The following is a 288,358-nucleotide window of genomic DNA, read 5'->3' on the forward strand; positions in this document are numbered from 1 at the left end:
CTGCAGAATGTCTGGGAGATGTTTCCCATGACTTCAGAACACCTTTTTACATTCACATCTGACAGTTGCCACCCTACATGACACATCCCACCTTTCTTCAGGTGCAGGCACTGCATGGAATTGCACGGCACACTGATCTGCTAATGACGGTGCAAAAAGAAACACCCCACTGACAAGTCTGTAGCTGGGGCTGACAGGTAAGGAGGCACTTACAGGCAGGATATGTTCCTTTACATTTCTGAGCACAGAAGCAGGAGGGAGATTTTTCCCTTTAGGAGTGAAGGTAGTTGCACTGCTCAGAGCATCAGGTCAAGGGACAGTATATCCCCCATGGCTGACCTGCAGCTCCTATCTGCAGCACAGGGAGTCAGAATGGGTGAGCTTCAAGTTCTTCGTGTTTCTCTGGAGTCCAGGTACAGAGCTGGTGAGCGAAGCAGGCAAAACACATTGTCTTGTTCTTTATGAAAACTGCCTAGCACACCCAGCACAGCAGATGGTTTTCCCAGATCCCAAGTACCTTCTGAACTGTAAAAGCCATCCAGGCTCACCTGAAGGTTATCTTTGGCTTGTTGAATGGGTACATTTTGATCAGTCAGTTTTTTAGTGTTTAAGTAGACTTGAATAAAGCAACTCAGTAAAAACCTCTGTTTGTGAAAACATGAAAACATGTGAAAACATGTTTTGCAGTGGTTAAAACTTAAAGCTTAATCACTAGGCTAAACTCTTAAAACCTAGAGAGTAAGCCAACTTTCCCTACATATCATGTATATTGGACAAACCATAGAGACTTATTTTGCATATTCTATGGTGGGAAGGAGGGATGACTACATTTCAATAGCACTGTTGTAATTTGTTAACAAAGTATGCAACATCATTCACACAGGCACTTCTCAGGTTAGGAAAATACATCTGGCAGACTTTTATTTATTTTTATCAGTCAACTCTGGTTAAACCATGTAGACTTGGACACCCTGTGAGATGTTTCTTTGGTTTAATACAAAGGCTCTGCTCCACTAGAGAAAATAAACTCATCTACTACCATTTTTTGGTTTTATCATATTAGTGTTTTGGCAAAGAATTTATTCAGTTTCCCCTACTTAGTTATTTATGTACTACTAACTAGCTTTGCTACATTCCCTAGAGAAAGCTTCATTAAAACTCCTAATGTGACACCACATATTTTTAGACGACTAGAAAATAGTTGCAATTTTAATTTAAATTGAAATGACTGTGTAATGGCTGGACAAATCACTCTCCAGTCCCTAGAGCTCCTAATTGTAATTCTCCATTGTTTCTATGCATAAATTTTCTTTTTAAATGCTCATTCTGAAATACTAATTTTTTGAATGTACTATATTCATTTAACAGGGTTTTTATGGTTAACAACTTCATGATTAAACTTAAATGTTAAATATAAAAGGTGGAAATTATATGCCTAATCAAGTGTTGGGAAAATAAACTGTTTGTATCTTGAGATGACAATAATTTAAGGATGTTCTCTTTGAGAAGGAAAAGGGGAAAATATCCTACTGGGAGTAATGGGTAGATTTCATTGTGTTTCTGCAGCAGAGAAGCAATAATCATAATCAGCAGTTGTTCTTTAGCCCTTCCTACTGCCTTGAGTCACAAGGTAGTGACAAGAAAACAAGAAATCAACCCTTTACTTCTCAAAGAGAAGTCAAATATTTTGTATGTTGCATTAACATAAATTAAATTCTGATTTGTTTTGGGCTGGACAGAACCAGGGGCAGTTCTTACCTCCTGGGAGCTGACAGCTGTCCCAGTCCAACACCCTCATGGAAAGCTGTCATGAAGTCTTACCTCATCTTCCAAAGTTCATCTAAGACATACAGCTGTGAAACCCTTAGCATTAGCTCTTTGGGTGTTTGCTATCATCATTGGTCACAAACCTGGAGATGCAGACTGTGGCCTTTCTCTACTCTCAATACTACTCTTTTACAACAGCAAATTTTCCTTCCACATAGCCTGCATCAAAGTTTTGTGGCCCTTCTTATCTGTATCACCATCTTTGTCCGCCTCCCTGCCTGTTCCACCAATTCCTCCTTTCTTCCAGAACTCTTGTACCTTCTCAGTTCATGACAGCTCTTTGGTCCTTTATTTCCCACTCAAAGCCTTCCTGTGAAGGATGCTCTTGGCCTGCCTTCCCCAAGCACTCATTACATCTCAAAATCTTTCCAGGTCTTTGGCAGTTTCTCACAGATTTCTGTTTTCTCAGTCTCCCCGTCCTGTCCACTCCACTCATCCAGGCTTGAGCCTTCCAAAGTGATTACCACTTTTCTTGAAGACAGTAAAAAAAAGTGAGTTAATGACAATCCTTTCTAGGGCAAAATTTTCCCTTTTATCTGCTGGTAAAAAGAGAAAAATCTGTCTTGGACAAACTGTTGGCTTCAACAGCAAGATGTTGAACCTTCAGAATACATCACAATCGCAAGGAAGAACTATGAGTCATAACAAACTCTTTAAAGAAAACTAAATACCCCAAGATATCATACAGGAGACAATTTCTGTATCACACTGCTGGTGCCAAGTAATATTAAGAGAATTAAATAAGCATTTGGGTTGGAAGGGACCTTTAATGGCCATCTAGTCCAACCCCTCTGCAATAAGCAAGGACATCTTCAAAAGCTTTATTTTGTGATATCTGCCACCATGCTTATAAAACCACGTGTCTATCCCACATCAGGAGGGAGCTTACTCATACATGTGGGAAAGGAGATATTAATTTCAGGGGATTTGGACAAAATTACCCTTAATATCCCTTCTACCCTTCTAAATATACCACTTTAAAAACCTCAAATTGTTCAGTGATTCTATGATTTTATGAATGCCAGTGGAACTGGCAAGCTGAGGTATAGTAGCAGGTTTGGGACCTCCAGGGCTGGAACCTCTCAACTTCTATTAGGCCTTCCCCTGGAGTGCAGGAGCTGGATGTCCCTGCAAAGGTCTGGCCACTGGATTCCCTATGTTTGAACTCCCCGTCAGAGAACGTCCCCATCAGCATCACACAGTACGCTCGTGGGGCTCAGGATACACCAGGGAAGTTTTAAGGGGTTTTATGAGGAGCAGTATAGGAAGCAGGCACAGCAACTGACATGATTAGGTTAAGTTGGCTGTAAGAAAAAAAAAGCAATAAACTTTTTCCCAAGAAGATAAATTATTCAGATTTACCTTATAAAATGGTGGTAGCAATTGCGAAAATCAAATTTTCATTTGCAAGTTAAAATTCCCTATCAGACCCAGTTGTCTTGAAAACCCACAGCTATCTGGGAAAGGAGGAAGCAGAGGAAAATATTCATCCTTGCTCCAGTGTTTATTTTCAGGGTTTCAGCTTCACAAGATAGCTGGGAAAATGTAACTGAGTTGCTGGATGTGTTGACCTCGAGTGCTGGCAGAGGGAAATTTAGGCAGGATAAAACAGAATTCCCAAATGGGAAAGTAAAGCAGCTTCCTTCTGTTGGTAGCAGCATCTTCATTTGGAAACATGGAGATTTGCACTCAAATCTTCTAAACTCTCTCTATATCACTGTGCAGCAAAAATTTACAGCCTCCTCATGCAAATGTTCAGGGTAATACAGGTTTTCTTTCCATTAAAATCTCAGCAGCTAGGAACTCATCCATTTTTAATTAATTGCATAGTAATAGATTTTCGATTTTGTTTAACTGGTGGGATAGCAGAGAATTTTAGCATCGGGATCTCAGCTACTTAGATAAAATCCTGTTCAGTACACACCTACAGAAAGAAAACTGTAAAGCAAAAACCCATAGAACAACTGTGATGTATGAATTCTGAAAGAACAACTATAAATCTGTATGTTTCTAGCTCAACCTGTTTATATTATAAGCCTTTAGACACAGACTGTGACCAAATCTGGGACTAAGTAGACCTGTAGTTCTCTGGAAAGTTCAGACAAAGAGGGAGTCTTGCCAAGTCTTCTGACTCAACAGGAGAGACCTTGACTCAATGATACTGTAATCCATTGCAACAGATGAATTAGTATTGTTATAAGTTGTTATTTAGATTTTTTTAGATAGTTTTATGTAGATATCAGCAATACTTTGATACTCTATTAGCAATAAATTTAATCATAATCATCCCACTTTGTGTCCCACTTCTCATGCATGGCTGAGAGCCTCTCTCAGCCACAGCACCACTACACAGACATACTCCGTTCTACAGGAATAGTCCTGTCACAGGTGATTCTGGTTCTGTGTGGATAGAAAGAAAAGGACACTGGACTCAGAAAGGATTTGACAGAGTGCTGGGGATCCCAACCTACCCCAGCACAGGATGAACAATCTCAGATGCAGAGCCCCAAAGGGCAGCAGTGAGGCACAGATCCAAAGTAGGATGCTAGATCCAGGGGCAGTAGTGGGGACATTCCTCCTATGCCCTCCTGTGAGCTCATGGTACAGAAGGGATATTGGAGGCCTTCTCCTCCCTCAGGGACTGGTAAGTGTTTTGGGAAAAACAGAAGAAGGCAGTGTGCTACAGCTGAGAGCAAGCTCCTGTTTTTCTGTTCATGCATGACCCTCTTCTCTCCCCCTTGGCAGGCACCAGCTTGCAAAGAAAAAGTGCTGGGGAGAGCCTTGGTGAGCAAGGCACCTGAGGCTAGAGAGAAGCTGCAGAGAGAACTGACCCTGAAGCAAGCAAAGCACTGCAAAGGGGCCAGCAGCCCCTCTGGTGGTGACAATGCTTTGAGCCAAGCTGATCACAAAGCCACATATCCAAATTGCAAGGGCTTTAATGGATGTGTGTAAGTCTGGAGAAGAGAACTGCAAATGCACTTAAGGTGCAGAGTGGGTGATTTCTGTACTACAAACCCTGGAATTATTGTTTCCTAATACTGTGAGTCCATAGCCACCCAGCCACGCTGATGGCATGGGCTGCAACCAGCTGAGCTTCCATAAGGCTTTGGGAACAGGGCTCAGGCTCATGGATGTCCCATCCCTGGAAGTAGTCAAGACCAGGTTGCATGGAGCAAGCTTATCTAATAGAAGTTGTCTCTGCCTACGACAGGAACACTGGAACAAAATTATCTTTAATGTTCCTTTCAACACAAACCATTTTGTGATTCTCTGATTAACCTTAGTTTACCCCTGTTCTTGATGAGTCAGGCAATGGTAAGCATTACCTGTATGCTCATTGCTGGGCCTCCAGTGGGATGGGAAGTGACCAAGCAACATGTCAAGTTGTGGCAAAAGGCTGTGTAGGTCACTACACTCTCTGGTGTGAAGCACTCACTCCTTGGCAGGGTTTTTCCCTGTGACCTCTTAGGGATCAAGCCTGTCCTGCCCAGGTAATGAGCTGTTCATACACCTGATTTGGGTACTTGGTTTGCTGATCTCCTTTCCCCATGAAAAGTCAATCAAGAGTCACCACAAATCATTCTCCTTGACTTGTTTTCAGGGCCAGGGCAGATGTTTTATTCAACCTGAAGCAAAACGCACATCTGCACTTCCAGAGATCTCCCTTAGAAAGGAGCTTGTACAGTAGCAGGAGGAGTATCAATGTAACTACAGGAGGTGATTTAAAAAAAAAAAAGTAATAAAACAATAACATTTAAAGGAAGCCTGCTCTGCAGCAGAGAGCCTTGAGATCTGTGTCAACTCTGGAGATAACTTTGATGAGGGTGTAGTGTGCAGCAGTTCCCCATCTTGGAGGTGCTGCTGTGAGAGAGACCAACATATCACAACCTGCTGGGGATGGTGTCTCGGTCACTTGGCCTTTTTTTCAAATTGTTTACGCTTCCTTTTTGATCTCTTTTCCTGTGATTTTTTTTTTGCAACTTCTTTATATACTGAAAGATTGATGTGGTACTTCTGCCTGTCTTTCATATTTCTGAGTTGGAAATCTTGCTAAAAATGAGATGCTGACACTCACGAACTGTAAATCATTATTTAGTGGGAGAATATTTAATTAAAACCTTAGTAAATTAAGAGCTATCTTACTATACTCCTCAATGAACATTCCATCCTGGGATGATCCTATAACAATCACACAGACTGAACAGACTTGTATGGCTTTTCTTACTGTTTTCCTTTTCTTGAGAGAAATTATTCTATTCTTCATGTTTGGTTTCACTTAGCAAAGGACATAGAGAAACAGATAATTTCTTCTTAAAAAGACAAACCCAAGAACTTTTACAAGACACACATGCACACACACTCACCTCTTCCATCAAGATGTAACAAGAATGGCCACTGAGATTTTGGTGTATCAAACAGATTTGATGACACTTGTTTTCGAGGACTGTGTAAGGTAAATTCATTAAATAATTAAATAGGGCTCAGGTGGTCATGGGCAGGTCACAATGGTTTCTAGGTTGCTGCTGGCATGGCAAGGTTTATTAAAATGATAAAGTTACAAGAGGAAATGATCCTGCTTACTATGTACAGACCACAAAGGGAAAAAAAAAGGTTAATCAAAAAGTCATAATCATACAAATGAGCACAAGCTCATCCTTAAAAGCAATTACTTTTTATTTGTCCTATCAAATGTAAACAAAAAAAATCCCTTGCAAATACATCCTCTTTGGTGATTTTTAATGTATTAAAACATTTTATGTTAATTTAATCATAGATAGGATCTTTAAGGACATGCCTTGTAAATAATTAGTAGAACTCCATTTAACAGCAGTGGGCCAAACCTGCCCCACGGATTACATGCCCTATGTTCTATTTTTCTGCAACCAGAGCTCTGAGTATCACTTCTGATGCAACTCCTCCGATCTCAGCATTGAGCCCTCTGCTGAAGGTACTCAGCCAGGCTGTTATCGCTTTTGGAGTTATGAGAGATTTGCATTTTCTTAAGGTTTTTAACACTTAACAAGGAAAACCAAGCATCTTTGCGTCCTCTGTCTGCTCCTGACCAGTTGGCTTACACTGCCTCCAAGATGTAAGAGATGTTGTTGCAGCTGTTTTTGTCCATGCAAATGGTTAGCAATGGTGTTTTGTTTCTAGGAGGTGTATGCAGTGCAGAGACTATTTGAGCTCCAATCTACTGTAGGGAGATAAGATAAGGTCTGTTTCGGATGGCCCACCTCTCTGGACATGTCAGTTGTTGGGAAAGACAAAGATCTGGAACCCTTCTGGGTGTCTTAGGATGGAAAAATGCTCCTTCCCCTTACAGTTATCATTTGGCACCAATGAAGGACAGGGCACATACATACAGACTATATATTACAATGAGCCCAGCAAGGGGCTGCACTGAGCTGTTGACTGTACACTGTCCAGACACATTCAGTGTGTGTCACACCTAAGGTCAGACCATCTCTGTTTAGATGACTACTACAAATGCAACTCCAGTTATTATAGCCTTCTCTTGGGAGTATTTTTTCTCTGACTAGATGCCAGCAAGCCAGAAAAGAACCTCATAAAGTTCAAGAAAGTGAAAAGCCAAGTGCTGCCTATGGGGAGGATGAGCCCGAAACCTAGCTGGAAAGCAGATGGTACAAATAACGTTAGGCATCCTGGTGAACACAAAGTTGAGCATGAATCAGAAAAGAAGGCAATGGCATCCTGGGCAATTGTGTCTCCAGAAGGCTGAGGGAGGTGAGCGTTCCTTTATACTCAGAGCTGGTGAGACACATCTGGAGTATTGTGTCCAGTGCTGGGTCTTCCACAACCACAAAGGCGATTGAAGGGATTGAAACATCTTTCCTATGAGGACAGCCTGAGAGAGTTAGGACTGTTCAGCTTGGAGAAGAGCAGGCCCAGGAGAATCTTATCCACATGTATAAGTAAGTGATGGAAGGAATGATGATGAGGAAGCCAGGCTGTCTTCAGCGGTGCCCAGTGACAGGAGCAGAGACCATGGGCACTTGTGTAAGCACAGGAGATTCCTTCTGAATATCAGCAAACCCTTCTTCTCTGTGAAGGTGACTGACCATCATCCCAGTGGAGTTTCCATCTTTGGAGATGTCTAAAACCCAAATGGGCACAGTCCTGGTGGCCTGGCTTGAGCAGGAAGTTGGAGTGGATGATCTCCAGAGTCCCTTTCAACCCCCAGCATTCTGAGATTCTGTCCTAAGTTTTTCTGGGAAGATCAGTTTATAGAAACTTTTGCTTTTTTTCTACCATAGAAGTAAGCATGTGGGATTTCTAAAGCAATGGAAAAACCCTGATGCAGATGTAGGTAGTTGAGTCTGCTGACAGATAGTGTATGTAGGCAATATTTGGTAGCTCTATGAAATCAGTGGTTTTTCCCTCTTAAAACAAAGTATTACTAACTATCATGAAAAACATGAATATCTGGGACAGAACCCATGCTGCTCCATGTCTGTTGCTCCTAGGCACATAGATGTTTATGTCAGAAAAATGGGACTGCCAACCTGTGTTGTGTATTGTTATTCTGGCCCTTATTTGGGAGACTGTTCTAACATTGTCAGGGAGGTCTAGGAGTAAAACTGTTTCTATCCTCTGGCTGAGCTTATCAAAGCGAGAATGCCCATTTCTTCTCAGTGCTGTGAATGCGTTCATTTTTCTGTCCTCATTCTGCTGGTAAATGGAGACTTGTTTTCTGTTTCAGGTAGCTATATGGGCACTGAACTGTGGATGTGTCTGAAGCCATGGGTTTTTCTTCCTAGAAGTATTCTGTAGGTTCCCAGAAACTAAATTATTATTCTGCTCTGATACAGATAACTATGCATCAGGAGATGAGCACTTCACTTACTACCATTACCACATGCAGCTGCTGAAATCTTTCAAAAGCAGACCAAAAAACCCTTACAAAAGAGGCTTCAGCTCAGAATGGCACCCTACAATGGTAGAGGACATATCAAACCTGCATTCATGTGTGGCTGTAGATATATATAAAAAATTCTGCATTTGTTACCCAGTCAGCAGTCCCCGTAAAATTAAAACATAATAGATTTCAGATCAATTAAGCTAGATTTGGAAGACTGCAATCTTCTAAGCTTGTGGTACATGCAGAAAGGAGGCACTGGTCAATCACAGTCAAAAGGTTAAGCATTGTGTCTGAGTCCCTGGCAATACCAATGTGAAATTTTTTTAGATAGAGATTAAATTAATTTGGCTCTAATGGAATAGAAAGAGAAAAAAAAAGGCTCACACCTAACAAGCCTGAAGTGCACAGTGTTACGGGTAGAGATGTCCTTGGCTTTTAAAACTGTTCTAGAAGAGGGATATAATTATCTGGTAAAAGCTATTGGTTATCATTTTCTATTAGTTCTATAGGACACTTTCATTATGGAAGGTCACTTTTCTCCAGTTACTGTATCGCATTTTGTACAACAACGTACTCATAGGATGTGACATTTGCTATTCTGCAAAATAAATTACAATTTTTGTCCTGTGGAAGCAACTAAAAATAGACAAGAGAACAGACAGTTACCTTGCAGCATATGCCATGTCTAGGTGCATGCAAAGACCCCAACATTACAGGGTGAAGTCTGAGCACTCATGTGCACAGCTAGTACCATCTGACCTGCTGATACATGTTTTATCTCGTGAGGAGGCCATGGCTCCATGATTATTAAATACCAGTTTCCAAGCACTGTAGCAGCTTTGTCGTGTTTTACAGCAGTGGTATCACAAGGCAAAATCACTTGAGTTTATTTTGATGAAACTTGGCATTTGGTTGGCTGATTGCTTACATGAAGAAGTAATTTCTTAGAATAGCCGTGATGACTCAGCAGTGGCATGCATATGCTGTGGGCACCTTGAAGGCAAATGTGTGGTGTGACTTGGCTCCATCTCATGCCTGACTTCCATGAGTTGCCCGGATTCACTGCTGAGTTCCACACCACAGTCTCACTTTGCGGAACTGAGGACTTGTCAGGAGTTTTCAACTTTCTAATCCTTATCTCCAGGAAAAACACTAAAAATATTTATCAGTAATAAGCAGGTAGTTGAAAGACTTTCCCTAGCACTTATTCATGTGTCCTTGCCTAGAAAGAGTAAAAGTAAATAAGTAAAAGAAGAAACATCATCTTACTTGCAAGCCTAAATTGAATAATTGCTAGGAAGCGCTCGCAGATATGTCATTATTTTTGAAGAGGCAGTTTCTCATCTTCGGTCTTCTTTCTTCATCATGGCTGTGTCTCTCACCCCTGCCATGTTTGAGCCTGGATATCTTTGCAGCTGTGGGGCCCATGCTGCTGGGCCCATGCCTTTTGTGAGCCTTTACACAACATCACCGTGCTTCACACACTAAATACTAATTGTTGACATACTACAGATAAATTAAAACTTGCATCAATAGTTAAAAGTAGAGTATTAAACCTGTTCTTTACTCAGGAGTGATTGATGGCTTCTATTACACGCCATTAGATATTTTTTTCTTGTTAAATGAAGAGCAGCCAACTTTGTCAAGTATTTTTAGTTCCCTCTGGTCTTATTGGCTCCATCTATTTTCAGGGATGTTCTGTAAATGGCCACATATGGCTTTGTGTCTGTAGGAGTGATGACTGTACAGCTGGCTTTCATTGCCCACCAATTTACCAGAGCCCCCTTTATTGTGAGCCTGACAGCACCAGGGAGCTTTGTAGAACTAACAAAATATATCTATTTTCTAATTGTCTATTTATCCCCTTCCATGGATTGGTGGGCCTCTCATCTGAAAGCAAAGGAGGGACAGCCTTGAACAATGATCCTTGTCAGGGCAGTTGCTCACTTTAAATTAGGGTCTCATTGCTAAATAACTAATTTAGTCCTGCTATCAGACTGAAAAAGTGTGTATTCAGTGCAAAGTGCCAACTGGGGAATTGATTATGTCTCCTTTTACTGTGCATGATAAAAGTGCCAGGCCAGCAGTCAGTAGGTGAGTTCCCCAGAGGCCAACAGCTTCCCAGCATGGAGGGTCCATGCCAGACAACCAGGCAGGGACTCCATGAGGTGACCAGGCTCTGAGAGTCTTGGCATGAGCCTCAGGTGCTTGGGATCCCCACTTCATATGTTAGGATGCGAGAGGGTCACTGCTACTGTCTCTGACCTGAAGTTGGACCAGGAGGGAGATGGAGAGCAGACGTGGCTGTGACCAGAGCAGAGAGAGGTTGTGGGGGCTGGCAGCCCCAGTGTTGGTCCCAGATTTTGTCCCCTTGAAGCAATTTGCCCAATGTCCCTGTCCACTGCAAGACCTTTTCCCATCAATATCCCAGGAGAACAACTGCAGCAATCCACGCTAACTGCAATCTCTCCAGTGTGCCCAGGCTGCATTCGCCCATCAGATCCATTCCTATTGCAATAGCATGGACCAGGACTTGCCACCACAGATGAATAAAGCACACAATGGAAGCACCAAGGAACCTTTTTCCCAGCACAGTCTGGACTTGCCCCGGCACATTCTAGAGGATGAGGTGCCCCTCCAAGAGCTGCTTGCTTGGACATTGAGAGAAAGGGTGTGGAACAGCAAAGGGTTTAAGATCTGTTCCTGATCAATTTTGTATCAAGGGATGGAACACTTGTGGTTATTCCCATTCAGGGACAAACCTCAGAACTATTCGTCTTGAACTGTGACTTGAGTCTCCTCCCCTCCAAATATGACAATACAACTACAACCAGCTCTACAACCATGCAGTAATTTGAGTTTGTAATCGCTTTAAGTTGTCTTAGAAAGACAATTATAGCAAAATCAAAATGCTGCAACTGCTCAGCTGAATATTACTTTCTAAATATTGTGATCGATTTGCACATGCCATCATTTTAATGGCCACTGCTGCTCACCAGCTGAAGCTGTTGTGCTTACACTTAGGGAGACACATTCTCACTAAGATATCATCATGGCCAAAGTACTGTGGGCTTTGAGGATCATGCTGTTTTCTACAGCCCAGAGGATGGAAATGCATACTCATTTTTTAATGTGTTTTACATTGAACATAAAGTAAATAGGGAAAACAGGCAGTACCTAAATTGTGGCCACTGTCTTCGTGTCTCAGTTAAGATTTTGAATTAAAACATTATCTCTTCCACAATTGTTTTCTGCTTATGCCAAAGTGAAAATATGGCACATGGGAAATAATGGAAGAATCTGATTTTTCCCCCTTGAAATTTACCTTAGAGAGCTATGCATAGAAATTACACAACAGATGTGAATATGGGTTAATTTTAAAGATGAAATAACATTATTGGTGTGAGCATGTCCTCTTGGTGGTCATAATTGTCACAGCAACAAAGGAGCTAAAGTGTAAAAGAAGCACAGGATCCTGAATTTTAAATTTAGGCAGAGCTATGAAGAGTGTGCAGAGGCCTTGTGCCTGAGCTGCAAGACCTGATCTTTTCACTCTGAACTGGTGAAAATTTGGAATAACACAATGACAGTCAGTACTTGGATTTTTGCATTTCTTCTCTAAGTATCTGAAGTATTTGAAGAGGAAGATTGTTAGTGGTAAGCAGAAAAAATGCCCTATATTTATTGTTCTCTCTTCCCCCTGTCTTTCTCCTGGCAGCAGCAGTCAAAGCAGGGCGGCTATGCTGGGGTCACTCCTGGCGTCCTGGTGTCTGAGGCGGAGCCTCAAAACACCCTGCTCTGAGCTGTGAGCGAGCCAGAGCCTGGGTGGGCAGCTTTTTAAAAATGCTACACGAAAGCCAACTCCCCTCCCCAAGATTCCCACCTGCCGGATCTTAAAGATACGTCAACAATTTTTGGGCATCAGATGATTTTTGGGGTACCTTATCATTATGAATCACTCCAAGACGGCACTACAAACTGCAAGGTCTGTGCGTGAGAGCACACACAGGGACAGCTTCCAGACATGAACCCAACTCTCCAGACGGGATTGCTTGTTAGGGGAAACTTTTATTGGGGTTGCTCTGTTGGGAAAGAAATAAATGGGCTTTTGCAAAGGGAAGAGCAGATCTCTGTAGCTGCCAAGACTGTTTGTTGATAATATCAAATTAGTTATATAATTTAATCTGGCTAATCAGACCCACATTTCATTCCTTCTGAGTTTTTTCAAGTGCATCACAAATGTTCTGGGCATTTGAATAGCCCAAATACTTCTGATGCCTTCTTGATACCAGGGTGCTGGAAGTTTCTCTCACATCTAACACGGATTCAGAATTCGCCCCTGCTGGCTGCAGGGACTAAACTTGAAGTCTCACTGTAATATTTTGCATCAACTAAGTCTGAGACTCTGCATTTATTAACTTTTTTCTCTTAAACAGCAAAGAATATTGGAGTTTATTGTCCTTTCGTTGTGGTGGCTGAGGCAAAAGCCACAGCAGCTTTACAGCCTGGAAGTTTTAATTTTGTTTTTCTGCATTCAGCTCTTCTTAGGCTGCCTCCTCTCAGCTCTCCAAAGTTGAATCCAAGAAAAGAATTTAAACTGAGACTTTTTTATACATCCTCTATAGATACTACAGATGCCACAATTGCTGTCTTCTCATTTATTCAGGCAGTGAGATGATTGTGGGTATATGTAGAAGTATTGCAGCAGAATCCCGTCCTGAAAGCAGAGAACTCTGCCACGGCTACATTCCAAAGTTGTGGAGTGGGCAGTTTCCCCAAGAGGTGCCCGTCACTGAGTTCCTGCTCCTGGAGAGTCAGCCGGCAGCACCCGCAGGTGAGAAGCAGAAGCAGCAGCAAAGGGCTGATGACCTAGAGCCCAGGGACAACAGCTGCCCAATTGCTTAATCCCTTCAACAATGGCAACACAGGTGTTTTCAGCAATAGAGGGACGATACAGTGATTCACTGTCTCCTTTCCTCAGGCTCATCCGTAAAGTGTCAGATAAGCACCTTCCTTTACGCTTGCTGGGGGGATGCTTCTCTTCCCAAAGCAAGGATTGTTTTTTCACTTGAATATGTAATAGTCACCTCCACCTGGGTGACAGGCACCTCCCATGACTCTCCGGGACAACATGACAACAGCAGAGCTGCAATTTTAATAGACTCCAAGTAGTTTTCACAGAGCAAAGCCTTAAAAACTCCCCAAGGAGAGATCATCAAGCAGAATGGTCCCACGAGCTGAGTTTATTAGCAGTCAGGACAGAGAGGTTGATGAGCCCGTGCGGCTGAGCAGACAAGCTGTCAGACAAGACTCCTAATCCAATCAGTTACCTGTCGGAGGGGACTGGGCTGTGGTTTCTGGCTGCAGCACCTCTGGGGAGCATTGTGCTTGGCCCCTCACACTGGCTGCCACCCCAGCTAGGGGCGAGGGATCCTGGGCATTCCCATGCTGTGGAGCAGAACGCATTTAAAACCACACTTGGAACCTTCCTCTCGTGTGAAAGACGCCGCTGGGGGTGTACAGGTTAGAGTATTCTCAGGCTCCCTCGTAAGCCCTTGTAGAAGCACAATTAAACATTTTGGTGATTTTTCTTGCCTTTTCACCTTGAAACAGCCTGGCGAGGGGCACACAAATATATTTAAAATAGCACGAGTGTTGTGTGGCTAGCATGACTGCAGTACAGCTGCTCTGGATGGCAGGGACTGAGGGCTGTGGGAGGTTTTACTGGTGTGGAAGACTGCAGCACAGCAGGTACATATGAGCAGTGAGGTGAAAAAGCTTCTCCAGGCGCCTGGACACCCAGTACCAGGCTGTCTTGGGGTAGAGAAGCTCCCCGTGCCTCTTCAGTGTCAACCACGGTGGCTTGCTGTGCACTTCGAAACCACGGTGTGCAGGGTGGGAAGAGCAGGGCAGCAAACGGAGACCCATTCTGAGCAGCAGAGAAGACAGAGTGTGGACTTTGAATGAAAAGAGGTGACCCCTTGCCAGTCCAAGAGCTGTAGAGTGAATAGCATCATTAAACTGAACAAAATTAAGAAAAGAATTACACAAGACTATAACATTTCTCTAGAAAATATTACATAGCATTGTTTTCATTAGAATAAAACCTATTTTTTCCTTAAAATAAACACAAAACCAACATCACATTACATAGTTTCTGTCCAATTACAAATTGAATGTCTGATTTTGTTAATTTTCTGAAAAGATCAGAAGTCCTATATATGCCAAAAGTGGATGTTCAGTGCTTTCTGAATTATCATTTTCAGCACTTTGGTTCCTAGACCTTTAAAGGAAAACACAGGTGATTATGTTATTTTTATTTTTATTATCTTATTTTATGCCTGTATGTGTTTATGGTTCTAGCAAATTTAAACAAGATTAATGACTCTCTCTTCTGCTGCAGAACCTGCAGAATATGCAGTAGTATTTTTTCTTCTAGTGGTTAGAACCACGTTTTAATCAAAGTAACAATTTTTAACGTGACTGCACTAATATTTGCATTTACACCAAAAATATTTTTCTGTTTGAACTCCTCTAGAAAGCAACATCACCAGGCTTTTTCAGAGGTCTGTGATGCAATGCAGTGGGCATATGACAAGAACATAGTTTGCCTGGCATTTCTTTCTGATGGCTGTAAAGAAGCTTGTCACAGTCTCTGCAAAAATAGAAGGTAACTTATTGAGGTTTGTTCTTGTTCTGATCCCCTGTATTATATTCAAGGGTATCCTGTACTAGAACTGGGTGGCTGTTCACGTACACGTTGAAGTAATGAAGTTGACTGATATGGCAATATAAATCTGGGAAAAGAGTAACACGTATCAGATTAACACTACTTCTGACTAAATGAAATGGCAGCAGTAAAATCACCAGCACTACAAGAGGCAAAATCCAATGTATAGGCTTTATAAGAAGTTCTACTGAACTCTAGTGAAAATTTAACTCTGAAAAGTGCTACAGGTATCTAAAAACTCTGTAATTTACTGTAGAAGCCTGGAGTACTCTTCTTGTAATTCCAAGATTCAGAGATAATGGACCTGCAACATGTGAGTCAAAAGGTGCCACCTCTGCCTCTGCTCCTGCAGATACTCCCTGCTTTTCTGTCTGTTTGTGCCTACCCCTAACAGAGAAAACTTGGGTAAGCAAATATGCAGTCTTTGACAGACTCTCCAAGATTTTGCTCCTGTCACATTTGTGTACATTACATTTCATGAATTTTGTTGGAATTTTAGAGTGGCACAGGTGGTGTGTGGGGGACTGTACAGGATGTTGTCATGCTTTAATCCTCCCCAGCCACCATATAAGTACCCCACAGCTGCTTGCTCACACCCCTCATCACATTCCCAGTGGGGAGGATGGGGAGAAAGAAACAGTAAACTTTGTGAGTTAAGAACTTCGTGAGTTAAGAAATTTAGTAATCAAAACAAAATAAAACACTAATAATACTACTTATAATAATTATAATAATAGTAACAGAAAGGAGAGCAAACGAGAGAGGACTAAAGCCCAAGAGAAACAAGTGATGCCCAATGTAATTGTTGACCTCACCCTATCTGATGCCTAGCCTGTCCCCAAAGCAGTAATCATTGACTCCTGGACAACTTCCCCCTGTCTATAGACACAAGGTAGGAAGCTCTATAGTGTAGAATGTCCCTTTGGCCAGTTTGTCCTGTTTGTCTGCTGTCCTGGCCATGCTCTCTCATAGCTCCTTGTGCACCCTCTCACTCGCAGAGCATGGGACGTGCTTGATTTAAGGTAAGCACTACTGAGCACCTACCAAATATCAGTGTATCATTAAGAACATTGTTCTCATACTGAATCCAAAACACAGCACTGTGCCAACTACTGGGAAGAAATGTTACTCTATCCCAGCCAACAGAGATGCAGCTTGCATTTGTACGGAAATTTGTCTGGTTTGTCTTTGATTTCCTGAAAGAGATGCTGCTGCACCCAGTGTGGCAGTGATACAGTGCTCTCCAGGTCACCTGGCCAGCTGCTGCAGGCAGGACTCACAGACACTGCTGCCATGGGGTTCGGGGGTGCTGAATTGCCCCAAACAGCATGGGCAGCATGGATGTGCAGTGCTCCACACCACCTCTTGCTGGAGAAGGATGCAAGCAGTTGCAGCCTCTGTTCCTAGCCTCCAGAAGGGATTTTGTAGCCCAACATCAGTTTTCTGATTATGTTGGCTTGCATGGTGCTGCGCTGTCCCTAGGATGACCTTTCAACCAGCTACAGTGCCCTCTCACAGCCCCTCTGAGGGCCAGAGGAGGATGAGAGGGTGCACTTCCAGCTCCACAGCCCATCATGCTCATGGGGACAGAGGGACCACACTTCATGGTGGCCTGATGCAAAATGCAGAGCAGTAACAGGAAGACCTGGCTTTACTGTTTTGGGTGTTTATAGTTAAAGCCTCAGAGTCATACACACTAGTTAGTACTTTTCGTTTGCAAATGGTGTTTCTCTGCTGAAATTAAGGAGCCTAAGTCTGAAGACAATTAAGCCAACACAGCTTTGCTGTACATAGGTGGCAATACCTGTAGATTTATGGACAATTTGTGGGACACAGGTGTGCTTTTTGCCATCTGCATTAATTGGTCATCAGCTTGTCTCAGATACCCTCTCATCAGTTTCTTCATTTTTATTTCTGCATTGTCCAAATCTTTCCCAGACTAGGGGGATGGGAGGTGGGGCAGAAGCTAATCACAGCTGCCCAAGAAACACTTCACCTATGACTCAAGATTTGCTTTTGTCGGTTTCTGTCATTTTGCAGATTAGGAACATTAGCTCCTTAATCCATCAGAAATGCTCAGCAAGACGCACCTTGTTCTCTCCTCTGTTTTGAGCCAGGCAGTGCCTTTGCTTATGACAGGTAAAATTAGACCAAATTCTGCTGTATTTTATATCAGATGTGAGACTCCATTAATTTATTATGGGAGAAACAGATATCTCCATGCTGCTGATCTCCATGGTTGAAGACCTAGTGCTGTGTGGGTGGACTCTGGTGGGCCTTAATTAACAGCATCTGCTTGTGTGCTACCTAAGTCTTGCATTTCATGTAGAAGGACGCTCAGTTGTACTCCAACAGCTGATTTTTTATTTGTTATATTGTGTGGTACATACAAAGCACAAGTAATTTCTTAACTCTCTAGCCGAATTTGAGGATTGTGTTACAAAACTTCAGTTTTTTAATGTGGTATTCAGGTATTAAGGTGTAGTAGACAGATAGAGAAATTATAAAAGAAAGGCCTCATAAAATCAGGCCTGCTCTGCTAAATTAATAGCTGGCCTGTCGCTTCTAAGTGCAGCTAAATACTTTGCAAGTTACCATGTGAAAACAATCTCCATATAAAAGGTTCGTTAACACAAACACCTATTCCTGAGTGAAAAATTAGTGCACCTGAGCAAAACAATAAGGTTTGTCCCATGAGAACCTACAAAAGAAAAATGTAAACACTTGAGCCTTAGCACATGCACACAAAATCACCTTGGGACCAATAAATGAAGTAGTATGAAAACTAGTAGCCAATTGGAGTCAAACACAAGGTCTGTAAAAACTGTATCAAAATGCATTATATTAATAAAGAATTGGCTTTTCCTGCATTACTAAAATGGAGTCTTGCATCATTTATTACAACAAAAAGGGAGAAATTAAAACACCATGCATTTTTTCCATTAATTGCAAAGACATAAAGTAAGAAATCAAGATATGTTTACCTTATGTCGTTGTTATAGATAGGTCATGATGATTGGCTCTCCCAAGTACAGGATGATTATTCTGAGAAGTTTTATTGATATATAGTTATGTTACTGTGACTCATTGTTTGGACATTCTCTGTTTTCCCTATAGTCCCCTTTCCCCCTCTTGTATTGTCAACACTAGACAGTTTTCGTTGGAGGGGATATGTAAAGGGAGGGCATGTGCTAAGGAAGGCCTGTTACTAGGAGGTGTGGCATGACAACACTTGACCTCCAATCAAGTTGTAAGAAAGGAATCTCCACCAATAGACAGCAAAGAAGAGTTGACTGACAGACTTTGAGGCGCCAGGGATATAAAAGGCAGAGCATCCATTTTGTGAGTGAGCTGCCTGTCACAAAGACTCCCAGCACTTTGATTTTTCTTTATTCGGTCTCTTGTTGTATTTTGTAAAAGTTTGTACTAAACTCTGAAATTTAAAAAAGTAAGCATCTTTCTCACATCCTGAAGTGATTACACTTCAGTGGGAGAAAAAAGGTAATTTTAAAAAGGTAATTTTTAAAAAAGTTATTTAGTCATAGTGTGATATTGCTATAGAGCAGCATACCATCATATTGCAGGTGTTACATTGAGAGGGACCAATATGATTTTTATTTATGCCTCAACATATGTTATACATGAGGTGAAGGATTCTGATAGAGGCTGTACATGTGCTGGCAACCTTGTCTCCAGGGAGACTTCACCTGCCAGCCCATCAGGGGAGAGAAAGCGTCCATGATCAGGCTGTGAGTTAGTCCCCACTGGCCGGCAGAGCAGAATCCCAGATACCTGGGAAAAAGTGCCCAAGAAATTGGGCTATGAGAGGAGCTTTAGCAGATAAAAGCAGTTAACTGCAACTCAACTGGGGCCATTTTTCTTTGGGTTTCTTGGAGGGATCAGTGGCTTGCTTGGAGGGTCAACTTGGATCTCCTCCCCCCACCTTTTCCTCCTTACAGTTGTGCTTCTCTGGCCTCATCCATTCTGCCCTGTTTCAATGTTTCTGCAAGGCAGCTCATCGCTGCAACAACCTGGTGCTCTGTTGCTTTCCTGATGGAGCAAGGACTGTCTACCCCAGCCATGACTGCCACTAACGCTACATTTCTCGTGTTGCAGCCACTGCTGCCCACAGCCACTGCATCCTGAACCTGAGAAACTGCAGCTGCTTCAGCAGTGCATGCATAGCCACAGAAGCCTGTTCTTTTGCTGGTGGTAGAGACACACAACCTGCTACTGCTTGAAAATTGTGCCCAGCTACTAAAAAAATCCTCGTGCACCCACCGTGGCTTGCAGCACACACACTCCGTCTGCTGAGCTGATGCTGACAGAGCACCTGGGATTCTTGTGGTAACGCTGTTCCTATCTTCTGCTTCTCTCTCTATCTGTCTTTTCTCTCTCTGCTCTCTTTTCTATCCCCTTCAGTAAGAACACCAACTGTTTTTTCTATCAATCAACAATTCTCAGAGATAATACTACTGCATTTGCAATTCATTATCACCTGAGAAATCTATTAAAAAGAAGCCTCTCTGTCTCCCTGTTTTTACAGCTGGACAGGAGGTACATGAAAACTTCAGACTTTTACATAACTGAGAGAGGTTTTTTTGTATGTAATTCAAAAGGTATAAGCTGTTAGAAAAACAGGCACTGAGAAAAGGAGAATATTCCCATTTTTTCCTTTCCGTTTCTTTATAGAGCAACTGAAGTATGTAGATCTGTGGGATTTAGGGTCCCTGGGATATTTTCAGGCAGGCAAAGAAGTCCACTCAGTGGGAATAGGTTCTTGGGCTTCAAATGGAATGCAGAATTCCCCCAAAGTATGTAAACAGTGCAGAAAGTGGGGAGTGAGGGGAGATATGTTGCTGCCAATTGCATTGCTGTTGGAGAGCGGGGTGGGGCGCTGCATGTGGCAACTCCACACATTTTCAAGTCCACTCAATTTCAACTTCTGAATTCACCTGTTGTCACCATAGAGGTTGGTGGTGATCAGGATTGGGATGGAGCCTACATACAAGCAAAAGACATGCATGGATGGGATGTCCTCAGATACCTATGAAAGCAGGACAGGGTTGTTTTCTGCAGAGTTAGCATCTGGTCTGACACAATATATGTCTCCACTACTGTGAGACATACACACAATGCAGGTTAGCAGATAACACTGGTGTTACCTGCCAAAGAGAAGACCAAGCCTTTGGTACACTTCTCAAGATTTCTGAGTGAGCAGTCTCTCAGTGCCCACAGGAGTATTTAGTCTGAGTCAAGTTCTTAAGGCATTTTGCTACCTCTGCAAGGTGTTCTGCCCCTCCACTGACTGAGCCTACAGGCATCAACTAAACACTTCAGCTGAGGCAGGTAGGAAATCCCAAAATGAAATGGCTTTCCCGAAGACCCTTGACAGGGCTCATTACAGATATTAGCGTTTTAACATCTTTGCAAATCTAATCCAAACAGTTCAGCTGCTGGAAATAAATATTGTGATATTTTAAAACTTCATCCTTTTCTTGTTTTGAAAGACAGATGTCTGCTAAGGAAGGGAGGAGCCTCCCTTGGAATGGAAAATACGACCTCCTTCCCTTTGAATTATTTACCTTTGAAATTAAGGGACTTTCAGGCAAAGATACGAGAAAAGGAATAACGGCTCCTTACTAGTATATATAACAAAGGAAAGAAACAGCAACAGTGGCAGCGACAACAAACAAAACCAGAAACTTAGCAGCCTTCTTGACTGCAGGCACTTCTCTTTCGGTGCAGTTCCGGGCACAGCCGGCAGGGGCACTGCTGGCTGCCAGCCAGGCAGGGCAGGTGCGATGATTCCCCGTGGCTGCAGGGGGCGCTGTGGCGCGAGTTTCTGCTGTCTGTCTCCATGCTGTAACAGCAGGTGCAGCTGGCACAAAGGGGTGGAGAAGGAGCTTCATTTACAAACTAACAGGGGGAGCCTGTGCCCCCTCTGAATAGCAAAATGAGCTGTAGCAGGAGCCTCACAGTAACAAGCTGGGAAGCCAGGGATGAGCAAAGTCCTGGAGTGGTACATGAGGTCTATCAGACACTCTGCAGCTGTATCTGGAACTCTCCTGGCAGGCAGGGGTTGCGTGGCTACAGTGCAGTGAAAAACCCAGAGCACTGGCAGAGGCACAGGGGGGGCTGGGCAGCAACATCCCAGCTCCAGAACATTGCAGAGAGACTCCCTGTGAGGGGAAAGGAACTAGGGATTCCGGGGGGTTCCCCTGAGGTACCTGTGCAGATGGTGAAAGGGTTCTTTGGTGAGGTAGAGTGTTAATAAGGTCCAGTGCAATGGCCGCTCTTATGAGCAGAGCTCCACTCATGGTAGAAGGCAGCAGAAAAAAGAATCCTGCAGTGGGATCTTCCCACAGAGACCGCAGCCTTCTTCCCCTCCGAAACCAAGAGAGAGAAAGAGAGAGAGCCAGCAGCTGCCTCAGCCCCTTTTTTCCCCAGTCCATTTCTCTCGGTATCCCTGCCCCTCCAAGAGAAACTCTCAGATAAGAGAATTGCAGCCAGATGCCCTCCTCCCCTGAGCTTAGCAACTTCTTTTGTCTCTCTTAAGTACTTGATCTTTATTGTTCTGAAGAAACAAAATGGGAGAAAATTCCTAGGAGAAAGATAAGCAAAAGGAAAAACCCTTACCTTCAAAAATCTCACATGCTGTTCTAGAAAACTGGAGTGGGAACCTTAAAAAAGGTGTGGCTTCAGTGCTGCATAAAGAGACAAATGTATAAGGAAGCCCAGGGAGGGACAGAATAATGAGGTTGAACTACAAATCCGCTTTGTAGGAATGTTTTTTCAAGATTTTATTCTTAAACAGGAGGTAGAACATGGTGATTCTAGCATGCCAAAAACAGACAGATCTTGAGAGTTCTGGCAGTCTTGAGAGGCTGGCTTGAATACATGTAATTTTATGGGAAGAAACTGACTGGCTTCATATGCAAAGTGATCAGCAAACTGAATCGCTAACTCAGCTGTCTGAAATCAGAGCTTCAGAGACTAAAACAGACACTTACTATGGATAAAATAGCCCCTTTCTATGTTCCAATGTGACATGGAAATGTATTTTGCCTTAGAGACATGAAAAGCATTCAGCTAGGTCACATTTTTTTGCCTGCCAGCAGACATGGCTGTAAGCATAAGAACAGTAAGGAACACTGCCCAAAAACCTTCCCTACTTTAAGTCAAGGGGCAGGCACTGGTGCCCAGAAACATCAGGAACAAATAACATTGTCTCGGACCTCTAAAGCATCCAAAACTGAAAGCAATCAAAGAGGTAACCAGATATATTTATTGAGTCCAAAGCATCACTACATATGAGACAGCCACTCTGAAGCAGAAGATCCTCTTCCATGACAACAGATGAGAGCAGTGACAGTTCTCAGGGAACGCATAGGAGATGGCAGATGTGTAACAAGTGACAACCACCTTGGAAGGGACTTGACAAGAGTAGAGCATTCTGTACCTCAACAAAATCTAGTTTTCTCTAAAAAACACCAGTTGTGCTCTTTTGTTACTGGTTGAAATGTTAGTGCAAGAAGGAAAACCATGAATTGCCCACCAGCATCAGACAGCTCCTAATTTTTCAGCTGTTCATAGCAAATGACAGAGGGACAGGAAGGCTGACTCCAAACCTGTCCTGGACAGGGTCTTTTATGTGCAAAATTCTGGGATTGCACTAGCTACTGTAGTTTGGTGCAGAGATTGAATGTAAGGATGGTTCAGCAACTGAGTTTCATCTCAGAGTCCTTCCATAAGTCTCACACAGAGGTATTTTGGAGGCTGGATTTAGCCTTGGATATAGAAGAGCATAGAAAATCAGGAATAACAGTAGAATCCCTTTTCAGCTTTAAATTGGAGATGATACCTCATAACTATCACTTTTAGAAAGAAAAGGATAAATACATATCACAAAATCAATATGCTTCAAGCTCAAACAGGGATCTGGAAAAATAATCCCAATCACTAATCTGAATCCAGTTGTACCTTGATGTACTTCATTACAGCATTTTTCAGGAAGAGTGAGAGAGACCAATCTGATTTTTATTTATGCCTCAATATATGTTATATTCTTATACAGGCTATACATTTACTTGCGACCATGTCTCCAGGGAGACTTGTCCTAGCAGCCATGATCAGATGGAATTCCCTGGCATCCCCACATTAGCCACTTGTCAGTGGGGCTAATGCCCACACAGAATACTGGGGAAATCAAGCTGTGGGAAGAACTGTAGGACATTAAAGCAGCTAACTGCACACAACAGGAGCCGTTTTGCTCGGGGTTGCTAGGAGAGAGCAAGGGCTCACTTGTAGAATCCTCTCGGTCCCCCTTCCCCCTTTGCTTTTTCCTTCCTGTGATGCTGCTTCCTTGCTTTACCGTTCCCACAAACCAGCTCATCATCGCGACCACCTCTTGTTCCACTGCCTCCCCGAACGTGCAGGCGCTGCTGCAGCCCGCCGCCCCCGTTGTGTTGCCCTGGCACAGCTGCCTGTGGCCACCTCCATCCCACACCCATCCCATACCCAGCCCACACCCATTCCACACCCATCCCACCTCCATCCCACACCCATTCCACACCCATCCCACACCCAGCCCACACCCAGCCCACACCCATTCCACACCCATCCCGCACCCATCCCACACCCAGCCCATACCCATCCCATACCCAGCCCAGCCAAGCCCACACCCATTCCACACCCAGCCCACACCCAGCCCAGCCAAGCCAAGCCCACAGCTGCCCCCCGCAGCCGTCTGCAGCACGAGCCCACTTGCAGCCAGCCACCGCTGCCACCGCTGCAGTTCCTGTGCTGCCCGCCTGCACCAACGTGCTTGAAGCACTAGCCCATAGCCACCAGCCTGCTGCCGCCGCCTGCACTAGGTCTTGCCCGCAGCCACCAGCCCTCGATCCAGGGAGCCTGCAGGTGCTCCAAGATTGCGCCCATGGCCACAAGATAAGTTCCTTCCCCGCTGATGGAAGCAACACGCAGCCTGCTGCTGTTTGGAAAGCGCGCCCAACCCACCATAGGAGCTACGCAAACACTGCAGTTTGAAGCACGCACGCTCCACCAGCTGCTAAGCCGATGCTGACAAAGAGGTGGGGTTTCTGTGGTAACGCTGTCCCTGTCCTCTGATTCTTTCTCTAGCTCTCTTTTCCCCTCTTCTCTCCTTTTCCTATCTGCCTTTAGTAGAAACACATCCTTTTTTTATCAATAAACGGTTCTCAGATATAATATTGCTGCACTTGCACTTTATTTTTGTCTGAGAAATCTATGAAAAAGAATCTTTCCCAACTCCCCCTTTTATAGTGGAACAGGAGAAAGAGACAAAACCAATGCCATAGTCATTACAACAGTAAAACATCAGCAACAACTTGTGGTTTCTATTTAACACCTGTGCAAAAGACTTCTTCTGAATCACTCTAATGATTTCACTCCGGATTTCTGTGTGCAGACATAATAGAGATTTTACAGTAATTGGTGGGGAGAAAGAAGATTCTGTGCTGAGGAGTAGAGGGAGGTGCACTGGATGATTGCTCTTGATCTCTTCCATTTGTCCTACCCTACCCTACTCAGTTTAGTGGAATCAGTGTTTTAAATTCCATTAGAAATTAGTAACTGAGAAAAGCTCCTAGTGTAGCATGTTACGATGCACAGGGTCCTAAACCAAATATTACTGGTCCTCACTCACATTTTCGCCTCATTTCCCTTCATATTTTTAAGGGGAATTTACCTGAATAACTGCTGTGCTGTATGATTGATAGGCTGAAAGCCCTTGGGAAGTTAGCTCTTCTACCACACCCAAGTTCACTTTATTTTTGTGTTGTACCATTGTCTGTCTCCCCATGCAACTGACCACCCTAGCTGCAGGCAGTGGAGCTGAGCACCCAGAGGGTCCCCTGGATGTTAGTGGTTCCTGAATTCGGGAGGCAGGGAGGGGAGGATTTCACATACAACCTCCAGTGCTGGCATCTCCATGCAGAAGTATCCCACTATGCCCATATGCTGATCCACCAGAGAGATCCTGATCTAGGTATCTTGTGTGGAGCTGCAGACCCAGTTGAGGGTCAAGAGACTCTGAAGGTGTGTGTTCTGATCCATGATAGGAGTTACTGACAGCAGGTGAGAGGAAAATGTGCAAGTAGATATTCACACCGAAGAGAATTCTTTTGGATATAAAAATTTCATTGCCATCAAGATTGACAGTTTGGCATTAACAGGTGGAGATAGAAAACCCCTAACAAGTCAAAGTGGCAAGACAGCCCTATGCCAAGTCAGAGGCCCGGGCATGGGCCCCTTGGTGTTCCCCTGTGGTGTCAAGCCTATGTGGGACATCCCTGGGTCTGTGGTGATCAAGGGAGGACTCCTGCATGGTAAACCTCCTTCTTGATTGTAAGGGGCAGAGGCAGTTAGCAGCCTCAGATACCCCTGGGTACCCCCACAGGGCAGCTATGAGGATATATGCTGTGGGCACAGTGAGCTTCTACATTTCCTTCATCCGTTTTAGCTACAGCAAGGCTTCCTCCTAAGATGGCGCTAATTTTACAGCAGCTGAAGATGTGTCCTGAGGCTCTCACCTTAGTCATGTATCCTTTTAACTTCTAATTTCTTGGATTTGTCACATACCCTGTAGATTAAAACATAGTATTTTATCTCTGAATCATTAACTTCTGTTGCTTTCTTATGCCTGCTTGAATCTTTGTCTGCTCTAGACAGCTCTGAATATAAATAGTTCAATAACACATGTCCTCCTTATTTAAAGACTATCATTTATATGACTGGAAGTATGAATGTGCAGTATGTTAACAGTGATGCCATAAGGGGGCTAAAATAATTAATCACTTTGCTGCAGTTAATGGATTCAAGGGCACAGGAACACGTACATAAACTCCTGCCACAAGTTTCAAGAATGAGCTTAGGAAATGGGGAAAATCGAAGGATTAAGTAGACATTTGGCATGAAGGTTTTGGTCAGATGGTGTGCAAATACCTGCATCTGGCTGAACACTAAGGATTCCAAATACTTGTGTCTCCAAGACCTGTAAGGAGCAGCAAACAGCAGCTGGTGCAGAGGGATGCCCAGCAGGGCCCAGACTCATCCAAAGGGGAGCAGAATGACAGCAACAAAACTAATGGAATTCCTCCAGAAAGAGAGCATGCAGAATCTATCTCTGCTACTACTTGCTAAACGTCCAAACTACAGGAAAGGCACTGCTAACTCATGTAGTAGTAGAAATCTTGTCTCTGTGTCATTTTTTATATGCTGTGCTGCCTGCTCTTCAGAAATTAAGGGACTGTCCAGTTCCACTCACTGCCATGCACAGGGACACTTCCTGCTAGACCAGGTTGCTCCACCTTGTCCAACTTGGTCTTGAAGACTTCTAGGGATGAGGTAGCCACATCTCTGCACAGCCTGTGCCAGTCTATCACCACCCTCACTGCAAAGAATTTCTTCCTAATATACCATCTAGTCCTGCCCTCTGCCGATATGGAGCTATTTCCCCTTGTCCTGTCCCTTCATGTCCTTTTCCAAAGTCTCTCTCCAGCTCATCAACCACATCAACCACAGGGGCAACCTGTGAGCTGACTTGCATGCCATAGGTATAAATGGTGCAACTGGTCTCAGTGGCTCATAAGGAGAGAGAGAGTGTGTGTGTGTGTGTGTGTGTGTGTGTGTGTGTGTGTGTGTGTGTGTATGTGCTGTGAAAGTCTTTTACATTTGCTTCTGGGTTGTCCTCCTTGTCATTAATCAAAGTCTTGAGCTCACTGTTCTGTGCCTCGATGACGTGTTGATCCCATAGAATGCTGACTGAAATGCTCTGACAGATGCTGAGATTGGGTGGCCACAGACTTCAGCCAGCAATGGATCTGTTCACTGTGTGTGGCCATGAATATCAATGCTTAAGTCTGCTGTAATGTTAAACATCATAGCATCTGCAGTCAACGATATTTCCTATCCCCATCCTTTCCCAGCCAGCACCTGGAACAGCTACTGGTGGTATCAACACCATGAGAGTGGAGACTCACATTCCCCAAACGGTGGCATTCCAGCTTAGGAGAAGAAGCTGCACGGATTTGAAGTGAAATCTGTAACAAAAGCTGAGCTGAGTCTCCAAATCAAAACTAAAACTCCCCTTAACAAGAGCACACACTTGCCCAAGAGGTGCTTGCTTCCCTTAAAATGCTAGTGGGGAAGGAGAAGGGGGTTGGGGACTATATTTTTGGCATGTTCACATTGATGTGTAGAGTCCTTAAGGGTTATTTTGTTATGGAAAGTGGAGTTCCTCAGGTTTTGCCCCATTACTTCAAAGCTAACCCCAGGTTTAAAGCAAAGCCGTAAAGACCCATCCAGATGAGTCACTTACCCTGAGATTAGGAATTATGACAGTGATAAGTAGCAGCTAATTCTGCAGATTTAAATGTTTCTCACAGAATACATTGTTGTTATTCCTACCTAAGTTTCTTTATCATCATCTTGAGGATGAACTCTTTTTTGGCATGACTGTGTGAAGTCAGATCTCTTGAGTGTCACATCTCCCTTCGCTTGCCAGATTTTGTCCAGCTTGTGCAAGACACTGCTTGCAAGTGTTTTGAGCTTCAGGAAAACCTTGTACAATGCCTAGGACAAGGAGATAACCAAAACAGGAATTCGCATGGAATATAGCTCTATGACCCTGGAAGAAATTTTTTTCATAAAGCAAAGGAATAGGTGCAAGAAGGGTAGGGGAGAATGCCATACCCAGACATAAAGGAGCAGATGGCCAGAAACGTTTCTCCTAACCCATTACGTGAATTGTCAGTGTTTCATTGTCCTATGCAGGACCAACTTTTCCTCTTTTTCTTTTTTTCTGAAGAATCTTTTCTGTCTCTTTTCCCGTCTCCTCAGCACTGATACTATGAGAGTGCTATCACAGATTACAGGCAGGTCAGGGAGGGCAAATTACTTGCCAAAATCATCTCTCTGAAGGGTCTTACAGGTGTTATGTGATAAGTTATGTGATAAGTCAAAGTTAGTGTTGCATAACATTCTTCCAGTACTTGTTGTAGTTATTGTTGCAGTACATGGAGTGATTCACTTTCTGCAAAGCTGCTGCTGGTTTCTGCTGAAACTTTCCAAATGCATGTGGTGGTTTATTATTCACTAATTCCTGCTTCTTGTTCCTTCCTTTGTAACCAAGATATGCTCACTTTTCCTTGACAATATTTCTCTGAATTAAATTCCTCTGAATAAACTTCCAGCTCAATGCAGGTTCCATAAGAGTGACTTAGACTCAGTGAATCTGTGGCTCTTTAAACCTTGGCTAATAGAAAAGTCACTCTGAAAGCCCTAAAAAGGGTGAGTCATTTGATTTATATGGACCCAAAAGACCTAAAATTCCATAGCCTGTGGGACCCTTGTCTGGAGATCTTGATGGAAAATACATGCTTGGGACTAGGCCAGGAATAAAGGGTAGGATGTGGTGCTGGGCCAGTTCCCAGTAACCAAAAAGCCAAGACTAAGTATAATGTGTTAGACAATACCCCTGTGCATTTGAGAGGACTGGGCTGTGGGCCTGTGAGCCGGTTTGTCTGGGGTGAAGGTCGAGCCAATGTGTGGTGACAGCTCCTGTAGTCTAGTTCTGCAAGATCAGAAACAGGCATGAAGGTTTTCTGCTAGCACCAATGGGACTCAGTGGTCCAACCAGTGAGAAGGAGGCAGACCTTGGTATATTTTCATTACCAGTAGTAAAAAACAATTGTCATATCCTGCTTCTTCCTTCTAAAGAAGTTGTAGTTGGAGAGGTTTTTGACTTCTTGCCTCAAAGGACATCCTTCTGGTGGCATTGCTAAGTTGATGAGACTGCTCTGTTCTCCCAGTGTAGTGCCTCATTCCATATGTTGTATCAGTTATGGAATACCAAATTATAGAAACAGATAACAGGCTAACCAGGCAATTACCTCAGTTGATCATTTTTTAAAGGAAGAACTGTGAGGAAGAATTTCTGATACTTTGTGATACTCATTCCTCTAGTTTGAGTATCAACAATGGTGAGGGTACATGCACGTTCAATCAGGCACATTGAGAGGAGTGCCTGATTTGTCTTAGTTACTGTGACATCATAAGCCTTCACTTCTTCCCTGTTTCTCCATTTTCTCACTTCTCAACTACTCCAGCAATGTTCTCCCTCCTTTGCACATATGCAAAAGGCACCAGCCATGGTGTGCAACCAGGAGTGCTGCTGAGTGTCCATGTTTGTCATTCACATGTTCCTGCACTACTGATACAGTTCCTGCAGCCCCAGGGAATAGATGGAAAGGCAGAGCATCAACAAGCAAGGATTCAGATTAAAGGACAAATGTAGTTGGCCAAAGTGAACAATTATATGAAAAAAAGGAAAATAATGGCTACATATCCTTCACTGCAGCTAATTTTTATGAGTTCTGGACAACTGTTCAGGCATAGAATTAAAAACCTTAATTATATTATCACCTTCTTTCAGCTCTGATTGCTCACAAATGCATCTATTTACAGTAACTCCTGCTGATGGGAAGAAATTGATGGCATTCCGGGTGAGGTGGGATAGGAGAGCTGGGGGAAAAAAATGAGAGACAACATGTTGATAGCTGCATAAGTGAGTAACAACTGCATTCCAGGACTTTATAAATTAAAAATATTTCTAGTGAGACAAACACAGGTTTGATGAATTTTGGGTTTTCTTCTCCTTCCTTCCCAGTTCTCATACTCTCGCCACCACCAGCATTGCCTCTCTAATTTGAAGTCATGCCTCCTGTCAGATCATTGTTCCTCTTTGATCACTTCTGTTGCAATGCAAAATCTGTCACATTCGGTCTCTGGAGAGGATGGTTACTGCTGGAACCCGTGGCTATGGGTCCCTGCCAGGACAGAAGTGATTCTCTTGATCACAAACACAAGTGTTGGATGCTCAGGAGCTGCAAACCATGCAGCTGGGCAGCCATATAGCATTGGTGTCTCCTAATAGGAAGCAAAGCCTTTTGGTACTTGCCCAAAATCTTCCTATTTGGCTGAAGAAGTTTGCCTGTTTTGGTTTTTTTTTTCCACCCCCTTGATTCTGAAGATGTTTTTCAAGACCTTTCAAACTGACAGTCTGTGAGCAGAGGTGTTCCTGATGAACAAAATTAAGGGGCCTCATTAAGGGTTTGCTCCCCACTGACATGCACACCAGGGCTGAGCTCAGCAGAGCTGGATCTGGACCTGCCAACAGCATGTTTTTCACACAAGTTGCCATGGCTACGCAGGATGAGTTAATGTGACGGAACCGGCACACAGAGCAGAGGGCTTGCTGTGGATGCGGCCAGTGCACATGGCCATGTTGGAGGCGGCGCACGTTCACACCAGTTTATTACCCTCATGTAGCGGCAAGACTTCCTGCTGTGGCTTTGAAAGCTTAGGCTTCCAACTCTATCTCAGCTCGACGGCTGGGCTGTGCCACCACTAGCTCAGCCCCTCAGCTACCTGCCAGTCCCTGTGCTGGCTAGAGAGTCTGTGCTTGCACCCTGAACTTGTCTCCACCACAGACACTGGAATTAAGGTTTTGAGGCAGAGAAGGTGTCCTGGGGTACAATGCAAAAATGTTTATTCTATCACCATCTGTTGAAATGTGGGAGGGGTGGTGATCCTTATCTCTGTGGGAGATATCCTCTGCAATTGGGACATCTGATAAGATCAGGGGGATGATCATCGTTATCTTTTCACAACCCATCCTTCCTCCACAAGATATATTCCATTAATGGGCCATTAAGTCCTATTGTGTGACTGATAAGATTACATCATCCCATTGGGAGATGCCCCAGCCAGGGGCAGGAGCCAAGCCTTTCCTACCTAGATAAAAAACTGGGGTTTGGGATGTGAAGGCAGACCTTTCCACTGGATCCCAGAGGAAAGTCGGACCATTTCCACATCATCGTTGGATCTTCGGAGGAAAACTGCACCTTCTACAGGAGCACTGCTTCAACTGAACCACATCTGTCATCCAGGAGGACTGCAGCCACCATTTATACGGACTGCTACCAACACCCTGACTGACAGGGTGTCAGGTTGTATTTCTGACTGTGTCGGTGGTTGTTTCTTTTATATTATTGCATGTATTTTATTTTTTTCTCTTTTCTCCTATTAAATTGTATTACTGACTTGGAGTCTCACACTGGTTTTACTTTCAAACCAACACAGAAGGGATGTTTTCTGGGGTCAGCTGCCCAGAGCTGGAGGCCTAAACAAACAGCATCAAACCCAAAGTTTGGTGGTTGACCCTGGCTGTCCAGGCTGCAAGATTGCTTTCAGCTAGTTTTACCAGCACCATCCTAACAGCCATCATACTCTTATCATCTGCTTTCTCTGATTTTCTGTGATTAATATTTTTTACAATCATAATGTGAAAAACTGCTCTGTTCTATTTAAATACTCGCTGCAGCATCTTCTGTCATTTCCTGCAATTGCAATATATCGACGTCTGGATTTTACAGCTGGTTTATGCTGATTTACCCTGTGAAGCTTCCTCACTGTTGCAAACATTTATGTGTCTAGACTGGACTGCCACTGTGGTTGCTGATAGCTGAGCCATGTGAAATCTAGTGAGTCATTACTGCTTGATCTTTGCTGACATAAAGTCACAAGAGCACTCCTGGTCCACGGTTATTGATGGGGTTTTACATTATTCAGACAGACCCATGGACTTGTGGTGACAAACTTCCCATTGGTGCTGATGTGTTTCTCTGCCAATGTAGATTCTGGCAGCTTGAAGAAACATGTAGAGCAAACTGGCATGAGGATTCCTATTTTGCTGTTGTTTATTCATTTATTTATTTTTCAAAAAAGTGAAACTCAGGCTACAACTTGAATAGGAGAAAAAAACACCTGATGGGATGCATCTGTAAGAGCTACACAAGTGAGTTGGAGTCATTGCAGAACCTCTCTTGATTAATTCTGAAAGGTGATGACAGGAAGAGGTTCCTCGGGACTAGCAGAAAGCAGAAGTCACTCCTTTATCAAGAAGGGGAAGAAGGAAGATCCTGGGAGCTACAGACCCACCAGCCTGACACTGATCTGTTGGAAGGTGATGCAGCATATATTCCAGGAAGCCATTTCCAAATGCATGGAAAAGAAAGTGGTGACTGTGAGTAGTCACCATAGATTTACTAAGGGAAAGGCATGGCTGTCCAGCCTGATAGCTTCTACAATGAAAAAGCTCAGTGGAGAAGGAGAGAAAAAAGGCTGTTTCCTTGACTTTGAACAAGGCTTTTGACATTACTTCCCATAAAATACTCCTAGAGAAACTGAGGGAGCAGATAAATTAATTTAGAGCTGATGAAACAATGGGTCTAGAGTGATGTTATGAGTGACAAGAAGTCCTGCTGGTGGCAGTGACTAATGGTGCACCTCAAGGACCCATAACATGGTCAATATTCTTTAACATTTTTGCTAATTGCCTGGATGATGCGGCAGAGTGCATCCTCAAAAAGTTCTCAGGCAATACAGAGGTGTGAGCAGGTAAATGTGCTGCCTGATAGAAGGGGAAGGCTGGAAAACTGAACTGGGTCATGGAGTTCAACAATGTGAGAAGTGTGAGGCCCACCTTCTGGGGAGGAATAATCCCAATCACCTGGACAAGCTGCAGAATAACGGGCTGGGAAGTAGCTTTGTAGATCAGGAACTGAGAATCCTGGTGGATAGAAGGTGAACATGAGTCAGTAGTGTGGACTGCATCTGGACTGCATCTGGACTGCAGGGTACAACACTGTGCTTCTCTGTACAAAAGATACAGACTTACTGGAAGAGGTCACTAAAATGCTGGAGGCACAGGAGTATATAGTCATATAGGGAGAAGCTGAGAGCAGTGGAGCTGTCCAGCCAGGGGAAAGGGAGATTCAGGGGAGATCTTATCAGTGTGTATAAATATCTCATGTGGAGGAGCATAGCAGTGAGCTAATTAGAGTATATTGGCAGAAGATTTTAAAAAAATCCAAGAACCCTGAGGCTGTGCCAGGGGAGGTTCAGGACAGAAGTCAGGAAGAATTCCTTCACAGAAACAGTGGTTGAACATCAGAATGGACTGCCTAGGGAAGTGGTGAAGTCACTATCCTTGGACATGTTCAAGAAATGACTGGACATGGCACTCAGTCCTCTGGTCTGGTTGACAAGGCGCTGATCAATCATAGGTTGGACTCAATGATCTTTCCCAACCTAACTGACTCAGTAATTCTGTGAAAATAATATTTCGTTAAACATTAGAGAAAAAATGTTATTGGTGTGAGGGTGGTCAAGCACTGGAACAGGTTTGTTCAGGAGAAGTAATGGTGCCTCTGCCCTCTGAGATACTCAAAACTGGACTTGATATGATCTGGAGAAACCTGCTGTAGGTGAGCCTGTGATGAGACACGGAACTGGACAAGCTTACCTTCAGAGCTCTCTGTTAACCTTAGCCATGCTGTGATCCTGAAATCTTTCTGAGACAACAACAGAAGATCTGATCCCTGGAGTCTACATCCTGCTGACCACAGTGTCAAAAGATGGAAGCTGGAGAAAAAATCCTTGTGGGCACAGTCCTGCACCAAAAAGAGGCAGAAACAGTGTTCCTTTTTCTAGAGGAAGTCCTCTTCCCTGTGCAGCTAGAGCAGAAGAAATGTTTGTAAAAACACTCAGAATTACCATGGAGGGTCAGTACTGCTCAACCATAGACCTCAGCTTACTAATTGCAGAGTCTTGTTGGGCACAGAAATGTGTAGTAGATCGTTTCTTTTTTATTATCTGTGTGATTTAGAAATAGCTGAAGATCAAATATGGACCAAGGACATTATTTTTGCCACTATGAGTCTCAATTTCTCTTCTTCAGGGGAGGCCAATTGCATATTAAGAAGACGTTTTTCACAGAAAGAATAATAAAGTATTGGAATGCTTTGCCTGGGGAGGTGGTAGAGTCACCATCCCTGGATGTATTTTAAAAGACTGGATGTGGCACTTCGTGCCGTGGTCTAGTTGAAGTGTTAGGGTGTGGGTTGGACTTGATGATCTTGGAGGTCTCTTCCAACCTAGGTATTCTGTGATTCTGTAATCCTTGATTTATTTGTCTTTACTTACTTTCCTCACTCTTGCTTTAATTTTTTCTCTAGTTTAGGGTCAGATGTTGCCATTCCCACATAGAGTGAGCAGGTTGTTCTTACAAGAGCAGGTCCAGTCTGTTCTAGAAAGTCCATTTAGTTTAAATGTTACAACAATTAACCTGAAATGAGAAAGTTTAAGAGTTTTTATGTTTCTCTGTAAGGAGGCTTTAAAAGCCTATGTTGGCCTTTACCCCTGGAATTTTCATGGCTTTTAAGAAAAATGCTCATGTCAGTGAGTGAATGCCAGAGACAATGTACATTGGGAAGAGGCTTCACCTCAGCTACTTAAACCCATGATATCCAAGCAAAGCCAGCTGTTCCCAAAGTGGAGTCAGGCTCCATGGTGGGGGGCAGGAGGCTGTGCACAAGGGCTTTTCTCTCTACTCGACCTCTGACACCAGCATCCACAGCCTGGAACAGCACAGGAGCCATCAACTTCTGTTCAGGGGAGCTGGTAGTGCAGCAAACTGAAGGAGGGCATTCTGCTCCTCTGGCTTTGTGAGACTCTACCTGGAACTCTGCATACAGTTGTGGTGCATCCAGCATAAGAAGGACATGGAACTGTTGGACAAGTCCAGAGGAGGCCATGAAGTTGACAAGATGATTGGAGCATGTCCCCTATGAAGACAGGCTGAGAAACATGGAGCTGTTCAGCCTAGAGAAGAGACATTTGTGTGGAGACCCCATAGCAACCCCCCAAGGATACTTCTGGAATCTATGGGGAAGCTGAAGAGGGATTCTCCATCAAGAGCTGCAGTGACTGGACAAGGAGAAATGGAGGAAAATTGAAAGAGGTTAATCCAATTTATGTTAACTATTAAGAAGCAATTTTCTACTTGGAGGGTGGTGAAACACAGGAACAGGTTGCCTAGGGAGGTTGTGAATGCCCCAAGCCTGGCAGTATTCTAGGCCAGGTTGCATAAGGCCTTGAGCAACCCAATGCAGTGGCATGTGATCCTGCCTATAGTGGGAGGGTCAGACTAGATGATCTTTAAGGTCTATTCAAATACCTTTACATTCCACGATTCTAGGACTCTACACGGGCTGCCTGAGGGCCCTTCTCAATCAATGCCTGCTTCTGGATGATAATGGACAACCTAAGCTTTGGCCTTGAATGTGGTGGTGGGGATTCCCAGGAAGAAGCTCATTCTCTTTCATGCTCATCAGGTACTGATGGGAGAGCTGGATGCCCATTGGTGCTGCCTGACCTCAGGGCGGCAGCCAGGCCAGGGATGGAAGAGGATGATGGTGTTCACACAGAGAAGGGAATATTAAAGAAATCACTAGAGCAAATGTGTAGCCATGTCTTGCTCATGATGAGAAAAGTATGTCTGATTATGATCCAGTTTTCACTAACTGTACCAACTAATGGAGTGAGAGACATAAAAGATTTCTGAAGTCGACCTGAAGTATAATTCAACCTATCCTGAGAGAGGATTTAATAAGAAAGATGAATTTCTATCTTTCCTTTCCTTTACAATACCAACCTTTGGCTTCTAAAAATTTACTTCAACAGTGATTGTTTGGTGGTGCCTTGATGAACTCACTAACTCTCTGAGGGCTACAGATATGTCAGATCTTGCAGCAGCTGGTAGAGACAGATACATATTTCTAGGTCCTTTGAAAAAGCTCTGGAATGAAACACTGTAGGCAAGGGAAAGCATTTTGTGGAGCTTTTTGTGATGAAAAATGAACTGTTCAATTCTAATCTCAATAAGGTAGTGCCATCGATACTTTTAAAAAAACCCTTAATTTTTGATCAAAAGTTCTAGCTTTCTGTACTGCTCTCATTATTAGCTGCAGACACAATGATGGGATGTTGACCTGTAAGAAAATCTCCTGGATGCAAGATAAAAGAATATGCATATTTTTGAGATGAAAGCATTGGTTCTGCATCTACAGATATTCCATCCATCATATTAGAGAGTGTCACTTGTGAAAGACATGCATGGTCAGACTTGCAAGTCTGTCCCATCCTTTTTTACTAGTTCTTCTCACTCCAGCTTTTCTCCAGATGTCTTCTTGCTTTTTTAATTTCTTAGATTTCCTTTGGTGATCTGACATGTTTCTTCTTCAAATCTCAAGTCAATGCTGATTTGCAGCTCCATGCCCCACACAATCAGGTGTTTTCTGTTGTCAGCAAAAAGCTGCAGCCACTCAGCATCCAAGGCTAGTCCTCATGGACTGTGGAGACTTGGGATGAGACCTTGAGCACTCAGAAGATCTGTTGAAATGCAATGAAGGTCACATGGATGTTTTTCTGTAACTGCTCAAAGAGCCAGGTTCTACAAATGTTTTAAAACAAAAGGTGTTTGGAAAGTGGTTTTGAAAAGTTTACACAGTAAGGTTTTAATCTAATTGAGAAATTCTGAAATAAATTCTATGGCCAGTAAAACCTAACTTTAAATATTCAAAAGCAAGAGATATTTACAAAGTACAAGTAACTCATTAATGTACTTGTCATAGGCTTTGTCAGCACAACCTGAGCACCAGAAAGATATATGTGTTCCCTAATAAGGCCCTTCCTGGTGGCAAATAGGTACAGTTATGATTTGTGTGCATTCCCTAATCCCTTCAGCTCTATTAGTGGGCTGGAAAGACTGTGTCCAGTCAAAATCCATCACATCCCTTCTCATAGAGGCCAGTGCTGCAGCCAAGCCTGGCTGACCATCAGGGACCAGACTGAGCATCCAGCTGTCTGGTGCAGAGATGCTAACTCTTGACATGACACCACATCTGCCTTTACCCGAGCCACAGCAAGGTATTCTTGGGACAGAAAAAACAAAGGAATGTTAAACACAGAATGGTGCTTCTTCAAAGAATGTAAATTTTATTACTGAAATGAAAAATAATACTTTTTCCTCTGGTTGTGTCAGCTAACTAACATTTTCAGAGATATAATAGGAAACAACCTTTTGCTTCCTGCTGAAATAAATAATTTTGAAATCTTGAAAGAAGAAGTGTATGAAACATGGAATTAATTTACTAAAAATAGATGGACAGGTTTTTGGGTTTTTTTTACAAAAGCATTACTTCTTAGAAGAAATACCAAATAAAACAGCCTGTGAAAATCTAACCTAGCAAAGCTATGGTGTTACTATGTTGAATTATGGGACACCTCTCTGTCACAGTTTCAAAGACAGACACACGACTGAAAACACCAAAGTTCATGCAACAACAGCCAACTTTTAGTAAGTACTGTTCTCTTTATATAGTTTTAAAAGTCAGTGCAGTTAGTCCTGATTGGCTGAATTAGTTGCCATCCAGCTAACTGACCAATAGCTGCCCATGTACCCAGAGGCCTAGACTGGTCATGTTATATAATTAAGGTAGTTATATAATTTGTTCCATTTCAGTTATAAAATTATAATTAGGATTATTTGTAAATGTGAAGCATCCAGGCCAGCCGTTAGTCACCACACCTCTCTGACAATATCTCTGCACATTTTATCAGTACTTCTTTAGATTTCACTTTTCCTGCCTTGTAACTAATGATGGCTGAACCATTTAAGCATCTTGCCTGAGCCAGGAGCAGTTTTGGTCATTGTCATACCTTGGTTATCTGTAGAAGACAGCTGACAGGCAAGCTTCCTGGAGAAGCATGGTTGCACTAAACCCCATGGCTTAAGTAGTCAGGTTCATACAAACTTGGAATTGTTGAGATTTGACAAGAGTTCTAGGGTCTTTGAGCCCAACCATACAACCAGCACCATCATGTTACCACTAAATTATGTTCCAGCCTATTGCTTTTTCTTGGTATCACTGGTAATCCTGGCTGTCATTTCTCCTACCTCCAAAAATGCTACTGTCACCAGTCTGCTCTAAGTGGCAGGGTTATTTTTTTCCCTCAGTTTCTCATCTTCAGAGTTTCTAAAGATATTAACACCATGCAAGGCTGACAAGATGAATTCCGACAAAAGATAATTGCATGAGTCCTTTGTCACTGAGCCCTTTCAGTGCCTCCACACTGTCAGTTTCCATTTTGTTCAAACACATGTGTCAAAGGTGCCCACCACACAGGAGACCAGGAGGTGCTTGGCCAAAGCTGTTTTGAAGACTGGAACAAGCGTGTTCCCAGGGATATTTTTTTGTTTGTTTGTTTGTTTGTTTGTTTGTTTGTTTTTTAACAAAATGGAGATGGATGGATGGATGGATGGATGGATGGATGGATGGATGGATGGATGGATGGATGGATGCATGGATGCATGGATGCATGGATGGATGCATGGAAATGCAGGTTCCAAGGTATATGTCAAGCAAGCTAATGGCTCATGTGAAGGACTACAGTGGACATGCCATGATCAGAGCAGCCCTGGGTGGTCCCACAGCGATGGCAGGATCCATCATAAGCATGAGTTCTGCAGAGGTAAACTGACTGCTCTGGCATCACTGGCACAGCTCTCTCTGGTCCGCACCATGCAGCCTGACATGGGACTGGGCTGTATCTCAGCCAGACCCAACACACACAGCAGCACCACTATTCCTGCAGAGAAAATAATCCACACAAAGCCCAGCACTACTTCAAAGAAAAGTGGCTCATATGTTTCCAACCAGAAATATGGGGAATTAGGGACAATTTTTTGCCTCTGCAGGCATCTCTTTTGGAAGAGCCTGTCCAGGGTAGGAGAACAGTGCCCAAGGCTCTGCATGGCTCTCAAGACATGTGAAGTCTCCCAAAAGAGAAGTTTCCCAGTTTTTCCCAAGTACAATTTTTAACAAAATCCCTTATCTGTAGCCTTCTTGTGGATGTGAGTGGTCAAAGATTCCATACAAATATACTTTACAGTTGTTTTATTAATTTGTTTATAGATTCTCTGTATTATTTATAATCCCCAGTGGTACTTAAGAGCATGGGGTGACCTTGGCAGTGCTGGGGTAACAGCTGGAGTTGGTGATCTTAGAAGCCTTTTCCAACCTAAAGGATTCTATTATTATGTGGTACTGATTCTCAGTGCTACCAACTGATGGTTCTTCATCCAGGAGCACAGACCTAGATTAATTTCTAGCTTTAATGAGAACCTGTCATTGTGCCAAAATTTTGTTTGCTTGCTCTGGATATTAGCCAGGTGAAGTGCGTCATGAACTTTTTCAGCACATTGTGTTTTAAAACATCCATCTCACCCAAAGAGGGGGATTTTAGCACATGTGTACATTTTGAGAAAATCAGAAATTTCTGCTAGAGAAACTTCCAAAAGATATTTTAAATTTTGGAATCTTTATTTTGAAACAACTCAGAGGAGCAGTTTCAGGTTTGGTTTGCTTTTTGGCGGGGAGTAGGGGCAGGGAGTTGGCAGGGAGAGGAGTGGTCATCTTAGTTCCATTTTCATGCTTGCCATATTTTCATGCCAAAGAAATGCAAAATAAACATACTTGAAAAGGCTTCAGGTCCTCCATGAAATGCCAGGGCTGTGGAATGCCACCTTTCTGGATCAAATCGCTCAGAATAGTAACTCTAGAAATACTTTTTTCACTCTGAATCCGGATGACAAATTTTGAAACCCTGGTGTTTCTCTTAAGCTAGAAATTCTAGATTTTACCTGGCTAGCAGATTTATACACTTCACCTGCTGGGGACCCTGTTCATATCAACAATGCTGATCAGGCCAGAGGCAAGCTGGTAAGGGGGTGCTTGAGTACATATTCCTTCCACTTCAAAGCAAACTGTTACTTTGATTTTCCATGTTTTCTTGTGTTGTCTCAAGATTTTCTCTCTAAAGAGCTGACCTCCTTCAACATTTTGCTGCTGCTGTGACCCCAATACAAGATATCAAGCTTATTCCCAGTCCTTGCTGCAACTCTGTCCCCAAAGTAAGAGAAGCTGTGGCATTGGAGCACCAATGGTGAGGACAAAAGAACAGTAATTTGACCAAATCAGAGGTACAAACCCAGTAGCTTTGAGTCTGACTGTACTGTGTGGTGCGTATAGCCAGTTTAAAGGCTGTGGCATGCACCAAGGTGGTGATGCTGACAGACAAAGCTTAACTCAGTGCTCCTGATAAGGGCTGCAGGCAAGGACCAGCAAATATGCCTCTCACAGGGACCAAAGGCAGCAGGGTCTCACTCTTGCAGCCCCTGCAGAGAGCCCTCCTCTCTGTAGAGCATCTTACACCTGCAGCCAGTACCTGTGTTTGCAACACCCACTGTCCTGATCAGGACATTGTCCTGATGCATTGGTATGGGGAGAGCCAAGCCTCAGCAGAACGCAGAGCTGACAGCATCATGGGGCTGAGTGGGGCAGAAGCTTGTGTACAACTGAGAAAAAAGTAGAAAGAGAGAACTTAAAAAAGGTGGCTTTCAGTGATCTGAACTCCCTGCTGTCCATGACTCCAGGAAGCCCAGGACAGTGTCTCCAGTAACTCTGATCTGCTAGGAAACACACTGAGTGAAAAGTAAAATCAGTCTGACCTCAACCTGCACACTTGTGCTGTGTGCCCTTTTTTCTTCCCAGGTTAGCACTGCTGTCCTGGTTCCAACTAGTGCTGGGGAAGGCATAGGGATGAGAAAACTGCTGTTGGTCTGGAAGTCCACCTCCTATCCGGCTGACACAGCTCCACTGGGAAAAGAAACAACTTCCCAGTCCACCCACCACTAGCACCAGGGCTGGCCAGTGACAAACTTATTGCTTCCCAAAATAGTGCCTGGTAAGGGAAGTGGTGACATCCATGGCAAGCAGTCTGGCTTAGTTAGTTCATGGATACCCTGGGACTGACAAGTAATTGCTGGTTTCTTGCTACAGTAAAATTTGGGAAAACAGGTAGAAGAAACATGGCTCCTTGCTATCCTCTGCTGTCATATTCAGTCAATTCATTAATTTTACTCTCTCCCTAGTCTGCCTCCAGTTAGCCGTTAATTTCATGTGCTAAAAATGCAATTTAGTAACTGCACAAGACCAAGAGGGAGAATATAATTCACTCTCCTGCCTCTTATGGGACCTGTACATAAAGCAAATGAACCCATACTTACTGTTATATAGAAGCTGGTTTTTGCAAGGGGCAAAAAAACAGTATAAGCAGACAACTGGCAAAGTCAACTGTCAAAAATTATGAGCCCAAATGGACTCAGTCAAAGACACTCTACCTCCAGCTGAAAGGGCTAGGTATTTGTCAACCAGATGTAATATAATCTGACGAAATGCTGTGGTGTCACAACATAATGCATGCAACAATGTGGCCTTTCTATAAAGCCCTTTTCCTTCATCACAGCATCCCTTCTACATCCTCAGATTTATGTAGCGTTTGGCCATGGGCAAGTGAAATGAACAGTTAAGAGCTGACAGAAACACAGCTGATGATACCTCCAGGTTTAACCCAAAAAGAAGGAAAATCTATGTATGTCCATTCAACCTGAAACTCTAAGAAATCATTAGTAAGCCAAGTTCAATGATGATAACAAAAGAAATTTAGGGGTGAAATGGAATTATTGGCATTTGCTTAAATTTGCCAGTTTTGATAGCACAGGAGACAGATTTGTGCTGAGGTGCTTGCAAGAGAAAATATAGTTCAGGGTATGTACACAGCAGTGAGCTGGCAACTGCTGAACTGACAGGCCTTGACCAATCCTCTCCCTGCAGTGACTGGGCTCAATTCAGCTGGTCTTGGGTGCCTCCTGGAGAGGAGTGAAATCTCTGTCCATCATCTAGTTCATGTGCATGGGAAGGAGTAGCCACCTCCAAAGATGTCTTGAGTCTAGGATGTCTGAGGGCTTCCAAGTCCCTTCTTGTCAGCAAACCTGCAGTGGGACCAATGTGATGCCTCCAAAATATGTTATCTGTCTCCTCAGACAAAATGCCATTCTATCTGTTGGACCAAATTTTCACCATCCTTCTTCTGGTCAGGGGGAGTGCTCTTGTGCTTCTGGCTGCATGAATGCTTTCTTCACCCAAATGCTGGTTTGGGTGGCCCCTGTTACCCTTCTGCTGAAAAGTAAAAGCAGAGTAAGTGATGTTCAAATTCAACCCAAGTTTAATGCACACAAAGCTGTCTCCTTCCCAGTTCCAGCATTATATGACCTTCCTTATGGATTGTCATTCCCAGTAAATCATGAAATTTCCCAAATTCTTATGAAATGTCAGTTTTCAGTTTTATTTTAAACTATATTTTCCAGAAGGTAAAGGAATGTCTGCAAATGCAGTCCTCCCCTATGAAACCCTAAGCACAGACAAAGAAAATCTGCCTGGTTTTAGCCTTTCTGGTTTAGTTTTGGTTTAAAAATTTTGGATAGATTTTATTTGGTTTATATCGAATAATGAAAAAAAGTATTATTTCTGTCTTGGTTTGAAAGACAGATGTCTGCCAAGAAAGACAGGAGCCTCTTTTTAAAATGGAGAATGTAAACCCCATCTCTCCAAATTATTGTAATTTTGAAATTAAGGGGCTCTCAGGCAAAGATATGGGAATAGGAATAACAGTTCTTTACTAGGAAAATTAAAGTAGAAATACAATATTACAGAGAATAAACCCAAAAACACTGACAGAGTCAGAATCCAACCTGAACCCCATCAGTCAGGGTGTTGGTAGCAGTCCCATTATATGGTGGCTGCATCCTCCTGCAGTGACAGATGTGTTTCTGGTGGAGCAGTTGTCCTGTAGAAAGGTGTGGTTTTCCTCCAAAGATCCAGTGATGATGTGGACAGGTCCGGTTCTTCCTCTGGAATCCAGTGGAAAAAGGCTGTCTTGGTGTTCCAGATCTCTGTTTTTATCCAGGTAGGAAAGGCTTGGCTCCTCCCCCTGAGTGGAGCATCTCTCAATGGGATGATGTAATTTTATCAGCCATGCACTGGGACTTAATGGTCCATTAACAGATAATATCTTCCTAGAGGAAGGAAGAGTTGTGGAAAAGATAAGGATGACTGCCTCACCTGCTTTTAACAGATGGTCATAGAATACATACTTTTCTCAAAGTGAGATTAATCTAAGCCTAACTGACAAAGCAGTATGCAGTTCTTCCTGCAAAAACAAACTAATTTTTGTCATTAGCATTTCAATTTTTGAAAAATACTATCATTACTATCTTTTACTTGATCCTTCATGGTACCACTTTAATTTGTTGGGGCTAAAGCCAGTTAATTTTATAGCTGTGGTTTTTGACTAACCCAGAAAATATGTTCCAGTGTTGGAAAACCCCTTTGCTGACCATTACCATCTGTAACCAACCTGTACCTCTCTTCATCCGTTGATTTTGTTTCAAGCATTGTGTCCTAGTTTAAAAGACAGGTGTCTGCCAAGGAAGGTTCCAAGGGAACTTCCCTTGGAATGGAGAATAGGACGCTCTTTCTAACAAATTATTGTAACTTTGACATTATGGGGCTGTCAGGCAAAGATATGGGAAAAGGAATAACAGTTCATTACTAGAATATTTTTAAAAATGTCTGTAAAACAAGGCAAACACCAACATCAGCACCAACAAACAAGCAGACCCACAGCCCCAGTCCCAGCCTGCTCCTGGCTGCACGTTCCCCTCGCTGCAGTTCCGGGCACAGCCAGCAGGGGCGCTGCTGGCTGCCGGCCGGGCGGGGGTGCGGGGATTCCTCCAGGCCTGCAGGGGGCGCTGTGGCGCGGGGGCGGCTGCATCTCTCCACACGGGAATGGCGGGCGGGCCAGTGGGAGAAAGAGAAAAGGGGCTTCCTTTACAGCCTCAGAGGCCAGCTGGACTCAGTGCCCCTCTGGGGTTGAAATGGACTGTAGCAGGAACCTTGGAGCCGCAAGCTGGAAAGTCAGAGGGAAGCAGACTCTGGAGTGGCAAACAAAATGTAGCAGAAATTCTGCAGCCATAGCAGGAGCCATGGTGTGTCCCAGCAGAAAAACTCAAAACAGAAGCAGAAAAAAACTGCAGGGCTGGGCAGCAGCCCAGGAGATGGAAACAGCCAGGAAATGCTCCCTCAGAGGGGGGTGAGGGGGTCGGGATCCCAAATTTTCCCCTGAGGCACCCAAGTAGATGGAGAGGGTCATTTCCAGTAAGATTAGGTGTTGAAAAAAGGTCCCATTTCAATGTCTGCTCTTAGGAGCCAAGCCTCACTCAAATTAGGAGAAGCAGTAAACGGTTGGACTCAGCAACAGCAGCAAATTCTCCATGTGGTACCAGCAGCTGCTTCCCTCCAGCCCAGCCCCTCACCTGCCACCCCAGCCAAAATCTTGCAATATCTCTGCACTTCCCAAGAGAATTCCCTTCAGCTAGAAGAGTGCAGCCAGCTGCACCCCTCTCCGCTCCTCCTTGGCTACGTCTTTTATCTCTCTTAAGTATCATCATTATCATCTCTTAGGTAACAAATAATAGAAAATTTCCTAAGATAAAGAAGAAGAAAAAAATCCTAACCTCCAACACATTGCCATCCTACATTTTTTTCCTGTTTCTCCAGGGGTGGTGCCACAGGTAGGAGGGTACTGCTGCAGAGTGGTGACAGCAGATATAAACTGTGACCCAGCTCTGCAGGAATGCAAATGAGGCAAAAGCTCCCCTTCATCTCCCCCTGTGGACATACACCAGTCCTTTCTTGGGATTTCTGAGACTTCCTTTGGTCTTGAGGATTATGAATATCAGAGGGCCTCTTACCTCATAAGGACCCTCATATGGTAAGAATTGCAGGGAAGGTTTTTCAATCTATTGCTTTATTTATTTTCCTTTTCTTCAAGGGCTATCAACCATCCAGTTGAAGTGCCTGTATAGGAAGGGTGTTCTGTATGGGAAGGGTCTATTCGCTGCCCCCAAGGTCAGGCAAGACACTAGAAATGGTGGTTTGTTCTGCCATGCAGATATCCGACAAGCTGTTCACACTTGGAGAACACTTGTGTACCCTGGTTGAGGGACGTAGCTCCTGTAGGAGCATGCAGGTGGATGGGAGCCAGGGCGAGCAGGGTGCTGCTGGATGAACAAGGACTTGTCCATCCAGGAGGCTGAAGGCTGGGACTCTGCAGTGAGTACGTTTCCTGGGGTAATCCTGGAGAGCATTGGACCACTGCAGCCCATAGGGTGGGTTAACCAGTGGAGGTGTGTATGTACTACTCATGTACACATATAGCTCCAGACACACTATCTTATCACTTAATGTCTCTGCTGCTCCTCATTACTATTTACAACAGCAAAGAAAGCCTTTTAAACATAGCTCCTGCTGTCTTATTTCTACAATAGCCCTTTAAAAAATCTGAGACATGTAATAGGCAATGTATCTATGACTAATTTTTTACAAAATATGATGGGTTTGTTTCCTCTAAATCAGCAGAGTAACCACTTGCTGGTTTTTTCCCTGTGATTTTAAACTCTTCGTCTTGCTTCATGCAGTGAAGCCGCTTGAGCAGACTTGGGAAACTTAGAAGGCATCAAAATAGTTCAATTATTTAATTTCCACACTTAGAGCTCTGTTTAGATCTCCTAATCTGCAAGCCCTGTGCAGGAAGGAGCACTCATGGGTGCACCCACGGGATTTTCTCCCGCTCTTCATCAATGACCACCACTCATCTCCTGTGGCAGCTCCTTCATCTATGCACTCCCATTCTCTAATAAGATATAAATATATACGTGGTGCTTCCTGCCTTTCTTGGCAAGAAATGAAGGGGACCATCTCAGTCACATTTGTTTTCTCACAAAGGCTGGATTTATAAAGATGAAGTGGCTAACCTGGAGAACAGCCCCTGGCAGAGTTCTATGCCATGGGACAATCACTCTGAGGACCAAGTATGCATACACAGAGCTTCTTCAGTTCACCTGTTGGCATTGCTCAACCGACTTTATTCAATTGGTTGTCAAGGGGTCTTGACATAGAACACAAAGGTGTTCATTCACTTTGCACATGGCTTCCTCAACAGAAGCTGTAGAGTTGGGTTTTTCACTGGAAAGTAGTAAGTCATGGCTCCAAAGTCCCAGATACACAAGGAACAAGTCGCACCTAAATGCTATTTTTCCGTGAAACTTTGGGTAGAAGTTTAAACTGGGAGTTTTTAGCAGAACAGGGACTGTAAACTAAACTAGCACCTGTGTTCAGACTGGAAGAGATGCTGGTCTTGGGGTAACAGGGCGCCCCACAAGAGTGTGTGCTGGGGTCCAGAATCTGAACTGCAGACTTACTGGCTACATCATACATTCTCCTCTAATCCTGCAGCAGAGTTAGCAATCATGCTTTGGAAATCTACAAAGGCTCCACAAACAGTCCTAAATGTGTCTATCCTGAATGTCAAGTGTTGCCATAAACATGGTATTGTATGTAACCAAATTTGTTTTCATGAATCCTGTTACAGTTGGAGAAAGCTGAGCCCTCTGTTTCTTGATAGTCTGTGCTTCTTGGCAGACAACTTCTCCTACACTAATAAATAAGAAGTTCATAATTCACTTTAATAAAACAATTATTCTTTTTAATTAAGATAAGCGTCACATACATTTGCTAGCAGTTCTTCTAGGTCTATCTGGAAACACCTTGCCATGAGAGACTTCTATCAGAACTGACTTTGCAACTAATAATGTGGTCTTCATCACTTAACTCAAAAGTCCCTATTGGCTTTAGCACAGTGAAGCATTAAGGAAATGAAATATTAAAAAAAAAATCATACCCTGAAGTTTGATTTGTTGAAAGCATTTCCTAAACTGACAAGATACATGCCGTGTCTATGAAACCCACTGGGAACTTTCAAAACTTGAGCAGCAGTTTCTAATCACTGACTATCATTAGCATTTTAGTGAATAGATTTTTGATAAGAAAAATCTTTGCCCTGTGAAAAAAAGAGAACCAAATAACCTGACATTTTTAGCGCAAACAGAACTTCTCTTTAATTATTCCTTTAGCTATCCTCCAGGCACTGGGTGCCACACTGTGTGATTCTGTTGTGCTCCAGCAGAGAGTCCAATGTTCTGGAAGCAAACACTGACATTATGCCAAAGCTTTACATTGTCACTTACATATTATTACCATGGGATATGTCTTCTGCCATACACAGAGGTGAGGCAGAGTGTGGGTTCCTGTGTGGATAGCGTGTTTCTGGTTTCTGGTGGACCTCATGGCAGTTAAGCTGTGCCAATGGTGTTTCACAGCTACCTGTAGTGCAGGGTGCTGCATCGTGAGACCAGAGCAAAGTGGATGAGACCCCTAATTTGGGACAATACTGAAAGGGACACACTGGGCCAACTATTGCAGAGGAAGCTTTGGGTATTGCAAGCTTAAGGACACAGAGACTCTGCAGAGGGATCTGGACAGGCCAGTTCTTCAACGGGCTGAGGTCAGCAAGAAATGCTGGGTCGTGCCCTTGACAACCTCAGGCATCTTCAGGCTGAGCAGGAGCGGCTGGAAGTCTGGAAAAGGACTTGGGGTACTGATTGACAGCCCAGGTGTGCTCAGGTGGCCAAGAAGGCAAATAGCTCCTGGCCTGTATAAGGAATAGCGTGGCCAGCAGGCTCAGGGCAGTCACTGTCCCTCTGCTCTGGACACTTGTAAGGCCTCATCTTGAGTGCTGCACCCAGTTCTGGGCCCCTCAATTTAGGAAAGAGATTGAGGTCCTGGGGCATGTCCAGAAAAGGGGATGGGGCTGGGGAAGGGTCTTGAGCACAAGGAGTGTGTGAGGGAGCTGGAGAGGCTCAGCCTAAGTAAAAGGAGGCTCAGGGGGAACCTTCTCCCTCCCTGACAGGAGGATGGAGCCCGGTGGGGGTCATGCTCTGCTCCTGGGGAACAAGAACAGGACAAGAGGAAATGGCTTCAAGGTATGACAGAGAAGTTTTAGGTTGGATACTAGGAAAAATATCTTCACTGAAAGAGAGGGAAAGGAAAGGGAAGGGAGATTAGAAAAAGTTCTTCACCATAGGGATGGTGAGACACAGATAAGTTGTTGATGCCCCATACCTGGAAATGTTCCAGACGAGGTTAGACAAGGGTTGGAATGAGATGATCTTTAAGGTCCATTCCAACCCAGGCCATTTTATGATTCTATGAATCTATGGCTAGACGATGCCCCAAACGTGCATCTTCAGGGCTAGAGAGACATGGCAGAAGTGAACAAAAGCCTCAGTGATATGGAGATTGTCTCCAGACAGGGAGAATCACTGAATGAAGCAGAGCCAGGACCAGCTTTACTACGATATTAATCTCTGCACAGTTGAATAGTTACTTTGTCCCTGCCAAAAGTCCTGCAGCCTCCATGGATCAGGAATCAGGACCAGGAGTAAGCATGGATTAGAGGACAGCCCAAATGGGCTGCCAGCCACTCTTCACCGTGCCAGCCTGTGCTTCCTTCAGGGATCTCACCATGAACTGCAACTTTTTTCCAACTTCTCACTAGGCAAACATCACTTTCCTGGGCTATGAGAGTGTTCCTGCACTAATTTTAGTGCTTCGGCCAAACACTGTGTCAAGTACCCTGTCAATAAAAATAATTAATCTGTTATTTTTAGAAATTATTCTAAGTGTGTGGCCAGAAAGAGAGATGGGGCAAGTCCTTTGTGAGGTGAAGCAGCAATGCTGAATAACAGCCTTTGGTTTCACCAGCCTGGCGTTTTAGAAAGAACTGAGGCTGGAGGAAGGGGCTACTTCACCAAAAGCAGTGCCAAATTTTCCTTGAGATGTGGCTGGCCATATCTGTCTGCAGAGCAGGAAGAAAACTGTGGCTTTGGAGAAGGCTCTGGGAATATTGTCAGAAGCACTCACTGTCTGTCATCCACTGTGCTGGAGTCTACGAGGGAAAACTGGCTGAGGATTCACCCAGGTCAGCAGCTCTGCCTGTCCTGGCAACCGACATCGTCACTGCCTTCTTCTGCTGGTGATAGGCAAGCACCACATCAGGCAGGGGTCAACATGGAGCTGGCAAATGTGGGTGGGAGCAGGGCTGGTGGGGTAAAACTAGGACACATGGGACAGGACGTCCTGCATGCAGCAGGTGAAATGTTCATCCAAAGCCACCCAACACATCTCTGGTTTCCTGAGGGAGAACATGACCTCCAAGGGCTGTTTTATCCATGGGCCTTGCCCCTGCCCACACACAGCAGGGGAGACCTCTCCTCAGGGCTTGGCTTGCCTAAAGGGGAGGGGGCACGGTGGAGCAGGTAGGATCATTCTGTGGGGTCTGAGAAGCCCTTGTGGTGGTGTTGGGGGTTTCTGGAACCAAGAGGAAAAGCAGAGGGCTGGAGCTAGGGGTGAAGTGCCACGGCTGGATTTTTTTGACAAAGATGAAGTAGAAGGGCACATGAAGAGCTCACGGTGCCTTCTCTCCTCTGTCCCCACCTCTATGTGCCCAAGTTGCCCGTGGCTCCTCAGCCGCCTCCCACCTGACAGGGAGGAGGCATGGGTCTGACAGCGTTCAGTGGAGAAAAGGGATAGGGAAGAGACAGAGGCGGCTGCGATCCCCGCTCGAAGTTGATAATTAATAAATGAAATGCCCTGGGACTCCACTAAAGCTTCCTCAGATGACTTATCTGTCGTGGGCTCGGCAAAGCATTAAATGGCCATTTTCTGACAGAATGACTTCACTGCGCCAGAGCTTCCTTGACTTTGTGAGGAATATTTCTCCCCTCCTCCCACTCCTTGGGATTTTTTTTAAATCTTCTCTCTTTCTTCCTCCCTCCCTCCCTCTCCTTTTCTCTCTCCCTGGTTGACGGCTCTAGTTCATTTCTGCCTATTTAATTGGGCCCCGGATGAATTTACTCGACAGGGCCATTCATCATGTGGCAGCGGCTGGCGGACGAGCCCAGGGGGAGCGGGGCTGACAGCTCCGGCAGCCTTGGATGCTGCCTGACTCTGGAAGTTCACATATTTGGGCATTAGTGCAGCTATTAGTTTAACAAGCTTCGTTTATCCCTGTCACTACCACTTCAGCTTCCCATGTAATAATTTGAAATGTAGATTACTGCTAGACAAATGGGACAGAGCAAGAGTACACAGGAGGGAAAAAAGTGACATGGATTGCTTGTTACAAGCTTGCTTTTTTTTCCCCCTTTCCTCTTTTAATCCCTTCCAATGTGAATGCTTTGATTAACTTAATATTCACATTATTTCTACTGTAAGCAGTTTGTCACCTGTGTACTTCCCTTTCTAGAAAATAGTTGTTAGGGATTTATTGACCCAAAGAAGAGGTTTAAAGCAATTATACGGGTGTCCAAGGGCCAAGGTCTGTGCATACACAGCCTCCTCTGTAGGAGTGGCTGGAGGTCAGTCTCTGCCAGCCAGATACACCTATGGACTCCAAATCTGAACCTTCTCAGGACAGGTCTGTTCCGCATGGTGGAATTCATCTAAAGTGTTACAGCAGAGCAACATCGCACATTTATTCAGCCTTCCAGCTTCTGTTTCCAAGGCTTCTGACTACCATATTGTTTTTGCACTGTAGGAGTCAAAATAGAACAACCTTCTCCAATGTTTAGAGAAAAGTGTGTTTTGCCACTTCTAACCCAGGAGTAAAGGTGATGCTGCAGGACCTCCACCCCCAGACCTTCATAGGCTTTATTGCATTCCTGTTGAAGTTCAATGTATAGTACCTGATTTGGCAAGGCCAGAAAGAGACACAACATCACCTGCCCTGTCTCCCAGAATGAGAGAACTTTATACCCTCAGCCCTTCTCAGCAAGTCCAAGGGCAGCAGCAAATTTATCTTTTGAAGCTAAACCTAGAGGAGTCAACTGTGAAAAACTCATTGTATTGCAAAGGATCCAGTGTTCAGTTATCTCCCCAACTTAAATATATTCAAGATAACCTGTGTTTGCCCAACAAAATTCTTGTTTCCCATTGTGTCTCTCATCAGTGCAGGAGCTCTTCTTTGCCAGATTGCAGCCTTGTACTCAAAGGTCAAGCTTTTCAGACTGGATAGGTCAAGTTGTTTTCACACTGACCATTGGACCATCCAAAGGGGCTGCTCTTCATTCAGTTTCTCAAGTCAAGTAAGGTTTCCAGGCTGTGAGCTACTCTGGAAGACTTACAAAAAGCCATATCCATGTTGCCTACGTATTTTCTGACTCTGAAAAACTTTACTTTGCTGTGGTACTCAGGACAGTGTTCCCATGTACTGCCAAGGCCATCCCTAACCCATGTCTCCAAGCATCAAATCTACATGGTTTTTAAATGACTCCAGGGATGGTGACTGAACAACTTCCCTCCTTCCTACAAGTCTGAGAACATTTCATGCATTTACCTGCCTGACCTTGCATTTCACCATGTGAAAGATGTGTTTGTCAAGTAAAACCATCATACTCTGCAGATTTGAGTGATCTACAAATCAGACACTACCACTAACCTGTGGCATCTGCAGATGGTCTACTATGGCATTGGGAATTCCTTCCTGCTCCCTGATAGAGTGAAGTGGGATTCACAAATTCTGCTCTGAGGGAATTCTGGGATTCTATTCATCACTCCAGTCTGCACTGGAGCACAACAAATCATTAAAAACCAGTAAATTCTTCAAATAATTTTGTATATTTGAATTCATTTGAAGACACTGACAAATGTAATAAGAAAACAGTCAAACCTTCCTAAATGGAAGTTGCCTACATTCCCTGGAGTTAGAGGTGGGTGTGCTGTTTGTCTCTGGAATTACAATTATGGTGGTGAACTTCTTGCAAGGAACATGCTGGCAGCTCTGGTTTTGGATGTAATCACTGGCATCACCACGGTTTGCTCATCTCCCACTCTTTCCTTATTTGCACAGTAAGATCTCCAAGGTGCTGCTTGTGATATGTTGTTATCCCTTTCCAAGTCACTGCAAAGTGACACAATTCATTTATCCCTCTCTTCTCTGCAACCCTGAGACTCTCCTGGGGGCTTCAGCAGCTGGTGTCTTCCCTTAATGAAAAGAGCTCACAGGTCCGTGTCAAGCCCAGAGGCAGCTGATTTTCTTTCGTCATCAAGCTGGAGTGTAGCACACAGCCAACCAGCCACTGCCCTGTTCCTCCACCTTTATGTCCAGGACAAAGAGGAAGGTCCTGGCTTGACCCTGGGACAGATCTCAGTTTTTCACCTCTGGATTTACTTTGCAAAACCCCTTCAGGATTTCTCCTCTGTCTTGTTCCACCCCCGCATGTCTTTGGGAATGCAGCAGGAGACCACATCTTCCTCTAATGCAGTGTATACTGCAAGAGACACAGGGTCAGTGGGAGGAGGAACTATTCCAGAGGGGAAAGCCAGGAGAGAAATGGTGGAGGGGGGAAGCAGGAGACCAGACAACTGGAGTGATTGATGGGTGCTTCTCTCTCTCCCTGAGCTTGGAAATTCAGAGTTCTGCAAAAGAACTGGGGCACAGAGTCCCCAGCCTTATGTAGGCTTCTGCCCTGCTAGGATGGGTCAGCCCCAGGCTGCCCTCAGAGCTCTGGCCTTCAGAGAGCAGAAGAAAATATGTTGGTTTAAGGTCCTCCAGTTCGCTTGTCCCTCTATCTAGAAAGCTTCTTCCCCAGCAGTGCAGCTAGTATTTCTCTGCTCCCTGGATAGGTCCCTGGCTACCCCAGGCACCTTCATCCATTTGTTACTGAATGCATCAAAAAGACTAACTCCCCTGAAGCCACATCACCCAATGCTGGAATGCTGAAGCTATAAATGAACATATCTAAGGTCATGTGGTTTCTAGCCTGTGTCACTACTAGAAAACTATCCTCCCAGGCTGTGGTGAAAAAGCCCTGGTGAGGAGCTAGGACTCACCAATCTCCAATTTCCTGCAGCACTATTTCAATCACAACACAGACTTGACAAAATGGGTCATAGCCAATTTTTTTGGACACCACCTCCACTGGAATGCCTGTGACTTTGGAATGAGGTGAGTTGGGCCTTCCAAGATTCCAGTGACACTATTCACAGAGTTGCCTCTTCTTTTGCAGAAGGTTCAACAGAGGATTACTCTCTGGTACCATCTATTAGGAATCACCAATTTCCTGGACTCTGATGAAGTCCAGGCATGCCTTCTAACAGCAAATGCACCCTAATGAAATGTCGGCTTTGTACATGTGTATCCAGCTGATACCTCAGGATGGGAGTTATTTCCCCACCACCTACCTGCCAAAGCTGAAGCTCTCAAAGCTCCTAACTCCAGTATTTTTCTGCTCCATTTCCAGGAGACGCTGGCTCTTCAGGAGAGGTGCAATCACAGACCAAGTGGAGAACAGATGACACTGATCAGCAGCATCATGAATTGTTGCTGGTTTTGCAGGTACTTCCCTGGTCCAGTTTGGCTCTTCTTTACAGGAGAACTAGGAATTGTTGTCTGTAATGTAATTAATTACAATCTATCATTTAATTATTAATCAGCTATTAAGTAACCATGAGTAGTTTTGGAAGGCTTTATATGCTCACTAATTTTGCAAGACAGCTTTTCTAAATGAAAATATTTTCTACACCCTAATGAAATGCCTCTTTGAACAAAAGCAGGAACATGACACGTACCTTGAAAAGCCAGGGAGTAAGCCCCAAGGTAACATGTTGGTTTCTTTGGATGACTTCTTTCTTCTGAATTACAACACATCAATTCTTTATGAACTGTGAACAACTGTGGGGAAGTTTTTTAGCCTGTGAAGTACCAATGCTTTCTCAAACTTGCATCCCCTTGATCCTCTGCAGCTTCTACAACTACATGAAAGTAGTTGTAGGGAGGTAGAGGTTGAACTTTGGTTCCAAGTACCAAGTGACAGTTCAGGAGGGAATGGCCTTAAATTGTGCCAAGGGAAGTTGAGTTAGGATTTTAGGAAAAAATATCTTCATTAAAAGGGTTGTGCAGCCCTGGCAGAGACTTCACAGGGCAGTGGTAGAGTCACCATCCCTGGAAGGATTTAAAAGATATATAGATGTGGCCCTTGTAGACACGGTTTAGTGATGGGTTTGGCAATGCTGACTTAATTGGTCTTGAACCTAAGAAGCTTTTCCAACCTAAATGATTTTATAATTCCATGATTTTTCGCTTCTTTCCAAGCCACCATGTAGCAGGATTGTGGGGAGCGAGCTGAGCAGTGCTCTTGGGTACCTATGAAAGAGTGATTTTGCCTCATCTGCCATAGTAATGACACCCACTTACCTTGGACATATGACCCTTCCTCCTCTGCTGTGAAATATGGGGTTTTCCCCCAGGTTTGTTTTTCCCACAGGATTTGCCTTTGCTCACCCTTTGCAAAACAACACTCTACAGCATCCTGCATGGTCACACTGGAAGAATTTAGGAATCCTATTTTAAGGTTTTCCGAGGTCTGCAGAGGCTGAAATGTTACTGCTGTCAAATCCAATCCAAAAAAGCCATGATCAGTCCTGGGGGCACCCCAGCAAGACTGTTTCATTTACTAGGTGTTTAGCAATGGATAATCATTCTGAGTAAGCAGGAAAATGTTAGTCATATATGCATCTGAAAAGGAGATTTTCCTCACCAGCAGTCTTTCAAGCATTCTTCTTCCCAAAGAGTTGTAGACAAACAAGAGTGTTTTCCCATCTCAGGAAACAAATTTCCAGCAGGCAATAATTTTGACCCTAAGTAAATAGGATTGGTGCAGGACAAATAAAATCTGGCGTCTATTGTTCCCTTTTACATGAAAAGTGAATTGCTCCTTGCAGAAATTATACTATGTGAATAGATCCCACCAAATAGTTGTGAACAGCTATTTGGACTACTCGTGATTTTCTATTTGTTTATTAGATTTGAGACCCAAAAACCAACACATAATCCACAGCCCTTCAAACAGTGGTGGAACACGGGTGTGCTGAAACCTCATTTTACCTCAGGAAACTTCCATCCCCATCTGCCAAACATTTCTCTTTCCTTTATGACTCAAGGCTAAAAAAAACCCCCAAACCAACTTCACTCAACATTCAGGCAGTAATTACAAGATTGTATTTTACAAATGGAACATAAATAAAATTACATAGCTAATTAAGATGTATCATGAACTGAAGCTCATTTCTATGATACTAATTGCATATTTCACCTCCCTGTTAAATGGATTTGATGGTCTGAAAATAAGCCATTCATTTTATGCAGTGGGGGAGGTTTCCATGAGCAGCAACTGGGATTTTAGGTTTCCCTGGTTAAACCAAAGATTAACTGGGTGAATCGATGACCCTTTTTACCAGTCCTTTGAAGAGTGTGAATTTGAATGTGTCAGATACTTTCCCTGCTCCAGCCTCCCTTCTTTGGCAAGACATGCATGTTCAAAAGAGTAAAATTCATTGGAACAACGCAAGTTTTTCAAAAATACTTATTTACTCCTACTTTCCTGCACAGACTAGACAGGTTAAAAATTGGCTTGAGCACTGCTACCTTTACATAGCTACAGTCATCCACAGCATTTTTGTTTTAACTCAACAATTAATTTAGCTTACCTAAGTAAGCTGTTAGCACCATGTGACACAAGAGGGTGTATTAATTAATGTTAACATAGGACCTGGAAAGCGTGATCTGAAATCTTCACTCTGTAGAGGGTGTTCCTTATGGACTTGGCTAAGTCGTACGATCTTCCCCTTCTTGCCTCGCAGTAGGGATGCAGTTCTATACATGTACATAAACGTATTTACTTCCTCTAGTACAAACATCAGTCTGGAATTTCTGAGGACGGCCTTTCTAGCAAAATTCTGAAAATCACCCCATAAGGGACAGAAATCCAGGATCTGAGAAATAATGGGACAGATGAATATTTTGAGATTGAATGCTTTGAATCCTGCATTGAGGGAGAACAGAGAGGCATTGCTGTGACATTGCAGGCAGAAGGTGCTTTAGCAGGAGGATGCTCTGTGACTTGATGCCTTTCTCCTCAGACGTGCAGGAGAGTTGGACCTGCACTGGCAGGTGACCCTCATTCCTCCAGTTCTCATTGGAAAGTGTTTCTCAGCTGTTAGCAGCACGGGAGGAAGGGCACAGGATCTGTGTAATCTGAAGTACACCCCCAGGAAAACTGCTACTTTTCTCCCAAAGGGCTGCTCACGTTTGAACATGAGGTCCAATTTCCTGTCAGTGATAGATAAAATGTCCGTGATGTGGCTTTACATCAGGCAACAAAAACAGTGCAGATGCGAATTTTGCACATCAGATGATTTGAGACAATTTTGGCTGTGGAGAGGATCATACATTTGGAGAATGAAGCACTGTTTCAGTGAAATATGGGATACATCTCACAGCTGGCAGGTGGTGAAGAATGGTGGTATTAAGTACTGGATCCAGCAGCCCAAGTGAGATCCAGTCAGAAGCAGCTTGAGCATGTGCTCCAAGGAGGTGTGTGCACAAGCACATGTATGTTCACACATGTGAAGACAGCCAGCCACACAGATCAACACAGACTCATAAAGTGCACACATGAACACAGAGAACAGTTCTCCTCTTGCTGAGTAGGACAGAGCACATCCGTGGGAATATATATACATCCCTTCAAGAATATATATCCCTCCAGCAGCAGAGCACAGATTTTGTCTGCTTGGTAGTTGTACCTGTTTCCCTGAGCCTTCCCTGGGACAAACTTGTAAGGATCTTGTATGTTCCTTCCAATGAGCTCCTAATTTGGGTTCCAACTGCTTCTCTTCCCCTGAGCTTCCCTGAGCTTGTAGAAGTGGGTCTTGAATGGGCACCATGGGCTAGCCCACTGTTCCTTCTGTTCTCCTGGTACTTCCATGTATGTCAAGAGCAAAGCCAGATTACAGGGTTTGCACGCTTTTTCAGGGATCGATTTAGTCTGTGTCTGATGCTCTCAGCTGCATCTTCAGATTTTCATAATCCTGGGCTTCTCTTCTGGATTCAGAGAGTGCATATGGGTTGTGATTGAAGTTATAGTTTGTCTTAATGAAACTTTACTCCATGAATTATTCCAAATGCTCATTTTTACGGAAATCTGACCTCTCAGAGGAGACCTGCAGAAGACAGGAGATCTGGGGTGTCTTGTTTTGGCATCTGACACTTCAGAATACCTTAATTACAAGTTAGAGATGGGTAGAAGAAACTGCAGTAATCTCTGCCATATTTACTGATTTTGTTCAACACTGTTTCTAAAGTGCACAAATACCATCAGGATGAGGGAGCAAACCAGCCCCAGGAACACCACATGTCCCTGGGAACATCACCCTGGCTCTGGGAATTCCCATCAGCTGGCATCCCCCTCTCTTCACTCTGGCCTCTGTGTCCTGCATGTTGGGTCACCCACAGAGAGTGATGACATCCCCATGAAACAATGCCCTGGCTCCAAAAAGCAGAAGCTTTTCTTATTTGTTTGCCCCTTATTCCTCTCCACTTAGTGCCTGTTCTGGGTGTGATTCTTGACCTGCTCCCAGTAATCGCACAAAGCAGTGGAAACAGCAAATCATAATCAACAATGTTTCTTACTATTACAAAAGAGACGTTATAAACTTGAAACACATAGATAATTTTATCTTTACTAATAGTCTAATGCATACGAGAAAGGTATTTGACATTTTATACACCTCCAACTCTTCTTCATGCACTGCTGAGCAGGCTGCACCAGAGTTCATCCATTTAAATCCACTTTAGAAGTCAGTAGATATACAGCAAAAGGATTTCATGATACAGTGGTACTTCCTAGATGTGCTTAAAAAATTTAGCCATCTCTCCCCTCAAAGTTTCCTGGTAGGAGAAGTAAATTACTCCTAATAATGAAATTAAAATCAGACCTGATATTTAAAGTGAGATAGACTGTCCCACTCCACTTACTTGAGCAATTTATGGCTTGTGTTGAATATTACCAATACTTACTAGAAACGGCTTTGTTTTGCTGTCTAGCAGAGGTGACCCTGCCCAAAGCTCCTCCAGAGTTTTCTCTTAGCTATTCCTTGTCAGGTGCTGTCTTGCAATAAGCCACTGATTTTTGCATTTCATTTCCTAGACGAAGTGTATTGCAAATAGACAGTGTGCTTAGTATTGCACACTGGACCCATGATAGGCTTTAAGGACCAATCAGCACTATAAGGAGTTGTTGCAGCAGTCAGACCCTGCCCATGTCACACCTTGCTCTCGTTCCTCCTTGACAGCAACCCAGTCCAGCTCCTGGCACCACAATAGGGTCATTACTCCTCTCCCCTCCATCACCAGCCTCTCTCCCAGCTTCACATCATTCCCAGCCTTCTTCTCTTTGGGGCCCTTCTTTGCCTCACCTAGCAAGAAAAAACTGCAGTAAACAGGGGCAGCCCACCTGCCCCTCAAACGAGGGCAGCCATGAACCATTGCAAGGCTACAGGAAGCAGCCAGTGGGCTGCAAAGCAGCTCCACTGCTTGTTTTACAGAAAGTTTAGCACTTCTATGCATTTATTCCTGAAAAGATGTCCCTTTTCTATGCCTCAGCAGTTGGTCACCAGTGTAGTAGTGGTCCTGACACCCAAACTCTGTGTTGCAGAGAGGGTGGAGCACACCACATACGTGGCCCTGTGTATGAGCTTGCACAAGCAGGGTCACTGGGTGGGCTGAGTGGTCTGTGGGCCATAAAGTGGAGGATAAGCCAGGAATTAATGTTTCAAGTCAGCTGGACTTGTGATGTGCTCCCTCTTCCTGCCCCACATCTCAGGACCAATGACACCTTCTGAGGGGTGTCAATGCCACTCTCACAGTCCTTGCTGCAGTACTTATCATGGGATCAAGAGTATGTAGAACATTTTCTCACATTTTCCCTAGCTCCTGGTTTTCTGATCCTTAGCAGAGTAGTTATAGTGCCTTGAGCCACTAATACCCTGTAAGAGCCCTATTTCTAAAACAGCAACTGGGCACCAGGAACACTGGAGAAACCCTTCCTCCATTCGGGATTCTCAGCATATTTTGGGGTCCTTGTTTACTCAGATAGCAGTCTTATAATTTCCTAATCAGAAAAGTTTTAAAAAACTACTTTTTGTTTCCTGAAAGTTGTTATCCTATTCAGTGAAGAATCATCTCATGTCATACACCATTACTCTTGATTAACAACAAAACTGATGAACTGGCCTTTCCAGAGCCCATAAGCAGAATCAGTCAAGCATAAAATATAAGAGAAGGGAAAACAATTAAAAGTTATTTTAGTTGTTACATCGGAGTTGAACATTATATTTACATTTTTTCTCGGAACAATAGGAAAACTATTGCTGCACACACATTTCTCTTCCAGTGATGGTATGTGGATATACAGAGTCAGAGTTTCATATTGGTCACTTTAGTTTTGGATTAGTAAGCAATATGCCTGTGATAGTTTTGAGCCGTCCTTTTATGATTGTGAAAGAAATAAACACAGTAGAGAATTATTATGTTAGCTGGGACTATAACGTTTATGTGAGAGGTTTATCCAGATCTTTGGTCCTCTAATGTGCATGGTGATACTTCCTGAGAAGGAACAAGCAGAGAGCACCATGGGCTGAGAGCAGTTTGCAGGTTGTAAAGGAAAGAGGACAGCCTCTTAAATGTGGTGCAAATACAAGTTTCCATGTGTCAGGGGCAAGTTTGTTGTCCTGGCAGAGTTATCTTTGAGACACATAGCAAAAAGCTCTCCATTTAGATTCAGACTACAAGAGAGGCAGAATGTAGTGGTGCATAGCACTGAGAAGGAAAGAGCATGGCACAGGCTTGCCATGAATATGAAAATAATATGAACAAGATACCACTGTCTGTGACATAGCAAGGAGGAAAATACAATTGGGGCAGCTTGCATGCAATTCATGAAATGCCTGGCATGAAACATAAAAAAGTAATAATAACTTCTAAAAACATACAAATCACAACAAGTAAAAAAATTAGAAAGCATCTTGGTATTATGCTGTGGCTGTGTCCTAAAATGCTTCATTTTACAGAATATGTTCTTAGATATAATAGATTCTAAAGAATCAGCCAGGGTCTTGTCATTTAAATTTTTATTTATTATATGAAAATACAATGCAATATATTGAACAATATATTGAACAATATATTGAAACAATATATTGAAAAATCATCCACACGTTGGCCCCTACTCACAACTAAATAGGTGCTGAGGGAGAAATCCAGCAAAACCAACTAGCAGAGATTATGTGTGAGGGAGAGACAATGTCCAAGCTGAGTCTGAGTACTGAGATCTGAGTTCTGCAAGGACTTCCAGGAGCTGGATTTGAGGAAACTTGGAGTGCGTTCCAACTAAGAATGTTTCTAGGATCTTCTATGATTCTCCAACACTTCCGGCTAACCCCAAAGGCAGGCTGTATCAACAAACCTACAACGAATTCCTGCAGGACTGGCATACAGACATCCAGAGATGTGAGCCTGGTGTGCCAGACTCCTCCCTTTCTTACCATATAGACACTCTGAATTACGTTTCCTCTGCTAATGAAACATTTTAGTTATCATATGCTTACATCATCTGTATATAAATGAAAAAGACCTTAATATGTTTGTTAAGGAAAAAGTTACAGTCTTAAGAAGAAGAAGAGTTTATTTAATTTTATTTAATTTAAAGGCCACTTAGCAGACTGAGCCTTAATGATCTACAGTAAATGTATTTTTTCAAAAGATTACTCCATTATTGGGTGTTCTTAGACAAGAGTCCACATTTCATATATAGGATTTAGATAAATTGCTGCTCTGTGTAACACAGTGTGATAAGGAGACATTAACTCATGCTAAATTACAAAGAAATTCCTTCAAAGAAATTATTCTATCCCTATGAATATAAAAGACAACCTCTCTGTCTAAGCATTTCCTGGGAAGTCAGACATTCTGTGCATTACACCAAACTGCAGATGTATTCATTATAATAACATTAATCATGATGATTCCATTTGTCAGTTCCACCTTAATTAAGCATGGCTGCCATAATGGACAATTTAAAGTGTTATAAGAGACTGTTTACAAGGGGGTTAATAGAGTTAGGAGTCAGAATTAAGTGGTCTTCTATCAGGTGTGACTTTCCTGGTGCTGTGAGGTAGCAGAGGCTTAATAGGAACATAGGATGGAAGGGATGACTGGAGCATCACCCTCAGTCTGAACTAGGTGTGCTACCTGCTGGCTGGGATGAGGTATCCTCGTCTTGGCTGAAATAATTTTCTTCCCAGTAGCTGATGCAGTGTGGTGTTTTGGATTTAGGATGAGAATAACGTTGATAACATACAGATGTTGTTGATGCTAAGTAGTGCTTATCCTAAATCAGTGACTTTTCTGTTGTCCACAAATAAATTGTTCCATTTCCCAACAGACAGGAGGTGAGAAACCATCTGGGAGAAAGTGTGGCCAGGGCAGCTGTCCCAAATTGCTCCGAGGGATATTCTACATGATAGAATGTCATGTCCAGCATATCAATTAGGGGAGCTAGCCAGGAACTAGTCATTCCTCCCACAGGGCTCTTGCACTTTTTAGCACCACTGTGTCTTTTTGCACATACAGATGAGATTGCATAGCATGCTCCATAAATTTATACCTTTTGGAAGTTCTCTGTGGGATTCATTCCTATTCTTTTGATGCTTTCACAATACACATCCCATTGCTAATTTTTAGCCTTTACTTCTATTGGACGTTGCTGCAGCCAGCCAAATTCTCCCTGTTTTGGAGAGTGTGGGTGGGTCAATTTTTCATGTGTATCGTAACAAACATTGGCTCTGCAGTTTTGGCTACATTTTCAATGCCTATTGCTCCATTTGATGCAAGGGCATGGGATCCTGTTTCAGGTGGGCCCAAAGCCTCCAGTTCAGAGGGCCTTTGAAGGGTGAATGAGTGAGACTTACTACAAATTTGTAGGCAGAAAGACATCCATTCAGCTGAGTGGCAGCTGGAGCATGCTTCTTAGTTCACTGCTCATGTATGATCAATAGCCCCACAGCTTTGGAATCACTGCTGTAAAAAGATGGTTCCTAGATACTTCAAGAAAGTGCATGTATACATGAGGGATTTTCTTTTCTCCCCAGGGGTTTCAAGTTTTTGGGGTCTTTTGAGAATGAAAATAGGTCATGAAGTCTTGAGACAGAAGCCATAAGTCTTCACCAGCTGTCTGTGACATTATTTCCAGATGTTCCTGCTCATATTCATCATGGCCCACTGCAGGAATCCTGGCAAAGGAGCTGTCACTTTGATCTCTTTGTACCAGCTCCTGTGTACCCACATCCCTGCTCCTGTCTTTCCTTGCTGGACTGCATATTGCCCTTGTCTGCAAAATCTGTTACAACACAGAGACACTCCTTGGCTGAACCAAGGGTCTGCATTTTCTATTCATTAAAAGTACAAACGACAATTCCCAGGCATCTTAAACAATGGCTATTTGTATGAAGGTTTGAGCTAAAACCATATTTGCATCCTTGAAGGGCATTCTCACTGAAAGAAGCAGTATGGGGCCTAACACCTGAAGAGACAGAAAGATTCCATGCCTCTCACCGCAATTTTGTCAGGTCTAATCCCACTGTTCTGCTACCAGCAGGCTGCCATGGCATTTCACATCCAGACGTGGAAGGGCTTAATGAGGAATGGGCACTGCTTGCCTGCTGCAGGAGTAGACGACTCATTCCTCTTTTAACCTAGCAAGTCTGAAAGACGGCAGAAGTTCAAAAAGTATAAAAAATAGAGCAAGAAATGGCAATCCCTGCCATTGCAAACACAGTACAGCCACAACATGGCTCCCAGTGTTCTCCTGTAAAGTCCCTTTGCTGCTAAGCCACAAATCTCCACTGAAAGATGACCAGGCACTGGCACAGGCTCTGCAAGGAAAAGTCAGTTTGGTTCATCCACTCTCTGCTGTCCTCAAGAAGTGCTGGGAGATGCGCTAGGACAATCTTAGAACCATAGAAAGTTGGAGCTGGAAGGGACCTTGAAAGCTCATCTGGTTTCATGCCTTGCCATGGGAAGGAACATGTCCCACTAGACCAGATCCAAACTCCAAGCCTGGTCCAACCTGGCCTTGAACACTTCCCAGGATGGCACAACTACAGTTTCTCTGGGCAGCCTGTGCCAGGACCTCACCAAGGAATAATTTCTTCCGAATATCCAATCCAACCCTGTCTTCTGTCAGTGGGAAGCCTTGTCTAGTTTCTCCAGGCCCTTGTCCAAAGTCCCTTGGAGTCCTCTCAAGTCTTGGAAGGGACCCTAAGGTGTCCCTGAAGAGAAAGAGGGAGACCCCTTCTCCAGGCTGAACAACCCCATCTCTCATGCTATCTCTATAGAAGAGGTGCAGCAGGTTTTTGAGCACTCTCATGATGATGGACAGCTGCTGAGTGTGGTCTCCAAGCCCCAGACCCTTCTGGGACCTTGCTGCCTGGGAGGTGAGTCATGCGTTGTGATGCAGTGGGTTCTGAAGGTCTGATGGCTTTCCTCCCTCCCCAGAAAGCATCACTACATGTTACCTACAAGAAGATGAATCTCCCAGGACTCAGAAGGCAATGCAAGGGATTCCTGCTCCATCTGACTATATTGGGTTCCTCGGGGCACCAGTGCCTTGACAGGGGCCAGTGGATGGCTGTGAGGGGACAACTTCGTTTATATTTCCCTTAACAGTGGTTGTCAGAGGCATATGGGGGAGGGATTGCATAAGTGCCAGCTCCAGAAGGCAGCTAGGAGAAGATGGACTAAAGCCTTATCTCTGAGGGGCTTTGCCTGGCAAAAGTTCATGTCTCACATGGGGCAGGCAGTCAGCAGGGTAGACTTTCCAGCCAGATGGCAAAAGATATCTACAAATGGACTGCAGTGGGACACTGGAGTGGGACAATGGTACTCTGCCAGCTTTGGCAGGGGCCAGGGGCATAAGAAATAAATGTGTCACAAGGCCCGGGGCTGTGGAGAGCATGCTTTTTGTTTTGGGGGTTTTTGGCTTGGGGGCTTGTCTAAGCTTGCTTTTTGAATGGAGGTGCTTTTTTTGAGAGTGGTCGTTTGGGAGCTTTATTGAGACTTGCTTTTTAGCTTTTGTCTTTTTGAGTGTAGAGGCCTTTCGGGTCTTGTGCCTTTTGCTTGGCTCCAGCTTGCTCGCTGGCTCGCTGCTCCTTTGCCCTGGCCTCAGCCTGTCTTCGGGCTTTCCTGCCATCACTGGCTCGGTCTCACGTCTGTCCTGCCACCCCGTCTCCCTGAGCGACATCCTGTCCGCTTTCTCTCTGTGTCCCTGCCTGAGCCACCTGTGTCCAGCCCCACCCATCTCCGAGCCAGCCCACCGCAGCAAGCCACCCTGGCCAGGGTTCTGGAGCTCCTGCCCGAGTGCCCTTCACCCTGTGTCCGGTCTCCGGCAGCGTGCACAGCCCCGTCCTCTGCTGGCAACGCTCCCTCTGCTTCTCCCTCTGCTTCTCCCTCTCCCTCTCCCCCCTCGGCAACTCCTTTCCCATTTTCCTCCCTTCTTTTCTGTCTTCTAGCCCTTTGGTTTTGGCAACTCCTTTGTCTTTTTGGTTTTTCGTTACAAATAAACGGTTCTCAGATACATCATTCGCCTCGCTTGGCTTAATTTCATTCCTGACCATCCATTTTTAAAAGAGCTCCTCACAGTTTCCCACACTGAAATAGCCCAATGGCAAGCACCAGCTCACAGCAATGAGGTGGGCAGTGGTACTGGAAGGTTTCAGTCCACATAGGGTGGGGGATGTGAAGGGCTATTCCAAAATCTGTGCATCCCAAAGCGCTGTGAGGTGCACATGGTGCATGGAGAATACATCAGGACACAGGAAAGGAGCAACAGGGGTGGAGCAAAACACACCAAGTCCAGCCTGGCTGGACAAGTGCTGATGGATGATTTGGGGAATTATGGAAAACTGATTTTTGAACCCTTGTTCTTCTAAAATTCACTCCATTATACTGCAGGCTCAAGAGTAAGAATACCCACTCCACTCTGAAATATAACTGCATGGAAGCATCCATGCTCTATGCTACCTGCGCAGAATGCAGACTTTTTCCCAAAGCAGAACCTGCTGGACCTCAAGTAAATATTGGATGTATGCTGCTGGTTGACTTAATTCTGCCTCTCTTTGCCCCTTTTCTATGAGCCAAATGACTGTGATTTTATTTATCTACAATTATTTACTGAATTGTGAAAAGGTCTTGAGTTCTGCCTCTCTGGTTTAATACTGAAATGTATGGTACTGGGACACAGATCTATTGTCCCGAGCTTCCTGGAGGACTTTAGCTGTCAATATCAATGTCAATGTTTATTATAAGCATTGCTGTGGAGAATTTAACATGGCCAGCAGCTCTGTGTTCAGGTAGCCTTTTGTTTAATCCTGCCACAACACAATGGGGGAGAAAAAAGGAAGAGTGGCAGTGAGAAGACTGAAGGGCTGAGACAAAAACAAGTTAAACAAAGGACAGAGAAAACTAAAAACAAAGGCATCCACTCACCACCTCCCACAAATAGACTGATAGTGATAGCCAGTCCCTAAGCAACATCTGCTTTGGAAAAAGTCCCTCCCCAGCTTCTGGTGAGTATGGCACTGTGTTGTACAGATATCCCTTTGGTCAGTTGGTGTCAACGCTCCAGTTGCCCCTCTTCCAGCTTTTTTCCCACTCAAGACTCCTCTCTGACCCTTGACACTATGCTAGCTTGCTCAGTGAGAGTCAGTTTTTGGTGTGTTACCAACCCTGTTTCAGCAACAAATCCACAGCACGGCACCATACTAGCTGCTACGAAGGACATTATCTCCATCTCAGCTAAATGGGGTACATACATCATCAGTCAATCATTAGAAATTCAGAAAGTGTGAGGGTGAAAGTTCTGGACACCTTCACTATCATTCCTTTTTTGTCAGTTACATGTGTTTGTTGGGATTTGAGCAACATGGTCTAGTGGAACATGATTTTGCCCATGGCAGGAGGATGGAACAAGATGGTCTTAAAGGTGTCTTCCAATCTTTTTTCATATGCTGTGAATCTATTAATTAAAATTTGCAATCTCAATTGCTAGAAGGATGTTAAAATTCACACAGCGAGTACAACAGCTGAGGTCAAAGACAAGTTGATGCCAAGCAAAATGGGCATTCCCTTATTATTGTTTCATAAACCCCATGCTTGGGCAAGCTGGGATACTATGGTAGAATTCACCAGTGCATGCAAGACACCTATGATGATGATCCAATAATATTTCTCACAACTCAAGAGGTTTGGCTCTGGCCACACACACCAGACAGCAATCCTGAGGACAGAAGTACTGCCATGAGATGGCAGTTGCAGGGAAATGTGAGCTTGAAAAAGCATCAGAAGGAGCACAAAGCAACCCTCTAATACGCCTGTGAATCCGAATGTAAATACATTTATATGTAACTCATTGAGAATAGATTATTCATCCATTTAGCTACAGCACATTTTTAAGACAGTTATATGTCAGTAGTGGTTAGCAAGATTTTTCTAGCTACTAATCGTATATATATAGATGTCAGTACAGGCATTTCATGACACAGCCACGATGGACTCTAGGGCAGGGGTCAGGAGAGTTCTCACACCCTCCAGGGCCCAGTGCAACCCTGTCTCTGCTGGTGGTCAGAAGTTACATGGGCAGAAATGGAGCCTCTTCCCATCTGTTCTACACTGGCAAGAGATTTTGGCTTGGAACAAAAAGGCTGCTGGGGCAAAAATCCCCATGTTCCATGTCCCTTTCCCTCAGCAGCCACAAGACACCCTCTTCCCACAGAAGAACAGCTGGGCAGCAGTACAGTACAGAAGAGCCCTGCTCCAAAGCAGGGAAGACTTCAGCCAAACCACTGTGGTCTTCAGACTGGAGAGATGCCTTCAGGGTCTTCTGAACAGTACCTGACTCCAGTCCCCAGCAAACTGTTCCATCTTGCATCCAGGGCTGTCTTTGAGAGAGCCTCTGCTTCATGGGGAGAACAATGTGCCCATAGGGACAAGGACACTTGAGGACCTGGGACTCTTCACCAACACTGACCTCAAAATTTTGTGGTGGTGTGGGCTCTGCCACAGCATGGAGCACGTTATTGGGTGCAACCATGCTGCAGTGGGAGAGGGTGTTCAGTGACACCGGGCTGCAACACCTCACCATGTCTGATGGACACTTTTTCATGAGGGCTTCCAATGTCCCACTTCAAATTTTTTTCCCTAGAAAGGCAGGACACAAGGTGAGGACAAGAGTGAAAGCAGGCATTTTGAACTTAAAAAATTACTTTTATTTTAGGAACCAATAAAATTATGGTAAATATTTACAAATAATTATCTCACATAAAGGTTACATAAAACCAAATGTTCACAAGTAACAGTCACTCTCATGAAAAGACACACAGATATTGAACTACGCCAATCTTATTGCATGTTTCTTCAACTAATCTAAAAAAAAAAGTGTTGCAGTCAACCATTTAACTTAGAATAAAATCACAAATTCCAGTACTGACAGGAAAAAGAATTTTTTTAAAAAAGGAAAAAAAAAGAAAAAAAACCCTTCAAACAGCCCCTCCTTTTTGACCCATGCCCTAGCACCCCTGGTCCCCAGCCCACCTCCCTTTTTGTTACCCAAAAAACAAAACCCAAAACAAAATCCCCAAAATAATGTTCGACGTCTTTGGCAAATTGGCACTGCTGTAATTACATTCAAATATTATAACACACAAAAGCAACACACAGCACTAAGGAAAAAACACCAAGATTTCAAGTTTGTCCTTTTCCTACTAGAAAAAAAGAATACAAAACATACACATTTTAAGAAGCATTTTTTCATCTGTTTTGCAACAGATGTTATCCCCTACTTTCAAAGGCAATTCAACAGTTATTTTTAGGATTTTTTTTTTGTAAGTTATTTTTTGTTTGTATGTACTTTTCAAGGTGAGGAGGCTTTTCTTTTTCTCCCTCTCTTTTTCCTCTCTTTTTAAAGAAGTATGGTTCAATGCAGGCATTGCAGACTTTGGTGGATACAATAGGTATTTCTTTGTTGCTAGAAGTCCCTAACACATAGTAGTTTGTCTTTAAGAAAAAAAAGTTTGTTCTTTTTTTTCTTGGAAAGGAATTCCATTTGCAATGAAATGAATTTCTGTAATTTCGGAATGTACAAAGGCCACTACACAAATTGAAAAACCATGACAAGATTTTTTCCCACAGGAGGCTGAGCAAAGGCAAAGGCAGGTGTAAATGCCCACTGGCCGTCTTTCCTGCCTCACTTAGACAAGGCAGAGCCAGAGACCTTGGACACAGGGGTCTGACTGGGTGGTGTCTGGGGCTGATGCAGGACTAGGGTCCACCTCTCCACAACCCCTGCAAGCTTCTGAGATACTCAGTATACTACACGTACAAGTGTGTAGACAGCAATCCCTACATGCATGCCTGCCCACTGGGCAATGCTGCAGTTGTGTCCAGCTCAGTCCTTTCAGTCTGGCTCCCACCCTGCAGCTCCTGCATTCTGTGAGCCTTTCACAGAACTGGTGAGTGAGGCCACTGCTGGAGCTGACACCTGTGCCAGCTGTGATGCCAAGGTGAGCAATTCGGGCACCACTTTGATATGCTTTTCACTCAGCATTTGCGTGTCAAGTCTCATTAGCTCGACCAGAAAAAGAACACTAACTGGTTTTGATCCTTTCAGATCTTTTTGTTTGTCATACTGTGGCAACATACACCTGTGACAAGAGCACGTCTGAGGAACTACAGGGCCTCCTAGCTGGCACCCCTAGCCTTGTGTTGCTCCTAAGCACTCTGTCTCCAGAACAGAGCAGCAGCTGGCTGCAGCTCAGAATATGTGCCCAGTGCCTCTGTCAGTGCAGGCTGCCTGACCCAGCTGTGCCTAAAAACACCCACATGTGACCATCATTTGCATGCTTAGCGAGACTTCAGGGCATGTTAACCAAGAGCTGTTGGTCCTCTAACATTTCATCAACAAATCCAGAAGAAAAACCAGTTTTTTCCAGAGTTATGGGGTGGATCAGCCTAGTGCTGTGCTACCTCTTAGGCTTATGCTTCCCAGTGCATGTAGAAAAGAGCATGGTACTGGGAAGGACACTTGATCAAAGCCATTTTGCAGCCAGTGACAGCTACACAAGTTGACTCTGCTACAGGCCACAGCTCTTGAAGCTATGGGTACCCGTGTCTGGAAATAAGCAAGACCATAACCTGTCTTCCTCTCTCCTCCATACTGAAGCATGTGAAAAATAAATTAAAGAAAAAGAAAACCAGGAATATAACCCTATTAGCTAAGACCAGCATGGCAAAGCACTTATCAACACCCTGTAACTAAGGCCTGGCACAGTGAGGCCATCACACCTCCCTCACCTGCCATGCTACTCTCTCCCGCTGCACTGCCCTCACACAACAGCACCAAGAGGACTCAGTCACAGCGAGTCAAGGAGGGGTGACAGATTGTGAGCTCCATGTACTATGTGCTCCATGTGCTGTTTCCTTCCTCACCATCTCTTTCCCAAGTGCCTCATGCACTGATGTTGTCCTAACATCTTCCAGTCCAAACAGAGAAATTCTCAGACAGCTTGGAATGAACATTTGCTCTCTGGCCCCATGATATCAGAACCCCGTGTGTTTTTCTACTTCCACAGGGATCAAAGAAAACTTTTGATCTGTTGATCCAGTTCTCAGACACATCCAGAGCTCTGCAGTCTATAGAGGTGCCTAACAATAATATCTCCATAGCTGAACCTTCAGACACATATGATGTGTCCACAACATTTTGTGTCTTCTTTATGGTCACAGTCTGACAGCATTTAACTTAAAGTTCCCTCAACAGGTCAGTTCATGCAATCCTGACTCTAACCTCCATTGATTTATTTTTACAGCAGCATTGTCCCTCTCCACCTCTAAGATTTAATTTCTTAGCCAGTGTCAGCAATGTATTTGATAAAATTATTGCTGGAGTGTCAACTACTGGAAAATCCTCCATCTAACCAAGTGTATTACAGAGTTCAGTGCTGAAACTGCCTGAAGGCACTTCATGGGGTTGATTTCCACAAGGGTTTAGTAATGATTCACTGCTCTCTAGGGCATCCCACCTGAATAAAGGATTAGCAGGGCACCCCAAACCCCAGAACTGGGCTGGCTCTCTCCCCTCCTTGTAGCCCTTAAGGGCTTCCCATCTCCACTTCACCCAGTAACCCCTCCCCCATGAAATAATGAGGCCACAGAGCACAGATGGAAGCCGGCAATCCTCTGCCATCCTCAGATGACCACCTTCTACCAACAGTGCCTTTCAAAGATGCTCCCCAAGGAGAAGGATTCCCACAATGAAGACTATGGACAGAAAGCCTTTCTGAGGAAAGCAGTTAGTAAATCTCAGGAGAAATATTACCAGAAACAGAAAGTACTGTCAAGAAGTGCTTTTTCCAGCAGCATGGCATGAATACTCCATGGTCTAACTCATACTGGCTGTTTGTGACAGAAAGATATCCCAGCAGATGTGAGTAAGCCATGGCTGCCACATTTTGGGAGATGAGTCAGGCACTAGTCCCTGCTTTGCATGTGCAAGGGTGGGAGTTTTAGGTTTCCCCTCAGCCAGCTGCCTCTGTATCCACAGAGTCCTTGGGATGACAGGCCAAGGGCTGGCCTGATGAAAGCCTTGAGGCCAGTCAGGCCTAAGCACTTTGTGTCACTTCAGCCAGTGGCATCCACACTCCATCATTTGGAGGAAACACACCTGTCATGTCTTTCCTAAGTCCCCAGCCCAACTACAAGTACTTCTGGCATGAGTATGATAACATCTGCTGAAATATCATGGTTGGTCTTCTCAACGTTATCTGAATTAATACATGTCACACAATCCATACTGCTGAGGAAACAAGTAATGTGGTTACAGGAGAGTAGGCCGAGTGGGTGAAGGACCCACATGCCAATGAGCTGCAGTTCCCTCACTGGACACACAGAATTGTTTTAGCCAAGCCTGATAGTATCCAATAGCTGGTGTAACTCAGCACACCTCTGCTCCAGATACATCACGAGCACGAGTGGTCAAACCTTTGATTCTCATCTCTTCAGCAAAGGCACTGGACAGACACATGCCTTCCTGAACTCACAGAGAAGGTGCATGTGCTCAGAGTGGAGACAATGCACACCCCTTGGCCAGGCTCTTGCACATGGTCCCAGGGACAGAAATTCCCTTTACAGTATTGTCCAAGGAATGCAAGCAATCATGGGGTATGCAGATAGTTATGAACCCAAAGCAGGGCTTCAGAAGGTTCCTTGTGTACATTTTCAATGCTGTTATTTGTCTTTTGTTAAAAACAGGTGTGTATCAGTAATTAATTGCTGAAAGATTAAAAATGGCATTCATCTCACTGATAAGTTTGTCACCAAACCTTATTGTTGGATTAGTATCAAGACTCTGGCTGAAATCCCTGATGGGGTCTGTGACCATCACACTGAAATGTCACTGAGCTGCTGGGACCTGGATGTCTCCATGGCTGCTGAGGACAGGAACACATCTGCCCTGGAAACCTGGAAGTGCTGGCTGCATTTCTATACCGTGAGAAGATGCCACTGGAGTGGGAGAGAGAATTTTTCAGCAGATCAATGGCCACCACGGATACCAGATATGCAGCACAAGTGATGAGGTGGGAAGGGAGAGAATAGTGTTAACTCAGGAGCTGCCAGAGAAAATGTTTGTACAACTGGAACCTGGTGAATACCTGCTTGAATGTTCCTCCACAGGAGTGCATCTCAAATTTGACACCAACAACCTTTCTTCTGCAGGCAAGCACCAACAGGACGCCTCAGCAGAGCCCAGGCAGCTCTGGGTGGATGAGGATGGTTGGGTCGGGAGTAAGGAGGCTACAGCCAGATCTTCTTCTCAACAGGACCAGGGAGCTTCTCCACTGCCCTCAGGAGAGAAGGGATGGAGTCATGCCCATCATTTTTATGCGGCTGAGGTTGTCTGTGCCTTTGTCTGGGGCAGGGGGAGGTTTCAGGGAGAGATCAGCAGTTCTCCTGGCTCCGTGGAGAGGCAGTGATTGGTGTAGCTGCTTAGTGGTCATTTGTAGCTGCTCTGCTCTCTTAATTTAGAGTCCCACAAAGTGCACATTGAAACCTGTGACTATTAGTGCTTCCTATTCAAGTAGGAGGGAAGAAACATGGAATTAGCAGGGCAAAAGTCCCCTCAGGCATGTCTGGACTACAGTGCTGGAATCTGCAATGCCTTCACAGAAATGTACAGACACCCCAAAACAAGTACTTTCCCTTTCAGTTTGGCTTGGAAAGTGCAGCTGCCATCATGCCTGGTACACCCCACTCATTACATGCACTTAACAAAAAGCATAACCACAGTATTTCTCTGCCTTCCTCTCAGGGTTTTCATGACTGGGATTTAGCACACAATCTATAGAGATATACATAATGTGTCAACTGTTATTTAGGAATTCCTTCCTGGATGCTGCTTAACTTGAATTGGTTCCAGTGCTTAGTATGATGACAAATGAACAAAAATTAATATTAAGCAGTAAAGTATCACAAAATTGCCTATGTCTTTCAGTTGCCCATGTGTTTGATACAAGCATATAGCATGATCACACACAACTGTCAAATAGGATGCTCTATATAGAAACAACGTCAGCCCAAAATACAGCCACAATGAGTGTTAACCTGGTTCAAAGTTGCTTAAAGCTTACGGAGTTCTTTGAATCAGTGCACCAGTTTCAAAACACACTTTTGGATGTGTTTTAAGTTCATACTTGTACAACGTTGCTGTTTATGCTTAAGCTACTCTTACAGTAATACAAACAAGCAAATATTTACAGTGGTGTGCTTGCGTAAAACTGAGCAGACTGATTTTTTCTTTGCCACACACCAAAAAAAACCCAGAAAAAAAAAGGAAAAAAATATTTAAAAACAAACAAACAAACAAACAAAACAAAACAAAACAAAACAAAACAAAACCAAAAAAAAAAAAAAAAAAAAAAAAGAAGAAGAAGAAGAAGAAAAGAAAATTGCCTTGAGTCTCACAGCCTGTTTCAGTGTGCAGCAAGAGGGAGCTGCCCCAAGGGGAGCTGCTCACACCTCTTCCTTATCCCCAGATACAGCCATGGCACCCGCAGGCGATTAAAGCAGTAGCCAGCTGGCTGCAAAGAACATGAAGCTACCACACATTTTTGACCATACAGAGCTTCAGGAGTACCACTTCCTCCTGTTTCTCTGTTTGATTCAGGACCCAACCAGATTTAAGAATACAATAATCAGTTCAACAAGCATAAAGAGCAAAATTTCAATTATCATGTTCCTACTAGGTACTTTCTCCTTCCCTTTTGGAGTGGCTGGCATGGTGGCAGCAGGATGTCACGGCTGTCCCAGACGTGCGTGCTGTCAGTGCCGCTGCCCTGAGCTCCGGTGTCAGTGGCGGTCATAGGCAGCAGCGGCGGCTGGGGCGGCTGCTCCACGGGCTGTGGCGCTGTAGTAGTAGGGGGAGCCTGTGGGAGATGAGACCACTGTGAGGAAGACAAAGGTGGAAAAGTGCCAGCTTGCAGTGTTCTGACAATGGGTGTCAGAGAGCTCTCCAGCCAAAGCTTCAATAAAGGCTGGGAAAATAGAATGAAAATTGCATTCATGCATTCTGCATGAGAAGGAGGCTACCATTGCTTTGCATTGCTGCTTGCTGCTTGATACCTTCTTCCATTCCTTCACTCAAAACATCAACTTCATGTACTTCACCAAGAAAGGTTAATTACTTTTCAGAACAGAAAGTCAAGATATTCCAACCCCAACACACTACTGTACTCCAACTTCTTTGATTTTTGAACCCCAAAGCATTCAAAATATTTTAGTGAAAGTACTTGTTGACCAAGAAAAGGCCTGGAAAATATTGGTGAAAATTCTCTGTCCTGCAGGGCTAAGCACTGGTAGATGGGATGACTACCCAAGGATCACCAGGAACCTGGACTATTTGTTTGAATGAGGGAGAGTCTTTGAGTGGTATCCAGAGAGATATCAATCTGTCCAACCAGCACCAGTCTTAAGAAACCTTCCAAGTACACCTGCAATGAAACCAACTCCGATCCATCCTAAGAAGGGAGTTTTCTCTCTTCAATGTGACATCAGTTTGGTCTGCAAGTCACCAGTTTCACATGCATGGGAAGTGAGGCACATCACATGTGGAAGAACCCCCCTGGATGGACTTGTACTCAACCACATGCATCTGAGACCATCAGGGAGGCTTGGCTGAGCAACAATGAGCCAATGTGAGTAATGGTGCTGGAATAGTCAGGGCTGTAGGGTTTGTTTTCATGAATGGCCCTGTCTGAGAGCTGCCTTCCATCCTAAGCTCCCTGCCTTCAACACACAAGAGACAGCAGTCTATCAGACATTGTCAAGGGTCTTCACAGCCCTGCATGTGACTTGCTGCAGAGGCAGTGACTTCTGCTGCTTCAGTGACACAGAGGAGCTGGCCCCACCAGGAAAAGGCGATGCCACCAGAGCTCAGTGCGAACTGTGGACCCCTTAGGAAAGCATCAGTGGCAGTGAAACCAAAGGTGCATTTTTTGGTTGTTCGCTTCTCATCCCAGACTCTAGCAAACACTGCAAGGCCCTGCACATCCTCTAGAGCTGGAAGGAGGATCCAGCTGGGTATGCCTGGTGCTGTTGGTAACACGCTCTCCACTTAGCCAAAAGCCTTCCCCTCTAAGAGGCTGGAGAACCTTCTGCCATCTCCTCTTATTGGACAGCTTCCAGATGGATGCTTTGTTGTTCGCTCCAAAATTACCTGAGTGATCACTTGAGGGTTGCTGGTTCAAAAGCCCAGGCACAGAGCAAGAATCACACAGCCAGACTCTTAAGAGGAAGCTCAGGGAAAGTAGTTGTTAACTATTGGCAAAATGCAGGGCTACCTCACTGCTGTGGGTCCAACAGGATCAATCTGACAGGCAAGTCTAGTTGTTCCTTCTTGGCTGCTTTTGTCCAGAGTGCTATCTCAGGATATCAGCTCAGGCTTCATCACCAGCCTCCAGCTTTTCATTTCTAAGGGAGCACAAACTGATGCATCCAAAAAACAGAGCACAGGCAGCGCTTGCTCTTGCCCAGTATGTACAATGCACTGCTCAGCACAGCCAGTCAGATAAGAAGGCTTTGTCATGATCAGTTTCCTATCAGAGCATGTAGTACTCTGCTTCTGCAGCCCTGAGAGGTCAGGAACAGAGGACTTTGGCTACTGGAATGTGTCTCCGGCACAGTGCTGTGGCAAAACAGGAGCTTGTACGCTCCTTGTACGCAAAACAGGAGCAGTATGTGTGTCTGTGTTGTCCTCAGTTGCAACCTTAGTGATCCACACATCCAAAATCAGACAAACCCATTCCAAAGGGCTGGGTTTACACAAAGTAAAGCAATCTTCAGGAGTGTGGTCCTAGCTGACTGGAAAGATAGTTTTACTGTACGCAAAAATAATCAAGAGAGTCCATGAAATCACCAGCTAGGATAAACACTTGTAAAGATGTCTGTATACAAATTCATGCAGGAGCCAATCCAGATTTATTTACTAAAAGTTAAAAAATTTTAAGCCATAGCCAATGGCGTTAAAGCAGATCCCTTCAGCAGGTCATCATTCCATTTATGTTTGCACAAGTGTTGTCTTGTGTTATCTGCTGAGGGCACCACAACTGCTATCCTGGACAGACAGTCTTCTTCCAGGCGCCTGAGGCTGAGGCTTCTTAACCTGATGTTACCTGGAACAGGCTATTCCTGGAGAATACTGGAAAGCTTCACAAGAACAGTGAAAACCATTTTCATAGGTAGCCTAAAATTAAATGCTGTATACTTCACATCCCAGCCAAACACAGGCCATTGAAAGCACAGAAGCCTTCCTTGGTCAAATTGGCCACTCTTGAATGAGCAAAGGCAAAAGTTAACAGCTTAACAGCTTAACTTCGAAATGTGCATGCCATATCTGGCTGGGGTTTTGGGGATGTTCTTTGGGACTTGCCCCCTTGAGGGTGCCAGCTTTGCTGCCCATGTCCTCTCATGGCCAATCCAGCTGCACAGATGTCCTTGGGGATTATGGCAGGCAGTACCTTAAGGTAAAACAGCTCAAAGGCCAGTGAAGACCCAGGTGGAACTACTGTCCTCACCCATCACAGCACCAGGAGGTCAATGTGAAGCAGGCAGTGGTGGTGGTCAGCAGAGTCCCCACTGGCATCAGCACTAGTGCTAGCCATGACAGCTCAGCTCTGGCAGAGGGGTGAAAAACACATCATGGGAAGGATCCAGCAGCACCAAACAATTTCACCCTGACTCATGGAGCATGGAGACTCATGGAGTGAGTGGGTCTCACCAGAGCCGGATGCAGTGCTTTCTGAGGTTTTGGGGTAAATGGGGTCTTTCAGTGGTCAGAGTCTTTGTTTTCCCACTCTCTCTTCCCCCACTGTTGTTCTGACTCAATGCAGCTACAAAAAGCCCAATATTTCTCCCATGCATTCCAAAGCCCTTACATTTCTCTCAAGTTAGATTTTGCCACTTTGCCTTTCAGCTGTGTAATCAAAGAAGCTTGTATTTAAAGTGAAAAATGAAAGTGCTCACTCTTCCTGTCACCATGCCCCCATCCAGAACAGACTAGTCTCTCCTTCTGTCATTTTTCCTTTCTAATTCATACTATCATCAATTTATTTCTTGACACAGTCATTTCTAGTGCCTACTTGTTCTCTAATCTTTCCACAGAATCCCACAGAGGAATTGAATCTAATCCTAATTGAGAGGCTCCAAGCCCTGCCCTTGCATGATGCCTTGCCAGCACTGGCAAGCATGGCACTGCAATGGTGCAGCCAAATCCTCCCAACCAGAGCACAGGGACCACATCTGCATGTGAGCGGGGACACTGCATCAAACAGAGCTCCCAGTAAGCAGGATTGAGCCAAATGCTACAAACCGCACAAAACTGAATTGTTTTTCTTCATTAGACAGTGTTGCTGTTATCTGCCCTTAGCATGCACATGCTGAGCTGATCCTATGCTGGTGTGCACCAGTATGTGCCAACAGTAAAATCCTGAGCCCTAGACATGCACGTTTTCCTCCCATACACTTAAATATAAATACATGTGCCTCTGTGTGCATCCCTGCACTGCACGGTTTGCAGGTCATTTGCAGGACAATGTGGGGGAAAAAAGAAAGGAAAAGGATCTTCCTTCCCTCAATTCTTTGTCTGGCTTTGAGATGGAGACACCTACTTCAGACACTAAGCCAGACCACACAAGTGGTCAGGGTTTATGCCCCTTTCCCAGCACATTCCTCCAGGAACTTGGGGTCTATCCACACTCCTGCTGTGGTCGAGGTGGGACTGAGTCATCCCCCACAGCAGTCTGTCATGTCTCTGACACCAAGGGAGGTGTGGGTGCCACCAGGCCTGATGCAAGACGTATGAGCATGAAGATGCTGTAAAGCTGCAGCAGATAACTGTCTTCTTCTGCTCCTGCTTCTGTTGACCATTCTGGAGGACCACAGCTTGATTGTCTGCTCTTCCCCAGGAGCCATGGGGCAGAGCGTTTGGGACTGCCTCAGACAGGAGGGAACACAGTTCTCCATCTGCACTGGTTTCATGACAGCTGGGGCAGAAGAGGCTTGTGGCCTGCTGTGGAGAAGTGAGAAGCACCAAAGCAAGGGCAGAGCAGACAGCAGGGTATTGGTGAGTAGCTGGTGCTCTGCTGGGGCCAGACAACCCAATCCCAGTATCTGCATGAATATGGTTCTGCCTTTCCCTGATGATACTACCTCACGCCCCACCCTGCTGCTCCACACATATAGGACAAAGACTGTATGTGGGACTTAAAACCAAAGCTTTCTTACCATTCTCATCTTTCCCTCTTTACTTTCCCCCAAATATAATTTTTCAATCCAAGTATCCTTTCGTCCACTTGCAAATCATGACATTTCTCCATTTAGCTCCTCTTTCACAGGTCTCAGACTTGTGTGATTGCTGTGGTGCAATTCTTCCTTGCCAGCACAGGGAATTAATTGAACGTAGGTGCTGCTAAGTGCTTACAGTATTACACTTTCATCTCAGTGAAAGGAGCAGGACTTTGTAAAACAAACTGTGTCAGGCAATGTACCAGTCCTGATTAATTTTGTCAAGGTTTCTGCTCTGAGGCCGATACTGCCAGAGCTTGTTCTCAGGAGAGAATTACTAAATGCACTCACGTATACTCCTGAGAGGAGTGGAAGCATCCTGGATATAGTTCAAATTAACCTATTCTCCACTGCGTGTGCCCAGGCTCATCACACAGCACCTTCTGGTGTGCAGGGAGACTTGGGGCAGGTTTTAAAGGCCCTGCCACAGACTCCTACTTGCCCTAAACTAAAAGTGGGATTAGCAGGCACTAGGGAGAAGGGATTGCAAGATCAGGCTTCCAGTGACAAACATAGAGCTCTAGATAAGAGAGATCTCTGCAAGGTGCAAGAGACATTCACCCATAGACTGTGGCTGATTGCAGACCCATTCTTGACCAGATCATATCACTGTATTTGGACCTACCTATGGTCAGACAAGGGGATTTCCCCTCCAGGAAATTCCAGTCCCCCCCAGTTCTGTGACTAGACTGAACTGAAATGGTAAGTTCATCTTTAAGACTTGCTGCAGAACAAAAACTTGCTCTTTTTTTTTTTTTTTTGGTAATGCTGAAATAAAGTATATTGAAGAGGTCAAAAGTAAGGAAGCCAAGATTATATATTTTACATTTTCCCATAGAAAAAAAAAATAATAATCAGCATTGACAGTATAGCATGAAACACTTCAACGTCAAGAAAGCTTCAGTTTCTGGAAAAATATGATAGCCTCTGATTCTTTTTACCCTTGCCTCATTTAAACACATGTTCACAGCATGCTGCTGCATAAATACTACTGAAGAAACCCCCTCCAGCCTGAGAATGAGCTTTGCTGTGTGGAGTACACTATCCCTGAAGATGAGTTGGAATTTGTCCCCAAAATGCATGATCCGAACAGGAAATGAGAAAAAGAGGATGAATGCACAAAAAAGGGAATGGCACAGGTAAAAGGCTCTGTCAGCAGGCAATTGTCTCCTGACCAGCCTCTGTTTAAAGTCTTCTGCTGACCCAGACCTAACCATCTCCAGCATCTTCAGGGCATCACCTTGCCCCTTGCCCTGGACAGCCTGCTCAGAGCTGGTACAGGCCCATTACCTCAAATAAAGAGCTCAGCAGGCCATGGGTGCAACCTGCTGCTGACAGAATGGAAGGCCCAGTGCCCATGCCTCTGGGGTTGCTCAGGAATAGCTTTGGGTTAGCTCTAGATAGTATGCACACCCTTCTCATGGATATCCATAGGCAGGAACGCAGTAAACAGCCCAGGAGCCTCTCCAAAAGCTGTCTTTGTGCAGGTGGAGAGCTGGATTGTTATTTATTTTTAGTACCATGCCAATTTCTTTAACACTTTGTAAGGAAAATTTTTAAAGTTACACAAAACCTGGCTTCCCAGGCCTATCCATGATGCAGAGCATTGCTGAAGCAGCCTTCCTGATTCAAAAGGAGTTGCAAAATGAGAAATGAAGAAAGCATGGTGTGTGCTCTTGCCTCTGGCAAAAGCATCTTCCCCATGCTGCTCAACCAAAATTCTGCCAGCACCGCTGGCTGTGGCCATGGAAACAGTGGGTTTGAGCACGAGGACTCCCCTGGCTTTGTGCAGCTATGCCCATCCATATTAGCTGAAGATCTGTCTGTTGATTTATGATGGAAGCGCTAACAAACCCTTAAATGTGGCACAGCAAATAACAGCATTATACCAGCACCATGGCACGAGAGGCAGAGGCTGTCTATTGCTCCCGAAGGATTTGTTTAAGGACAAGAACCATGATGAATACAGCCTGGGTGGTTCAATTACATGGGGACTCAATTACTTAAAACAAAGAAACTGGATGAAAAAAGTACGACAAAAATTCAAAATTATTTCGCTGCTGGAGGTCACATATAACAGCCCTGTCATCCATAAATCTGGAAATCTCTAAGGCATGCTACTCCTGTGTTGAGAGATGACAATTAATTGGTATTTTACTTACCTCATCCATGCAAATTATGCAGGGAAAATTCTAATTACTGCATGCTACATGTATATAAGGTCAAAGTGGGCCTGCTTTTGACGGGGTGTAAAATGGATTATGTTTATCCTTCACATGAAGGCCATGATCCTGCACGACTTACAGGGCTTCTGTCTCCCATTGCTCATAGGGACCATGCTGGCATCAGTGAGGCTGTACCAGTGGTCCCTTGCTGAGGAGAGATGGAGTGGGCATACACACAACATGGAAGCAAACACAACACTAGATCAGAGAGAAATGCAAAGTACATGCATGAGAAAGCAGCAATGGCACAGGAAGTAGTGGAGCTTACAATTGGCTATAAGCAAACTGGCACCACAAGTTTTGTCTGAACAAGGTCCCTTACCCCCCAAAAAATGGTGACCCTGCTTTCCAGCAATACCCTATGTCTCTGGAAGGATTCTTATCAGAAGCAGGAATACAAGACATTTGGGCCAGGTCTTCTTGTTGGCAAAGTGAAGCAAGAGCATTTGTGCACCCCAGTGTAGACCTGCAGTCCCGTTCTAGGTCCAAAGTTGAGTGAGGACAAGCTGGGACACACGTTCTGCCCACCCCAGGGATGGAGAAACACTGCACACCGTGCACTGATCTCTCAAGACAGGGGTGAACACTTACCCAGGAGTCCAGGGTTGGGAAACCTCCAGGAGTCGTTGTACGTTGAATATTGTGGGTGGCTGTATGGGCTCCCGGAAAACTCGCTCCCTGCATTAAAGAGACAAAGACAGAATAAAAGGTAATTTGATTTGAGATGACAGTTACCATGTTGGGGTAAAGGGGCTTTCCAGTGTGTGCTTTGCTCCACTGACCACTACAGAAAAAGCACTGTTGGACACTCTGCCTTGAGGAAGGTGAATATGGATGGGTAAATTATTAAGTAAATGAGTGAAGACTTCTTTTATGTGTCTTTTTTGTGCTGCAGCCCAGGCCACCTGAACTTGCTGCAGGAGCAAGGAAATGAGGAGGGATGGAGAAGCCTCTGGGACACACTGATGGGGCTGGCCTTTGCCTCTCCAGCCCTACAGGACTCAGGGTGAGAAGCACAATACGAGGGCAGGGTTGTCCAGATAGTCTCTGCTGCAGGAGAAGATGAACCACCCAACTTCTAGATATTGGATATCCTTCATGGAGAACGAGGTCATGGTCCCAGATATTTCTCCAACACTGTAACCCAAGGAAAGGGATGTTTGCATAAGTTTCAGATGGATTTGAACCCTCCAGACAAAGGCAAAAAAAAAGGCTTGCAAAATTATGATTATTTGTCTCCTCATCAACTCCCGTTCTTCCCATCTGTTTGTTCTCTTCACATGCCACTTGCTTCATACTTCAGCTAAAAGCTCTTCAGAACAGAGCCTTGCACCATGGGGCTCTGACTTGGCCCCTCCACCATGCAAATACCAACACTGCTGCTGTTTTATTAGGAAATATTCCTTGAATTACAGGTTTCCTCCTGTCTTTCTTCCTCCTTCCCTTCTCCCTCTCCCACATGTAAATACATACAAGCACAGCACAGCAGGAGAAAAGGTATGTTTCCTAAGGCAAGATTTGAGGGCTGACAAGCCACTGTAGATGCTTGCCACAACCTTTGTCTGCTTTGGTCTTTGGCATTAGCATAGCCATGACGCCGTAACTGGGAGCTGCCATAACCCCAGCTAGGCAGTGGACCCCTGACTGTGTCCTGAGCACCTCAGGCTCAGCACCCCTGTCCCATACAGTCCATAGACCCAACACAGAGACCACATCTGGGTCCCCTGGCCAGTGAGTGGCCATGGTTTAGGCCATTTGCTGGCACATTGGCCCCAGGGAAGAGGAGATGATGCTCTGGTCACCAAAACATAGGGTCTGGTCCAGGATAGCTTGATCTCCACATGATTCTGCTTCAGTGAAAACAAGTTTCCTCTCCACCTGCCTCACAAGATGAACAGACCGAGTGTGCTGACAGCAGGACCAGCCCATCGCTAGTCTGCTACAGGATGTCTCTGTCAGCATCTCTTCCTTGTTTTTCTTCTGCAGCCCTTCAGACCCATGAGACTACACTTAGCAGGATCAACCTAGTCTCTCTCCCAACACAACTTCCACAGAGAGAAACTCCAAAGTGTGCACCAGCAAGCCCTTCCATACTCAGCACAGGTTGCCATGCCAACAAAACTCTTCACAAGCTCAGAGTAGGTTTTCCTTATTTTTCTCTAAGGAATGGCATTCATGGTGAGTCAGGACAAATGGAGCTGTTTCAAACCTTTCTTCCAAGGGAAGTAGACAGTACCTACTGTTCTTCTCTTCTCCCAAAGGATTATAGATGACTTCAATGTCTGAAGGTTACCTCTGTCAGAGTGCTCATTCTAAAGGAGTAAGGCACAGCAAAGCTGACAATGCCCAAAGAGATGTTAGGAGCCACTTGACATACTGCAGCCACTGGTAAGAGCATCCCCACTGCCTTCCACCACTCAGGGGTCCATGTGTCTCCTGCAGGACACAGCAGCTTCTCTCTGTTCCTTTCTGCCTCTGCATCACCACAATTGAGGCTGTTGTCTCACCCAGAGGCCTTCCTGATTTTTCCCTGCTTCTATAGCCCCTGGGCTTCCACCTCGTCTCTGGCCCAGCCTTGTGTTTCTGGTGTTGCCCAAGCCTGCTAAGCACACAGGCAGCAGTCTGGGACCTTCACTTGTGAGAGTCATGATGCTCCCCAGTCCTGAAGTTATGGTCAAATTCTCCTGCCAGTGTGTGGCACACAGAAATCCTTTCATCTTGTGGGTGCCTCTTCTACAGGAATGCTATCACACACTACCTTCCCCAGGAGATGCACTTCTTCCTCTCCCCAGGAAAGTGAGATTTTCAAAGGTTTAGTCCTGGCTTAGGTGCACAAAACAGCTGAGCAGTCTGACTGACATGACACGCAAAAGCAAATGGGAGCGAGTCTTGCTGCTACATCCTCCCTGAGAGCTGTGCAGTGCATGGACACAGGGACAGAGTGGACAAGACAGCAGGACAGACCTAGATCCCCTTTGTGGTCTGTTTGCACAGAGCGCACAGAAGAGCTTGTCCTGTTCTTTTTGCACCAGGAGCACCCTAGGCTTGAAATAAAGCTCCCAGTGAGCTCTTGCATGCCTGCAAGAGCTTCATCCCAAGGGGGAGCATTCTCCCCTTGAACTACACAACACCTCATTTTCAGGTGTCCCAGCCTTCTCTCCCTTGATGCCTTCCTCCCTCCTTCTATCTCTCTCTCCCTCCCCTCTCTTACTCTCCTGGAGCTGCACAGACCCACTCCATTCCATGCTGATGCTGCACATGCCATGGAGTGGGCAGCAGCACTTTCCAAACATTTATCACTGCTGCAGCAGGGCTGTGGGTGGGAATGGGCTGACATTTCATTGTTTCATCCTCTCCTGTCTTGCCCTCCTCCCCCACCATCCCCACTGCCCTCCTCCCCACATGCACACACAGACACACATCGTGGACCCTCTCTGGGGGATGCTCCAGTGCCTGTCAGGCTGAGGCTTCCAATTCTCTGTTTTTTATGCCTCAGTGGTCAGGGTGTCAAGCTCCTGCAGTACAGACCAGCCAGAAGCTCGAGGAGTCACTGAGCACCATCAGCTCAGTGACAGTATTGCTTGCTTCTTAACATACTCTGCATATCCATCAGCTTTGCCCGGGAGGGGGGGTGGTTCGGGGGGGGGGGGATGGGGGGGAGGGGGATGGGGAAGAGACAGAAAGAGGAAAGGAAGGAAGGAAGGAAGGAAGGAAGGAAGGAAGGAAGGAAGGAAGGAAGGAAGGAAGGAAGGAAGGAAGGAAGGAAGGAAGGAAGGAAGGAAGGAAGGAAGGAAGGAAGGAAGGAAGGAAGGAAGGAAGGAAGGAAGGAAGGAAGGAAGGAAGGAAGGAAGGAAGGAAGGAAGGAAGGAAGGAAGGAAGGAAGGAAGGAAGGAAGGAAGGAAGGAAGGAAGGAAGGAAGGAAGGAAGGAAGGAAGGAAGGAAGGAAGGAAGGAAGGAAGGAAGGAAGGAAGGAAGGAAGGAAGGAAGGAAGGAAGGAAGGAAGGAAGGAAGGAAGGAAGGAAGGAAGGAAGGAGGAAAATTAGAGGAACGAAGCATGAAAGAAAGGAGGGGGAAAGGAGAAGTGGGGGAGAAAATCTCAAGCCCTGTTATTACCACCACAGGACTTGGGCAGACAAATAGTAGAGCCATAAGTGAAACTAAGCTAGATGAATGAACACTGCATGAGTGCCTCACAAATTTTACCAGATATTCCAAGGTCCATCGACTACACTTCCTGACAGCACTTCTTAGCAGACAGCCCTCGCCCCATTCAAAAACAAACACCACGGATCAGCTATCCAAGGATGCACACACGCACAGCATGTCGCGCACACTGACTGCTGCAGCATGAGGAAAGGGTGGGAATCACGCACATCCCTCCTTCTTGTGAAATAGCAAGCCTCCTCCTCAGTAGTTCTAACCTTGCTGAAACACAAAGACACAAAACAAAGGATTCCTGCCTGAGTTAGCTCACATCTTTGCCACAAACCTGACTCTACACTCCACATACGGCTGTAGCCAAAAGTGAGTCAGACCCTTCCATCACCCCTCCAAGAAGCAGAGGTTAGGAAGGGAAAGAACAAAGACTGATTCCCAATAACACTGCTGCTACAAGCCAGTGGCAAGCCCTGGGAGATGCATTCCACCCTGAGACAGTGGGACAGAGGTAGACAGTGTGATGGTGGTGGATGGACCTTCTGCTGCTGCAAAACAGTACTGCCCACCCCGCAGCATTTTTTCTCTGGGGACTGTCAACTCACGTTTACCAGTCTTCTTGATTTTAAGGTAAGCTTCCTGAAAGTTTTCTTTCTGATTTGCAGAGAAACTGGAAAGCATGAGTGTAAAAATCTCAAGAATGAAGAGATGAATGAAAAAGTATCACCATGTTTTTCACACTGCTGTGGCTTTAGAGAACTGCTGCTGCAGGGAACTGGAGGATGCAGGCACATCCATGTACCAGTACTGGGCACAGGGCAGGAGGGTAATAGAAAACTTCCTGCCCTGCAGAAAGGCAGAAGAATGTCAAAACACGACCAGCTCTGACAGAGGCCATTGTTCAGCCAAGGTGTGGAGATTTCCCAGGATTTAGTGCACTGTCATTGCACTACACCATTCAACATGCAGAGCACCTGGCTGCAGCCCCATCAAGCTCAGCAGTCATGAGTCTTGGGACTGTGTGACAACACCAGTAGAAAACAGATTAGTCAAACATTATTGTCCAGCTGCTGATACTTTTGGACTGAAATGCAGAATTTGAGCAAATAGTCTGCAAAGGAGTTTCATATGCCACGTCTGAGTATAACAGTCAAGTCAAAAAAGACTTCATGAATCAGAAGCTCCAGAGCCACTACAGCTGAACAAGAACAGTGGAGGTTAGGATTTCTCCTTTTTTTTTCTTTCTTTCTCTCAGGGAATTTTCTCCCATTTGTTGCCTCACAGACAATATCTACAATATCTACAATATCTACAATATTTAAGAGACTAAAGATGTGGCTGGAAGGAGGAGGAGGGGGAAGCGTGCAGTTTGCTACCATTTCTTAGTGGGGGGGCTTTTTCTTGGAAGTGCAGATACTGCAAGATTTTGGCTGGAGGGTGATGGCTGGGCTTCACCTTAGCTCACTCACTCACTCTCAGGATCAGAGGGGGGACGGTCGTGGTCTTGCTGCTGCGGGGAGAATTTGCCACCACCATAGAGTTCTCTCCACTACTTCTCCTTACCTTTGGTAAGCCTTTGATTGTAGAAGCAGCCATTGAAGTGCAACCTTTTCAACTCTGGAAACAACCCTCACCAACTGCTCAGGTGACTCAGGGGAACATCTGGGACTACAGTCCCCTCCCCTTCAGAGGGAGTGTCTCCTGGCTACCACTGCTCAGCCTCAGTTTTCTGCCACTGCTTTGGGCTTTTTGCTATACTTTATTCAACACCCTGTGTCTGTGTCTGCCCAGACTCCTGCAGCAGCTGGCACAGCTTAGGAGATTTTGCTACACTTATTTTTGCTACCCTAGATGTGCTCGCCTCTGTTGTTCCAGCCTGAGGCTCCTGCTACAGTCCATTTCAACCCCAGAGGGGCACTGAGTCCAGCTGGCCTCTGAGGCTGTAAAGGAAGCCCCTTTTCTCTTTCTCCCACTGGCCCGCCCGCCATTCCCGTGTGGAGAGACGCAGCCGCGCCCGAGCCACAGCGCCCCCTGCAGGCCTGGAGGAATCCCCGCACCCCCGCCCGGCCGGCAGCCAGCAGCGCCCCTGCTGGCTGTGCCCGGAACTGCGGCGAGGGGAACGCGCAGCCAGGAGCAGGCTGGGACTGGGGCTGTGGGTCTGCTTGTTTGTTGGTGCTGATGTTGGTGTTGGTTTGCCTTGTTTTTTATATATATATATTTTAATGCATTTTGTATAACAGTAAAGAACTGTTATTGCTTTTCCTGACAGCCCTAACATTTCAAAGTTATAATAATTTGGAGAGTAGGAGGTCATATTTTCCATTCCAAGGGAGGTTCCCACCTTCCTTGACAGGCACCTGTCTTTCAAACCAAGACAAAGAGCCGGTTACATGCAGACAGACGTAGGTTTGGACACTTTTTGCTGAGTTTTCTCAGACACCAGGTTTCTGCATAAGCATGTGGAACTCGGAGAAGCCATGAGGAACACGGGAGGGGGTAGATGTTTGTTATCCATGTAACAGTTACTAGTAATACAACATGAAGGTAATGCAACTGAAGGTGATATAACATGCAGGTGATGCAATGCACCTTCCTCTCTGCCACAACCACGTGACAGCTCCCAGCTGTCACCCAACAAGGAAAGTGACCATGACCTGGCAACCATGGCATCCTTCCTGCCAGAATTGTTGCAGCTGCTGGTTTCTCTACTAGTGTCCACTACTGGGCCTTTTTGTTAACCAAGCTTTGCATTTAGGACAATGTGCTATTCAGCCCTTCCATTTGGCAAGAAATTAAAACAAGCAAGGAGAAATGGTATTCAATAAACTCAACTGCTTAAGAGACACGAACAGAAGGTCAGGAGACAAAATGCAGAGTTACGCCAGAGCAGCAACATCTTCACTACTCCTTCTGGGGGATTTTGGATAAGTTTAAAAACAATCTGCTGTATTTGTCCCTAGATTGGTTTCCTGCAGACCCATCTCCCTGTTAGTCCAAACTCCTGGTGCCTCTACCTTTTGACTAGCGATCTTACTGTAACTTTTAAAAATTAACATTCTCAAGACTTTTATTTGTTTTCGATCGTTTTATTTTGAGGAAGTAATCATATGGATCATAAATTTCTTCAACAAATTCCAGTAACAATCATTACCCTGGTAAGCAAAGACATGCTTGACTGCGTGGGAGCAGGCATAAGCACTGCACTGAGCCATGTGTTCACACCCACACATCACTGGCTGACTCTGTGAGGCAGCAGCTATCCAAACACAGACTGGAAATCTGTTACATCAAAGTTCTGCCTGCCACAAGGCCAGCCATGGCCTGAGCTGGACGATATAAATCCAAGCAGAAGCTTCTTGTGACTCTGGGTCAACACCAACCCAGAGACACTTTCATGATCCAGCAGCTCAGGAAGCATCCCACATTAAGTCAGAAGGACAAACAACTGAGGGGACCCTGATGGGCATGAAAGGGTCTGAGCTCTCAGCAAATAACAATAGCATGGTTTTCCCTCAGTAAAATGAATTTTCCTCTCCACACCAAACCATTGCAGCAGCTTAGGGTGAGAGAGAAGAGAGAGAATGAGGTTTGCAATCCTGTCTGGGAAACTGCTGCCTCTGAAGTTCACAGGACTCATTCTGATAGTTCTCCCCATGAACAGGAGAGCTGGGAAAAACTTTTTAGTTGATACTCCACATGATATGAAAAAAATAGTTTCACATCACTAACATATTTTTGACAATTTGTGACAATTCAGACAAAATAGTGAGAGTCATGGATTTCGTTTTTTTTTAATCAGTTGTTTTCCAAACAAATATTTTCCTTTTAAATTCAGAGAAATACTAAATTTGCAAATTTCACTTTGGCTAAAAAGGAGAAAATTTAGCCAAATATCTCAATGGCATCCTAACTGTACCTTTGAAAAGAGGAAAGAACTGTACCTTTGAAGAAAAGTCCACAGTAGTTTTTATTGTTGGTTTTTGTTTTGATTGAATCTTGGACTTTCTTCTAATTTCAACATTCATTAGCAAACAGCAGGATCACAGATATAAATTGCTCTAAGCTAAAAATATCAGCTGCATTTAACCTGGGGAAGTAGCAATCCAGGGCACGCCACAGGCTAACCACCAGGTCATCTACCTCATTTCTACCTCCTCGTCCCCCACCTGCTTTTTGTGCAGAAGTCCCACAGGAGGAAGGAAATGGATCACTCTGCTTTTGGCTCTGTAGACTAGGCACACTTGGCTGCTAACTTCCTGCTTTAGACCAAGTAGTCTACATGCCACAGAAGTGCCAAAAAATAGGGAAAGTTACCAAAGTGTGGCCCTACTGTAACAAAGCAGGTATTTCAGAAACAGCATCACCCCTGGGAAGAAGCTGAGCAGGAAAATACACTGCATCTAGCAAAAGCCTTCCATGATCCACCTAAATTGTCTCAATGAAGACACCAGGGTCATAACAAGCAAACACCCAGGACAAGCCGATAGGATTCATAGAGGAAACTTTGAAGTGCAGGCTTGGAGAATTTTCTCAAGATTGTGTTACCATAAACTATGCCAGGATGAATGACATGTGACAATGGACGCTGCAGCCAGATCCCCCTGGAAGGATCTGGCAGCCCTGGGGGGCCAATCCCCTCTTTCAGATGCCACTCTTGTGCCCATTCCTGCAAGCAACGCATACGTCACCACAAAGAGACATCTTCACTCTGAGCACAGTGACACATGATGGGCGCCCAGTGAGCACACATGGTGCTTGGGCTAGCATGGGTTGTGGTGGGAGGAACCTTTAATAAAAATAAATGTTTTCCAAGGGGGCTGAAAAATGTCATTTTGGAAAACCTCTTCAGTGAGTAGTTTCAAAGTAAGGAAGTTGCTTTTCAACACACCTGAGGTCCTCTGCATCAAAATGGGAAGCTTCTCTCCTCATTGAACCTACACTTACATGGCATTGTATCCAGCAATCTATTTATTTTCACAGGAAAGAAGTGAAAAAAGCATTAATAATGAAGAAGTGGAAATGCTTTCTGTACAATTAATATCCCACCTCCAGCCTTTTTTATTCTGATGATGGAATTGAAAATAATAGATTTCAGTAAAGGAACAGCCCTCACAAATGGTTTTCAAGTAAAGCTTTTCTTACATAGAACAAAACCTTCACTTGTTGATCTAAAATGAAAAGAAAGCCCCTGACAAACAGCGAGTCCTTAGAGCAGTAAGCCTTTTACCCATGTTCTTTCAACACAACATGACAAAACTACATCAAACATTTCATCCACCTTTAGCCAAGACCGAGTGTCTGGAACTGTGACGTCCTGCAATTGTCAGGCCAATCCTGAGACGCTGGCATTCACAGGATCCTAAGCAGTGCCACTAATCTGTATTAATAATTAGACAGCATTCTACCTGTAGGAGGAACTGCCAAAAAATGTTGCCACATTTTCTGTTAATTATGGGGCCAGTGGTATAAGCCAGACTCCGCTTTGGCCACTGAGCACCTGCAATACCCTCCTTCAACAAATCTGAACAAAAAGAGGAATACTTTTGTTGGCTAGAACTATTTTCTCTCCTAAAAGCAGGAGGAACAACCCACTTTTCTTTTCCCCCAAGAAGCTCCAATATATACATTTATATAAATAAATAAATATACAAAACTATACACTTCATGTTCATGTATCTACAGACACTATCACAGCAATCCAGCTGAATGCCATCTGGACAAATGCTGGGGGCAAAACCTAGGGTTTGCTCTTATAGAAGGCGGGGAATTGCATACAGAGCCACTGGCAAGGGGACCAGGCCAGTCCTGGGATGTCAGGGACTGCAGTAAACAAGGTGCACATGCAGAAGTACATCCCACATATAAGGACAGACACACACACTAAAAAAGACCTGCGAATATGGACTCACAGATATGTGCAAGCTCCTTACACACACACAGGCTTATAAGTCCACTGGCAAACCTGCTGGAAGCGGATCATTAGATTACTTATAATCACCTTTGACCCCTCACACACTCACACTCACCAAAAGCACATCCAGTCCATGTCTGTCCCATCTTGCAGTCATTGATTAACCCTTCAGAGAGCAGCTGGGGTGCAGCCATCCCCCAAATTTTCACACACATGATTTCAAACTGAAATTAGCCCCTACTTTGGCTAATTGTTCCTGCATATCAGCCAAGGAGTTTATCACAGTTGCGCTTGGAAGGCACTTGGTCACATTCAGAGAACGTCTCCAAAGTTGCTAGTCCCATCAAGACTGCCAATTAACTTCTAACGAAGGCTGTATATAATTCTATGATCACAGAGTTTGGCCAGTTTTTCTCCCTTATTTTATCTTCACATTAGCCAACACTGGACAAAGATGTAGTATTTTAGCACTTCTGAGTATGCTGTCATATTGTAAGAAAACAGTAACATGCAGATTTTTGTAACACTATTGCGTTTCCAAGAAGCTACAAGGCACAGAAATCCCATCAATGACTAATGAGTTGTGGGTTAAGGTGGACGTACCTTGCTGAGAAGTCACTGTAGTATTCTCGACCCGTGCTGCCTGCCATAAAATTTTAATGCTGCTTCTGACATATTTATGAAATACCTTCCCTAGTCTTTGCAGGATGACAAAAAGATTTACATCTGCAATTACTGCAAGCACATAGGTTTTAGCAGTGCACTTTAAACTTTTGTACACAAAGGTATTTAACTTTAATACAACAAAGGTAGGTGGTGCCACAGAGCAACCAAGCAACCATATTGGAACTGCATTAGGAGAGATCTATTTCTCTATACCAGAGGACAATTGCCCAACTCATCTGAATATAAGATGGCATTGCAATTAATTGCAATGAAGGGTTTGCCCCTTCCCTCTCTCAGCTTCCTCTGTAGAGTCATCTCCCCTGTCCAGCAGCCGCTGGCATGCAGACTCCTGGGATCCCAGGTGGACCCAGCAGCAAGAAGCTGCACTGCCAACAGTGATATCAAGATCAGCAAGCCACATGTGGCCATGTGCACAGCCTCAGTACCAGTGCTGCCAGAAATGGGGCTGGGAACACACTGCTGCTCTGTCCGGCTGCTGCAGCTCTTGAAGCACCTTCCTTCATTTTCACTACAGTATGCCACTTTGATTAAAAGTTCTCACTTAATTTTGCTTCCTTTCTGTTACCCCATTTTATTTCTTTTGCACTGATCACATTACATTGAATTGCACTGCACTGCAATCTATCATACTGTCTAGGCATTTTCACCTGTTTTGATAAAGTCTCAAGGAATCCAGAAAATCCTGGGAATATTTTATTATCAAAGTATTTCATTTCAATTTGTGCCATAGGCATCAGTTCTGGGAACTGGAGTTCACCACAGGGCAGATATTCTATGTTCAAACAGTCCTAACTGCACGCAAATCCTCTCCAGCAGCAATCATAAAGAAGTCAAGCCTACCATCTCAGAAAATAAGTTGAGCAAGTAGCAAAAAGACTGTGTTCACAAACAACAGCCTGCAGGAGAATGGCTGCAAAGTCCCCCAAAACCTCTACAGGAGTCATCCTCCCATGGCAGAGGGGAAGAGGGGAGTGCTCAGGGAGCTGGGGATGCTTGGCTTCAGGATCTAGTCTGCAGCATTCCCTTGGCCACAAAAATGCTGGAAGCAGGAGACTTCCATCTCATTGCAGGATAACTTCTTGACCACTTGAAGCTAGGCACATATTGAACCCCTGTCACCCTGAGCTAGGCACATCACTCAGTGCATACAGAAACCCAGGCTGGGGATGGCATTAGAGAAGCCCCCTCTGAGACAAGAATCTCAGCAAGAGGTGGGCTAGCCAAGTCTAATGCTCAGGAGGAAAGAAAACACATCATCCCAACCCTCACCACATGGAAGCACTGGACAGTTGGGCTGTCGAGATCAGATGCGATGGGAACATAGTCTTTACTCTCCCATCACTGTTACCAGCTGCCATGCTGTGTGATATGGCAGAGAAAGAGCAGCCATGTCACACTCCTGCTCATGGACACAGTGGGCCATGAAGTGCTTTCCACTCTGCTTACTTTGGGGATCTTGACATTTGCTCGTTATCAAACACAATTTGTTTGGAAACTGCCTGATTGATTTGATGGCTGGTCTGGCTGCTCCACAAACCCCACAGAACAGGTCATCTGATGCCTGAGCCACAGCTGGCAGCCCTGACAGATGCTGGGCACTTCTCAGGATTCAAAACTCTGACAACTTGCTGTTCTCAACCACGACACTTTTGTAATCTCCAACTTTTTTTAACTCTGTGTGGTGGCATAACACAAAGAAAACACAAGCATGAAAAACAGAATGCTCAGAAATTATAATCTATATTGTATGCTCTCACGTGGATATTTCTCTCCTCTGAGAAACCACACTACGTGAAAGGTGGTTGAGTACAGCCCAGCAAGTCTGGGTCAGCTCTAGATGTTCTTTCCTTGCTCATAGGCAATGCCTGTGTGAGGCTCAGAACGATGGGCTCTTGAATCATAGAGTAACAGAATGGTTGGAACCTTAAATGGACAGAACCTTAAAGTTCATATAGTCCCAACACCTGACATGGGACTGCACTATACTGTTCCACTATTCCAGGGCACTCCAAGTTCTTCAATCTGCCTTGGACACTTCCAGGGATGGGGCAGCCACAGGTTCTCTGGGCAACCTGTGTAACGTCTTACCACTCTCATAGCTCTGCTACACCAATCCAAACTGCAACTTTCGAAAATCAGAACTAATGTAGGTCTCATAGCTTTCTAATGACAGTTATCTTTTCCTTATCGTGTTTCCACCAAAGGACAGCTGAAGAAACGAGCAAACAGGAGTGGACCCATGAAATGCAGAGGATGCAGCAGTGTGCTTCACCCTTGGCATGCCACATCTGGCTGGACACCAAGCTGCCACTGCTAGCACATTGAGGGTGCATCACCTGGGCAGCCATTGTCACTGCTGTCTTTGAGAGACAGCAGAACAATGATCTATTAGCAAACCCTCCATAAAGCTGCTCCTGCCTTTGCAAAGGAGGACTGCAGTTGCCTCTGCACCCTCTACATACAGAGGGAGTGTCCTTAGTGCCCAGAGCAGACCCTGGGAGTTGCCTGGGTAGGGGCAAACTGATTCTGCAAATGGCAAACTCTTAAAATCAGGCCCATGTGCCAGGTCCTACACATCATATTACTGAGATTTTAACACATTATCTTTAAATTTCTGGCTCTAGATATTTTGGGGCAGTTTATTGTAGCTGCCAGCACAAAGGGTCTCAAAATTACTGTATTGCAGAGGACAGAAAAATGTTCAGTGACATTACCTCCCCTTAAAAGAAAAGAAACAAACCAGCAACAAAAGACTTGTTAAATTCTCATTATTGCTTTTATAAACACCAATCTTGCCTAAAGGTGGGCAGCACATCAGACAGTAACACTGAATAATCATTAACAGAGAACCATTCCCAGCTGCCAGCAGGGTCTCCCTGCAGGTACCTTAGAGAAGGAATGGTCCCATGCTTCCATTCTGAGGATGCAGGACAGAGCCCTGTGCCACCAGCTGCATGGCTCTCTCTCTTCCCTCCCATCTTCAGGGACCATGGGCAGATATGGTGCAGCAGCATGCCATCACTGCCCAGAGAACCATCCTCTGCAGTGATGCTCCAAGACTTTCATAGCCACAGACAACCCAGGAGTCTTGGCTAAGGCTCCAGAAGAAATTACTACAAGCCCTGGTTTCCATCCCTCAATACAAAAAAACCCCAACATCAACCAACACCCTTTGATCCAAAGAGAAGCTTAACTTGAATACTGGTATCTGAACAGAGCACTCCCCTATCCCAAGGGCAGCATCACTCAGCTGCTGGAGCCCCAAACCCTGGCACCATCCCGGGGTGAGGAGGGGACAGTTTTGGCATGGAGGTCTGGCTGGAAGACGCACCCCAACCCACAGCCCCCGGTGTCACCACTGCTGGCTGACAAGATAGATGGATTTGACTGAAGGTAGCCAAACTGTCACTCAGGAGGTGCCCCCTCGGTACTCTTCTCGCTGGATCTACTGGAGGATGGGCCTGCCTGAGCCCCTCCTGTCAGGGATTTCAAAGGGAACAAGCAGCTGAATGAGGATCTGACAGCTCGGCCGAATTAGGGCTATTTGCATGCTAATTTCTACCATGCTTAACTCACTGGCAGACCTAGAGCGAGAGGCAGCCTCTGCACGTTTGGAACAATGCTTGACTGATCTAGCTGCGTTAACGAGCAAATTATGGTAATTTTGTTATTACAAATGCATAGAAATTTCCAAAGAGTGGAGCAATACAATATGTTTTCTCTCCTCCTCCTCACTCCTAAATACAGACCTCTTTGTTTATACACACTTCACCTTGCTTACTTATGTTTAGATATGCACAATGTCTTACCTCAACGGGAGGAGGCAGAAATTATGGACAGAGCAGAGAGGGCCAGCAAAGCAGAGTGGTCTGTCTTTGGCACACGTGGGACCCTGGGGACCACATCCTCAGCTGGAGTAAAGAGCAGAGGGCCAAACTGACCCCAGTGAGGATCACTCTGCGAGGGGAAGGTGGATCAGTACATCTAAAGGCTGTAGGCTTTCCAGCATTTTATCTTCCTGCCCTCTTCAGCACAATTTCTAAGTCAATACAATGAAATAATATCTGACAAGATCATATTGAAAACTATGTAGATTTTATCTATATTCTGTGCAAGCATTCCTGACAGATGAGAACCAAAACGTTTCTCTAGACTTCCAAGATTCTGGCAGATCCTCATTCAAAATGTACACAAGCAGAAGATAAACATATACCATTTACCTAACTGCTTCATTATTAATTAAGGGAATCATTCGTCAGCTGCTTTGCAATTTGCCCCAAGATATTTGTGATGGCACATCACATACTCCATCATAGGTGATAAAACTTTCCTGGGATTTGTCTTCTAAGAGTAGAAAAGGGAAGGAAGACACTTCTGTGGAATAGCCCCAGACTTGGGGAAAAATGAAAAAAATTTGCTTTACCAGAAAAAGCCATGTCAGTACTTCTGCACTTTGGTAGCATGTCTTCTGACTGTGGTATTGAAGGCTTGGAATTTTTTTGTGTGCATCTGTAGGGGCTGAGGTTGTGCTTGGAGTGCACCAGGGGACATTTGGGTTTGAGTTGCACAAGCTGTTGAAAAGACACAGGTGCCTCTAACACAAACACACATCCCCATCCCAGCCATAGCAGCAGCACGAGGCAGTGAAACAGATGGCATACTTGGGAATCTGAGGGGGTAACATGCAAACTTTCTGCTTCACCGAAGAATTGCTAAGGTTTATTCCCCATTTGCTTAAGGTCCATCTAGCATAAAGGGCCAGAAACTTCTTTCACTCTCACTGGCCAGAACAATGCCAGTGTTTAAGTAACCAAGCAGTTCCAGCATTATGCTGTGCAACAGAGAAGGATCTGGTTCACTGATGCCCTCTGACATTCCACATACTGCCATTTGGTTTCTCTGCCCCTGGTTTTAGGTATTTTATCTCTCAGCTGCTTCTCTTTTATTTCCTAAATATTGTCACGAGATTACAACATGCTGTTGCAAAGCTTTGGTAAAGGTAGAGCCTGAACAAAAAACAGTAACTAAAAACAATAACTATTAATAAAGTCTTCAGCGTGCCAGTGGATCCAAATTCCACCAGTCTCTACAGACTGGGTCCTGGTAGTCCCACTTAGCCAAATGTCTGCCTCCTAACCCCTCCACAACATGAGGCTGGCATTCTGAACCCCTGCACCCCTTGCTGAAGGCTGGGTGCCAGTGGACTGAGGGAGGGTGCTATCCCTTGCAGACCCAGAGTGAGGAACAGCCCCAACAGGAAGAAGTCACACAACCTTACTGCTCCTCAGCATCAACATCTGCCAGCTACAATGAAAAAATGCATTTGAAAATCACATGCTTTTTTACAACATCATCTCCTTCCCCTTCACATGTTAGACCAAGCATCTTCTCCTAGATAAAAGATTGCTAATGACAGCATTGCTATTTTTTATGCCTTTCTTTTCAAGGCTCAGTTTTGAATGTCAGTGTTTTCAGGTCCCTTTAGTCGGGTAATTGCACATAGACTTCTTATAAAGGAAATTCATTTGTTCAGGGTCACTGCATGGTTTTTCATTAAAAACAAATTACCGGTGTTCAGAAAGGACATCTGGGTTTCAAGAGTCCCATTAATGACTATATTCTCAGCATCACTATTCTGGAGAGTCTACCCTTTCCTGTCACCCAGCATGCAGAGCCTGCCAGGAGAGGAGGGGATGGGGTGAACAGCAGCCCTGGGGAGGGAAAAAGGGCTGGCAGAGCAGGGGCTTCGACCCTAGAGATGGGAAGAAGGAACTGGGGGAGGGGACAGAAACTGCAGGGAAACAAGGACTGCTGTCCCAGCATTTCTAACACAAGATCTGGAATAGGATTTAAGTGATTTATCATGGCTACTTGCATATGACCTGTATGCAGTATCAGCTGCAGCATCATAAGCATGATGGCAGGGGCACACACACGCTGGTGGACACACCTGTGGTTTGTCCAAACCCCTGTCTCAGCAATGAAATAGCTGCAAGGCCCTCTGCCTCAGCGCTTTCAGGACTCAAACAGCTTCTGGGGTGGGTTGCTTAGAGCAGGCACATATACACTAGCTCTTACACCACTCCACATGTTTCCCCTCTGTCCCCTTGCTGATGACTATCATCTGCCCCACACATGGCAGAACACTGACCTTCAGATACGACTTGGGAGCAGATCCATGGACACAGGTAGTGATCTGTGAGGAGAGACCTGAGCCGGTGCTGGAAACAGGCTGGTGCTTTGTGAAGCTACAAAGCATCAAGAAAAGACCCCAGGCAAGCAGCACTGGTCCCTATCACTAGGCCAGCTCCAGCCAGCAGGGCAGCAGAGCCCATGAAGGAGGAGCAATAGCACTGGAGAGAAGGTCCAGCCTTCCAGAGGTGAGGCATTTATGGCGATTGTATGGTCTCTGTGACCAGCCAACAGCTGCTTCAGAGGCTGCCCTTCTATTCAAACACTCCACCCCAGGAAAGGGCTCTGAGGCCCCCCTGCAAATGTTGCATTTCCCAGTGTGCACCCAGCTTGCTTCTGTTGAGCTCTCAAAGCGAAGTGTGAGGCAGTAAAAGAAGAGGAGAAGGCAGAAGACAGCAGCATCTCCATCCGAAGAAGCAAACAGCCCCAGGACCATGTCTCTGTGATGGAGGAAGCACAGCCAGGTGGTACAAGACTTCACGTTGTGAGTACATAACAGGGTGGAGAAGATGAAGTTTGCTCCTGCCTGATCTTCCCCAGAGATTTTCCCCCAGGAAGGAAAGGCTGCTGGGGAACCACTGCTCCATGTTTCCAAAGCAACAGCACATTAGGGGCACTGTCACAGTGTGAACAAATAGTCACAACAGTACCGAATTATTGGGGACAATTTCTGCATACATCATCTCAGTAACCTGTGGGATCCTGTGCCCTAAGACGATGCTGAGGCCACAAAACTAGTAGGAACCAACAGTGGATTAAAGCTTTAAACAGATAACAAAAATATACAGAGAGCTGCATTAGACAAAATGTACATTTACAAGGAATATAAACTTCCATGCTTCAAGCCACCAGACAATGAAGGTTAAAGATAAGTGTTCATTCTGTGCAAGCTGCTTCAGGCACTGCTATGTCCCCTTCCCCAGGTGAGGTTGGTGGCTGTTCCTAGGATCCTGTGGCTTCCCATGACATACTACATGATAGAGTCAATGTTGATGCTTGCTCCCGGCACGTTCAGGAATATTTACCAATAGTCACCAATCTTATGTTGGGTCTACGTGCCTCCCTCCTGTCATTAATAGTCTCCCAGAGGAAAAGATGAGTCAGGCACAGGACACGGAGCACAGGCAAACAGGATGCCAAGCCAGGGGCTGGAAGAAGGTGCCACTGGAGTGCTGCAGAGTGAGACCATGGTCACAGGATGGAAGAGGAATGTGGAAAGTAATTTTTCTCAGTCCTTGTGTAGACATTAGGATCTTCCCTATGACAGAAAAGATGCCTATAGGGCTCCCTCCAGCCTCAAAGTGGGATTCATGGCTCAGTCATTTAATGGTAACTGTGGTCTACAGCAGAAGTGTCTTCTGCTTGGACTGCTGGCACCACTCCTTTACAGAGACGGGCCTGATCTCACTGTGTTAACAGTTTCCTGACTTCATCCCTACTCACAGTATCATGCAGAAGCATATGAATTTCTGCAGCACATTTCCAGCAGTGCCTCAGTTGAAACATTGAGTCATGGCATGACCAGCCATTTCAGGATGGAAAAGTCATCAGGTGGTCTCAAGACTCCTCTCAGTGCAAGATCAGCAATAAGGCCAGGGCAGAATACTCAGGGCTTCACCCAATGTGGCCTTGACAACCTTCAAGCATGGAGACTGTACAACCCCTCAGTAACCTGTTCCACCACTGGGCCTATCTTTTGGGGGAAAAGTTTGGAGACCTTTGTCATACCCAGTTGCATCTTGCTTGTTTTGACTTCCGTCAATTATTTCTTTGTGTTAAGGGAGCCTAAACCAGTACCATTCTGAGTCCATAAGTTCCAAGTGAGGGGGGATGACTCCTTTCCTTCAACTCCTGCCCAGGATGATGCTGACCATCTCACGACCAGTGCAGATGGCAGACTGATGCTCAGCTCCCAGTCTGCCTCATCCCTGGAGCCCCTCCAGGAACTAAACAGTCTTCAGCCCATTTTGTTGCAAAATACTCCTTTTCCTGGTGCAGGATCTTTTGGTTTTCCCTTGCTAGGTTTCATGCTCCTCCTCAGCCTGTCTACATGCCTCCACATCACTGCCCTGCTCTGGAGCCTACTGATGGAATCATGCAGGTTGGCATCTTCTGACCACCTGGTAAGCTGGGCTCTCTTCTAGTTATGGATCAGGTTGTGAAGCAAGACAGACCTCTAGCCATGCCCTGCAGTCTATGTGTGGTACCAGCATCCACCTAGAGTGAGGCATTAGGCACTACCTCTGAGCTTGACCACCCAGCCAGTTGTTATCCCACCTACCCACCCATCTCTCCCCACTGTGGGATTTCACTTGTGGCCTGAGACATCAGAGCACTGTGGGTGCTGGCACCTTAGCACAGCTCAGACAGCTCCAGACTGCAGCTCCTCTCCAGTCAATTCTACAGGGTGACAGCCCACCAAAATGCGGGAGAAGTTTGCAGGGCCAGCAGCCTGCAGAGGAAACACATTCATGGGAGACTCAAGCAATGCCAGCTGTCAGTCCCTAAAGCTCCAGGCTGAAATCAAACCATGTGTTTGCTTGTTTGGTTCCTTCAGAGAAAAGCATTTGAACAGTTTATTCTCTGCCATGGCAGACAAGCCACATAAAAATGGAAATTCACTGCTGATATGCAAGTCCCTTGTTTTGCAGGAAAGGAAGGAAATGTGAAATTTTAAGCATGTGTTTGAACAAGTCATGGAGATGCAGCAGAGACAGGTTCCTGTGTACCTCCTTGCCTGTGGGACAGATAAGAAAGGACCTGGGGCTCTCAGGAGGCAAAAGGGCTCCTGTTAGGGTGAGCAGTGATGGTGCGGGCTGGAGAAAAGATAAGGACAGAACATGGAGCTGAATCCATACATCTTGCAAATGCAAGGGGTGTGAAGGTCTCCTGTGACCCATAGGCAAGCTACAGACCCCAGCAGGTATGGGACAAACATCCAGCATGGTAAGGGCTGAGTTTATTCACATCAGCAGGGGCAATGGCAGTAACAACAAGCATGCAACAAAACACTGTTTATGTGTTATCATGTATACATTTCTCCCACGTCTCTAACCACTTAACTCACACAATTGCTTAATTATGAGCAGAAATTCGTGGCTAATGATTAAAAATCTTATCAAGGAAGCACATTTCTAGCAAAGGCTCCAAAAACTAGGACAAGGCAGAGGCAGGTCGTGAGACGAATTCCTGAGAGCTGGCGCAACAAACACATGCCTGTGCTCGGGCACAAATGACAATTTGCCATTCTGGAACAAGCAGGAATGTGCCAGTGGTAGCAGACTGGGTCTGTCACCTTCCTTACTGTCAGCTCTTCAGGGACTGTGGTGCTTACCCTAGCAAGGCTCTAAAACTGATCCTGCAAAGGACAGGAGTCAAAGAAGGATTGAAAAAGCATTTTGGATGCTAGTTAGCAAATTCTCACTTAAATGAGACAGAGAACCTACAAGAATTTGCAGCTGACCTTCACACTAGCTGGAGCAGAAGGTTGTTATTAAAGGAACCAGTGAGAGGAACAGTGCAGTTATTCAATATAATGGGTCACACAAGCTTATATGTAGTTAAAAATAAAATCTATTACCTGGGAAGATCGGCTCAGATGACTCTACATCACTGAACCTCACTGCACCTCTTCTGACTGAGCACCATTAAGCCCCACATCCTGCAGCTCTGCCAACCCACCCCAGCAGCTACTCCCAAAGAACTGGTAACTCTCCAGAAAAAACAGGAGTGCTGTGGCCCCACCACTCTTTGTTGCCAGCACCCAGAAGTCACTGTCCTGCTCTGAGCTGTGTGCAGATCTGCAGCCAACAGCACTGAAGGCTGGCATCAGCGATGTGACATACCTGCAGAGCCTGCTCTGCCCACCCCAGGCACCAGCACAACCTCTGCTTCTGCTGCCACACAGGCAAGCAGTAGCCACTTGCTGGCTCATGCCATCTGGCATTTCTGATGGCAAGGTTCCAAAATGGGAAGGAAATTACAGAAGTACAGTGTCCTGGGAACAGCTTGGTGTCTCCATCAATCAGGTTGCACAGAGGAAGTCTGAGGTCAGGACATGTCCAGCCCCCAGGCCCCATGACCTCAATGCTGGGGCAGCACAGGGGCACAGTATTGGAAGACATCAGGTAAGTTAGAGAAAAGCTTGAGTCAGGTGAGCCTGGCACAGCCCAGTATGGAGCAATCTCCAGGTTCCACAGAAGGGAGGTTGGGAGCTCCTTCAGCATTTCAGTGCCAAGACTCTGCTTTGGCACTCTGCAGGTTATGCAGCCTCCTGTGCTGGGGAGCCTGGTCCTACTTCACTCAGGATCACTCCATACCTATCCTTCATCACTTTGGCTTCTACCTCAGCACAGAACATTTACAGCACGCAGTGCTTCTCTCCTGAAATGCTATTTGTTTTCCTTTTATGTTTTCTTTCGCCCCACTCTGAAGACTCACCAGGCACCATCCCTGTCAGCGCTGGAGTGGAGTAGCTGCCCTGTCCGGCAGGAGGGACATGTGGAGGGTATCCTGGGAGGGTTGTACTTGCCAGCTCGCGACCTGAGGAATCAAACCAACAAATCACCATGTGAGCATTGCGACAAGCAAAGATGGTTTTACATCTCCCCAAGCACCCAGAACACAGCCATGCATTTGTCATCACTGTTCTGCGAGGACCAGCATGGGATTTCCAGCCTGGCAGGGAGGGCAGGCACAGTTTTGTTTTCTCTATAAGCTGCCACAAAGCTCCAATGAAGTGCGAGACTGGAAGGTGAAGAGCAGAGCTCTGCAGGGAGAGGAACACACCCGTCTTAACTCCAGCTGCTCACCCCTATTCCCAAATTTCTCCAAAGCTTAGATTTGTAAAGTCAAAAGCAGTGAAATGGGAAATAACACAGATCTTAACGACATTTTGCCAGATAACTCCCTAGAAAACCACATGCACAGGCTGAGATCTAAATTTTTGAGATCTAAATACAATGCAGGGCATTTGTTTTATCTCTTATCAAAGCAGTTAAAAAAAGAAAAAGGAACAAACACAAGGCATTGAGACATGTGAGACATGAAGGTGGTTCAAAATATAGTTTGTCACAGTGCCAGAAGAGTCAGATTTGCAGATACAGCCTGATGCACTTAGCCACAGAAACATAGGTTTTAGTCAAGTACCCACAGGACTTCCATGGAAATAACCCCACAAAAGCAGGCATGGGATGTCTTCCATATCCCTCTGCCCCTGGACCAGGGGGTACAGGGCCCTTCTCTTCCTTCACCCTCTCTTATCACCTTCAAGGATACGTTTCTGCTGGCAGTGTAAACACAGGAGGTCAGCCATCATGGCTCACACAGCGCCACAGAAGTGTTTCCTCAGTCATGCCTGGACCCTGCTCCCATGTGGAGGTCCTGGAATAGTCACCATCCCTTCAGGCTGCCACAGTGGGATTTTGGGTAAATCATTATCAGCTGTGGCCACAAGAGACCCTCCAGAAGGAAAGGATGCTCCTGTGATCTCATCAGGCAGCATCCATCCCTCACCCCAGAGGAAATCCTGGAGCCCGCTCATGGTCTTCTGGGCTCCCATGGCATCCTTGGGCAGAATAGCCAAGGAGAAGTTGCTTTCAAGACACACACAGGTGCCTGCAACTGACCCTGCAACACCATAGCTTGGTCAGCAGCTGGACATAGGCTCTGTCATCCCCTCCCAGTGTGAGCATCACACTCACTACTCAGGCACCACTTCAGTTCACGGACCTGTCCCTTAGACCCAACCCCTGGCTCTGCCAGCACCTCTGCCAGCCTGCCAAGTGGCTCCTCCAAGGCCAAAGGAAAATGAGGGGTCCATCAGATCCAAACCACGGCTCAGAGGCAGTGGCACTGCATGGGAGCTTAGCTCTGAAAAGCTGAGTGTGCATCTCAGTTAAAAGGAAGGGACTCTGGGCTGCATGAAGCACCTGGCCCTTGTGTTCTCCCAACCTCTACAGGACAGGAACGACTCTGGCAACAGTCAACTCCAAGGTCCTGTTGGCCCAAAACATCAGGTTCCTTCCTTAAAAGGCAGCATGTTGGATCAGCAAAAGTTATGTGACGTTGTTGATTTTAGCACCACTGTCAAGAAAAAAATGCACAGATTCTGGTTTTTCACATTGTGTTCTATAGGCCATGGTTTTTAAGACAGTAGAGTTTTTTCAGGTCTCTAAAGCTGGGAGAAATTGAAATGGAACATTTTCCCAAAAGCCAAAATAATTTTTTTTTAAAAAGGGTTTTTTTTGGTAAAGATTTTGAGCCCAAATTTCATTTTTAACTGATCTTAAAATAAAACTTTAAAATTTTCCTTTTTTCAGTATCTTTAAAGAAATGAGACTTCACCTGATGAGACAAGAGACAGGTATACAAGTAATTGCAAATTGTGGCTCACAGTCTCTGGGTCATGGCCACAAAGGCTGCCTTCCCCTACCCTCAGATGAAGGGGTACATGCCAAAACTCTAGCATCATTGCACTGATCTCTTAGCACATGCCCCACTTTCCGCCGCACTCAGTATCCACAAATCAGGATGCAAGCTGTTCCTCTCAGGCCCTTCCTACAGAATATTTATGGTGCATTCACATCCTAAAAGAATTTAAGGTTCAAAACAATTGATTAATTTGCTCTCCAGTGCTAGAGAGAAGCCACATCCCTTACGGAAGGGCATAATGAATTCTAATTATTCAGTGCAGGCAGAAAATGGTTATTTTAGATTAAAATGCTCTCCCCTCATCACTGCCCTGCTTCCTTCTCTCCCACACAAAATTAAATGCTTTATGTCACCTCTATAGTCTGGAGAATACAAAAGTATCTGCAGTCTGCATGAAGCCAGTCTCAGAAGCTACGTTCACTCCCAGCGCTAGCAGGGACTCAGCTAAGGGCTGTCCCTAATGCAGACAAACATTTCACAGGCTGACTACTGCCACCTAGGAGCCCTGCGGAGACCCAGGAGGGAAACCAGGACTCCTCCCTGCCTTCCTTGTATGGTGTCACCACAGAATGGCACAACACTTCACATCCCAAAGGTGCCTTGGGTGTTGGGAAGCTCCCCCTCCCAAACTGCCCCACATTGACTACACCCCACTCCTCACTTTCCATAGCTATCATAAAAACCTTGATATTTACTTCAGTATTTTGAAATATGATAAATTATTCACTTTCTCCAAAGTCACTGCTGCACCCAGAATGACTAGGATCATTGTCAAGGGCACTGAGCAATATAACCACCACAAAAGCAGTATAACAAAGAACCTCTGTTCCTCAGTAAATTAAGAAAACATAACCCATGATCTATTCCACAGGTTTGGGCTGGTTTCCATTAAATCCCATTTCCAAATGAAATGTTCTGTCTTCTGTCAACAAATCTTCCTTGTAGGGTCTCCACAGCCAAGTCTCAGGCAAGGCCTGAGAGGAGGCTGAGGGGCCTGGCCAAAGGTGACCAAGGATCAAAGATCATCACAGCTGCAAGAGCTGCAATCCAACCTCATCCTGTCACTTCCATACAGTCTGCTTTCACCAAAAAAGAAAGACTGGAGCATCCCATTCTCTATGAGATTTCTCCCCAGCGTTGGCAAGTTTCAACTGCAATAAAGCAATTGATTTAAGAGAAAAACACTAAACCACCTAGTACAAAAAGTGGTTAAGAAGCAGCCTCTGCTCCAGGGTGTTCTTGCCTTGTTCACACAGGCAGAGCACTCAAGAGGAAATGAACATCTACATTTTAGCACTGGGCCACACAGACATAGGAACCTAGGTCCTTCAAGATATATTTTTTCCTGAATGTCCTGTGCTACTTGAAGGTTGTTTTAGACACCTAAAGTTAGAGACGGGGCAGAAGCAGCTGTGGGCAGAGCTGCCTCCTTGCTTTGCTGGGCTGATACTGTGTAGGACAGAGCAGCTCACCTGCCAGCTTCAGCCTATAGAGAAGTTCAACTAGAGCAAAGCCTAGCAGGATTTTCCCAGGTAAACAACAATCTCTTTCCAACAACCGCTGCCAACAATTTTAAGCTCCGAGTACCAAAATACTTTCCTGAGAGTTTCCCACAGTGGCCTCCCCATGGAGAGGCTGGTAGCCACAGCAGCATCAGTACCTCCAGTGATATCTGCTGACCTGAAACAGGCACACCTCCATGATAAAAGGAGCACACAGCAGCTCTAGTGCCCATCCAGCCTGCACCCTGCCATCTCCTTTATCCCATCATCTCCTCCAGACTGCTTCACCAGGCTCCTTCAGGTTCCTGGCAAACACCTCCCAGGCAATGCTGATCCATCACTCATCTGATTTCCAGAGGCGAAATGTCTTAGGGGGAGCACCACTGTTGTCGTTGCGGGGAGTGGAGCAAACCCCTCTGCTACAGACACCCTTGTACATGTCAAAGTCTCTGCACACAGAAGACAGTCAACAAATGTTTGTCCCTCCATTCACCAGGAGCTGGCAACACACACAATGAAAGCAAATTATCAGTTTGCAAAGAAAGTGGAAATAAGTAATTTTCTTCCATAAAAGAAATTTTGTCACTAGCTAGAGGACAGCTTAGCAGCAACCCCTGCACAGATGTGGCAAGTAGCACTTGGGCATCAGAAATGTCCCCACTGCAGGACAAAATGGCTGGGGCAGAGAGCAGCCTGCAGCAGCAGAGGCCTCTCCTGCCTCCAAACCACAGTGAAAAAAAAAGGGAGCCGTTTAGAAGCATTCCTCAATTCATTTACCTTCTTAAAAAAATCGAAAAGGCAGCAAAGAGCATTTTCAAGTGTGTCTTTGTACACTACTGTGTGTAAACGTGAATCCAATTAACTTCAAATTTAACTACTAATGAAATTATCTCATTTTGCTATCAGCTCAGCTCTCATCCATGGCAGTAATTAACCACTGGGGGTTGTCACTCCCAGACACATGACACAAGGACTCCCCCAAGCTCAGGTGCTTCAAACCCGTGCAGAATTCATTACCCTGACAGTGTGAAAACCCTTCACTTTCAATACCACAGGGCACCAACGCATTTTTTTCCCTTTATCTAACAGATTGTCAGTAACAGTATGAAAGAAATGAGCCCACTGGACATGTAATTAATTACAGCAAAGGATACATCAGAAAATGTACGGGGTTCAGGTGGTGGAAGGGGGCTCACAGAGCCTCTTTGCCACTGTCTCACAGCCACCAGCAGGGCTGGTGATTTTCCTCTCCGCTCTGCACCATAGTCTGCACCAAGGGAAGCCAGGCCTTTGCCCCCCGCCCCATGCTCACAGCAGGTGTGTGATTGCCACCAGCTCAGGAGCATGGTCAAGAATGAGGCAGTGCTCTGGGTTAATGGGGTAACACCACCTCTTCAGAGTCAGAGTCAATACCAATAGGTCTGCAGTACTGGGAAAGGCAGTCCAGCAGTGCTGGTGAGTCCTCCCGCATTCCCACTCTTCTTGCAGGTATCATTACAAGACATCAGCCACATCACTGTCTGAAATTACACAGGGTACCACCAAGCACCAGAGTGCTCCACCCAGCAGAGAACCAGCATTGCCCTAGGCTCTACCCCAGGCATCCTTGCCCAAACCGGATTCCCCACAGATCTGTCCACCAGCACAAATCAGAGCCCTCCCCCTGAGATCCACACAGAGGCTGCTGCGTCATTTGACTCTTCATGGCTTTCCAGAAAACTATATTTAAATATCCGGGTTTGCACTAGGCAAAGTGGAGATGAAAAAGATACTGCCACACCAGCCCATAGAGCTGTGCAATGAGCTGGGCAGGTGCTTCCAAGCACCATCACATTCAGCCTGGGGTTCTACAGCTCCTTGCCTGGCAGCCTCTATGTGCAAGGAATCCTTATGCTAGTTTCATGCAGGGATGCCACACAGCAGCTGCACAGGGCACCAGCAGAATTGATAAACCACTTCCAAAAGGCCTCCCAGAAGGAAGAACTTGGCTTTAGACTGTGGTCTCAATGACCTTGCATGGTCTCTAGGACTCCACGTTGCCATGGGAGGAGGATGGCACCCCTCTGTGGTCACGTTTCTGGTCCTGTCACACAGCACCTCCGTTGTCAAGTGCCTACAAACATTGGTGGCAGAGAAGGGACCTGTACTGGTGCTGTTCTCCTGCCAGGACCCCAGAGGACTTCTGGCCCTAGGAGCCTGCACATATTGGTCTCTCTTTGGTGGGCTTTGGCAGCCGTCCTGCCATACCAGGCACCTGCTACCCCAGATATGAGGAAGCTGTGGTGCCTTCAGGAAGGGATGCCATTGCTTAACACCAGAACAAAAAAAAGTAATTGGCAGAGATGCTTTCTGGGTGCCACTTCATCTCTAGGAAGCAAGCCCAAATTTCTAGCCTATTTCAGTGAAACTGGTTACCAGCATTGACTTCTATTCTGGAAAATCCAGTTTCCACTTATAAAAGCTCTTTTTCTTCTGCTTAGTGAAGAACTTGATCATGCTAACCTGGTTGTTTCAACTGTTATCCCAAAGAAAATGTTTTGATCAAAGGCACAACGCTGTTATCCAGCAAAGACTTGATGAATTCCACCAATTGGCTCTTGCTCCCTTTGCCAGCTGGGGATGTGTGCATATCACCCAGGGTGTGCCCAGGGCAGCAGCATGGGGCAGTGGAGCACCCAAACAAGAGGAAAACATGTCCCAAAAAAGCTACCTGGTTTTATCATATACAAAATACTGCTCCACAGCAGCAGCTCAGTCATTACTGCCTTGGGCCCAAAGCCACTGAGCACATGCCCCAACATTCAGTCCTCCCAAAAGTCACTCAGACTCTGTATCCCATGGATGCCTGCAGTACAGCATTCCATGCCATTCCACTGGGAAAGGAGATGTCACAGGACTCCAACACACTGAATCGCTGTGGTTAATGAATAACTCCCCTCCTGTGCTCATCTTGCTCTATTTGTGGACATCAAACTAGTGTGGTGTGCTTACTGTGATGAGTTACCTCTCCTGCACCTAATTAGAGGCAGATAAAACAGTGGTAACATACAGATCACCTGTAATGATTTTGCTGACTCGATTATTCTTCTGACAATTAGCTCTGGCTGCCAAAGCCTCACAGGAATGTCAAAGTCTACTTCCTACAAAGCAGGTAATGTCACAGGTATGACCATGAAATCAATAATGAGGCACAGCTCTTGCAGAGGGCATTCAGGTCAGACGGAACAGCCCTTAAATTAAACATTGATAAGCAGAACACAATTATCCATCATGTTTAAGTGCCTGCGTGAAATTAGCAGCCAGGGAATGGGAGCAGTGGGGGAAAGATTAGTGGAGGAGGTATTGAAATGCTCAGTGTCCACTGTGACTGGGGCTGCAAGGGCTCATGACAGTGGCACCGTAATCTGCTATCAGAGCCATAAAATTCAGATTAAGCACACTGCACTGAAACAGGGGCTGCAGATGTGGGTCTGTTTTTCTTCTCATCTGCAAAGCAGCAGCAGATGTTAGAGGACTCCAAAGCTGCCTTTCATAGCAGGTGTCTCTGCTACTCTTTCTATAGACCCAATTACACTTTTTTAAAAGAGAGCCAGGGCAGGTAAAAGAGAAAGGAAGGAAGACTGGTGCTTTCTGTCAGAGCAAAAATGCAGTGGGAAAGTAAAGATGAACACCCCAGTATGTTTCCTCTGTTACTCCTAAGAAAGAGTCCTGGAGCTACAGGATGCTCTGCCCTCAGTCCTGTCTCCTCTGCACAATCTCTTTGTCCTGCTGCATAAAACTCCTTCTTCTGTGCAGCCACAGAGCTCTTGTACCCTACAAACAGCTCAGTATTGCAGCTTGTCACATACTTCTTAGGGTTTCTAGGATGAAAAAGCTTTTTCTGCAGATCTGAGCTGAGCTGCACCATCATCCTTGATCTTCAAAGTCCACCAGGTTCTCTTGTCCCTCCTGTAACATATGTAAGGTTAGAATTCCACGGTTGACCCCTTCATTCAATTCACACAGTCACAATTTATTGGAGAAGACACGCGTGGGAAATAGGGAAAATACTCCAGGCAGACAACATCTTTGCATGAACTCACCCTAATTCTTGTGTGGCCAACAACTAGCCACACACTAAAATGCATCACCATCATTTATCCTTTCCCTAGTCCATGATAAATGACATTTTCAGGCCTTTCAAGGTTCTCTTTGTTGGGCCCAGCTGAGGGTAGCAGGCCCACCAGTGGCTGGGGCAGGGCAAGGCATGGCCTGGATCTCAGGTGCTCACAGCTCCAGGTGTGGAGGGATGTGAGAAGGTGTGCAGATGCATGGCAGAATGATGGAGACGATCCCACCACATTACAATTGCACACCACCACAACTTTATCTCTGACATTTCATCTCTCAAGGGGACACCAAAAGACAGGGAGGACAGATGGAGGCAAGAGCACGGATGATGAGATCTTATGGGAGGGCACGTGGTGGTCTGGATCCCTTAAATCCCTTTTGCGGGGCTCTCCTCCTCCCACACCTGCCTGGAGAGCAGCAGAGCAGCAGCAGGTCACAAGCTGCATGGGGCATCCTGCAGAAGAGGATCCTTTGGGCAAGGCTGGGTCTGCCTGGCACAGCCTGCAAACTCCACACAGGCGCACGCTCCTGCACAAACCCTGCACGTCTAAACCCTGGGACCTCCTTCCTCACTGAAAAGCACAGTCCCTCCCAAAGGCGGGGCCAAACAGACACACAGTGAGGAGGAGGTGCGAGATCACAGGCGACCTGGCATATTTGCCTTTGTGTCAGTGCCAGACAATGCCTTTAATAATGAAGCCTTTACACTAAGAGACAGAAATGTCCTAACAACCTGACTTGTGTAAACCTGGAGTTTATGCAAGCAGAGAGCTGTTCATTTGGGCATTTTAACTCAAAGAAGTTAATGGGTGTGTATTGAAAAAGTTCTGAAGATGCTAGATTTGATTTTCCTCTTTAAAAAGAAGTTAAATCACATTTTCAAGTGTAAAATTACTTTGCTATGTAAAATTTAAGATACCGAGGACAGATACAAAAAGTGTCACAAACACGACAAAGAACTGCATACTGCTCTGGCATGGTTTTACCTTCTTTTGTACTTTCTGTTGTTAAACTTTCTTCAGATATGGAGTTTTTTTAAGGAGGTATTTTGTTTGTCTATTTGTTGTGGGCTTGGTTTTGTTGGGGTTTTTTTAATATGAAATAGACCTTAACAAAGTGAAAATCTTGAATATTTTCACAGTTGGATCTGCAGGGCCCTGCCACAGCCAAAGGATGGACCTTGCATGTTCTCAGCAGAGACCCATAGAAAAGGCTACGGGGCACAAGGACCCAATAGCCCAAGCCTGAATAAACTCACAGTGGCTCCTGGTCCATGGGTCAATCGCCCCACCAGTCTGGAGGAGAAGCACCTTCACAGATAACAACTTTCAAGAACAGCTCATTCTGACAGGATGGGATCTTCTGTTGGTCAATATCTCAAAGATGAGACTCTACTTACATAACACTGAAACTGATGGAGGCATTCAACTGGGTTTCACCAGAAAACTGCCTGAAATTGGCTCCTCTTCCCCTTCTTATTTCCATGGCTCACAGTGCAAGGCGGGAAGAGTCAAAATTGCAGGCAATTAGGATGTGGGAACTGCTATAACAGTGTGAGGGAAGCCAAACGAGCTTCCAGAGGTTCTGGAAAAGAAATGGAGTAGGGAATGTGGACTGGAAGCATGGACACACAGAGACACACGTGGGCTTGTCCTCCTGCTATGGTCATAGCACTGGTGCCAGCTATACTGATCTGCAGTTTTCAACCCTTCAGGAAGAAGTCACTGCACACCAAGTGCTCTCCTGAGCAATTTGCATTAGTTTGGAGATGACATCAAGTGTTGCCCACAAAGGCAAAAAACCCATCTGTCTACTTATCTGAGAGACCGGTTAGGCACCTCCTGTCAAACTCACATGTTTAAGGGGGAGAGAAAAGAAAGCTCACATAAAAATAATGGGCTGACCATCATGGCAGATCTCAGCCGACAAAATGTTATTTTTTTGGTCAAGTGCATCATGCAGTGTAATTCACAAGCAGCAATGAAATAAAACTTTCAAATAGAAATAATAAAACCAACTTTAAAGAGTTAAGAATTAAATAAATGCAGAAGAAACCAAAATCAAAAGCCAAAATATAAAATATCAATTCCAAAACAAATCACCTTCTCCTGCTAAAATGTAGAAAGTGCCAGTTTGGCTATTTTTCTGCTGTTGAGTAACATGCTTGTACATTTCGTATCATCTCATATCTCAGGTCTGAACAGTCTTACACACCTCACAACCACTGCCAAATTAAAGAAGGGGCTTTTTCGTTGCCTTATTTCTAAAATGTACTCTAGCCAGCATGCTACATGCAATGAATGAAAGAAATAGGAGAATTAAACCACGCAATGAAACAGCTTTCTGACGAATAAAGCTATGGAAATTTTAGGCTCCATTTACTCCTCAATCTAATTTTGCCCTCCAATGCACATTATGTCTGAAATGGGATCTCATGTGGTTTGATCAGTGCTCTTAACGCATGCAGAGGCAACATATTCCCTTTATTGTTGTTTTCCTTCTGCAGCACAGCAATACTTCTAATAAGAGCAGCACAGCAGGCTTGGTGAGACTGTCTCCACAGTAATCACTGTGCTACTGGAAAGATGCAGGATGACCAAGAGGATCAGCAGCTTGAAAAGTTTGTGGTCTGGGGGATCCCTGTTCCTGTAAATGCACAGCTAGATGCTAAACACCCCACAAAAATCATGAGGGAGACTGAGGTATCACAAGATATTTAAATAAAACATTTTCCCTTTTCTTCTTTTGCACTCTTTGGATTTTTGCAAATGCCTAGAAGGTGTTTTCTAGCTTCTCTTTGCAATCAAGAAGACTAGAAGGATTATGAGTTTGTCAAGAACGACAACTCCTCTCACTGTAATAGGACTCCAGACAACTCCTTGGAGCTACAAGGGAAAAACCAAACAGTAGGAACTGTAGTATGAAAAGTAGCATTGTTAGCATTTTCCTGTGGAGGCATGGATGCTCCCAAAAACTAATGGATAGCCATAGGGAGAGGTGGCTGGCCTCCAACCTCTGCCTTATCAAGAAATAGAAATCCAAACGTTTTCTAACCCCCACATTTTCAGCCCATTTAACAAATATTTAACAGTTATGAAAAGAGGCATGCCAGCCCTGAGGAGTGGTCCCACACATTTCTGGGGTCCTGAGCCTTGGCTCAGGCTGATAGCTGCTCTGGGAACAGAGACACTGCTCCCAGGGGATAGCTTCCTTCAGCAGGGCTCAGATCTTCAGGATTCATTCCACAGACCTGTCTAAAAGATCTTGCTGTCCATGGACAACTCAGAGGACTCATACCAGGCTGTGCAGTCACCTCCCAGGCACCGAGGAAGTGTGTGAGGAAAAACGGAGATGGCTCCTGAACCACTTTCTGAAGGGCATCTGAGAATGCTGATGACCTGATTCCCCACCCACCTCGAGTGGGGCTGCCACTACCTGCGATGTGCTGTGCTGAGGCATGAACCGCATGAAAAGGCCCTGCTGGTACAGGTGTTGCTCCAGATCATCTGTATGACTATGAAATTATATGAGACAATACGATACAATATATTATGTCATATAGGAGGGGCAGGGCAGCCCACCTCCTCCTCCTCCCAGCCTGGCAGCTGGGGTGACACTGCCCCCAGATCTGAGAATTACACAGGATGGTCTGGAGAGGGTACTAGAATTGAGGCAAGCCTTCAGGCTGCTGAGCCCCAGGTCCCTGCCATGTCCTGGTGGCTGGGATGATCCCCAGCTTCATGATTCCCAGCCATGTGTGGGAAAGCTGGATCAGGTAAGCTGATCCAGCCAAGCAACAAGGTGAGAGGGGAGGACATGGCTTTCCACCTTTGTCCTTGCAAAGGGCAGCAGTGACATCCAGAGGGCTTTTAGGAGCAGCAGGAGCAGAAAGAGAAGCCCAGGTAGCATGTACACTTTCCTCAGTGGGAATCCCTTTGGTCCCAAGGCAGACCTTTGCACCCCTCACCAGCATCCAGGGATGGCAGGGATCTGCCCTGGCAGATCGTGTCACTGCAGGGCCAGTGCCCAGCCAGGCTCAGGGCAGCACTGCTGTGCTAAGGGCTGCCAATGCTCAGCCAGATGCCAGGTGACCCAGGGCTTCACTGTCCTACCTGTCCCATGCAGACAGAGACCTGCCCAGAGCCCTGTCAACACTGATATGGCTGAACATGCCCCAGCAGCCTGCTAGTGCATCCAGAAATGGGAAGACATGAGTATGCTGACAACTGGTTATTCAGCTTGCTACGTGAGCACAGAGGAAAAGAAAATCCACCAGTCTGTTTTGCAGTGACATCAAACACATGCTGAAATTTTTCATCTTACAAAGATCAATATTTATGATCTGCATCTGGAATTAATCTGAGATGGAGGCATTTCCAATCCAAGCATCATTGCTAATGTCAGGAGCAGTTTTCTACTCCTCACAGAAGAAATATTTACACCCTCAATTTTTACATCTTAATTAGGGTTCAACGAAGTCCAAATCAACAATCTATATGCTATTTTTCTGATATTTAAGTAATGCTTTTTTTATCCTGGAATAAGATGAAAAGCTGAAATAAGGCACTTTACTCAGATTCTGTGATGGAAATAGGGAAGCTATGGAAATGTTGACACATTAGGGTTTCAGTACTTTCCACCAAATATTCTCAGTTGTCAAGTTTGAAATGTTTTACTCTCTTTAGTTGAAGGAACCTGAATCATCTCATTTGAAATCACTTTGAGACAAAATTGCATTTTTCATCTGCCACATCAAGCAGCAGGACCAAATTCATATTTCCAAGTCCCACCTCTTTCTGAGCTTTCTAGTGGGTAGATAGCATCTCCTAACATAGTGAGATATGTACCTCAGCTGATGAACCAAGTAGTTTAAAAAATAACCAATGTGTGGATTACTTTATTGAAAGCACCCTCCAGTGAGTGCAGACCAGAGAACAGAAGGGATTGTGGAAAGGGATCCTGCTCCAAGCCCCATGTGGTATTCCCCTTCTGCCACATTCAAGCAGGACTGAAGTAACCCCTGAGTGCCAGCACCAGGATGGGGGGATGCTGCAGTGATGCCCAGGGCCATGGGGCATCTCCACCCATCCCAAGAGCTGGGGGCTGCACAGCCTGCCTGGGTCTGGGTGAGACACCTGGGGCTTGCTTGGTCCTTTGCCATTACCCTTCAAGTGGGAGCTCCCAGCTCACATTTTTCTCTGCCTGCTCCTCAGCTGAAAACAGTGACCGTGGACAAAAGCGGGGCAGGAGAGTGGCCAGAGGGGTCCCTGGCTGACAGTGGCCATCATGATGTCAGAATTTATAAATGTATTAAATGGCATGACACTTGGCCACAATAAATCAGCTTCCCTTCTTTCCAAATCACAGACAATAAAAGGTTTGGCAGTGAAAGTCATTCATCATCATAAAGACTTGAGACATTCCAGCCTTCAATTTCACTCACATTCTCAATACACCAGAGAGGAGTGCTGGGGTTTTAGGGGAGAAAAAAGAGAGGGAGAGAAGAAAGGGGAAAATAATTAAAAGAAAATATGAAGAAAGATTGGACAGGAATAATTACAAAGGTCAGAGAAAGGAGTACATTCAGGACAGCGCTTCTGATGATGGGGGCAGAGGTGTTCTGTTCTCTGCAGGGTGTATGTGATGCTGAGCAAAGCAGCAGGAGAGGCTGGGACAGTGTCCCAGAGGAATAGCCAAATGTCCCACTCACTCCCCTCCTTTCCTAGACCTGTGGTGCCACTACTGATCCCTACTGCTTACAACCTCTTCATGCCCCATAGTGGGGACAGAGGAACGCAGGTGATGACAGCGGCTAGCGCTGGTGGAGCACCGTGCCCACAACCATGACAGTGCATTCTCCTCCATGAGGACTGCAAATTCATTATGTGTCCACCCAGAAAGAGGGATTTCCCCTGCTGCACCAGCAGCCAGCTGCAGCCAGAAGACCTCAGAGCAGCCACTACAGAAAGGGAGAATTTTGCTGAGGGTCTGCAGGCAGTGTCTTGCAGACAAAAGCATAGAAGTAACTCTACAGTCTACAAACCCTTTGTGACACCATGCACAGGAGCAGCGGCTTTCCAGCCCTCCAAGGGGTCAAGCACAGGGGATAGGCACCTCTGTCCATCACATGTTGGTCAGGGCAGGGAGGCAGTATCACACAGCACCACAGAGCTGCTTTATCCCTGTCACAGTAGGGCCCAGTGATAGCCTACTCAGAAGTTAAGAACTTAAGATCATGTCTCATTAAAACCTGAGCTGGTATCAAGAGTTGAAGGTAGTGAAGACCCCACAAGAGATGGATAAAATCTGTCTCTTGAGTAGTGAGGATGCAGCAGTGCACCCCCAAATCTGTTAAGTGAATCCTTATACAACGGACAAGGTGCACCTGGCCATGAGGTGACAATCCCACCTCTGCATGTCCCCAAAAGATCCAATGTGACTTCTGCAGTCCTGTGCATCCTTATAGTGAAAGGCCGCAGCAGCTGCCTGTACCTCTTTTGGTCAAGCATTTGACTGCAGAATGAACACTGGTCACTCTAGGGTGGACAAAGCCATCTGGATGCTCTGGGACAGGACCTGGGGATTCATGGAGCACCTCCTGATACAGCCTCAGCAGCTGCAGGCAAAGACACAAAGCAGAAGTGTGCTCTGCAGCCCTGTACCCTGTGTGTGTGCACCAGGTGTGATGTATGTCCCATGTGTCCCTGCTACTGCCAGTGTTCCCTTGTTCCCGTGATAACATCCCCAGTGCAGCCCCACAAGGAGAGATGGGCAATGCTCTCCAGAGAACTCAGGGGCCAGATGCAGCTCTGTCACCCAGGCTAGGCTGGGCAATGAGCTGGCTCAGCAAGAGCGGTTCATAATTTGCCCTGATTCAGTGTTTTTCCCAGGGAGCTTGGCTCTCTCTGCACCAGCATGGGGGCAAAGCAGGACCTGGAGGCATTTGGGACTGCCTTTACTGGCTAGCACACACAGCTCAGGCAACAGAGGACACAATTCTCCTACAGTGTGAACAGCTACCAGACCCGTTCAAGGCTTCACCAGGGCCTGGGAATAGCTTGTGCCCAAATGCCATGGTTATAACAATATTAACAAGGACAGAAGGAGCAAAAACAAGGCCTCTGTTAGCAACAAACACCTGATTTGTTGACAGTCTTATCCACAGCCCCCAGCATCACCTCACCTCTTATGTACCTTGCAATTAATGCAGCTGTAGCAGCACCTGCTGTCTCCCCACCACACTCTTCCATACACTACTCTTGCAATCTTTGGTCAAGGACCATCCTTCCCTTGGAGGATGCTCACAACTGGGGAGACCACAAGGTCTGGACCCACAACTACCAGAGATGAAGCCAGCTGGGGAGGGAATAATCCTTTAGGGGGACACTGCTGATACACAAGCCTTTTTCAGAACTTAGTGTTCAAAAAAGGTATAATGTCATCACAGACCTGAGCTCAAGCATTTCAGACTGTTGTAATGAATGTACAATGAAAAGAAGGAAAACTCCAGAGGGACCCCAACATTCCTTTCACTCTTTTTGCTGAATTTACTTTAGAGCCACATCTGTGTGAAAATCCCAAGCCAGGTGTCAAGTCTGTGGCAGCACAGGCAGTCCCCATCCCTGCTGATTCTTGTGGGATTTCCACAAGTGATATTCCACACTGCTAGTAGATGTGCCAATTCCATCAAGCAGCTCAAGGCCAGGCAACTTGTATTTTGATTAATTGCCACTGACATTTTTCTTTTTTTCTACTGCATTTTTCTTGTTGCGTATTTTTTATTACATTTTTATGAGAAATTATACAAACTCAAAATTCACACATTTTTGGTCTTAATGTAACATGAAATCATAAAGAAACAATGGTTCATTATGGAAAAACAAAACCAACCAACCAAATACAAAAACAAAAAAGTAAGAACAAAACCAAAACAAAAAAAAAAATCCCCTAGGCTTATAAAATCTCTATTCTTAGCAAACACAGTGTTTTCCAGGGACAGAACTACAGGAAGTGCTCTTTCAAAGAAACAATAACTTTCCTCAAAAAATACACTGCAGCATTATTAAAACATGACTTCAAACACTTTACACTTTGCAGTTTTTCTTTCTTGAATCCTCTTAAGTTCTGCCTAGATTTCTCTCATACTTCTCCTAGATTAAAAAAAATTAAATCATGCTCCGGTTTCTAGGGGATGGTAGAAAGGTGTGAGCACACAGCAGACAGCACTTGGCCTCCTGGCATGCTCTCCATTGATCAGGATGCACAAGGACCCAGAATTGTCTCTTATGATTTCCTTTACTCCCCAAAACTGCTGGTCTGATTACTCACAGTCAATTCACTGCAAATACATCATCTCCCGCCTAGTCAGGTATTTTTGAAGAATTAACTCCTATTAAGAAAATTAAGGCCACATATCATCAGTGTCAGAATAACAGAATGGTTTAGGTCAGATGAGCTTTCTAAGATCACTGAGTACAGCCATTCCCCAGCAGTGCTGAGGCCACCAGTAGCCCATGTCCGCAAGTGCCACATCCACAGGGCTTGTAAATCTTTCCAGGGGTGGTAACTCCACCGCTGTCCTGGGCAGCCTGTGCCAGGGTTGAACAGCCCTTTCACTGAAGATGTTTCCCCAATATCTGGGAAAGGTATAAACCTTCCCTAGCATATCTTGAGACCATGTCCTCTTGTCCTGTTCTTGTTCCCCGGGAGCAGAGCCTGACTCTGACCTGGCTCCATTCTCCTGTCGGGGGGTTGCAGAGAGCCAAAAGTTCCCCCTGAGCCTCCTTTTCTCCGTGCTGAGCCCCTTTCCCAGCTCTCTCACCACACCTAATAACACTTGTGCAACAGACCCTTCCTCAGCTCCACTGGTTATCACGGGACACATTCCAGCACCTCAATATCTTTCAGAGGTCTTCAACCACTATCATCAAAACAATCATCTAGAAGCAGCTTCTGCAGCCTGACTCAGATTGCTACTATATTTTATTTTTGTGGTGTGCAGATGCACAGATGCCAATGCATCCCTCTAGTCAACTGGAAATATCATTTTGGTGGCTTGCACAGAAATTCTCTGATGTTTTGTTATTGATGTGGGCCGAAAAGAAAAGGCAAATAAGGAAGCATTTATCCGAATGCTTTCCTTTCCTTTATTTTCTCTTCCTTTTTCATTTTTTAATTATTTCCAAATTGGGAGTTCTACAACAGCTTTCAGCATTTATCTCGCAGTGAGAAATGCTACCTGTGGTCTGAACTGGCCATTGATGCCCTACAAGCTGCTAGCCAGCCCTGAGCACCTGAACCCCCCAGCTGCCATGGCAGTGGGTGGCACAGCTGCATGTGAGCAGCCCCAGGACACAAACACTAGCATAAGACGGTGCATGAAGCCTGCAGAGCACTTTCCACCCACCAATGTGGAGCTGATTTGACATCCTGTTGTTTTTCAGGGTGTTTCAGACCACAATGAGCACAAGACGAGGCTGCTCAGCATGTTTGCAGAACAAGCCCCAGGCCTGCCACAATCAGGACCACCACGAAGGCACCAGAACTCTCTTGTCTTAATCCTCCTGCTATAGCTGCTTGATTCAAAATTGTATTTATTATCCATACCACAGTGGTATTTGGGGCAGAGGGAAACAGATTTAATTAATTAGACATCGCAAAATCCTTAAGTAAAAGATGCTATGTAAATGCAAATTGTTATTATACATGCTTTGCACCAAAATATGTTTACCATAGTTAAATTCAACATTTAAATCCACAGCCAAACTCCCAACAGAGTCAGGCTGTACATCATCAAAAGAGGCAGTTAATAGCCTGGGTCTTAGTGGGGTACAAGTGCCCTCGTTTGCTTTCTCAAATGTACTTCTTCTTTAATGGCAAGATAAGAATTCATAAAAATTGAAAAACTCAACAGTGTCGCAGTTAGACTCTGTCTTCTCATTAAAAATGACACTTCTGTTTTTCAGATTGGCTGCTTTCCACAGGAGCTTATGTGGTCTTTTTTCAAGTCTTTAACATTGGCTGATCCTATTGTGAGTGATGGATAGATTATTGGAAAATGCATCTGCACTTTCATCTATTAAATGTACAAACTAAGTTGTAACTCTTAGCATAACACCTCACTAGAAACCATCCATCTACCAACACCCATCTGCACTTCAAAACAGTCCCACAAAAGTTAACGTATCATTCTGTGACGGTGTTCTAATTTTAAACACAGATCATCATTTCCAGGTAGGGACAGGTTATATGACCAAAACATAGACAGGGGAAAAGACTTTATTTTTGCTATTGCAACTAGGCAACAAAAAAAAAAAAAAAAAAAAAAAAAAAAAAAAAAAAAAAAAAAAAAACACCAAAGAAGTTTTCCAGAAGAAAAATGTAATATTAAGAAATCTAAATATTTTCTTTACTTTCTTCAAAACCATGCTGATTTGAGGATAGGGATGGGAGGGGAGAAAATAAGGGAGGGAGAAGGAGTTGTGAAAAAGTTACATTACTCTTATTTCAGAGAGTTGGAACAGGAAATACATATATGTTCTGGTTTAGGACAAATTTGGGAGAAAACTGAATGGGGTCCCTCTAGGAAACAGATTTAAGCAGCCCTTTTTCAAAATGGTTTGGGGAAATATTTCCTCAGAGAGAAGTGGGAAAAAAGAGAAAAAAAACCTGAATGTCTTGGGGTGAATAGTAAATCACTTTTCATTGAAAAAATGCAAATATTTTAAAATTTTAATTTAAAATAATTTCAATCCTTGCATTCAGCTAGTGAAAGCACAGCTGTAAAACTGCTGCTGACTATCAGCTGGATAACAACTCTCCCCAGAATCTTCAGGTGACCCTTCTTTCTCTCTCCAGGGCAGACCCATCCCACCTACACAGGTCCAGCTTAAACTAAGCACTCCTCATTCCCTCAATAGCCATTGGAAAGCAACAGGCACATCCTGATGAGAATCCCTAACCTTATATACAGAAATTCTTTGGACAAGTCACCTTCTGCAGGTGTTTTCTCCTTTCCACCTGGAGATCTTGCTACAGGGATGACCCACCATGGACCTCCTGAACAGTGAGACATGAGCAGAGAGAGCCCAGTGCTGTGTCACTCTGAGAGTCAAATATATGCAGGTAACCAAGGGGGCCAAAATCCACAGCAGAAGTGTAAAGAGTAGATTTTTTCCATCACCATGCTGGCATAACAGGGACAGATACACTGCTAAGCTTTCATCCAAGCGGGGCCAAAAAGTGTGTGGGCTGTTCCCAGCCTTACAGATCAACAGGCCTGTGCAACACTTCACACTGTGAATTTCCTCTGTGCTTTTATGAGCTCTGCTTTTATCTCTCTGCCAAGACAGGGAGCTCAAGAATGTCTGAGAGAGGTCCTCCCAAGTGTCCATAAACACCTGTGTTATCTCTACACAGAAATTGTACTTCTCAGAAAAGAGAGAAGATAAAGAGCATAAATTATGTTTTCCCACACTGTTATGCTCCAGGCCTTGGTGTTTTCAGTTGCAAAGTCACTTAACTATCATCTTGCTCACCAAACCTTCTTTTTACAACACTTTCATCCCAGTCACTCTCAAAATACAAGGTCGTAAATGTTTAAAGGTAGCAAATTTGTTTAAGGGACAAATAGGGTTTCCCAATGAAACTAGGTTTATCGTTGTGGTCAGCAAGATCTGGATTTAGACTTGAATTCATGAGAAGAAAACAACCTACAACTGCTGAATCAACTAGATGGGAGATTCTTAGGTTCATTCTTTTTGACTACAGTAATATACAAGGTAAAATAAACATCCTCTTTCTCTGCCAGGAGCTGCCACCAGCAGATTTCACAATGTTTTTCCCGTTATTATTAAGGCACTTTTTTACTTCTTGTAATGAAATACTAACCCTGTATTATGTTTTTGCACCTCTAAAATAATAGTAGTCTTCACTGTAAACATCAGGTGTGCATGAAGGAGAGAAAAGTTCTATTTCATTATGTATTCCTCAAAGGCATCTATTGGAAGCTTTGTTTACCACTAAATGTCACATTATTGTTTCAGTCAGACACAAAAAATACTTAGATGTCTCAGATGACTATCAAAAATGGTCCAAAAAAGGCAGATCAAGTAAGGCTGGAGATAGAGGAAAAGCATTCCTTCCATGGCTCCTGCCAGCACTAGGTTCAGGAAGCAGAATCAAACTTTAGTCTTAAGTACAGCAAAACTAAAAATTAAAGAGAAGGTGGAATTTGGAAAGAGGCTGTGACTTTGTTCTGATCCAGATCCAGAATGCAGCCAAGACCCAGCACAGAAAGAAAGCCTTTCCTTCCTTTGTGGGCCAAAGGGTTCAGTCTGTGACCACATTCCACCTCACCTATCCACACTGGTTAAATATTCTACCTGGATGTGCATACCTCACCACATACTGTTAAGACTGAACTCTTAATTTTTCTTCTGTACCCCTAAGACTCCTACTCTCCAAAGCCATAAAAAGAAATAGGCCAGATTTCAAGGCATTTACAGAACCCAAATGTCCTCTCTTCTGCTTACACTCACTCAGCCATTACCAGAGGAATTAGACCATTACAATCTTCATCGGAGAGATTCAGTCAGAACAAGAATCCTAGGGAAAGAGTTGGAAGGCTGATATCTTTTCCTGGTGACTAGAAAGCAACAGGACACGATGAAACGGCCTCAAGTTGCACCAGGGGAGGCTTAGATTGGACATCAGGGAAAGTTTCTGCACTGAAAGGGCTGTCAGGCACTGAAACAGGCTGTCAACAGCAGTGATGTCCCTGGAGGGATTTAAATTACATATAGGCATTTGGAGACATTGCTAATCATAAACTTAGAAGTGCTGGACTAGTGGCTGGACTTGATGATCTTGGAGATCTTTCCCCGCCTAAATGACTCTCTGACTTAAAAAAGGAAAAAGGTACAAAAATGCAAAACCACTGCCCCCAAAAATGAAACAAAGGAAAGCAAAACATTCATATTTTCCTTCCATGTTTTGTGGTATCTCTGAAATGTTTCCCTAAACTTACATACAAAAAGCAAAAAAAATTGTGAGAAAGCTTCCTTACCCACCTACTCCGTTTTCATGCCCAGTCTCATACAGACAGACCCTCAGAAGGTACCAGTGGTCCCAGTAACATGGACTTCAGGCTGCCCTAGAGTCACCCTGGGCACAAACCCACCAAGAAAACAATGACACACAGCTCCTACCCAGAAGCATGGAAGCACAGAGCCAACCACAGAAACACAGGGCAGCTGAGATTAGAAAGCCATTCTGGAGTTCACCCAGCCCAGATAACTTGGTTATACTAAAATGTAGGTGTCCAAATTCAATACCTAAGCTCTAGCCTAGGAGGGTTTCCCCAGACCCCTCCAGCCAAAGAGTGGTTTCTAGGGTTGCTCAGATGAATCCTCCATCCACAGGCTGAGAAAGATATGTTGCCACTCTTCTGGAAGTGATCTGCATCCTACTGCTACTTGTTCCCTTGTTAAATCTTGTTAAAAAAAAAAAAAAAAAGTGCTTTTGGATTGCATTGAAATAAGTGCTGAAATATATTAGTGTTTAATCCTGGCAGGAGATCAGCCTGGGATTCTAGAGTAGTGGCTTCTTTCTTCCTATTGAGGGCATCAGAATTCATACTGGTGGCAAACAATTTGATTTTGGCACTGTCCTGTCCAACTGCAGTTCCACCATGTCATGCATAGTTTCAGAAGGGACAAATAATACTTTCCATTCGACAAACCTGGCAAAACCTGGCAAAACAGAGGCTCATACAGTTACATCATTATGGCACAAACAAAATAGCATGAAGACTCAGGGAGCAGATGAGACTGAGCAGTCCTAAGGAAAAACTCAGGACTTGTTAAGAGGCCAACTGAGCACTGCATGTCATCACAGGACAGCAGCAAGAAACATCTTGTCTTTTGCCCTGCATTTAGTCTATTTTAGCTACTGTGTTCCCTAACTGCAAAAACTGAATATTATTCCAGGAATATGGATTGCTAAACATATCCCTGGTACCTGCATTAGCCACAGATCTGTGCCACCTATGAATAACTAACTACCTGCCACAATATACTACACCTAAGATGTTCAGTACACCTAAGATCTACAGTAATGAAAAGGTGAGGCTGATCTTCCCAGGGATGGAGGAGTCTGCTCTATGTTCAGTTCAGCTTCACATCTGGGATCACCTATGTCTGGTGGCAGAGTCCAGCAATACAAGCCAGAGCAGGTAACTAAGATGACAGCCATTGAGAATGTTTCTCCTTCTCCATCCCTCCAATTAATAAACTGATTCTGATCCTGCTCTTGTTCTCTTTTTCTCACCTTTTGATGTGCATACAAAATGGGCAGCAAAGTCCATGGATTTTACTCTCCAGAACAATTGTCTACAAGGCTGACCACAAAAAGAAGCAAGGAATGTAACACTCCAAGCTGTGGCTGCAAGTTTGAACGCAGAGGACAAGACAGAGCTTGTCCATACTTGGCAGGGTCTTGGTCTGTCCCTGCACATGAGGAAGAGCAGGTGAGCCCAGGAGGATAGAGATGTCCCAGCATAGAAGAACACTAGGATCTTCTACTCCAGTATCTGCTAGACAAAAAGCCCACTGACAAAACTTTGCTCTGTGACTTCTTTTAATGGGGTGATATGGAGTTCCCATCAGACCCCAGTCCAGTAAACGATGCTTCTCTGCCCCTGGGTGAGGTGAGGCTGGTTGACAGCCACTCCTGGCTCTGTAAGAAAATACTGACTCTGCTGCTGGACACAGCCAGGCTGCTGCAGGTTCATCAATCCACCCCCAGCACAGTATTGGAGAGCCACATAAAGATACCAGTTTAACATGGCTTTGTCCTCTCAAAGTGACACCAACCACGCTGAAATCAGCAATTCAAAGCAGGGAAAATGCATCTGGAGGTAATTAGTAACAATCACAGGCTGCTGGAAACTGCTGACAACAGCAGCAATGTGCCAGGCCTATGTCACTGGCCTGTAAATGGTGAGAGCATTTACAGGCTGTGGCAGCATGCAGTGATAGAAGGCATTTTTTAAACTTACTATTTAATGTGGCATAAAAACAATGCAAAGAAAGCAAGTGGTTCTCTAACCAGAGATTTCACAGGTGATCCACAACACAACAGAGGTGGTGGACAATGCAGTACTGAGACCTGTGACTACATTTCTCCTTAGCAGCCAGTACTAGCATGAATGCCAATGTTTGAGCAATCATTTAATTTTCAAGATCTATCCCATATGTTTGGATCTTCCAGCTGGCTAAGAGAGAGAAATATAACATTTTTTTCTACCAACAACTGCACAGAGGATCTTTGCCATCTCAAATCTCAACATTGCTTTGCCACCCACACCACAACCTGGTAACAAGAGCAATGAAGAACTGTAATCGTAGCTCCATTCTCAGATTTATTTCCATTAAATTCTTGTATAATCTTACAGATTTAAGACTGACAACATGAAATAGACTAAGTTCTCTTCACATATGGCAGTCCAGACTATTCTAGCATTTCTCATAAGAAATGATTAAGCTTGAACAGCAGATACAGCTATAGACAGGATATAAGTATTCCTGGTCAGACTCCTGGTTTTCATATGTCAAGTTATTTATCCACTTTTTTAGCCTCACCAATAGCCCCATTCTATGTCGAAACACCATGCAATTGTGTTCACAGTTCTGCTCCACACACAACCAGAAGAGTTCCCAGTAGAAGAGATGTTTCCCACTAGTGCTGTTCTGGATACCATAACTCATTTGACAGTGTTTTAAGCAGCTCTTGCTCTCATGACACTGAAGGTGTTACAAAATTATTTATAATCTGGAATGTCAACACAGAAGCGAGATCAACCTCAAAGCATTAACAAAGACTTTGGACATTTGCATTTTATCCAATTAACCCTCACTTTTACAGTGGAAAACACACTACCTAGCATGCTAAGATATATTGCCCTCCAAGGCCTTCAGCTTCATTCTCCGAGTTTGTTCACATACACCACAGGACAGCCTGTATGAAACAAGAAGAGTGGAAACACTCAAAGAAAGGTGAAGAAGTTAAAAGCAATGCAACTTCCTGAATTTCAAAAGCAGACCAGAGGTAAGGCTGGCCATTCCTCCTCCAGTGAGGAGCAGTTCACATGGAAAATGCTGTCATGGATCTGTGAGGCTTAGGCTCTCCTGAACTGGGCCAAGGACCAGGAGGTGGTTGTGGCAGGATTTCTCTCCTTACCACTGAAGTAGGGCTGGTACAAAGCTGATTTTCCTCCAGGGATTGTTACCTTACTGATCACCTATATCCCCTGCCCATCCCAGCCACAGAACCCTAAACCAATCACTGGATTTTACCACAGCTTTGGTCAGACCACAGACCACCAAAAATGCTCTGAGGAGGCAGAGTAGGTGGTGTGCTAGAAGGCATTTGTTGGACCTTGCACTCGTAAGCACTGTTGTGCACCATTTCCCAGCTCCTGTTTCAGAGTTACTTACCACAGATGGAAGTCCCATGGCAATATACACCTTATGTTTACAAGGGAAATCAGGTTAATAAATGTGTCTCCTTCTCCACATTTCCTGTCCCACCAAGGAAACAGGCTGGGAAAAGAGTTGTGACTGAAAAGATTACTTACATCTGGGGAGAAAATAGAGCAATCTGTCTAGAACTACACTGAGAAATGCACCACCAAGTGTACTGTAATGGACATGCCTTGCCCTTTACAAAGTATAGCTTGCTACTGAATCCTTCCTGCTCCTGACAACATCCCTCTCAGCTCCTCAGGAAGCCTCAGAGTAGGGAGCATGACTCAGGCATACAATACTGAGATTGTGATGGGGATTTCCAGAGCATGACCAGCACAAAACAATTCCTACAGCTATTAAGAAAGAAAATGGAAGTATAGCAGGCAGACAACTTCCTCCAAAAATCTATCAAAAGGCATAGGTTTTAGCAGACTTTTGATATGCTCATGTAAATCTACATTTTATGAATGCTGTTGATAAAAAAAATCTACAGTACTGTCAAATTAAAGATATAAATACTCAATGTCCTGAAAAATATGTTCTGTTGTAGCTGTCACTCTGACATATTTAAGATTAATGGCAGGTTTTTTCTAGAACCTGCTGTTCTTAAAGCTTGCTCCATGTTTTTGAGGACAACTAATAAATTTAACATTTGGAACTTTTCCTTAAGTGTAGGTAATATCACAGGGAGAACTTCTGTGAAATCCATATTGGACTCTGCAGCATCACCTCTGTAGTAGGTTTTACTATAACAAATGTGATCAATCAGCTCACAACACTCTAAGGAAGTAGCAATGAGAGACATGTGAGAAGTGCTTAAACCAGCGTAAAAAAAGAAGTGCTACTGATGTACCAGCCAGAAGAGCTCTTGGCTAAACCTCATTTGGGCCAGGTGTAAATCCTGGATGAGCAGTCCCTTAGAAGATGACAGAGGCTGCAGTTGGGTCACCCCAAAGCCTTTTCTCCAGCCTGAAAAAGTCCAATTCTCTCAGCCGTTACTCATAGCAGAGGTGTTCCTCTGGCCCTCTGGCCGATTAGGATGCCTCCTCAGGACTGGCTCCAGCAGCTCCACATCCTTCCTGCCTGTGCTGGTCTCAGGGCTGGGGCAGCTCTGCAGGTGGGGTCCCACCTGAGCAGGGCAGAGGGGCAGAATCCCCCTCCCCTGCTGCCCACGCTGGGGCTCAGCCCAGCACAGGGAGGGTTTCTGGGTCCCAGCACACATGGCCAGGGCAGGGCCAGCTCTTCAGGGCCAGCACCCACAGATCCTTCTCCTAGGGCTACTCTCAGTCTGTTTGTCCCCTGCCTGGATCAGTCCTGGGAGTAGCCCCAACCCAGGTGCAGCATCAGCTTCTGGCCTTTTTAAACCTCATGAGATTCCCCATTAACTTCCAGACCTTTTCCATCCCTCTTGGATGGTCCTGTCTTTCAGGGGTGTTACTGCACTCTCAGCCTAGTGTCTCCTGCAAATCTACTGAGGGTGCCTGTGATCCCTCTGTGTCACTGATGAAGACATTAGATAACACTGGTTCCAGAACAGACTCCTGATGGACATAGGTATATCTGTATCAGTCTCTATCTCCTTACATCTTGCAAGCTACACACCTCCAGAAGTCTCTCTTTCTGTTCATCCATCTACCCCTATACACCTTTCTTATCTATGAGTCCAACACTCAAACCACCCTTCAGAACCACACAGATTAAAAGAAGTCTCTCCCCTCCCACTTCAAAGTACGCATGTATTTCTTTAACTCTCCAATCTCTTTTGAATCCTTCTAAACTTTATCAAGAAAAGCAACAGACTGATGCTGTACTGGGTTAAAACTTGGTGACAACATTTGGTTTCAAAACTTCTCTGCTAAATGATATTGTAAGGCTTTAAAGACATAGTAATACTTCACAAAAAAAGTATAATCTTCCATTGTAGCTATAAATTAAAGCATTATTTCCAATCTTTGTCAAAACAGAGAAAATCCAATGAAATTTGCACTGATTAGACACAGCAGCAACACACAGAGCTAATATTCATTTCAAACACAGAGCCTTAAATTTTAAAAGCCCTCCTTTTTTCTTATTTGCACAACTAATTTGGGACACAGTTTAAGAATTTGCTTACCATTTGGCCAACTTCTTTGCAAGCAATGGGGTCAGATCAAAATAAATTGGTGGCCAAAGCATTTATCAGACTCTGTTGCTTAACTCTTGTTCTACACCTGCTGAATAAATGCAGATGATTTGGCATTCCTTGAACAAACAGCCTCTGCTTTTCATTTAAATGCTCAAGTTTACTGCACAGGTACAATTCAGAAATGGTACAAAATGAGCTTCGAAAATTCAGGCTAGTTTGAACTGTCATAAAAACTCCAGTCAGTCAGACATACCAGGTGCATTTATGAAAAATGAGCACCAAAGCCCAAAAGCAGAGGTAAGCATTCTACTTTTCAGTGATGCGTTGGTATTCAGGATTCAGGGGTGGAAGGGCAAATCCTTTCCTGAACAAGAGGGATGGATGCTCCATCTGTCAGCTACAAACAAACACAAACGACTTACAGAAGCCATGCAGCTGTCTTTCAACAACAGCTCCTATGAAATCACATTCAAAAAGAGACTTTTTGAGCAAATGACTTCACATCTGACACAATTCTTCCATATAGGACCTCATCATGCATTACGAAGGTAGCCAATTCAAACTACTTATCAGTGTTTGAAAATCATTTACCTGTGACAATAGGATAGGACTGAGGCCCAGGTACACTCGCTCCCAAATCTGCAGAAGTAGGGCTGGTTATATTGGCCTTCATGTCATCCAATCCACCGGCTAGCGAGGCCATGGCTGAGTATTCAGTTGCCTGCAAAAAGAAACAAAAGACATTTTAGTGGAAATAAATTTACTAATCAAGAGCTTTTTTTGCCTGTGCCGACAGAAAGTAGATGCAATACAGAACTCAAAAATCCTTTGTTCAGCCAGGGTTAAAGGCAATGCCCATTTACCCTGGGCCTTTCAACATTCAAACTGTTCAATAAGTGGGTCTGTGCTTATCACCAGTGTTCTCAGAGAACACCAAAATAGGTTTTCTTTTTAACACCAAAACCAAACTCATTGATATGTAACAAGGCTTTCCTGAAAGAGGAAAAATTGTAGATTACCTGCCAAGTGCAAGCTACTTTCTTGTTAGGGAAAAATGTTTGTGCCTCTTAACCTCCACACTCTCCACATTTCAGAGTTGGCACTTGAGGGGACACGCACTAACAAGTAGGTGAGAACAGGATTTCCTGTTTCCCTTTTCTTGGGAATGTTGCATTTTCTTCATCATCCAACAGGGGAAGAAAAGGTCTGTGTAAATATAAGTGTTTGCCTAATGGATACATTTGTAGCTAACTGTTACTAAATCCACATTATTTAAAAATAAATCACCTGACTGTGATAAGGACACTGTGCCATTTCCAAATAATTTCTTAATCTCATTACCTGAAAGAGGCTATAGTAAGCAAGCACAGATCCTCAGAAATCAGAGTGTTTGTGTCCTATAACCCTGTTTAAGTTTCTGTAGCTACAGCATTCTATAGCCAATGAGGCCAATGCACGGATGTATTTGCACATAGCACAAAGCTTATCTTCATTTGCCCTTTTTCAATGATGTCTTATTGTCAGGATCATTTCCACAAATCCGGTAAGTTTTCTTTCAAAGTTCTCTGTTCCCTGCTTCCTGCCCTTTAAGTTTTAATCCCTTATTTGTGAGATGGCAGTCATGCCCATATCAACTGGAGATTGACTTCAAATAAAGAACTGCAATGGGAACAGGTAAACTGAAGAGCAGCCATTGTGATGCCAATCTCTAAGGAATTCCTAAAGATTAAGTGAATGCAGAAGCCATGCAGAGATGAAGAAATGCAGATGAACCCAGGATCACATGGAGGTTTTGTGGAGTGACCAAAATAAAACTCAGAAAAACATAGAATCCCAGACTGGTTTGGATTGGAAGGTACCTTAGAGACCAACTTATTCTACCCCCTACCGTGGCCAGGGACACCTTCCACTAGACCAGGTTGTTCAAGGCCCCATCCAACTAGACCTTGAACAGTTCCAGGGATATGGCATCAAAATAAGTTAAATTTTGGTTGGTTGGTTGGTTTTGTTTTTTTAAGGAAACAAAAGCTGATCTGAATAAATACATCCTTTTCTTTCCTGCACGTTTCTCCGAGAATCCAGCACATAATCTGTTGCTTGCCACTAACTCAGCACTTTGGCCAGGAGTACATGCTGGTGTCTCTGTAGCTCAAGTCTCATTCAAACAGAAGTCATTCTACATGGATAATCCTGTATTAACAGTTCTGTGTATTAAACGTGTTTTCTGCAGACACCACTTGCACGAGGCAGGAGTACAGCCTGTCACCTTGAAGGATCCTCCATACAAACGTCTTGCAGATGAGCATGCAAAATACATTTACCAGGGACCAGCGGCTGCCCACCCTTGTCCTGCACCCAGCCCATGCATCAGAGGCCTCTGACTTGTCTCCTAGCATCCTACATAACATTTGCACTAAAGTTGTACTGTTCTCAGCTCATGCCTCCTCCAACACCCTCTGTGCCCTCACTTTTGCCTTGCTGTCATGCACCGAGGCCTTTTCATCTACCACCAGTGCCTCAAAGACACCCACATCTCTGACTCATCCCTACTTGTGCACCTGGGAGAGGACAGCCATGGGAACCTCCCTCCTCTGCAGAGGATGCCCACAATGGTCCCAGCCTTCCTCCTTCCTGGAGGTGTAATCAAAGCTCCTTCTTCTCATTCGGCATCACACCACAATGTATTTCTCAGCCTTCCCACACTATTCCATGTTTTCCTGAGTCTCCAACCCCACCTTTCCCCTACGCAGGGAACATGCACATATGGAGGCCCTGCTAGATTTTTTTCTTTCCCCAAAACCGTAATCTGACAAAACATCAGAGAAACAATATCCCTGCAGAGACATCCTATGCAGCTGGTGATGCACAAGCATGGATGGGCTGGCAGCATAGCAGAGGAAAAACTTGTCCTTGTGTGCTGCTGTTCGGTATCTCTAGAAGAGCACACACAAATCCTTTGGGAAAGATGCCTGAATTCCCTCATGTTGCTCTATGAAAGCCATAACCACACCCTATTAAGACTAGAAAATCTCTTTGGATCCTCCCATGGGGTGCTAATCCAGTACTCCCAACAGCCAGAGAGTGAATGTGGCTTCCCAATTACGAAGTGAGAGCTGCACAGCTGTAGTTTGGGAGGAAGCATATACCTGGAATGGGACACCTGCCACGGGCTGAGGAATGGAGGTGCACATCCCAAATTACAAACCCAACTGGAAACCAGACTGAGCTCTCAAGTGCAATTCTCAGGTATGGGAATGCCTAACTCCATAACTTGCTTCCATTCAGGAGTCCAAGGAGCTCATCCTGGGAGAAACAGGACCAGAGTTAGGACTTTGAACTGTGATGACCTGGAAGCATCATGCCAGTGAGCCATGAGTAGCTGTCTGAGCTTGGAACTGACCAGTTCTAGTGTAAAGCAAGAGCTACCAGAGTGTAGCATAACCTGGCAAGGGTCACGACAGAGGTAGCCTGTGCTCTTCCACGGTGCTCTTCCACTGCACCATTGTGAGCTGGAGCAATATGCAGTGGTGCAGTCCCAAACCATGGAACAACATCTACAGACTGGAGGGACTGGAAGCATAACTATGCGCAGCATAGTGCAGATGGAGAGCCCATAGTCAAGCAACACTGTGGTAGGAATGAGCTGAAGATGTGCAAAAGGGAGATTTGGGGTCCTTCCCTGCTTTTGGTCCCAATAACTTCCCGCAGATGGGAGCTGCATGTCTTTTGTAATGGCACAGCAACTTTTCCCTGAGGTAAAGATAGCAGGATTTTAAGGGATTGTCCAGCTATTTTGCTGTGCCCAAATCTCTCCTTGGAACCACCATCAGCTGAACACTAGCAGCCACATGGAGCAGGCACTGACCACTGCTTCCAGCACTGAGGCAGAGAAGTGCAGGCTGAGGGGCAGCCCTTCTGATTGCTGACTCCCCTCTCATCATGCACTCCCAGTGGAGGAGCGACCCCCACACATCACATCCACCTCTGCAGTTACAGTTCACACCAAAAAGCAGTGGGGTCAGGGCCAGCACTGGGCTGGCACAGTGGCAGTGATCAGCACTTGCCTGTGGGCAGAAAAGGAAACATAGTGCTGCCAACAGCAAGGCGCTGCAGGGAGGTGATGGTCAGCTGAGGCATCTTCTGACCCCCAAGGACTGGGGCATCAGAGGTGCAGAGCAGATGAGCCTTCACCCTAAAACCAGACCATGGGTACTGCCACAGCTCTCCTCATCCCCATGGAGGGGCCAGGAGACCCTAGAACCCCCTGAGAAAGCAAAAACCTCTCTGACACTCTGGGCTCACAGTGTTGGGTGTTGAACCACTCATGAGGGGTACAGTGGCATCCCCTCTTCCCATTCCCCCCAGGCAGATCTCTTCCTTTCAGGCACCCCATCCAGAGATTAAAGGAAACCCCAGGGGAAGGCAGCACTCATGGAGCAGTCCTCACCCCATGGCCACTCTCACCACTGAGACCCTCCTGCTGACCCTTCCCAAGAGCTTCTCCAGCTGCTTGGGGGGGGAAGCAGCAGAAGGGATTTCAGACTTGGCTCCTGCACTGGTGAGCTGGCACCGCTGCTGGTGAGAAACAGCCTGGAATGACCATCATGGCCAGGGGTCCCTCCTCGTGCAGCAGGAAGCCTGACCTTCTGCTTGGTAGGTGAAAAAGCAAGAGACGGGTGTTCATTACCCTAGAAATTACCTGAAAAATGACTGCCTGCGGTTGTACCACGCACTGTCTCATCAGCATGGAGCACCACTGCCATAGCATGGAGGAGAGAAAACACAGACATGTGAAACGAGGAATATATAAAAGAGAGACTGAGAAGGACAAACTGAAAGGAGAGGCAAGACCAGCTCTCGTGTGTTCCCCTGCCCTATCTTACTCTGCTCTGGCTTGGCTCCGGCAGACAGGAGCCCAGGGCAGTGGCTGCAGTGGTGAGGAGAGGAGTAATCTCTGTGCATCTATTCGCAGCAGCACAACTCCTCTTGCAGCAGCAGGGTCTGCACAGTTCCTCCCCATTAGACTTCTCCACAAAGTGCAAATGGGAAGATTGCTGCTCTAAGTAAAGTTTCAAATCCACCTCCATTACAAAAGCTTTATTTCTATTAATTCCCTTGGAGTGGTGGATGTGACAGGCAAATGGAAAGAAAAAGGGTGCAGGAGGGTTTAATAACTGTTTTCAAACCTGCTGCACTACAGCAAAGCAGAGAGGCAGGCCACAACCAGCTTCACCCTGCACTTTTTCTGGTGAAGATGCCTGAGCATAATGTACCAAAAAGTCAATCCATAGGTGTACAGAAATTGTCTTTGAGTTTTACCTGGTATTTTATCCTAAAGTGTCAGGAAAAGATGGACACACAGTAGAGCAAGGTCCCTCCCCAAAACAGCCTGGTTCTTGGGTACCAATGGGGGAATCTCAGGGAGCTGTCAGACGCTGGAATGAGCCCCACAGCAGTGCTGCAACCCATGAGGTGTGAGACAAATGTATCCCCTTTCTACCTCATCCCTTTTGTGGGGCACAGACCCCACAATGCTGCTGAAGAGACTGCACCAAGCAAAGACAGACAAGAGCTGTCTGCTGCACAGGGCAAGTGGCCATTAAAATGAGCCAGCTGGGGTCCACTGGGACTTGCACATGTTGCTTTTTGCATCTGCTGTATTTTCCAAATCAGAACACCAGGCAGGCATGAAATAACACCTTCTGTGTTCTCCTGCCACTGGCACAGCTGCCCCCAGGCCCACAATGCTGCTCAGGATGCAGCAGCAGCAGCAACAGCAACAGCAGCTCAACAGGAGCTCAGACCATCACTGCAAAGTGCCACCTTGGGGCCTCAGGGCTTAGTCTGCCTTCTCATTGACCATGTTTCCTTCCTGACAGGGATGGTGCATCAAGAGCCTTCATTGCCAAAAAGAAAACCAAAACATTGAGGTCCCTGAAAGGCACAGTGTTGTCTCCCAGATCACATCCACCACACCCCCTGCTCACCCCTGATGACAGCAGCAAGCCAGACCTCATACCAAATATCTCCAAGTTATCACATCTTAATATTTTAAAATTAATTAACACATTGAGGCAAAGGTGGCACGTGCCAGGCAGGCTGTCCACAGAAACCTGTACCTCAGCCTGACAAAGGGAAAAATTTGTAACATTAGATATGGTTCGAAGAGTTTAATCCAAAGCCAGTCTAATTAATCTCCCAAGGCTTTCAGAAACCCAGCACCACTTGCAGCTGCACAGGCACCACTGCTGCTCTGCCTGGAATTTCATGGGAATGGAAAATCCAGCTTAATGCCCTCCTCAGCCACCCACTATATGAGTGGGAAAGGCTCCCAGAAACCTATACATCAAAGTCTCACCACTGCTGCTTGCCAGCCACCACCCATTTAATAATTTACATGATATTCCTTGCACTGGCCACTGCTGACAATAAAACCAATCCTACTTTGGAGCAGATGTTATTTACACACATAATTGGGGCCAAACCCTAGTTTCTCTTTGTTTTCAGCCACGTTGGGCTCATTGCTGTCTCACAGAACATGGAAGTTTGATTTCAGTGGTACAACCTTTTCCCCTCAGTTTAAACTGAGTGTTTCAGAATCTCCCTTTCACAATACGTATTTGTTTATAAAACGTTAACAGCTGTGCTTCATTTTAGCCCAAATCCAATTAGGATTGTACATATCCCTAGACATTCTTTTGAAAGCAGCAAGAATTAGCTCGTGCACCCTGCCATGAACACATTTACCCTCATACTTCAAAATAACTGACCTGTTTTTGACCCAATCTTCACATTATCTGCATATGGGAAACGATATACTACGTTTTGCATTTCCACAGTGCAATTCATAAGTGGGTGCAGCTCTTCTCAGATTTTCCAAAGGGACACCCAAATCCAATCTAAATGCCTAGAATTTACCTGTTGTTTTTCTTTTATACATATAAATAGCTGCATTTCCATTCACTCTTTGTTTCTCATTTTCATTTTGTTCTAATATCTGCATGTAAATGTCTGAAAATAGCATCTGTAATTGAAGATTATGAAGTATAGCCAGCTCCTGACAGGCTGCTAAGGAAGATGGATTATCCTCATTTTTCTGTAAATTTTGTCAATTTTGGAATTCATAAGCTATCAACACTGATCAAAATGTGACTGCACAGCTGTGTCAAAGCGGACGGCGCAGCATCGGCGCAGCTCCGAGGAGGACAGCTCTCCCCAGCCACTCGGCCAGGGCACACACTGCAGGAATCCTTCCTGGCTGCTTGCACTACCTACATCCCAATCACACTGCCCCCTCCACCCCTGGAAAAAAAAAAATCAAATAAATAAGTAAATTGAAAGTACGCAAATTCTCTTGTGCGCCAATTCACATCACAAAGCACAATTTATTGCATGTTCTCTCTTTTTATTTATCCCTAAGTAGTAAACACGATTTCCATTCAGGGGGTTCGTTATGTTCCACTCCTACCAGACAATCACGGCACACTTGAGGCAATTGTTTAGCCTCTTCCTCTCAATTTTCCCATTACTGGGAGTAAGTACTGTTGGGACTCTTTAATAGCCCGACTGCAGCCCATATCAATAACAGATGAGGTTTAATCGTCCAACACAAAAATTATTTAGGCTCAGTAAGGACATTCAATGTCATTTGCATAATGGCATTTCTATCCTGAGCACCTAACCCATCGTGCATAAACAAGACCCTGGGACTATAAATAATAATAAATCATGACGTCCCTGCTCCTCTTGCTGTAATAGGAGCCTCTCTATGTAGAAATTATTTCAGCAGGAAACGGGCACTATAATTTTAAAGACATGTGGCATTGCACAGGCCAGTAAATCACACCCATGCGCACAGTCATGCACACGCACGTGCCAGTGAGGCTGCCCATAGTGAGCAGCAAAACCCAACGGAGCAGCAGCACAGAACACTGCCTATGCTGGCTGCTGGGTATGTTTTTAATACTGTTTCTTAGTCAGAGGTAGCAGGCTGAAAAAAAGCAACGCCTGAGTAGTGTTTGCAGTGCCTGGGCTCCATGGACCTGTCAGTCTGCCAAATCCCTGCTGGGCAATCCCTCATGCCTGCTGTCCTTGCATCTCTGGGAAGGTCTGATGGGAAGAGAGCAGAGACCTGCAGATGCTCAGATGGGTGTTTTCCAAGCATGGGTCATCGTAGTCACCAGTGTTCAGCAGGGGCAGAAATGGCCAGTGGACTCTCAGAATCATGAACCATTGAGGATGAAAAGCCTTCTAAGATCAGTGAGCCCAACAGTTAACACTGCCAAGGCCACCACTAAACTACGTCCTCAGGAGCCAGTGGAGCATCACCACAAGCAAACAGCGTCAGGCAAAGAGAATGGACCCCACCACCAGTATTACTTGAGCATCTCTTCCACCCCAAAAGCTACTCCAGTTCTTATGCCAGAGAGGTATTTGGGGTTATATTTCCAAAATTTCCTCTTCAGTCACAAGAACCAGAGAAGAACCACTTGAACAAAAACACACACACAGGGGATGTGCAATCAGGAAAATCTCCCACTGTTACCAAGCCTCACAGTTTGACAATGCCTGAAAGTCATTCATCAGATACATAATCTGATGGCAATTTATTGCGTAACATCATTCAATTCGTTACTTAATCCTGTGTTTTAATTATTTAGAGAGATCCTAATGACCAGTGAAATACTCCAAGCCTAACAGAGCATCTGACAAGTGCTCTTCTGCCTGGTTTCACTCCATAGCTCCTATTTCAGGGATGCACTCATCATCTCCAGGACCTCGTTCTCCTTCAGCCCTTTGTACCTGACTTATCTGGACTGACTCAGACCTGAAGTCAGCCCTGAGCCTGAAGGGGATTTTTGCAGGAGAAACCCTTGCCTCTCCAATGCTGCCTTTATTTCATTCCATTTTTAGGGTGAGGGGTGCAGAGGATACAGGATCATGCCCCTACATGTTAATCTACATTCTTAGTGCAGCAGTTCTCTCCTTTCAGGTTTCAAGGTGTTTGGGGGTTTTTTGTTTGTTTGGAAAATTCCTCTGCAAAAAAATTTCAAGCAATCATTCATATGAGCAGAGATTAATTTTGAATCAGTCCCTTTTGTCTGGAAGTGTCTTAACACCACAATTGCTTATTGTAATCATTCAGACACTGGTATAAGTTGTTTTGTTCAACCCCGTACCAAAAAAAAAGGCAACCCAAAACTACGGCATTCTTTTGAAAACCCAGCCTCTGCATTGAGCAAGTTTCTCAGACTCCTTGGCACTGTTACAGATAGGCAACATGACGATTGGCTCTTGCAATTAGGGGATGGATATTGCCTGTATGTTAAAAGAAGTTCCATTGATGTCTAGTGATGTTATTGTAGTTTGTTGTTTAGATGTCCTCTCTTCTCCCCATAGTCCCCTTTCCTCCCCTGTATTGTCACTACTGGACAGACTGGGTTGTCCCAGACATGTGGAGGGAGGGGGTGTGCCCGTTCCCTGGGGCAGGTGGGAATTAGGGGAGGCTGCTGCTAGGGGGCACAGCATGACAACGCCTGACCTCCAATGAAGTGGCAAGAAAGGAGTCTCCACTGATGGACAGCAAAGAAGAGTTGACTGACAGGCTTTGGGTGGGGCCAGGGTTGGCTGATGCAACACCAGGGGTACAAAAGGCAGAGCAGCCATTTTGAGCACATTGAGGCCAGTCATGTGCTTCCAGTGCACTGTTATTTTTTCCTTATTCCATTACTATTATTATTATTATTATTATTATTATTATATTATTATTATTCCTTAGTCCATTTGTTGTATTTTGTTATGGTTTAATAAACCTTTGACATTTTAAAAGTGAGTGTCATTTCTCACAGCGCTGCATGCCAAACAACTCTCCATCTCATCCTATGCACTGGGTGAACCAGTGCTGCTCTTCCACAGTAATTGCACTTTTCACTGCAGCCATGCAAAGGTTTTCCTTAAACACATCATTACAACTAGAAAGAATAAAGCAGCTGAGCAGCAAGGTAGTGGGATGACCAGGGTTGGAAGGAAGTTTCAGAGATCCCTCAAAACAGGACCAACTATGGAGCCAGGCCATGCAGCTCAAGGGTTCATCTAGGTGGGTCTTGAAAATCACCACAGACAGAGACTGCACAACTTCAGACCCTGCAGAGCCTCTCCTGCATCAGTTCCTGCCCCTGTCTGTCATGTCCCCACTGTGTACGCTCATGAAGAGTCTGGCTCCTTTTGAGATGTTTTAGCACATCATGTTCTTCAAGGGAGCATACTTACAACTTTGCCAATTATAAGGTGATGGGCAGATTTAGAGAAAGCCCACAGAATGACTGTAAAACAGCACTGATTTCCAAACTAAGACTAGAAAATGTACTTGAAACTTGTCAAAGCCTGTGGGATCCAGGCATTTACTGAGGACTGAGTAGAGAAGTCTTGCTCCATTCTTCAAAAACTGGTGCAAGCCCCCTCACCTGAAGTATAATCTGAATGGGCCAGGCAGTAGTTAAATCAACAGGCAAGAGTTTTCCTTCCTTGTCTTTTAGGGCCAACATAGACATAAGAAGGTTGGTCAATTGTGACATAACTGGCCAACTAGTGCTGTTACATTACATTGTCTGATATTGGTGAAAGACCTTGTTTATCTCTCTAAACTAAAAAAGAAAGAAAATTATTTATTGTGAAACACACAATAAACAAAGAGATGCAATTCTCAATGCCGGTTCTGAAATTTCAGAGAAATGTGAACACTTCTGTCCGGATAACAAGTGGCAAAAGCTTTTCTTAGGTTTACTACCTCTCTATCACACTTACAAGCCACGGAAGATCTTCTGGAGGAGATCACCTGCTGCCTTTGCAAGATGTTGTGTTCTATGTAGTCATTAAGCTCTGGCTGTAAAGCTGGTGGAAGGTGCTGAGATGAAACTGGGTGTCTGGAGAAACATCGCCTTTCAGAATTAACCAACAGGAATGGTGCTATGGCTGCAATTTCCAAACATTCTCCTGAGGCGTTAGGAGTTAGGATTTTTTCCTTTTGTTTCTTTCATGCTAAGAGAATAACGACTGGTACTTAAGAGACAAAAGAAATGGCCAAGGTGGGGGAAGGTGCAGCTGCCTACTTTTTTACCTGGGGGGGGGATTTCTCTTTGGACGGGCAGAGATACTGAGAGATTTTTGTGGGGGGTGGGGGACTGGGCTCAGCTCCTCTCCCTTTCTTGCTCTGGACATCGGAGGGTAGAGTCTCTGGTTACTGTGAGGAGAATTCACCACTACCATGGGGTTCCATCTCCTGCTGCCTTCTCCTACCATGAGTGAAGCTGCTCATAAGAGCAGCAGTTGCACTGGGACCTTATCAACGCCCGGCCTCACTAAAAAACAACCCTTTCATCCACTCGTGTGCCTCAGGGGAAACCCCAGGACCCCACCCAGGGACCCTCTCCCTGCCGTGTTCAGGAGCCCGGCTGGTACTGCCCAGCCCTGCCGTTTCTCTGCCATTGCTCTGGGTTTCTCACTACACTGCAACCCAGCACCCCCTCCCTGCCGGGACACCCCCGCAGCTCCTGCTACAGCTGTGCAGTTTCTGATACCTTTCATTTGCTACTCTGGAGCCTGCTGGTCCCTGCTGCTCCAGCTGCCACTCCAGGTTCCTGCTGCAGCTCCTTCTCCCATCCAGCCTGCCCGCCATTCCCGTGTGGAGAGACGCAGCCGCGCCCGCGCCACAGCGCCCCCTGCAGGCCTGGAGGAATCCCCGCACCCCCGCCCGGCCGGCAGCCAGCAGCGCCCCTGCTGGCTGTGCCCGGAACTGCGGCGAGGGGAACGCGCAGCCAGGAGCAGGCTGGGACTGGGGCTGTGGGTCTGCTTGTTTGTTGGTGCTGATGTTGGTGTTGGTTTGCCTTGTTATAGGCACATGCTAGTAAAGAACTGCTGTTCCTTTTCTCATACCTTTGCCTGAAAACCCCTTAATTTCAAAGGTGTAAGAATTTGGAGGAAAGGCGGTCATATTGTTTTCATTCTGGTTTCCACCTTCCTTGCAGACACCTGCCTTTCAAATCAAGACACCAGGCTCTCAGGGAAAAAGCACACCACTCTCCTTCTCAGTGGTATCCTCATCCCTGAGGAGCTTCCTGAGCAAGGGAGAGCTGGACTGCCTTGGCCAGCTGCTGACCATGCTACATGTCACCAACATTAATTTTGCACAAGCCTGTGTACAATGTGGGGAGCCTGCCGGGGGGAGAAGACATCCCCCAGTTTAAGCAGAGCAAAGAGAAAAGAGACAAGGACAAAGGAGATGTGGGAGCAAAAGCCACAGCAAGGCTGGACTTTCCTTTAACTTATGAATTCATATTTTTACATGTAATCATATTTGAGAGCAGTCAGGAGGGAAGAAGGGGATGTTTAAAACCAGGAATACAATGCAATTCTCAAAGCAGCTGTCTACGTTGGTATTTTGGGATTCCTCTTCTTTGATGGTCAAAGGGGGGAGGAGGTGGTGACAAGGACTCCCCTGTGTAGGAAAAGGAATCACACTGGGCAACCCTGGAGACAGAGACGGTCCCCAGACAGAGTCATGTTAGTTGGGGAATGCAGCCCAGCAACTCCAGTGCTCAGAGTAGGAGAGAAGCATCATTTGCATCAGCTCCAGCCATCACTGAGGCTTCTCTAACAGCATAACAGGCACTAGGAGAGCTCCAGTCTTTCAAATTGACCCTGAAATTCCTGAAATGTGTGTGCTGTTACTCTTCCCCAGCTTGGCCTCATTGCACTGACTGCCATCACAGCAGGGCATGTGCAGTGAAACCCCAGGTCTCTCCTCTACCACCAGCTTCTCTTCAGCATGGTCCTGCTCCCAAGGTATTGCCAACTGCAGGAAATGCTACCTGCCACCTCCTGGAAAAGTCTGCAGGAGAAATCCTGACCCCGGGCTGCCCATTACTTCTAGACAAAGTGGGAAAGCTGGTCACCACCTGCTTCTACAGGGAGGGACCTCTGGGAGGGGGCATTGGGCATTGAGCTGCAGCGGGGATGCAGGGTATCTCCATCTCTGTGCCAGACTGGAGAGTGCTCAACCCCTGGATTATCCACCTGCCCTTCTCCCCACCTCTCTTGCTTTCTCAAAGACCAGCCATTTCAATTCCAGACCCTCTCAGACATCCTCAGCTGACCCTGAAAGCTGCAGGATTGCTTTTCACAAGGACAATATTGATGCAGGAAGATGTTTGCTGGATACATGGCTCCTGTCATGCTCCTTCCCCAGAAAACTCTTCGCCTCCACAGCCCCACTGTCACACAGAATACACACAGGTGTCATACAACAAAATCTGCTGTGACTGTCACCACCCACCACACCATGACACAACAAGGTGGCACACACACAAAATTCTGTGCGGTCTTCAGAAGCTCATGCACAAAAAAATGCTCACAAGGAAGGGCAAAGACACAGGCATGCAAAGAGGAGGTACTGGACAAAGGAGCTGTGTTTTCTGCTGCTTTTTTAAAAGAAAAGCCTTGCCACTCAAAAAAAAAAAGTTGATTCTACCAGGAAGAAACACTATGGCCAGTTGTTTTCTCCTTTTTCAATCTAAACCAGAGCAGAGCCAAAGGAGAAGGTGGTGCATCCCTCTGCATCCCCAGCAACGCGATGAAGGGACATAGGGCTCAGAGAAGACACTGTCCTGAGGAGGCTTCAGCCTCTACATCAGCACAGGTGTAGCATGAGAGCATCTGAGAAAGACAGTGGAGCTCTATCAGACAATTTTGCAGAATAACTTGATGATGTTGAACTGCATCGTCTGGAGGCTCAAAGTGCATGGTCTTGAGGCTTTGTGCATGGAGCAGCTCCAGAAAAAACACCTCACACAAGGAGATGGGGGTAAGTGCTACTGTTATCTCCCAGAGGTTGCTTCACTGTCCCAGTGAAGCACTACATGGTACAGCTGAGCCCTGGTCCTCTCATCTTTTGTTTACCTGTTCCGTTTTTACTATTATTGAAAGACTGTACTGGACAAGAAAAAATATTGCCAGCCTGAGATATCCTTCTGAGTAATCTTTAAAGGGCACAGCTGGCTGGCAGAGAGGGCTGCAGTGGGTGGGGGTACACCCCCACAGCAGAAACATGCACTACCCAGGTGGGAGCAGCTCATTCCCACCCCACCAGCCCCTTGACATGGCTTACCATGGGGATGAAGAGCAAAGCCCAGCACTCAGGGAATCAACAACTGCAGCAAGGGGCCAGTTGCCCCATCCTGCCGAGCAGCAGGAGCACAGCTGTTTCCTCTGCAGCCCCTGCACAGGGCAGGGGTCATGGGTGCCTGTTCTCCCAGCTGCTGTCCCTCCACCATCCTGCCTGCCTGGACCCCACGCCCTTTCCATTCGGTACGGGTATTGATCTGCTGGCAGCAATGGGCTGGATAATTAGCCAGGAATTAGGGTTTCTATTACAGTCAGGAGGCTGCCCCAGCTGATTTATCACCTGAATAATTTACTGTGATTGAAAGGAAATTAAAATGAACTCCATTTGACAACTGTGCGCTTTTATGGGCTTTAGTGAAGACTCAAAAGCCAAATTAATAGCCTGGTGTTGTTTGATAGTCTACTGAGAGTAAATAGGGGATGGCTTTTTGTCTCCTGATGTGCTCTCCTAGGCTTGATTTTCGAGTTGGGATTTTCTTCCCCTCCCACCAGTAAGGCTGTGGCCTGGCTGCCCGTGCTCCCTGCTCCTCTCTGCACTGCCAGCACCGCCCTCTCGTTCTCTTCTCTGTGGGTACAGAGGCTCACAGGATCAGCAGATTGAGGATGAGCAGGTACTGCCCGTCGGCAGCCCCTGCCCCAAGCTGGCACCAGCATCAGCACCAGCAGCCAGGGCAGCCCAGCAGCCAGGGCAGCCCACCCAGCCACCAGCAGCATGGCCTGAGGGAAGGCGTGGGGGCAACACAGCCACCCACAAAATCATCCTGCATCCCACAACCCCTTATCACCACCTCGGGCCCTGGGGGTGCATCTCACCATGGCTCAGGGTGCTGACTCTGCAGCACCAAGTCTTCCTACCCACTACTGCCTGGACTCCTGCAGAGCTGGCAGAGCAGTGCTAGGTTCTGCTTCCTTTGTCTTTATTTTTTCTCAGTTTTATATTTGTGTACATTTATTGAGCCACATATTATTGTTCCCTTTTCCTTTTTAACTTCTTTTTCATTAATGCAGCCATGGTTAGGAGCTTGCGTTGGAATGCTCAAATCATTCCTGCAAGTGGCAGATTGAGAAAAGATTTGGTTCTTCGAATATCCATGAATAATTTTCATAATTTTCACTGTTTCTGGACATGAAGTATTGGGAAGACAAAAACAAATATTAGCTCTGCATTTCTTAATAAAAATGTCAGAGTATTTTCAGATGCTCAACAGCCTCTGTCTACCCAAAGGTTTCCCAAGAAGAAACGTCTCACACTCTGGGGACCAGAACCAAGCAATAATGTCCTGCAGTTCACAGAACCATTGCATGGTTTGGGCTGGGAGCAATCTTAAAGATCATCTCATTTCAACACCCCTGGCACAGGCAGGGACACGTTTTAGTAGATTCATTCCTTCCTTCTGCTTCTCCAATAACTGCACTTTGGGAGTGAGTCCTCTTAAGACAGAAATGTGTTATACTTCATGGCTTTACTAGAATTGTTCCCAAATTGTTTCCAGATCATAGTAATTTTGGAGAGATTCCTTGGCTATCCAAATTCCATTCGTTACCCAAATTCCATCTGCCTATGCCTATCTCCAGATCCACATTTATTTGCACTCTATGTCATGAATACCTGTTTTACTATGTTTTCCAGGTTACTGGTTTCTGTATGAGCACAGAATATCTACATTTTATTCAGAAATCAATCTGAGAACAGATATTCTGTTTAGTTCTAGCTTAAAGCAGTGGGAAAGCACCAGTACGGGTGTAGGAATTACTTGCTATTAGAAGCAAGCAGTTATCTTCTTAGCTGGTGACCTACATAGTGTTGAATCTGGTCACCTCATGTTATGCCTCATTATGGCCCTGATCTAAAGTTTATTAAAGTCAATAGAAATATTCCTCTTGGCTTCAATGAGTATTCGATTGGACCCATGTGTGAAACTGAAAGTACAACAGAATCCATTTCTGTTGTGGACAGAAATCCAGCATGGCTAATTCTTTTCTTTATTCTGAGGAAATTAACGCACTGTCTCTCCCATTGAGCCAATCCAGCTGCATGTTCTTCACTCTGTATTTTTCACCCCTAGATGCATTAATCCCACTCTCACAGCCTCCACAAGCACATTGGTCCACAAGCCCTGGGCTTGCCCCCTGCCTGCTTCAAGGGAACTTTCCTGCACATGTCCAGCCTCACATTCCTGAAGTCCTCAGGTCTCCTTGACCTTCCTAGGTCTTTGTCTACAAGAACATCTCCTGTCCTTGTCAGTGCTTTGACTGGAGAATTGCTCGAGTCAACAGTTCAGAAAACAGATGGCACAGGCTTGGAGTTCTGGGACAACTTCCCAGAGATGCTGTGGAGAGCTCCTCCATCCTTGTGGCTGGAATCACAGGAAGCCATTGGAGGACAATCACCCTCACAGCCCCACAGAAGGGTTTGCTGAGTACAGCCAGTGCTTCAAGTTCCTCTGGGTCTTAATGGACAATAGGCACTGGAACATTTTGCCACTCAGTGTTGCAACTCTCTGCACAGGATGAGCATCAGTTCTGGATGAATTGTCACTGCAGTTACCATGAATAATGGGGGGCTGCCTGTAGCAGAGGCCAGGCTGAAGCATGTTGGTCTGACACAGGTATAGGTGCACAACACAATTCCAGGGCAGGCAGGCAGGTATGTGTCAGTTTGGTTTGTTCCAAGGGAATCTGGGTTTTGGCAACACCAAGAGCCTTCCCTGCGGGCAGGGAGTCAGTAATACACTGGGGAGCAGCAGGGCCCATCCACACACACACAGAGCACAGAGAGAATGGGAGCTGCTCAGAAGGCTTTGCTTTTCCAGGGCCTGAGAATTACAAGGTCTGGTATTACATGATTGCAGGCGTTGTCCCTGCAGAGGGAGGGGACACACAGAGCTGGTACACAGCAACCATGTACAGAATGGCAGGGCAACACTGGCATTGCAAACATACCAGTGCATACTATGTGCATTTCCACACCTGTGCCCAGAAATTAGTGAAATCAGTTTTCTCTGAACATTTGCAGCCAGTGCAAATTAATCATGGGCTGCTTGCAGAAAATAAGCACAAAAGCGCACAAACATGAGAGAAAGGCCTTCATTCTTATGAATTCTCTTAACAGAAAAATTCATTTTTATAGTAGGCCTCTGTCAGCAGGAGGTGGGCCAGAGTGCTTCTGAGTACTGATTTTATGTCATGGTTCCTCCTGACAACACACAGACGTGGAAGGACTTGATGCTGTTTGCACAGACAGCCCTCAGCCCCTGGCTCCCTCTGCCATGGGATGTTTTTTGCACTCCACACATGCAGGAAACACATCTGTGCTGTGGACCAATACAAAAGTGCATGTGCCCAGCTGCACCAATAGGTGTTAGGCTGCAAAACAAGGCAAGTAACAGCTGATGCCTCACTTCTGCCCCTTGATGCACAATATCTGACAGTCTTTAATGGTAGGAGCACACGGTGGGATCCCTGCCTCACCCAGCACACACAAATCATCACTGTTTCTCTCAAAGGACTATCTGGTGCTTTATTTCCCTGTCATTGTCCAGTGGTTGCCTTCCCTCTCAATACAGTATGAGTCCCTCCCCAAAGACAATATCTGTTCCTCATCAGTCTCTCCAGAGATGCCACAATTTACAGCAGATGTGAAAGTTAATACGATTATTGTCAACAGCACAGCACAGATTTGCAGATTCACAGAATATTCTAAGTTGGAAGGGACCCACAAGGATCATTGACTCCAAATCTTAAGTAAGGAACCCACAATCTTGATGTTCTTAGCATCATGCTCTAACCATGTCATAAGATGATAAATAACTCAAGAGCCTCCATTTCATACAGGTTCACTGGGGAAAACATCAGGTGGGAAACTGAAGGAACTGGATTGGAAGTACTCAAAGCAAAGGTTGCTCACAGTGGTGAGCAGATACTGCCACACAGCCCCTCTACCTACATGAAGGGCAATGGACTCGTAAAGGTAAGGACACATTTTGTGCAGAAAATGCAGCCGGAGGACTTTGGGCAGTAACTGGGAGCCAAGCATGATGAGGCTGCAAATACTGTCCTGTGCAGGAGAGATTTTTCTTTCCCCCTCACCATTGCCAAGGGCCTGCCTCCAGCACACAAGTGAGGAGGAAGACTTAGAGAGAAGCCACAAAATAGGAAGGGCAAGGGACCTACAGTGTGTACAGAGTAACAATTATTCCAATAAAATATCTGGAGCCCTCCTCAGGTGAATAGTACTGGCACATCAGTAAGTTTTTGTGCCGAAGCAAAATCTGATGTTCAGCTGGCTGCTGCTGGATCAGATTTCTAATAGAATGGATAAGCAGTGGGTCAGCAGCTCATACCAGTGTTCTTCCCACATCCTGTCTCCATGGGGAGGAGTATCTTTCCCATATTTTCCTCTACAGAAAGAGCTTAAAGCTCCATGCATCCACCATTGACTCAGCTCCTAAAGCACCACTTTGGGGTCCAGCAGCACTTTGAACAGACAAATGTCACAGGCAGATCTTGCTTTACTACAGCAATCTAATCCAGTGACAACTTTGGTTTTCCAAGGCGTGTCACTGATATCCTCAATATTTGATTTCTCATTGATTTCTTTGCCTCTACTAATTGATTCAGACAGCTTCTCCTCTTTGGTTGAGCATCATGACTCACCAAGGAGATGAGACAAGAATGTTTTTGTAAGGGCTGGGGTTCACACAGCGTCTTTGTGAACCACAACAAGTCATACAGATCACATCTGGTCATACTCAAATTACCCTTCACATGCCATCAAAAAGCAGAAGCTGACCCCAAATACCTGCAAGCCCTTAACCAAGGTCCAGCCTTCTAAGAGCAAAGGCCATACTCCAAGCCAAATGAAAACAAACAACTATAAATTTCTTTCGTAATTACATGTCAAAATGCCAGGCAAAGTGGTTCTGCAAAGTACATTTTGAACCTCATAATGCCAGATTTCTCAGCATCTTACACAACTTCCCAGAGCATGCAAGGAGCATCCTGTTCATCAGATTATTAGCAGCATATCTCCAATTTTAATAATCTGGCTGCTTAGAGCCATTCTACTCACAATTCCTTATGTGACCCTGGGAGATCCTTTCAACATCAAGAGCAAAATATCCTCTACTTGATAATTGGGATAACACTTCAGCAATATCCTTATTCAAATCTCCCATTCTTCCTATAAAACCAGTAAAAGTTTATCAGAGTAAATGTTCATGCACTGCTGGACTCTCCCCTATGAGCTACAGCTGGCCATGACTCAGAAGCTCCAGAACACAAAAACAAAGAAAAGATCCCCTTCCATCACTGCTCCCTCTGCAGTGAGTATTTTGGCCTGTAAAGTTTTTGCAGGAACAGATGAAACAAGACACAACTGCTGGGTGACCAGTGTTGAAAAGGCTTGCCATAGCCTTGGGCACGGTGCCTGCCCTCTGCAGCATCCCCCGTGTTTGGATGGGATAACCACCATCTAGTGGCACGTGAAGGCCACTTCACCTTCCAGAGACACCCATGGTGTGACTTCCCATCTCTTTCCAGTTCAGGTGCAGATCTGCAGAGTTTCACAGCACACGCAAGTCAGGGAAAACACAAAAACAGCAGAAGATGGTGAAAAGCAAATGTCTCTATGAATGAAAGAACAAATGACAGAAAGAGCTTAAAGGCATGAGGAATTCCTGCTCTACTCTAGGATTTTCAGCATAAGCAAGTGATATTAAAAAAAAAAAAGTGTAAAAGTATACACATTCCTTAACTGAAGCCACAATGGCAGTAGGCTGCCATGAGAGAATCTCCAATGGCCTTCAAATATATAGATTCCTCCAAGAGGAATCAGTGTTAGAAAAGTCCATCCACCTTGCTAAAAAGCATGTCTGATATTAAGAACACTGAAGATTAATGGCTGAATACATCATTAAGTAGCAAGCTAGACCAATATCGGTGCTGACAGCAATATATTAATTTCTACCTCCTTCTCAGCAGCTAAATTAAATACTGCCACCCAAGAAGAAGAACACAGAGAGACACAGCTCATCAGTTTTATCATGTGCTTCTATAGTACGCCTGCAAAAATGGAATTTTTCCAAAATGTTAATACCAAGTCCTCAAGCTCACTGTAGATCCATACCTGTAATTACTTTACCTTCACAGACTAATCAGGAGTTTTTCTCAACAAATGGCCAGTTACATGTCTAATAAGCCATTTCTGGATGCAAAAATCTGATTTTTTTTGTGCATAGTCATGCTCACTGTGAACCAGAATTAGGCATTGGGTTTTGCAAGTCTTCTCCTTGTTACCTGTACTGCCTGCTTTTGATCTAACAAAAACATCAGAAGCTGTGGTGCTCTTTAGAGATTCATTTGACACTACTGGCCCAGATCAGGTGTCATTTCATAGCCAAAGCACTTGCTCACTAAAACAGTGAGTGTTTTCCTCAATTTTTTGATAGGCTTTAATGGCTAACATGGGCTTGGCTGAAACAAGCTTGACAAGACCTCTGTCTCCATACTTGTCTACTGAAACTCTGAAAAGCCTTTGGTGATGTCCACCAAACAGATCTCTGCCAGTGGAAAGCATATCAGGAAAACATGAAATATTTGCAATAGTACCTGTTCTGGTTTGATGGGCTCTGTTGTTGTGAAAATGTCAGAATAATGTTGTCTCTCAAAGACACGATCCAACACTTCTAGCTGCTGCTGGGTGAAAAGGTCTCCTCGCATCTGTTTCCGAAGAAAATCTCTGCTTGGGAGAGAATGGCCATTTGGTACTGGAGATTCCTGAATACCTTTCAAAGAGGAGAGAGAAGAGGAAAAATGAGTAGTCTCATGATGTGACCTACAGCAGTGTCTTATTTTACCCCTCGAACAGACGCAGGTACCAGTAGGGTGAAGTCATGAAGACTTTTGGAGAGGTTACAGTTTGGTGGAAAACACACTGCACAGTCCTGCATTACTGACAGCCCTTAAACCATCAACAACTTCACACATAATTTAAAGGCAGGACGCAGGATAACAGTCACATTTTTGCCCACATCACTTTTACGGTGCCACCAGGGAAGCTGTCTGGTTCATGGTCTGTATACAGGAGAACACAGAGTAGAGTATATGTCCTGATGGTGACAGTCACAGTCAGCCTGGGTCAGCTCCAGCAGAATTCTCTGTCCAGTCACTACCCACCATTCTGTCCCCTCCTGTGCTGCCTGACAGTCCTGCTCTCCTCCACCCCATGCTGACTCTGAGCTCTGGCTGGACTCTCTGTGCAGCACTGGCCAGGCATCCCCGAAGCACCAGCACAGCCTGCACTGTGCAGGGTGGGGAATCCCTGGGTTGAGCTACCAGTGCAACACCCCCAGCAAGGCCCCGTCCAAGACATGCTCCTGACCCTCCAGTTCACCTTGTATTTCTCCAGCTTACTGGCAGGACTCAAACCTGGGTCCAAAACACATTTTCCTCCTTCTCCTCTTTGGCAGAGATTTTTTGCAGGAGTTGTAAGTGACTGACCATGGCTGAAAAGCCATGAGACAAGTTTGAAAAATAATTTGATTGGCAGTCTGAAAAGACTCTTGCAATACAAGGACTTGTTTCAATTTGCTTTTTGCAGATTCACAGTGGTTTCCTACTTTTCTTTCACCTGTCAGTGCTGAAAATATGTCTTTTATGCGCTGAAAATTGAGATCTGCAGTATTCCCAGGACTCCAGGAGGTGGAACTCCAAGAACAACAGTAAATATCAGATTGCTTCTCCAGACGGCAACATCGAACTAGACAGAGGGAGGAAATGTTTTAAAAATAGCATCTAGCTGCCAGATTAGTTCTGAGGAGCAGAACTCAGATGCATCCCTAACAGCAAGATTTCCATGAGTGCTGCAGTTGTTTACAGTCCAAGAAGGCTGCAGAGGAATAACATCACTTAGACCTCCTCTGGCAGATTCTGCATCAAGCTTTTTGATTGTAAGTATAGAGGTGATCTGAGAGAGGTGATCTGCACAAAAACAGCCTGTTGCTGTATACATCAGTTGTGCCCACAAGCACATGCTCGCCATCAGTAATACAAGTGATCTAGGTGGACAAGATTTTTCACAAAGGAGTATTGATTTAAGATCATCCTTCAGCAGATGGATTTTGCAGAAGATGCTGTCTGTCCAGAAAACCAGGCTTCTTTAAGGCAGAGTTCTCAGACCAGGGGAACAACACAGGGAAATTCCACTTTCAACCTCAGTTGCTAATGCTAAATTAAAGCAGAACTCTCCTTATACTCCTTATACAAACAGACATTTGATGTTAGCAGGTAGTGCTGGAAACTTCCTTCTCAATTTGAGATCAGCAATTTCAGTGACAACAACTTTATAAATGCCCTTCTTAGAGGAAGTCATGCAATTTTATTAAGGGTAGATGATACTTTTGGCTTTTGTAAAGTGCAAGGATCAGTTTTATTCCACATAGGAAGGGAAACAAGAACCTGAACCTGTGGTCTGAGTAGGAAGGCTAAGTGTGAAAACGTACAGATACAAGAAACCAGTGTATCTTTAAATCGTTTGTTTTTCCTTCCTTTTTTCCGTGGCTTATAGAATTAAAATTCTGGTTGGTAGCTGTATGGTAGCACAGGGACAGGGAGACCCTATCTCTGGAGCATGGAAATGCTGGCTTTAAATTTCAGGTTGAACTGTTTTTCACAATTTGGCATCAAAGTTCATGCCGTTTTGGGATAAAGGGGATAAAAAAGGGAGTGAAATTACACAAGACAGGCATGACCTGAAAACTGTTCTTGGTGATGCCAGTACAGTCTGTGCACTGTTTGTGCAAGAGAGTGGGAGTATAATGAGATCCCCTTGAGTTTGAAAACGGAGCAGCTGTCCCACCTTTCACCATTAGCACTTTTATTATGGACTCCAGCTCCAGATTTTTGGGAGTGAATACCTTGGAGAAGAGAAGGCTGGTGAAAGGAAATCCTGGGGCAGCAGCCTCAGCCAGGGACAGGCCCTGGGCCAGCAGAGGGCTGGGAAAGGTCTCCCACTCAGATGTGTGAAGTGTAGGAATAAAGGCACCATCGTGTTCTGTGCCATCCCAGCCATGCATCCATCCCAGCTGCCCTTCATCCAAGGGGCAGTGAGGCAGGGGATGAGCCTAAAGCCACCAAAGCACGAGGAAGAGGAGGGTATTTCTGAAAGCATGTGGGGCTCCTGAGGGGTTTGGTTTCAAGGTCAGCATTTGGCATATTGCTGGAAGCACAACATATGCTGCCAGCCAGAATGGGCTCCCAGCTCACACCAGTTGTACTTCCCTGCTTGCCAACATCACCACATGCTGTCCTGAGGGTGTGAGATGGGATCAGTCTCCAGGATGCACGTTCCAGTACAGTCAGGCTCTCCTGGGGTGAGGAATAATGCATGCAGTGTTTGTGCCAGGGAGGGATGTGGGCAGGAGTCACTCAGGACCGGCACCACTGAGATGGCTGACACTGCACAAAAGGAACCACCCAAGCCCCCCTCACTGCCATTGTCACCTGCTCTCCACATCCTGTGAGCAAAGGAATAGATTGTACTTTTGCACTGTGTCTCCTAAATTCAGACTAATTGCCAGTAAGTTATGGATTCCACTGTACACTGCATATGACACAGGAGTTTGTGAAGGTCTTCAGGATGTGTTTGGCTGTTAGACATTATATAAATAATACCATTAACATTCTACATTGTTTAACTAGAATGTCTTTGATAATTAAAATACTGTTGGAAGGCTTGAAACAATTTTAATTAAAAATAGGCTCTAGGGAGAGGTAAGAACATTTTTCATATAATCTGTGCATCCACATAGGGTTGTAGCCACATGTTTTATTGACAGTAGCACTACATGTATACCTACATATTCTGCAAAACAAGTAGCTCCCAATTCAATGGCATCTTTCCAGGAATTCAAGTGAAGAGCACAGATGTAACACTCTACTTAGTACAAAAAATGACATTCTTCCCAAACAAACATTTCATCCTTATCTCTGTAAGACTGTGCAGATGGGATAAGATGATGTTAGCCCACAATTTCCTGAACTGCTTCTGATGAGATGCATGGAGATGTGATGCACTGGGACCCACCACAGTGCCACAATGCACAGGGAGAGCCTGCACATGCTGCTCCTGCAGCACTAGGGCTCCAACACCTGTGGGAACAGCCACCCTACCTGAATCAAGTCCCTCCCAGGCATCCCACCCAGCTCAGAACACTGACTCAGTTTCCTGCAGAGCAGCCCCACCTCCAACCTGCAGCTGGAGGTCTTGTTGTGTTTGGGACAGGTCAGAACAACATCGTCCCTGGCTCCAAACTCACTGACAGGCATTTTCTTGGCAGGGAAAATGCAGTCCTTTCTAACTCCGAAATGCATGGGCACCTTCTATTCACACCTTGCCCAGAAAAACTGACCTGTGGTTTCACCACAAAAGCTGGATGTGCTGCTAAGGAAACTGGCCTGCCTTTGACATAATCTTGGTATCAAACACAAGCAAAGAGCTTCTGTGGCTAGCCGAAGTCTGAACAGCCTATGAAAAGTCCGAGAAGAGTTAGGCACAGAAGAGGTTTGTCTCTGAAAAGAGATACCACCCACAGTGGTATTTTGCTGACAAAAGACTGCCCAAGTGATGTGGATATCATCCAGAAAATATGGAACCACTGCATGGTTTTGGTTGCAAGGAGCCTTACATACCATCAAGTTCCAGGCAGCTGCCATAGGCAGGGACACCTTCCACAATTCAGATTGCTTAAAGTCCTCTCTCACCTGTCCTTGGACACTGCAACTAATACATCTTTGTTAATTAATAGCAAGTTATTTTCTGGGGACCTAAGCAAATAGCAAGATCAGTTTAAAGAATTTGATAAATGGAGATCTCATTTTTCTAATGCACTTCTATGGTTAGATTCTCATCCATGACATGCTTTCTGAAACAGCAGGAGTATTTGAAATTGCTAAATATGAGGAAACCAGAATTTCAGCGATCCTCATCACATAACTCACTTGATTTAAAATACTGTTTCTAAGACTACAGACAAAAATAAGAACAACAAAAGACACTATCTTCACCAAATACCAAAGTATATGTAAAAGACTTAAAGCCTAGTATGAAAACAAGACAAAATACAGAAATACCAGTAAAGAGCAGTTAAATATAGAAATGGTACAGCTCCACCTTTTTTGATTCTGATAAGGACAACAGCATAATTTCAGATGGTGACAAGGGGCAGTGGTTTTAAACTGAAAGAAGAGAGATTTAGATTAGATGTTAGGAAGAAATTATTTTCTGGCAGGGTGGGCAGGGCTGGCACAGGGTGCCCAGAGCAGCTGTGGCTGCCCCTGGATCCCTGGCAGTGCCCAAGGCCAGGCTGGACACTGGGACAGTGGAAGTGTCCCTGCCGTGGATGGGGTGGAGCAAGGTGGCCTTACAGGCCCGTTCCAACACAGAGTGTTTCATGATTCTATGATTCTATTTAAATACTGTATTACAGTGTGGGACAGACCTTGCCCTGGGGCAGTTCCATTTGAGAGTCTTAGTGAGGTTACAGCAGCTGACAACAAACAGGTGCCAACCACAAGCCCACCAGGATTAATATTTCCAATGCTATTAATAATAAAGGTGTACTATGTAGTGTGCACCTCCATGATAGATTCATCTGATCTGGTGCTCTTCTGAATATAAAAGGAATCTACTCTTTTCAGATTTTCAGATGGTTTTCTTTCTTTGAGCAATATGCAGGGTGAATCAATGAAATAAATACATAGCTAGTGCCACGAACAGCCTATATTCATAAAGGACATGAATTCTGCCTCTAATTTGTACTGTCCAACTTCATTACCTGTTATCATACCTAATTACTCCACCTTATAGGGAAATGCAGACTAATTAGGGAGGACGTTATTCACCACATTTAAAACATCATGAGGCAAATGAAATATTACCAGGAGGCAAAAAGGTGATTTGTTTTCTTGTAGCATGCCTGTAAATTAGTCCACAGAAGATAAAGACTCAGTTTAATTACCACATGGAAGGTTTTGTTTAAAACGTAAGCTGAATTTTCGTACCACCTTCTCAGGATTGTATACATTTGCCAGACAGCTGAATTGCTCAGAATGCTTTTCCCAGCAAAGCATTAGTTTCAGAACCACATATGTGGAGAGAGATCTTTGTATTTACACTATTCAAATTTTCTAAGCACTGTTATTTCTTTTTTCCAAAGGATAGTATCACTAAAAAGGATCTTTATATTTTGAAGTGTATATACCTGATCACTGTGCAAATATTTTCAAGAGAAATCACTATATTTCACAAAGGTGCGTATAAGTTTTATCATAGATCAAAGTGAGAAAGAAGGGGAAAAAAAAGATAAATCATCAGAGATCCAAAAATACTTTTCATTTGGAGAAGATATCAGGCCATTTCGGTGGCACTGATAGAGTCTCTGCTCTGTCTCCATTACCCACTGAAGGCAGCCGGAGTCAGGAGCTGACTACGCTAGATTATATTCCCTATAAGATGGTCACCAATATATATATATCTGATCTTCAACCTCTATTGATTGACCAATTTCACAAGCAAAGACTGGTGAAATGAAGCTGAAATGAACATCATGCTTTAACTCATTGAACCCATCAGGCCTGAGTTAATCTCACTGCCCACTGTCTCTGATAGAATTCAATTGATCAATCATGTTTCGGTGATAGTACCATTTCAGTGGCTTATTGCTTCTTCATTTCAAGCCTTGACCTGTTAGATATACTTGGACCAGCTCAGCTCCTTCTGGAGACAGACCCACATCTGCCAACAGCAGTCCATTGTCCTACTGCCAAGTGCAGGAAAGCTCAGGGGAGCACTGGAGAATGCTCTCACCTCTACGTTCTGTTTTTATAGGTATTCCACCAACTTTGCAGTCAGGATGGGTGTGGGGACAATCTGAATGGCCCAAGCCCACTGCCCTCTGGTCAGTGCTCAGACAAGCAGGGACAGTGCCAGTTTGGTGGCCATCTGGCTCCAGCCCTTATGTGCAGCAAAAGCAGTGCACACTTCCAGTGCAGGGCAGACTGTTCCCAGGACAATCCCAGCTGGACACTGCCTGCACACCTGCACACCCCAGAAGCACAGGGCTGGCCAGGGTTCACCATGCCTGTGGCTAGCACTGCATGGCAAGGGGGTCTTCAGTGATGTTTCATCTGCCATTTAAATGCATACCCAGCCAGAGTGGATCCCATTTTTCACTAGCCTGGCCTCCCTCCTGCCCTTTGCTCCTGCAGAGTCCTGTGCACTGCTGGAGACAAAGGCCGTTTGGATTCCACTGCACCTTGCTCCCAGCTGCCCTTATCCAGTCAGCAGTAACTGGAGGATCCCTGGCTCTTCCCAGGCTGCCTTCCCCCCATGCACGGTCTTGCAGACCAGGCTGCATCTCTGGAGCTCTGTGAGGTGAGCCCTGGCCACACCACACTCCTTCCAGCAGCTCCCATCTGCACTGCAGAGCAAGCCCAGCCAGTGCCTGTACATCCAGCACCAGATCTGCACTGGCCCTGGGGCATGGAAGAAGCAGGACAAAAGGAGCTGTGCCCTGTCAGTGGCCTGTCAGTGCTGCTCTCTTGAAACGTTCAGCAGCACAGCGATTAGCACTTCTATAACCAGCCAGACACCTCTGGTCCTTCACTGATGAGTGATGGAGCTCTTCTCCACCATGAGAACATTTGTCTCTTTTCTGTAAGGCAGCTGGAGGTCCTCCCCGTGTACAAGCCAGAGTAAGGCTGTATACCCACAAGATGTAGGTCCTGGAGCTGTGCCAGTGCACCCTTGAGATGCCACCCCACAGCATTGCTGCAAATCTGCACAACAAAGCTGCTTATGAGACTCACCAGCAAAGCGGGGTTTATTTATTGACTAGATTTCCCATGCGGTTACAGCTGTCTTCCTCCTACAGTTATTTTAATCCCAACGTAGCCATATATGGAAAAGTTTTTATATATCTCCTAGGAAAAACTCTGCCATCCCACATTCAACAAAGATATGGTGGGACCTCGCACCTCAGCAGCCCTAATGCTTGTGAATCTGACAGCATATACATCTGAGCAAACATTTGTGCAAATAGTGCCACTGAGTGGAGCTGGATTGCTTGTGCACCTGCCCAGACTTCCATCAGCATGGACTTTGCTCGTGCCTCAAGCCTTGCACATGCAGGACACAGCCCTGCACCCTGCACAGTCTGCACCTGGGGGCAAACAATGCCCCGGGGCTGGGGGACTTCCCACAGGTCAGAGCATCTGACAGCAGCCCTGGACTTGTTTTGCTGCCCAGCGAGGGCTGCAGTGGTGGAGGAGAGCAGTGGACTGTCCCCTGCAATGCTCTAGGACTCCAGCACAGCTGGCTATGCAGATGTGCCCACCCCAGTGGGGCTCCAGGCACACAGTAGTCACCAGTCCTGTGGGGCAGCATGTGCTGGTGTCCTAAGCATCCCTAGGCCGGTAGCTGAGCCTCCATGCAGCATCCTCTGGGAACCACAGGGATGCCCGTGGGCACCAGCCCCGCCATGTGGCACAGTCCACCTGAGAACAGTGGCTGCAGGGACTGATAAAACCACTGCAAGTTTTATGACTGCTCTTCTGCCACAGTTTTATATTTAAACAACAGCAAAAATTACACCAGCCACATCCCCGTGCACAATGAGGAATTCAGAAGTGTGGTTCTAGACGAGGATTTAGAGATGAGGGTTGAAAGGAAGAGGCTGGGAAGAATAGAGCAGGCAGCCCAAGCCTGGCACAGAGGGTGAGAACATGCATCCCACCATGGCTCCTGGGCCACAGCAGACTGTGGGCACCTGGAAAAGCCTCCAGGTTCAGGGCACCCCTTGGCCAGCTGCAGTGTGGTGTAGAAATACGCTTGTATTTCTGTGATTTCTGCAGTAACTAAGGTGAGCTGTAACTCCAGTAATTATACACAAGATGTCATGACAGGCCCCTTAAAAATGATTGTGTGAAACTGATTCTTTTCCTAATCCATTTTTGTAAGTTGTGTTCATCTTTAGAGACATGCACTTTGTATCATGTACTCTCAGCTCAAAGGGCATTTTTAAGAGGCCGTTGAAAGCTTATTGAAGTAATTTTAACAGAGTTTATACCTACTTCCATGCCATGTCATAGCATATCTTTTCATCACTTCTTTCAAAAAAATAATTTCTATGTATGCCTGGGTGACAAGGACTAATGCAGGTTGCAGATGAAACTGCTCTGTGTAGGTTTGGAAATGCAAAAATGGCCTCTGGTTTCAAACAAACGAGAGAGGATTTACAGCTCTGAAAAATACTGGGGGACAGAAAATTGACAGCAAAGGAGAAGTGGTGGTAGGACAGGCAGCCCAATGGGGTCTGCACAAACAGTGACCAGCTCTGGACCATGAGCTCTGCTGCATCCCAGCGAGATCTGCCTCGAGTGGGAAGCCTTAAAGCAAGGCAAAGCTCCTAAGAAATGCAGAGGACTCCCAAACAGCAATTCTGCTCCTCCTAAAATGCTAATTTGTAGCAAAACATTGAAGCAGTACCACCAAGATATGATGAGGTTGGAATTACTAAAAGCAAAGGAGAGAAAAAGCTCATGGAGGCTGCAGCTTGCTCTACCAGCAGTGCTGCTCTGCATTCTCTCAAAAAAGGAAGGTGTCTGTCCACATTTCCTGTGCAATTATCCACAAACATCTCTAGTAAAGACTTCTTAATACCTGCATACTTTTCTTGTGCATAAATGAGATATCACCTGATTTTTCAACATCACAAACAGTGGTCTCAAGCCTTCAAGTGTTGACACAAAGAAGGAACCAATATCACAGATGAAGCCACTAAAATGGCTTGCAGCCATAATGCAATACACAGGAATAAAACACCATTATAAAATGTAATATACATCTACAGATTTTTACAAGTAACACCAAGTGCAAGTGTAATGATATTTTTATATATTTTATCCGCACGCATTAGTTGGGAGAAATTATGCTTAAAATATCCTCCACAGCTGTGTAATGTGATTTTAACACTTAAATTTCTGTGTACTTCTTACACCTAGGGGCCACATCTATCCTTTGGCTTCATTTCTTCTCAGCCTGAACACAGACACACTCTGCCACGGTGACCACAAGCTGGGGAGTGCCCGAGCACCACCATGCAGTTTGCTGCCTGTGGCATGGTGTGGCAGCTCCCAAAGTCAGGGAGGTCACCAGCAGTGCCCAAGGGATTGGGGAATGGAAGGCACCCCCAGCTGCACCCACCCTGTGCTGGGCAGCCTCTGGCATGCTTCAGTCTCAGCACCCACCTCCAGCAGGGAGGGCACCACCCCAGTCTCACCACTACAATTTGGGAGGTCTTGTCAGCTGGCACAGGAGATGCTGTGAATTAATGGGGTGTGCAGAGCAAAATTTGGTGGGATGAGCAGTGGACACTGTCTCTCTCAATGTCTTTGAGGCTTCTGGCATGGTTTCCCACCACCTCCTCCAGAAGAAACTGATAGGAAAGAGCAGTGGGTTAACAGTACAGTGCAGTACAGTAGCCTTCTGTAATTGAGCAAAGGCAAATGCAAAGTCTGGCAGTTGGGAAAACATAATCCAGGAGTGTATCACAGCTGGGATCAGCCTGGCTGGGGAGCAGGTCTGCTGAGGGGACCTGAGGGTGCTGGTGGACACCAAACTCAGTGAGAATGACCAGCAGGACACTGGGCTGCATCAGCCAAGCGAGACAGCAAAGACAGAGAAGGCATTGCCACACTGTGCTCAGTGCCTGGAATGCTGTCCTCAGTTTTGGACACCACTGTGCCAAGCAGATGTGGACAGGCTGGAGAGGCCAGAGAAGGGCCAAGATGAGGAACCAAAAGGGGGACAGCTGCCATACGAGCAAAGGCTGAGTGAGCTGAGTTTGTTCAGACTTAAGAAGAAAAGGCTTAGTGGAGACCTTATTGTCATATTCCAGTAATAAAAATGTGCCTGAAAAGAAGATGAAGACTCCTTTTTTTACAAGGAGTCACATGGAAAAGATACGGGATAATGGGTACAAGAGAGTCCTAGGGAGATTCCAGTCAGATACACAGAGAAAATTAATTACAATGAGAACAAGCAGCCACTAGAATAACCTCTTCAGGGAAGAGCTGGATTCCTCAGTGTTGGACATTTCTAGGATTTGGCTGGCCAGGGTATTGGACTGTCTTGTCCAGGCCATGCTTTTGCCAATACAGGTTGTACCAGGCAGTGCTTGAGGCCCCTTCCAGCCTGGTGTTCTAGGATTCTATATGGAAAAGGCAGATGGTGACCCAACAAAAATGTTGTGCCTCTGTGTATGCTTATATTTTATGGTTCTGCCATAAATGTTCTGACACACTGGACACTGAACAAAATTAAACAGCCAAGATTTTACTTTTAAGGAAAAACAGTGTAGCTCTTTTCTAATTGCTGTAATTAATTACTGTCATCTAAACATTAATTATTTATCGTGCAGTAAACTTAGCAATCTACAGTACAACTCCCCTGATGCTCTGCTTATCACATAGAGGCCCTTATTAAGCACGTGTGGGTGAATCTCCCTGCATGTATTTGTGTTATTGCAAAACCTGATTTCAGTGACAGCTGGAGGAGATCACTTTTTGGGCTGCATCACAGAAATTCTTGCAAAGATCTCTTGAGCTGGAGAGCCTGTTCCTGCAGCTTCTGTTGAGACAAAGACTCCAGGAACATCCTCACCACACCAGCAGGTGAGGCTGACCCCATGTCTGTGCCAATTTTTCTAATCTCACTTATTTCCATTCCATCTAATGAGATAACTGCTCCAGAAAAAAGCAAAATAATTAAATAAATATATATATGCATATTTTACTTATTCAATTTTCTGTATATATAAATGTATAGCGGGGAGGGAAGAGAGACAGAGAGGAAGAGATGGCAAGATCTTGGCAAATAAGTTTAGAAGACCACTGTATCCAATGTTTCCTCTTTGCTCCCAATAGCCAGATGCTGTAAACCAAGGGTTTCCCTGGTTCAGGGTGGTGGTCTGGGAGTGAATGCCTGGTGTGGCAGACAAATTCTTACCTCTCTGTGTTTGCTTGGTGCTGCAGAAACTAAGGGCAGGGATGTGACTGTCACTGCGCTGCTAAGCTGTAGTGATTGGGAAATTTTGAAGACTTTTCCTTCTATGGAAAAGCTGTTATAGACTGGAACTGAATCTTGTTTGCAAGCAGAGATCATTTCTGAAGAACTGTGTGAGACAAAGCCCTACTGGGGAAAATACTGAACGTGTGGATAGACCCCATCCTGAGACTTTAAAATTAAATTTATTTTAGTTTTCCAGTTTAAAGTCATTTCTGTGCTAAAATAGAAATTAATCAGCTTATATGAAATCATAGAATCACAAATTCAATTACTTTGGAAAAGTCTTTAAAGATTGTCAAGATCAGCTGTTTACCCAGCTCTGCCAAGACCATCACTAATCCATACTCCTAAGCAGCATGTCTACAGATATTTTAAATCCCACTAGGCATGGTGACTGCACCACTATCCTGGATAGCCTGTTTCAATGTTTGCCACAGTGAAGAATTTTTTCCTAATAGCCAATCTAAACCATTCACAGCTGAAGGCTGTGTCCTCTCACCCTGTAACAGAATCCCAGGCTGGTTTGGGTTGGAAGGGACCTTAAAGGTCATTTCATTCCACCTTCCACTGTCCCAGGCTGCTCCAAACCCCAATATCCAGCCTGGCCAGCCCTGCCCACCCTCCCAGGGAACAATTCCTAATTCCCAATATCCCGTCCAGCCCTGTCCTCTGTGAGGTCTGCAGACATCACCCCTTGTGCTATTATCTATCATCTATCTATCTATCTATCTATCTATCTATCTATCTATCTATCTATCTATCCATCTATCTATCCATCTATCCATCCTACACTTAGAAGTATTTGAATGTAAATAAGCCATCACTCCTCACAACTAACCAAGCCTGGCTGGGCACCAGTCTCTCCTCACCCACCAAGTACTCCTGTTATTTATGTAAAAGATAACAATTTTTCCTTTAAAAGGGTTTACAGGATCTTTAGGACAGGTCCATTATCATTTTTCACAATTTCACTTCTCTATCTCTTTTTTACTTTATTCCCTTTAGAAAGGAAGGAAACACACTGAAGATGCATGCCGCCTGAAATGTTTCTTCCTTGCATACACACAGGTGTGCATACTTAAACATTTCCATGTAGTTATATGTTCTTCACAGAACCATGCAGAACCACGTCCACTTCCCCACACTCCAGCCAAAGGCAGAGACAGCAAGACAAAACTACTCAGGATTCACAAAAATTACTGGATTGCACTACTCTACTTTTCGGTAAAATCTCTGAAAGAGACCTCGTTTCAGAAAGAAAGAAAAAGAAAAAAAGAAAACTTGTACCATGTGCCTCTGCTGCTGCTGCAAAAGCAGGGGCTTGGACAGGGAGGCTGGCAACTTCCCCAGCAGGAGCTGAGGGGTCCCTCCACTATCACCCCTGCCCATTTTCCTCTCCCTGGAGGAACTGTGGGAAGCAATGACCGAGGCTCTGCCCTGTTACCGGGACTGGGATTAACTGGGAGCAGGCTGCTGGCACCCTACACCTGCATCATTCCCCAGGTGCCCACCTGTACCAGCCAAGCCCCTCGAGCACTGTGCAGTCCCATCTGCTGCCGTGCCCTGCACCTGACTCTGTGCCCCGGGGCTAGCCACCAGCTCCAACACCTTCCTTGGCCACTGGAATGTGGGCACCAGTTGTTACCATAACACACTCAATTGTTCTCAGCAGTGCTCCAGCAAATAAAGCCATTAATTACAGCCTTTCCCTCAGCCGCCGTTGGCTGGAGCAGCAATCAATGTGCAACCCCTCATTGCCTGCTCTGGGGGAGCAGAGACAGATGCCATAAAAATGATGCTGAGCCCGCCGGCGGCTGCGCCCGGGAGCGGCCACCACGCTGCTCCGACACGCGATACCAGATTTATTTGGGCTGCTGCAGCCGTGGGGGAAGGCAGCCCATTAGGCGATTATTTTTATCTTATAACGTCAATTTACTTATACTGATTGGCTTCCTGCCGCCAAATATCAATTAAATTGCAAATGCCTGCTGAAGCTTATTTTATGTCTCTTTCCCCTCATTTTCTTTTCTTTATTTCTTTTTCTTCCTTCCTTTCTTCCTTCCCTTCTTTCTCCCTCTCTCTCTCTCTCTCTCATTCTCTTTCTCTTTCCCCTTCTTTTTCTTAGAGGGAGGGAGGGAAGGAGATCGCTATGTTCGAACATAATTTAGTTTATTCCCCTTTCCATATCTCAAAGGAAAATCTATATCTCCCCCTGGAAGGCCATTTGCCCTCTGTTATTGGGAGCTGAGGTATCACAGCAGTGGGCAATTTGTTTCAACCGACTATCGCCAGCCCATCAGGAATCCTCAGGACCTCTGCCATCTCAGTGCAATTGTATCTGGTATTTCCATTTATGGTTTGTTTTTAACAGCTGCCAGTACCCACCAGATGAATGGGTTTCGGATGTCACGGAGTGTGCCCAGCCCTTCCTGCCACAGCCACCTCCTGTCCCAAGATGCTCATCATCTTGATGATGCAGATTCCTGCTTGCCCCACTGGCAGAGACCCTTGCTAGCCCAGGCTGCTGCACCCTGGCAGTTGTGTCCCAGGAGGCGACAGACACTGTAAGCTGTTCCCCTGACAAAGACTGCACGGGTGGGCTTGGCCCATGGTGAGCGCTGGGAGCAGGAACCTGTCCAGTGGCTGCAGGTGGGCTCACCTTACTTTGTCCTGGGGGTGGGGGCTGCACCTGTGCACAACCACTACCCAGGCAGCACCTGGTCTGCTCGGACCTGGGGAAAGTCTGCCCAAGGCATGGGACCTACAGAGTGTGTTGGACATCACGCCCTCACTGCTGTGACCTTGCAGAACCCATGGAGGGCTCTGGCACAGGACCCAGAGCATCACACTTCAGAAGCAAACACACACCCCCTCACAGTACCCTCGAGCACCTCTGCCCATGCTGCAGGGGGAGAGAAAGGGAATGGGACCACATTTCACTAGTGGGGCTGGAGGGCTTGAGGTGAGCAGCAGTGATAAACCAAACATCTCTGGCAGCCAGGACTGACAGCAGCACTGAGAATCGCAGTGGGAACAAGAAGGTAAAGCACAGTTGAAATGCAATCAGGATGAAAAGAAGAATGCCAACCATGAATGAAGAGCCCTCAGGTGCTGACCACACCTGACCAGCAGCACAGTACTGGATTAAACCTGTCCAGCCCTGCCCACACTGCCTTGGACTTCCCACAGAGTGCATGGGCTCACCAAGGGAAGGAACAAAGATCACAAGCCCAAGAAAGACCAGCTGCATCCTCTGTAGGGGCAGAGGCAGCCTTTAGGCCTTTACCTGCGTTGCTCTGCAGTGCTGTGCACACACACTAGGCCCCTGAAGGGGTGCAGAGAAAGGGGCACACAGGGGTGCAGCATGGGAGCAAACACCTTGCCACACATGTACCTTCATCCAGCTAAGCACTGAACACACCCTAAGCTCCTAGCCAAGACCTTACAAATGGCTGTTATGAGCTCAGAATTTCTTTGGCAATTTAGAAAAATGCAGGTGAGTTTATTCTGGCCTTGCCAGGTGCCAAGGTGATTGTCACACCGATGACAATTATCTTCACAACAAGGTTTTGGACTTTTTTGTAAAGGTTTAGCGAGGTTTGAAAACCTGGGCCTATATATTTGAACAATGTAATCAGAGAGCAAGAGAACAAACTATGAGGAATGCAGCAGTGCACACATACCTACAACTGTCTCTTCACTTAAAACAGACATACACTGTATGTATATATAAGGACAGTGACCATCTATATTCCATCTGTCCATCTATATAGCTATATACCAATTTACAGATGTTCATAAAGAAAAAATCAAGGGTACTAGAAAAGACCTCTTCACCCTTGGCAATGTTGATTATTGACTGGCTCATTCAGTTCCTGATGGAGATAGTGTGATTGCCTGGGATGTACCTTGCAGGTTTCTAAACTGAAGGCTCCAGAATCAATTTTGTGGTAACTGGTTAGATGTGACCAGCTTACAAACTCAGCAAGGGTGTCAGGAAGCAAATTCAAGTAGCACCATTACCGTCTTTTAAATACCAGGGGCAAGAAAGGGCTCCTGGTTGAGCAAGTGACAGGACAGAGCAGAGATTAACAACTTTGACTTGTTTTCATCTCCAAGGTGACAAACAGATGCACAGCAGGTCATGGCTGGTGGTGCAAAATGATGCTGAAGCTGACATCAGTGCACAGGAAGATTTGTCACTCCTGAAGTGAGGACAGTGCCAACAGCTTCTGCTGGCTTGGCTGGAGATCACCCCTTCCTCTGCTGACTGAGAGGTGCACCCTTCATGGGGCCATGTGCCAAGGGCAGCCCCCACCCTCTGCCAGCTTCCCTCTGGGTCTGCCCAGAGAGGGGCAGGACACAGAAAATGACCTTATTGGAAAGAAGGCAAGAACTTCTCCTTGGTGGCCAGAGGCTTCTGTCCCAGTGGTGACCAGGGGAGCTACACATGGATACTCCACTGCCAAACATGTTTTCACTTTCCTGAGTGGTGAAGTAGCGCCCCACATCCTGACGTCCTTTTTTTAAAGTAAACTGACCCTGTAAGGTTCTGTGGTGGTCAAACCATAAGGTACCAAATGCCACTGCAACAAGTAACATGTAGGTGTAAGAGAGGGAGAGTAGGAAAACTGAACAGTTAGACAGATTTTAAACTCAAAAACACACTCCTAAAATGTTCCAAAATAATCTTCCTTGTATTCAGGCATGCCTATAATTATGTTCTTCCCATCTCTGAGCCCTCATAACAGCTCTGGGCCACTCTGCATTGCCATCCAAAGCCATGATAGATGGGGACTGTTCTGGTGCTAGGCAGAAAAAGACAGGCTCTGCTCTACCAAAAAACCTCCCTCTTCCAGAAATGCTAACTCCTGTGTCCTCCTGCCTGGGAGAAAATCAGTGTGAGAATGGGGAGAGAATGTCTAGATGCTCATTCTCAAGGAACCAACTGGAAAACCCAAGGAATCAGAGAAGAAAAAGACTGCTGCATGACTATTTCTTATTAGTTGACGTACAGACAAAAAAAGTCAGGCACTGTCAAGCATGAAATCTTATTGGGACAATAGAGATGGAATTGCTACTGCTGACAGCAATGTTTACAAGGGCATGATGTGTCGATGCTGCACAGCATGAAACCAGCAGCCCCGTCTAGCTCTGTGAATTGTAACAAGAGGCAAAATATCCCATTTGGGACAGAGAGGAATTGTACCACCAAAAATAACCTCTCAGGTGTAAAATCCATTATAGGTGGATGTAAGGAAATGCAGAGGAGCCCAGCTGGCACAGCAGGAGGCTCCTGAGCTCTCTCCAGCCAAAGCACATAGCAAACCTGGTCTCTGAGAGATGACTTGCCAGTGGGTTTGAGGGCTTCCCATCACCTCCAGCCAAGAGAAGGTGGAGTAAAGGGAGCAGGAATGTGCTCCTCACGCCGTGGGCTCTGACATCCAGCCAGGGGGTATTGCTTAAGCATTCTGAGGCAACATGCAAGATATTGGACCATGTGCCTGCCTTCAGGCACTCTGAGCCTTGTTATCAGCCTGCCAAGAAACCAGTACCACTTCTTAAAGGTCTGCGTTTTTTTAAAGCCTCCACCACCAAATCTGTCAAAGGAACTTCCTACAGGGCAGTCTGGCAGCTCAGTCCAACAAGCCTTAAGACTGCTAATTTTGAGGCCTTCCAAAGAATAGTCTGACAGGCAAATGTCCCAGGAACAGCAGGTGCACAAAACTGTATTGTGGGGAAAGTCAACAAAGAAGGAGTACCTTGACCACAAACTTCATCAATAACTGTTCAGAATTATAAGGGGGGAGGCTGAGGCATGCTTAGACAGTATAAGACATTCTGGTGTCTTCACCTGAAGTGCTTAGCCACCATGAGACCCTTCATGTGCACACTTGTGCATCAGCTGCTCACAGCTTCTCCCTTAGGTTGTGCCTTCTGTCTCATGAAGCACTGAAATGCAAAAGGAGGATATGCATCCTGGCCATTAGATGCAGCAGCGTGGGGGTGAGCAGTGCCCACTCCAGCAGAGCTGTGTGACAGCTCATCAGGCAAAACCCAGCACCCAGCAGTTACTGCAGCAGCACAGGGAAATGAGGCTCTGCTGTGTGAGATGGCCACCACTCAACCAAAGCTGTTCTTACAGAAGTTTCCTCGCTGTAAGTTTGCTCTCTTCATATTCTATCGACTAAAAGTTGATGTGACTCATGTAAAGCACCTGAAAGAAGCACCTTGTGATGCCATCATTCCTACAAGAACAGCATCCTACAGACCTTGTTCTGCCCTGCTAATGAGCATCTCTGAAGTCCTTCTCTAGTGGAAGGTGTCCCTGCCCATAGCAGGGGGGTCAGACTAGGTGGCATTCAGAGGTACCTTCCAAACCAAATCACTCTGTGATTCTATGATTCTAGGTCCTCTGTGGGACATCTTTTCCCTGCCCCTGTGCCCTTTTGCAAGATGTCAGAGAATCATAATGACAGGGCTGCAGGAAGTTTCTAAACAAAGTGCTGATGGTGGGTGCACATCCCTACTCAGCCTGTGACCAGAGAAAATCAGAGAGCAGCTGATGCAGTCTACAAATGTTTCATTGCAGCCAGCACCCCGTTCCAGAGCTACAGGGAGGCAGTTTAGGGAAAATGAAGTGCCCACAGATCAGAAAATCATCACATTTCACTGATGTTAGTCCCTGATAGAATTCCAATATCTGACCTCCACTGTAGACATGTCTTTTGCCATGCTCAAATCAGCCAGATCAGTGCCCTAAGAGGAGATTTTAACTGGATTTCCTTTCAATATAAGACAACTAAGACAAGAATCCTTGGTTCCTAACCTGCACCTGTACTATGGATCTGCAGGAGCAAAGGAAAATCAGTCTCCAGCTAGAGCTATAGCCTTACAGGAATTATTGGAGGTATATGTTGACTACAAATATCTCTTAGCAGAATCTCAGATGAGATAAAACATTGGCAAGCTCCACACTCACATCTTATAGTCACCTGAAGAAAAGGCATTGGTTGCTTTCAGACCAACTGCTTGTCCCGTCTCTGAAGTCATGGGCACCATCATGTGGACAGTCACTGCCCCAGAAGCAACAACCCACAAGAATAAGGAAAAATCTGTGGAGGCACCTTCCTGTCATGACAGAAGGGCTGCAGAACAGAGAAACAAACCTCAGACTATCCAGAAGCACACACAAAACAGAAGAAGTCTAGCTGAGTATCTCACGGAATACCAGGAGTAGTTGAAGGTTCCTGCCCATGGCCTGTAAGGGTCCTTCTCACTCAAACCATTCTGTGATTCTGTGATTGCATGGATATGAAATGGGGAAATGAGTTGCAATCAGTCTTGTTGCAGAAGTTCAGCAAAACACTGCAATACTGCAACACTGCAATTCAGTGCAATACTTCATCTACCAGACACTCCTAAGTCCTGCTGGAGCAGGTAGGGACACCTATCTCCAGATTTTCCCAATTAGGAACTTCCTTTTCCATCTGTAAACTCTTCTCAAGTAAAAAGATTTTTAAAATAGGGGTTTGTCTTTTTGCAGCACATCTGGATGCACCTAAAATACAGCTTTTGGTGCTTGCTGATGATGGCTGTTGCTGCTCTGCCTGAGTTGCTGGATGTCTAGAGCCCCAGAGAGCCACTGGGCAGGCACAGGAGGTGCAGGCCATGCACACACCAGGGGCTGATGGCACATTTCCATGCCCTGCATATGCTGGCTACGCCTGAGCCAGTACATGTCTGCATCGTCCCCTGTGTCCATCTGCAGTCTCATGGCAGAGCAAGCCCTCGCCCAAGGCTTGTGCCTCAGCACCAGACTCAGCAAGGGAACCCCCAGCTTTTTTCAGCACTACAGCTTTCTCTGAGCTCTACCATGTCCTCATCACTATGCCACGACAAATTTGTGAAAGGGCTCTTCTCAAGTTCTGGCACATCTGGGAAATACAGCCAGCCTGCAGGCTTGGTTTGACCAGCTATTTATATAATTAGCTAAAAAGCACACTCAGTGCAAAATGCAGTCACCAGGTCTGATGTAAATGATCCCCAATGGGACTATTCTGCAAATACCAGGAGAGGGCAAAACGGGCAGGATTCAATCAACACTGAACAACCACCTCTAGCAGTGAAAAACCCTCAATGCAAAGAACACACACAAAGGAGATGGCAGACAACATCTGAGCTGAAGAGAGCCACCAGTCTCAGGACACCTCCATTTTCTGCATCTCACTGATTCCGCTCTGTCTGCTCATGGGAAACTTCGCGATCGGCAACAACAGCAATTACAGCTTACAATATTAACTCCAGAGCTTCCCACAGCACATCCAAGAAACTGCTTTTCCATTATCATTCAGGATTTCAGGAGGCTCTCATTTCAGTCAAGGAAATAATTCTGATTTTAAAATCCCAGTAAGCTTGAATTGCTTGAACCAACTGTGACAGCAGCAGATTTCAGCCACTACATGATAATCCTGGTAGTAGGGCTGCACTTTGTGCAGCCCTGGAGAAGGCAGCTGACCTGACAGTCCCTGCAGACCTGTTTACTCCTTCCCTGGGAGCAGGAGCACACCTGGGGGGAATAAGGAGACCCTGGCCTAGCCACACCCTCACCCTGGTGGTCACCCCACTGTACAGATGGAACAAGGCAATGGAAGACCTATTACTGCCTCTGGGGCACAGAGAAAGCTTGACACAGAAATACATGGCACTTGGAGAGTTCTTGATAGGACAGAGTTGCCAAATCATTTACATTATGCCTTGCTTTTGTGTAGGAATACAGCCCCTGCCTCTTTCCAAACACCACCTGCAACACCCACATCTCTGTGCCAGGGCAAACGAGCCTGAGCCACTGCAGCTCCCCTAAGCTCCCCTCATCACAAACATGTTTGAAATTCAAGCATTTGCTTCAACAGTGCAGATGTATGCTGACCCAAGAGACTAAGAGTACAAGATGCTGATGTACAAACAGGGAAAAGGGGGAAAATCCAGGAGCACACATCATGATATGAAGTGTGCGACCCTCCTCTCACAGAAACACCTTGGTCAAGAGCAGCATGTGAAGGAAACTAACCACCAAAAAGCCAAACACTCCATTCCTGACTTTGCTCTTCAGACCTCTCAGAAATCACTGTCATAATTTTATAAGTGGAGTACTAATTGTGAAAGTTCATAATATAATTTATCCATTGTAAGGCCAAACTTTTATCACCTGTCTCCATATACACATGTATGTGTAGGATGCATTAGAGACACGTAGATACATGCTCTGTACAGGCACATAGGTACATACATGCATTGCAACTGCACCTCAGCATTTCCTTCTCGCTGGATTCTACTCCTGATAAATCAGAATTATTCATCTTGCTCATGCCTTTTCTACACATTTTATATTAGCATTTATAATAAATATCCATCAAAACTGACAAGTCCCGCTTTTGCACAAAACTGCTTCTTCTTTCAAAAATGCATTCTTACAAAGGAATCCTGGCCAGCCCCAGTACTGGCACCATCAGGATGATCTGACAAGTCACCTACCCCTAAACTGAATTTCAGCTAAATTTATATGAAGAGGTTGTTCCTTGAAAAGCATCTAGCAGTCGACAGCTCCTGATGAGAACAGCTGGAGCTACAGCAGGGCTGTAAGGAGTGCTGGAAGTCTGGGCTTTTCATTAACATAGCTCTGAGAAAATCCCTGCTTCACTGAAGCCGGTGGCAAACTGGCAGGGCTTCACCTCAGAGCCAGAGGAGAGCTCTCTAGAAAACAGGGGCCCTGGGGACCACATTAGGAGAAAAGTGACAAACATGCTTGATGTGCACACAAGACAGCTGGTAACCTGCCTGCTCAGAAAGGGCAGCTGTGCTGGCAGGGAGTTTTCCTGTGCTGAGCTGTGCTCAGGTGAGCATCACTGATGGCCAGGGCAGAGCCAGTGCATCCCTCAAACCCCTCAGACACGAGCCGTGGGGACATCCTCATCTGGGGACAGCCAGTGCCATCCACCATGGCCACAGGGACCCCACAGAGGTCATGGGCTGGCAGCAGAAGCCCAGGGCACAGGGATGCAGGCAGACCCAGGTGTCCAGCTTGGCGTCACAAGGAGGCTGAGATTCACACCGATGGTGAGGAATGTGGAATCCTGCACTGCCTGACAGAGCTGAGGGTTCCACAGGGAGGATCTCAGCCCACAGGCTCTGTCACCTGGCTGGGCAGAGCCCAGTCTTTCCCTCCCCAGAGTACTCAGCTCAGGCAAACACTTTGCTCTCAAACATTTGAAGGTTGAAATGGCTTTTTGCTTCATTTCTATGAATTAAGAAATTAATAGAAAATGTACAGCTTTCTCAGAAACTGAGATGACATTATTTTAATACTACTGTAGTGGAGATCTGAGCTGACCTATATTTATTCTTTTCTCCCTAGAATTTCATGAGGAGTGAAATTTCAAAGAGAAATCCTATGCCAGCTGAGCTGCTCCCATTAATGTCTGGGATGGCTGGATCAGCACCAACGAGCCCATAGATATAGGGTGGTTCTTGAAACACTCAAGGGTTTAATTCTTATGCCCCGGGGCAGTCAAACTCCTCCTCCAGACATCCACAGCTATCCAGATGTGACACCAGCAGTGATGCAAATCACCAGCATGGCCAGAGCCTGCTTCCACAGCAGCACATCCAGGATGAACATTGTAAGGTGCACAGAAGACAAAAACTGAAAGTAAACTCCAAGTGTTCTCAGAAATTATGTCCAAGAACTGAAAAATGAGCTTCCAATTAAACGTAAAAAACCATAAATATGACCTGCACCAAAAGTAGATTGCTTTGGATAGAGCACGGATGAGGCCATCATTGCAATGTAATGGCAAAGGCCACATCAAACTCTACTTAAAATTATAATGCCAGTGTCTGTGTGGTGATGGAAAACCATCTCTCCCGAAGAGATAAAGAAATGGTGGGACAAGTGGCCCTGTGCAACCCCAGGAATGGAACCCTGAACACAAAGGACAGTCTACACCAGCAGGAGAAATTCAGATCAGTACTTGCCAACCCTGAAAAACCTCTTGCCCTTCCAAAGCTTCATCTCATTGGAGTCACTGGATTTATTCCTTGGGGTAAAGACAACTTCAGTGAGTAAGCACTGCTGAAGTGGGGCCAGAAGTCATTAAAGTAAACTCCAGCACTTCCTGAGGACTCTGGAGGGGGTTTCCTTCTCTTTCACCTCTGTGTGGGCTTGGACGTCTCCACTTGTCTACCCTGATTGCCTGCAGTACAGAGTGACTTTTCTGATTTTTATACATCTTCCCACTGCCTGTTTTTAGCAATTGCTGACTTGGCAGTAGGATATTTGCATTCCAGATGCTCCGTGCAGGCATCTCCCCAGCAGTGCCATAGAGCCTGGAGGCATGGTCAGTCCCCTTCCCATGCACTTGTGGAAATCTCTCTGTGTAACACTTTGGTGTTATGACACAATAAACTTGAAGTTTCTATTGGCAGGTGATTATTTTCTCTCCATAACCTTCTGCTTTTTTCCCTCTCACTGTTTTTCTGCTTTTAACTTTTTCCCTTGCAGTTAATATTCCCAGAAGGTTCAGTCCTTTGCACACCACTTGCACGGTGCAGAAGACCCCAAGAAAGTGCTGGAGAGGATACCATCAACCACCAACACCATCAGGCTCTGGTCACTGCATGAAGTGAGACAAGTAACAGGGACTTATGTCAATATGGACCTCATAACTGGTTAATTTATGCACTGGACTCCATCACCTGCTGGCTGCAATGTGTTTTTGTCCTGCTGAGGCTGAGTGTGGGCAGGCAGCACAAACACCTCTGTGGGGTCTGTCACCATCCATACTCCTGGGCCAGAACCAGGACCCCTCATACAGCAAATCCTCCCTGATGAGATCCCAAGTCAAAAGTGCCTAAAATGACTCAAGAAATCACAAAGAATAAATCTTGGGTGGGTAGAGAACCCACTCCTTCTCAGGAGGGGACAGGGCTTTTACACCAGAGCAGATGCTCACAGAGGGGTCTGGAAGGAGCAGGACACTGAGAGCACACACAGAGCCAGCACTGACTGCCAGAGGAGGGGACACAGGAGGGGACAGAGGAGTCCCACATTCCAGCCCTCACACACCAAAGATCCTGGTATTGGATGGAGTGGTATTTCTATCACCTGGGTACCTACAGTAAGATCTACTTCACCTTATGAAAATTTGGAAAGTCATAGCTGGAAAGGAACGTTTACACACTCATGACTAATTTCATGGCTGGCAGGGCTCTCCTTATAGCCCTGGGCCCTGCAGGGAGCTGCAGGCTGGCACAGCAGCTCTCCCCACCCGGGGCTCTGCCACAGCACAGAGCTCGGTGATGAGCTGGGAGCTCTCTGCTGCCACGGGCAGGACACTGTGACAAGAGGGCAGAACAGACGTGTGTTTGTCTCCACCATAAGGCACAGAGCAGCAGAATGCCCCCGGGCTCTCTCCATCTGCCATGTGTACACACTGCAAGCCCAACCTCAGGTAGGCACAGAGCTGTGGATGCCACACCTGGCTGTTCTGGGTAAAGCTTAGCACCAGCTGTGGTTGCTGTGCTCAACTTCTAGAGAAGTGGACTTCAGACAAAAGCAGAAAAAATACTTTACAAGCCTCTCCAGCAGCCTCCTAGAGTGGATACCTTGGCACCTTGGTATTGTCCCTTGATCACAAGAGGAGATGGCAGAGGAATCTGGCAGCATTTACTCCGTGTTAGGCTCTCTTTGGAGGCCACTGACCTTCTCATGCAGTCTCCAAGACATTTGTGCCCACTGCCCTTCAAACCTCTGCCTGGGTGTGAGTGCAGTTTCTTATTTCTGTCCCTCTGGGAAAACATAGCTGAGACACAACATACAAAATCACTCACTCATGCTCAGTGGTATGCCCTGTTTATCTCTCTGTCCCTGACATGTTCCTCTCATGTCACTGACTTGGCGAGCTCTTGTCCACCTTTGTCACTGCCAAGCACTTTTCCAGCTGATCTCCACAGTGGCCAAGGTGCTGGTGTCATTGGAAATATTCCCATCAGCTTCTGCACACAGGTCAGCACTTGTTTGGATATCCAGACATGCCTAATCCAGGGCATCCCTTCATGAAAACTTAACTCTGAAATGGGATGGTTCCACAGGAACCACACTGCACAGTGGTGGGTGCAATCCTTCTCATTTCCTTCTCATTTCTCTTAGTGTCCCGGCCCCTCGTGGAGCCTTATTCTCTCAGACAGAAGGCTGTGGCCCAGACACCTGGGAACTCCTTGCTTTAATCTGGGATTAAAAGCATTTCTCAAAGAGCTCAGACAAGAAAAGAAAACGCCATCACTTCCATCATCACACCAGATGCTGACAGAAATGTTGGATCATAATTTGGAAACAAAACAAAACAACTGGTACAAGTGGAAGTTTCCTGCCACACTGCTTTCAATTCCCCAAACTCCTCTACTTCTGAGAAGTCTCTGTTAAGACTGAATTTGAGATATGATCTCGGTAGCTCTTTGATACACATATCTCAATCTGCTTCGCCTCTCCTGCAGCAAGGAGGGGCCGGTGGGGGCACACACTTGCATCCAGTGTGGCACTTTGTTGAGGATGTCCTGCTGAATTTGGGCCACAGGCAGTTTGTGATCAGATGCTCATGGCTGCACAGAGCCTTTTGCTCGAATCAGCTGCATCTATAAAAGGGAAGCACACAGCCCAGCTGCTCTAGCACAGCCCATGTTCTTGGGAGGACACAGATTATCCTGTTGGGGTAGTGATGCCCCTCTGTGCCATCCCCTGCCTTAGCAGACACTGACTGAAAGGGTCCCAGCTGGCACACTCCAACACTGTGCCAGAGCACTCATAACCCTCGAGTGGGGTTCTGGTTTTGCGTTTCCTTTTTTCCACAAGTTGGACTTTGGTGATCCTTGTGGGTCCCTTTCAGCTCAGGATAATCTGTGATTTCAGCCATAGCAGGATGGGCCACACGACATTTCTGCCCATTAATGGTCTCTATTTTAATAGCATACAAGTAATGTTAGGGTCACAACAGGCATCCTGGACTTCCAGAGAAACTACTCTATGTAAATAGATTTCAGACTGACTTAGCTGCTGCTAAGGTTCACCTGCTGTCCCTGGTACCTGTTACCTTTAATACCCTTTGGTATTAAAGATTTCTGGACATTTCTGTGTCAGAAGTGAAGGCACAAGCATACTTGTGGAAGGTCAGGCACTCACACCCCAAAACCTGCAGCAATTGCTCCAAAAGGGCACTATTTCCCTGGGGAGAAATACCTAGTGTTTTGCACAAAGCAAGGAGGAGCCACAAGCATGGAGATTCTTGCAAGTCTTCTGGCTCTGTTCAGAAACCCACCAGGACCATTCCCATCTCTCTGCAAGAGTACAGGAACGAGATCCTTCCTGCAGTCGTGACAGTGCCCACAGCAGAGCACACACAGCAGCTGCCTGCTCCGAGGGCAGGATTTGCCCAGGCTGAGCAGCTCGAGCCCTCTGCAGAGCAGCAGGCAGGGGGCTCTGCACAAGGTGCAGCAGAGCTACACCCAGCATGCAGGTGCCAGCATCCCTCCACACCCACCCCTAGCTCTGTGAGAGCTCTTGGGAAGGACCAGCAGGCACAACAGGATTCCCACAGAGCACAGGTCTGGGCTCCTTGGTGCAGGGATGTCACTCTCCCATTGAGACAGCCCCAGCTCACACAGAGATGCCAGGTAAGGAGCACATCCCACGCCTCAGGCCTGCGTGCTTGCTCCAGGGTCCCTCTCAGCTGCCATGGCACAAACACAGCAGTTCCTGTGCTTACACTTGGGCAGAAGCCCCTCTGACATCTCTTCCACACCTGCACAGCCCTGCAAGATGGAGACCAGGGCTAGCAAAGAGAGGGGGGAAGGGAGAAGGAGGGCTGGGCTCTGCCTGGCTGTGCACTGGCCCTTCTTCCCCCATGCTCAGAGAATCCGCCAAAGCACTTATGGCCCAGCAACCTCCTTTGTCCCCAAAACACGTCCTGACCCCAGTCTCCTGTGCACCCACCTGTGGACAAAAGTGTCTTTTGCCCTCTTCTCAATGCTCAACAAGGATTGTTTAACACCACTTCAGAAAGCTTTGACTTCCAGAGAGGAGATGCTCGGCACTTCCCAAAATACATCAGGTGTCCATCATGAAATGACCACTGCTCAGCCGACCAGCTGGCTGCTGTTGCTGGGCAGTGAAACCAGCCCCTACTCACACACTGGCTGTCAGCTTTAGATGGAGCATTCAGCTTGCTCTGACTTGGGGTATTGCTGCCCCATGGTCACTCTGCCATTCCCATTGCCCATCTGCACCTCTACAACCCCTCCCTGAGATGCTGGGCTGGCCAAACTTGCCACCACTGCACCTGAGGAGGCAATCTGCAGGCAGAGCAGCAAGGTGTCTGCCCAGCACCCTCCACTGCTGGAGGCTGCAGCAGCTGCCTGTGTGTCTCTGCCTGCTCCTCGTGTCAGTCTCCAGTAGCATGTTGTTTAACCAAAAGTGAAAGCAACTGATCCCCCACGAAGGCACATCTGCTCCAAGTCCATGTTACAACAGGGGGAAAAATGACACCTTCAGCTATATAAACCAATAAAGACTGTCTGATTTGGTTTGCCCCTGTTGCTACCCAGCAAGCTCCCCACTGGGTTAAATACTGGTGACATCTGCTAATAAAATGTCAAGAGTGAGGAGAACAAAACTGATTAATGAATTATATCAAAGTGCTCAGTGCAGCTGGAAGGGCAAGTCCATCCCACCTCACCCCCAGGCCGAGGGCAGCCAGGACATCTGGACAGCACTGCACAGCCAGTGGCTCCAGGAAATGTGTGCAGGGAGGCAGAGCAGCAGGCACCCACCTTCCACAAAGGACACAATGCGAGGAGCTCTCTGAGGAGAGAGCCTCTCCAAAGTCAGGAAATGGTTAAATTAGCTCTGCCTCTTGTGCATCTACATCACGGTACAGGCCAAAACTAGGTGACATGCTTCTCCTCTTCATATCTGTGTCTGTAGCAGATACAGAGCCTTGGTACACCTCCACGGGCACAATGCACCCACCCACACTCCTCCACAAGGACCTTGTGGTCAGCAGGGTAGGGAGGGTGTTAGGGATGCTCCTGGGGGCCCCTCCCAACAAAGAAAGATGTTGGAGCACCTGACTATGCCTCTCCAAACCTGCAGCCCTGAGCCTGTTACAAAAGCATTTCAAACAGCCTGCTGAGGACAGCATTATTGTCCAGCTTAGGAGCTCAAACCCATGACTCATCCTGCCAAACTGATGGGGGTTGCTTTTGCAATCACATGCTCATTTCCAAATGTGAACTGAAAAAAGCTGAGAAGGTTCTCAGCTCTACTTCTAGAACTGTTTTTGCTTTTCAAGGAAACACTTAATCCTTTTCTCTGCAGTTAAAGCAGAGTCTTCTCAGAGGCACTGAAAAAATGGCTCTGTGGCACAGGAGCCATGTGGTGTCAATACAGACAGCCTGTCTCCTGACCTGGCTGATAAAACACAAAACTTCCACCCTACCTGCTGTCATGCATATATTTAACTATGCATTTATAACCTATATTTGGAAAAAAATACCAGGCGTACAATCACAGAGTTAAGTAACAATGGTATATTTAGCAAGAACCTGAGCACAAGGAGTTTGATATTTCCACCACCAAATTAGTTCCCACGTTGCTGCAATTTGCGCCCAAGCTCTTGCAGCTTTTCTCCCAGTTCAGAAAATCTGGGTCTAGTCTGCAACCCGATCATGTGTTTCCACTAAAGGACGCACATGACCCTGTTTGTGCAGCTCAGGCACCTGGCTGCTGATTTGAGCTGTGTTTCCCCAGGGGACGGGGGTGGTCTGGGGGTGCCACTACAGCTTCAGCCTGCCCAGCCAGCACGCCCTGCATCCAGGAGGGCTGGGGCAGCAAGGGGCAGTGTGGGCAGGGCAGGCACCTGGACCTGCACTCTTTGCAGGGAACATGGATGATCCTCAGCAAGAGGCTGGAGGCTGATTCAGCAGGAAAGGCACCCACCCTTCTCCTCGTGCCCCTGTGGACACACACATTCAGAGAGCTGGGGAATTACAGCTTGGAAATTCCTTTCAGGCCTGGATTTCTCCTGACTCTCAGCTCCATTCCCAGGCTGACAAGCTGACTGCAGCTTCAGTTAGGGAGGAGTCTCCCAGGGTGAGAACATGGTGACAAACAGAGTGGAATTCATCACCAACATTAACCCCTGGTGTCTTTCCCGTGGGACACATCCTGAGGTGCTGTCCCAAGGATGTTTTTCCCAATTGTCCAATGAGCTCCTGTCCTGTCCTGGCTGCACTAACACACTTTAAATCCGGGCTGTCTGTACAATAAATTGGCCTTTTTTCCCCAACGAGCTCCGTGTGTGCTGCTGTCCTTTCTCTCTCTTTGCAGTGCAGTAACCACACCCTCCGTGTCCTCAGTTGAAAAAGCCCCACTACAGTTCTGGTGTCCCCTCTGTTACACAAATTGTGTCCACAGCCATGGCCTCCGCTTCTCTCTGTAGGTTCTTCCAAAATGAAAATAATGCTCTAAATTAAAGGTATTTTAAAGAGACACCAGCACAGAATTTCTCCTCTTTTACCTTCCACTCCATCTCCTTTCTCTCCAAAACACTGTTTTCAGTAGGATGCAGAACAAAACAAGACCATACACCCTGTGGATCTGAGGAGTGTATCAGCAATATCCAACCCCAAGCAGACTGTGCTTACTTCCACCTTCCAAGACTGACAAGTGTCCCTGGTGAAGGAAGTCCTGAGTGAAGCAGCACAGCAGATGTCTATGTAGTTAATTTTCTGTCACTTTGCAGATATTTCCTATTTCAAGTGGCCCCAGAGTCAACACATTTGCGTCTCTTCCCCTATTCATTGACAGGAGGGGAAAGTTCCACAGTGTGGAGGAGGGCCTGGCTCAAAACTGACACACTGCCATAGCTTTCCAGAACACTTTCCAGAACACCAGACCAGCCCCTGCTCCTGGCCATGCATCACCAGGGTGGCCCCTGGCTTGTCTGTGACCTTGGCACAGTCCTGCTGGAACAGAACCAAACTGCTATGCAGGGGATGTGCACAGCTCCATCACATCACAAACACTCAGAAGGGCCCCAGCCCTGCCCCACCCTCTGGCTGTGCAGCCATGCCCTCCCCTCCCCAAAAACAGTTGCTGCAAGCAGCTCCTGCTACCTTCATCCCGCTTGCGCTTGTTGCTCTCAGTGCCAGGGGAGGCAATTCCCAGGATCCCACTGATGGAGTAGGACGAGCCAGCAGAGTCTGTGGTTACAGAGGACACCTGGGTGACTGATCCCGTGGAGGCTGCAAGGCAAGGACAAGCAGTCAGTCACAGGACAACACCAGCTTGCCCAAGAGCTACTGGCCCCCATGGCATGGAGGGGGTGGGCTGGGGCTCAGCTGGCCATCGTGGCCCCTCCAGCTCAGGAAGAGCCCTTACTGACCCCAGCCATGCCCAGTCCAGTCCAGCAGCTGGCCACAGCAGCCCAGGGCAGGGCTGGGAGCAGAGGCACGGCCAGCCCTTGCCCCCATCACAAGGGGCTGGGTCTCTGTGCTGAGGGACAGGAGATGCTTTTCCCTAGTAGTCAGACACCCCAGCTCACACCAGGCTCGGTGGAAAAGCTCATTGCCTGGGACAGCAGAGGCCCTCCAGTGACACAGTCGCCCATGTCACCAGCAAGGTGGACAGAGCTTGCTGGGACACGGTCATGCAGAGAGAGGAGCTGCCACAAGAGGGTACCCGGGACAGGAACCTCCTGCGAGCAGAGCAACCCGCACTTGCTGTACTAGCAGTGCACCCTGTTAGACCATGCCACTCGCCTCTGGCCAGTGGAGAACTTGCACAGCTGGGGTTACCCAGGGATGGACGGCTGAAAGACCCTGAGGTTCTCCGAAATGTGACCTAAACCCATTCTGCTTTGGAAGAGCCCTCAGAGGATGGTACTGTTTGTGTCCAGCGAGGGCAGTCACTCATCAGCAGCGTACACCAGTCTGGACGTGCCAGATTGCACAGCAAACACTGTCCTTGTGATGCTGTGGGTGCCCAAGGCTTCACGGAAGCAGGCAGAGGAGGGAGCACCACCATCACCTCCATCAGCTTACAGGCTGAGCCTGTCCTGCCACATCCCTACATCCTCGAAATCACCAGGCAGACCCCAAGGTAGGGTGGGGGGATACACTGTGGGACCACACCAAAGACCCCCAGACACGACTCACACAGAGAATACCCATGTCAGGAATCCCTGCTCCCTCTATCAGCTCCAAGCCCCGAGAAACAAGATTTTTCTTCTCTGCTCTTGACTTTTCCAAGGAGAGACACCACTTGAGCCACCACAATGAGATAAAGGAAGGTTTTCTACCCCAAGATTGCTTTGGCATTTTCTGGAGAGAAAGGCTGAGGGTGCAGGGTGTACAGCGTGACTCCTCTGACAAGCTGCACCGGGCAGCTCTGTGCGTCCACTCCCTTTCTCCCAGTGCCAACACACCCTTGCCAAGAGAGAACCAGCGAGCATTTCACCATATCACAGGAAACAGCATAAAGGCAGAGAGAAACTGGGGCCCCCACGTCTGGTGTGAAGCAAGGGCTGACCAGTGCCCTGACAGGTTTCTTGGAACAGGGACACAAAGAGAGCAGCCCTGAGCCCCTCCATCCCTGCTGCATTGCAGCACAAAGACTCCCACCCTCCCCAGAGAGACCCTGTCAGACAGGACAAGGGCTGAGGGTGTCTCAGCAGCCTGGGGGTCACCCTCCACCTGCATCACTGTTCTGTGGCTGAATTAAAAGTTTCATAAAGTTTTGCTACCTCTTCACTCAAGACTGCAAGTGCACAAAGAACTATGTAAGGGATGGTTGATAGATGGAAAAAACACATTCAAAACTACTTACTGACTAATGATGCAGAAAATGTTATGAATAAGTATCCCTTTCTTGATTTATTACTTTAATTATCTGACATTCTATAGACCCCTATTAGTGGGGTTTTTTTGGTTTAGATTTCAATTTTCTGTCTCATGGTGAAAGCTATTTATCATAATAATCAGTAAAATTCAAAACCTTTTAGCAGTATTTATAAAATTCATTTACTATGTTCAGCCCTTGGAGAATGACAAAGAAGGCACATTAGCACGTGTGCTGAAGTGTTTTATGCAGAATTATCTGTCCATAAGAATGATTAAAAGTTCTTCAGAATATTTGTAATCCATTATTATTTTTTTAATGTATTTTTAAAAAAGTTTTCCTTACCTATGCTGTGACTGGAAGCTGGGACCTGCTGGTTGGGTGGCTGCTGCACCTTGGTCCGTATGATCCTGTGAGGAATGGAAAAAAAATGACCACTTAGCTATCCTTAGGCATGCAATGGCAGGGGGCATTAGGCACTATTTTTTTCTATGCAGGACACTGATCAGTACAAGAAATGCCTCTTTCCATATGCTCCCCTCACCATTCACTGAAAGATCAAAGCTTGGCAGGTGGACCCAGGACCACACTTGTGCCCCCAGCCCCTGCCAGGGTGACATTCCACAGAGTCACAGACTCACGGAATGGTCCGGGCTGGAAGAGACACCAGCTGACAGTGGGTCCTCTGGTACCAACCCCGCTGCTCAAGCAAGGTCATCCCAGAGCACACTGAGGAGGATCGCATCTGGATGGTTCTCAGGATGCTGCAGAGTTTGGTGCTTTGGGGACTTTGAGGACCCAGTCCTCACTGCCCAGGAAAGAGATATCCAAAGCTATCTGAGCAGGCAGCAGGACCCCCTCCCCAGGGAGCTGGAGCCTTCTGAGCCCAGGTTCAGGCTGTGGTCTGCACTCTTGGCTGCTGGGACACATTGGCAAGGCTCTTTCTTCCTAGAGCATACCAGATGTGGCACTCGCATGACTAGAGGCAGCTGGATACCTTGGGAAAGGATCAACTTAGCCAAATTATTATTTTTTTAAAGTGTTGTAATAAATGCTTATCTTAAAAGCTGGATGGCCACATTTATCATCACTGGGTAGATGCAGCCGGTGCTCTGATTGATAGTGACGTCAATGAGAAAAAATTCAGAGACTCAGATAAAGCAGAAGGCACGTGTGGAGGTGCAGGACAGAGGGTATACCTGCCACAACGGGAGATTCTGGGGAGATGCTACACACATTGTTTACCTGCCCATGAAAAAATGCTATGGAATAATAAAAGGGTCAGAAATACCTCTGGAGATCACACAGCTCTGCCTCAGGCTGTGGCAGAACTGGAACAGGCTGGGAGGGAGCACGCCCTTGGTTCACCACACATCCCCCAGCCCCAGGCACTACTGTCACGCCAGAGCGGACATTTCCCCTCTCTGTGCCTGACAAATTCCCCTCCCATTCCTGCCTGCCAGGGATGGAGAGGAGAGGAGAGGAGAGGAGAGGAGAGGAGAGGAGAGGAGAGGAGAGGAGAGGAGAGGAGAGGAGAGGAGAGGAGAGGAGAGGAGAGGAGAGGAGAGGAGAGGAGAGGAGAGGAGAGGAGAGGAGAGGAGAGGAGAGGAGAGGAGAGGAGAGGAGAGGAGAGGAGAGGAGAGGAGAGGAGAGGAGAGGAGAGGAGAGGAGAGGAGAGGAGAGGAGAGGAGAGGAGAGGAGAGGAGAGGAGAGGAGAGGAGTTGTCAGATGGAGTGGGCTTGGGGGTGAACCTGCAGGAATACACAGCACCTCCTTACTGGTAAACCCCCCATAAGCAGACACAGGGACCACCACTGGTGACGCCCAACTCCATCCCAGGGAAGGATGCACTGCCACCCCCTTCCATTCCTTGGAGGAGGCTGATGGAGGCTGGCAGAGGTCTGTTCTGCCCACAAGCCATCTTTCAGCTGCCAGCCCCAGCCTGAAGCTGCTGCACAACCAGGAGATGGGTTACAGCAAGAGAGCCCAGAGGAGCCAGCCCAGTGTGAGGGGCATGAACAGCTGGGAGAAGCTCGGGTGGGGGAGCACAGCCAAGCAGACAGGACCCTGCATGGTCAAGGCTGGAAACAACCCACTGCACAAGGCTGTCATGGTGAAGAAAGGGTGTCCAGGCCCTCTGACACATCAACATCTTTATCTCTGGAGACTAGAGCAGTTGAAAGCAGCTGGACAGCTCTCAGCTGATTTGAGCAAAGCTAATCACAATGATTAATTAAGTCTTAATCACACAGACTTGCTTCTGCTATTGAAGAGTGGCCTATTATTAACGTTGATGTTATTAATTAATAATAATTATTACTATCATTCACTCTTACATGGAGGCAGCTGATCAAACTTGTCTGCTCAAAGCCCCCTCAGTAGCGGGGATGAGCTGGGTGCAGTCCATCCCCACAAACCCCAAAGCTCCACAGGAACAGCATCAGGATTTTGGGAGGGAACAGCACAGCCCTGGTGAGCACCCCCTGCACTGTGGGGACAGGGACAGAGAACCAGGGCAGTGCAGGACAGGAGCCACTCAGCAAGATCTGGGCTCAGGTTTGACCAGGCAGCCCCTGATTTGTACCTCAGTGGTGAACAAGAACATTGTGGGCACGGGCCTGCATTCTTCCCCACCAGCAAAGCCCTGAAGTATACATTCCGTGTTAAATAGGAGCATATAACCCACAGACTGCTGGAGCTGTAGGATTCAGCATTAAAGCCAAATGTTTTGATGTGAATTTCAGGTTCTTTGTCACATGATTGTTCAGTCTGGGTTTTCACGATGAGCTCCTAGGCTGGCAAAAACAATTTTCTGGGTAAACAGATTGACTCAAACAGATTGCATGCATTTTTTAAAAGGCATTGCAAACCTTTGAGAAAAGGAGAATATCTCAGGTAGAGTCAAAAGCAGATGAGAAAGAATTTAAGGCCAAAAAAGACTTACAGCCAAAAGCCTTGGTGACGCATCACGAACTGGGTTTCTGATATAAGGGCAGTACAGGGTGTGGACATTATGAGTATGAAAACCCAAGCAAGAGGAACACGGAAACTGGCTCAAAATATGACTGGAAGCTACCTAAATCTCCCTTTTACCTAGAGCTGTGACTGCCTTTTCTGTTAGTTTTTTGGAGGACATGTGAAGTTCTCCTATACAAGCATATATATAACAGCCATGCTTCTCACGTGACTCCTTGACATTAACAGAAGCAGAGCTTTTCCTTGGGTATTTGATATTTTCCTTAGGTTTTCCTGGTGTCTGTAATATTTCTCAAAGCCTCTTTAAACTGAAGATACCATATCCACAGAGTTACTGCATGCTGCTCTGGAGCCTCCAAGTAGCCAGGGCTGCACAGGAACGGACACTTTTTTTCTTTCAATTCCACAAACATATGACTCGACATTTAGTCCATCAAGGCACAGACTGCACTCTCCACGAGCTCTGGGGAAGCCACTCCGGCTACTCAAGCGGCAACTCCGTGAATGCAAATCAGACTGGGATAGCCAATAAAAGAATATTGCACCAATTTATTTCACGTCTGGACGCAAATGAGACATTTTATAGCGAGCTGCATTCGAAGAATTTGCATGCAGTTGCACAAGTGAAAATCATCTCACCAGCGTGGTGAGGAGGAATCCTGGAGCAGAGTGAAAATCAAAGAGCCCTGCTTGCCAGGGCCATGGGTGCCCAAAAGCTCTGCTATTCAAGAACTCATCTCTTACTGTTGCTCTGGCAGGGCTGGAGATCTCACCTGGTATTTCGCTGGGTTTTTCCAGCCTTATATGCCACTTTTATGTCAGGAGGAAACCATGAGCACAGAAGGTATAAAGGACAAGGAGGTGGGTTAGAGCCCCTAACCCAGCCCTGACCCACAAAGCCATGGCAAAACACCCAAACATGGGACCGAGTCTCCAAATGAGACTCCCCTGCATTTTTACAAGAGCAATTCAAGGCCACTTAAGTTCCCCAATGCAAAAAGCAGACAGCAGAGGCCTTCAGAAACTACCAACCAAATTCTCCCATTGAAATTCACACTGAGCAGAGGCCTGGGCCAATGTCAGCAACACCTGTCAGATTTCAGGTGACAAAATGGTACCTCAGACCCATGCCTTGGGTTCCTTTCTTTCCCAGGTAACTGCCACCCCACTCAATGGCCATCTGAGCTTCCCCCCTGAGCAAAGCATGTCCCACAGAGCAGAACAGGGGCTTTGTAGGGTCATTCCCAGCAATGTCCTCCTACTCACAGACAGGGGAAAGGATGGAAAAGCAGCAGAGGCTGGCAGGAGAACCTGCCCACTCCGAGGAGCCCCTCATCATGCACGGTGCTTCAGCCACAGAGGGAAGCACACAGCTGCTCCCCAGCCCCAGGGAAGCAGGTGAAGCTGCTTTTCTTACAAACAGCCCCGAGCACCCCGTCCTACTAAAAGACAGAGGCCTGGTGATAGTGCTTCCATGGAGCATCCCACCCCAGGAGCACCCTGAGCTTTACCTGTTGATGGAACTGACGCTGGGCACGGTGTCGTTGTCACACACTCGCTCAGCAAGGAGTCTGTCCCTGATCTCCCAGGCAAACATGGTGGGATTTTGGCGTTTGTACTCTGCGATTTTTTCAACGACTTTGGGTGTGGCGACCTTTGGTTTTGATCCTCCAATCACTCCAGGCTTAATACTCCCGGTTTCATAATACCTGGGACAACATCCAAAACAAAGCTTTGGTTATCACACTCGGACAGAGAACATGCCCTGAGATTTATAGAGAACATCATTTCAAGGTAACCAAACCCCAGCGAATCCTGACATACATCTTCACTTTCACATACACATTTTCTGCCTGCATGGTTCTTTATCACCTAATAGATTAACTTATAGTAATTGGAATTTGGCCTCAGGATACAATATATATTTTTCTGTAATAGCGAGACAAAAGAAACAACGCAAGATTAAGGGGCACGCTGAGATCCAAAATTAACTGAAAATGTGTGTTATTAATCAGCAGTACTGGCAATAATAGAAACAAATCACACCAAAGACTACTTTTTACAGTGGACTCTTTTGTAGTAAATTACTGTTTTTACAGAAATACTGTCATTAATATCTACAGTTTGTTATGATTCAAAGTGAAATGAAAGCTAGGTATTGTATTTTATTTGCACCTCTGAGATAAATACACCAGCATATCTTTTTCCTGTTTTATGATTTTAATATGCATATTATGGTTTTAATAGTTCCTATTTTTCAAAATGTATCCTCTTCATCACTATTTTTTTTTTCAGTAGTTTCAATAACAAATTTTGAGGGAAAGGGAGCTGCTCATGCTCCAGAGGGCTCCAGCTGAGGCATGGATCAGTTTCTGTGGCCAGCTCTTCCTCGGGTGCAGCATCTTCACCACCAGCAGCAGCTCTGCTGATGCCATGTCCCCAGGAAAGTTGGAGAATAAGATCCCTGATCCGAAATAAATCCGACAGATTTCTTCACATTAACATCACACAAGATCAACTGCTTTTGGTAGCTCTGCTGTAATACATGGCAGCTGAGATCCTGGGCCCTGCAAGTCTCCCCCTTTAATTTTTAATCTTGAACATGCTGTTAAGAGCAGAAGTCACATCTTACATGCTGAGGGCCAGAATGGAGACTGAGAATGAGACTATTCCTGCATGCTGCATTCCTCCCACAGCCCCCAGCTTCTTTGTATCTTGTGAATTTTCACAGATGAAAAATGAACCCCAGCTACCACTCCAGCCGCCCTAATCCTGCACACCCAGATCCTAACGCCCTAATCCTGCACACCCCTTTCATACAGAGCACACTCCGTCAGCCTCTCAGCCAGGTGCCCACCAAGCTGTGCTTGCAGCAGCACAATCACAACTGCTCACTGTGCCCACACTTCTAGCTCAGAAAAAACTCCCAAGAAGAAAGATAAGGCTGCTAATTAATAGATTTTCCCCGCAACCATCTGACATAACCATTATACAAAAGAGAAAAAAACTCCTCCATCTTTCAGGCCTGAGCAGAGCACGAACAGTCTGCACAGCCAAAGTCTTCCTCACTGAAACATGAAATCAAGTTCATCAGATTTTGCCAGGCTACCCGTTCTCAGTGTTTCTGGGAGAGCTCTGTGTGCAGGGCATGAAGTTCCTGTAAAGAGACTGACACTGAATTGTTCATACATGTTCTCAGATACTCTCTGTGCAGATGCTGCCTACCAGTCTCCATGAGCCATTTATGCAATATCAATAATGGCAAGTGTTGAGTGTTAGAGATTGATTAACATTCCTGCTGCCCCTAAATGCTGTCAGCCTTAGAGAAGAGGGAAAAAATTTAGTTCCTCTCACACTTCCATGAGGACATAACAAAACAATGGCAAACATGGCCCATAAACCATTTTGCAACTCTAGCCTCAAACCTTGAGGTTGAGGTTGCTGACACCACTTCTTTGAGGAGAATGTGGAATGCAGCCGAACAATACTACAAATACTACCAGACAAGGAGTCACAATTCTCTTAGCTCTAGTCAAAACGTTGGATTTCACAAATGTTTCTTCGTGCTTTTTCACAACAGTGCCCGTGGTCAGTGCCCTGCAGTCCAGGCCAGCCTGGCCAAGAGGAGCAGTCCCATCAGCACAGGATGCTGTGCCTGCTCAGAGCAGCCACGGCTGTGCCAGGGCTGATCAGCACGGCAGGAGAGCCAGGGAGGATCCCTGAACAGCAGCTCACCAGGGACAGAGCAGCAACACCTCTACTCCCAAACTCCTTCACCTCTGCCCTCCTGCCTGCTCTCATGGCCTCAAGATGAACCCACAGGAGGGCTGGCCCAGATCCCTTCCCTGGTGCAGGGGGAGGTCATCACGATGGGGACAGTTCCCACCCTGCACTGCCACTGATATCCCCCTGCCCTCCACGCTGGCCATGGATGTGGGTGCAGCCACAGGGCCTGCAGGCTGCATGGCTGCAGCATCCCTGACTCCCTTCTCCATTCCACAGCCAAGGATGACTGCAGCCAGCCTAGTTCCACGTGCAGAGCCTTTTGCTTCAGAGAGATGCAAAAGCAGGTGTAGGGTGGGCACCACCACAGCACCCTCGTCTGAGAGTTAATAGCTTCCCTGGCCCTGCAACAGCTGGTTACCTGCCTCTAGATGTTTTTTTAAAACTGCATCTAGTACTGACAAATTCTGATAAAAAAATTACAAATGCAAGGATTTATCATAAGGATTCCCATTTCTGTACACATATGAGAAAACATATACACGCAGAGATGCAATTACAGAGACATTTTACCCACTGTAATTATTAGTTAGGAAAATAATGAGCTATGAAATTCCAATTTATTGTTGACAACTTTAATGACAGAACTCTGGAACCTCACTCTGAGCTCTATAGTGCAAATATATCTAACAGCAGACCTAAACTGCCAAAAGTAAAAGAATCAGACTTTTGCCTCGTTGGTAAATAAATTGTCTGCTTCCAAGCTGTGTGCTGGTCCTGGTGGGAATTGCTGGCAATTCCAGCGTGACAGTGAGCATCACCAGGCAGCCAGGCAGGGAGCAGGAGCCTGTGCTCGCTGCACACGTGGAGCTGTGACTGAGTGAAACAGCCCATGGTGGGCAGCATAAAGCCCATGGAAAGTTTCCCTCTGTACAGCAGCTCAGGGCGTTTGTGTTCTCAAAACTCCAGCAGGAGAAGTGGGTGTGGGCTGCAGGGAAGGCATATCCCCGCGAGGAAGGCGTGAGAGATGAAGAGGAGCGCCGAGGGCAGCCTGCACACTGCAGCTCTGAAACTGAGCGGGGATGTGGAGGAGCTGCTCACCAGTTTGGGCAAGTAGAGGTGAGATGGTTGTGTGGAAAACAGCGACAGGATCTGCAAAACCAGGGGCCTGTGATCCTGACAAATCTGAACACTAATATGGCCACTCATTGATCAACACATCCCCTGTGCGATACTACAAAAAAAATCCCTTAATCGTCTTTGCAGCTATTCTATGTTCAGGAAAGTATGTTTTCTAGGAACTGGGAAAAAAAATTAAAATAAAAATAGTAAAATTATAGACAATGAAATTAACTATAAATCTTAGCAAACAAGTCAGTAATTAACTTTTCCAGATGATAAAAAAAAATACTTCGTAAAAAAAATTTCCCTTAATATAAGTTGCCCAAGTCTGTAAGAATACCTGGGGTTCAAAATCCTTTGGAAACTGTACTTTACACAAATTAGGTTCAGGTTTGCACGGAGGATTAAAAAATCAAAAAGGGAAAAAGCAAGCATGGCATTTTTTACCAGAAAATACGCCAAATTTTAAAAGGCGATCAGGAAATAATATTAATTCAGAGTTTCATATACTGTTGCCGTAGTGTTTAGAGCAGCTCCTGGCTGAACAGAGAGCTACTCCTAAAGTAGCCAAAATATCTTTAGGATGATTACTGGTCACTTATATCGTTCTCTGCTCTCTTAATCCAGTAGAAGACTGGAAAAAGACCTTTGATTATAAACACTGGGACAGATTGCAGAATAGCTTGCACGAATGCACATGCCGCAATATTGATGAAATATATAACGATAATATTTTAAAAGAGTTCTACTCAAGGAGCAAAACAAGTAATTTCCACAAGTTCTGCCTTTTTTTCACATTTTGCTGAATATGACTCCCAGATTTCCTTTCCTGTTCAGAGCAGACAAGTGCAGGACATTCATTATATATGCAGCAAATACTCGTGGCATTCTACACTTTGCATTAGAATTACCCACAAGAAACTGTAACAAGACCTATGGATATTGTCTCTTTCTTCCCACATCAGACATAAAAAACCACGGCTGCTCAGGAGGTCGCTCCCCTCACTGGACTGCTCGCCCGCCTCCGTTTGTTTGCAGCCTCTAGTTGTGGGACTGGCACCGACGCTTCTCTCCTGACGGACACAGAAGGATTTGCCGTCCCCCCTTTACCTGCCAAGTATTTTGCTGACACAGCCGTGGCTGACGCGGAGCTGCCGGGAGATGTCACACGGCCGGACCCCTTGGTGGGCGAGCTCCACGATCCTTTGGCGAACGACATCTGGGAGGGGGCGGCCGTTCACAAAAACACCCCCCAGCTGATTCACGCCTCCATGTCCTGAAACACACGGGGGAGGGGGAGAAGGGCCGGAGAGAGCGGTGTGAGAGGTGCAGATGTTCTGCAGGGCAGAACCTCCAGCCCCAGCGCTCAGCGGCGCTCGGAGCCGCCTCCCCAGAGCCGGCCCGGTGTCCCCGGGCGGGGCAGGGACGTGACCTCCCCTCCGCAGTGACACTGCTGGAGGAGGACCCTGCTGCCGGAGGCACACGGGGCTCCCTCCGGGAAAACGGCCACCAGGAGCCCCTCAGCCGTGCCCGGCACCCGGCGGCGAGCCACCCTCCTCCCGAGGCCGCCTTAGCGCAGCCACGAACTCTCGGGCAGGCCTGGCGCTGTCCCGTGGACAGGAGGCTACTCAAGCTCCTGGCCCTGGGAAGCCAGCGGAAAATAAGGCTGGGTGGTCACTCAGCCCACATACTGCCCCTGTCTAAGCACAGAAGGATAGCTGAAATTAAACACGTTGTGTTTTGTTTTGGTTCTCCCCAGATGCCTTGAATTAATCAAGTGGGAGAAGAGGAAAAGAAAGGGAAAAAAAAAAAAGAGAGAAGGAGAGAGAAAGAAAGAGGGGAAAGAGAGAAGGAGAGGGAGAAAGAAAAAAAGAAAGAAAAGAAAGAAAAGAAAGAAAGAAAGAAAGAAAGAAAGAAAGAAAGAAAGAAAGAAAGAAAGAAAGAAAGAAAGAAAGAAAGAAAGAAAGAAAGAAAGAAAGAAAGAAAGAAAGAAAGAAAGAAAGAAAGAAAGAAAGAAAGAAAGAAAGAAAGAAAGAAAGAAAGAAAGAAAGAAAGAAAGAAAGAAAGAAAGAAAGAAAGAAAGAAAGAAAGAAAGAAAGAAAGAAAGAAACTAATTCTGCTCCTAGAATTTAAAGCAGTCTTGGCAGATGTTATGATCCCACAAATAAAACATGAACACTTGGACAAGTCCAGTATATGACTCCTTTTTAAGGAGATTTTCACTGTTCATCTTCAGCGAACTGAATTATGTATCTGATGGGATGCAGGACCCACTTAGAGGAACAGCAGAGAAACTGTATAAACCCCTTGAACACACATTAATCCCACATACTAGAAGGTAATATAATTAACCCTTACGTTGTTATTCATTCAACTACTTGTGTTACAGAGGAGCAGAGAAGCTAAAAACAAGCCATAGAGATATGACAGATGCCAGTTCTGGAACAAAAGTAATACAGAACATCTCTCTGAGCAGGGTTGGAACTGTACTGAATAAGCCGGCAAACCAAATGCCTCAGTGTTTAAAATATATATATACAGAGCTATTTTTATTTCAGTCTGGTTATTTCACTACTAAATAGAGTGCTGTCAAACTTTGCAAACACCTTTTAACATCGCAAGGACACACAATGAGCCCCCATGGCATGTGTGCTGTTAAACGCTGTGGCGAGCAGACAAGAGCCTGCTCTGCCTTCATCGGGGCGAGAGGCAGACTCTGCCAGCGGCCCAGCCGCGGGTTCGTGCTTCGCTCGCGTGCGCCGCAAGATGACACCGGGACTCCTGCCTGGATGGATGCCCTGGACACCGGGACGGGCTGAGAGAGCTCGGCGGCGGAGCAACGCGGGACCTGCCCGGGTGACTGCGGGCAATGAGACCCCGGGCTCCTCAGGGCTTTAAGTGCAAGGAATCGCACACGGTGCGTTCAGTTTGAGCGGGAAGAGCCTGTGGTGGTGGTCGGGCAAGGGGAGAAGCAGGGAATTAAAGGAAGCTCGGAAAGGAATGGGGGAAGGAAGGAATGGGGGAAGGAAGGAATGGGGGAAGGAAGGAAGGAAGGAAGGAAGGAAGGAAGGAAGGAAGGAAGGAAGGAAGGAAGGAAGGAAGGAAGGAAGGAAGGAAGGAAGGAAGGAAGGAAGGAAGGAAGGAAGGAAGGAAGGAAGGAAGGAAGGAAGGAAGGAAGGAAGGAAGGAAGGAAGGAAGGAAGGAAGGAAGGAAGGAAGGAAGGAAGGAAGGAAGGAAGGAAGGAAGGAAGGAAGGAAGGAAGGAAGGAAGGAAGGAAGGAAGGAAGGAAGGAAGGAAGGAAGGAAGGAAGGAAGGAAGGAAGGAAGGCAAAAAGAAAGGGAAAGAACAGGAAGAAAAGGATAGAGAAGGCATCATTAAGACATGCCTTCCTCAGGGAAAGGCCGACTCTACCCCCGGAGCCCGTCTCCATTCCCCGGAGGCCGGCAGGAACCGGGCCTGCCCACGCTGGGAGCATGGACCCTCCAGGCGTCGGAAACAAAGGCTGGGGCCACGGCCGTCCCTTCCTTCAAACCTGCCACAGCCCTGGGCACCGGCGCCGAGCCCGGCTCCTGCCCACCGGGGCCTCTGTGCCGGGGGCCCCGTCGGGCCGGGGGCTGCTGGAGCTGCGGGGGCATCGAGATCCGCCCGCAGCTCGGTGCGAGAATGAGGCAGCCGCCCCACCCTGGGCCCCTGACCGCAGCCCGGGTCCCCTGTAGGGAGCTGGGACGGGTAGACACTCGGGGTCTATAAGCCCCGATGAGGGGTCCGCGGGCCTAACCCAGAGCCATGGTGCAGCCGGGGCGGGCGGGGAGCGAGTGTAAGCCAAGGCAGCCGGTCCTGGGGACCTGCTGGCGCGGGTCGGGGCCGCTCCGGCTCTGCCCAGCCCGCCTCGTCCCCGCAGTCCTGGACGGCGGCGGCCAGCGGCTCTGCCCACAAGGGACGAGGGGGCAGCGGGGACCGGCTGGGCGCCAGAAGGGACCGAAATCTCGCTCGGGACCGCCACGGCCACCGTTCTCCGTGGCCGTGCTGCCACCCCGCTCCTCCCGCTGCCGCCGGCTCCCCGTCCTCCTCCGCCTTTTTGCAGGGGGGTCCCGACCGCACGTCCACCCTCACCCCCTCCCCAGGAGCCGCGGGTCCGGAAATCGTTTGGCAGCAAATGGCCTCAGAGGCTTCTCGGCCGCGGTCGGGACCGCAGAAAAGCGTTTTGGTAGTATTCCTTCTGTTTGCCCCGAAATTCCTGAGGACGACATCGATTTTCCACAGCCGCGAATGACGGCAGAGGCGCCGCTGGAACCCGCCGCCGCTGCTGCTGCCCGGGCTGTCCGGCCCTACGCGGGGAGCCGGTCCTCTGTGGGCTGCACGTCCGCTCGCCACGCGGGCGAGGGGCGCTCCGGCGGCGGGGGATTCCGCGCCTACCCCCCGCACTCCGCCCCCGCACCGCGCGCAGAGGGCTTTCCGACCTTAAAGTTCGCCATTCGAAAAAAAGTGGTTTGGTTCAGTGCCGGGAGAGAAATAAACGCGGGGGTCGAACACTGCATTGCCGCGAGAGGCAAAGTCCGCTTTCACGGGGGCGGCTGAGCCCCCACCGGCCGCCGTCCCAGCCCTGCACAACCCCAGAAATCAAGCGGCGGGAAGAGGGGTGGGAAATGGGCAGGTGAACGGGGAGCAGGAGAGGACAAGGGAGAGAGGGAGGGAATCTCCAGTTCCGGAGCTCGGTGGTTTATTTTGCAAAGAAATTTCTTTGAGCCGAAAGGCTGCGGTGCACCGGGAAATGAGATTAGTTCTACCTTAAATTCCCTCGCAATCTCTCGCCGTAATGCAGCGTTTAACTCACCGTGAGAGAAAATGTCATTTCACATAACACTGTGCTAATGGATAAGTCTTCCCCGACCTCTCAAGCACAACAAATCTCGGGCGAACCCACCGCGCACGACCTGTTAACTTCGCCGGCTGCCCGCTCTGCCGCCCCACGCCGCGGTCGACGCCATTCTTCGGGGTTTAAAAAGACAAAAATCTTCCCTCCAGCCCCGTTCCTCGCCTTTCGCATTAGTTCAATTTGCTTGGGGCTTTTGGGGGGCTTCTATTTGTTTGGTTGTTTGTTTAAGGGGGTTTAGTTTTTGGTTTGATTTTTTTGTTGTTTGGGGGTTTTTTTCTTTATTTCCAATTAACGAATTTCAAAATGTTGAAAAAGAGAAAGAATATCGTGCAGCAAACTTTTCCGTTCGTCGGAAATACCCGGCGGCTTTTTTTCCCGGATATTTGATTTAAGGCGAAAAATAAAGATACGCACATGTATGTAACATCTGTGTATCCATCCATGCACACAAGCGCGCGTCCGTATGTACTGATGGCTGTACATACATCTCAAGACGTGTTTATATATCCATCTGTACAGACACACACTCGCAGTGACATCGGCTCTTTCCCAACGGGAAAACAGTCCCCGGACCAGCTCGCTCCCGCAGCACCCCTGTCCACCGTCACACCGATCGTGCCGGGGGGGGGAGAACGTCGGCGGGCAGCGCGACACGGCGACACGGCGACACGGCGGAGGGAGACGATCGCGCGGAGCCCGTCGCGCCGCTCAGACAAGTTGAAGGGCAGCCACTTACTGTGCATCGCTGCGAACGGGTCGTGCTTACAGTGTATTTCCATCGGAGCGGTCCGGGCCCGGGCGACCTCGCCGAGCTGATCTCGATTCGCCGGCGGCGCTCGGGTTTCGGGCTGGGGGAGGGAGCCCGCGAAAAAAGACGGAGACCGACCAGAACCAAACAAACAAATTTAAAAAAATCCAAACAAACACATAAAAACAAAACAAAAACCCAAAAACAACAAAAAATAAAATACCAAACGAAACAAACAAACAACAAAAAAAAAAAACCTTAAAAAAAAGAGGAAAAAATAACCAAAAAGAGGTGAAAAATAAAATAGAAAAAAAACCCTCTCTAAAAGCGAAGAGTCCTGCCTCAAGAGGGGTGGCGGTATCCAAGAGCGCTGGCCGAACGCGGCTCCCGCGCCGCTCGCAGCCTCCGGAGGCTCCGTCGGGGGGCGGCCCCGGACTAAGCCCCTGGTCTCAGCCGCTCCCCGGGCGGCTGCCGATGCGCGGCACCCACCGCCGGGCTCCGGGGCGTTACTGGGCGCGGAGAGGGGCGAGCGCCTCTGTCCGGCGGACCGGAGCCCAGCGCTGCCCGCCCGACGGCTCTTTGTGCTGGCGGTGCCGGCGGCTGCGCGGCGGCGGCGGCGGCCGAGGCGGGCGGCGGCGGGGGCGGGCGCCCCGTCCGCGGGGCTCGGTCCCGGGGCGGCGGCGCGCTCCGCCTGTGCCGCCCCCCGCCGCGCCGCTCGCAGCAACTCGCGGCGCCGGGCGGGGCGGCGGCGGTGGGCGAGGGGAGCGGCGGGGGAAGGTGTGCGAGAGGGCGGGGAGCGGGATGGGGGCCGGGCTCGCCGCGGCCCCGCGGGACCGGGGCCGCCCCGTCAGCGGCCGCCGTCCGACCTGGGGCGCCGGCGCGGCGCGACCATCGCTGCCCGCCCGCCGGGGCCGCGGCGCCCCCTCCCCTCCCTCCCCTCCGCCCGCCGTCGGCCGCCGGGGCGGCGGCGCCTGGCTGGCTCGGGCGGTGCGCCCGGCGCGCTGCCGGCCGGCGGCGGGCGGCGGGGGTTGTGGCGGGCGGCGGGGGCGGGGGCGGGGGGCGCGGGGCGGGGCCGGGGCAGCGCGGCGGGGGCGGGGGGGTGGTGGTTTGGGGGGTCCGTCGGGGCCGCCCCGGGACCGACCCCGCCCCGGGCCCCGCGCGGGCCTCGCCGCGCGCGGAGGGGGCGGCGGGCGGCGCTTCAGCACCGCGCGGGCGGACAGCGGCGGGGGCGGGGCCGGGCCGTCACTCAGCGCCGCGACCAATCGCAAACTTCACTTGTGGCGTTCCGCATTGGCCGCCGCGCGTCGAAGCTTCCCATTGGTGGGCTGCGAGCCAATAAGAGGCGCGGGGCGTGGTCGCAGCCCCCGCGGGTCGGTCCGGGGCTCAGCCACTCGTGACCGAGGGCGTGGGTGGGGCCCCGTCGGGGCTGCAGGCCCCGGGGCCGCGGCCGCAGGACCCCCGACGGCCCGTCCGGAGGGCCCGCGTCATCCCGCGGCCCAGGGCGGCTCCCCGTGGCCGTTGGTCTCCCCGACGCCCGGACGGCGCGTGTCGGCACCGTGCGTCCCCGGCGCCCCCGGGAACCCGGGAACCCGGGCCGTGCTTGCGGCCGCGGAGAGACGCGGGCCGAGGCCGCGGCCGGGGAGATTCTCCGCCTGCTCGCGCTGCCCGCGGCCGCCGCGCCCAGAAGTGGCAAGTTTGCACTGGGGCCGCCGCGCCCGCGGGTCCTGAGCACCCCGCGGCGGGGCTGCCCCAGCCGAGACCCCTGAGGCGGCGAGGAGGCCCGGGTAGCCTCCCTCGCCTCACGAGTGACCCTGCCGGCGTGGCAGAGCCCCACTGAACCGACGTCCTCGGCGGCTCGGATGTCCTCCCACGGGGATCTCTGTGGGGACGAGAGTGCGGGAGAGCTTAACCCACCGTCCCGGGGAGAGGCCTTCCGGCCCCGCTGAACCCTTTAGGTCTCGGCGGCACCGGGGCCGTGCACTGCCCCCCCCTTCGGCAGCTCGGGACCGGCGTCCGCTGCGGACGGGCGGGCGCGGGCCGAGTTTTCGTTGAAGTCGAAACTGCCGGGCACGGCCGAGCTGCCAGCGCAGAGTCCGGCCGAGGAACGGCGAGGGCCGGGGCCGCAGCGCAACCGGGGTCCGCCGGGGGGGCCGGGCCCTGCTGCCGCTCCGCACCTCGGCTCGGGGCGGCCGTCGGGGATGCGAGCAGCGGAGGGGACAGGCGGGCAGGCAGGCCCGGCTCACATCCTGCCCGGCCTCCATCCCGGCCATGACCGCCCCGTTCTCCTTCTCCTCCTTGCTCACCCGGTACTGAGGTGAAGACTCCTCGGCCCAGCTCTCCACAGGGGCCAGGGGCGGCAGAGGCTTTGGAGCGCCCTGTCGCGGGGCCCCCTGCCCGTCCAAGTCATCCTGCCCAGCCCAGGCAGCGCTGTCGGTGCTGCTGCCCCTGCGGCCACCCCCGCTCGCGGCCGCCGCCGCCGCGCCATGAAATGCTTTATCGATTAAACGATTATTCAGGCGATTTAACTAATAAAAGGCCACATCGATCGCTTCGAAATTGCATTCCGCCACCGAGCCGCCAGGCCGCCTCCGCGCCCTCCACCGCCCGCGCCGCCGCCGCGCTACCCGCAGGGACGGCGTGACGGGGCTCCCGCAGCCTCTCGCCACGCCGCGGTCCCGGTCCTGCTGCCCAGCTGGCCCTAGCCGCGGGGCACACGGACACCAGGTTGCCTCTCCACGGCATTCGGAGCTCTCGGCAGCCCGCCGCGCCGCCCCGACGGCCTGGCGAGGAGTTGGTCCCACCCCGCCCGGTTCTGCCTCGCGTCCCCGCTCACGCCGGCCCCCCCTTGTCCGCGGAGCCACCGGGCTCTCCGCAGCCCCTGGCCCGGGTCCCACCTGTGCGGCCGGCTCGGGGTGTCGCGTAGGCTTTCTCCAGCTCCATTCTGGCTCTTCAGGACTTGGGGAAACGGAGGCAAGAAAAAGTTTCCACGTCGTATTGCAACCTCTTCCTTTTCCCTCTTTTTTTTTTCTTTGTTTTTATTGTTTTATGTTCTTTTCTGTTTTCCTGTATCTTCGTTTTTCTTTTCCTCCTTTTTGCTTTTTTGTCTCTTCTTCTATTTTTTCTTCTTTATTTTCCTTTTTTTCCCCTTCTTTTCTTTTTTTTTCTTCTTTATTTTCTCTCTTTTTTTCCTTTTTTTTTTTCTTTTTTTTGTGAGGAGCTCTCTCAGGTTGGAATAATTCAACTCTTCCGCTCCCCGCCGAGCTTTTGCAGCTGATCACTGAGCTGAAACTAAACGTTTTAGGTGGAAAAAAGCCTCTGAAGGAACCGTGAAATGATTAAGAAACTAAAGAGCTCCTCGCCATGTGAGATCATGTCCTGTTCTCTAAAACATCACAAGATGTCCCCAGACGCAGCCAAAACCCAGGAAAACTCTGACATGTTCTGTAGCAGGAATCAAAGTTTGCTCGCAGCCGGCCGCCCCCCGAGCGCTCCGCCGCCCCGGCAGCGGCGGCGGCACCTGCCCGCTCTGCCTCCGCCGCCCCAACCTGTCACCAACTTTTCAGCAGACCGACTTCCCCTTCCCGGGCCGGGGTGACGCTGCCGCCCCCGGGGCCGCGCTCCCCGCCGGGCCGGGCCGGGCCGCCGCAGGGGCGGGACAGGGAGCGCTCTGCGGACGCCTGGGGGTGGCGGAGAGACCCCCGCGCCCGCATGCCTCCGGGCCTGCCCTGCCCTTAACTGCCTCGCGTCCCTTGACGAGGGACAGCCCCTGGGCTGCGGCGGGCACCGGAGAACAGCGGGCCAGCGGAGGTGCGGGGGCCCTGGGCAGGATTTTGCTGGCCCGGGGGGGCTTCACTCGGGCTTCCTCCCCCCGTACCTCCCATTCACGTGGCGGATGCAGACCCACGGCCACGAGTGAGGGTTGGGAGAGTTAAAGGGAAAAAAATACGAAGCTTCGACCGCTCCCAGGTTTATTGGTTTATTTTTCAGCAAAACGACTGGGGGTCTGGGGAGGGGGAAATGGGAAATAACGGCCTTTCACAAAGGCCAAAATAAATTTCGGCTGCCAGCCCGGCGGGCAGTCCCGCTGCTCGCGCCCACCAGGTTCTGCAGCCACGCACCCGCGCACACTCATGGCCCGCAGCGCGTCTCCCACGGAACCCCCCGAGACACGGAACCGATCCGCTGGTGTGGCCGCAAGTGGGCTCGGCTCTGCTCTGCTCTCCTGCCCAAGCCTACCCCTCTGCCCCACGCCCGCCGGCGAGCCGTGATATCGAGGAAGGGGCAGCGGGGTTTGGGAGCGGGGGGACACCGCCGCTGCCCGTGAGTGGAGCGGCCCGGGGAGCCGAGCTCCGGGACCGGGGATGTGCCGGGTGTAGAGACGAAGGGGCTCTCTCCTGGTTGCCTCGCCCAGCACAGCCTCGCCACCCCCACAACGCCGGCTCCCACAGAGAGCTGACATGGACGCAAATCTGCTTCTAAACTCCGTCTTCTCCCTCCCGGCCATCCCTCCGCCTTCGACGCAGTCGCACCCTAAGAGCGGCGGCCTCGCCGAGTCCCGCGGCTGGGCCGGCGCCGGCCCTACGGGACCCCCGGCCGCTCGGCTCCGAAAGGGAGGCCGACTGTGGCCTCTCTTCCTTCTGCTTCCCTTCCCACCCACCTCTCTTCGCTCTCATTTTCTTAGACAGAAATAGCCTCGCCGGAGCTTTCCGCCGGCTCTCCCAGAAACGCGACCGGCCGCGCCACCCGACGCTCCGGGGCAGGGGGTTCTTCCCTGGGGGAGGTGCTCCCCTAGAAGCGGTGCAAACGCAGGGCAGACCCCGAGTCCCTTCTCGTCCGTGCAGGCGCTCGCCTCGCCTCGCCTCTCCTCTCCTGGCCGAGCCGGCCTCGCCAACTCGAGAAGCCCGGGAGCGCTCATTTGACCACACGCGGGGAAAGGAACGAAAAACAGTTTATTGTCCTAAAAACAGGCCGCGGGGCTCCCGCCTCCCCTCCCGCCGCCCCACACGGCCTGCGAGAGACCCTGGGGAGGCGGCGGCGGGGCCGCAGCGAGGCAGGCCAGGCCCCACGCGTGTGCTGCGCGGCCGCGGCTGCGGAGTCGTGCGAGCACCGGCCCGCGTGGGGCCGCGGGCTGAGCAGCTCCGCGGGGTGCGCAGCTCCGCGGGTTGGGGGACCAGGAGCCGTCCTCACCGCGGTGCCGCTTGCCGGGACCGCGCGGGCTCCCTCCGACCCCGCTCGGCCATCCCCGCCGCCGCGCTAACGAAAACAACGCGGCGGCTCCGGCGGGGAGCGGCCCTGCTCGCCCCTTGCCGCCGGGGCAGGGCTGGGAGCTGCTTTGCTGGCCGCGCGGTGACCCCCGCAGCTCCCCGGAGCTGCGGGACCCCGCCGCGCCCGAGGCCCGACCCCCGCGCTGCCGTGACCGGGGTGGGATTTAAGGCCCGGTGCGGGAACCGGCGCCTTACGGACGCCGGGAAGAAGCCGCTGCTGTCTCCACGCAGGGGCAGCGCCTCGGGAGCCGGCAGGGCTGGGGGCTGCCAGCATCCGCCTAGGACGGTCCCTGGAAAATGCCTCCGGTCTCAGCAGAGCAGCATCTGAGGGGGCACAGGGTGGTGCCGTGGCAGAGAGCCCCGGGGAAGGGGGTCTCGGGGTCAGATCACCGCGGCGCTGCGGCTACAGCCGAGGGCCCAGACCTTGGCATGTCCCGGACCATGCTTCGGAATGATGTTGTGCTTTCTGCACATGGAAGGGTAAAACGACAGCGAAGAGGAAAAAAAAAAAAAAAAAAAAAAAAACCAACAAAAAAAAAATCCCCAAAAAAACGTGGCTCAGCAGAAACCTGGATTTGGAGTTTTCCTAGGACAGTGATTGTTGCCTGCCTACACTGAAGAGAGGAGATCACGAGCCTGGGCCAACCTTTTGCCCTTTTTTATCTGATGCATAACGTTAGGACGTGAAGGGTTGTCCTCCCATCCTACAACGCTCACACTCGTCCTGCAACGCCCGAGACTGCGAGGGGCTTGGCCTAACACCTGTCACCCAACACACCTGGAGCGGCTGGAGCAGAGCGCCTCGCTTCCCCAGGTACTGGCCTGCGCTGCTCCTAGGGCTGTCTCCTCTCCCGCTGTTTGACGGGATTGGAGTGGCACAGGTTGCAGGGAGCATCCAAAGACCCGCATCACCTTTACAGTTTATCTGCATTTTCTCACGTTTGTGTAAAACATATCGACACTTAACACGGGAGAGGGGGAGCGCTGCTACAAATTCTACCAATTCAATCCGGCTTGGCAGCATTATGGGGAGGGAGGGGAGGGAGGAGGGAAGGTGCGGCGGAGGGTGTTACTGATTTGGAAATAGCCGGTGCTTCTCTGCAGAACTACGGTCTCCTTTTTCCTCCGATGTCTGTCGTTTTAAATTCCAAGCAGAGGAGATCTATCAGCTATCCTGGCCCAGTGTGTTCCCAGAGAAAAAGTCACCTCTGAGATGGGGATGCTAATTAGACCGAAGCAATTTAAAAGGTGTTAGGTGGGCAGTGCTGTGAAGTTGAGAGCACTTAGGTAGCATACTCTAATATCCTCAGTGATCTTTAGAGAGCTGTGCATGGAAAGCCATCAGAAAAAGAGGTTTGAAAGAGGAGCTGGTCTACACGGAGGAAGTGTGCTGTGCCCTCAGACAATGATTTTGCAGCTAGACATGAACGACGGGAGATGCTGACCATCCTGTCAGCACTCCGTCCCCGTCCTGTCTAGTCAGGACAGAGAGAAGCCAGAGCCGAGGCGACGCAGCTGACAAAAGCAGCGGGTTTTATTTTTGAGAGTGTGAGAGGAGAGCAGGAAATGCTGAGAGACTTCTCTTTTTCAGCCAATATTCACAACTGTTTTTCTTTCCCCTCACCTACCAGTAAGTTCTGTCTCAGATGGGCTGCCAGTAGCCAGGCGTCCTTGTCGGTGTATTCCCAGGGGTCTTTCCTGGTGTGTTCTGCAGAGAGAGTCACTGCCAGCACCATGACTGGGTGAAATGCTTTTCTAAAAGACCTGCACGGAGCTTTTCTGTCTGGCACTCGGAGGGCTGCTCCCTTTGCTGGCCCTTAGGACTTTTTTTCTCCAGTCCACAGCCATACCGGCTGAGGCCTGCCTGATTTTGGATATTAACCTGTGTCAAAGCAGAAGGCTAACCTAGTTTATCACAGCAACGAATAGCCCAAACCTATTTAATCATCCTAGTGTAGAAGGTCTCAGGGCTGCAATGAATGCTTCAGTCTCCTCTCACAGTCACTTTCACTGATCTCGAATGTGGTTTACTTTGATAGTTAAAAAGACACCGTTTTAAAAGTCAACTTTGCAGAACCTTCTGCCCCGTCAAATGTTTGCATACACAGCTGAAAATGAGGCAGGATCCAAGGGAGGCCAAGCCACACCAGGTGCTGGCTTCTATCTCTTCCTGAGAGCTCCGTGAGAAACCCCAGCATATCCTCCGAGATTTCTGCAGGAACGTGGTTTCTACAGCTCGGGCCTGGCGTCCCGGAGCACGGCAGGATGCTCGGGCCACCAGAGCCCGGCAGCTCGGCTTTCCCTGGGCTCTGCACGGCGGCTGCTCCTTCCAGCCCAGGGAAGAGCGTGACGGAACCCGAGCAGAGCTGGAGCGCTTGGGCACCCCGGCAGCTCCCGGCAGGAAATGTGCTCGCTCGGATGCAGTGGTAGCGGTGGGATGAGCGCTGCTCGTGTGACCAGAACGCACAGCGGAGGAAAAAGGCACCCTGAGGCTCCCTGGGGTGTCTGCGGACACACAGCGGCCGGGCCAGGGGAAGGGGGGACAAGGGCCAAACTGCTGATCCCTTGGCTAGTCCGAAGGTGCCGTGGAGTGCCTAGGGACTGGGCAGAGCACAAAGCAGGAATTGAATCCTCGCAGCTGTAGGTCAGGGGCCTCCTGAAATAGCAGCCTTGGAGTCCAGCCTTTGTCGCCGTGCGCGGACTTTGATGACGGCCCCGGGTGCCTGGCAAGTGAGATGCCCGGAGGGGCAGATTGTCGCCTCTCCTCTGCATCAGGCACAACAGAGATCCGGGCTATCGGCCGCTGTGCTCAGCGAGCAGCTTGCTTAGCTGTAAGCCTCGCTTCCCACAGTCTAAAAGCATCCTCCCGTGGACATTTTAGAGGAGGGGCCCATTATGGCTATGTTGCAAAGTAAACAAGAATTAGTTGGGTTTAGTTGTTTTTTATGGGGGCTCTAGCTGGAAATAGTCGACTTCACTACACAACGCTTGTTTTTCCAGTCTCTCTTGAGAAACTTAAAAATTTTACCTCAAGTTCATCTCATGCTGTAAGTTTTGTGTTTGCTGCTATTAAAATGCTGGAAAAGGTCAAATTGATTCCTCTGCTTTTGAGAATCCCTGGGAGAAGAGGTAGATTGGAAGACAGGAATTTAAATCACTGAATAGCCTGCTCCAAACATTGCCCACCAAGAAGAAAATACAGTGTATTAAGTGAGCCCATTGCTAGACATAAAAGTGATCCGAAAGTGCAAACAGAAGACAGAATGTTAAAGAATCTAAGACTTTCTCAGAGCTCAAAAGCAGACATATTCAATGCATTAGCTGTTATCTTTCCTAGATTATGTTTCCTGTTATTAAACTGATACTTCACTACTGATTGTAAAGAAGGATGGTGGGTCACAGTCTCCAAACACATCATTAACTCTAATCAAATACTTGGAGAAGATCAGAAACTGGGTAGCATCAGAGTCCAACAGGGTCCAGAATCTTTCCAGATCAGATGTTTAATGCCTGCAGAAACACCGTACCATGTTCTCCTGATACTCCTTAGTTAACCAGAGGTTGATTGTTAAGTAAGCACATCTCTCTGTTGACACACTGCCTCATACACAAATAGATGCCACTGTAAATCCCAGCTGACAAAGGATTTTTCATCCTAACATATTTTGCTTCCAAAGAGTTTTCAAATTTCCACTTGAGAATTTACCACAAACCTCATCTCAGCTGCTTTAGATAGATGTTTTAACAATCATCTTTCAGTGGCTTAAAGAAAGGTTTCCATCCATGGTTTAGGAAACATGCCTGTCGATGCAAGAATGTGTAAACATTCATTTAACCATGCTAGTCAGCAGGGCCTTTGTGCATTGACTGCTAGATGTCCATAGCAGATATTCAAGGAAGAAACACAGGGAAGAGGGATGAAAATGTCTGTACATTTCCAACCCCAGGCCACACTGCTACAGCCCAGGAAGTTTCTCATTTACAGCAGCCCTGGGTAGAAGCCCCATTAGGCACAGAGCCTGGGGAGGCTTTGGGCTGCATGGGGGGGTGTAGACCCTGGGGTGCCGGATTCATCTCCAAAATGGGGTTTGTGAAAAGGGACTGGGGCAGCAAAGACTTCCTAAGAGCATTTTGATAGTTTTTCTTAATGTGGAGCAGAAACAATTGGGATGTTTGTCTCAGTAATGTGGACAATCAAAAGTCCCTTAGACAGGAGGCTGTCCTGTGTCACAGCTCCCTGCTGGAAGGGGCATGTGGCTGGAAGGGACACTGTGGGATCATGTGGCTGGGGACCAGAAGGCGGTGCAGGGATGCCTGGGAGGGGATGTGTGACATCAGCAAGAGTCGTGCAGGGCCGTGGCAGGGCAGCTCTCAGGGACAGCCAGGGGATTTCCCACACAGCACCTGCAGCCCTCAGATGCCAGGAAGGAGCAAATGATGGGCGGGCATGCACAGAGGTCACATACTCTGGTTCTGATGCTCAGGCTTTCCATCAGCACACCATCCTCAGACACAGCTGGAATGGTCTCTGACAAAGGGGAAACAGCCAAATCATGACCGTGAGGCCGGCCCTGTGAATTGCGTCATCATTTGGGTGACTCCACAGTGTCTGGTCACAGAATCACAGAATGAGCCAGGCTGGAAAAGACCTTTGAGACCATCAAATCCAGCCTGTGACCTCACACCTCCTCATCAACTAAACCAAGGCACCGAGTGCCACATCCAGGCTTCTTTCAAACCCCTGCAGGGACGGGGACTCCACCACCTCCCTGGGCAGCCCATCCCAGTGCCCAGTCACTCTTTCTGGGAAGAATTTTTTCCTGATGTCCAACCTGACCTTTCCCTGGCACAGCCTGAGGCTGTGCCCTCTGGTTCTGTTAGTGGTTGCCAGGGGACAGAGCCTGACCCCCACCTGGCCACAGCCACCTTTCAGGGATTGGAGGGAGTGATGAGGTCACTCCTGAGTCTCCTTTTCTCCAGGATAAACATCCCCAGCTCCCTCAGCTGCTCCTCACAGGATTTGTGTTCAAGGCCCCTCACCACCTTGTTCCCCTCCTCTGGACATGCCCCAACCCTTTAATGCCCATCCCAAATTGGGGTGCCCAGAACTGGACACAGCACTAACAGTACTGCTCAGTGCTAGCCTAGGAACAGCACCTCTGCTCAGCACCAGCATGTTTCTGGGGACCATTTCTTCTGTTTTGCATTCTGCCAAGGTACTTATAGTCTGGCCAGACCCCTCCTGCCCCCCTCCAGGGTGCTCTCCCACTCCTGCTGAACTGCTGCTTGCCCATCAGGCTGTTCTGTTGCACAGATTGCTCGGCAGGGCACTGCTCTCCCTACCATCAGAGTCAGAAAAATACCTGTTACCCAAAGGGAAAAAAAAAAAAAGGAAAAGAAGCATTTATTATTTGTACTGTAGCAGTGATTTTACTTTAACAGGGAAGGTTTCTTGCCTTTTCATGTCAACAATTCACTCTCCCTTTTTGCTTCTGCAGCATTTCTCTCACCTGCTCCAGAGCTATTAGCCTCTCACACATTGCCATGCAATAAAACGAAGCAGTTCCTTCCCCTGGAAATGCCTCTGGATATTATTTCAATCCATTGGGGCTTGAGGAATGTCTCAAGTGGCAGCACCAGCTTCCAGAGGGCTCAAATCCTGCTCGGCCCTGGCATCTCTCATCCCTTCACCTTCGTTGCTCTCAAACCTGGGAGCTCCACCCCTCCCTTGGTGCACAAAGCAGTTGCTCCCCCACGCCCGCATGTGAGCATGGGAATGACGTGTGCATGGAATTACACATCGGATTTCTCCATGGAATTCCACAAATGGAATTCCTCGGGATGATGGTAGGGTGTGCAGGGTGCGAGTCACTCTCACTGGTCCTGCTACATACAGCAACAGGTCAGGGTGTTTTCAGTTCTTGCATTCTTTTGAGAATAATTACCACATGAGATTGTTTTCCCCCACACCTTAGGTATTTTTGGTGTAATTTCTCTTTCTTTATTTGCATTCACTCTGATTCTGCAGGGCTGGGGGCTGTGTTTGGAGCAGATGACAAAGAGCTCTGCTCTTTCTCATCACACTGTAAATGGTCATTAGCTGGGGACTTTAAGAACAATGCAAAAATCTATTTCATTAACTCCAGATTCTGCTTACCTCCAATTATACAGTTCTATGAAAATTACCAAGTGTGAAATATAAAAATGTTGTCTTGTAATTGAAACCTTTTTTTAGGCAAATTTTGAAATCAATAAGAAGAAAATTAAAAAGGAGTGGTTTGATAATGCTTACCCTGTTTGCTCAATATATAGCTATAACTACCTTGAAAAGCCATTTGCTTCATGATAGGTTCTGCAGGAAGGAATGCTGAACCAATCTGGAGAGGCACTTTAGACAAAGGTGTGATATAACAGGACACAGGGAGTGGCTTCCCACTGCCAGAGGGCAGGGCTGGGTGGGATTTTGGGCAGGAATTGTTCCCTGGCAGGGAGGGGAATCCCTGGCACAGGGTGCCCAGAGCAGCCGTGGCTGCCCCATCCTTCCATGTTTTCAAGGCCTTGTTGCACAGGGCCTGGAGCAGCCTGGTGTCCCTGCCATGCCAGCGGTGGGAATGGATGGTTCCCAAGATGACTCCCTACCAAAACTATTTTATGATTCCACAATGCTCCCTGGAGAGTGCTGTATCACTGAGAGTGCATGTATCACTCAGCTGCTCAAACTCGAAGAAAAGACTCAATTTCCACCACCTCTTTTTCTCAGTCTCAGAGATTTGTTTGAACTGTGGCTCCAGGGATGAAACAGTGTCCGAAAAATGCCCAGGTGTGCTCCTCTCTGCATGGCTCCTGGCAGCCTCATGGCATAAGAGAGACTGTGAAGATAAACCCTCGTATTTAGCGTCACTAAAGCGGAACAAAACATTCTTTAGGGGAATTTCCTCACTGCTTTTACCGCTCTGCTCTGATATTTACTTCGCTCATTAGTGCTGCTATTTTAGTTCTGTCTCTATTTCTTGCCCTGTGGGGTATGCATTATTTTGAGTATTGCGACCAATTTGGGGGAAGTTTTTCAGAAGTTTTGCAGCAAGGCACGTGGGATGTCATTAAACACTTGTTTCCCAAAGGACAGTGCCAGCTGTCCAGCTGGAAGACCCCTCTGGAAGTTCCAAATGCAACAAAGATCTTGTTATTTTGATTGGGCTGCCTTTCTGTGTTTTCCTCCCTGCCTCTCTTTCTTAGGAGTTTCCCAAGAAATCAAACACAGAAACCACAGTCGAAACTGTGCCACACCACAGGACAGGTGGAACACGTCACCTTGGTGAAGGAAGGTGTTCTGGTCAGGCCAGGAGGTCTGTGAGTCCTGCTGGGTGTGTGCAGAGCAGCTTGGCATGGGTGACCAGTGGGTGCTTTCCCATCTCTGTCTCACTGCCTCGTCCAGCAGAGAGGACCACAGGCAAGCTACCACAGTGGCACCCTTCAAAATAGATCTATCTCAGCCTGAGAAGGGAAGTCTGGTTGTACCGGATGGACAGTGAGGGAAATTATAAGGAGAGTAATGGGTTCAGTCTGGAAAAACAATCTCTAGCATGGCAGAGGGTGTTGGTGGGCTTTTGGGGTGGAGGGCAGGGTTATATGTATGCTAAGATCTGCCAGGTCTATATGATCAAGGCAAAAAGACTCCAGGATGAACTAGGTGATGAGCAAAGTAAAGATCAGGAACCTTCCACTGCTGTTACTTCACCCCTTTGCCTGAGGCTTTGACACCCTTTTTTCTGAAAGCCCTGCCACTTTGGTTCCTGTGAGGCTCCTCAGCTGCCAGCTCTCTACAGGGAGAGCAAGACATCTCACATTGGCAGGACTGCCAAAAAAAAGGGTCAGGTGGCAGCTGGTGGGTATGCGAACCTCACAGCAAGTAGAGAAAAACTTGCCAAATTAAATTAAAACCTGAGTTTTGCTAACTGCATTGGCAACCTGCGACTGGTGACTCGACAGCTCTGAGTGCTGAGGGTTCTTCCTACTGCCTTCTCCGCAGGAGTGACACCTGGGCACGGCAATGATGATGCCATGACTAGGGACTCTAGAGAGATCCTAGAGGGCAGAGCAAGCCCAGCCTGTCTGAGCCTGTGCCCTGCGCCCCCGGACTGGCACCGCCTGTGTCCAGGGCAGGGGAGCAGACCCGCCCCGTGCCCCAGCATTGCCCCAACAGCCAAAGGACATTATGTGAGAGACAGAACACCACGGGACAGCTCGGCCCCCTGCCCTCCCGGCCCTCCTCACATCCACACTGACTTACAAAGGTCGTGAGTGCCGCAGGAACGAGGTCTCAGCACAGCCTGACTTCCTGGCACAGCCGGGCAACCTTCTCCAATAAAGACACAAACACTCCTCTGCTCCTAATATGGTGGGTTGTTTTTTTGGGGTTTTTTTTCCCGAAAGAATACCACTAGCAGGCTTTCTCCACCCATCCAAGCGTTCTTAAGAAGCAGTCATGGTGAGACAGCAGACCTGAAATGCAGATCCTTGTCCTGTACAGGTAAGCCACCCGGCTCTCATACTAATTAATTATATGAACACGGTGAATCCTGCCTTGCAGCTGGATGAAATTCAATCTAACAACTTCATTTTCTCCGGTTCAATACCAGCGTTTTAAAATATAAAATTCCAACTGTGTACTGCAGTCTTTAATCCAACCTTCAGGATGGAGGCCTGAAATTTTAAAACCACACAGGAAAAGAAAATACGGACTTTTCTACTTGCAGTATTTGCTATCTGAATATTGCAAATTATTTTAAAAACAGAGTTGTACATGTATATCAGATATCATTTGAAGTAATGAGTGTATTTTTCTAATTTTCCCAATGCCAACCTAACAACCCATTTCCAATATCATGCATAATAATTAATTTGTTTTCTGTATAGTAATAAGATTAACAACTTCACATTTACACGGGGTACTGAGTTATGTTCAAATAAAATAATTTCTAATGAGAAAAAGTGGAAGTGGCAGCAAATCAATGTTCCACTCAGCAATCCAAGTTTATGTGTGTTTGTCTATCTTTCCTGCATGATTTTTGTCAAAGTTCCACTGTAAACAAGATAATTTCTTTCATGTTGGGTTAGCCTGGGTAAATATGTTTAATGAACAACAAATACATTGTAAACATTGAAATAAATCTAAATACCTCAGAAAACGTCCTGGAAGCTATAGGGTGATTCAACAGACAGTATGCTAAGTAGGAGGCTGCACTGTGTGAACTCCCCAGGGACAGAAAGCTGACACCCTACATGGCATGATTTCAAACTAATTCTTAAATGCTGCATTTCAAAAGATGCCCATATAACATGCATGTGTCAAAGTAGCTTCTTTTTGTCAATGAAGCGGACGATTTGCTTTCTTTTCAGTAAAACATTGAAACAGTAGCTGAAACCAGTGAATTCTAACTAAGCAGGACAAGCACTAGAGAGATTTGTAGTTTTTTCTAGAAGCGGATATTCACGGAAGAGCCTGGGTTCCTATACTCTGCAGTGCCTGTCTGAAAGTTACCCTCCAGGATTTGTCCTAACAGCCCTTTTTCCAGGACTCCCACTCGAGCTCACATCTCCCAGACCCTTCAGTGACAAGGTGATGGACACAGTTCTGCAAAGCACAGGAATGAGCCACTCTCCCTGAGCACTGATGACACGGAGGGCGCCCACCAGGACCAGGAGAGCCACTGGTCTGTGCTGCCTTCCACAGCCAGGCTGAGCTCTGCCCCTGCCAGAAGGGCCAGCAGGCACCTCTTAACCTCCTGCACAAAGGAAGCAAAGCCCAGTCCTCTGCCCAGGGCAAGTGGGCCAAAGTGAGGCTGGCCATTGTGCCAGAGCATCCCCAGCCCAGCCCCGAGGAGAGTCCAGCCCAAGCTGCCAGGTGGAGAGCGGTGAAAACGGAGCAGCTATTAATAACTTGTTTGTATGGTTTCCGGTACACTTGTTTCCTTGCCTAATTATAGGTGACTCAAGGTTCACTGCCCAACTGCATGGCCATCACTTCCCACAAGATCTTCAGCTGCCGACACCTTCACGAGACTTTAAGACTTTGGGCTGAAATTTTCCACATCGTGTATATGACGCACACTATGCTTTGCCTTTTGGGGTTTCTGTTTGCTTGTCTGCTTGTTTTAGAAAAAGCTTTGATTACAACTAATCATTTCTTAATGATATAACAATCATAGAATCATAGAACATCCTAAGTTGGAAGAGACCCACCCTCAGCAAAGTCCAGCTCCTGAGAATCACTGGTGTAATCCTAAGACAAGTTTTTTTCACAGTAAGTTTGTTTCAGAACACTGCTTTGACCACTTTTGCTATAAGAACTCCACATTTTTGGGCTCGGGGACTCCTCCAGGTGGCACATCAACCTTTCCCCACAGTAAGCTGTACATGCATGAGGACGCTGTGAACTGCCTGCTCCTGGATGATCCGTGGACATTAGACCACTGGCTGTTCAAACCCTCAAATTCCCACATCCATTGAGCAGCATCTTGTATTCCACCTCCTGCTTCTGGTCAGCTCGGCTGTGTGTTGGCTTCACAAGGTCAGTGAGGAGCACTTTTCAGCCTGGTCTGAATGGGGAACCCTTTCGTCTAGGCTTTGGCTTCCAGGGAAGGAAGCAAGGTTCAGCACCCCAGAGAATTTAGGTCCTTCCTGAAACATGGGACTGTCATATTCTGAGCACATAGTGCAGCCTGCCTGCCCACTGACAAGCAAACAATCTGTCTCTGTCCACCACAGGAGCAGCCTAGGAGGATTTCAGAGACATTTCTAGCCTACTATGTGTAGGGAATTCAACTAAACAGACTCACTATTTGTCTCCTCCATCTTCTCTTAGACTCATAGAATCATTTAGGTTATTACTTAATAGCAATGAGTAGAGAAAACTCCTCCCCTCACCTTGCTCCAGCACTGCCATATGAAACCCTGCCACTTGCGCTCATCTGGACCACCCTGCTCCTCCTGTGTGCAATACCTGGACAGGCTTGGCTACCTTGAAGAGATCAGCAATTTTTGCCAATTCTATCGCTGAAAAAAGTAGCAGCTCTACAGGATGTTGAGCTGGTTATCTACTACTTATGTTTGCAATGGAATTAGTTCAAATTACAATGTTTAAAAATTGCTCCACGTCCATCACCATGACCACGACATTCCTGTGCTGGCAGAGGTCTTCACCACCCTGCTCCCATCAGCTCAGGAGTGGTGGCAGCCCTGTGGCCCCAGTGCCTGTGCCGGAGCAGCAGCCCCACCATCCATGAATCAGTGTAAAGGTAGAGCCCTAGCAAAGGGCAGAGAGCTTTCCTCCCCAGTGATGTGCTGCCCTGCGCCTGCTTTGCCTGGGCTTAGAATGTCCTTCCACAGGAGACATGGTGTCCTGCTCCTGCAGTGTCCCCAGGGATGTGCTTCTGCAGTTTCTGTGGCACAGACCAGCTGCCTCAGAGCAGACACCAGTGGACACCTCACAGACCAGCTCCCACAGGGACACATCACCACCTCAGAAGGCTCCTCTCTGCCCAGCAAACACACTTGCATCCCAGCCTTTTCCCTTCACAATCAGCACTGGCACCATGAACCCAGAGAGCTCTGGTGACAAGGGCCACAGCCTGTGCCCAAATGTCTCGACATGCCACCATGGGCTGCCCCTGCCAGAGCTCTGCAGTGATCACAGGAGTTCTCCTGGAAGGCACCTGCATAGACTGAGGCAGGAGGAATGAAGCCAGGCGGAGGCTAACTGGGCTCTGTTAATCACACAATTCCTTTCTTTTTTGCCCTCCAGAAGGGAAAAGTGAAGGAGGAGGCAGTGGGATGTGTGGTGGCCTTGTGGCTAATGTTGCTGCATCTGTTCTAACAACTGTTGGCACTGGCAGTGCTCCAGCTGTCACAGGCAGCTCATCTTGGGCTGCTTTTGGTGGATTTTCCCCTGCACTGGCTGCACAGTCTGTGTTACCCTTCCTGCAAGCCTTGCAGGAGACACCTGGGGGCTGGCCCTGTCCCCAGCCAGCTGGCCCTGAAGGCCCTGCAGATCAGCCATGGCTTCACAAATGGAACAGTGACAGAGCTCCTCAGGGTGCTGCAGGGGTCAGGCTTCCCATGACACAGGCATACACAGAGGCAGTGGGTTTGTCCAGGTATCTCTGTCTGAGCTGCTGTTTCACCTGGGGATGCAGACCCCATAGCCCTGGGGGTCGTCAGTCCTGAAAATCCACAGGAATGGTATCAGCAGAGAGGAGACCCTGAGAGCTCACTTTGCCTTCCTGAGCTCCCAACGTCACTCTCCTGGTCTGCCCATCCTGGGAGCAAGGGCAGCAGCCTCTGCTGGGATCTTCTTCCCATACACAAGCACTGTAAAGACCACCAAGAAGGAATACAGTGAAGGAGCAGGTTCTGGATGCCTGGACTGGGGCACATGGCTGACATCCCCAGCCTGAGCAGAGTGTATTTCACACCCTGGGGTCTTCTGGAGGACCCCCACCTTCAGCCCCTCCATCCCCACCCCTCTAATCACCGACAGCTCTTGGCAGAGGCTGTGGCCCCCACTGGGGTGGGAGGGATGGTCAGGGTCTGTCCTCCCACAGCCACAGCTCCTGCCCCAGGGCCCAGTGCCAAAATGAGGGCTGAGGTGGGGCTCAGGAAACACAACTGGGGCTCACCTTGCTGCAGAAGCAACTGTGGGGTAAGCCAGAAAACGGGGCTGGATTTAACTGGAAATTCTCATGCAGCAAAGGGAGGTCATCTGGACTTCAAACAGTAGACCTATATCTATCAGGAGTGAGATCTATGGGATTCATTCCTGCAGATGGATTGATGATATTTTTCCCAGATTTGCGACAAAACAGAGTAAAATCTCTGGTGATGTTCTTCCCAAAGGAAGAGCAATGTGAACAATTGTGAATCCCTGGAAGACAGGCAGTGAAAGAGCTTAGTGAGTCACCTGAGGGTGACAAACAAAGCTGAGACACAGCCAGAGTGACCCTGGGGCTGGCAGCCAGACCCTCTCTGCAGAGGGGGCACAGAGCAATGAAGGGGTGCAGGGGTCCCTTGTGCCCTGCTGGGGGAGCACAGAGTGATGGCAGAGCACAGAAGGGGCTGCCCTGGCTCTGTCACCCCCACAGATCCCATCCCACCCCAGCTGGCAGGGATCAGGGGCAGGCACTCAGGGAGAGCCACACAGGTGTAAAGGGCTGCAAGCCCTGCTGGCCCAGCTGCATGGGCTGCCTGAGATGGAAAGCACTCCCTGTAAGCACCTTCTTGGAGACGAGGAATTTGGCAGAGGGGCTGCTGGGTGCTGCAGACACACTGAGAGCATGACCCAGCATTGGGAGCATTTCGGGCCAAGGCTAAGTCAGCCTGAGGCAGAAGTCTGTTCCATAGGCACCCAGCAGGAGCAGTCCATTTCTCACCAAAGGCTGCAGTTGCCACATGTCTCAGGTTGGCTGTGCACACTTCATAGCACGGAGCCATGCTCCAAGACTTCCTGGAAAATTGGTTCTGCAAGCACTTAAAATGTCATCATCTGAGACAGAACACTTGTAGGAAAAGAAATGTTTGAAAACACCAAAATCCTGGTGGTAAAATAACCAGACAGGAATAAGCTACAGCTGACTTTGCAAGTGAGGATATTTACCAGCCTGAAGTCACCACTCGTTCCCATTGCCTCAAACCCTCCCAGTACCTGGAGAGACAGGCACCATGTCTCCAGCTGGCACAGACTGACTCTGCTCCAGATCTGTGCTAATACCCTTGTTTACATATGGCCTGACATACCCTTAATGCTAACAAGTAAATAGAAGCCTGTGGCTCGATTTACTGTGCAATTACACTTGCAAAATAAGAAGGAAAAATAAGCTTGTATTAAGCACTGATACGCACATTTTATTCAAGCACAAGTGGCACATGACAATGTGGATTTGCCCTTTGAGATGTCAGAGTTTAATGAAGTAGGAGAAATCCAGCAGAGAGTAGCACAGGACTTAGATTTCTCCTTATGAGGATTAACTTCATGCCCCTGTTTAGAAAAACAAACATTTTCTGCAGTAAATGAAAGTTGTCCTCCAGCTCAGGATAGCCTTTCACCACCACTGCCAGATTACTTTGTCCTCTACTGGCCTGTACCTGACAATGCACATATTTGCAGCTAGACCTGCAACCCCTTGAGTCGCAAAGCCCCAAGGTCCTGGAAGTGACAGACCTATGCATGCATAAGGTCCAGACTGTCTTTCTTTCACAGAAAAAATAATATAGGCTCATATCGAAGTCTTTTTCTGGTGAAGGAGACCTGCAGCGTTGTGGAGTGCCCTGGAGGGTAGCCTGTGGCTGTACAGTGGATCATTGTCTCTCACGCTCACAGTGAAAGGCTGTCCTGTCTGTTGTTTCCTGGACAAAATGTGCAAGATAGTGATTTTGCCACAGCCCCAGGGCACTGCCTAAGCATCACTGAAACTACTTGGCTGTGGTTCATTTCCCAGCAGACTTATTTATAGACTTGGTGTGAGACTGTAGCAGCAAAACAGAAGTACTGCACACAGATCATCCTTCTCTGCTCTCCGTGCCCTCCAGGGCATGTACCCCCAGGTATCTGCTCCAAGGGCTCTGCAGCTGGATGCAGCCCAGTGAGCCCCACAGACCCGATGGAAGTTGTCCAGCTGGAAAACTGGTTGCTGCATTACCCAGTCAGACTGGTGCTCAGGCCAGAAGCTGAGCAGAGGAAGAGAAATATTAATTCTGTGACAAAAAGTGGTTGTCCTGGGACAACTCCTCTTCATGCTTCCATGAGACTTCCCTTGGAAGTCCCTGCTCAACCCTTAATTTCAGAAATTTAGGGCTCAGGAATTCCTACAGAAAGTGAAAAATGTTCCCTCACCTCCAAAGTGAACGGGTGAGCTATGGAAGGTGACGTGCACCTGAGAGTGGTGAACATCCCATGCTGAAGGCAAGCATCCCAAGTGAAATCTGCAGACTTCCCACTGACTGTGACACACTTGGTATGGTGGCTGCAGACGATCTCAGAGCCCATGAACGCCATGTGGCCAGCCCTTGCAGCCGTGCCACCAGCCATTTGGACTGGCTGCAGCTGGTGGCTTGTATACTACAAGCCTCTGAGAGCATGGAAAGCAAGGCAGGGAAGAGGGGCAAGCAAGGACTGATGACACACTTGCATTACTCATTGTTTAGGGAAATTCAGCTAAAAGTAGTCCATGGACAGATTTTGGGTTTACATGAAGAGAAATCAGACTTTTGGCCTCTCTCCTGATTTGACTGCAAACTAGAAATTTGGGGGATCAGCATGTAACCGTGCTGATGCTTATGGACTCTTCCAGACATGGTGAGCAGAGATCCAGGATTCACCTCTGCACAGCCTTAGGGGCTGTTTGGACAACCTCTCACAGCTCCAGCAGGAAGGTCTATCATGCAGAAGCCAACATCCTCCTGCTCCAACTTTCTACCTACCAGAGAATGGGACCACAGGACAATTCAGGTACAAGGAACCTCAAGAACTCTCTAAACAATCTTCTGCTCACAGAGGGGCCAGCTATGAGACCAGATCAGCACGGTCTGGTCTTTATTCACCCTGTTCTTTGGAGGACCTAACATTGGGGACTCCACCACACCTGGTCTCATTTAGCACCAATATTCACTGCTGCTGCAGTGCAAATCCTTGAGACCAGCTGAGAGCAAAGCGTGGAGCAGCTGATTTACTTTCAGGCAGGTGACTTTCCTCCTCTTCCTTTTGTATTTGTGATCAAACCAATGAAATCAAGCAATCTGGAGTCTGGGTGGATCCTCTGTCATGCCCTTCTTCTTCTCTCTCCACGTACATAATGTTTAGGCATCCTCCCATAAGGCACTGCCATTCTTACATTTTAATTAACACAGAATAACAAACTTGTAAACTCTGAGCAGATTTGATTTGGAACATGTTGATGCATTTGGCACCAGAAAGTGGGTCACTGATTATATTCCCTCTATGCATCTGGTACCTGTTGTTCACTTCCTGCTGCCATGCCAGGAACACAGGTGCTAAAAATTGAACACTAGTGCTCTGGATTTATACTGCATTCAGTGCAGTATAAAACTAACAGTAAAACAGTGTTAAACATATCTTTCACCCTCTGATAATGCTACTAAGCAGGATTATTACTTTTTAAGGTTGTGCCTTTTCCCAATAATCCCCAAAAAGAATGAAGTCTTCCCAACAGATCGATGCATAAGAGAAAGGATGAAACAGAGAATTTAATCATAATGCTTGTGCATGGCTTTCAGACTGACATCTGTACATTAAGAATATGTAAAAGTACCAATTTCATGCTCTGACAGCTTATTTCGCATTGATGGGGGATAATGGGGAAAATGCCATGGGAATGCCAAATGTCAAAGCATTACATAATGCAAAGCATTCACAGACTGTCTCTTGGGCCATCACTGGTGGTTCCTTAAGGGAAATTTTCCAGTAAAAGAGAGAAACAGAGAGACTGGGCCCTGTCATAAGAAAATACAAATAATGAAGTTAAAGCTAAGAACTATTGGCAGTGCAGCATCAAGTCTTCAAGCACAGTCTTTTCTGGCTTTGAATTGTCCTTTCACTTCTACCAAAGATGAAATACACCTACCTTCATTTCAGAAGCTGCAGATAAGCCCCAAATGGCTTCCCATGGAGGATGTGAACATTCTTACCACCACCACCCTCCTTTAAATAACTTATTTTCAAAAATTGTGGATGTTCAGAAAGTCAGCTTCTCCCCTTAATCCCAGGACTCTCAACCCAGGGACGACAGCAGAAATGTTGTTCTCTAGCAGAGGCTGCCTCAGGAGTGAAAGGAGCATAGGAAAATTATCTCCTCTCCTCTTCAGAGGAGCGATGTTACAGATTTTGTCCTTAAAATGTTGGGGATTCTTACCTAATGTAATTGGAAGAGAGGAAAAACACTCTTGCAATTATTTTGCTCATTTAGTGAGAACATTACAGTGATTGAGGAAAGGAGATATTTTCTCTGACAAGGGTCAATATGTTGTAAATCTGTCCTCCAGCAGCCAGGCCATACCCAATGGCACTGCCAGTGCTTTGATCCAGTGCCTGGGCAGGTACCAGCTGTGGACACACACATTTATAGAGCTGGGGAATTACAGCTTGGGAATTCTCTCCAGGCCTGGATTTCTCCTGACTCTCAGCTCCATTCCCAGGCTGACAAGCTGACTGCAGCTTCAGTTAGGGAGGAGTCTCCCAGGGTGAGAACGTGGTGACAAACAGAGTGGAATTCATCATCAACATTAACCCCTGGTGTCTTTCCCGTGGGACACATCCTGAGGTGCTGTCCCAAGGATGTTTTTCCCAATTGTCCCATGAGCTCCTGTCCTGTCCTGGCTGCACTAACACACTTTAAATACGGGCTGTCTGTACAATAAATTGGCCTTTTTTTCCCCAAAGAGCTCCATGTGTCCTGCTGTCCTTTCTCTCTCTTTGCAGCGCAGTAACCACAACTAGCTCTGCAGAGAAGGCAGGTGGCCACAAAGGACACACTACTGTGACGCCAGTGCACAACATCCTTGGTGCCTAATCTGTGTCACTCTCACCCTCCACAGACTCTCCGTGCTACTCCCCTGCACAGCTCCATCTTTACCCTCTTTTCTCCATCTCCCTCTGAGTTCCAGCTGCCTCCCACTCCCTGTGGCTCTTTCCCAAGTTCCTATATGCCCATACCCTTTGCTCTCTGCCCCATTTCACCCTGGTTCTCCTGTCTGTCAGCTTTGGTGGCTTTGACTTCAGAGAGTCCTTCCCCTCCCTCAGTGGAGTGCCCCCCACTCCCCGCATGCTCTTCTGGTCCTCCATTGACTCACGCGGCTGAAACTGTAATTAACAAGCTTTGAAGCACTGTAGAGCTGGCTCTAAGGAGCTAAATAATTACACTCCCTCCTCTCTCCCGCTGCTCGGTTTGAAGCGGCAAAGTGGAGCACTGGGAGGAGGAGGAGCGGATCAGGTGGGGGGTGGGAATTTAATTAACTTCTGAAGTGCTCCTGTTCCTGCTGCAGACAGCTGAGGATGGGGATGGGCTGCGGCTCAGGAGGTCGCACAGGTCCGAACACTGTGGTGACTAATATCCCTGTGGTCTGTGCCCAGACCCGGTGGCTTTGGGAGCTGCACATCACTTCCACGCTGTGATGAAGGGAGACCCTGTCAGGGCACAGCCCCCGAGGTCTGCCAGGGGTCTACGCTGATGATTTTCAAGCCATTTCACTGTAAAGTCCATTTAAAGCACCATTCCTGTGACATGGGCAAGGCAGTTTGCTGATGATGAAATGGGGGGCAAGGTGGGAAAATATTATCAGCAGAGCCAAAAGTCAGTCAACTCCTCCCTGTCCCGGTTCAGCTGTTCCCCATTTCATGGCCCATCTCTGCCCTGCCTCTCCTGGCTGTCTTGCCCATTTCCCGAACTGTTTCAGTCCTCCTGCATCTGCCGCCTCTCCAGTACTGGCTCCATATGAGGCCAGTGCAGAGAATCCTGCCTGCTCCTGCCTGGTACAGTGGGGCAGGTCCATCTTTGAGCTTCAAGGAGGATGAGTGGTTCATCACCTCAAAGTTCACCTCTTTTACTGGATCAGGATGGACGAAAAGAGAGTTCATGTGCCCAGACACACAACACAAAAAAAACCCATCAGCTGCAGCTTCCAGATGAAAAAAATATGCAAACAGTCAGGAAACAGTCTATGCAAGTCAAAGACAACTCCCCTGGGCACATGTGACAAGAAACAAGTACAGCCCACTTGATTCAACAAGTCCAGGTAAAAAAAGTGTTTGACAAGACTGCAGAATTAGGCTCTTAAGAAGATCATTGCCCAAATAGATTTAATTAATCTCCTTGCATGCCTACATTTTCCAATCACATCCTCATGTTGCTCCACAGTGAAAGAAATATCACCCGATGTTTCCACCACAGCCAAGTGTCCTGAGATTTTCCTCAGCAGGGTGTTGTGAATTCTACCAATTCTGTGTGAAGCTGCATCTCTCATAAGCCTTTTCATCTCGTAGGGTTGGTAACTCACAAAGCTAAAGCAACAGGAGCCAGCGCCCTGACACAGAGACTTTATTCAGATGTAATACTGCTAAGGCATATTCTGGGTATTTTTCATGCTGTTACGCTCTGAACTTCCGTGCTGTTTCTCTCAGCATTTAGAAAAACACTTCAGAAAGGATCAAATGGGAAACATACTTTCGGGGTCCTTTCTGATGGCTGTTAGCCCCAGAGTCAGAGCCACCGAGGGTCCTCCGGTGCTGGGAGCCGAGCGGAGGCTGAAGACGCTGCAGGAGCAGCATCAGGCTGGCAGAAAGGCCGCGCATTCTGGGGTGCCACCTGCCGGCACCTGGATCGGTTACTGCGAGCGGACAGGTCACATCCCGGGAAAACCTCCCTCCTCCTTCCCTTTCCTTTCTAGAGCACACACAGATTTTGGTGGGAAGAACGACGGTCTCCACCACTCTGTAAGGCTGCAGGAGACACAGCTGTGTCCCCAGGCATCGGAGGCTGCCGCAAAGCCACCTGTCCCTGCATCACGCATGGGTTTGCCCGCAGGATCCAGCGAGCCCGTTCGGGGTCCCGGGCAGGGCAGGGCAGGGGAAGGGACGGGCTCCGCAGGGCCGTGCAGGGTGGGTGCTCCTTTCCTGCACTGACAGGGCTCCTGGTGGGTCTGAGCCAGCGATCAGAGCACTCCGGCCCCGCGCCCCTCCCCGGAGTGCTGTCCGGATGGTGCCGGTGCCGCAGGCTCAGCCCCGCAGCCTGGGCTCGCAAGAGACTTCCAGCTCCCGGCACACGGCATCAGGTCGGCAGCACGAAAAGTTTCCTCAAGCCGACTGCTCCCTGCAGCCTTATGGCTCCGTTCTGGGCTGCAGGAAGATACCCCTGCCTGAACAGCTCCTGAAAGTGCTCCTGCAGGAACATGCTCCTGAGCGGCTCAGAAAGCCGGGAGCTGTGGAGGGAGAGGGGACATTCTCCAGGAAGGGAGTGAAGCCCTTCAGCTGAACTGAGCACAACCGGGGATGCTGCTCAGCGCTCACAACGGGGTGCCAAGGGACTGACACATTCTCAACTCCTGGCCACGTGTGAGCACCGGGACCTCAGGCTATGTGCCAAGCTCCTCTCCCCTCAGTGAATCACGGCTCACCAAAGACAGCACAGGGGAACAGGAGAACAGTTTGGGCTGGGTTCCAGTGCACAGCAGGCCAAGTTTGTCATTCCTGTCAAGAAACAGTGCTCAGAAGCAAAGGCAGCAGCCCGAGCCAGCTGGCTCGAGAGACAAAAGGGGTGCAAGGGTGAAAATGCCAGGAACTGAGGAACTCCTGGGTCCTGTTGCATGGAACGCCGGCACCTCTGTCTTCTCTGCAGCAGCAAAGCGCCCTGCAGCAAGGCCAGGCTGGAGCTGTCCCACTCCCATCCAGGGTGAGTGATGTCCCCCGAGCTGCAGTGGCCCTGGGGCAGCGTGGGAAAGAGTCCCTTAGGACGGGTGACTGGCAATGGGTGCCTCAGAGGCAGTTGCTGAGCTTTTGCTATGATGCCATCCCAAAGAACTTCTTTTCAGGGGCAAATCCAGCAAGAATGGGTTCTTGCAAGTGTGAAATAGTACCACAGTCAATGATAAATCCAAATGCTCTCATCTTTCTCCTGTTCTTTATATAAATAGAGAATTTTATCTCCTGGAAATGCTCTGGGGAAATGTACATGGCCTGAGGTCTTTCTTCAGAAGTGTATTTTACACCATTTCAGTAGCTGCACCAGTGGGGGCTGATGGGGCAGGGTCTGGTGGCCACTGCCCGTCCCACAACCCCCACCAGGAGAGGGCAATCCCATCCCCAGGCACCAGCCTGGCAATGGGGACGAGCCAAGGATGGCAGGATGGCAACCTGCAGAGAGGGGCCAGGGTCAGTAATTTGGGAAACTGAGGTCAGACACAAGCACAGCTCCAGACAGTTGCATAACATTCTGCAGTTCCAGCTCATCTTTTAATCATCTTACCAGTGTATGTTTTACAGCAATTAGGTATCTGATATATTTGAGTAGGTTTCATAACGTCCAGAACCATTAAAAACAGTTTTGTTTTGAAAGGTGCCATGATAAGATCAGAGCAAAGTACCTAAGACCAGTACCAGGAGTCACAGTTATGTCAGGTTTCACTTTCTCTCTGCCAGAAGATAAAACCTTCATGGTTTTCGGAAGACAAAACCCGTGTTCGTTTTGTTCACTTCTTCCCCAATCTAGAGCCTGGAGGATCAGGGAAACACATTATTCTGCCTTTCAAGAGGCAGTTTTGCAGCCCACACAGACCTGCCTGTGCTAGCAGTAACAGAGGCAAATTAGAGGTCATAATTACATGCCAGTAATGCTGAAAACAAAGTACTAGCACTGCATTAAGGAAACCCCCAAAGTCTGAAAGGCCTACCAAAAGTGAGATGGAAAACGAAAGCTCTGTGTTGAGTGGATGTGCCAGTGTATGCGTGTCTGTCTGCACAGGCAGCCCTGCTGGCCTCAGCGGAGCGGGGCAGCACTGAGGGGCAGCTCTGTGGCTGTAGGGCACACCACTGTCCCCACAACAGCAGACACAGCTGGAATCTCCCCCAACGCCCTGCATCTTCTCACCCATCCCTGTTCACGTCTCCTCCCCTTGGAGGCTCTGCTTGACTCCTTGCTGCTAGGTGCTGCAGGTAACCCCACCTGTTGCACTCACAAAAGCAGAAGCACACCACATTTGTACCCTATATGACATATATGTAGCACCGTGTACGACTCCATTTGGCAGTATTAAACAGGATGTCTGTTTACACGGGAGAGGGCTCCTCTCTGTGCGCACATCCTTGTGCGTGCAGGTCCCAGGGCTTGCCAGAGGAGCTGCAGCCTGCTCAGAGGGTCTGTGTGTGGAGGGGCAGCACCCGGAGGGACACGGCTGTCCCAGATAAACAGGCACAGACCAGCGAGGGCAATCAGCAGCAGCTGCACAGCCGTGTTGGCAGGCGACTGGGCCAGGAAGGGTGAGGCCTAGCATCAGAAAGGTGGATACTTGTTGGATGCCACAAACCTGGGGGTTTTGAGCTTTCTGTGCTGTCAGGCACTGATCCCCAGGAGAACACTGCTTTTAATCTGAGGCCTTGGAGATCGCTTCTAAATATGAGTGGTGGAGTTAAAATCTCAGGTGTGTAGTTAAATAGAAATATGCGTTTTCACATGGTGATGGATTTTAAATTTGAGGTTTTTATAGTATAGTAATAGATATAGGACAATATGAAGGATTTTAAGCGGTTTTTTTTCAGTGTTCATCTTCCTTCTTCTCCCTTCTTCTTCATGACTTTCAAGTAGTAGTTTCTGATTAGTCAGTGTCACACTAAGAGTCATGAGAATGTGGTTATTAGGTTAAAAGTATAAATAATATAAGTATTAGACTGTTTAACTTTAAGAGACCTTGTAGCAACTAGGTCTTCCTCCATTTTCCTCCCTTCTAGCAGGTAGCTAGAAGTGCTGTTAAATGTTCTATACTTTCTAATAAGATTTAATAAACAACCAAGCCCAAACACGGAAAAAACATTTCCATCATGTATTTGTTAAACCTAGTTCTAAGTAAAAAAAACCTAAAACCACTAATTAAGTGTTATAAAACTCCCCCTGCTGCTAGAGATACTGGAGACACTGGGGTTTCTGCAGGTGCCCTGGTGAGAGACAGCGAGGCTGGGCTGCTGGGCGCAGGTTTGTGTGCTGCTGGGGACACTGGGCTGGCACGGCTGCTGGACAAACTGCCCGGCAAGGATGGCCATGAGGGCCTTCATGGGGCGCTGTGCTGGTTACACCTGCAGGAGGGTAGACTCAGAGAGGTTTTCTTTATGAGAACTTTCTGTGTGAGTTGATGAGACTAATTGGAGGGTGGTTCAGTTATTGACAGTCTGAGAAACCAATTAGAGAAGTTAGTTCGGTCCGTGAGCACACATTTTGAAGGAGGTGACACAGAGGAAAAAAAGCAAATCAAAACTCTTAACAGGCGTGTAAGCACATTTGTGTGTACCTGCACATCGGGCACATATCCGTGTGACCCTCTCGGGGCTGCAGAATCTCGGCCACGGAGATGGCCTGGGAATGCTGGGGATGTCCAGCTGCAGAAAAGGATCTGGGGGGACTTTAGAGCCCCTTCCGATGTCCACAGGTGCTCCAACAGAACTGGAGATGCTCTTGGGACAGGGGTTGGAGTGACAGAACAAGGGGAAGGGATTCTCACTGGCAGAGGGCAGGATTAGATGGATATTAGGAATAAACTCCTCCCCAGGCGGGTGTGAGAGCCTGGCACAGGGTGCCCAGAGAAGCTGTGGCTACCCCATCCCTGGCAATGTTGCAGGCCAGGTTGGACTGGGCTTGAAGCAGCCCGGTCTAGTGGCAGCTGTCCCTGTCCGTGCCATAGGGTGGGACTGCATGAACTTTAAGATCCTTTCCCACCCGTCTCTTCTGGGATCACGCTACCCGCGGAACCGTTGACGGCGCGGACTCAGTCCGCTCCGCACGTGAAGACGCGGTCCTCTCGCAGGACTCTTCTACCGGGCAGGGCGCAGACCACAGCCCGAGGCTTGCGAGACTCTGGAAACTCCCGTTCTTGCGCACCCGATTTTCGGTAAATTCGCCCCAAAACCGCGACCCCCAACCCGCGCAGGCCCCCGGGGGTGCGGCCGGGGCGGCCCCAGGGCTGAGGGGCGGGGGCGGGGCCTCGTGTGGGCGGGGCTCCGGTGCGAGGCGCTGGGCGGGGCCGGAAGCACGTGGCCGGACGACGGGGCCAGGCCGCCGCCACTTCCGGTCCGGCGGGTCCCGGCGCGCCTGGAGCGGAACGCCGGCACTGAGGGACTCCTGGCGCTGAGCACCGGCAGGGGGTGAGTGCGGGAGTCAGCCCGTCAGTCAGTCAGTCAGTCAGTCAGTCAGTCAGTCCCGGTACCGAGTACTGATACCCACTGGGTTCCGGTATCGGCAGTGAGTGAGTATCGTCCGTGACTACCGGCACCCGGCCTCACCTGACTTCGGCACCGACCGAAGACCATGCCCTCCAGGGCAGGCCCCACACGCCAAGGCCTCGGCCCCGGTTCCCTCCCGTCCAGTGGCCGCTTCTCCGCCCCAGTGGCGGCTGCACAACCGGGATCGCCCCGCTCTCCGGCCCCGGTGTCCGTGATCCTGGCCCAGCCTCCGGCCGCCGCGTGTCCCGGTTCCCCCGGCAGCCTCGGGAACGAGCCTTGGTCCCCAGCAGCCTTGGAGTTCCGGTGGAGGGCTCTGCCTCTGCCCGGGCCCGCGCTCCGCGTGTTCCCTTGGCCCTACCGGTGATCGGGGTGCGCTTCCCTTTCCCCCGGGATCTCCATTCCTGACTCGTTCCCACTCACCAGACCACATCCAGCCCTTGGATCCCAGGAACATGTTACTCTTAAACATGATTCGGAAAATGTCTGTGGGAAGAAAAAAATCTTCTGAAAGACTTGAAGTGAATGTGAAATGTTTTATTTTCCAGGGTTCAGGTGTGGAAGAGATATTCCCGTGATCGCTTGAAGGTATAGTTGCCACTAGAAAAATGCTGACCTCTTCTCCAAAGCTTTGCTTCTCTCTTTGCACTTCATTTAAAGAAAGTCCAGAACACTTATGTCTCCTCAAACAGCAAATGAGGCAAGGATAGGGTTTGTATCTCAGTATTTAGCCAAAAATCACTGTTAGATCATGGAAAATGAGGGAAGAGGCTGCTCCCAGCCCATCTCTTGACACTTTTCCATGTTCCTCTGCGAGGGTTTCTCCAGTCCAGATGTGGCAAGCACAGGTGACTGATGGCTGCAGTCTCACCTGGGCAGTGGATGAGGGTTGTGCCTTTCTCACCTGCTCTGAGAACCACATGGTTGTCCCTGTGAGGCACAACCAGGTTGGAATCACATTGGGTACAGGAACAGAGCAGGGGAAGAAAAACAGTCTTCTGACACTGGCTTCTGTTAATAATTATATCTTTGGGTAGGTTTTTATAAATACATTTAGGTTTGACATTTTCATACCTTCCCAGATGTGATTTCCATTTCAGTCCTGAGCTTCATAATGGTAATTTTGTCACGGAATCCAGGCATTGCAGGGTACAAAAGCAGCTACGGCAGCTGAAGTGAAAGATTTCATTCACATGCTCTGGAACATTTAAGTTCTTTGTCAGTTTCATACTGTCTGTGCCCTTGCAGTGTCTCAGCAGTCTGAAGCATCAGGCAGTTTATGTGCCACAAATACAACTAAATTTGAAGCTGACAAAAAGTCTGGGTCCTACTGTCCCAGTATCTGGTCCTCTGTTCTGATAGATAGTGTGGTAATTTTCTTGAAAGAGCTTTCTTTTTCATTTTTATGGCTATCTGTAAAGCCTGACAGTAGGGTTGCGTTTTGTCCTCCAAGGGAGTAGAGAGCATGTTTGCTTCTGTACTCTCAGTGCAGCCATTATCAAAAAGGGTTAGGTCTGACTGTGGAAAGCAAACAAAGAATGAGATAAATAAGGAAATATTTGGAATTCACTGATGATTTGTGATGGTACAAGTACGCTTGTCCAAAAAGTCATGTGCAATGGAAGAAATAATCTCTGTGTTTTAGTTTTCATTTGAAATTCTTAAGAAATCTCAGCATTTGAAGTTAAGCACGATGAGCTCTGGAAGCTGTTAGAAGCTGAGAAAGCAAGAGCAGCAGAAGTGCTGGAGTTAGGCAGTGGAAAGGAGGGGCTGGCAGGGAGAGTCGAGGTAGCTGAACAGGAATGGCATGGGAAGGACTGGCCTTTCTTACTTCAAAGTCCTTTCTGCAGATGGGTGAGCATCCCAAATCCCCTTTGGGATTTTTGCTGAGGTGTTCTAAGTACCTTGTTTGTTATTTCATGTTTGTTGGCCTTACTCTTCTTCCCTGCTTCGAGTTGCCAGTGGCACCTCCCGATTGACTGCCTGGTGCTGCTGCCACTCCTGCTGCTGCATCACGTATGGCATGTCAGGTTTCTAATGGGACAGATGACAAATGCTGTCAAGCAGTGTTTGAAAACTATCCCTGGCATTGCCAACTGCAGACGTTTGCAGTTTTGTTTGGAAATGGTTAGAAGGAGCTCAGATGTCTGTGATTTTTTAATTTTACCATTGGTAGCCCTTTACTTCAACTGGCCTCACTTAGGGGCTACCTGAGAGGCAGTCAGGTGCTCTTGAGGAAGGTTGTGCTCTGAGAAAGGTAGGTGTGGGATTCCTCTTGATAAAGGGATAGGGTTGCCGGGGGTTTGAAGTTTGGGGTTTCTTTTATAAGTAAGGTCATCTAGTTCCAAAGTAGGGTGTGTCAGTGTGTTGTTGCTCCCTGCAGCCTATCAAATAAGGTATTCTTTGCAGGGCTAATAATTTTTAATGTCTTCTTCACGCTCAGATGTGAAGAGTGTCTTTGTGGTAGTCCATCTGGAAGCAAGATAGCTGTGGCACATAGAGGTGAATACAGCTGAGAGAACAGTGACCCTAGGGGTCTTTTTCAGCCAAAACCCTTCTATGATTCTATGGAAAAGCATGTTTGCCTACGGTCTAAACTTTTTACTGGCAAAAGGAAATCTGAAGTTGCAATCATGTCTTTCTCTGAGTTACCTATAAGAACTCCGTGAGAGAATGCTTCAGCTGAAAAACAGCAAGGCTTTGTCGAGCTCCTCTTCCCTTTCCTTGAGGCTGTGTTTGAGTCTGCTTTGATGTCAGATATCTGACATGGCTCTTTCTCTTTCCTGAAGAGGAAAGGCCTGGCTGTCGACTGAATGTGAGAATGGTGGGTAGCAACTCTTCAGATTACGTTGTGGTGCTGATGTTGGATGTTTCTTGTTTCCCAGTGGCCTGGTGTATATGCTGAGCAACAGGAAGAGCCCTTCGTTTCCCAGTCACGTGTGGACTTGAGAGGAGGAGGAGGAGCTGTTGTTTGACGTTCTGAGAAGGATGGATCAAAGTGAGTGTAGTGCTTGCTGCCTGTTTGTGCTGTTGCCTGCACTGTCAAGTGTCCATGACTCAGCTCCCTGGATGCTTGAGAGACATCAGTGTTGTTCAGCTGCAAGTTTTTAGCAGTGGTCACAGCTTTCTGTGTGTGATTTGGTCCACTGGGTGACAGAAGAGGATGAAGGAGTACTTGGATACATGTGGCTTGTGTAGACTCACTAAAAACACAGCATCTTCAGGAAGTTTTGTTACTGTCCTACATTACTGAAGGTGTCTTCTCACACCTCATAACCACATGGTAATATTGTAAATGTGCTTGATTGGAGGTCTCTTCTTGCTGTGTGGATAGGAACAGGCTGCAACCTGTTTGAAACTGGGACACTGCATGAAGTTGACAAAAATGTTGAAGTTTAGGGCCTTCATTTGGTCTGCCAGATGTTTTTCTAAATACAGCCATTCAGGTGCCATTGTTTTTCTTCCTTTCTACAGCATCTAAAGCTAGGTAGTGCTGTACAGTAGGTTTATTTGTCTACTACCACCTTGTTCTTTCATATACTTAGCATATTAGGTATTATGTTTACTTAGGAACCTGGGTAGGAGAGGAGAGCCTTCATACTAGGAACCTTTGGGTTCTTTACATACCATCATCACACTAGTTACTTCTGTACAAAGCTCACAAATCTGAATTTTTGTATTTGTGTGCATCTAAGCAGATTTAAACAGAACCATGCAGCTCTTCCTCCTCAGCCAAAAAGAACTCCATCTGACAGTTTTCCTGTCTAGAAAAAGCTGGATGACTTCCATGGGAGTAACTGTAAGGCAGAAATACAGACTTTTAGAGGAAGTGTTCAGTTTCCTATACTCCATGTATCGTATGGTCATGAACACCAAGTAAGGTAATCTCTCAGGCAGGCAGGGTGACTTTAGAACATCCCTGTGTCACCTGTCTTGCAAAGAAGCAGGCCGTGAGCTCTGAACACACTCACCCTTGGGCTGGCATCACAGGATAGCTGAGGTGGGAAGGCGCCTCTGGCAGTTTCAGCCCTGACTTAGCAGCACAGTGACCTGGCGAGGGCTGTGCCTAGCTTCACCTCGCTCCGCAGCCTTCCTGGGCAACAGAGCTACAGCTAAGTGGAACTCCCTGTATTCTGTTATTTTGTGTCCATTCCCTTTCGAGTTCTTGCCGGGCCCTACTGTGCTGGTTCTGTCTTGTTTACCCCCCTGCCTTAGGTGTTTGTGAGCGTGGATAAATCCTTCTGAGCTTTCTTTCCCTTGTGGTGCAGTAGCAGTCCCAGCTTGACCTTCTACAGCAGATGTTCCAATCCCTTAATGGTTTTGGTGGCTCTTTGCTGCACTTGCTCCAGTACTGGAGAGCCCTGGGTGTACACAGCACTCTGGGTGTGGTCCGTGAGTGTCCAGATGACCTCCCTCGTGTGGGCGTGGAGAGTTCAGTTAATGCCACTTTCAGCATCCAAAGTAGTTGGGCTGAAGTAGTAGTTATGCTTAACACAAATGCATCCTTAAGTGGCTTTTCCTGTTGTACATTTGAGTACAGGTAGCTGTTAGATCTGCTCAGTTTGATGTTCTGTGTGCAGAGCCCTGCGACCCACCTGAGCAGTTTCAAGAAGATCATTTGAAGGCTTATTTTGGACATGTGACCATTCTGATATAAGTGTTTGATTTTTTGTAGACTCAGGCTCTTCACTTTCTAGAATGTTTACTGGCTATGATGATCCTGAGAATACCGAAGTGTACGAAGATGAACTTTATCCTGAGGAGTCATCCAGTGAGGAGAGTGTTGATAGTGAGGTGGAGTTCCATCTCTATAGCCAGATCCACTATTCCCAGGATCTTGCAGAAATGAGCACGCTGGAAATGGATGAAGAAGCTGATGTTGGAGAAGTCAGGAGTCAAAATTCAGGTCTAAGTGAGGAGCAGGATGAGGGTGAGAAACTCGCTGAGCTCACTGATGGTGGTACTCAGCTTTCAAATGAGCCCGAGGTCATCGTCCTGTCCGACACAGCAGATGAAGACAGCATCTATGAAAGCAAGGCCAAGAGGTCAGGGTGCTCTTCAGCTCGAGGTAAAGCACACATGCACCCGGTATCATCCACACCAAACCACACCAAAGCTGCTGGGTGTGATGCCCTGTGTCCCCCCGAATCTGCCGTGGGCACACCAAGGAAGAAGAGAAACAGCACTGCTGAGAGGCCTGTCCCAGTGTGTCCTGCTGCACCTCAAGCCATCCACGACGTGTTGGTGATAGACAACAGCTCAGAGGAGGAGAGCTTGATCTCTGACAGTGATCACCTCGAGAGCTGGATGCTCCTGGGAGCTGGTGCTGACGACGGAGATGGAGACATCATGTTGAACCTTGAGGGCTGTACCACTCCTGTCAGCCAAGGTTAGTGCTTTTCATTGGCTTGTTTGCTCTTGTATGGGGACAGGAATTTGTCTGCAATGACACTGATGTCACTACTTGAAAGATGAACAGAAAGCCAACAAGGGCCTGGCAATGGATGCAGAGCTGTGGTAAATGAAGTGGTCATTATTTGTACCATTTCAATACCTTTATTCCAGCAGCATGGCATGTGAAAGGAAAAACAGCATTTTTCCTGGTAGAAATTTAGAAATACTATCAGAGTGATTTGTACTGTGAACTTTTCAACCTTCCTATGTATTTTGTGTTTCTGAGAGCATATAAGAAATTGCTGTGTGCCACACCAGAGACCTTTCAATTCAGGAAAGGGATGAGCTGTAACAGGAAGGAGGCAAGGGGCAGAGAGGAGCCCTGAGCATTGCCCCTGCCTGGATTCAGCAGGTGACTGCCCCCTCAGCACTCTTGACAGTTTGGGCTGTTCATCTGGAGTTGACTGACTCTTCTCATGTGGATTCTGCACTGAATTTAGAGAGTTTTTCTCCCCAGCCACTTAAGTCTGATATTTTGGTGTTTTGAAAAACATTCCTACTTCCACATTACAGCAGAGAAGGTCCATAAACGTGGTGGTCAGTGTGACAGAGTTTAGGCAGGTGTTTGTAATAACCATTGTGTGTAATACATGCTGTGTCACAACCAACTGCAAGCTCTGCTGAATGATCAGCCAGGATTTTTCTTTGCTCGTGGCTTCCTGGAGCACAAGGGCCATTACTGGGAACAGCTTCCCCCCTGACCCAGACAAAGGCTGGAGAAAGAAATAAAAAAGAGAAGTTTATAAATAAAGTAAAATAGACCATACTTTGAAAGAAGTTAAAAAGCTTTGTATGCCATAACTTTGTGTGGTGCAAATGTAAGTGAGGGAGTTTTGCATGAGATGGAGCATTCTGTGACACTGATCTGCAGGCTGACAGCAGAGTTTTTTGTCAGAGTGTCTATAAACAATGCTGCTGTTCACATGCTGCTGCTGTGCTGTTTGAGAGGGAAGAGCTGAGCTTCACCTTCTTCATTGGTGAAATGTTTTTCAGGACCATAAATGTTTGATAACCTTCTGCTGGAATTGTGTGTCTTTTTGCACAGCTTAGCACAGCTTGTGGCTACTCAGACTTCCATGTAAAGCACTCTGTCACTGCATCAGAGGCCATAATAAGCACACCGTGTTTGGAATTCGTGTTGTTCTTTTCTCCTTATAAATCTTTTAAAAGTTTCTAAGAATTGCTGTGCAGGTGTGCCTGTGCTGGCTGAGGGGGAGGTTAAAAATCAAATGGCAGTTTGGTACCGGGCGCAATTTTTGCTGAGTGATGTCATGCTTTTGTGACAAATATTGTAATGTTCCAGATTCATAGTGAATGTTGGCAGTAAGCAAGCCACATACAGAGCAGACAACAGGGGTAGAATTGCCCTGCACTCTATGAATGGGTCACACTGTTCAGAACTAGAATTGTTTCGTAGAGTGTAGGCAACAGGAACAGTTTTAGTGGGAAGTCAAAGACAGTCCTACGAGGTCATAAATACACCTGCTCTTCTCCCACTCTGGTTTTGTGCTCAGTAGTAGGCCAGAACTTCTCCAAACCCCTCCAGATTCTGGTGGACGGAATTCAAGTAGCTGTGGGACACAAAAGTTTGGTTCAGCTGCTCCTTTTCTAAATACACATTGTGATCTGCAGGCAAAGACATAGGTTTCGAATAAATTGTGTTGCAGGTATGTGTGTGTAATGGAAAGCCAAAACAGCATCAAGAGAGTTGTAGGGAAGAGAAGCCATAAATATTCCCAATGTACAGTAACTGTGACTGGTTTACTGAACTTGTACCTCTCATCCTATACACAATAATATGTAACTTGTCTAAGGTTCCTTGCCCATGGCAGGGGCCTGGAACAAGGTGATCTTCAAGGCCTCTTGGAACCAAAACCATTCTGGGATTTTGCGGTTCTGTAAATGACTCTGCTGAAACATGAATATAAAAATTTTCAGTTCAAAGAAATTAATTTTAAAAGTATGTATATTGGAAATTGTCCTCTAAGAGATGTTCTCTGCTCATTCATTTAAAATATTTTGAGACATGCACAGTTCTGTTTTCAGGGTTTCTAGAGAGTGAGATGGGTCTTTTGGTGACAACCCTGTATATAAATTGGAATTTTAGGGTCTGTGGTATCAGTAGGGATGGACGAAGTCTTGCCATTCCCCTCTCCCTGGAGCTTCGTGTGACTGTACTTTGGACAGGCCTGCTGTGACAGTGTTGTGGTGTGCCTAGTGTCCAGTTTGCTTTCCGTGGAAAAGGGAACTGGAACATGAGCAGTCCTCTGACCGTGAGAGCAGCTGGTTGTGTCAGGCATTTGATGAGTCTGTTTTCACCTCTGAGTCCCTGAACAGAGATGCTGAGCTTCCCCTGCATCAGAAACAACTCCTTGAGGGAAGGCATTGAGCATATCTCCTTATTCCATTCACTGCCCCACACCTCGCTTGCCCAGCTTGCTCTTGTCTAACAACCTTATTATTTTAATATTCCCTGTCCTGATACCTGTAGTGCACAGAGTGTTTCCCCTGTGCAGCTCTCCAGCTCCAGTTGTTTAGGAAAGAGATGTTGTTTGGCTGTGGGATGTGAGCTGTGGGTGCTGGTGACAGATCAGGATTTACCTTTTGGTCCTCAGCTGCCATCCTGCAGGTTTATGGCTGGTCCCAGTGTTCCATACACAGATGGGAGTCTTCCCTCCCCTCTCTGCCCTGCTTCCTTCCCTATGCTTTTAGGTGCCTTTCAGTTTTTGATTTGGCTTGTCCAGTACCACATTAAGCCACAGCATGTTTTTGCCTGTGTTTCTATAGAATTCCTGGTTTCCCTGCCAAAAGGCAGGTCCAGGTACCTGTGTGTTCCCACCTGTCACTGGTGGCTTTCCTGGCGTGACTGTCAGGAAACTGATGCTGCTGCTGGCTGCTGTGCTTTCAGGTCCTGCCTTCTCCACAGGGTGTTTCAAAAATGGGTAATTCAGCAAATCTAGGTGTCGTCTACACTCTTTTTTTTTTTTTTTAAGTTTTTAAGTTTAAGCGTCCATAATAAAGCGTGCGAAAAGAACCATTGCAAACTGCGCCGTGCACTAATGCAGAGAATTCATTTTCAGTGTCAGAGTTTCCATGTCTTTGGAGGAGTGTTCTCCCCTCCCACCCCTTCTCTCCGCTTTGCAGTAAGAGTTTATATGATAAGAACGTTAATCTCCTGTAGTTGGAAGTCTTTCATCCATTTCTTCATTAAAACCTTCCTTTTAACATATTTCTTCTCCCATGAATAGCTGCAATCCTAATCTCTTTTTTTTTTTTTTTTTTTTTTTTGGAAGACAGCTTTCAGAGCTGCAGCATTGATGTCCGGCCACTAAGGGGTACAAAAAGCAATTTATCTTCTCTCTCAGTTATATCCTTTGCCCGCCTGGCCCCTTTCTCAGAGACTGAGTGTGAGTATGATTGCACTCTGGGCTTGGCAAGTTTGTGGTGTGTGGCTGCTTCTGACTCCAAAGAACACTTGTAAAATGAGCAAGAGGAAAGAAAAGAAGCGTGTTTGAACATTTAGTGAATGAAAAAATAATAATATGCCTAAAATGGAAAAGAAAATTAATTTGGAAGCATTTAATTTTTACCTCTTCCCTAAAAATAATGCAGGAAGGAGTCTTCTATTTAGTGGCAGTAACTGCAGCTTATGAGATTAGAATGGAAATAGCAGTCTCCGATAAATTTGACTTTTTGTTTTATCTCTACCAAAATGCTCTTTGTGGACTATCAGTGTTTGAAATGGCTTCTTCTAGACATTGAACTTAAATTTATCTTAACTGTGTGGCACTGCAGAAGCTACTCAAAAATTTGGCCACATCTTTATTTCTTTTCTTTGTGTTCTATTATTCAAATACCTCCGTTTATTTCTAGCTGGTGAAAAGGTGTAAGCTTATTTCTAAAATAACAACATAACACAATGAGTTGTGCTTTGCTTCTTTTCCCTGACAGCTGCTTTTGAATGTGACCTTTGCATGATACAGATTGTTTTTGTTCTAGAGTCTTGTGATTTGTAGCAATAACTTATTTTTTTTCACAAAAATGGCTACCATTAATTTTTCGTTTTGCTGGGCCAGAAAAGTACTCTATAAAGAGTCACATTTCCCTCTGCTTATTGGATACCCAAGTTGTGGAATCACTGGGTTCAATCTCAAACAAAGTTGCTTTCAGAAGGAAAAGGATTTCTAGGTGAAAATTTCTCTAGCAGTCAAAATATTTTTGTTATTAACACCAAGATGTATTACCATTAATGTGCAGAGGTGTGTGCCGCGTTTCTCACAAGCAGCAGGGCTCCCTGCTGTGCTGCATGTCCCAGCTGCAGCGTCACCCAAACCCCAAAGCCGGGATCTGTGCCCTGGACGCCTTGTGGTGGCTTGTGTGGCTGTGGCAGGCTGCTGCTCCGGTGGCCACCCGCGCTGGCCGTGGCCGTGGCCCCGCTCGGGGGTGGCCTCAGCCCCCCGTGGCACTGCCTGGAGCGCAGCATCTCCTCCAGAGAGGAGCCTCTCAGGCCAGAGCACACACCAAAGGTGTCTTGCTCTGACAGCAGTGACTTTTTAGCCCGCGCTGATAGCCGTGCTGGGGTGGGCTGGCCAGCCGTGCCCAGGGAGCCGTGCCAGCCGTGCCTGCAGCCAGGCCGGGCACACAGGGGCTGCCGGAGGAGGCTGGGGGCCCTGCTGTGCCTGTCCCACAGCAGCACAGAGCTCCTGCTCTGCTTCCCCCTCCGCAGCACAGCCAGGGATTGCCCCTGGGGGATGGACCGGGCGCTGCTGGGTTACTGACTGCGGTACAGACCTCCTCTGTTTGTGGCTGTGGTGCCGAACCCCTTTATGGGCCTGTTTCCCCCAGGGCTGCTCCCTGCTGAGCGCTGTGATTTGGGGGGTTTTCCTGTGATTTGGGGGTTTTTCTCCTCACTTGTGTTTGCTGGAACCCTGCCGCCATGGAAATGCAGTAGGAGTGGTTTGTGCATGAATTCCTGCAGCAGAACGAACCCTGGAGCGGGAGGCAGCAGTGGGAATCCACCTACCCCTTGGAAGAGACAACGCATGCATATGGATATTTTGATTAAAGAAAAAATCTTAATCTTCTTCACCGTGTAATGTGGATACACTCGAATCTCTTGATTATTTAAGAAAAAAAATTAATAAAACTAATAAAGTTCCTTTGCAAATCCAAGGAGATCGAGGCTAAGCACATCCTGCAACCTGAGCAGCCCCCTGTATCTGTTCAGATTTCGTCACTGCTGTGGACCTGGCTCTCATTTAAATTTCCTCTGGCTTGGGATTGCTGACTAGGTTTTCTGCAAGAGTGCCCATGCTTACATGGCCATATATTCTGTGTGACTTTTTTTCACTTTCCCCCCCTTTTTTTTTTTCCTCTGTTCTGGTGATAGTTATAAGGGGATTCTCTCCCCCCCGTCTGTTATCAGTTTGATCTTTCTTCCTTGTCCCTCTTTCTTTGGCTTTTTTGCCAGCAATAACAAACTCTCATACTGCAAATGAATTTTTGAACACTGGTGAGAAGCTGATTATCCTTTCAAAGGAGAAGTTTTGAGTGTTTAAGCAATTAAAAGGTGCAGTAGAGGCTATACTGGATACAAAGGACATAGGGAAAACGTACAGTTTGAGGTGAGCAGCCAGGTGTAGGTGCCAGGTACAGCGGGATAGAAACCTGACCCTGTGCCCTGCAACACTGCAGTGATGCTGATCGTGAGGCAGGGGTATGTGGTCACTCCTTTCACTTCAAATCTGCAGGAAATGCAGAAGTAGCTCCTCAGCTGCTGCAGCACTTGTGTCTGTTCAAGTACACAGGTAGCTGTGACATAGGCTGGCAAGGCCTGGGATGGTGGCCTTGATGTTCTGTTAATGTACATAATTGGTTGTTGAGTTTTTTGTGTGTTTGGGTCTTCAAAGAGACAAGAGCAGTTGTTGGTTGCTGTAAAGTTGTTTAATGCATGAATGCATCAGTCTTGAAGGCAGAGTTCAGAGTGTTAAAGTACAGGCTAAAACTTTCTGGCACAGAGTCCCAAGCAGAGACAGCAGCAGCAACAGCAGTTCCTACATCTTTCCTCTTCTTTTTTCTTTTTCTTTTCTTCTTCTGTATCTCTCACTCCAATACAGGGAATTTTATTCATGAATCATCCAATCAGCTAAAAACGCTATTCTAAAACAATTTTCTTACACTTACTAGAGCTCTATTCTAATGTATGAAAGTTGTGTCAGTCTTTATACATAATTTATACAGGTACTTTTATCTAATCGCATAAATGGCTCTATCTTTTATTTAGAAATGCAAGTAATGCTCTGTTACGTTTTTGTTACTGAACTTTGAAGTAGGCTTTAAGGCTTTTCACTTTCTTAAGGCACTTAAAGTATAATCTTATTTACTTAAAACTAAAACTTACACTTCGACTTCATGTCTATGTGGCTTAATATATTTTAATTTCTCGAAAGGCTTTAATTCAATCCCTGCCTTCTTCTCTCTCTCTGAGGGACTCAGAAAGACTTCTATTTTATACACTGGTATTTCCAGAATTCCTATTGGTGAGTGCTGTGTGTCTGCTGTGTGTTCCACATGGAACAGTCCTACTGCGAGCTGTGGCTGCTCTGGTCACTGGGGACACATTGGTGGGTGTGGGTGCACACTCCAGCTCCTCTGCTGAGGGTCCCCAGTTCCCTGCAGCATTTCCCACCAGCAAGGCAGTTTTTGTAGTCGTGGAGTTTGGGTTTAAGCTGTTTCTTTTTACACGTCAATTTTTTAGCAGTGGTGAGGTTTCCCACCTTCCAGGCTCAGCCTCTTCCTCTCCGTAGTGGTGGTGGTTGACTGCTTTTCCTCTAAAGCTTTTGCCAGAGTCTCTGATTTCACATCATATGTGACATTCCCAACTATCCAGAATATGTCCTGTCAGACAATGGCACGAGCAGTGAGGAAGGAAGGAAATTAAAGCTCTCTGGACTTTTGTTGGTGGATGTGGATCACCAAGAGTGACACGTCTGCCTTGCAGTGCTGAGAGCCATGTGTCAGAACCAGCTGCAGGGGTGTTTCTGTCACCAGTTTGGTGTGCTTTGGCTCCACTGTGGTGTATTCTGTCAGCAGTTTGGTGCTAGTCCTGCATGTTCCTTTGCTGCCTGTGCACAGCCTCAGGTGTGAGAGGTGATTGGTGTGCCTTTGTTCACACTTTTGAAGGGGAGATGGGGGAATGCCCTCAGAGAGCCTGAGGAGGCCCATTGGAGACAGCAGATTGCAGTGACGGTGGAGAGCACCTCTTTGCCCCAAGTGGGCAGATCTCTGTGCCCTCGGCTGCCTTGCCCTGTGCTGTGGGTGCTGTGCTGTGCCTGTCCCTACCCTGAGCCCCTGGGGCACCAGGAGCAGCCCGGCATCCTCAGGACAAATCTTCCTCCATCAACTCCTTTAAAACCCCACCAGCCAGGCAGCGAGGGGGGAGCATGGGGGGAAGCTGCCAGATGCTCTTTTCGGTCTCTTTTTGAGCCTCTCTGTGCATGGTGAAGCAGCAGAGCCGGCTGTACCCGGCGGGAGCAGCTCCAGCCCGGGGCTGACCCTGCCTGCCTCCCGCTGCACTGCCCGTACAAGGTAAGACACGAGCCTGCAACTGCGCCTGGTGCTTTTAAAACTTTACCTGCAGGGCCTGGGGGATGCTCCCTGCCCCCGGAGGCTCCCTGGAGGTGCAGGGCTGGCTCACCACGAGCGTGTGTGGCCACGCACACGTGTGAGCACACGTATGTGCTCGTGTGTGTGTTTGTAGGTGTGTTGTGTGTGTGCCCCTTTGGCATTTCCACCTGCCTTATGTTCCCATGGCATAGCGTAGCAAAGAAGCCTAAAGGGGGGCACGCTGCCCACTTTGAATAGAAATTTCAGTGGTGTCCCATGAGAGGGGCAGCAGCATTGCCAGCCCTGGAGTCAGAGGCTTCAGCCACTGACACTACACAAATTGTAGTGTAAACATAGATCTTCAAAATAATACTTCATTGTATCTTTCCAGAAACAGTTATGCTTCACGTGTGCCTTTCATCTCTGTACCCTCAAATTTTATTTAACAGAATTCATCCCTGTATATTTATTTACAGCACAAAACTGAGCTGTTCCCCCCAGGCTGGCTCCCCAGGACACAAGCAAACCTGGCATCGTTTGTACTTTAGGCTGAATGGGTGCGTGCTGAGGGGGTGTCCTCATTGGATTTTTGTTATAAGTTTGTTTTGGCATGAAAGGAGCACAGAAGAGATCCCTGTCAGAAATCTGTGTCAGCAGCTGGAGCAGAGGGACAATTTTGGCATTGGTGGTGGTGTGTGTGTCTCACGTGGTGGATCCGTGGTATGTGTTTGTGTGACTGAGATTTTCACATAGAAAGCCCAAGTGTTTAAACTTTTGCTAAAAAACCCTTTTGTTAAAAATGAAGCCTAAAAGCCAAGCTCTGGTCACTCACTTGTGATTTTTGTGATGGGGGATTTTTTTAATTTTGAGGAGCAGCTTCGTGCAGGTGAAACAGTGCCCTTTGTGTTGCCATTTCCCTAGAAATGGAGTGATTTAGTGGTGGCTGAAGGTCACGGTCCTTTGTGTTTTGCTGTGGTTTCTCTTACAGGATGTGGTGAGTGGGCCCCAAAGGCTGCTGCCCCCAGGGGCCATCAGCCCCTGTCAGGGCACCTGGAGGCAGCAGGGTGGCTGCTCTCTGGGGTAAGAAGGGACCTTAAAAACCATCTTGTTCCATCTCCCTGCCGTGGGCAGCAGCACCTTCCAGCAGTCCAGGCTGCTCAGTTAAATAGAATTTAATCTTTTGTTGGGCCAGCCTCGTGTTGCGAGTGAAGGAAAATAGTTATTTTGCATAACAGGAGCAAAAATATTCTTGAAAATACAGATGACGTGGTTTTAAGGTGTCAGTGATGTGATTTTATGTTTTTAAACACGAATGACATGTTTGTGACGCATGTCAGTGATGTAATTTTTTTTTTTTTCGGCACACACATGCAATCTCTAAAGGACAAAAGCTGAAAAACACTTTTCCCTTTTATGGAAATGCACATTCAAAAATAATTTCCCAGTGAACTCAAATAATTAGAAGGAGTGCATGGAATTTTAAATTTGAAAGCTTGACTAATCCTGAGTGGCTTTGTGAAGCTTGAAATTTGCAGGAATTTGAAGGAGAAAGCAGGCTCCTTAGGAACTGAATTCTTCACAAAAGAATTTTTTTCTGGTCCTCCTTAATTTTAGTGTTGTAGGACAGGCTGAAAACTGATTAGAGGTAACTTCATTGAGATTTTATTTCTTTTTAGTTTGGCAAATACCTGATCTCTTTTCCATCAGTAAGACTGAGACCATTTCTCAGTCCATGTTCCTACGTGTCCACTCCAGTTTGTGTCTTATAGGGAGGAGACTCACTCAAAAAATAGACATAAATGGAAAACATGGCCCAAAGTCCTTGTCAGTGCTTCAGAAAATGTTCAGATACAAGAACATTTGTTCAGGTGTTGCTCTTCTATCCTGTAGCTGCTCTGAAAATATAGGCATGCAAAGGGAACAACTGGGCAGGTGGGATGTGCAGGTGAGGTTTGATATAGATCCAGTTGGTCATTTTCTTTTTAATGTTGTACTTACCATCCACAAGGAAAACATGAAAACTACTGTTAAATGTCAATTCATTCAAGGACACAGAAGAGCATTAAAAAATGTTCTTCCAGCCTGAATGGGGGATTTAGAGAGCCAGCGAGTTCTTTTCAGTTTGTTTCCTAACATTTAGCTTTGTTCTTGTATTTTCAAAGTATGTTAATTAAACAAAATGCTACATGAGGCACAATTCTTTACAAAATAAATGAAAAATCGGGGTCATCAAACAATTCTTATCCAGAAAAAGCAAAAACAAAAAATAAGAAAATCAAAATGACATCAAGGGTTCAGTATCAGGCTGTTTCTTCACCCAGCCCCACATTAAAAATCTTAAGTTCTAATTATTGACCAATGTCAATAGTTAATACATAATTAATAGAGCAATTTCTTTAATATTTACACAAATTGTAGTGTACACACAGATCTTCAAAATAATACTTCATTGTATCTTTCCAGAAACAATTATGCTTCACGTGTGCCTTTCATCTCTGTATGCTCAAATTTTATTTAACAGATTTCCTCCCTGTATATTTATTTACAGCAAAATCTTTGCTCTTATGCATATATGGTTTCTTTAATTGCACAAATGTTAAACTTTTAAAATTACATTTGTTGTTTCTGCTTTGGTTTGACTCTCCCACTCCCATTTGGGGGGTTTTTTGTTTGCTTTTTGGTTTGGTTTGGTTTGGTTTGGGTTTTTTGTTTTGTTTTGTTTCTTGGGTTTTTGGGGTTTTTTGTTTTGGTTTCATTTGGTTTTGGGGTTTTTTGGAGAGAGATTCCTTAGAATTCATTATGATTATTTTAAAAACTATAAATAAGTTGGAAGGAAACAGGAAAACAGGAAAAATCCTTGTTTCACTACAAGTTGGAAAAGGCACAGTAATGATGACTTTTTCCTTTAATAGAAAGATCTCGCTTTCCTTCTGTTTGGGGCTTTTGGCAACAAGTAATAATGAGTGATTCACATAGACTTTGGCACAAGTTACTTTGGAAACTGAAGAATTACTGGTATCTCATATATCTGCTCTGTATTGGAGAAGTTAAAGTTTTCTGTCATTTTACTGCAGTCACCAGATCTGTCTGAGGAATTAGGTTTTATTGTTGAAGTGTGGTCTCGGGATAATTGCTCTCTCCATTTTGATACTTCCACATTTCACCCTTGGGCTTGAGGATGAATCCTGAGTGCTGGGGAAGGAAGGAAGGAGTGTCAGAAGTTGTTCTGGGGCTCTGTGTGTGTCCCCCAGACTCAGTCAGCCCTGTTGTCCCATCCCAATGCTTATTTCTGTTCCTGAAGGAGGCAAAACACTGCTGCGGTTTCTCTAGTGTGCTCTTCTTTTTCTCTCTACTTTTTCTGGTCAAAAATTTATTCACCTCTTTCAAATTCTAGCAGTGAGTTACAGTATCATCCGAAGTGCATTAAATGCCCTCTCCCCACCTTGCCAAAAGGTCTATAATTCTACCTTCAAGAGTTCAAATTACAATCCTTGGCCTTTTTGCTCTGTCCCCAAAGTAATCCCCTGACATAGTTTCAAATTATAAGGAACTCATCTTTGGAATTATGCAGGTAATACCTTTGGTGGCACATGTGATAGTTTGAAAGATACTGTCAGGTTGTTATTTAACTGGAATACCGTCGATGTCGTATTTTTAAATTATTCATGCTCTTTGAAAACTATGGTGAAGACTAGAAAGCAGCCAGCTGTGTAGTAGCCTTAAAATGTACATTGGTTATCACAATTAAAAAAGAAAAGAAAAAACAACAACAACAACAAAAAAAAAAAAAAAAAAGCACCAAAGAAGAAGAAAACGGCTATTAAATGCCATTTTGCAGGCGTGAGTTATTTTCCATGGCTGATTAAAGAGCATCTCTTGAATTGTGGTGCTTGAGGATGTTCAGTGTCAGCAAATTTAAGGGTTTGTGATGTTTTAGGGCTGACTTAATGCATATGTGGATTGCTGGAGTGTCATGCCTAAGGACAAAGGTGGGTAAATATGAAGACATCTAAATTTCACACCTTTGAAAAGCTGAACAGGTGAGTTTCATGGCAAAACCATTCCAGCTCAGCCTCAGGTTTTGAACACAAGAAGTCTTGGACGTGTTGAGGATCTCACATTCTTACACATATGGGAAAGCAGAAATCCACCTCAGTCTTGGAAAGGCAGAGTATTTGGCTGGGACCTGTTATTCCTGAGCAAAGGTGACCTGCAGTGTACTGAATCCCTGCCGGGCAGGTGACATTTTACAGCTCCAGTGCAGGTGACCCAGAGGATGGCATTCCTTAAGAATTAACATCCCCAGTGCCAGGAGCATTTAAGCCTTTGGAAAGAAGAATTGCCTTACCCAGGAGGAAATTTTTGGAGTAAACTCCGACAGAAATGTGTTATTTTTGGTCACCTTTTTGAAGCAGATGCGCTTTGTGTGTGAGCAAGGGGGATGCTGAGGGTTTGTGGAGGCAGGCAGGCAGGCAGGAGGGGTGTGCTGCTGGGGCTGCAGTGCCGGGGACAGCAGGCACAGCCTGGACATGGGCTCCCGGAGTGCCTGGAGCAGCAGCAGCCCCGGTGGGGAGTTCAGCCGGCTGCAGGGACAGGAGCCCACAGCGCTGCCGCCTGTGCTGCTCGCCCCTCCAGCCCGCCCACACCCTATGGCTAAAAACGGGAATTTCCGTATTTGATGGCAAGGCTTTCTTAATTCTAGCCAGGATCTGTAACACACACTGCTAAATGCCTGGTTCTATTATTTTTTTTTTTTTTAAATCAGGAAAACAGCAGTAAAACTTTGAAAAGCTTTTAAAGCAAGCATGTTCTCACTGAGACAGTAACTTCTGTGACAGAAATTACAAAGGCTAAGCCTTATTTCTGGCACTTAATTTCCCCTATCAGTGAGTTCAGACGAGGCCCTGGCAGTCAAAGCCTGGAGTACGCTGTGCTCACCTGCTCTGTGACCCCACCAGGTGTGTGTTAGGGCAGATCTGCCCATCATGTGGTGCAGGTGCTCACCTGAGGAGCAGTCATGTTCAGGTGTGCCTTGTCCCGTGGGTCTGAAGCCTCTGCTTGGCTTCTGTTATTACTGCAAGAGGAAAGCGTAGAGCACGAAGGAGATTTTAGTGCGTGTGCATTTTCTTTCATTTTGGCCATCATTTCTGGAATCGTGGCTGCCCTGCTTTAGGTGGGTCATTGCAAGTACATGACAAATGTATAATTAAAAAATACAACAGTTTATTTTGCATCTAATGATAGCTCAGACTAATAAATTGGTAAATTAAGTGAAGTTCTTCCTATTCCTTTCTATATTGCAGAGATCCCCGTAAACCAAATAAATTAATTGGATTTGAGGCATAAAAGTGCAGTGCTGCTCTTTACAGAAAGAAATAACAGTGATGTTTTTTCAGCCCTAGCATAACTGTGAGGTCAAAGCAGACACACACAATGCAAAACTGTCCGCCAAAATCCTAGAAAAATATTTTCTGGTGTATTTTTGTAATTGAGCACGGATTCTGGAAGCTAAAAGTCCTAATTATGATCAGTTTCCTCTCCTCACCATTGCAGCTTTCCTTTAATTTAAAAAACCAAAAAGAAGGAAAAGTGAGAGTTCTTGTCTTAACTGCCTCGCAAATTTTGCTGGCAGTTGCTTCTGTCTGGGGTTACTCAAAGTTCTGTTCTGATCTATTCTGTTCCATCATTAACGTGTCACTGTGTCCTGTGCTGTTGTTTTCAATATTAATTTATTGATTTTGGGAATAAACCAATTTTAAGACATGTTAAATGCCAAGGAAATTAGGGTAGATGCAAAATTTACTTTATGCAGTATTTCAATACTTGCAGATGTATTGAAGACTGGGAAATAATTGCTTACAATTTTAAGGGAATTCTTAGTTTTTCTTGAATATGTGGGCTTACATCGTCTGAATTTTTAACTTGATAGCATTTCAATACTTTTGTAATAATTCTGGGTGACTTTCCTTTAAAACAGAAATTATGGGCAAGAATAATCTTTAATATAGTTACTAAGTTAAAGAATCAAGAATTTTGGATGTTAAGGCAGGACATTTTGATAGTGAGTACGTATCTCTAATAATGTTACATTGGGTCTAAAGATTATGTTACAATATATCATTAATAAGTTACTCCTAAAGAATTTTAAAATAACTGTTACTACATAGTATACCTTGTCTCAAACTCAGATATTTTTCAGAAAGTGGTTCTCAAAGCTGCCTGGGTCGGATGGAGATTGATACATCTTGCCTGGTTGAGACCTCTGATGTTGTTGTGTAGGCTATAATGTTTTTTAAACCCTGAGGGAAAAAAAAGAGACGAACAAACAAAACTCACACAAACAACTAGCAGTAAAGAAAGAGAAAAAGTACTTAGAACAATAAAACCCAGTGTTAAAATTGCCCAGGCATTTAATTAATAATTTGAGCGGTGTGCAGTGAATGCACACTGAGAACAGCAGGGAGGTTGTTGTTCAGCGCAGCACTCACACGTGCTTGACCACAATTGCTGTCTTGTGTCCTCAGGTTCAAGGCTGGAGCTCACCTGGCTGCACCTGCCTGCAGGGTGTGAGGGCTGTGTCACTGCAGCATGGGACATTTCAGTTCACACGGAGGGAGTCAGGACTGGAACAGCAGCATGGCCATGGGGCAGTTTTAAAAAATGGGAATATTTGCTCTGCATTTCACCCTCCTGCAACTGCACAGCCCTGCAGAGTCCTGGTGCTGCCACACCCTGGGAAGTGACACCTCCAGGTGTTCTGTGTGATGGCCATGTGAGCTGGCACAGGCCTTGAGAGGTTTTGCTTTTTCAGAGTCACAGAATCATAGACTGGTTTGGATCGGAAAGGACCTTAAATCCCATCTATCCCACCCCAGCCATGGCAGGGACACTTCCACTGTCCCCAGTGTCCAGCCTGGCCTTGGGCACTTCCAGGGATCCAGGGGCAGCCTCAGCTGCTCTGGGCACCCTGTGCCAGCCCTGCCCACCCTGCCAGGGAACAATTCCTAATTCCCAACATGCCATTGAACCCAGCCTTTTATCAGTGTCAAGCAGGTTTGGATGTCCTGTTCTAAACTGTAATCTGTTATTTGTTCAAAGCTTAGTGGGAGGTGTCTAGTGAAATGTTCTAACTCCAAACCACTCTTTCCACCCAGGTGACAGCAAGGCACTCTAGCATTGTGTGGCACTGGCTGTCAGAAACTGTTCCACACTAGGCAGCACTACAATCTGGGGCACTTTGCTTCCTTTTTAACATTTGCTGAATTGTGAATAAAGCCCAGAATGTAGTATGCTACAAAAATGTTTGTTTTCCTCTGGTTGCTTGGTATACGTAATGCAGAGCAGTATTATTGAAATCAGGATCCATATTGTAATGTCTCTCTTTTTTTTTCAAATAATTTCTCTAACAGGTGGCATATACTGTTTTAACTCCTTAAGATACACAAAAAGAGTTCTTTTCAAAATTTGGGCAGAACGTTTGCACCTGGCCAGTGAAGAGCTACTTTCCCTCACTTAAGAAAAGTAGTATTTTTACCATATTTTCAGCAGGTCAAAAGATTTGTAAATGCTGCGCTCTTTTGACTGTATTAGTATGTGAAGAGGCTTGAGAAGAGCTGGAGAGGCACTTTGGGTGAGGAACTGGAGAGGTAGTACAAGTTGAAATGGCTTCCCAGTGCCAGAGGGCAGGGCTGGATGGGATCTTGGGAATTGGGAATTGTTCCCTGGCAGGGTGGGCAGGGCTGGCACAGGGTGCCCAGAGCAGCTGTGGCTGCCCCTGGATCCCTGGCAGTGCCCAAGGCCAGGCTGGACACTGGGATTAGAGCAGCCTGGGACAGTGGGAGGTGTCCCTGCCATGGCAGGGTGGCAGTGGGTCAGATTTGAGGTGTTTTCGTGCCCAAACCAGTGTGAGAGTCTGTGCCTGCTGTGCCTGGAGCTCATGTCAGGAGTGTTCCAGTCCTGGCCCTGGTGTGGCCGTGGCAGCAGCACAGGTGTGGGCAGGTGCGCAGGTAACTGCAGCATGACACCATTGTCAGCAGAGCACACTGCACCAGGTGTGAACCATAGGACTTGGATAATTTTTGATTGTTAAAAGCTGCTGCAGTCTCCAAACTATTGTAGTGTTTAAAACATAGCAATGTGAAACAACTGCATTTTTTAAAACCAGCACTGGCTTTCCTGTCAGCCCAGATACATCATGCTAAAGTAACCATTAAACTTTTTGTTCATATAGGAATCATTTTTTAGCAAATACAATAATATATGAAAATAACACTGTTTATTGAATTCCTAAAGGGAAAACACGAGAAGTTCATAAAGGATAAAAAATCTTAATAATCTTAATATGTGGCACATGAGGTTTGGGTGCAGAGGACAGCACAGGGGTGCAAAAAGGCATGGGAGCTTAGATCTTTAATAATTGACAGTCCTCCAGATGTCTGCTGTCAGTTTGTGTTCATTGTGACGTAAAAAAAAAAAAAAAAAAAAGGTAGATATGCATAATTTATCAATGCCATGCACGAGACTACATGGATCTCATTTTAAAATTAAGATGAAAGATTCTCATTTCTGACACTTCCATGTGAGAAAATATTTTACGGTGTCCCTGTCAAGGGTAGGAGCTGAAATCTGTATTTCATCTATTTAGGCAAGTGCTGCTTTTACTACAGCAGTGTTTGCACAAATAAATGTATTACCAGTGAAGTCCTGAATCTGGACATCGGTTGCCAGTGTTTTAGTGGTGTGGAGAAGTTGGGTGGTGGGGCCCAGCATGGCTGTGGGAGCTGGAAAATGGACTGGCATACAGATCACACTGTTTCTTCCCTAAGATGTTTCAGATTTTTTGCTGGTCTTGCCTTTTATTTTATCATGGGAGAAATACAAGAGGGTTTTCATGCTGTGCCTTGATCTCAGCGTATCCGGACATGCAACTTAGATGAGCATGAAGCAGAAGGAGTAACCTGTGTAAATCTTTATTGGCATTTTTGTAGGAAAGAGGTGGAGCTTATTTTTTTTCCCCTGTCACTGTTAATGGTGTGTTCCTAAAATATGATGGATTTATGAATATGTTGAACATGTCTTTCCTTTTTTTTGTCTTATTTCTGTGCTCCTCACTTGCAGGCGCAATGGCTGAACAATGAGCCGTGTGGTGTGACAGGTAAATTTCACAATTTACCTGCTGTAATGGTGTGCTCTGTGCTGCTGTTCAATCATCTCAGAATTTTACTTGCCTGATTAGTTGAGTGCAGCAGATTTTCAATTTAAATGTAACTTCATCTGCTTGATTAAAAATGTAACAGAACATTATCTGTTGCAAATAAATTTCAGAGGAAAAGATGATTTTGCCTGTTTAAAAATAACATCTGTTTATATTGGCTGGGAGCAGATGATTAATACCTCTCTAATTTCGAGGTTTACCAGTCCAGCTCACCTGTCTCTTTGCATGGATAGCTGAAATTGATGGCTGTCGGGTATAAACATTTACCTGTTGATGTTTATTTGATGGATTTCTTTTTTAAGGATAATATAGAATCCCATCATTGGGCATTCATTTATTTGCTGCTCATCAAGATGATTGACAGTTTTGCCAGCAACATAGAGCAAGGCTTTCCTCCTTGGCACGCACCGGAGGAATTCACTCCAGAGCGATAAGTGCCTTGCCGGAGAGGACAGATCCCCAGATTTCCCAGCTCCAGTGTGCATTGTGCTGGCTGAGGAGAGGCTCTGGCTGCTGCCTGCTGGCATGTGGCAGCGCTGGGGCTCTGGCAGACATCAGAGACCCCACACTGCTCCCCCAGAGTTGATGGCTAGTGTAAGCCTCAGGGCATCACCGGGGCAGCTCCCTGGTGGCCATCCCATCAGCATTCCAGGCCAGTGCAGGGCTCTCTGGGGGCACTGGCTGTGAGCCCCAAGAGATGGGGACCCGTGGGGGGGTGGCACCTGTATGAGGGCACCACAGCTGTTGATCCCTGGCCACCATCAGCCAGTCCACAAAGGATGTCAGCTGGCCCCGGCTGCCACCAGCCATCGGCCAGTCCTGGCCATCCTCAGCAGCTTCCAGCCGCCCTCTGCCCCTGCTCTGTGCCCACTGCTCTGATGCCACTGGCCTGCCCCGCCAGCCCTGCTCTCCCTGAAGTGATCCTGGACGTGCCAGCTGCACCCCCAGGGTGGGAGCAGTCACAGCTCCCTGCAGCTGTGAGCAGGGTGTGGAACGGGGGCTGGGACAGCAGCTGCTCTGCAGCCTGTTGCAGAGCTGTGCCCACCCCTGCACAGGGTTCTGTCCCTGTATTCTTACTGCTTTCTCCAGGTATGCTTTTTTTAATCCAGAAATTATTTGTTATAGAAAGTTCTACAGCTCTTCAACTCCCTCATCTTCTAAAGCTGTGAAAAAATAATTATTTCTGTGAGAGGTCAAGCTGTGTTTAAATTCAATTCATATTAAGGTAGCTGAGGAAAACGCTGTGAAATTTTTGTGTTGTCTTTACCTGAAACTGAACTGCACACACCTGGGTCACACTGACACAGCATCCAGGGACAAGGCCTGCAGCTCCCAGTTCCCAGACATTCCCAGTTCCCAGCAGTTCTGCCATGGCTTGATTCTAAACCGTGATGGGTTTGCTGTCCAGCTTACAGCTGAGGCTGCTGCTGAAGAAAGTAAAGACAGTGGTGATCCACACTTTCCTTATGTTCACGCCTGGTTTTTGTCCCAGGCTAAACAGTAATGCATTTTTTCCCCAATTATTCTTTCTGAGACTGGGTATTCCCAGCCTTTCAAGACCCCATTACATTGTTCCCACAGCATAAAGTGACAACAGCTCGGCAAGGGAGCTAAAACTCTGATGTCAAAGTCTGTGTGTGGCTGGCAATGCCCTCCCCACATAATTCTCTGTGTCAAGTGGAGCCTCCCTTCCTTACAAACCAGATGTGACACACGGGTTACCTGTGGAGTTATGGGGGTTTTTTTCCTGCTGCTGTAACACTTTGGAAAACTCGCATAGAACGTTCAGTTCTTTTACGGTGGTTTTAAATTGTCAAATACACCATTTATAAAAATCAGTCTATTACCAGCTTGATTCTCCTGTCTCTGAAGCTGGCCTCAAAACCAAGTCTCCCTTCCCAGCTGTGGCATCTCCCTCAAACACACCTCACTTTCAGACAAATACAATCCTGAATTAGGGGAGCAGCCCTTTCTGTTCAGCTTTTCCTTTGGCATGTTTTCAGGAATTTTTGGTGTATGTTATTACACACGAGAATTTGTTTATTCTTGCACTACTGTATAATTCCCCTAAATATGTAGGTTTGTTAACATACCACCCGAGGCTTCCGTGTTTGTCAGCTTGAGACATGAATGTCTTTTACTGGGCACCTCTGTGAACATAGCAAATCACGTCCAGTTTGGAGAAAAACCCTTTCTTTTTGAATTGCCATTTGTTTTGTATTGTTTTGCCCTCTGTATAGTAAATACAGAGGAGTTCTATGTGCTGGGCATGTAAATAAACCTGTTAGGTTTGGGGGTTTTTAGTATAGTCTATTTCTCTTTATTATATGTGAGTGAAAGGGTTATTGTATTTTCAGATCTAGAAGCTCAAGACTAATCCAGGCTGCGTGGAAAACAAGGGGGTGTACTTCAGAGGATTTGCTGGAGTTGGGCTTTTGTTGGTCTCAAAACACAGCCTCAATGGGCCTAGATGACCTCATCTTTTGCTGCCTGCTAATCCACCACCTCCATTTTCACCATGTCTCAGAAAAGTTTATTTAAGGAGACTTGCAGTGGAATAATAGCTGACGCTTTGCATAAGTCATAAAGTCAAAGTTAAACAAGTACATCTGTGTTGTACATTGTGTACTGAACACTGAAGCAAAAAACTTCAAAATTTGCCTTTGGACTAGATTTTTATGAGAATGCTTTAATTTTACAGGGTGGCATTAAAACATAAAGCAGCCCCATGCAGTCCATAACTAGTGCAGTATCTGTGGTTCAGTTTCAGCTTTTGAAATGTGTGTACTTCCAGTCAATGCTGGGAAAACAGTAACTTTCTTTGAGTGGGCATCTCACTCCTTGTGTGCCTGTGCCTCATCCCTGCAAGTGTTTAAGGCTGGGTTGGATGGGGCAGGGAGCAGTCTGATCTAGTGCAGGCTGTCCCTGCCATGACAGGGAGGTCTGATTAAATGGACTTTAGGGTCCCTCCCAGCCCAGTCCATTCCGTGATTCTGTGTTTCTGTGATCCCTGAATCTGCCACTCGTGTCAGAGCCCTCCAGACCTGTGTCACAGCTGTGACTTGGCAGGACCAGGTTGTTCTCCAGGTGTGGATTCTGCCACTGCAGCTGCACCCAGCAGCTGAAGCTGTCTGTGGGTACTGTGAAATGCCATCCTCTCTAAGGATAATTGGAAAATATGATTTTACCACTCATTTTAATTGGAAGCCTCAGCCTCTTTGTGCTGCACAGAAGAAATGCTCTGCAGAGGTCTTTGCTTTTAATTTTTTCAAGGAGCTGGAATCCAGCTATGTGCTACGCAAAGCTGCCAGTAAGAGTTGACTATAAAACAGAAAAAAGGCAAAGAAGACCTGAAAAAGTATTGTCATGGTCCTACCTCCAATTATATTTAGGGAAGCTAATAGGCAAGAGGTGTGTGGGATGCAGCTATTTGACCAGTCACAGAACCAAAAAAATAGTACTTGGAGGTTAAAAAGCTGAAGTTCACCATATAAACAGAGTCAAAAGTCGATCCCCCAATCTGAGTCACACCACGAAGTTCTGTAGTCATTGCAGTGCCGTTGGACCATGACCTATCAGTGTTTTCATTCTGCTGGAGATGTCCATGAGGCTGTGCCTCCTGCCTGGTTAGGTTCCCAGGAAATCCCAGGCTTGCTGTACTGCTGGCACCCTTTCCCCGTCTCTGTTTCCTTCCCTCACCTTCTTCATGCCCTTCTTGTCCCACGTGTGGCTGCAGCTGGAGGATCAGCTCCAGGTGCCCAGACAGTGTTTTGGCCGTGTTGCTCAGAGCCCATCCCCAGGTGAGCAGGTGGGAACGGTGCCCTAAAGCTGTGTGGCACCGAGTTCTGCCTCCTGCCTGTCCTGCTGCGGAGGCTGGGGCAGGCAGGAGCTGCCAGTCCCGCCGGCCACGAGCCCAGGCTGCTCAGGGCCACTCCAGGTCCTGGTGGTGCCATCAGCAGCTTAGGGGGGCTCTTTGATCCCCCCCACTCCCAGAGGCCAGCAGGCAGTGTCAGTCCGGAATGCCTCCCTGGCTGGCTGGGCTGGCAGCATCAGCTGCTCCTGGTGGTGCCCGGCTCCGTGTGTGACTGAGGGGAGGCACCTGCCTGGGGACACTGCAGGGTGCAGCTCTGGCAGCAGCAGCACTGCACTTTCTGTGGAGAAACGCTGAGTTCCTTGGCCTCCCAGAGGAAAATTAAAAATCTCAAACCTGTGCAGTTAAGGAATTTGAGATGAATTTGGTAACTCTCACATTCCAGTCATCTTGTTGCACACACAGCAATGCCAGATCCTTCAAGCCCTTCAAAGCTGTGACGATAGGAATTTATACACTGATTTTATACCCTGAATTACAGTGTAGAGGGTGAGGGCAACACGATTCTTGGCTGCATAACTCAGTTACGGTAGGCCTTGTTAAAATGTCACTTACCAAGTGCTTTTCCATTGATTTGTTTTTGTGGTGCCATTTTTTTAAATCCACATCAGTAGTATTACAGTAAATGTTTATGCAGTTTAAATTTCTGTAGCTGAGCATGCTTACCTGAACATCCAAGGTAAGAAGGGATGTACTGCAGTAACAGGTAGCTGTAGATTGCTGTATGTACCCTTGTGTTGTTTTGCAGTTTGGATCTGGCAAGGGGATGTTTTCCTTTTGCAGTGTGTGTTATATACTCCTCTTTTTACCAATACTAATGCATATTGACAACTGGAGAAGTGATTGCAGTCTTGCCATCTGTTTGAAGGCATTTTTATTTACTTTTTCTAACAATTTTACTGGCAAAAGTAGCTTTACTAGGATTTTACAATCCCTTGCTCATGAAGCAGCATGAAATCCTCTATATATATATATACTATATTCAGAGTTGCTGGTTTTTACTGCTTAAGGTTTGTTTGCACAGTTAGTGTGAAATTATTCCGAAAAATTGATGGGTTTGGTAAACATGGTTCTTCAGACAAAATTATTCTTTTTCTGCTGTTGGTCAGGAAGTTGCAGCATTACAACCTGCTACTTTAAAAACCTGCCCAGGAGACACCAGTGGGGCTTTGTGGCTCCACAGATTTTCATTAGTTTCCATGTTATTTATACATATATATATATATATCTATCTAACATGCTTATATATATATATACGTATATATATATGTATACACACACACATATATATATAAAAATATATATTAAAAATGTTATATATAACAAAATGCTTATATCTCTCTATATATATCTATATATGTTGGGAAAACTCATTCATCCACAGCAAAAAAAAAAGATATTCCTGAAACTCCAGCTTCCCGTATGCTGAGTGACCATGACAAAGTTTATTTTTTTCCCCTTTCAGCCGTCAGTGCTGTGCTCAGCCCTCACACTGGCTGGTCCACAGTGGCAGAGCTCTGTCCCCCGGGGAGGCTGCAGCCAGCTGGGGTGGGGCCGGGCTGGCAGTGCTGGTGATGCTGGGCACTTGGCTGCCCCTTGCCATCCTTGGGGTGCCCTGTGTGGCCAGTGCCCCCCTCAATGAGTGGGGAAGGAGCACAGGAGGGGCCCTGGGGCTCCGTTCAGAGCAGACACCTCCTCTGCAGTCCTTGCTGCCCTGTCAGGTCCGTGTGAGAGCCCGAGACAGTAAAAAGGAGGTGGATGAGAACTCACATTATCCAGTGTTTCCAGGGGAATGGATTCTCAGGACGAAGAGCATATGATGTGTGTAATAGCTACAGGAACTGGATTTTCATAAACATTTTATCCAAACTAGAGGAATTCTTCTGCACAGCATAAACAGGGTTATGAAAATGTGAAGTTCATTAGCAAGCTGTGTATTTTTTATCCAGTTGCATGTAATTTGGAGATTATATACTGTAATAGGATTTAAAACATTATGCTGTTTAATCTTTATGGTGCTGCATACACGTTAAGCACAGCTAGCAGAACCCAGGGTTTGCCTTCGACATAAACAACAAGCAACACGTGCTGATCTGCAGAACTTCTGTTTCTTTTATGAGCATTAATGGAAATAAAGAACTCTCTGTAAGCACTGTACAACACTAATCCAATGGACTCATCATCTTACTTTGAAGGATGGGGTTTGAGGAGAATTTCTGTTAGAAGTGGAGGATGTTTGTATTTCCATGTCAGAAAACTGCTGTTTGAGGATGTGTTTTGAAAAGCGGCCTATAAAGGGCCATGTTAGCCAGAGAAAAAGATGGTATTTTTCTTGAACCTGAAGAGTTAAAATCTTGTGGTTTCCAAAGCTCTAAGATAAATGGTTTGGGAATAGGTAATTTCTCCTTTGCAGTTTGGAGGTACAAGAAAAGCAAATGCCCGGGAATGTCAGAACAACCTTTGAAAGCAGAAGGTGCTATGACAGACACTGCAGTACTTCTAATGGGTATTAAAACCTTAGTCCAAGTCAAGTGGACTTGGAGTTTGTACCCTTCCTCAGTGCAAAATGCTTCTAGGCATCCCTTTATCTTCCCATGCTTTCTAAAATACATCCTTTTAGTCTGCTTTTTAACCTTAGAATATTACTCAAAGATAAGCTTCTGCAGAATGTAATTTTACCTGGGATTCAGAATGTCATCGACCCCACCCAAAAAAGGCACTTTCCAGTAGACCTAACTGTGGGTCTTCCTTGTTTCTGTCTGGATGCAGGAAGCTGTGCCCCGGTTTCCTGTGACTGGTCTGAGATGTGCAACACACCACCTGCTTTTGCCAGGCATTTCTTGTCCTTAACAAAATCCTGAGGACATTTACGTTTGTGGTGAGTTGCAGTCACTGTCAGCAAGTAAAGAGGACGAGGTGTTGCTTCATCTGTCAGTGTTGTGTTGGGTAGGAGAAAGGGAAACCTCCCACCCTTCTGGTGGATCTGCATCGTCGAGTTCAGCATAGGGCACAGATTGTAGTGACACACCTTTACCTGATAGCAGCCGTGTGCTGGACTGAGCCTGTTTGTTAAACTGTTAAAAATTCCATGGTAATAACAGAAATGTGACTTGTGTCCACATTCTGTCATCGTATTTTCACAGAAATTGATCGGGTATTACACCCTCAAAGGCTGTAATTTTACACCAATTTTGAGACACATTGCTGATTTTTCCCCTGTTTAAGTCTACATTGATCAATCATGGAAGGGCTGCTGGTCTACTGAAGTACAGAATATTTTAGAAAGAGGGATGAAAGAGAAGAATTTCTGTATTGATGACAAGCTGTGTCTTGTGAAAGAGAAAACAGAGTTTCAACATTAATCCAGTGTTAGTTGTGAACCCCAGGGCTTGGCCTGCCCCAAGAGCTGGTTGCTGCCCTTCAAACAGAGAAAAGAAGCAGAACCAGGCCTTTTTGTGAACCAGAAGAAATTGGAGAAATTCAGAAGCAGGGGAAAACTTTTCCAGTTCTTCCAGAGCCTAGTATGGTTTATAGCTCCTGAGTTTTTTCCTTTGTTAAAAAAAACACTGTGCAATCTATTTGACCAAAGCACCAGATGTCAGATGCCTGCCTCGCCAAGAACCAAAGCAGAGCCATTTCTGCCCCAGAAGGTGGTGCAGAGCATTCCTGCCTGTGCAGGCAGGAGCAGGGCCATGGCCGTGGGTCCGGCTGCCACCACTCCGTGCCCACTGCCCGGGGGCTGGTGGCCACTCGGGCTCCCTGTCCTGCATGCCCTGCTGCTGGCTGTGTCCTGCTCGTGGCCTCTCCTGGCTGAGCTGGGCTCCTGCCCTGCAGCAGGAAAGCTCCCTTGGACAGAGACATCCAGGAGCTCGGCTGGCACGCGAGCGTGCCGCTCCAACAAAGATCCGCCCGTCGGTGAATGCCACCCCACAAACCTACCTCAAATGTCCTTTTCTTTGTCCCGTCTTCCTGTACAGCTTCTCTTTATTTTTTGTACAAAATGTCAACTTTTTGGCGTTTGGGTTATTCCTCAGAATGGATCTTTTCTTCGTGTGAAATAAGCTTTGGGTGTTTATTTAGATGTTCACTGAAACTGTGTAGAGAGCAGTAATTGTGTGGTACTAAAGAATTAATCCATTTAGTCATGGGAAGCCCTACTTAGCCTTTTTTTCTCTATTTCTTTCTTTTTTTTTTTTTTTTTTTTTTTAGCAAAACAGGCAATTTTAAGGAATTACAACTTTATTAGAAATTTTATTTTAATAATCATTTTGATAAACTTGTTTTCATCTGGGAAAAAAGCAAACTCCGTGTATTTTCTTACTTTAAGATGAATTGTCGCTTTCTGTATAACTCTATTTTTGTGCTTCTGTTGCCTTTATTCTTCAATTTCTAAATGGACAATGTTCTTGTAGAACAGGGCCTTCTGACTATTTTATGGAGACTGCTAAGCCAGCTTAGGGAATCTTAACATTTAAGCATATAATTGTCTACTTAGAGCCGAAGACTGGTAAAATAATGTCCCAAGCTTCCTGTACCTCCTGTGTCTTGCCTTTCACTCGCATTAAAGCTGTCATGCTTGGGGGTATTTCTGTTGGTTTGGTTTTTTTTTTAACCTCCCCAAGCATATTCTTGATCTCACTGTACGGCGCTGCTGTCTCTCTTAGGAGCACAGCAGGGAACCATTTGTGTACTGGCTGCTCAAACCCTTCCCAGCAAAACTCCAGCATGTCTTCATTGGCCCTGGGAGTGTCCAAAGGGGCACCCAAACGCCATCTGGCTGGCCAGGGTGCAGCGTGCCCTGGGGTCCCCAGGGGCCAGGAGCCCCCCGACAGGGACGGGAGCGGGGCCAGCAGCGCGCCCGGGGACCCTGCCTGCAGCTGGGGACAAAGGCTCTGATCCCATCCCCGTGGGGCTGAGCAGAACGTGTCCCTGAGAGTGCCCGCGGTCTGCCTCCTGAGGAACGAGCCTGAGGAGTCTGCTGCTTTGTGTTTCGGGCTTTGGAAAAGTGTCTGAAGTCACGGACAATACAGGAACACGGCCCGAGGAGCATTTGGACAACACTCAGGCACATGGTGGGATTCCTTGTCCTGTGCAGGGCAAGGAGCTCCGTGATCCTTGTGGGTCCCTTCCAACCTGGAATATTCTGTGATTTTTTGGTTCTATGAGGACACATTAGAAAGTGCATCGTGTTTGGAGTGCTGAAGTGTTTGGTGCTGAAACCCAATGGCCAGCTCTTCAGCTCTACCTGTTTTCCTTTTCTTCCTGTGAAATGGTAGAGAGGAAATTGTCTAAAATAAACCAACAAAAGTGTTTATCAGTAGCATAAAGGTGACACAGTCAGCAGTTTGCCTGTAAAATTATGGTCCATCAGGAATGGTGAGTGGAAGTGCTTTTAAATTGAGTCTGTTCAGGCCAGAGCAGAGCAGCATGTGGACTGGGAGCTGCCACTGGATGTGCTGGTTCTTATTCTCTCAAACCTTGTGTATTGCTGGCACAAGAGAATTTCTACTCAGTTGTTACTATATACCTGTCAAATATAATATCTTCATTATAGTAGTGCTAAAGTAACAGACCTTTTTGAGCTATACTTGTGCATTGGAAGTGTGTTTAACTTGGCAAATTAACAGATTATCTGCCGAGAATAGGACAGGTTAAAAGTTAAGCCATTTGGGTTATTGGTTCCAGAAAAGCAATTATTTTTTGTTTTGCCATCAGCAGAGGATATTGTGCACATCAGTGTTTCTTGGATTTGGAGCCTGATTTTCAGGCATTTAAAATCGTGTCTGTGTTTACGATGTTCAATGCTGTCATTACACACAACTAAACATTGCATATGCATTCAGACAGGAGAGATGTGACACTTTGTGGCAGCCTTCAGTCAGATTTTCTTCAGTCAGATTTCCTGGACAGCACGTGGTGCCTATGCTTTGGTTAGGAAAACGGTAGATGGGATGCTCCTCTCAGCAGCTGTAATGTCAAAAATCCATTGTTTGTTTTAATCCAAAAATAGAACAACAACAGCAACAAAAGAAACAAAACACAACCACAAGAAAAGCAAAAGAAAGTCTAGAATCATTCTTGGCTTTATTTAAACGTTTAATATGGATGTGGAAATGTAGTTCCCAGTACCTGTGTCCCAGCACAGCCTGGTGCTGAGCTTCTATCCCTGAAGCACCTGGCGTCTCCTCAGCACTGCTGGGGTGTTCAGGACCATCCCCAAAGTGTATGCCTTCTGCCTAGGACATTGTGGGGTGGTTGCATGCTTGGTTCTGGCATCAGGATGGGTATTTATTTTCTGGCGATTTCTGGGTGCATCCTGGCTTTGGCCAATTTCTCTTTCTGGCTTTGCTATCCCATCTCCTGGTCCTCAGTACACAGTGAATATGGACATACTCAGGGCATAGTGAAGATTTGCAGCTGAGTTCAGGAAAATATCGATAATGGATACTTTTGACCCAAATTCAAAGTTGTCTTAGCATTGCTGAACTATCAACTTCAAAAGGCATGCCTGGAGATCACACTGAAATTTTTCCTTTTTCCTGCTCATTGTTATGTTCCACGTCTTTTAAATAGATTTTTCATCAGATGTACCTCGTTAAAAAAATCAATTTAATTGTTTTAATGAGATTTATTGTTTTTAGGCAGTGCCCTGTTTGCTTCATATAATTACAAAGCAAGGTGCAGCTGCAGCAGAGTATCAGTGAAGGAGGAAAAGAGTGAGTAAAGGAAAAATGCCAAAAATCTCCAGGCAAGGGCTCTCGTGGCCAACACAGCAGATAACCTATGTGCTCATGGTTTGCCATCTCCCTCATTCCTTCTTGGTGCCAAGAAAGAAATCCTTACAGGACTGAGATATGCTTCAAGTGAGGTGCCTTTGGCAGCTACCTTTGACTCCTTATCTGCAGGGAAACACCACATTTGGGGTTCCTAAACCTGCAGCCCCTCAGAATGTTTATTTTACCGACTTCAGGGACTTGGATGTTTTCTTTTCCAGTGAATGCTAAAAGACAAGTGTACTGAAGGCAGCAGTTCTGCCAGTCACGTCCTGTTTTTTTCTGAAGATTTTGGACCACACCAGCTCAGGTGTCCCTCATTATTTGGGGTTTTCGTTTGGGACAGAGGGCACAGAGCTGCAGCCAGCATCCAGGAGGCACTGTTATTTATTCTCCCTTTTTTCCCTCAAAATTACAGCAAACTGTAATTGAAGCTGAGTTGCAGCAACTTGTTTACCAGCCCAGGACCAGCACCCATTTTCACCCTGCACGAGGTATGGGCTGCAGCTGCTGCAGATCAGGCAAGGCCCCAGATGGTGCTGCCTAATCCCCAGGAGAATCCGTGTCCTGGAGGCAGCTCTTATCGCTCCAGACCACTGCAGACATTGTCTGCAAGTCTGCTGTGAGGGGGAATAATACAAACATGCAATGCATGAGTTTCACTTCCTCGAGCAGCACAAAGACACAGGAAGTGAAGTTAAACATTACAAGAAAAGGGTTCACATTACCGAAAGCAGAGCTATTTTTGCTGCCCCATAAGGTAGCTGGTGGTTTGGGGGGCAAGGGGCACATTGGGACCTGCCAGTTGTATTTTGCCGCTGAGAATTGCGGTGTAAAGACCGTTTTAAAGAACATTTTTGCATTTGTTTTGTCTGTGCTGCCAGTTGCCGTTAGCTCACCTGGGTGACGCTGCAGATGCTGCTCTGCTGGAGCTGTTGGAAATGCTAGGATTCCTCAATTTTCCCAGTATTGGGGTGTCCTGGTTGGCTGTCCTGGCAGGTGTAGGACAGACAGGCTCTGCTCCTTTCCAGCTTCCCCTGTGCCGTGGGGTTTCTGCACACTGAGAGGAAGTATCTCCAGCCACTCCTTTATTAAATTATTGTGGTGCTACATAGCAAGCGTAAGTTTGCACCCTCTGGTCCATTTCCTTCCACATGTGCCTTTAAAAATCGTCCATGTTAGGCTTTTGATAACCCAATTTTAATTTTAAAGAGCAGTCCGAATCAGTTAATCTTTGCAAGTGGTGCAGGTATGACTCGATCCTGTCACCTGTGGGGTTCATTTTGGTCTCCACAGCAGTTAGGACCATGCTTCAGTGGAGACCAAGGTATAGCATGGCTCAAAACCATCTGGTTAAATTTCGAAATAAAATAAAATTAAAATATACTTAAAAAAACCCGAAACCTAAGCATTGCTGGAGTAGTGTTCATAACAACAGATTATCGTCAATTTATCACCAGTGTCTTGTTATTTAGTGATCTGTAAAGCCTGTGCTGATTTCACATTGTATCTGATGCTGAGTTGTTCTACTCCATACCTGAAAAATTACAAAGGCACTGAGGCTCCTGATGGCCCTTTCTCGTGCTCCATAAATAAATAAATAAGAGCTTCCTTTATTGACTAATATATAGCCCACTGCTAAGAGATCAGAAAATAAAACATCTCAGGCAGTTCTGTGAAAAATGTCTGTCTAGGTCCCTGTAACCTTACACCTGGAGTCTTAATTTGTTGTGTTTATGCTTTACTTAAAAGAGAGCAAACAAAAATTATTAGACTTTTCATTTGAGAACATGTTAAAGTCCCGTGGCATTTTTTACCACATTAAGCAAGAGAACAAAACTCGCACAATAAATTATCGGTTTTTAGTCTGATGTAGGTCCAGCTGCACTCAGAAAAGAGCATAGGTGAATGGTTTTGCTATTTTAAATAACTGCATCCCAGCCAATAGAGTTTTGGTGAGGATGTACATGTGCTGAAGGTGTCATTATTCAGACTTCTTTCAGTTGAAAACGTTTCATAAAGAGCTACTTAATTTTTTTCTCTCTGGTTTAATTTTGGCAAAAGCTGGTGGAGCGCCTGATATTTCCTAGCAAAAGTGGTGCTGGAAAGCTTTTATACATTCTGTTTGCATTCCTAAATAATTATTTTTAGCATTATGTATACCGCATGCGGGTTTCCCGGGCACACGTCGCCTCGTTGCAGTAACTCTAGGAACACAGCAGAACAATCCACTCTCCAGAGCTGAATATACAAGATAAAAGATGTTTGAGATTAATATGCAAACATTTGGAAAACAATGGAAGTGGGAGGCAAACTGTGGAAGTTGGTTTTCCTGAGGAACAAAACACCCAAAGACAAAGAGTGTGGAAGAAGGTGGCTGTGACCCCCAGGAGCACAGACATCACAGAATTTGGGCACTGTGAGTGTGAAGAGTAAGCCAGGTACAGCCAGGGTTTATTCACAATGTAACCACAGAAAATAAGGTGCAGCAGGAATGAACTTCCCTGTTTGTACTTGAAAGGTTTCTCTGTGTTCTCTTTAATTTTAACAGCATTGATATTCTGTTTGCTTTATGAAACCCTTTATTACAAACAGTTATGAATATGAACATCTCATTTGACTGCTGATGAACAGAGGGGAAAATCTAAATTAAAACTTTAAATACCACTATTTAATTACCCAAATGGCTTTGACTGTGTTAAAGAGTGCCTGGGATTATTCTGTTTTTCAATTTGTTTTAATGCTTCCTCGGTAAAAGCTGATGGATTCCCAGGCCCATTGCTGTCACTGATGAACTATATAAAGATAAATGACATTATGGTAAATTCCACTTAATGACACATTTTTAATTTTCAGAACACAGACATTTTCTGGCTAGTGAATGAAGGCTAATTACCTCAAGATCAGAACAAAATAACTCCTCATTTTGAAAGATAATAGAAAAGAAATGTTGCAGATTAATGATGCTATTTATCTTTAAAAGAAAAAAAACTCTATCTTTATCCTGATAGTGCAGTTCCCTGAGGAACACAGTTATAAAATGAATCTGAAGTCGCAACTTAATAGGTTATTAAAATTATTTGAGTGTGGGCTCCTCTGGTTCAGCCTTTCCATAAATTTAAATTGGAGGTCTGCTGTATTTCTAAAGAAAGCAGCTTGTTTACGAGGCCACAGGGAGCAGACGGGGTGCTGACAAAAGACACGCCTCACCCCATACTGAAGCTCCTTTTCTAAGCCTGAATGGAACTGATATGTTTCAGAAACAGTTGAGAGAAAAGTTTAAAATGTCTGAATTATGTTACACCAGTGTCTTTTCTTTCCAGCGTGTGTCCTGATAAGAGTGAGTGGGAATAAAGGGCGCAGAGATAAATCTGTGTGGGGACACAGCAATAGACAGCTCCGGTTTGTGACTGCTGGCACAGGAGGCACCCTTGGCTCTTGCTGGAGGCTTCAGCACTGCAGGCTTACCTTTGGAAGAGGTGGCTGGGAAAATATGCAGAGTGTGAGCTCTGCTCCTGCTTGTCCAGGCTGCCCTGCTCCATCCATCGCTGTCCCCAGCCAGACCCAGGTGACATTTCTGTCCCTCTCCCTCCTGATGTGACACGTGTGCCATGGACCAAATTCCTTCCTGCCTGGTATCCTTCTCATGCAGAGAACTAAACGGTATGAAAATTCAATTGCAAAAGGAAATTTTCATCCATGAAAATATCTTTCATGTCTGTTGATGCCTAATTCTGGAAGTCTGGACCCTGGCACGCTGGCAGTCAAGCTGCTGGAACGTGCTGTGTGTGATGGAGCCTCTTCTGTACTCCATCTCCTCAGCTTTCCAAGAGCCATGGCCACTCTGTGTGACATGGTTTGTGGCTTGGCCCTGCTGGAGTGCACACTGGAGCAGGAAATGACAAGTGAGCTCAGCTGAGCAGGTTGGGAAGGAGTACTTGGAATTCCCAAGGCTGCAAGACAAACATGTGGAGGAAAATCCACTCACTAGATTCAGATATCAGCTGGGCTGAAGGCACATCTGGGTTTTGGGGTCGGTTTTTGTTTTCTTTCCTGTGAAATTCATGATGCAGTGTGTCATTTTCCCTTGACCAAGCTCAGCTGTGTGCTGGTGATGCATTGCTGAGGCTCCATCCCCAGAAGAGCCAGGACCTGCTCCCAGCACTGGTGCTGCAGGGTGGTCGTGTCCCCCTGTGTCACCTGCAGCTTGCTGACTCAAGGGTCAGTGCTGCTATCTCTTCCCCGAGCTGCTCATCCTCCTCTGCCTTTGGACAAATTAGTTAGGTATTTAATTACTGAATAAATACAAAATTCAATATTTAAATTTAGCCTGGGCTTCAGTGAGCTGCCTTCATGTGCAGTGATTCCAGTGCTTTGTGTCTCTCTCCGAGTTCCTCACTGGCTCCTGGCTCAGCCCTGCTCTCCCTGGTGTGGCAGACTGGAGTTTCATGGCACCAGAGGCAGCAAGGGGACCAGTGCTCCTGCCATGCCCTGTCCCCTCTGTGTCCTTCACTGCCACAGGTGCTTACAGAGGTGGCCATGCAGCCACCACGGGGCTGGGGACATCCCCTCCCTTCTCTGCTCTCCATCCCATGCCACCAAATCTGCCCCCTCACCTCTCCTGAGGAGGTCTGGAAACCCCACTGTGGTACTCGTGGAAGAGTGATCTAAAGGGAGTATTTTATACTATTTGGGTTCATACTGTTTGGATACAAATTATGTCCAAAAAGATGGAGATATAGTCCTAAGGAAAATGCGTTGCTGGCAATTTTATATATGTCTGTTGAGTTTCATGCTATATATTAGGCATGATGGAATACATTGGCTTATGTTTGGGGTTAAAGCAGAGTAATTAGAGTTAAAATCCCAGCCAGGGCGCTCACTAACAAAATGCAGCACTTCTGATGGCAGCAATCAGGAACAGCACTTTCAGCACCTCTGATGCTGCTGTATTTCTCACAGTTCTGACAATTCTGTGCATGTTCCTTCCTCTCATCTCTTGAAGTTCTTTGCTCTTTGCCTGGGACTTTCCTTTTGGATTGTGCATCTGCTTTGCAGACATTGGTGACCTGTTGTCTGGTAAAAATGCATGGTCTGGTAGAAGGCCATGATCTGGAGATCATCATACACAGTTAATATACATGGGGCCAAAGAAAGGAAGGAAATACAGAGCAGATTAATTTTGACTGAGCTGTAAAATGGCTATTCCCTGAGTTTTTACGAGGTCTTGGCAAACCTGGGAGGTTTCTCGCCTGTAGTTTAAGATTCCACTGTGGATATTTGCTGTGGATGAATCAGCAGTTCATACAGCAGTATTTTCTGTAAATTATTTATCTATTTAAGAAAGTGTAATGTGAGCATATTCTCTGTCCTGAAGGATTGCTGGGCTGGTTCAGGCAAGGGAGCAGTGGCTCACAGGCCAGGGCAGTCCCATATGATGCAGAAACCAGATAGCCCCCCATGGCAACGTCCCTTGTGAGCTGCTGTGTCTTCCAGAAGCCCAGCAGGTCATGCAGGAATGCTTATCAACACAAATCAGTTTCTGTGAGAAAAAGGTTTATTTTCCAAAGGTTATGTTCACAAGGCTAGCTGAGGTCACCTCGGTTCTGGAACTTTATATTTGACAATTATGTGTCTTACGGAGTCAGTTTTACTTTTTGCAGTTTAGGGTTTTGGAGGCTTAGGATCATGAGGATTCTCTTTGAGAAAAAGCCTTTTTCAGCCTTTTTCTATATTTTTTTCTTGTGTAATTATGTTACATATATAGAATGTAAATGTTATGTATCACTTAGATTTTAACAGTACGATGCTTTAGGATGACATTTTTAGACTTAATTTTTCTGATTTATTGTAGTAGTGCATCGAATATCAAAAGATATATATGGGAATATTTTGCCAATATTTCTGATGGATTCTACCAGCAGAAACAGCAATTTTTATTTTTTAGTTTATCTGGCTTTGGGTTTTCTGTTGGACAGTCGTCGATATGACTGAGGAGATCTCATTTAAAAAAAAATATTTTCATTTACATGATGTTATCCATGGCTGTTGTGGCTCATATCTAGCATTCATACATAAATTCTTCCAATTGTACTAATGGAATTCCAGTCCCAGGCAGCAGCATTTTACAACACCGTAGCAAAAAGCAATGTCTGAAACTAGGAGTGTCTCTAAGAAGTTCTTTCACGTTGAAGCAAAAATGTGCTCAGCAGAAAGAAATGTAAATTTAGGGAAAATCTCCAATTTCCTATTCTATGCAAAGCTTTGATTTTTTGCTGATTCAGGCAGTAGGGTTGACATTGGAGCTTCTCATTTCTTCTGAAATAATCACTTTTTACTTTGGAACAGGCTTTCATTTTTCACAGCACTATCTTCTGAAACAGTCCACTTTGTATGTATGAATCTGTTTTTCTCCAGATAACACAGAAAGTAAAACTATTAGAAACAGGTTCCCATCTATTACTTTCCGGAGTCCATAGAGAAATACTAATTTTCAGTGGCACCCATTTGGGAACTTTACTGATGTCTTTTGCCCCCCTTTCAAAAAAAGACAGAAAGAGGAAGAAGGAAATGCATCTGTAGTCTAAATTGACTGTGCCAAATAAAACATTAGATTTCAAAAGAACATGTAAAAGGCAGATAGTTCATGGTAATAAAGCTGTCAGTAAAAGCCTGATGGCTGAGGAGGATTGCAGAGCCTGTCCTGGAGGGGTCCAGAACCATCCCTGGAGCTACAGGCACTGCCTGCTGGGTGATGGTCAGCACTGTTGGTCATCCCCTGGGTCTCATACAACTCTTCCCTAACACTAGCACAATTTTAACCTTTACTTAGGAGTGGGATTGTGTTTTATGATGCTACAATGAGCATATTCTAAACAAGAAGCCTGGGTAGATTTGCCTTTTTTTTACATTAGGGCAAACTGATCAACTTGCATCCCTGGCCTAATTACCAGTGGCATTAAAAACACGCCAGACTCGTTGGGGTTCTATTAAAGTTTGCTTTGTGTATGCATTTCCATTTATTGTTTCTCTCTCCTGATCACTTCTGCTGTTTCAGTATCCTTTTTTTCAAGGAAATAAAATCCCCAATCCTCCCTGCTGCTGCTTTGCTTTGAGGAAGTACCTTCTGCTTGTCTCAGGTTTTCCAGTGGAGTTACCTTCTGCACCCAGGCTGTCCCTGTTTTTGTGCTGATCACGTCCTTAGGAGAGCCCCACACGCTGGGCAGATGCCCCTGGGCCGTGTAGAGGTTCCCATTCTCTGCCCATCCATCCTGTGGCTGTGGCAAAGGCTGGTGCCCTGTGCAGAGGTCGGGCAAGGATGAGGATGGGCACTGCTCTGCTCCCTGCTCGTGCCCCCTGTCCTCTGCACGCTGGCATCCCTTGGGCACTCCCCAGTGCTGACTCTTGGTTTCAGTGTCAGAGCCTGGGCTGCCTTAGGAGACCCCACGGCTACTGCAAAGTTGTGGGTGCTCTTTTTGACAAAGAAATTTTGCACATTCCAAAAAGCAGATAGTTTTTAGTACATGCCTTTGAAAACAATCAGCTCTGATGTGCAAGTATTTAGGTTTTCTCCAGCCACTGTTGTTCTTAATGATCATGTTTTTGTCATCCACTCCTGTTACAGTTACCTCAAATGATCCAAGTTAGGATATTTTATATATATATTTTATACACAAGACCTTTCTGTAGGAAAAAGGAACTGTCCTCAAAGTAACTTTTTGGGTGTTGTTGGCACCTCTCGCCATGACCACATGCAGTTTAAAAGCCCACAGGTAGCAAATGACACATCCACTGCTCCTGTCAATGTCACGGCCTTGCATTGCCAGGCTGAAAGGTATCTCCTCGATTTATTGTTCCCTGCTAGTTGTTTCTTTGGGAGCAGGCCTCTTGTATAGCTATTTGTTGAACTGTGTACCTACTGAATTAGTCAAAGACCTGTATAAAACCATTTTTTTCTTTTCCTCTTTACCCCTCCCCCAAACTTGCTTTTGTTATGTATTGGCTTGCTAATCCTTGTGTTGAGCAGTATCAGACATCACCTTTCTTGGGGGCACTTAGTCCACTCTTCCGCTTTCTTTGTCAAAGGGCTCCCTTAATAGGAGAAGTCAACAGGGAGGACAAAAGGGATTGAAAGTTGTATTTAATCGGGGTCAGAGAGGTGGTGTTCAGAGTGACGGGCCCACAGGCAGGCTGGCCTTTTATGCTTTCCGACACAGATGGTCCCAGAGCATTCAGCTAAGTGAAGAGAAAGCTGCCCAGTGAAAGCTATTGTGGGGCAGCATCGTTACAGTTGAGAAGGGTTGCCAGGGGTAACTGGAGAGTATCACCAGCATCCTGTGATCACTAGTCTGTGCCATTGAAAACCCCAGACCCGGGATGGCTCTGGGTCCCTTGGCATCCTCCCGATGCTCTGGCGTAAGCAGCAATGTCTCATGCTACCTTTTTTTAAAATTTAATATCAGTATTTTTACTTTGAGGCACATAAACTGTAGAATCATTTGCATTTCTTAATTTCAGAGTAGCCACCTTCTGCAAAATATACAGCCACTTGCTTTGGAACATATTGCTTTTCTTCCCCCGGGGAATAGTCTAGTAATATTTGAACTTATTAAGATAACACTGTGTTTACAGAAACTTAATTTTTTAACATTTGTCTGAGTGCATGAATAGCTGAATTTAAAAAAAAAGAAAAAGAAGAGGAAAAAAAAGGTGCTTATGTAATTCAACATGAATAAAGACTGAAGGCTTGTGCGAAAGCTTTGGAAACTGTGCCCAGAAGAACCTCAGGGATTTGCCATGGTCCCTCCTTTGGTCTAACCAAGTGGCACATCACAGCAGGTAAAATGTGTTCTGACAAAATAGTTGAATGCTGTTTTCTTTTTAAACAGCAGCAGCCCTACTGATTTTTTGTTGAAGTCATAGGTGCTGGTAATTGTAACTCAAGTGAAATGCTCTCTGAAAGAGCAAATACAAACAGAAGCCTTGGGTAAAAGCACGAGGAGGTCAGCATTGAAAACTGACTGGTGCCCAGCAGCCATCTTTCAGCCTGTGCCAGCAGCAGCCGTGGCCACAAAGAGCAGCTCTGGGTGCAGTCCAGGGCACCTGGTACCTTGGGGCAGGTCTGGAAGTGGCAGATGTGGAGCCAGCTGTGCCACACAACATCCAGCACACAACCAGCTGTGCTGCCAAGCCAGCTGTTCTGCCCAGTGTCCAGAGTAGATCCAGCTGTGCCACCTGCTGTGTGGTGCAGATCCAGCTGTGCTGCCCAATATCCAGCCCAGATCCAGCTGTGCCAGCTGCCAGCCCCTGCACACCCACAGCACCTCCACTGCCAGTGGGTGCCAGCCAGGCCTCACTGTGGGCCTGAGGGTGATGGGCACATCCAGGGATCACCCAGGGATCACAGGGATCAAACCCAGGGATCACAGGGATCACAGCCAGGGGATCTCACCCAGGGACCACAACCCAGCCTTTGCTGTGTCACTGCCATTCTGTCCCCATCAGTCACCACAGGAGCACTGCCTGCCACAGGGCCACACGGAAGCTTCACAGTGTTGCCATTTGTGTGATGTCAGTCACGCAGGGAGTCCCCACACAGGCTACCATATGACTCGAATTTCATTTAAAAATTGGATATTTTCATTTTAAAATGGTCCTTTTGGATATTTCAGTGCTTCTGGACATCTTTACCAGTGTCAATGCTGTCTATGATGAAGCAGCTCCCATTCTCCACTGGTTTGTTCCCTGCCTCGGTCACTGAGATGCTCCAATCTGAGCGCTCCTGTTGATGTCAGTGACAGTGGTGGCACCTGCAGGGATGACACCTGGGTTCTCCACAGCACTCCTTTTTTTGTGGTGGCAGGGTAGGGTGCTATGGGTAAAACACCCTATTTGTGGCAGAATTGTTTGTGGTTTTTGTTATGGCACTGCCAGATTGCAAAGGAAAGGGAGGTTTTGCAGGGCTTTGTCAAAGCAAGCAGCCTTGGAAGTCAAAAGTATAATCTTCATTATAATGAAACAGAAATAATGAAGGCTGGAGGCAGGTGTGTAATTCAAAGAGCGTGTTGTCAGAGACAATGGCAAAAAAGGAAATCAGTGTTTCTACCGCTCCTGAGATATGTTCTTTTCAGGCAACCAGTGAATTTATCATTCTTTACATTTCCAAAAGAGGGAGGCTAGCTGTGCATTCCTTTCTCAGATTAAATAGTTGGCCCACTTGTTTTCCAGATTTTTAATGTTGCTGGTGAGTGATGCAGTCTGTTTGCTTTAAATAGTGTGTTTACTTGCCTGCATTTATGTTGAGTAGGTGGCTTTTTATATTTATAACAAATTTTCATTTTTTAAAACCATTTGAAGATCTGCTGGGTAAAAAATTGCAGATTATCTTTCCCTTATGCTTCCTTCTGCACCTCTGTTAAAAATAATAATAATGTTATCACATCTTTCCTAGTGCATCATCGACTTTGTTGATCTTATACAAACACAGATGTAAATGAAAGCAAGTACAGAAATAATGCATCTCAAATGTACTTTCTTCTCATTTTTTTGAAAATGAATATCTGATTTTCAGACTTGTGTAGTACATGCAAAATACATGTCTGATTCCACTCCTACTGAATCATCTGAATCACTAACTAATGGCAAAAGGAGATGCAGACTTGAGCATCCCAGCATTTTCTATTGCTTATACGTCAAGCACTTGAAAGAAAATTGTTTGAGGTTGTACTCATCAGAGGTCCTTACTGCCACCCAGAATTCATAACATTTTGGGAGTTTCCTGCCTCTAGTCTTGCCCTGAATTAAGTAGGTAAGTGTATGGGAAGAAATCTGTAACTCTGGTTTTTAACTGGCAGTTAATATCTGGATTATTTTTCCTAAACCACATGCAAGTGGCATCAAGGCCAGCCCTTGTGGCAGCTCACACTGACACAACCAGGAATGGTCGTGGTTTTACTGCCTGCTCATCTGCGTGCTGGCGAGCTCCCGTGAGCCACAGGCTGAAATGCTGCTCCTCACCCCATGGGCCAGTGCTGGCCCAGCCCCACCACAGGCAGGGCTACCAGCAGGTGTGTCTTCCTGCAGGCTCAGGTGGAGATCCTGGGCTGAGTGTGGCACCAAAGCTGGAGCAGTCTGTGTCAGCAGAGTTGGGTGAGCCCACAGCAGCAGCAGCATCCTGGTTTGGGGTCATCCCAAACACACAGCCTTGCCAAGCAGGACAGGGCTTGTCTGGGCAGCCCTGGGGAGCTCCCTGGTCCCCTCCTGCCCAGGGGCAGGCTGTCAGCAGGAGCGTGGCCGTGGGGCCATGGGGTGTTCTCCTGCTGCTGCTCCTTCACAGCCTGCTCCGTCTGTTGGGATCTTCAGAGTGGAATGGTGCCAGCTCCCTTCAGGGGTGTCTGTCCCAACGTTAGCCCCACGTTCCCCCTTCCCAGCCCAGCCAGGCTTTAGGAGCAGGACTGATCCCTGTGAGCTGTGGTGGCTCCTGTGCCCTGGCTGCACAGGAACATCGATCTTGTGTTCCATTGCTTTTCTTGTCTCCCTCCTCCCTACCCACAGCCCAGGGAAGGATGGTGCGAGTTCGAGAGAGTGTCTGCATTATTTGTTTAAAGGACTGACAAGCTGCCACCCTGCTCAGGAAATTTGGTTGATTGCACATTTTAAATGAGGCCTTGGTGATTTTTTTTCGGTGATAGAACTGGTTGTTTTTTTACCCAGTGTTGCTAGGTAGAAGCAGGATCCACTTTGCAACCAGCCCTTCAGTCATGGATTCAGTCATGGAGTCAGACATCCCTTCCCCTTGTCCAGATGAAGGGGGAAAACCTGAATCAAAGATTTCAGGGGTTATTGCCCAGATTTGTGATATAGAAACTGTATTTAGTCAGTTGCTCAGTAGAAGCAGGATTCTGCTGCAGTGTAGGGGACTTTCACCTGAGGTACACAGGCAAAAGTGTTCAGATGATTGAGTCTTTATCAGAAAGGAGAGACTTAAATCACAACTTCTGATGTGCATCAGCTCTCTTGGACTAACACAAATATTTCACATTCAATTCAGCTCAGTCACATGAAGTAATTGATCTGAATTAAATAACTGCATATTTTAATGAATACTGCTGCTTAAAAATCACCATTGAAACAAAAAATAAGAAGCTTTAATCAAGCAAAACATTATAAAATAAATGGAAAAAATATAAATATGAAGTGCATAACATTTTCTTACAAGAACAGCAAAAAGTTGAGGCCTGCAGTATTTGAACTTAGGTAGGAAGAGCTAGCATATAATATGCCTTCCATTTATACTGATGTCAGGAAGAAGTCAAATTAAATGTGCTAAGTGCTTTTTTTAGAAGTAATTTTGTGCAGGTTAACTATTCAGTACTGCTGTTGTTGGATTCATTTTCAGTAAAGGCTTTTTAAAATCTCTGAATTCAAATGCTTAAAATCAAGTATAGACTTGTGAACTCTCCAGATCCCTGTGTTCTGTGTCTCGGGCACATCACAGGCTGTGAAAACACTTGAGCAGCACACACTGGGATTGATGTTGTGCTGATCACACCCCTCCCGTCCTCCTGCTTGGCAGCACCTGGGCAAGAGGAGCACTGACCAAGCTCCTCAGGTGCATGATCACCTCATATTGTTAGAGAACCTAAATGTAGTAGATAAGGAAGAAAGTTTTGGTAATTAGAACAATGTACTTAAAATACGAGTTGCTTTTTGGGGGCAGTGAAAAGGATTTTCCTATTGCTCTGATATCTGTGTAAGGAAAAAAAGGAGAAAAAGAAAAGCCCTAACAAACAGAAGAGAAACCAAAACCATAGATTCAAATGATCAAAGTATAAATAAGTGTGTCTTAGCATTGTAGGAGGTGCTTTTGACCCCACCATTGAAGTGTCAATTGCGGTTATACGGCATGCACGAAATAGAAAGTAAAAAATAGTGAGAGAAAGATCAAGTATACACTATTTTTAAAAACTGTTTTGTTTTATTTATTAGTGATAAAAAAAGGTATTTTTTTCCCATGTTGCAGTGGAATGCTCTCCCTGCTCCCGAGGTGTCTGCACCCCACTGTGGAGACGGCTGTGCCAGTACACACGGGAAACAGAGATGAAATTGGGGTCTCAGATTCATTTTATCTCCTTGCAGCACTGAAAAAAATTTAAACAAGCAAAAACTGAATTCTCTCACTGAGAATTGCTATTTGCTGATTACAGAGACAACATTTCCTTTCCCCCACTTTTCTTTGGAAAGGGAAAGATGGAAAGAGAATGACATCTTTTCTGCTGTGGTCCTTGCTGCAAAGACAGAATTGTTGTAGTCAGTGAGATTTAGCAGGTCTTTGGCAAGGCCACTTCATTTATCATCACCTCAAAATTGTGCCTCTAAGTACAGAATTACATGTTCCTGAAAGACTGGTCTCTATTGTGAGCAGAAGACTAGTGTTGAGGAGATGTCCATTCCAGTTGTTTTCTGTTCCCAGGAAAAGGATCTCTTTTTCATGTGAAACCAAGCAACACCCAAAAATCAGCACTGCAATGGAAAAGGACGTTGTGTACTTTCTCATTCTCTGCAGCGTTACAATCTCCACCCCACAGAGCCCAAGTGAGACCAGTCTCAGGATGTGTGACCCTCAGGCACCAGATGCTGCTGCTGTTTGGTGCTTTCAGGTTCCAAATATCTGCAGGGGTAGTTTGAGGGCAGAGCATCGTCTGTGCTAGGACCCACTGGTTTTCCCTGGACCAACTGCACCATCGTGGTGCATGCTTTACAAGCCATGGCCAAGGTGTTGAGAAGATCTTTCCAACTCCTCCTGCTGTAGAACTGTTCCAGGGATGGACTAAAGGATCTGCCTGAGGTGATGAGGTCATGAAAGCCCAGGAAGACCAAATGAGAGCAGAGTGCTTATGCTGGAGATTTCTTCTCAAGGGAGCACCTGTACTGCTGCATATCCTCAGGTGAAGCAGCATCTTGTTTCCAGGCAGTGTCAGGAGTACTGTGTCACTGCATCACTCCTCTCTTTTCCTGGAAAGCTCAAGTTTGAGAACACTTAATGTCTAGGGGCACCCAGGATGCATGGCAGATAGAGAGATTTCCTAAAACAGATGGATAGGAAATCTATGAGGTGGTGTTACCTTCTGTTACCTGAATTGGAGAAATATTCTGTTCAGTATGAATATTTTTGGGAACTTCCTGCTTGTGATTCCTATTGCCATCATCATCAGGAGGATCAAAATGGAAAACTATGAATTTGATCCTCTCCATGTCTCCATATTGGCATCAGCTCAAACTGCAGTTCTGTTCTCAGAGCAATGCAATTTCCCACATCCTGATTCTGACCAGGCCCTTTGGGAGTCCTTTTGTCTGGAGCTCTTTTGAGTCCTCCCTGGAGAAGATGGAGGTGCTGGGAACTGCCACCTTCAGAGCTGTTTTGGGTCTGTCTCCTCCCAGGCACCCTGTTGGTCCTCCTTGTGTTCCAAGAGCTGTTTGTGGGAGCCTGGTTTGAGAGAGAGGATGGGAAGGTATCACCAGAGCTGGGATGATTTAGTTTGCCTTTGCCCAATGGGCCATTTATCAGCATGAAAGAAAGTTGAACCAAAATTCTGGCCCATACCCAAAGACTGGCACTCAGCCTGCATTGAAATGTGATTTATTTTTTCCTGGGTTAAAGATTTTGGGAATTTCAGAGAAAAAGTTAAGATCCCCAATTAAGCCTGACAAATTTCAGATATTCATCTACATCAATATTATTCCAACTCAGGGATTATTTCCCTATTTTATTGTTTATGGCAGCATCAAGAGAGCCGTGCTGTTTCTCCAGGATGCAGCTACTGGTGAATGGTTTTAGGTTTGTGATTCAACTGAAGCATTGAATTTCCAAGAAGCAATTAATTTCCAAGAAGCTTTAAATCTGGATTTCATTGCAGGGAGACACGTCACATTGTTGGCACATACCTTACACGGCTTCTTTTAGCCACAGGGACTTTGGCAGATCAGACACCACAAGAGTGAGGTTCCGTGGACTTTGTTGTCTCTTTTTAATTTATGTTTCTCTTTCATCCATTTTGTACTGGTGAAAAAGGATGCAGTGTGTTGGCAAAGGAGCAGAGCTGTTGATCCCGTGTGAATGGTGAGGAGTGGAGTGAGGGTGTTGCCCTGGCTCGTGTCTCAGCAGTCACCCAAGCACCACGGTCCGCGGGGGATCCGCGGAAATCCCAGAGCAGTGCCCGTGCCCGGGCTGGGCTGGGGGCTCCAACAGCTGACAGTGACACGGACACCCCTCTCCCCCATCTGGGGAGGAGCTGAAGGCTCCCCACAGCCCTGGCACCCTCCGTGGTCTGCCTGGGCTGGGCTTGTGCAGCCCTGACCAAACCACAGCCCCCCAAACACAGGAATAGTCTCGGTGACGCTGCAGCAATTCTTGGCAACCTATTGACCCCAAAAGGCATCTCAGCATGTCTGTGCACTGGGGCTCAGGTCCTGAGCTCCCTGTCTGTCCGTCTGTCCGTCTGTCTGTTCTGCAGAGGCCTGCTGGGCAGAGCTCTGCAGTAACTCCGTGTGTCACCACAGCAAACGCTGCAGGCACCTTGTCAGAGGAATGACACCAGAAAAGTATTATTCCTGTTTTGAAATTACAATTCTATCTCAAAACGGGGGTTTTTACAATTAACTTAGACCAGTCTAAGACGTTTTTGGCAGTAACGTGCCCTGAAATTTCCCTTTATTTTGTTACTGTACTTTTGGTTTTGTCCCTGTCCTCATTTTCTCACATGTAATTCTGAGTCACTGTTTATTATTTTTCTCTTCACCAAGGATTACTGGAATCTAAAAGGTATTTCAGACAACTCAATCAAATAGCTAAAAAGAGTTTCTCTTCAAAGTAAAGTATTATTCCCTTTTCAGTCATATAGAAAATAGTCAAAAAGTGAAATCTTGATGCATCCGATGAGAACAATAGATTTGTGTTCATCCTTTCCTTCTCTAAATTAGAAATCACAGTATAGACAATGGGATTTCTAAATCATATATTATACCTTATTCTCTGGTGGGAATAAAATGTTCATGTTTGCCTCCTTTTCTCTGTTTAACTTTGACTGCTGTGAACACTAGGAAGAATAACCCTGCAGCTTTTCTTTCTTTTTTTCTTTTTTTTTTTTTTTTTAATCTATTCACTTTATACTTTTCAGACAGATTTTTCCCCGGGGTGAAACAAAGGTTAACTGAAATTTCCTCTGTTGTGTACCTGAACGAATCAGCAGTTTGAGAAGGAAATCCCATTGATGGGCAAAGAGAGTGACAGGCTCTATTTAAAGAATTCCCCCGACTGTGTGGTAGACCAACCATGCCATGAATTTAACTGTTCCTGTGGTCCCCATACTTGTACCCACCAAAAAGAGAGAAAAACCTACTTTGTTCTGCAAATGTTGCGCTAAGCTTTGAAAATCATGAGCCGCTGAGTTTTGTGAATTAACATGGCCAGCAGTGGCCAGTGCTGAAGGAAGCAGTGTTACAGCACAGACAGAAAACAGACAGGAAATTATGCATACTTACATAATGGAAAGGGCACCCTACGTGTTCATGTTTAGCATGTGTCCCTGCATTTCAGCGGTTTGGTGGTACTTATGTTCCACAAAAATAAGATTTACAGAATTGTCTTTTGCTTTGCTCACTGCAGATTTTTATTCCCACTTGGTCCATGAGGCGCTCTACCCACCCAGAGCTGCTGTAATAAATGGAGCAGAGGGAGGCATGGAAGGGCACCCGTGTGGAGGGCGTGCAGGATGGGTCTTTGGAGAGGTGGTGTGGCACAGAAATGGGGTACAGGGCCAAAATGTGGTACAGGGACCCGAGTGCCATCAGCAGGATATTCTGACACGGCAGTGATTTCTGTATTTGTTAATGTCTGCTTTAACACCAAAAACACACCTGTGCCTGGTGAGGTGCTCTGAGCTTCTCTGTGCCGTGCCCTGTGGCCTGTGGTGTCCCTGGAGTGGCCACCCCAGCCCAGCCACGCTGCTGGGGGATTACAGCACCACTCCTACCCAACTGCCAGCCCTTTTCTCTCTGGCAGTGATGCCTGAGTCTCCCCCCATGGCTCAGAGCTGCACAAGTTTGTTTAAAGTAACTTCTGCAGCTCCTGGGAGGGGGGTTCCCACTTTTACAGAGCTGCTCAGAGGTGTGTGAGTTTGTTTCTGTTTGAACTCTGGTTTGCTTTTGGCCAACTCAGCCTTTGCTTCAGTCAAGTGCTTACATTTTAATTACTTTCAAAATGGGTCGAGTATTGTTTGTTGGATTTTGTGATGCTCTTCAAAAACGGCAGATAAAAGTTGCTAAAAATAGAGCATTGCAGGGATTTCCCTACTGCCAAAACATGTGCACATCACTGGCACATACATAATTTTAGTATGAAGGGGAGAGGCAAGAGAGCCTTTTTTTGCCATGAGAAAATGTCTCAAATTGAACTTCTGTCAACAATTCCATCGACTGACTTCCCTGTGGGACTTCCAGATCTCTTTTAAAGCTGTCTTAAAGAGATATTGACAGGTATTCCATTAAACAGCAGGTGTTTTGCTTTTAAGTAAATAATTTTTTATGTTATCAAGGAGAAGATGGGCAATCCCTAGAAATGTCCAAGGACAGCACCCCAGGGTTGGTGCTGTTGCTCTCTAAGGGGCAGCTGGGCTGTGCAGAGGGGGCTGCAGCCCCACGGCCAGCGAGCAGCTCCTGCGGGGAGGGGTCCCTGCTGGCATGGGCCTGGAATTCCATCGAGTGGGAGTTTCTGCCAGCACAAGCAGGACCTGCCCCTTGTCCATCGTGTCAGGTGTGCAAGCACAGGTGTGCACACACAGAAACGTGCACAAGCCCCAGGCAGGGCCCTGCACACACCCCCGTGTCTGGAAACACCTCTGCCAGGAGGGAAAGGTGTGTCCTGGTGCACAGACACCCAAATTCCTCTGCCTCTGCCAGGGCTGTTCCTGCAGCCACGCTCTCATTCCTTTTTCTCTTGTGAGGAGGGCTACGTGGGCATAGAAAATGTAAAACTCATTACAGCAAGCTGCATGACTGTAAGACATGAATCACTTCAGGTCACTCACAATCAGGAATCTTCAGATATATGTAATATGTCACAATGTGAAATTCGTACAGATCTAGTGATTTTTAGGGGTTTTAAGGCTTACAATTTTTAAATGCTCTTCCACTAGCAGCAGAAGCTGTGTCCTGGTATGGTAAATATTGTTCAGAGATATGTCTGAAACAGTCCTTGCCACGGAAATCTTACAGTGGAATATAATTAGAGTTCTCTATTCTGTAATATGCTATACTAATTAGCAGTAAAAATCCAATTTTTAAAGCCCAGCTTTGAAATGCGTTTGCCCTTCAGGCCACGTATCATTGTGCCACAGCTTGAAGTGCCCTGTTTCACTGGGCTGATCATAAAATAAAATAAGTAAAATACTTCTCGTCATGTATTTTCCAATTAGAAGGAAGGGGGACATGACCACTTGCCTTCTTGTTTTGGGAAATTTAGTGTTTTATTTTCAAAGTTGGATGTCTGTGCTCTGCAGCCTGTCTGTTGTTGAAGAAGGTGATGACACGAACCCTTGCAGGGCAGGCGTGTGTAAGGATGTGTTTTCCCCCAGCCCTGCTGAGTGAAACACGAGTGTGATTTTTGGGGAGGGGGTCACAGCCCATGCCCAGCAGTGCCCTGCCCTGCCTGGCCAGGGCAGCCTGATCAGCTGCCTGGCTCCCTGGTGGAGCAGCACGGCAGATAAGGAAATTTTGTGAACCGTTTATTGTTTATTCTGACTCAGTGTTTTGTTCCGTGGAAGCAGATTGTCCCTCCGGGCAATTTCAGGTTTTGACTGCTGGTCCTCCTTCTCCCTCCTCCCCTCCTCTCCCTGTCTGGGATGAAAGAGGGGAGGTTTGAATGCACATTGAACAGTGGTCCTAAATCTGGCTTCACCCCGAGCGCTGCTCAGAAATTTACATTTTCATGCTGGTGGAAGGATACATGTGAATCTCAATGATCTTTCAAAATTTTTCTTTAAATAAAAGCAAAGCTGTTGCTCGCCATTCATCCCATTGTGCAGGGGCAGAGGACAGCCAAAATGTGGTACTTGATAAAGGAAGAACCTTGTGCAAGGCTTCCATTTTCATACAAATAGTTTGTATTTTACATCCTCCTCTTCCCTGGTCTGCAGTTTGACAACACCATTGTCTATAGTATAATTACAAGTTAGTAAAAATACAAGTATATATAGTACAAATACAAGTATAAATACTAGAAGTTTATACAGTAAAGTCGGTTGTATTTTTTTAGTATAGAAATATATATAATCATAGTACAGGAATTCATCTTAGTATTAAACTTAGTGTAGAAATTAATATAATCTTATAAAGGAGATAGCATTTAACAAACGAAGATGAGGAGAATTAAAAGCACAAATATATCAAAGATGTTCTTGGTTTTATTTAACTGACAGAAAGCTTTAGGTAAGTTTTGTATATGAAACTTCCCCACCAAAAAAGGGGTAAATCTGGACAGGGATCGTCACAGTAAGTCTTTGAACTGCTGTTCTCTGAAGAGTAAAAATGAAACTAAAGCAAATGCAAAAATAAAGCAATGACAGCCGTTCCTTCAGGCAGAAATGCGCGTTCTGTGTGCATGCCCGCGTTAAAAGCAGGCTGGAACGCTGTGCTGTGCTGCTGCCCTTGGAGCACCCCAGGTGCAGGGGTCTGCCAGGTGTGGCGGGGATGGAGCCCCCGGCCGTGCTCTGCGGCTGGGAAAGCATCGTCCTGGGCCAGCCCAGCCTGGCCCCTGGGCCACCCCGAGTGACTCTGGGTGCCACCTGCCCACCTGCCCCCGGGCACAGCCACTGCCCGAGGCCGAGCCACCAGGAGGGAAACCCAGGTGGCAAAGGAAGGGGAGGGGTGCAGAGAGCGTGGCATAGGGGACCCCAACCTGCCAAGCTGCTGCTGCTGCTGCTGCTGCTGGGGAGCCAAGGGAGCGGCCAGGACACTGCAGGAGTGGCCAGGAGCCACCCACCAGGCACGGGCAGTGCCTGCGGGACACTTTAAATCACCCAAATAACCAAACAAAATCAGAAGGAAGGGAAAGTATCTGTCAGTTGGATAAGACTTTTGTGATTTATTCTATGACCTAGAGCCAGGCATAACGCTGTGTTCAGCGAGAAATATTGTTGCAGATTTTTCTCTGTGTGTCTGCAGCAGGATTTCACCTTGGTTGCAGAGGCAAAACTCTCCCTAGGTGTTTCAGTCTGAAGAATTTATTGTGTGTGAAAGCAGAGCCTTATGCAATCTATTGTGAATTAGAATTAACTTTTAGATCACCAAACAGATTTAGTAAGGGGAGATTTTCTTGTAATATTTCATTCAGCATTAAAGCTCTTATATCTATTTTCTGAGTGGAGCAGTTTTAGCTTCTTGTATTAGGAGTATTTGAATCATTGTATCATGGTTTTCCCCTGTGAAGCTGGGGATTTTGACAGTGAAGAAGAGAAACTTGGTTGGTTTGCCCTCAGGAAGGACATGCCTGGTGATTAACAGGAGTTAATTCGCTGGTAATTTTGATCTGTGACCATTCTGCATGTGCATTTCTGTGCAACACAGCACTTGTGGTGCTGACTGCCAAGGCAGAGCTTTGAATTACAAATACCCTTTTCTTTATGAATTAATTTCCTTAACAGTCATTAAAGCCATAAATAATGCACTCAAATATGACAGTGCTTCCTTACTTTTAATAATCAGGCCTCAAAAGGCTTGATTTTCTCTGGAGTATCCCCACAACTTGCTCCTGCCGTGGGGTGTCACTGTCCCACCCGTGCCCCTGAGATCCGCAGAGATGCTGGGGGACAGTGCAGGTGGGTGCTGCAGTCCTGGCACTGGCAGTCACTCTGTGTGCCACAACTCAGGGGCATACATCACTCACATCGCTTTTTTACCTGGCCAGGTAGTGCATTATCAATGTCTCGGTGACAGTCGTTGGCATGAGCAAGTGTTGAAAATAAAAATACTTGAGGGTGTTGTTCAGGTGAGAACAGGTGTGAGCCCTGACTGTTGAATGAGGAGCAGCAGTAAGCAGGTAATGTGCCCTAAAGCACCTGAGTGATCTTGTATCCCAATACTGCATCACACACCTCAGCCGAAATTACTGACCTTTTCCGTAAATGAAGAGGAAGACATAAAATTACAGATTATATCATTTTAATTTTTAGTCATCCACCTTCTAATGGAAATGAATAGTACAATCAAAAGTAGAGAAATTTTTGCTGTCTGTAAATTGTGATGATGTTGTGATTTGTGTAAGTCATATGGATGCCTCAGATTCAGATGTGGGATCGGGATGGGACAGGTTGTATTTGAGAGCTGGCAAACATGCAGGGTTAATTTGCTCATAGGCTGTAATGTTAGCTGTAAAGTGCAGGTAAGGTGAGCACCTGAGCTGAGGTGGATCCTTGTGCAGCAGCGAGGAGCTGCTGGGGGAGCACAGCTGTGTGTGCAGCCAGAGCGCTGAGCCGTGTTCACATGCAGAATTTTTAACAGCTCGAGCTGCATCCCTATCCCTTTAGCTTATTGCCCTTTCATTTCCTTCTTGGTTTGTTTCCTTTGACTCCTGCCAGCCCAAAGGCTGCATGTGAGAAGGTTATGGCGTGACAGTCGATAATTCAGTGTGTCCTGCTGATTTATTGCACATTACCAAACCCTGTTTGGAAATAGATTTGCTCAGATTACAGTCTGGGTGCCTGAGGTTATGCTCAGTCGTGTTGGCATGCAGCAGTCAGGATGCAGGGCTGTAGACACAGACTTGGTGAATTCACAAGGAGGAAAAGTGTCTGCTCTGCACTAACTTAACTGTGCTCCCTCCCAGGCTTGCTGGGCTGGAGCTGGCCATCCCCACCAACCCAGGCAGGGACAACTCCAGTGGCTGGAATCAGCACGTTTGGAGCCCATGCCTCTGGAAGATTTAAATCCCCACCTGAATTTAAACCCCAGAGGTCAGGACAAGGGTGTGGTGTCGGAAAAACTCCTCCCAATAGTTGCACCTGTGCTGACACTCGAGTAACACAGGTTTGGTGCTCAGTGGGTCAGTAGCTTTCCTTTACCAAAGATGGAACTAGTTTCTCTGCTTTAGTACCTCAAAATCTGTTAGCAGTTTCAATAACTGCAGTAATCATCATGTTGAATATATTATAGAAAAATATTCATATAAATTAAATATAATTAATTATAATTTTGTTTTCCAGGAAAAATTGATGTGAACTGGTCCATCTCTCATAAAGACTTAGAGGTAAATAAAGACAACCAAATTTTTCTACAGTTCTTTTTTGTGTTGCTTATAAAGTAAACGGGATTGAAAAACCCCTCTGTGGTGTTTCTGTGGGATGATTATCAGTGTCCTCCAACAGAAGGAAGCAGTTGTTGAGTTGGGGCTGGCATAGAGGCAGGAAGGGACAGGGATGCCAAGAGCTGGAGTGCTCCCACAGACTGGGCAAGGCGGACACCAGCTCCTCCTCCCTGGTGTCTCTGGAGCCCCAGAGCTGTTTCAGGGCGGGCTGGTCCCTTCCAGGCAGCCTGGAGCCAGCAGAGTGTGGAGCCTCCCCGGGCTCGGTGCAGGGGCAACGGGGGACACTGCAGCCTGGAGTGCTGGGGCATCCAGGAGGAGTCAGCTTCAGCTGCTGTGTCCAGCTCCTTCCCTTTTTCTTTCCAATGTCCACTACAGCTGATACAATCAAGGGACATTAACAAATTCTTTCCTTGAGGAGAAATAGTATTTTTATACCTCTCCTGTTCACTCATCCAAAATTTCATGTATTTTTTTTAAACTCGTGATTTTTACTAGGCAATGCCAGTTGTAGATAGGATTTTCAATTCTGGCTGCCTACACAGAAAGTCTGTGTGAGGTCACTGGGAGAGACACAGTTGTTTCCAGCTTCTCTTTTTTTGTTTTGTTGTGTTTTTTTTTTCTTTTTCCTTTTTAAGTCTTTCTTTACAATTGCAAATTGCAGATTTCATCCAGACTTGTATAGCATTGTACTTTGTCCAAGCAGTTTGCCTTAATGTGCACCAGGGAATATGTAACTTGCATTTGCAATTTGATGTTCATTATATTTGTGATCTGGAGAAAATTGCAGTTTGTCCTGACATAGCACAGTGTGTAAAAGTATCTTGGTTAATTCAGGGAAAGCTTCACATCTGCAGTTTTAAGTACCAAAACAGAATGTCCTGAAACGGAAGTTCAAACAAGAACTTTTCTTCCAGACAATGCAGGTTTCTCTGTAACAGAATTACCCATTCCAAACCTGGATGTGTAAACTGCACATGTGAAACATTAGATTTCTGCTGGATCACTGCCAGCAGTGACCTTTATAATTCCCAGTTCCCAAAGCACAGAATCTCAAGTGGTAAATGCATTTCTCTCTCTGTTTCACCAGGCACAGATCTCCAACTATGCGGGCGTGAGGCACAGCAGCATGCGGTACTACTCAGCTGCCAAAAATGTTACTTGTAGGAACTGCCACAGACGAGGACATTTGTCCAAGAACTGTCCCACTCCGAAGGTAAATGCAACGCTTAAATCATTTGAACATTTGGCTCTTTTCCTCATATACCTTTGTGCTTGCTGTTAGAATCATTGTTTGAGTGCTTTACCCTTTCTTTGAGGCAGTGCTCTGACTTGCAGGACAGCTTGCACAAGAGCAGTTTACTTTATAAAATTATCCCTCTGTTTGGTGATGTCATTGCTTTTACTGTTTTTATAAAAGAAAAATATGCAAAGTTATATCATATAGAATCCGATTGAATGGTTTGTATTGGAAGAGATTTTAAAAGATTAACTCATTCAACCCTCCCTGCCCTGGGCAGGAACAACTTCCACTAAACCATGTGGCTGTAAACTGAACAAAAAAAAAAAGTATCAAGTGCCATGCAGAAACATCTTTTTTTTCGTATGCTAAAACAGTCAGTAAGTGTTAAATATTTCTCAATTGTACTTTCAACAAGGAGAATCTATGGAATCAGAAATACAGCCTTAGTAAAGTGAAAGCAGAAAGTATAATGAGCCATGATACGAACAGTGTTAAAAACCGTGGACAAGACAAAACTGGAGCTGGCTTTAAGAAGCTCAGGTAGATGCCAAATATTCCAAAAGTGTGTCTTGTGGCTAGAGGTTTAAAAGTCAGTCAGTCAGGTGGGAGCCATTGCACGACAGCCTGGATTTACCAACCCCCATAACAGAATCTGTAAAACCCTCAGTCCGTGGGGCTGTTACCCACGAGGACACTCAGAATGAGCACATTCCACACAACCCTCGGGGGGAAATACACTCACTGCCTCTGCAGAGATACAGGTTTGGCCTCAGAATAGTTGTGTGTGTGCTCTGTTTGTCACCCCAAGTGCTGAACTGTGTGTTGGGATGCCAGCCGAGTGCCCACCCCGTGTCAGGGCAGGAGAGCTGGAGGGATCTATTGGAACACTGTCACTTACCGTGATTCTGTTTCTGTTTGTCCACAGAAAGTTCCCCCTTGCTGTCTGTGTGCAGGAAGAGACCATCTGCAGCACAGCTGCCCAGCACGTTTCTGTCTGAACTGCTGCCTGCCCGGGCACTATTTCAAGGAATGCCTGGAGAGAGCCTACTGGAACAAACACTGCAACCGCTGCGACATGAAGGGCCACTATGCTGATGTGAGTATGGCCCCTGGCACAGAGATCAGCCGTGCTTTGCTTGGTGTCTGCCAGAACCTCAATTTACAGTGCTACAATCTCGTCATATTTCTTTGATTTTACATAGAGCCTGTTTGTATTAGCGTATGAAAATGCTGTGTTTAGTCACTACTTTACACTGTCAGAGTTTACATGGAGAATGGTTCAAAGAAAACAAACCAAAGCTTTGTCAACACTTGGTCTTTAGTTTGGTTCAGTTTAGCAGAGGTGGACAAAAATGTCCTTTTTCCTGGGGAATGAAAGGTGTAGGGAGGTTGAAATCAGCAGACGCAGCATCTGCAAATGTACCAGCAAGAAGTAAAGAGCAACTCTGATGCATCAGGAGTTCTAGGTCTATGTTTTTTTCACTATGATTAGATATTAATCAGTGAAAATACTATTGGAAGTAGTTTGAAGACTTTGAGTTTGACAAGATCTACTAAAGTAAAGCATAGAAGAAAAGTAGAGGGAGAACAAAGGCTCTTTCTTTCATCTTGTATTACGTTATTGTGGTTTTATATGTCACTAAAATTCAGTCCTATATGTAGCAGTCAAGCTTTTATGATAATCTTTTCTCTTGAATTAAGCAAAAAAAAAAAAGGATAAAAGGCAAACTGCGATAATTTTGGCATACTTTCACACTTCAGTTTCTATCTATAGGTATGGCCTACGTGTTTGTTTTCCAAATACGCCTGTGGGATTCTATAAACACTGGATTTTTTGAAACCCAGAAATATTTGAATCTCTTCCTAAATGTCTTCCTCCTGCCTTTACTTCTTCTGTTTGGTCAAAGAATATGTCACAGTGGTACGTGAGATGTGCAAAGCACAACTGGCATATTTGGGACCTGCTATTTCTTATGATATTTGAATTTGTTCCAGATGTACTTTTGCTTATAGCTAATGTGCCCACAATACCTTTAAAGAATGTGGATTGTACATTTCTGCACCCTCATTCTGGTAGGCAGCAAGACAAATTTGCAAACTGTAATGAAGCATCTTTTCTTTGGCATCTTTTCTCTTTTGCATATTTTATGACACCAGTTCTTATAAACTGCTGTTCTTTTCTTTAAAGAATCATGAGTGCTCTATCATATAAGCATTTAAATCCTACCTGAGCCGTGCAGCTTATTAGGAACATCACAGCATATATTTTTTCTGCTCATTTAGGTCCTCCTTAAATCAGAAAGGTTTTGCTTTGAAACTTGGGGCAGTTCTTGTGCACTCCTGCATGGGAGGTGTGAGGCTGTCTGTGCCATTCACCTGTGTGAAGGCAGGAGCTCACCTGCCCAGTCCTCACAGAGAGAGATGGCATGGCAGAGCAAAGGCAAAGGAATCAAAACCAACAGTAAATCTTTCCTGAGATCAGAGCAGAACGCCTGTGAAGCCAACAGGTGATCAGGACACTAAGGGAACGCTTGGACAGGACAAGGTTGCTGCTGATGGCCTAAAGGTATTTTTTGGCATCTGGGATGTTCATAGCAGAAGAAATCAGGGATGTTACCATGCTGAAATCTTACTTTGTGCAGGGGAGCACCAGAGAAGTTGCCAAATAGAAGAGAACCTGTGAGTGCTAGCCTATTTCCAAAACTGGGCAACAACTGCCCAAAAGCTGGAGAGGAGCATGAGGGTGAAATGGCCCAGGCAGTGATGACAGCAGACACCTCCTGCTTGGTGCATGGGTGGTAACTGAGTTGTTAAGGCAAGGACAGCGTGTAGGCAATGTCCCAGCAGAGCTGGGGGGTCCCAGACTGCCAGCTGCACGTGTGCACCAAGGCAGGGGGCAGGAACCATGGTGGTGGCATGTTAGGATGGGTGTAAAAATATAATATACATGAGGTGATTCAAGGCTGCTTTTGTAAAAGAAATCCCAGTTCTCAGGGATCTCTGGAGTTCTTCAAAGGAGCAGGTTGACAAGCATGTGTGTAAACATGATCCAGTTGACATAGTCTACAAATTCCAAAAGGCGTTTTACAAAGTTCCTGACCAAAAGCTTTCAAGCAAACTAAACAGGCATGGAGTAAGAGGATAAAGGTGGGATATGCTAGTGTGACATGGAAAAGGGTGAACAATGGGGCAACAAGATTTGCTGAGAAGACTGAATTACTTACAGAGTCAGTGCTGTGAGCCAGCTGTGCAGAACTGCCCAAGAACTGTAAGAATCAGAGGGAGAACACAATAAAATGGCAGCTGAAATTGAGTGACAATAAATGTAAAGTAAAATAATCCCATCTTGTCATATGGAATACCAGGTTCTGCATATTACTGTTCAGGACTCAGATTCTAGTTATTAGATACGATTCCACAAAAAAAAATCAGTTTAATCTTCACAATTAAAAAAAAAAAAATGCTGGTGGAATGTTAGGATAGCAGGGGCACCTGGGCACAGCTTTGGTCTCTGTCTTCTGTATCCCTTAGCATGGCCACAACTCCTCAGGCTGCAAGGGAGGTGACAGAGGGAAGGGTCTCTAAAGAGCTTCAGAATCATCTGCCATGGGAGACAGTGGTGAGGGATCAGTTGTTCATCCTTTCTTCCAGTAGACCTGAGGAAGGCAGTAGAAGCCAGGCTGGGAAGAGGCAGTCCAAGGTAACTCTGTGGGGGCAGCAGCAGACCTGGAGGCTCCTTACTGAGGCATGCAGATCTGCCCTGCTTCTAGAGGAAATGGGAGCAGTTCGTGGAAGAGAAATCACAGAACCCCACAACCCCAGGTTGGAAGGGACTTCATGGATCATCTGATCAGCATCCCCAGTGTTTCTTGACAAAAGCCTGGTCTACACAGGATAGCCCAGACAAATTCTAAGAGTGTCCAGCTCTGGGGAATCTTCCACTTCTCTCAAGAGATGATTGTTCTCATCTTGAAAAGTTTTCTCCTGTGTCCACCTGAGATCTCCTCAGGAGTAACTTGTAGCTATCACTGCTTGTCTTTCCCATTCAACTCCTTCTAAAAAAGGGAAATGCCAATCTTCTTGTTATCAAATATATGTTATGAAATGCTTTGGATACTCAAAGGAAGTTGTAATTTGTCTTCCTCAGCAAGTTTATTCCCTTTTACTGTAACACAGTGGGTGCAGAACAGGCTCTTGTGCACAGTCTGTCGGACTGACTTTCCACTTTAGTCCAGAAGTGAATGTGAGGCAGTTCAAAGTGCTTCCTCGAGTTTGGTTAGGAAACATTCTAAGTTACTTAAAATATTCTAGGGGCATACATTTATGATCTGCCAGATCAGTCTCTTCTCCTGAGACAGCACTGAGAGCACACAGAGTCCTCTCAGCTGGAGGTGTGCTGGAAGCAGCCTGGCCTGGCATGGTTTCCTTGGGAGGGTCATAAAGGAGCTGCTTTTGACTGATTCAGTGGCAGTTAGGTGGGTGTCAGGAGCCTTGTGGTTGGTGTCAGCCTCGCCTGCCAGCAGCAGGGGTGGGACGAGGACTCCATGATGAGGGGATGTAGCAGGGAGAGGGGGCCAGGTCTCCCTGTATACGTGGGAAAACCAGCATGCAGGTGCTCAGTGAGCTGGATGGAGTCTCCCAGGAGCTGGCAGACAGCAAGGCCCAGGTGCAGTGTCTGATGCCCTGTCCTAATGGCCAAATGCCCTTGTTGTCAGCACTCCTTCGCATGAACCAGCTGGGTGCTTCGACTGGCATCTTCTCTGCATGTTCTGACAACTTTCTGGGCGTGCAAACCACCACTGGCCTCTTCTCTCCGGGGAGGTTCCTTCTGCCTTTGTTGTTTGTGGCACGGTGCTGTGGGCTGGGATGGAGGTGCTGGGACCATCCCACAGGGGCAGCTGCCGTCCGTGTGCCCCACTTCTCCTGGGCGGAGAGCACCATGTCTGCTCTTTGTCCCCAGCTGCCCGGTGTCCTTCCGCAGCCTGCACACCTCTGGCTGTCGCCATGCAGCCCAGGGCGAGCGTGTGGCCGTGTGCCCAGGGCCAGGGTGACACCAGCAGCGCCCCAGCTTTGTCTGCCCCGGCAGCGTGGGGAGAGGTCTCGACATCTGCTCGTGCAGGAGCGGCTTTGAAGGGAAGCATTGTGTGTTTTCCGCGGCAGTTCCCATGCGGAGGTGATGAAAAGTGTGTGTTTTGGCAAATCTTTTGTTTTATTGTGGTGGCTTGCAGCGGGGCAGCTCCAAGCAGCCGCTGCCTCTTTGACAAAGCACCAGAGGATTCTGTTAAAAAGTTGTGTTTAGTAATTGTAGTCGTCGTGTCAGACCATAACTGACTCGGAGCTGAAGGATTTTTGCGAGATGAGTAGCTATGCCAGCAGGGACCCAAGTCTCCTGGGCCAGCCGCGCTCTCATTAAGATTTGCCGCTAGCCGTGGCGGTGTTCGGCAAGTATGTGACGTGCATGCTGTTATTGTATGCTTGGCTTGTCAGCCTGCAGCTTTCTGACACTCACTTATGTCACTCTTTATTCAGAGACGAAGAAGCTTTTGATAATTTGACAAGACAAGCTCTTAAACGATCTAGGTCATGGCCTTCACTGTCTGTGATTGTGAACATATTTCCTGAAAGCCCTGTCACTCATCACAGCTACATTTTCTCCCGGGGAGCCGCGGGCCCGTCCCGGTCTGCTGTCAGCGCGTGCATTTTGGCGATCCGAGCCGGCTGCAGTGCGGGGTTTGTGCCGGCCGGCACTCGCCCGTTAGCGGGGCTAATCCGCGCCCCGCGCCGCTCGCCCCGCAGCGCCGCCGCCCCGGGCCCGCTCGGCAGACGCCCGGCCGAGGGGAGCGGAAAGGAGCAAAGGCCGCTTAGTGCCGGTTTTGTGTTTGCTCATTGTTGTGGAAATATGAGAACTGGTGGCAAGGGCCTCGTCTATTGAGCTCTCGAGTCCCGGTCTGCTGTCAGGGGCTGTTTGAGATTGAGTGTTTTATTTTCTTTGATGTTCACATCGGAGAATAGGGAAGTGGGAATTAAACAACAGATGCATTAAGCCGTTGTTCTGGTAAAACAATAATTAGCACCTGATAAAATTCAATATGGGTCAAAATGTGCAGCACCCAGCCTGGATTCTCCCATTATGGAGCCCTGCACTGGGCCAGCCTCAGGCAGGAGTGATGGTCCCTCCACGCTGGCTGGACATGGTCCATGGCAGCAGTTTGGGATTTGGGGGACAATGGCAGCAGTTTGGGGTTCTTGGTCCATGGCAGCAATTTGGGGTTCAGGGCACAATGGCAGCAATTTGGGGTTCGTGGGACAATGGCAGCAGTTTTTGGGGTTCAGGGGACAGCAAAGGCCAGACTGGGGGCTCCCTGGCAGGGGTGGGATGCCCCAAACCAGACCCGTGTGCTCGGCGGCCGCGCGGCGGCAGCGCCACTGCCCAATGGGGTAGGCACCTTTTGTGCTGGTACATCTGAATGCACGTAAGGTCAGACCACTGGGGCAGGAAATAAATGCAATTTTATTTTAATGTAGTTCATCACGCTGCCAGAGTGGCTGGGTACCACAAGGGTTTTTCTTTAAACGAGGGTCGTTCATGCTTAAGTTCTTTTAAATAAATAAGGAAAAGCATGGTTTTGGCAGTGGCTGTGTCTGGCTATGCTCTCTTCCATAGCAAACCTCTCTGCTTCATTTGACGAGACAGTATTTGGTAGTAATTGTTAATCATAGTATTTGTCATTCCACTATATAAGATGCAGACAACAACCCCGAGCTGATGCAAAGTAATGAGGTTCCTGGTTAAAAGCATCATCTCTGAAAAGCTGTTGTTTAACAGTCACCCCTCCTCAGCTGTTGTACCCCACTTCATAATGCTGAGCTGTATTACCCCGAGTCACCACCCGAATGAAGAAATATACTTAGCCTTCCCTCACCACCTTCTTTTGATTTTCCCTCACTCTTAAAATGTCCCTGACGATCAAACCCAGCTCTGGACAGCACCACGAAGGGCTGGGACTGTGTCTCTCCCAGGGTTTTGACAAGAGCTCTGCCAACTGTGGTTCTCACTCAGAGCTACAGATTTTTGCTCAGAGTGCTGCCTTTGTGTCCAGAGCAGAAAAAATATGCAACCAAACAATTATTCAAAAATAAACTAATTTTTATGATGATGGTGATGATTATTAAACAGCAGTCGTGTGAGTAAAGGTCATACCACAGAGTGGCATTTTGCCAGTATAGGACAACTCACTGATTGCAATTGTTCAACCATATTAGCCTGGGCACACTGTGGTAATCGAAAACTATCCAGAACTAATGCATAAATAACTGCCTGCTACCCCTGAGCCGGACCAGCACAGCTGTCCTGCACAGCTGAAACCTCCTCAGGTCTGAGGGAGATGCTCAGAGCTCTGGCACAATGTTTTTACAGGCTGCAGAGTGGTTGTATGTTGCCTCTCTGAACCCTGGCTAAGTTAGGGAAGGAGGAAAATCCTTTTGTTTGTGCTCAAAGACAGCTTGAGTGTGTAGAAACTGTCAGATCCTCGGTGAAGAATGTGATGTCCTTCACACATTTCCTTTATAGAAATATTAATATAAAACTCAAATATTTACACACAGTATTTGAATAAGAGGAGAAATGTTAAACCATTACACAGAACAGATTGTAGATTTTTCTACAGACAATTATGTTACTGTGGAATGAATAATAAATAATATCATTTCCATCACATCTGGGAAAAACACACTGTATGTGCCACAGGGTGACTGGCAAAAACTTGGATTTTATTTTGAGAGATAGTGGTTGTGGTGTGTGGTTTTTTTTAATTAACACGCTCCAGCAAAATAAAAGAAGGCAAGAATTTGGGCATGAGTGAAAAATTTATTCGAAATCTAAAGAAATGTTAATAGTACTCATTTGCAAGTAGTCATGAGGCTTCAGTGTTTGAAATTGCAGCTGCAGCATATTATGGAGAAGCCGTGGAATACTATATTTCTTTTTAAAGTACTTAAGATGAAGGTTGGCAAACCAAGTTGCTAATTGTTCAAATGAGTGCAGAGCTGTTGTAATAAGAGGGCAAATGTTCCAAAGAGAAGTGAAAGCCCTCCGCTGCAGTAGCTGTGCACCAAAATGGCAAAAAGTGCCACAATTTCCGTGTCTGCCGGTGGCTCGGGGGCCGTCAGAAATATTGTACATTTTGTAAAAACATTAAAAAACCCCGAGAGAGTGATCTGAGCCTTACTGACCACTACCATGTTCAGATTTTGTTTTAAAGATCCACGTTTTCCTCTTTACCATCTTTCATGTGTCCCTCAGGTCAATTGTGTCACTTCTGTGACTCAAAAACCTCCTCCGAAATTTTTTTTTTCAAAGGGCTGCATTTAGGACTTGGTGTAAAAGTCTGGCAATTTGAAAAAATTAAAAGTAAAAAAAAAAAAAAAAAAGCAAGCAAGTCATTGTAAAAATAGCAACATTAAAGCAATCTGTTATGGTTCTTGTTTACAACTCATCTGACATGAGGCTGCTGAGGATTATTACATGTAACAATTATATTTTGATTAGGAAAGAGATACGTACAAAAAAGATAAAATACTTCTGTTCCTAAGTTAAAGGAAGGGACCTTGTGATTTAATTTCTAGACCGTTATTTAAATTTAAAATGTCAGAAAATGTAGAATTTAAATCCGCCCCTGTTTGTTTTGCAGCATTAATGCTTCCTACAGTCACTAACACACTGCTCTCCCAAACTTCTGCCCCTCGGAGAAAAAGGGCAGAGAGAAAACTGTTACTGGCTTTCTGACAATGGCAGGGAGTGTGTTAAACCAGTGTAAAATTCAATTAAACTGTCTAGCCGGGTTTTTGAAGCTGAAATGCAGACCCTTTCAGTTAAGCTTCTTATTTTCCTGTGACCGACACCAGTGGATACTGTGTTATGCCAAAACCAACAGGCTGTAAAGCACCTTGTTTCATGC

The 288,358-nt window shown here is 46.5% G+C and overlaps 2 protein-coding genes and 1 long non-coding RNA gene across 3 annotated transcripts in view; 1 reads left to right on the forward strand and 2 right to left on the reverse strand.

The window, feature by feature from the left end:
• Positions 1–12,755: 12,755 nt before the first annotated feature.
• On the reverse strand, positions 12,756–23,877 carry LOC148219549 (uncharacterized). The gene is made up of 2 exons (XR_015799406.1): positions 18,422–23,877; positions 12,756–14,703 (listed from the first exon to the last, which is right to left on the reverse strand). It is a non-coding gene; the product is annotated as an uncharacterized LOC148219549 (long non-coding RNA).
• A 43,613-nt stretch (positions 23,878–67,490) lies between these two features.
• PAX5 (paired box 5) lies at positions 67,491–197,182 on the reverse strand. The gene is made up of 10 exons (XM_014889969.2): positions 196,538–197,182; positions 189,130–189,295; positions 184,686–184,883; positions 180,544–180,608; positions 178,476–178,604; positions 148,736–148,911; positions 128,540–128,669; positions 101,694–101,795; positions 80,900–80,986; positions 67,491–73,669 (listed from the first exon to the last, which is right to left on the reverse strand). Exons 1-10 carry the CDS (start codon positions 196,581–196,583, stop codon positions 73,593–73,595), a joined length of 1,176 nt encoding a protein of 391 aa, XP_014745455.1. The 5' UTR covers positions 196,584–197,182; the 3' UTR covers positions 67,491–73,592.
• A 25,527-nt stretch (positions 197,183–222,709) lies between these two features.
• The window catches only part of ZCCHC7 (zinc finger CCHC-type containing 7), an 86,436-nt gene continuing 20,787 nt past the window's right edge, over positions 222,710–288,358 (forward strand). Inside the window, exons 1-7 of the mRNA XM_088157373.1 lie at positions 222,710–222,815; positions 223,439–223,478; positions 225,776–225,888; positions 227,566–228,279; positions 278,061–278,104; positions 279,249–279,374; positions 280,327–280,497. Of these exons, the coding sequence (XP_088013499.1) occupies positions 225,879–225,888; positions 227,566–228,279; positions 278,061–278,104; positions 279,249–279,374; positions 280,327–280,497 (1,065 nt within the window). The 5' untranslated portion in view covers positions 222,710–222,815; positions 223,439–223,478; positions 225,776–225,878. The remainder of the gene's footprint in view (positions 222,816–223,438; positions 223,479–225,775; positions 225,889–227,565; positions 228,280–278,060; positions 278,105–279,248; positions 279,375–280,326; positions 280,498–288,358) is intronic.

Source organism: Sturnus vulgaris, chromosome Z (genome assembly GCF_052056855.1).
Source record: "Sturnus vulgaris isolate bStuVul1 chromosome Z, bStuVul1.hap1, whole genome shotgun sequence".
In the NCBI taxonomy this organism is placed as follows: Eukaryota; Metazoa; Chordata; class Aves; order Passeriformes; family Sturnidae; genus Sturnus; species Sturnus vulgaris.

Bases quoted from the DNA above. Each gene is read 5' to 3' on its own strand.
- PAX5 (XM_014889969.2), bottom strand. From the start codon at position 196,583: ATGGAGCTGGAGAAAGCCTACGCGACACCCCGAGCCGGCCGCACAG. The intron at 184,884-189,129 runs GTAAAGGGGGGA...ATGTTGTCCCAG, and splicing joins GTCAGCAAAATACTTGGCAG to GTATTATGAAACCGGGAGTA. The intron at 128,670-148,735 runs GTACTATTGCAA...TTCTTTTTGCAG, and splicing joins AGCCCATCAAACCAGAACAG to GCAACTGAATACTCAGCCAT.